The following is a 288,358-nucleotide window of genomic DNA, read 5'->3' as shown; positions in this document are numbered from 1 at the left end:
CTTGCTCTTTTTTTACACAGCATTGTACATAGCCTTTTGGTGGTCAAAATGAATGGAATTTTGAATAAATAGAGCAAACAAGTGACAAAATAGCTTAATCATCTTTAAAGTCATTAGCTCTAACTCTGTATCAGTCATTCCATATTGTCTAGCTAATAATCCCTAATTATTAACAGCTCCTGGTGTTAGCACTATTAAGTACTTTCCATTTAAATGTAGATGTGCACTGACCTTCCGCTTCCCTCAGAACGAGAGGGAACTCCATCTTTTCAAAGTCAATGAAAGGGAAAGATGATTGTCACGGCAACCAGGGAAAGCATAATGTAGTGGACGGAAGGACACTTTCCCCCAAGTTGTGAAGTGTTTGTTTTGTTTTAAATAATAGATATATGCAAAGTTTTGGGGAAAGGCACTGAAGAATAAGAATGCAGATTGTTTATGCAGACATCAGGTATTGCATGGTCTGTTTACGGAAAGTTTTCACCATCCCATATCATCAGCGTGGGAACTGCCCCAGAAGAAGCACTTCAAGAGTTGGGAGGGAAGTTCAGTTTCCATGACCCATTCAGTCCTTGGCCCCCTTTAGCCTGCCACACAAGGCCAAAGCTGATGGCATTTCCTGTGATATGGACCCATTGGGAATTGTGCTGAGACCTAATGATTCATTGCACACAGGCCACCAAACAACTCTGAAGAGGTAACAGCTTTTGGTCTCTATATGCCACATTCACCATCAGCATAAGTGGGTGAAGTCAATGGAGCTGTATGGACCTGCAGTAGCAGCCAGTTTGATCACAGAGAATAGAGTCAGATCCAAACCTAGGGGAAAGAGGATCTGAATCCCACCCACCATTATTTTTTCCATGAGCCAGCCACATGCTTCTATTTGTAATATACTGATAGGAATTTTTTTGTTTTTTACTTTAATCCTTCCTTGGGAGTATTACACATATTCTGAACTAGAGACGTGTATGTGCTTGTGTCTTTCACAGAGGAGGCCAAACCTTCCTTTATTTCTCTTTATTTGTGTCATGATTATCACCTAAATTCAGGCTGTTGGTGGAGTGGGGATAGGGGGCTGGGTGAAGAAAGTGCATTCACCCTGTGCCAGTATGGTCTAGTAGTCCAGCTACAGAAATGTCCGTTAGAAATGCCTGAGTTCTTATTCCCATCTTTGACAGTGATGCTCTCTGATCCATGGGTAAGTCACTTCACCTCTTTTCATCAGTTTCCTGGGGCCAAATTTTGTTTGTTTGCTTTTGTGAATGAGAGGAGAATTTATCCCACTCTGAAAAATGGAAGTGCTTCTCATGCAGATCAGTAAGTATTTCTTCAGTTTAAAGAGGTTACATTTGGTGGAGCGTCTGAACATTTGGATACTTATCAAAGCCACTTGGGCTAATGCTCTTAAATCCATAGTAACTGTACTGAAGTCCAGGTCTTTACTGATGTAACAGAGATTAGAATTTTGATTCTTGAGTCTTTCATTAGTGAGTTGACAGTCTCATGAGGACAGGCTTTGCTTTCTTATAAAATTCCTGGTGCTTCCTCTAAGCTTGAAGTACAGGAAGAGTTTTCCTGAGGTACAAAAATGAAATCCAATTGGAAGAGGAAATTAAAAAAAAAAAAAAAAAAGATTGTGAACCCGGATGCTCCCCAGGGTACTCAGAGCTGTGGGGCATCTTAGCATGATGCAATCTTGTCTATCCCTATTATGGTTCAGCTCCCTGAAACCAGTAGCCTCTGGCCCCACAAGCACCGACTTTCAGGTCTCCTCAGATCATGCTAACTCTGGGCAGGCTAGTGCTAAGTATACACCAATCCCCAAGTCCTCAGAGCACTCCCTGCAATATCCAGCCCCTGTCACTGGACACTCACAGTAATTACCAGGTAAGCTGCATCTGAAGAAGTGGGCTGTAGCCCACGAAAGCTTATGCTCTAATAAATTTGTTAGTCTCTAAGGTGCCACAAGTACTCCTGTTCTTTTTGCCTCCAGAGAGGCAATGTGTACACAGCTTGATTGGTACAACTCAGGATCAAGTCCTCCTTTATAACACAACACTGAAATATATGTATAGTGAAAATAATCATAAGTTTCTTAACAAATATTCAAATTTAAGACACTGAGAAAGGATAATGAGTGGAAACATAATATGAAATGCAATCCTAGGTCTACACTTATTAATAGTTACCTTTCCTATTTAATAAAATAGATCTTCTCCCAAGTATTCAGTCTTTGACCTAGCTGCTGGTTTTCACCCAAAGCCAAAATTCAAGTTTTCATGAATATCCCTGTGCCCTTTGAGGGATTTCCTCAGTAAATTCATATCAAAATGGCCTTTTGTGTTTTCTTATATTTTCCAAAATATCATTGTTTTGGTTCCAGAGTGAGGATGTGCTGATTTCAAGTTGCCTTCACATCCTCATGTTGACTTGAAATGCAAATGTAGCTCCCATTGTGTTTGGTTTACAATGCTTAATCTACATATGAATCTAGGCAGACGTGAATATACATCCTTTTGTCAGGCAAAACCCATTTTTCACCTCTTCTGCGGTGTAATATCTTGACACAAAGTAAAAGGAGATATTTTCAGAATATACAGATAACCTTTTAAATATAATCAATATACGTTTGACAACTATATTAAGGGCCAGCATGATCTTGGATTTCATTTAATAACTCGCACAACATTCTTAATAGATAAATACTATCTCAGCACAGTATTAGGTGTAGTGAGTTTGTCAGGCTTGACAGAAGTTGGTGTTACAGAATAATGAACCCTTTGTCAGTTGGCATTGAGGGGTTCATAGGATCACAGAACCCCAAAGAAAAATTTGGTCAGGTTCAATGTAGGTTTGGGGTGAAGGTTCTGGTCAGTTCCTGTTTTATCCAAACTAGTTGGTAGATCCTCAGGTAAATACTAGCTATCAGTCAAAATGCGAATCTTTATCTAACCCCATCCTCTCATACTTTGTTGTTTCGGATAAAAAGGTATCAGAATCACACCTCATTTTGGCTTTGATTTTTGTAAACACGCAGATGAGATTTTGCAAATCCAAACACAGCCATCTCAATCCACTTCTAGTAAATACTAATATATAAGGCTGTGAATTTTCTCTAACTCATTAAGTTGGACTCTCTTCTGTTAAATAGGAATGCACAAAGGGCTGCTACCCTGGGGATCCCTACTTACACAGTCAGAATCTGAATGAGAACCAAGCAACGTGTCTGTTTTGTTTATTTCTTGGTTTGGTAGTTGAATTCTGCTGGGAACTCTAGAGTACAAAACATTCTACAGTAGTTCTTACAGAAAACAGTGGTCATTTTTTTGTTATTCTTAATGTCAATATTTTGGGTTATTTAAACATAGCTCTAGAATCTGGAGGATGCTGAATGTAGTATAGACTCAAGACTGAGCAGAGGAATAAACCAGTTTAGCAAGGCACTGGCCTGTGATAGGTCTGATAGACTTACAGACACCCTCCAGCAATGGCTTAGCCAAAGGCAAGGTGAGACCTCCATTTCTATAGCATTGACATCTTGAGGATAAAGAAAATTAGAGCCTGAATCCACAGCCATTGACTTCAGTGAGCTTGGACCAGACTCTTAATTGGGAGTGGGGACATAATGATTGAAATAACTTGCCCTAAATCTAGGAATATTTATCTTTTTTCTATAGTTTAATTTTTAAAAGAGCCCTATAGTTCAGATGACTTTTGCTAAGACAGTAAAGTTTTAAAAAATCCTCTATATGCAAATTAAATGTTCATAAGTAATATTTATTCTTGGAATGCAGCAATGGTTCCTGAAATTACTTTGATGAATATTGAATTGGATCTATTTTTACTGCATTGTTCAATACTTTTACTGCATTGTTGAATATTTATTCCTCTCTTGTATACTAGCTTCTTTTTGCTGTCCTGAGATTTTATAAATATATCCCTTCATGGCAAAAGCCAGAGAGATAAAGTAATTGTGCAGTGTGTGTACACCTACACATGCACACCCACACATCTAGGATGGTTGGTAAAATACTGTATGTGTTTCATAAAACATTTTAAAAGAAACAAATTTGGGTTAAAAACATTTTCATTGAATTTTTCAGATTTTTTGACAAAACAAAAGTGAGATTTGTTGTTTGGTTTGTTTGCTTTACAGTTTTCAAAAATGGAATTCATTTTCAGATTTACATTTAAATCCCCCTTTTCATCCTTTATCTTTTATTCCACTGGAAATATGGGGAAAAGGGGAAAACAAAGGTGGGGAAAGGAGGAAAACAAAAATTGTTTAGTATTTACCAATATTAGTATTTATTAGTATTAACAATTATTTTCTGAGAAAACAAAAACAAACAAACATCAATCACTTTCATTGAGAAGTTTTGCAATGAAAATTTTGGACTGGTTGTAATATTTAGGGCCTGATCCAAGCTTCCAAAGAAGTCAAAAGAAAAACTTCTATAAACTTCAGTGAGATTTGGATCAGTCCTGTATATATTAGCACAGGGTTCTCTATCCACCTCTGGGTGGCGCTTCGGCAATACTGTGGATTAGCTCCACCCAGTTGAGTCCCCTTTCTTCTCTTCTCTTCCCTTCCACAGTTGCCGCTCTCATCCCACTCGAGAAACAGCCAGTTCATGACTCAGCCCTCCGGCCAGGTCACACTGTGATTTTTCCCTTTTGAGGGAGTCTTTCCAAGTCTCTCCGCGTAAGCAATCAGGCAGTCCTCATGCCTGCTGCCCTGACACTGTTACTCCCACAGTGACTCAGGCAGTCTCCCATTCCACAGCCCTAGCAATACCACTCTGCAGAGGATGGCAGGAGAACCCAGGTCCACTCTCTGTTCTGGGTCCAGAGCCCTAAAGTGAGCTCAGCCGTGGATTACTTCTTACCATGCTTCTCCAAGCTTTTCATTCTCAGGCCTTCCTAGTCAGACCTTAGGCCTACTAGTAAAGCCTTCCTCCTAGGTCCCTATCCCTTTCTCAGGGGTTCCTATCCCTACCCCGCTTCCTTGTCCCATTTCTCAGGGAGAGAGACTGCAGATTTTTTAACACTGTTGCCAGCTTCCTGGCTTTAGAAGCCCTGCCTGTTCCCTCACAGGTAAGCTTCCTTCTAATTAGTGTCCTCTATAAAGTCTAAATCTCCCCTATTTCCATCTTAATTGGCTGCTTGGGCCCACCTTGCCTAATTCAGCTCTCTCAGGGCCCATGTGGGGAACACACTCCATTACACATATACATATGCATATATTATTATGGCCAGTGGTCCAGAGAAGTGGGCAAGAAGCAAAAATAGTTTTAAGCCACCTTTATGCTTCTCAGTCCTGGGGCAGACTGGGGGTTGATTTGGTCCCCAGTATAAATTATTTATTTATTTAGTGTGTGCATAATCGTCTAGCCAAGCGATGGCATCATCAGTGGCATGATGAAATTCTCCTAGGCCACTGCTGAACCTAGTCAGCAGGCATTCCTCGAAAATGTGCATCATCGTCTGTTTTGCACCGCAGCTGCACACAGGGCTGTCACGAAGGCCCCAGCGATACTGGTTGGCTGCACAGAGACCTTGCCCGGTCCGGAACCTGTTCAACAGGGACCATTGGCGATGGGGCAAGTCAAAACCAGGTGGGCAAATTGTGGGATTGGTGACGAGGGACTGGGTGGGGATTATAACAGATATCCATTCCTCTTGCCAGAGTGTTTCCGCCTTAGCATCCTGGCGTGGCAGATGAGACCATAATGGGCAATGTGATGGCAAACGTGCAGTTGGTGGTTTAAAAAGGTCATTATGCAGCGCCAGGCTCGAGTTGGCGTGTATTTTCTCCAGTAACTTGCCAGTGGCAACCTCTCATCTGATATGAGGAGGAGCAATATTGCTCAGAACTGGGAGCCATGGGAGTGGAGTCGGACGCAGAGTGTAGGAGATGATATGCATGGCTGCATGTAACAGTGTATCCACCATTGCTCTGTCATCTCCAAACACTCGTCTTCTCCCTCGTATGGACTCTGAACTGCCTATCGCAGAGGAACAATTCAACAACACCTGTGACCCAAGGTAGCAGGACCCATGATACCTTCACAAGCAGGCCAGTGTGCCATACCGTATCATGCGCCGCTGTTAGATTGATGAAAACAGCGCCTGTTTTCAAGTTTCTCTGGAAGCCATTTTCAACAAATGTGGTCAGCGCGAGTACTTGGTCGCATGTGCTACGGCCTCGGTGAAAGCCGGCTTGGTCAGAGCACAAAATTAGAGCAGCCTTATAGGACCTCCTGGGACCTCCTTGGCATGTTCCCTTTCTCCTGAAAATGCTCCTTGCACCAGGGTCCTGGAGTGGGTGGTGTTGGACCCTCTATAGAGGAGGCCACTCTCCAGAGAGAGTCACGCTCCAGGGCAGATCTGCTGACTCTATATTAGCTATACAGCAGTGCTGTTGACCTGGCTTAATAATTTTGTGCCATGTGCAAATTTTACCACCTCACTGTTCACCTTCTTTTCCAAGTTACTAATACATTTGTTAAAAATCACTGTCCTCGTACAGTCCTTTGTGGCACCTCATCATTAACCTTGCCAATTATGAACATGGACCATGTAGTCCTGCTCTGCTTTTTGCTTCTTAGCCAGTTTCTACTCCATGACAGTATTTTGTCTCTCACGCAGGACTACTTATTTCCTTTAACAATCTCATGTAAAGGACGTGGTCACAGGCCTCAATCAGTTATTGTTACCTCGATTTTGCTGACATGCTCAAAGAACTCTAGTGGAGTGAAGAGGCCTGATTTTTCTTTACAGAAGCCATGCTGGTTTGTCCTGCCATATTATGTTCATCTAGATGAGTATACTGAGTAGTGAATACACTTAGTACTGAAGGAAAGTTTACCTAGTCTGTAATCCTTAGGATCATTGGTAGCCTCCTTTTTTAAAGACCGGTGCAATATTTGCTGCCATTTACTATGCCAATATAGTAGCTAATTTTAATAATCAATTGCCAGCCAATTCCTTGACTTTAACATTGTATCTCTATTAAAGTCAATGATTTACCCCACCTGAAGATCTGGCCCTGCAAATTTTTTGTCACTTCATTTTTACGTACTTTCAGCACTGTTGGATGTTTATTGTTCAGCTCTGGTTACTCATTGGTGTTTAATTTAACTGGTTGCTCATAATATTCTTTTTTGACACCTCAGTCTTTGGTGGTACCTCTACTACATGAAAAGAGTAGGTATGAGGTAAATATCTCCCTGGCATCCTTGGTGGTGAAGACTGATTTAGAGAAGTCATTCATCTTCTCTGCAATGTCCTTATCCTCCTTAATTGATCCCTTTTCTTCCTGGTAGTTCAAGAGACCCACTGATTCTCCGACAGGCCTCTAGCTTCAGATATACTCAAGGAATCCCATGCTATTATTTGGTTTTATATCTTTGGTTAAAAATGCTCTTTAATTCCCTTTTAGCCATGGGTGGCAGTTCTAAGAGGCCAGCGCAGGCTAAGCATGCCTAAACAGCCGGCCTGCCGCCTTTGGAGCATGCTGCCACCGAAAGGGCCCCTGGGCCATGACCCTGCCCATGCTCTACCCCGAGGCCCCGCTCCCACTCATTCTCTTCCCCCCGAGGCCCTGCCCTCACTCAGCCTCTTCACATCCCCGTTCCACCCGCATGGGGGCCCTGGGGGTGGGGCCAAAGAGGCGTGCACGAGTGGTGAGTGGCTGGCTAACTGGCCGGCAGGCAGGGGGCTTCGGGGGAGGAGCAAAGAGGCACATGCAAGCAGTGAGCAGCCAGGTGGGTGGGTGGGTGGGGGCCTCAGGGGAGGGGGAAAAGAGGCTCAAATGTCAGGGGGAGGGGCCGTGGGGGACGAGCAGGAGCTGGACTTCGGGGGGAGGAAGCTGAGTGAGGGCAGGCCTTGGGGCAGGGGCCTGGTCTGGATGCACCCAGCCTCCCCAAATGGAGAAGTCACGCATCGCCCGTGCGTTTAGCCCTCCTAATTTCAATATGCCATTTACAAGTCTGCCTCTGTAAATGTACCAGCATGTTTGATCTCATAAACTAAGAAAAATATTTAATTACAAAGATTTAAAGGGATAAAAAAATGAAGAAAAGCCTTTCCTTTATAATTCTCTCCACCTCCTTTTATCTGGTACTGTAAATAACTTTTAATAAGAAGGGGAATAAGCTCTCCAGCAATCATCTACTCTCACCTGGCTATTATTCATCTAAAATAGCCAGTGATTCTCCTGCAAGATTGTTAAGCTCCCCCTCTCCCTAACTCCCTTGCCCTGGCATGCAGTCAGAAAAAATGTCAGCTGATCAGGTTAGATGTAACATGAATAATGAGAACAATCCTAGGAATAAATATGAGTCTGAGAGCAAAGCATAGCAAATCAGGGGACGGAAGCCCAACCCAGCATCTGCCCTCCACCCTGACCAGTATAAATAATAAGAGCTCAGAATCAGAAGACACAAATACCAGGTATCAAAATCATTAATAATGCAGTTGCCATACGATATATTACTTGTACATTCCATTTAAAGGGCATGTCACACCATTTAGTACAATCCATTAATCAATAGCTTACAGAGAAAGAAACCATCTATCTCAGTCTGTTCCTCAAACCCAAATAAGGAGAGATTTGTTCAGGTTCGGCATTAACTATTCCAAAACATGGAGCTTGTTCCACCAAAGGGGGGCGGGGGCAGGGAGGGATGTCTACTTTCAGCCTGGGCTGATTTCAAGGTAATATGAATCAGCTGATTTCCCTCTTCCCACTAACCACCATGAAAATATTAGGAATCTTTATCAAGTTACAATCATGTTCGCCCTGAAATGAAGTTAAAATATAAATCAAAAAGAATAAGCAGCCTTAAATTATATATAGACTCCTAAGAATATACTGTAGGAGTAGCCATGGTGGAATAGCCCGATGGTCTATTTAGTCTGGTAACTGGTCTCCATCCATGGCCAATGATGGATTTATTAGAGTGTAACCAGTGGCGTAGCCAGGTTCTAAGAGCAGGGGGAGCAAACATTAAAAAGGCGCCCCCCTTTGGCTCCTCCTCCGGTTGCTCCACGCCCCCCCCATGGCTCCTCCGGCCATGCCGTGCCGCCCCCGCGGCCCCCCCCCCATGGCTCCTCCGGTCGTGCCGCCCCCACGGCCCCCTCCATGGCTCCTCCGGCTGCGCTGCGGGCTGCCATGCTGCGCTCCCCCTCGCTCCTCCAGCCGTGCCGCCCCACCCATGGCTCCTCCGGCTGTGCCGCCCCCCCATGGCTCCTCTGGCTGTGCTGCCCCCCCCTTGCCTGCAGGAGCCCAGCGCCGGCCCGGCAGGCCAAGCTTCAGAACGGAGCGTGGGCCCCGCCAGCTGGCGCCATGGTAACCCCTAACTAAGGCTGCGCTTTTGGAAAATGTGCTGAGGGGAAGCGGCTGCTTCCCCTGCACCCCCCCCCAGCTATGCTACTGAGTGTAACCCTTCTGCCAGGTGGAGCCAGCAGAAGCCAGGGCCGGGATCAATATCTAGGGGTTCCTTTCCATTGATCCAACACAGAACTGGCTCGAGCCCCCACCCAGTAACCTGGGAAATTTACACATCAACTCGGGTGTCTCTGAGAGGCAATGCTTCCCCAACTTTTAATAAAAGGAGGGAAGTAACTTGGCATTAATTTGAGAAAACACCACAAACAGGGTTCATAAACATAAACCATGAGTAAAAGACCCACTCCAAGTAGGCTGGGCAGTGTCCTTTCCCCCTCAGGTTCTTAAGTCCAGCAATCCAAAAGTCCTCTTCACATGCCCAGCCCTTCTCTGCACCCCACTCATAGTTGCTGCCCTTGGTCAGTGCAGACCCAGAGTTCAGAGGTGCATCTGCAGAGTTCACCTCCCACCCTGAGTAAAGCAGGGGGTAAGAGGCACCTTACTCGCTCATCACGCCCTCCTGCTCGCTGCTTCTGCCAGCCGGCCACCCCGCCGGCCACCTGCTTGCTGCTCCTGCCGGGTAGTCTCTTAGTGATTTTAGCTCTGTGCAGTCTGGGCAGAAACACAGTCCTGCCACAAGTGATTTTTACCTCTCAGTGATTTCAGCTCTGGGCAGAAACACAGTCTCACCATAGCTGGTTTCAGCGGTTAGTAAGCCATTTAACATAACAAAAGTGGCTCCTAATGAAGCCTATTTAGCTCTATTCTTTAAACAGTGGGGAGGAACAGGTTGAACCAGTCTTACAGAGGACCCTGGTTGAGGGTGTGCAGCCTCCTGACTGGGGAGATCTGTCCCTCTCCCCACCCCCCTTACTTTCACAGGGCTTGGACATTCGAGCCCTTGTTTTACCAAGGTTATTTAAACTGAAAGTGACTCCCTCCTTTGGGACAGATTAAGCACAGTCCTTCTTTTCTGTAGTCCCACAATAATTACAAACATTGGTAACCATATTTCACTACCCACGCATTCAGTACTAACATAATTTGTGACCTAACACCAACCAATTTTATTACAATGAGCAAAACACCGCTCCATCAGCTGGATATCTAGCAAATCTAAGCAAAGTAGGAGCAAACTGTATTTACATACACACACCCAGGGTCTCTTCTCCACTCCCAGCTAGCTGACAGGGAAGCATTCATTCAGACCCTGCTTATAAGAGAAAGGAATAAATCCCCCAGAATGCACCTATACTAATGGCAGGAGTTATTTCATGACCCCTGCTGGTGGTGCATAGGCCTTGAGCTGGTCATCTGCACAGAGGTGACTTTCTCCCATAGGTACAAGCTTGCATTGGCCCTGCCTAGCACAAACTCGGCAAAAAAATTGTGCTTCGGTGAGATACAAAGCCTTTCAGAGATTGCTGCTACTATATCCCTTAACATGGGACAAGGTGGGCTCCTCATTCCTCTCTGTCCTTTGGGCAGGGATAGTTTTGTTGGCCCCACACAGCACCATTGCAAGCACAATGATTATGACTGTGTCCTATACAGGGGCTCAAGGAGAGCAGACTCCTTGCACCCTGTGAGACCTCCATACCTGGATCACGCCCTCCCCCACATGCACAGCCATATAGTGTCTGGGTACAAAGTGGCCCGCAACATGGATGTCTCCTCCATTTTGGATATATACCAAAATGCAGTGAGCAGGAGGGACACATCGTTCCATAGTTCATATATCTCCCTCATCTCTCCTCCCACTCTTCTTAGTCCTTCATGTCATTGTGGTAAGGTGGAGGCCCTAGTCTGGGTGATTCAATGCCCTCACCTCTGGTTCTTTTGAGACCTTTTATAAACCCAAATGACTATGAATTGATATGGAGAGGGCAGAGGGGCTGATTCCTGCACCCCTCCGCCCAACCAGCTGGGCTGCAGTGGTCTATTAACATTCCATTGAGTTTGGTGCTGCGGCATTTGAACTTTATACTGATTTAAAAAAAAAAAATAACTAATCCATTCAGTGGGGTTTCTGTGTAGAAATCACTGTGTGTCAGCATAAGGAATACAATTAATCTCAGAGAGCAGTAGCAGGAAAGAGGAATAGTGTGAACTGAAGCAATAAAGCTGGCTCTGCACTCTATCATGGCGCCAGGGACAGATCATGCTGGAAAGCATCGACGCTGTGGTGCATCAGGGTGAGGGGGTTAATTATCTCTCTGTGAAACATCCATTACAACACCTGGAACCACACAAAACTCTCCAGTGGGGTTCATTGAGAGGTTCCCGATCCTTTGGAGCAAACCCGGATCCAATCTGGCGTGAAATCTTTTCCTGTTGTGTGCTTTACTTTATAAATGAGGCCAATGATCCAGACTGAGATTGCAGCTCCCAATCTGCTTAAGGAAAATAACCTTGAGAGCAAGGGTGAAAAACTCACAGAAGATGCCATGGAAGCATCTGTACAACATGCAGGGAGGGATGTTTGAAGGAATTGAGCCTTAACCCTTAGAGCAGGAAGGATGAATTTACTGTAGCATCGGGGTGATCTGAAGAAATAAGGCAAGACTCCATTGTCTAAAAACCCAGCAAAACTTTAATGCTGCTAGAGCCCTCACTCCACAGTGGCTGCCTCCCCAAAGAGCTGGAGACCACCAGCACTACTCACTACACTATTCAGGGTTTAGCTGATTGCCATATTTGGGATCGGGAAGGAATTTTCCTCCAGGGCAGATTGGCAGAGCTCCTGGGGTTTTTTCACTTTCCTCTGCAGCGTGGTCACTTGCTGGAGGATTCTCTGAACCTTGAAGTCTTTAAACCACGATTTGAGGACTTCAATAGCTCAGACATAGGTTAGGGGTTTGATACAGGAGTGGGTGGGTGAGATTCTGTGGCCTGCGTTGTGCAGGAGGTCAGACTAGATGATCGTAATGGTCCTTTCTGACCTTAAAGTCTATGATTCTACTATTGCCTTGTCTTCACTAGAGAAAAAAAGGTGTGTTCGTAATTCCAGTTACATAACATGAATTAACAAACAGGAGATAAAATTCTAGTGAAGGCAAGGCAGCCTATAGTTTTCACATGAGTTATCATGTCAATGTAAACCCCAGGCTCCCCATAGTCTTTGACTCATTCTGCTAACTCATGTGGAAACTACAAACTAACCTGTCTTCACTAGGATTTTATCTCATGTTAGTTAAATTAATAGCACACCTATTTCCTAGTGAAGATGCACCCTCTGTTTCAATGCTCATTCTTCCAGCTTCTCTCTCAAACCATTCCCACAAGCAACCCTGCTATTGGGCAAGGGGGGGCGGGGAGAAGGGAGGAGAGAGAGGTAGCCCATTGCAGTACAAAACTTGCTTGTATTTAGTGTTCTTTATTGAGAGACTTCAGCCCCTGCCTCTTCCTCTACCTCCCCCCAACAGCAGCCCTACTTCCTCGTCCCTCCCCATCCCAACATGCTCTTTGCTTCTTATTCTCTCTCTACCGAGGCCTCTCCCAACTCTTTCACTAACCCCTATCCTTCCAGCCAAGTGTCCCTCTACTCAGTGGGCTGATAGCCTTACTTCATCCCTACCCACTTCCTCTGCTAGTTCATTTCTTTGCTGTTCCCATTTTGAACTCCTAATGGGGACCATTTCCCTCTGCTGGTACTATGCCTGAGGGAGGAGTTGGAAAGCAGGGCAGGCTGGAGGACGGGATCCAGGCAAGTGGGAAGGGAACAATTTTGGGACTGGCTGGTTCCAAGAGTCCAGCTATCTAATTTCCATGTGGCTAGAAATCTCCCCTATTCTCTGGCACATCTACCCACAAAAACCCAGCTAACCCATAGGGAACTGCCTTTTTCTACCCAGTCATGGAAATGGAAATGGAATTGTACAGGGGGTAGCTGAGGGAGGGATTTGACCCCTAGGGATTAAACAATATCCTAAGTATTAGGAATTTTTCAAAAGCTCAGACAGCTACAAACAACCATTTGGGTTTCATCTCTAGGGGCTCAAGTGGGCATTGGATACCCCAGGTGATTGGTCACATCCAAATTGTCTAAATACTCAATGACTTGAATCTTCCGAAACACATTTTGCTTTGAAAATTCACTTTGATATCTGAATTCCCCAAACTGGCTGGCCAAATCCTCAGCAGAGTACCTCTACAGCGCTTTGAAGACACATTGCTATTCAAATGCTTTGTGTTAGTCTCAATTATTATTATTATATGGCAAAAATGATCTTCCAAGTAATAGCTGATTACTTTGCTTGCCTTTGAAAGAGATTTTATCCCTTGTATCTATTAATTCTTGAGGAAGTGGATGGATAAGGCCATTAAGAAAAAGGGAGAGAAGGGTTAACCGTTGAGCATTACTGCCTTGACTTGTACACTGTGGATTATAAAGAAAGATTTTTAATTATGTTTCCAGGTCTTACACTTTGGGTTCATCTGGACATTTTTTTCTCTATTATTTGCACACACTGTACTATTTTAGATAATTCCTGGAGCTGCTAAGATTATGTGGCTCAAAGGTAAATGAATAATTAGGTGCTGGGTGGCTATAGAGAGAGAAAAGCAGCAAAATAGATGGGTAATAGTGAAATTTTAAGACTGTGAGTCCAGACTTCTGGGTTCTATTCCTGGCTTTGTCAGTGATTTGGTATTTCACGTTGGGCAGGGTACTGCACTGCTGTGTGCCTCGGTTTCTTTATTTGTAAAATGAGGTTAATAATACTCCCCTCCATCAGAGGGAAGTTATAAGGTTACTGACTGTAGAGCATCTAGCACACTTCTGGTGTTATATATATTAAGGTTAGTTGGAAATTTATTGTCAACAAGTTTCTTTTTTAAGGAAAAATGGTGAAAATGTTCACATTGTTCCAAAATTTAATGATTTTTTGTCAGAATTAGTTGAAATGGAAAAAAAAACATTTTTCATTTATTTGAAAGTTTTAAAAATTATTTTGATTGAAATGCAATGGAATAAAAAAATTTTTTTTTTAATTCCCTCTCCCCACATTTTTCATTTCAAATCATGTCATCCAAAAATTGGGAAATTCTACCCAAATATTCAAACATAATAATGATACATCAGTTGAATGTATGTAAAGTATTTTGCGAGCCTAAGAAGCAAGACACTATTAACAGTACAAAGTAACAATATTTATTTTCTGACATTAAAATGAATTACCTAAAAACAAAAATCACATGCAAGCCCTTCTTTCCTTCTCCAACCAAAAAAAATCACATCCCTACAATTTTCTGAATCATGGCCCTGAAATTGCTTTTTGTCTTTTCCTGTGTTTGCCACAACCCTAATTACTTTATTGACTACGGTGATGCCAATAGTGAATGCCTTTTAATTTCTTTTAATTACAGGAAAAGCCTTTTACTTAACAATGGAAAATAATTAATCTCCTTAAGGGAAAGGATTAAAAGGTTGGTTGCTTGTGTGTTGTTTGAAACAAAAAAAAAAAAATTAAAAAATAAATAATAATCACTCCCTTTCCCCTCAAACATTGTCTTGGAATGTTCAAAGATAAAGCTAGAATGGAGGGGAATGTTATCTTTCCCTTAGGCCCTCAAGATGCTTTTCTTTGTGTTTGGAAATCATTACATGCCAACTCTCTCTGGTAAAAACTCCACATTTTGGGTGGAGATTCAAACTAGAGGGGTGGATCCAACATGCTGCTGGACTACTGCTGAAATCAATGGGTGTCAAGACTGGTCAACCTCTAATCAGGCCAAGAAATCAGTTGCCCTCCTATCCCACAATCAGCCTTCCTTCAAAAACACTTTTGAAGACCCAAAGCTTTAGTGAATAAGTTAAGCTCTAAGGGCCAATTCAAAGTCCAGTGAAGTTAACTGAAAGGTTGCCACTGACTTGAATAGTCTTTGGTTCAGGCCTGAGGAAAACAACCTTCTCTGGATTTGTGGGGGGATAATATTCTTTGCCTTCTTGGGCAGCTACAGGATATGATCCACTCAATGAAGATAGATTGAAGCTGCAAAACACAAGATCTGAATAGAAGATCATTTCTGGAGATTGGCAAAGCGGTTCCGGATAAAATAACAACTAACCTGAAACTTTAACTCTTTCCAGGACTGAACCAAGATGGACATATTTGAAAGGTTTGGTTTATTTTGTTTTCACCATTATTCTTCATTTATGTGGCTGCCTCTGTACTTTCAGTTTCCATTGGGATCAGAATGGGAGAGTTAAAATATCCCAAGGTAGGCTGTTGTCGGGCTCTCTCCACTCCAGCTGGCAGCAATAAGTGCTAGACAACTCACAAGCAAACCTCTCAAGTTCAAAAGCTCAACTCTGCCACTTCTCCTCTGTTCTGCATAAGGCAGGCTGGCCCCAAATTTGCAGACACAAAAGATCGGGATAAGGTTGGTATAAAAACAATGGGCTGGATGCACATGAGAAGTTAGGTATTGTGACGCAAAGCCTGAGTTAGGTGCGTAGGCTCCCTATAGAAAGAATGGGGAGAAATAAGCACCTTAGGGCTTGTCTACACTGGCAATTTACAGTGCTGCAACTTTCTCACTCAGGGGCGTGAAAAAACACCCCCCTGAGCGCAGCAAGTTTCAGTGCTGTAAAGTACCAGTGTAGATAGTGCACCAGCCCTGGGAGCCATGCTCCCAATGCTGAAAGCTACATTCCTCGTGGAGGTGGGTTTTTTAAAAGCGCCGGGAGAGCTCTCTCCCAGCACTCTGCCATGACTACACAAGACACATTAAAGCGTTGCCAGTGTAGACTAGCCCTTAGACTGCTATTCACCAAAGCCATCATGCTATGCAAGGATCAGCCTAAACTAGCCAGGCGGAGATGTTGACAAGAGGGTGTGTCCTAAACCCTGGCATTCTCATGGCAATAGACACCTAAGTCTGGGCTACAAAGAGGCACCTATCTCTGCCTGTGATTGTAAGCTGAGAACCCTATCCTGGAGTTAGGTACCTGAGCTGGTGCGACAAGAAGCCAAGCAGGAGGCAGCACTGCTACCCACCTTATAACTTTTAGCCCAGCGGTTAGAGCAGGGGTGGCCAGCCTGTTCCAGAGAAGGAGTCAGAATTTACCAATGTACATTGCCAAAGAGCCACAGTAATACATCAGCAGCCCCCCATCAGCTCCCCCCACCCCTGCTCCCTGCCAATCCGCGCCTCTCCCTCCCCGCACCTCCTGATCAGCTGTTTCGTGGCGTATAGGAGACTCTGGGAGGGAGGGGGCAAGGAGCAAGGGCACTGCAGGCTCAGGAGAGGGAGCGGGAAGGGGTGGAGTGGGGGCAGGGCCTGTGGCAGAGCCCGGGGTTGAGCAGTGAGCACCCCCGGCACATTGGAAAGTTGGCGCCTGTAGCTCCAGCCTCGGAGTCGGTGCCTATACAAGGAGCCGCATATTAACTTCTGAAGAGCCACAGGTTGGCCACCCCTGGGTTAGAGCACTTGCCTGCAATGTGAAGACCTCCCTCCCCCAGAGAGGAGAAGAAAAAATTTGAACATGGGGTCTCCCATCGCTCAGGAGAGTGCTCTCACCACTGCTCTATGGCGTAGTCTGATGTGGAGCTCCCACAATTTCTCCTATTGAAGCTGTTCCACTGTGACTAAACAATGAAAGCATGATTGGAGCAGAGGGACTGGATTCATGTTCTCCCACCTCCTAGGTCGGTGCCCTAACCACTGGCCTATAGAGTCATTCTCACACTCTCTCCCTCTCTCTGGCTCAATAACTGTCTAAGGAGTTATCCACACTGGAGCAGTTTTGTACATCACTAGACCAGACACAAACTTCAGGGATAAATTCTGAATCCTCTGACTGAATTCTGAAGGGTTATTTTTGTAAACGTCTTCCTTGAAAACGATATGACAGGGCAAAAATGACACTATTACCAGGCAACTTCGGGGGTACTTGCCATTCCTAAGTGTTATAACAGCCTTTATATATATAATGAAAGACTATTCGTTTCAATGTTTGGGCACAGTTCTTTTCAGCATTTATGGTAATAACATGAACCATTACAATCGCAATCCATCTGTTAATGTGGATGTATAATAAAGTAGAACTCTTCAAGTGAGCAGAATGTTATGTCCACCTTTTTGTGAAGTGCGACACCATGATTCATACTCTGTCATCGAGCAGAGAAGGGGACGAACAACATTTCTGAGCTGTAGGAAGCAGGCTGCTTGGAAGCTAGTGGCAAAACAGATATTTTGATTAGCTTACTTACCTCTGAGCCTGCAGCATTTGATATTATTCTTGAAGAGTTACTCCCTCACCCAGGACCACTGAGGCTGACAGCGTATTCCCATTTATATCTATCCATCTTTTCATTCATCCAGTTGTTTAGCATCAAGGATCACAAAATGCTTTACAAACATTAAAGACCTGAGATTTGCAAGATTCCTGTGAGGTGGCTAAGTATTGTTGACTACATTTAATGGTCAAGGACATGAGGCAAAGAGAGACCCAGAGCTCCATTTTCGCCCCCAAGCCTCCACTTGCATATGCATTTTGCAACCTCATTGCACTGTTCATGAACTTGAGAAAATTCTATACCATGCCAACACAATTTCAAATTGGGACAAATGGATCTTGTGAGAGCCAGTTCTATCCCTTGCACAGATTTTAAAGTGTGCATACAAGCATTTGCACCCATAAAATATCTGTATGTAAATGCTCGCAATTTTCTGGGCACAACTGGAGGCTGAACTGAGGCCCAAAAGCACCTGTCACATGTGAGTGAGAAGAAACATGGACATCTCTTTTGGAGGAGAATACAGGCTCGGTGGGAGGAGACAGAAGGATTTAGGGGAGGGATAGCTCAGTGGTTTGTGCATTAGCCTGCTAAACTCACAGTTGTGAGTTCAATCCTTGAGGGGGCGATTTGGGGATTGGTCCTGCTTTGAGCAGGGGGTTGGACTAGATGACCTCCTAAGGTCCCTTCCAACCCTGGTATTCTATGAGAAGAGCTATTTGACACTTTCCTGTTGGCAAGTGACCACTGCAGTCCTAGCATTATTCTCATTCCCCCTTAGAAATGCATCACCTTTGGTGGTCACTTACTTGTGTCTAAAGCCATCACTGAAGTGCATAATATTTTGCAGGACTGGGTCAACTGTTTGCGCCTACTGGGTTCTTGATATGTCTCTTGGAGACTGAAAAGATTCCCATTTTTCCATGATCTACTCTTCCCCCACACCTTTTCAGAGGCCCAGTGTTATGGCAACCTCCCTTCTGGCTGAAGAGAGAGGGATGGGATTTCTTTTGGAGTGAATCAACACTGCTACTTCTAAATGCACCAACAGGGGGCACTGCTGCATGACATAAGGTATTTTTTTCTCCTTCCACCAAGGAGTGAGTGGGCTGCTCCCATAGCATTTGTCATCCCAGGAAGGGTGGCCCAGTAGAGGAATCGAACCCAGTTCTGTCATGGGGTAGCACAGAATACTAATTAAAGGCCCATCTGGTTGCTGGCGAATAACTGTTTCCCCTTTTATTTTCAAATTGGAAACGATAATCTTATTTATTACTATCGCAAGAGTGACATGGAGAGCCAAGTGGAAAATGGTTTGATTGGATTGTTTCTGATCCTCCAAATGGAAGGATTTGAAAAGTTCAAAACCGTAGCAAAACGGATATTTTCTACGTTTGTAGCTGTTAATTACTTCAGACTGAGGGAGATGCATCATAGAAAACAGCCCTTCCTGTGGGCATTTACTGGAAACTGTACACTGAAATGTATCTGAGAAACTAGGACCACATCCAAAAGAAAATCTCTGTTGACAGAATCCCAGCAAAAATAATCTCTTGGAAATCAAAGATAATTAGGTATTAAAGCTTACATAGCTACAAGCCATTGGGGGGCAGAAGAACATGTTCCTTTATCAAGCTCTTATTACCAAAATCTAATTCATCCAGATTACTGTAGAGGATTCCAATGCTTTATTGTTCCCTTATCATAATCAGAGATGTGATAAATGCAGTTGTAATCCTGGATAATTCTGCAATAACAATGTTTGTAGCTATGCCTTGTAGATAAGGGTAATCGGATACCAAACTTCAGGGCATAAACTAATTGCCTGCGGAGGTCAGAATGATTTTTAACTTCCATGTTATGCACTGAACAGTTGTGTAGGTACATTATGTACATGGGAGTGAGGTGAAGTTCTAGAACTGAGATTAGTTATTGGCTACTGCTGGAAGCAGGATATCAGACCTAAAAACTAATGGACTAATCCAGTAGGAAAAATCATATGGAAAATAATATGATCCAGACAGGCAACAGTATATTAATTCTTGGAATCTGAACTACAGACAACAATATGGTCTGCCTGGAGACTGTGCATCTCATGAACTCTGGTAATAAATGGTTCTCTAACCAAGATGAAGGACAGAAGCTTCTCTTAAGTTGTACACTAGTGATATGGTAGAAATACAGGTGTAGTCAGTGGAGATGCTATATCTTCTTCATTATCCAAGTAGCCATAAGGAGGAATTTTTCAGATTAGTCACATTACAAGTTGTAAGTTACACATGCGTGCCAACATACACATGCTTGTTGGGGATTACTGTGCAGGATTTCTTTCCCAGATGGCTTATCTGAATATTTTTGCATCATTCCCACATATTGATGTATTTGGATCTCTGAAATATTACTATATGTCAAGAGCTAAAGAGGAACAACAGGAAGTAGCACATTATCTCCCAGGGATGTAGCTGGATCCTGAAAACCAATGACAATCATTGACAGTTAAATGCACGGTTTTTTCAGTCACTGATTAATCTACTTTGTAATCATTCCAGCTACCAGAATCTTCAGTTTTCTGTTAGTAATTGGCTATGAATCTCGACAGAGTTTTTGCAATTGCGGGCAGTGGACACACATGCTTGTTTGCTTAAATACATGCACTGTCTGCTCCTAGTTTGACTCATTTAGAAGAGTGAGTGGACATGGTTAAGGAAAGCAGTGAGTTTGCTACCTGCACTGTTAATATAAATCTCTATTATGCCCAAATGTCATGACTCAGGCTTACCTCTCTAATGAGCTGGAATTAAGAACTGAGGTTTTGATTCAGCTCTAGGGCATATGGGTTTCTGTCAGTGTATCAGCTACAGGCCTCCAGCAACAAAAGTCCTCCGGAAGAGAGGCTGCAGCAGTTCAAGGTACCTCCAAACACCACTACACCAAGAGTTCTGTCCAGTGCAACCCAAAAAGTATGCAGTGTTGGCCAGGGAGAGGGAGTACACAGGGCACCACAGGGGATGCACTACAGTTTAGTGCAATGATGCTCTCTTTTGGGTTCCTGGACTGCACTCGCTGCTAGAATCCCAGGGGACCTTCCCTATTGGTGAATCTCTTGTTCCACTGGTGCAGGGTGGGTGCAATTTACACCTCCAAGTACCAGCAGAAGTTTCTCAAGTCATAACCTAAACAATCCAGACATCAGGGAAGTTCAGATAACATCACAACTGAGCCTGCTTCTAATTCATATGAACAGTGCTCCAGCAGTCTGGTTGTATTACTTCATTTACAGGAACACATTTACCAGTATACTTACATTTAGTATACATATAATGAACTGGCTATGTGTATGAACTATTGTCCTCCATGAGATAGCTGTGTGTCAGAGGCCCTGCACTACTAATGAAGCTTCTCCTTTACCTCTAGAGGTCAGATTCTCAAAGGCATTTAGGGTCCTCATTTACATTTGAGGAACTGGGCCTTTGCGCTTTGGGTTCAGAATACTATGCGTGCTATCCCTAGTGTTGCTGTGAAGTTTCCATTGGCTACACAGTGTGTAGATTAGTGAAAAGTGTGAAGCTTCGATGTGACAATCAATTTGTTAAAATATATATAAAGTATATATTGCACACACAGTACAGAGCTAAACAAACAAATTAACTAGCTACACTGAATGTTTGTCAGACTGGTGATGGGTTCCAGTCTCTCAGCTTCGGCATCATTTACTCAGAGCCCACCATGATCAGTAGATACAGTAGATCATCACTATTGTAGCCTGTACAAACTGGATTGGTGGGCTCAGTTCATCTCCCAGTGGAGAGGTGTCCACTCCTTGGGCAATATTATCGCAACCAGCCCTAGTGTTAGTTGTCTTATCAGAGAAACCAATGACGAACTGGGTTGTGGAGAGTGAACCAACCTCTCATGCCTTGGAGCAGCCCTCCAAGTTCTGGTGCAAGGTCCACTTTTGGGGTGGGGAATGATATAAAGAAGTTGGCACTGATACTGTGGATTAAAGGAATCCAATCTCTAGGGTTCTCAGACTGTTACTTTACATCACTGCCAAATCGATATTAAAAAACAGAGGAGTAAAATAAACCAATAAAAAGAAAGTTTGCGACAAGGTGATGTTCTGGTTTTGAATGGAATCCAAACATTATTGTGCCAAATATGTGTTTATACCAATTAAGTTTATGACAGGCACATTCAAGCAGATTTAAATGCGGCTCTGAATGGTGTACTTTCCAGGGCGCACGAGGTGTTTGATCATTTTAGATAATACAACAGCAGAAAGGAAAATTAAATTGACAGAGCACAGAGAGGAAAGATGAAAGCTACATTTGGTACATAGCAATAAACTATTGTTACTAATTAGATCATTTCTATTTGGTACTGATTTCCTTCTCTCTCTTATTTTATTTACTTATTTTTTGTATTGTGATTGACTTCTACTGCATCAAAGGAACTGTGCAGGCTTTCCCTGAACAGGGGCAGTCTTAGCTATACAGATATCTAGCCCTCTATATTGCATTAATCAGTGCGTTATCTGAGACTAGATGGGTGGCCACATCTAAGGGGACACTGCACTGGGGTCTCTGGTATCTCTCACCAATAGATGAATTCCAAAAGCTAAGCACGTATGTTTGTGTCCATCCTTACTCAGGAAAGCACTGAGGCACATACTTCCCTTTGAAGGCAGCTTAAGTCCCATTGGCTTCAAGTGACTTAATGTTACGCACGTCTTTAAATGCCTTGCAGAATCAAAGGCAAAATGATTGAGAGGTGAAAGGTTCTTTAGTCCCATTACCAGTCCCCCTCCGCCATCCAGTTCCTGGTTTATTGCTGTATTATTATTCAGGCCAGAAAAAAAAATGAAAACAGTCAAATTTTAAGTAGTTTCTTAGGACAGCTCATTCCAAGCAAGACATGGTCTCACGTGCTTGGAAAATTAAACCTCTACATTTGCATTTTCCAAAAGGCTGTTTGGTGCAGAAATCTGAAGCAAAACAGGACCTTGCCTGTTGATACTTACTGAGAACATTAATTGTCTCCAATCATTGTTAGAGCATCTGTTTCACATTTGGCAAGTGCACTTCTCTCTCATTCCTTCCCTTCCTCACCCTCCACCCCACCATCATATTCCTCTGGAACAGATAATGAATAAATTACAGGGAGATGACAAACGTATTGATAATCAAGATGAAACACAAATGAACTGCAAGTGGCTGTGTTTCTACATGGAGCTGTAAATTGCTTTCTTTTCTCATGCAGTAGAATAGCTGACTTGGAACCTAAAAATACTACCACATGGGGAAATTAACAGCAGAGCTCCAACAGGAAAGATTTTTCAGCAGTGAAATGTTCAGGCCCCCTCTCTCCTAACTTGTCAGGGTAGGATCATCATTTTCCATCCCAGGACATTACCGGGAAGGGTCGAAAATAATGTGAAAACAGAGGTGTGTCTAGGAATTTAAATTTCACCGCTTTTGGAGGGGCACCTTAAACACACACAAATGAAAGGTTTGCGTGACACCCCTCACCCCAGATTTCTCAGGAGGCCTGTGGCGGAGACACCCAGCAGCGAGGAGTCAGTAGCTTCACTAGCACCTGTGTGTCCCTGCAGCCTGGGGAGGGAGAAAGTAGCAGGGCAGCTAGCTGCCGGCTGAGTTCCTCCTCCCCCCATCACTACAGTTGCTGCTTCTCCTTCCCTGCTGCTGCCTACTTTGCAGACCGCCCGCCGAGGTGAGGGGGTGGTGGCAGAGAGGAGGAGGAGCTCAGTCAGCAGCCAGACACCCTTGTTGATTCCTCCCTCCCTGGGATGGAGGGATACACGAAGATTCTTGGGGGGCGGGGGAGGCGTGTCCCTGCTTGCTCTCTCTTGTGCATTCCCCTGTGTGGGATTAGGGAGGGGAATGAAAGGGCTGAAGGGTTTTATTTCTCTATATTTAAGATCCTATGTAAATTTCATGCTTCTGAAATTGAGGGACTGGTCTGAGGCTAGCATGGTGAATGATTTCAGCAGATGCCTTGAGAGCTGCTTTCCCTCTCAAATCGATTTACCTCTGTAGCAAGTCCTCTCCTCCCAGACTCCATGCTTTTGTAGCTCCAATCACTGAAACAGTTTTTCCAGTGCAGCTTGATTCTTACTGGAAGCACCCCTTTGCTTTTCCAGTCATGAACAAAGCTATGCCAATGGACCTCAGTCCCGTATTGCAGCATCCTGCTGTTCTATTCCTGTGAACTCTCCCCCGCAACAGCTCCCTGTCAATGCACCTCACTATTGACTTGCAGCACCCCATGCTATTCTCTTCCTGGGAACCCACACACACAGATAGGTCAATACACTTCAACACTTCAATCTTAATCTGCAGCACTCCCAGCTAGTCCAGTCCGAGGTTCTCCCCACAGCTCTGTGAACCCACGTCTCTCCTTATTGGCAGCTCCTTTACGATCTAGTCCTCTCCAGCATGGCAGAGACTGCTAATAATTGTTCTGAATTATTTATTTATGAAAGATGCAAGACTTATCCGTTTCCTCAAGCCTACCTTGAGGCAGTGTGGAGTGAATCTGAGGGCATGGAAAAGGAAGGAGTTAGGTTACCACCTGCATGGTGACCCCATCACACTCCCAGTCCTGGATTTTCTCCCAGAAATGTGTGTTCTGCACTATCCAGTCCTCTCCTAGACAGTCCAGATATTGGATATCCATTGCCCCTGTCAGTGTACAACAGTTTTTACTTTAAATGGAGTTACCTACAAAGTTCAGATTACAGACAAGAGTGGATAAGTTTTAATTAAAGAATAGAGTAAGTTCATTTAACCACAAAAAGATAGACTTGGGCTCACTTAAAATCTAAGGCATTAAAGTAGGAAATGGTTACAAGAGAAATAAAGATAAAATGCTTTCTAGTACTAAAACTTAACAAATTAGACTTGGTTCAAGGTGAAGGCCCTTACCATATGTTCCCAATAACATCGCTGACCAAATTCTTAGGCCAGGATCTGCTCCCAAAGTCCAAAGGCTGTTTCTTTTGTCTTCTTAGGTGAAAAAGAGTGAGATGAACACGGAGAGATAGTGTGGTGTATTTTTGCCTCTCACTTTTATAGTTCATAAGCTTTCGTGGGCTGTAGCCCACGAAAGCTTATGCTTTAATAAATTTGTTAGTCTCTAAGGTGCCACAAGTACTCCTGTTCTTTTTGCGGATACAGACTAACACAGCTGCTACTCTGAAACCTTTTATAGTTCAGTTACCCTTTGAAAATACATTTCTCTGAGTTCTCTAAGTTAATTCCCGCTGTGAGAATGGAGACAAGGAGTCTGGTGGTAAAAGAAGTTTCATGCTGTTGTTTGCTAAAATGCAGATCTGTTTGTTCCTGCCCCACTTCTTTGCCAAAGAATGGCCACTTGGCAGGTGATTGCCCACCAGCTTTGATGACATCTGGCTAGAGGCATCAGCTTGTCCTTTGTCTTTGAGAAACTGGTTTACACAGACTTGTCTGGTAAACATATTTCAATCATAATTTCATTTTATGTTTATAACTTTACAGATAATGTTGCTGCACAGATTTCATCATGATATTATTAACCAGCGAGTTATTTGTTTTCAAATGATACCTCACAAGGCATATTTTATACAAAGATTATTATAAGGATGTGCAGGGTGTGAATATAGGGATGCATTTGGTCACACATGATAAGTGGCAGAGGAAATCTGTTCCTTAATTCTCTTAAGGCCCGATATAGTTCCCACTGAAGTTACTGGAAAGACACTCAATGACTTCAGAGGGCAATGGGTAAAGCCCATAATATCCCATTTCATTCAGACCATTGATTAGTATATTTCTTCTCTTCTCTTTCTGAATAGGTATTTTACAGGAACTTCCTTATTTTATTTCTAATTATATATGCTTATTTCCTGTATTTGTCTTGTTAAGATAGGGGAAATGGGAAGCAGTTAGAGGAAGAGAGATTCCATAGAAACAAGGCACCAACTTTTGATGCCATTGTCCAGGATAATAAAAAATACCAAGGAGGAATAAATAAATAAATATAAAGTAGTCATTATTAGAAAGTTAACATTTGCCACCAGGTACCATCAGTTATAACTATTTTCTGTTCTAGGTATTGGAGGACACTGAGCTGAGCTCTGTAATAATAATAATGATAATTATATGGTTTGGGAAACCGACTCACAGAAAGGTGAAGTGACTTGCCCAAAGTCACACAGCAAGAGTTCTGTGCACTAATCAACACATTCCCTAACGTATAGGGCGAATATATCAGAATTGTCTCTATGGGGGGCTGGATTTTCAGCCCTCAGTCTCTACTTGCGAGCATTCATATGTGATCTTGATTTTCATGGGTGCAAACACTTGTGCAAGCTAGCATTTGTGCCAATGTATTTTTGTGGCTGGACATTCTAATGTAACCCAGTGAGTGTACAAATGTTAGCCAGTGTTTGTACTTGTCTGGTTCAGAGGCAGGTGTGTGAGCATTCAATTTCATGTGCAAATTCATGTCAGGCAGAGGAACAGCTGAGAATGTACCCAAGAAGGTTTATCAAAGCTTGTTAATGAGCTATTCAGGAATCTCTTCTAAGACAGTGATTCTCCTTAAACAATTACTGTATGTTTGTTTTCACTAGTCTGGGGATCAATCTCTAGATCTGTATCCAGGTAGCACAAGCAGAAAACATATAGCTTCATTATAAACCATTTTCTTTCCCAGGCAGTCCTGGCAGCTGCATGGTGTGATGCTGTAGTTAGACTCTGAGGCACCCTGATCTACATATGTCCTGGATCATTGGTCTGTGACAGGAGAACACTTTTCTCCACTAGCTTGTCCTAATCCTCAGATGGTTAGCTTATCGCTGGTGCTTAACACTGTAAATGATCTGTTTGTCATGTACGGCTATTAATCTTCACCATTTAACCAGAAAAAAACTAGACAGAAAAGTTCTCAGGGAAGACCATTGAAATCTTGTTGTACCAGCTTCCAACAGTTCTCCATGGCTTCTTGGTAGGAAGAGATAAGAGGCCTGACTCAAGAGGACTGGATGGTTCATTGTATGATTAATAGGATGTGGAACCTTTCACCTCTCAGTCAGCACTTCAAATCTTTCATGATCCCCTGATAGCTAATCAATATGAAATAAGGTATTAGGGGTTGAACACTTATGATGTGCTCAGAGCTGTACAAGACGCAAAAATAAAGACAGTCCTGGCCTTGAGGAGTTTGCAATCTCACCAAGATAGGCGCAGAATAAACTGGTTACACTGATAAGAGGGAACAACTAGAGTTCTCCTTTATTTCATGTTGCTATTTTTTATTATTATTATTGTGGACTCACTCTTTGTGGGCATCACAGTAGAAATGAGCTTTTAGGAGGGATTTGAATGAAGAGAGGGCAGTGGCTTGACCAATAGGTTTGCGAAAGGCAATGGGAATTGGTGGTCTTTGTCCACTTTCCTAGGGGACATGATTGGAATAACAGGAAAAAACAACATTTTCATCAGGTACCAACTGGCCCCCTTGTTGGAAGTCTTAGTAGAGAGGCCCAGAATTAAATGGGATTTAGCGAGACAACACCTCTTCACTCGAGAAGTTGTTCCTTCAGGCAGTGAGGGTTAAAGGAAGTGTGGGAGAAGTTTGTATCCATGCTATGTCTATTCTGGGGATAGGTGGAAAATTTCCTTCTCCAGGATTGCCAACATACCTGCATAATAGTCCCTTGGAATGAAAACAAAATACCTCTTCTGTTAAGAAGTGACACTATCATACCTTTGTGATGGGTAAATTTCAAGCTCATCTCATGTTGTTTGTCTCAGTTTGAAATGTTAATATTATATATTAATTACATTCAATATATGTACTGGGTTTTGTGGGGCCAGCGAAGCATGTGATGTGCTCAGAGCTGTACAAGACGCAAAAATAAAGACAGTCCTGGCCTTGAGGAGTTTGCAATCTCACCAAGATAGGCGCAGAATAAACTGGTTACACTGATAAGAGGGAACAACTAGAGTTCTCCTTTATTTCATGTTGCTATTTTTTATTATTATTATTGTGGACTCACTCTTTGTGGGCATCACAGTAGAAATGAGCTTTTAGGAGGGATTTGAATGAAGAGAGGGCAGTGGCTTGACCAATAGGTTTGCGAAAGGCAATGGGAATTGGTGGTCTTTGTCCACTTTCCTAGGGGACATGATTGGAATAACAGGAAAAAACAACATTTTCATCAGGTACCAACTGGCCCCCTTGTTGGAAGTCTTAGTAGAGAGGCCCAGAATTAAATGGGATTTAGCGAGACAACACCTCTTCACTCGAGAAGTTGTTCCTTCAGGCAGTGAGGGTTAAAGGAAGTGTGGGAGAAGTTTGTATCCATGCTATGTCTATTCTGGGGATAGGTGGAAAATTTCCTTCTCCAGGATTGCCAACATACCTGCATAATAGTCCCTTGGAATGAAAACAAAATACCTCTTCTGTTAAGAAGTGACACTATCATACCTTTGTGATGGGTAAATTTCAAGCTCATCTCATGTTGTTTGTCTCAGTTTGAAATGTTAATATTATATATTAATTACATTCAATATATGTACTGGGTTTTGTGGGGCCAGCGAAGCATGAAATCCTGGGACAAAGATCTTTAAACAGAGCAGTGATGAAAGTTAATTAGATCTAATATCCAATGAGGGGGAATAGTTTTCTGTTGCAGAATGTTAACCGATAAATACCTCCTGTCATCATTATGTTTTTGCTTAGAATAGAAAACATTTGAAAGAATGAGCTTTAGATGAGACTCTGTCATTATGGGAAATATAATAATACTTAGCATTTATGCAGTGCTTCTCAGTGCATTACAAACACGAATTAATCCTCACTGCATTACTTTATGTTATTATTTCTATTAATAGTGTAAGGAAGAAAACATGTTTTTAAAAAATCTATTACCTGTGTTACTTATAACCCCTTAGATTAAATACTGAATGTTTTCCTTCTCCGATTTTGGGATTTGTTCACTTTTTTTCAGCTCTATCCAGTGGGACAGAAAACCAAGACTTGTCCCTTCATCATCTTTGTTATCTGGTCAGTTTCACCTTCAATTCACCAGTGCAAGCCAACCAGAGAAATCAGAAAAGAAGAGGAAATACCCTTTATGTGTTGCTCCAGTGCAAACAATCAGTTTCTTTTCCCAGTCTCCATCTGGTGAATACCGTGCTTGCTTCTGGACGAAGTTTTTGTAATCTGACGGTTGTAAGGTGTTTTGGTACTAAGGCTCAAAGGACAGTTTTTCACACAATTGATAGTTAACTTGTGGAATGCTCTGCTACAGGAGGTAATTGAATCACCTACTGAAGCTGGATTCCAAGAAGAACTGGATAATTAAGCTTCTGATCCAACAAAGCACTTCAGTACATGCTTAATTTTAACCTCATGTTTAGTCTCTATTGACTTCAATGACACTACTCAAGCATGTGCTTCAGTGTTTTCTTGGATTGGGACCTTATTAGTCATTAATAACATGTATGATGATATAGCTCAGATATGGTTAATCAAATCCCATCCTTCAACCTGATCACCTACGAAGTCAGGAAGGACTTAGTTTCAAAAGTGTGAATTGGGAGTGCTTTGTTCTAGGTAGGCTTTGAGCGGTTGATTGGAGGGAAGGCTTTGAGCCGGGGCAACTGCTTCGAGCCAGCAGCCTTATAAAAAAGCAGCCAGTTGTGAACTGAGTGAGCTGCAAACAGAGGAGAAGCAAACAGAGGGAGTTTGCCTGGGAATTCATCTGGGGGGAGTTCCCACAGAGTTTTTGCCTTTCAGGCTTCTGTGAGCAGTAAATACAACATCTGAAGAGGCTCTTAGAAGGAAGACAATATGGATAGTTAGTGATCAGCTGCTGTGACCTGCACAGGATGTGCCATGTTTGTCTTTCTCCCAGAGGATAGAAGCATCTTCATCTGTACGAAGTGCAAGATGGTCTCCATATTGGAAAAGAAGGTTAAAGGACTAGAGACCCAAGTATCAAACCTGCATTGCATCAGAGAAAATGAAGTCAGCGTTTGGTACTGCAGGCACAGCATGCTGAACAGAGGTGAAAGTAAGCCAGTACGCCCTGGTACGGCGTACCGGCAAAAGCCGGTGCACCGTACCGGGGCTGCCCGGCTTCCCCAGGTGGCAATTTAAAGGGCCTCGGGCTCCCAGCAGCGGCTGGAACCCCAGGCCCTTTAAATTGCCGTCAGAGCCCTGCTGCTGGAGCCCTGGGATAGTGGCACCGGGGCTCCTGGGGTTATTTAAAGGGCCGGGGCTCCCGCTGTCTCTACTGCCCTGGGCCCTTTAAATAGCCGCCGGAGCCCCGCCGCCACTACCCCAGGGCTCCGGGAGCTATTTAAAGGGCCGGGGCGGTAGAAGCAGGGGGTCCTGGGCCCTTTAAATAGCCCCCAGAGCCCTGGAATAGCGGCGGGGCTCCGGGGGCTATTTAAAGGGCCCAGGGCTACCGCTGCCTCTACGGCCCCAGCCCTTTAAACCTCTGCCGGAGCCCCACCGCCGCTGCTACCCCAGGGCTCTGGCAGCAGGGCTTCAGCAGCTATTTAAAGGGCCCGGGGTGGTAGAGGCAGGGGAGCCCCGGGCCCTCTAAATAGCCCCCGAAGCCCTGCTGCCGGTAGCAGTGGCTGAGCCCTGGGCCCTTTAAACTGCTGCCGGAGCCCCCAGCTGCTGCTGCTACCCCGGCGGGGGAGGGCACTTACTGGTATAGGGTGGGCCGGGGCTGGCTCTGACCCCCCATCCCTGCCCCTTCCGCCTGAGGCCCCGCCCCTTCCGGGGGCCAAAGCCGGTCCCAACCCAGCCCTGTACCGGTAAGTCCCTATTTCTACTTTCACCCCTGATGCTGAATAAGCAGAGAGGGCAGTGCAGAACAGGGAAGAAAATTGGCAGCATGTGATCTCCAGAAGAAGAAAGAGGACAACCCATGTACCCCCAATGCAGATAGAGTTAAGAAACTGTTTTCAGGCTCTCTGCACAGGTACTATGGTGGAGAATGGTTTGGAAGAGGCATTTGAGGGAAGGGATCAGAAGGAGACCCCATTGACCAAAAGACATGGGATGCATTGTCCTAGGGATGGGGGTTCCACAACCACCACTCTCAAGAGGAGGATATGGGTGGTGGTTGTTGGGGACTCCCTCCTAATGGGGATGGAGTCATCCATCTGCCGTCCAGACTGGGAAACTCGGGAAGTGTGCTGCTTGCCTGGAGCTAGAATTCAGGATGTGACAGAGTGTCTGCTGAGACTGATCAAACCCTTCGACCGCCAACCCTTCCAACTTCTCCACGTGGGCACCAATGATACTGCCAAGAATGACCTTGAGCGGGTCACTGTAGACTATGTGGCTCTGGGAAGAAGGATAAAGGAGTTTGAGGTGCAAGTCGTGTTCTCATCCATCCTCCCTGTTGAAGGAAAAGGCCCAGATGTGGACCATCGAATTGTAGAAGTAAATGCATGGTTATGCAGGTGGTGTCAGAGAGAGGGCTTTGGATTCTTCGACCATGGGATGTTGTTCCAGGAATAAGGATTGCTAGGAAGAGATGGGATCCACCTAATGAAGAGAGGGAAGAGCAACTTCGCAGGCAGGCTTGCTAACCTAGTGAGGAGGGCTTTAAACTAGATTCATGGATGGAGGGGAAACAGGGGATGGAGACCTAAGCCCTGACATAAGTGGGGGAAATGGGATACCGGGAGGAAACACAAGGAGGAAGGTGCAACAGGGGAGGCCTCCTGATTCATACTGAGAAAGTAGGGCAATCGGCTAGTTAACTTAGGTGCCTGTACATGAATGCAAGAAGCCTGGGAAACAAGCAGGAAGAATTGGAAGTCCTGGCACCGTCAAGGAACTATGATGCGATTGGAATAATAGAAACTTGGTGGGGTAACTCACATGACTGGATGGGTGGGTATGAACTGTTCAGGAAGGACAGGAAGCGGAGAAAAGGTGGAGGAGTTGCACTGTATGTAAGAGAGCTCCGAGCTCCAGTATGAAACTGGAGTAAAGCCTGTTGAGAGTCTTTGGGTGAAGTTTAGAGGTGAGAGCAACAAGGGTGGTGTTGTGGTGGGTGTCTGCTATTGACCACCAGACCAGGAGGATGAGGTAGACCAGGCTTTCTTTGGACAACTAACAGAAGTTTTCAGATCACAGGCCCTGGTTCTCATGAGGGGCTTCAATCACCCTGACGTCTGCTGGGAGAGCAATACAGCAGTGCACAAACAATCCAGGAAGTTTTTGGAGAGTGTTGGGGACAAGTTCCTGTTGCAAGTGCTGGAAGAATCAACTAGGGGCTGTGCTCCTCTTGACCTGCTGCTCACAAACAGGGAAGAATTGGTAGGGGAAGTAGAAATGGGTGGCAACCTGGGCAGCAGTGACCATGAGATGGTTGAGTTTAGGAGCCTGACAAAAGGAAGAAAGGAGAGCAGCAGAATACAGACCCTGGACTTCAGAAAAGCAGACATTGACTCCCTCAGGGAACTGATGGGCAGGATCCCCTGGGAGGCTAATATGAGGGGGGAAAGGAGTCCAGGAGAGCTGGTTGTACTTTAAAGAAGCCTGATTGAGGGTGCAGGAACAAACCATCCTGATGTGCAGAAAGAATAGCAAATATGGCAGGCGAGCAGCTTGGCTTAACAGTGAAATCTTCGGTGAGCTTAAACACAAAAAGGAAGCTTACAAGAAGTGGAAACTTGGACAGATGACTAGGGAAGAGTATAAAAATATTGCTCGAGCATGCAGGGATGTAATCAGGAAGGCCAAAGCACAATTAGAGTTGCAGCTAGTAAGGGATGTGAAAGGTAACAAGAAGAGTTTCTACAGGTATATTAATAACAAGAAGAAGGTCAGGGTAAGTGTGGGACCCTTACTGAATGAGGGAGGCTGGGATGTTGCACTCCATATGTTTTATGAAAATATGCTTGGAATGTAAATATAATGTAACTGGAATTTCCTTTATGCAAAAGGTCTCTTGTAAGATATCATTACAAAGCTTATAATCTACTGTGTGTATTCATTCTTTTTGTATGAATGTATCATTCTTGTATCTGAAGCTAGAAATATGAAGTATTACTCTGAAGTCCTATTGTAACTACGCAAAGTGTGGTTTAGAATCTTGATGGCTCCCATTGACCAGGGCAATTGGTTGTAAATGGTTCTGTTTACTTGTAAGCCTTCCTGTGTTTGTGTGAGTGAGGCAGGAAAGAATGGAGGCTTGGGGTCTCACAGGACGTGACCAGGTCACCTGGTACTGGAATCCATCTTAAACCCGGTGCTTTTCCATTTAGAAGGAGGGGTAGGGACCCAGAGAGACAACAGATTCCCACCTTGTGTCAAACCCATAAAAGGGGATGGAACAGAACAAAGGGGGTCCCAGTCATGTGAAGTCCCCTGCTTTTCACCTAAGATCCCTGCTGGAACTAACAAGAACTGTACCAGGTGAAAGGATTGGGCCCAAACTAAGAAGGAGTCTAGTCTGTGAAAGAAGCTTGTTGGAACATCTCTGAGGGTGAGATTTACCTGTATTCAGTTTCTTAAATCTATTAGGCTTAGACTTGCATGTTTTGTTTTATTTTGCTTGGTAACTTACTTTGTTCTGTCTGTTATTACTTGAATCCACTTAAATCCTACCTTTTGTTTATTAATTAACCCAGAGTAAGTGATTAATACGGGGGGGGGGGGGGAGAACAGCTGTGCATATCTCTCTATCAGTGTTATAGAGGGCGGACAATTTATGAGTTTACCCTGTATAAGCTTTATACAGAGTAAAATAGATTTATTTGGCATTTGGATCCCATTGGGAACTGGGTCTCTGGTGCTGGAGATAGGTGACTTGCTGAGCAGTTTTTGGTTAAAGTCTGCAGCTTTGGGGACGTGGACCAGACCAGGGTCTGTGTTGCAGCAGACTAGTGTGTCTGGCTCAACAAGGCAGGGTTCTGGAGTCCCAAGTTGACAGGGAAAATGGGCTCAGAGGTAATTCCAGCATGTCAGGTGACAGTCCCAAAGGGGTCTCTGTGACTGAACCCATCACAGAGACAACCTAGTGAGAGATTATGTGGGAAAAGCTGCTCAGTGCTTTTTTTGCCTGGGTCTTCACAGACAAGGTCAGTTCCCAGACTGCTGCACTGGGCAACACAGATTGGGGAGGAGGTGAGCAGCCTTCAGTGGTGAAAGAACAGTTTAAGCACTATTTAGAAAAGCTGGACATGCACAAGTCCATGGGACCAGATGCAATGCATCTGAGGATGCTGAGGGAGTTGGCTGATGTGATTGCAGACGCATTGCCATTATCTTTGAAAACTTGTGGCGATTGGGGGGGTCCCAGATGATTGGAAAAAGGCAAATATAGTGCCCATCTCTACAAAAGGGAAGAAGGAGAATCCGGGGAACTACAGACCGGTCAGCCTCACCTCTGTCCCCAGAAATATCATGGAGCAGGTCCCCAAGGAAACCATTTTGAAACACTTGGAGGAGAGGAAGGTGATCAGGAACAGTTAACATGAATTCACCAAGGACAAGTCATGCCTGATTGCCTTCTATGATGAGATAACTAGCTCTGTGGATATGGGGAAAGCGGTGGACATGATATACCTTGACTTTAGCAAAGCTTTTGATACAGTCTCTCACAGTATTCTTGCTAGCAAGTTAAAGAAGTATGGATTGGATCAATGGACTTTAAGGTGGATAGAAAGCTGGTTAGATCATCAGGCTCAATAGGTAGTGATCAACGGCTCAATGTCGGATTGGCAGCCGGTATCAAGTGGAGTGCCCCAGGGGCCGGTCCTGGGGCCGGTTTATTCAACATCTTCATTAATGATCTGGATGATGGGATGGATTGCACCCTCAGCAAGTTCGCGGGTGACACTAAGCTAGGGGGAAAGGTAGATATGTAGGAGGGTAGGGATAGGGTCCAGAGTGACCTAGACAAATTGGAGGATTGGGCCAAAAGAAATCTGATGAGGTTCAACAAGGACATGTGCAGAATCCTGCACGTAGGATGGAAGAATCCCATGTACTGCTACAGGCTGGTGACCAACTGGCTAAGAGGCAGTTCTGCAGAAAAGGACCTGGGGATTACAGTGGATGAGAAGCTGGATATGAGTCAACAGTGTGCCCTTGTTGCCAAGAAGGCTAATGGCATATTGGGCTGCATTAGTAGGAGCATTGCAAGCAGATCAAGGGAAGTGATTATTCCCCTCTATTCAGCACTGGTGAGGCCACATCTGGACAGGGCCAATCACAAGGGGGACCAGGAGGGCCATTTGGCCTGGGCCTCAAGCTCAAAGGGGGCCTCAAAATTTAGACACTTTTTAATTCTTTGGCATTTGATAAGTTTCATAACTTGTTTTTATGCGCATCCCTATCGGACCAAAATGTGACACACTCTCTCAGCTTAGAGCTGCAAATTTAAGCAAATGAGAGAGGTGATTTGGTAAAAGACATAATTTTTTTGACAGGTTTCAGAGTAGCAGCCGTGTTAGTCTGTATCCGCAAAAATAACAGGAGTACTTGTGGCACCTTAGAGACTAACAAATTTATTAGAGCATAAGCTTTCGTGGGCTACAACCCACTTCTTCGGATATAGATTTTGTCATATTAAAGAGTTAAAAATGTTCATAAATATTAATAAAAATATATCGGTTCTGATGGCACAAGATTAGACTGTGATGAACATGTCCTCTCAGATCAGCTGATTCTATAAACAAACCACTATTAGTGGCTGGTGCTGGATCAAGTGCATGTTGAAAGGTAGAGAATTGTTACATTTTAGTGTCTTTATAGTTTTATGTCTAGTTGACTAAGGAATTATTTATTTGTGAGAATTCCTCATTATTATCTTCATATGGTAGCTAAAAGAGGTGACGGGTTGGTTGGTTGAGCCCTAGCTTGATAGCTTGGCCATCATCATAGGTTTCCGTAGTCTATAGGCCCAGATTCAAGGTGAAAATTTTTGAGGACAATCTTGTACAGTGATTTTTGTGAGGACACATATTTGAATTTTTTGGATATTATCCCTCTGTTTGTGTTTACTATATATATATATGTCATCCCTTTGTCTTCATCTCAACCTTTTACATTATATCTTGCATGCTTGAGTTTTGATTCAGTGATAAGGATAATAACCTGTCTGGCTGTTTCATTTTGTGTTCTTAATTAGTATTCCTTTGTTTTAAGTCTTTTCAGCATTTGTGTACCATTCAGCATTTGTGTACAGGTTTACAGTAGAAGATTTCAAATGTAGATAAGCTACTTATTTACAGCAGAATATTTCAAGTGTGGATAGGCTACATATTGACTAGATAGATCACTATGAAGAGGAGATTTGAAAGTGGTGCAAGCAAAGAGTCGGCGAAAACAACTGAGTGAAGCAGCAGCTAAGAGCTCAAAGCCAAAAACTTCATTTCTCAAACCACCAGAAAACATACCTTACTCAACAAACCATGCTACAGATAATGAAAACTCTGCAACTGCAACAGGTGATATTTCAATGCCAATACCTGAACATGAGGACAGTAGTCAAGAAGGAGATGTGCCAACAGTAACCGATGCAGCAGAAGATCCTGTGTTCAAGCAAGAAACTCAACAGCAACAGGAAGATGTAGATCTTACGCAGCAAGAGCAATTCATGAGTACTACAGGTTTGACTGTGACTGACATTGGAATTATTGACAAGAACAGTGCTACCCAAATGCAATCTTTTCTTCAAATTAGTTGTTTTGAAATTCCAAGTAACATTCCACGAGATGATGATAATCATACTTTCCCTACTCATCTGCTGACAAAAACTCTTCCAGTGGTGAGACCTGCACAAGAGACTGGTTATGCTGGAGTACGGAAAAACAATCTCTGTACTGTGCACCCTGCTTTATTTTGAACAAAAGTGCTGCAAATGCATCAGTTCTCTCTGATCAATCAGGATGGAGCATCAAAAGAGGTTGGAGGAAGTTGAAAGACCCATACCATCACATGAGAGTTCAACATATTGGTGATCGTGCAAATGGAAACTTTCTAGGCATAGTTGAGCTCCTCAGCAAATATGACCCACTTTTATCAGATCATGTTAAATGTGTTCGAGAATCTCAAGAGAGTCAAAAGCGCATGCAAGTCCATTATCTCTTCACACACATACAAAACAAGTTTATTGAGCTATGTGGGTCATTCGTATAAACAACAATTCTTGATGAGATTAGAAATGCCAAGTATTTTTCAATCATTGTTGATGCCACTCCAGATTGTTCTCACAAGGAACAGACTACTATGGTTAGTCGATACGTTAAGGTTGTAGACAGCTTAAAATTTTCAATTGAAGAAAGGTCTATTTTGTTTGATAATTTCATGAGAAAACCTGGAAAAGAAATTGCTGCTCAAGTACTAGCAATTCTAGAAGGTTTTAAGTTAGATTTTCAAGTCTGCATTGGTCAAGCCTATGACAATGGATCTAATATGGCTGGGAAGTACAAAGGTGTACAAGCAGTTCTGCTTGAGCATAATTCAAACTGTATTTTCTCCAGCTGTTGAAACCACATACTAACCTTGTAGGTGTTGATTGTGCTGAATCATGCAAGGAGGTAATTACTTACTTTGGAACTGTTCAGCAAATGTACAATCTCTTAAGTAGCAGTCCACAAAGGTGGGAAATTCTGAAGCAATATCTTCCTGTTTCACTGCATGGGAGGTCCAAAACTAGATGGTCTGCATGGATTGATGGTGTTCAACCAGTTGCACAGCATTTGAATTCAGTGAGAGAGAGGCTTTAAAGGAGCTTGAATCTCTCAATCGCACTGCACAGACTCGAACTGAACTTCAGTCTATTCAGAAGCACATGTCCAAATTTGAATGCATTCTGATGTCATCTTTGTGGATGAAGCTACTTACAATGATCCACCAAACTAATCTGGTAATTGAAGCACACAATGCTGCACTTGATGTTGAGAGGGATAACACTGAAAGTCTTATCAATGACATTCAACAGATTTGAGAACAATGGGATGTGATCCTGACTGAGTCCAAATTAGTAGCACAGAATATTGGCATTTCATCTGAGTTCTCCACCAATCACAACTTACCTACTGAATCCGATGCTGAGCAGCATTATAGGGTCAATGTCTTCCTTGTCATCATTGACTCTATTCAATCAGGTCTTACACGTCGATTTGAGTCACTGCGACTAATCTGTACCTTTTCGGGTTTCTTTGACAGTTCAACAGACTGAGTAATGAAGATCTCCTTTCTGCAGCTGAACAATTTCAGCAATGGTATAACAAAGAAATCTCAAAAGATCTCAGCGACGAGGTCATCTTCCTCAAACAAATATATTCCAAAAACTTTAAATTGGATTACAAGTCAAAGGAATTGCTTCAAGAAATACTCGAACTTGGACTCTTTGGGGTGTTTCCTAATATTACAATTGCATTGCGGATTTTTGTCAGTTTGCCTGCATCAGTGGCTTCAGGTGAACGCACCTTCAACGTGTTGAAGCAGGTAAAGAACTATCACCATTCAACTATGGGACAAGAGCATTTGAATGGGCTTGCCATGCTTAATATCAGCTGTGACATTGCACGAAAGCTAGATTTTTCCTCAATAATTAGAGCATTTGCACAGAAAAAGGCTAGAAAAGCATTTGTTAAATAAAAAAAATATTCAGATGATGTCTCACTCTTTTTTTGTGTGCCTTATTTTGTTTTCATGTGTTGTCATTTTTTATTTTTATAATGGCTAGGGGTCTCAAAAGCTGGAAGTGGCCCAGGCCTCTCTGGACCTCTGAGAGGGCCTGCATCTGGAGTCCAGTTTTGGGCCCCCAACTACAGAAAGGATGTGGACAAATTGGAGAGAGTGCATCAGAGGGCAACGGAAATGATTAGGGGACTGGGGCACATGACTTATTAGGAGAGGCTGAGGGAACTGGGCTTATTTAGTCTGCAGAAGGGAAGAGTGAGGGGGCATTTGATAGCACCCTTCAACTACCTGAAGGGGGGTTCCAAAGAGGATGGAGCTAGGCTGTTCTCAGTAGTGGCAGATGACAGAACAAGGAACAATGGTCTCAAATTGCAGTGGGAGAGGTCTAAGTTGGATATTAGGAAAAAACTGTTTCACTAGGAGGATTGTGAAGCACTGGAATGGGTTACCTAGGGAGGTGCTGGAAGCTCCATCCTTAGAGGTTTTTAAGGCCCGACTTGACAAAGCCCTGGCTGGGATGATTTAGTTGGGGTTGGTCCTGCTTTGAGCAGAGGGTTAGACTAGATGACTTCCTGAGGTCTCTTCCAACCCTAATCTTCTATGATTCTATGAAGGAATATTTGTCCTTATCTCATACCATTGATGAGCTGAATTAGGCCCCAATCCATCGTCACTGAAATCAATGAGAGCTTTCCTATTGACTTCTGTTGGTGCAAGGTCAGGTTCTTTTGGTGGTTTTTCATCTGAAGCTTCAGTTATTATTGGCAGGATACAAGAGTTGATGCACAAATGGGTTGTGGCATCCCTGAGTGGCAAAACCTCATCCAAATTCTGCTCTCAGTTTCACCAGTGTAAATCTGGAGTAACCTCATTGGCATCACCGGGGTGACTGGTTTAACACCAGTGTAACAGAGAGCAGAGTTTTCCCTTACTTCCCCCAATTTGGAACAACACATTTTTTCTTTTCTTAATTAAAAAAAATAGAAATGACATGTTCTTAGTCATCACTAATCCCCAGAAACATCATGGCTTGAGAGAGTTACTTTGGGTCACTGTTATTACTAAGGCAAAGACATTCATATTAAAATTTTGTTTTAAAGGGAAAAAACAAATGAGTTTTAGCAATGACATGCTTTGGAATAGGACATTTCCTGAGGGAAATAATGACTGGAGGAGGTTAATGGCCTGAAGCAAAGCTTCCAGCAGTCAGATCTCCCAACCAGTAATCAATTCCCAGGTAAAGCCTTATGCTTTGATCATTATTTCTCAAGTCAAATTCTGCATAGTCCTTTTCAATATAATTCTCTCCTCTCACTGGGAACTTGCTGTATGGGAACTTGCTGTGCATTTTAGTCTTCTATTAAGAGAAGAAGGATGGCCTTGTGGTTATGATACTATGTCTGGGTCCTGTTCCCAGCTGTTGTATTTTCTTTCTTTGTGTTATTTTATCATTGTCATTAATAATGTTAGCATTATTACAATCGTTTTCATATTTCAATATATATTGCGCTTGTGTCTAAAGGTTCAACTCAGATTAAGGCCCCATGGTGGTAGGCACTGTACAGACACATAGTAAAAAACATTCCCTGCCCTGGAGAGCTTACAATGTATGGCCCACGTTTGGGAAAACATCCCTGTTCAGGACAGTTCTTGTACATGTGTTTAACTTTCAGTGTGTGCTAAGACTACAACTCAGGAATTGAAGACAATGGGATTTAAGCACATGTTTAAAAATTAAGTGTGTGATTAAATGCTGTCCTGAATAAGCAGCACATAAGCCTATGCTAAATAGAAAAGACAGACAAATCATGTGTTCCTTTTTCACATCTGAGGAACCTAAATGGACAAAGTTTAAGTGATTTGCTGAAGAATCACACAGGAAGTCTGAAGCAGTTCCAGGAAGTAAACCCAGATTCCCAGAGTCCCAGCCCAGTGCTTTAACCACAAGGTTGGTGCCCAAGCTGTAAGAGAGAGTGATATTTCTGTATAGTCTGCATTGGCAGGTTCATTGCTGCCACACTCTGTGCCAAATTATGCTCAGTTACTCATTTAAAACTCCTGGTCTAAACCGGTGTAAGAGTTTTGGTGATCAGAATTAGATCCCAACATAGCTGGGAACTGTTGTAAAGTCTGCAGTTGTCTTCTCCACTGTTTATTCCTATTACTGGGGAGTGCAACTATGTCATTATTTGCATTTCTGTGGCACTTTTTAGCCATGTGTTTTACAAACATTAGCAAATTAATTTTTTTTAACATTCCTGAGAGGTAGGTAATACGATAGATATCACGTTACTGGTATAGAACAGTGTAGTATGTCTGTATTATGTCCCTGATCATGACAAGGTAAACTAGGACCACTGTTTAAACTTTGGTATCTAACATTTAAATACCGCAATTTGAAATCAGGCCCTTAAGAAGGTGCCTAAACATAAAGGTGCTGACATTGAAGTCACCCAAGTTTGAAAATGTTGGCTAAGATACTTCCAGAAAACTGAATCTGCTCAGACCAAGCCGAATGCATACGCATTTGATAAAATGGCTGTGCAGTCTCTCCTGACAAGCTGACTCCAGAGATCTGCAACAGATTGCAGATAAGTATTGTTAATGCTATTTTATATACAAAGAAACTGAGGCACATCAAGATTAGGTAACTTGCTGAGGTCTGTGGCGGAGCCATGAATTGAACCCTGAGTCCCAATCTTGCACTCTTGACTGCTCAACAAACCTTCCCATCTAGTCATGCCCTGACCCAATCCAAAACCCAATTAAGTCAATAAAAACCTTTTCATTGACTTGAATGGGCTTTGGATCAGGCCCTTAGGCCACAATTCAGCCTAACTTCTAGCATTTGCTCAAGTCCATCTCTACATACCAGAGATTTTGCTTAAAGGCCTACTGCCTTCAACTGTACTAAGAAAATGCTCAAAATTAAGTACACTTCCATTTTAACTACTTTGTCACATTTTTCATATTCACAGGTTCTTCGAAGACCAGTTTCTTATTGTTTTGTTTCATTTTTACACCACTGTGTTAAAGTATATTTAAAGTGTTATTTTTCATGAGGTGATGACATTTTTGGCCTGTTATACTGAGAAAATTAGACAGTTTATGTAATCCGAGATTGCCCCATTTGCCATATGCAAACTCATCATCAGACTTCTGGCCTGCTTTCCTGCTAATTGCTAGAGCTGCCTGTCAGCTCCACTGCACAGAAGATACTTCCGGAGCCATGATTAGGCTAATCTATATATAATAGGCCTGGTTCACCACTGTATTCCAGCATTAGGCTGGATGAACACCATTAACTTCAGTGCACTGGCATTAAATTGGAGTAATTCAGTGCGGAATCAGGCCCAATGTATATAAATACTCATGCATATTTTGAATGTACACTTCTTCTCCTCCCTTGCTTGCTTAGGGACAGATCATGTCACCATTCTTCATGATGAATAGTAGCTTGGACAGATTGTGGAGGAAGGTACTAAATGAGTGTGGGAGACAGAATATGGCCCCTAGAGTATACGGTTATTTGGAGCAGGGACCATGATTGTGGAATTCTGGCACAACTGAAGTCAGTGGGAAAATTCTGAATGACATCAGCGAGGTCAAGATTTTACCTCACATCTTTCTGTGAGCAGGGACTCAGCATAATATGGGCACTATCAGAAAACAAACAAATTAATAATAAAATAACAACAATAGCCTTGCAATGGCAGCTCACTTTCACAGCCCCACAGAGCCGTACTCAATTAATTTCTCCACCACTATTACTTATCTTGATTTCTCACTAAATATTAATTTTAAAAGGTAAATTAACAATCTGTAATGGCCTTCACATAAAATAATTCATGTAGCTGAATTGTTTTAGCATCAGTCAAGGATAATTACAGTACAGACTAAAAGACAGCAGTCAAACAAGTAAACTTTCTTCAGTTGTTTTGATCATAGTGATAGAACCTACAGCATTTGAGGGTAGAAGGAAAGGTCAGTTTCTTAGTGAAGACATTTAGGGATCAAATGAGAGCAACTTTCATTGAAATCAGTTAAGAGATCAGAAGGTTTAAGGCCAGAAGGGACCATTACCTCATCTATTCTGACTTCCTTCTGTATATCACAGGCTATTAAATTCCAGCCACTTACCACATATTGAGCTCAATAATTTATGTTTGGCTTAAACATATCTTCCAGAAAGGCATCTAGTCTTGATCTGAAGACATCAGGAGATGGAGAATCCACCACTTTCCTTGGTAGTCTGTTCCAGCGATTAATCACTGTCTGTTAAATATGCCCCTGATTTCTAATTTGAATTTGTCTGGCGTCAGCTTCCACCACTGGTTCTTGTTATGACTTTCTCTGCTAGATTAACAGCCCTTTAACACTCAGAATTTTCTCCCTATGAAGGTGCACTGTAGTAGCCACCTCTCAGTCTTCTTTCTGGTAAGCTTAACAGATTGAGCTCTTTAAATCATTCACTGTAAGGCGCTTTTTGGCCCCTCTCTAATTTTTCAGGATCCTTTTTAAAATGTGGACACCACAACTGTATTCAATTCTAGTATTGATTTCACCAATATCATATGCAGAAGTAAAATCATCTCTTTACACCTACTCATTACTCCCCTATTTATACATCCAAGGATTGCTATTAGCCCTTTTTGCCACAACGTCACACTGAAAGCTCATGTTGAGTTGTTTGCCTACTATTACCCTTAAATCCTGTTCAAAGTCATTGCTTTCCAGGATTCAGTCCCCAGTCTGCAGGTATCCCCTGCATTACTTGTTCCTAGATGTATAACTTTGCATTGGCTATGTTAAAAAGCATTTTGTTTGAATGGGTCCAGATTACCAACCAATCCAGATCACTCTGTGTGACTGCCGAGTCCTCATCATTATTTACCACTCCACCAATCTTTGTCATCTGCAAATTTGATTAGCAGTGTTTTCATATTTATTTTCAGATCACTAAATGTCGAAAAACATCAGGCCTACTACTGATCATTGCAGGACCCCACCAGAAACCACCCAATTTGATGATGGTTCCACATTGACAAATATTTGCTCAGATCTGTTAGTTTGCCAGTTCTTAATTCACTTATTTTGTGCTCTACTGATATTGTATAGTACTCTTTTTTTAACTAGAATGTGATGCAGTACTAAGTCAAACATCTGACGAAAGTCTAAATATTACAATAAACCATCCGATGGCACCTAAGTGAGAGCAGCCAAGACCTGAAGGATCAACGGCCTAGAGGGCAAGAACTCAGAGGATTCCATGATGGTTGGGAGGAACCTGAAGGTGAGCGCTACCTTGCTTCAAGTGTGTGTGTGGGGGGGCAGGGGGACAAAGGGGCCTCTGTGGAAGGAAGGACAGTGAGTGCAGTCCCAGACTATTAGAAAGACAAGGTGGGTGAGGAAATATCTATTATTGGATCAACTTCTGTTGCTTGTCTCTCTCACCAACAGAAGTTGGTCCAATACAAGATATTACCTCACCCACCTTGTCTCTCTTCATACAATTTGTCCATTCAAGTAAGTTGTACAATTAAGCATAGGCAACAATTTAGCATCCTTGACAGGATAAGCTGCAAACAAATCAGCATAACCTGGCCATGAGTGTCTCTGTATGCAGAGAAGGAGGATTAATAAACGGATCTCAGTAGTGACAGGTGTTAATTACCATCCCGCCATGTGATAATGGGATGCTAACACTATGTGATTCTACAGGATTCAAAGGTAAATATGGGACTGACACTGCATACAAGTTGTATGAAAACATTTGAGCTGCTATCCCGATGCATCTTCTGTAGGTACTAGTGTCCTTTATGAAAATAGTAGAAATGAATTAAGAGAACTACTTAACAACATGCCCTTGTTACAACCAGTTCTTGCTATTCTTACTTTTCATGTTGTCCTTTATAATGCAAGAGTTTTTCTGTATGTTTTGTAAAGACAAAGAGCTGCTATGGAAGTAACTACAGCTCTTTTACAGTCCCATAGCAAGTCTGGACTCATGTCCAATACTGACTATGCTGGGCTGTACTAGAGGAAGAATAGGAGTGAGGACTCAGGTTCATAGAATTGGAAGGGATCTCAGGAGGTCATCTAGTCCAACCCCCTACTCAAAGCAGGACCAACCCCCAGACAGATTTTTACCCCAGTTCCCTAAATGGCCCCCTCAAGGATTGAGCTCACAGCCCTGGGTTTAGGAGGCCAATGCTCAAACTACTGAGCTATCCCTCCCCACCCTAAAAGGTTCTGCAATGGTCTGTGTGTCTTCCACTCTCATTGGAGTTGAGGAAACTCAGCATTTCACAAGAGATGCATCTATGAATCTAGGCTCAGGGACAGCCTTCAACAGATGTCAGCCTTTCCATGAGACACTAATCTGTGGACCCTGCTGCCAAACTCTGGTGGCTGCCTAGATGGAAGTTAAAAGTCCCATTGTGGTGAGGAGAGATGTACTCTTTTTTAAAAATTTGTAGCTGTAAGTCCGGCAGGAGGGGGCTGGGAAAGGTTCTGAACCAATACTCTGTAGATACGGAATAGCTTTAGGGATAATGCTGTTTTCCTTATTCTAATAAAGTTCCATGGTCAGTGAGAGAAGAAAGCTATTCTTTCAGTGATTCTTTCCCATTGTCACATGGTACATTTTGAGATACGGGGAAGATATCCCTGATGTACTGGACAACTTTCTGTCACTAAAACAAATTCTAACCCTGTTGGATTAAGGTTCACTTACTCAGTGGGTCTAACAAATATTTATTAAGGCAAAACACTCAGTAAGTAATGATCAATTACTCACAAGTGGGAAGCTTATCATCAGGGCCGGCTTTAGGCCGATTCCTCCAATTCCCCCAAATCGGGACCCGCACCTAAGAGGGCCCCGCGCCCTAAAGAAGAGCGCCTAACTTAGGCGCCTTTTTAATTTTTTTACTCACCCAGCGGCGGTCCGCCAAATTGCCGCCGAATCCACGGGACCGGCAGACCTCCCGCAGGCAAGCCGCCAAAGGCTGCCTGACTGCTGCACTCACAGGGACCGGCAGGGCGCCCCCCGCGGCTTGCCGCCCCAGGCACGCGCTTGGAGCGCTGGTGCCTGGAGCCGCCACTGCCCATCTGTACAGGCTTAGTGTTAGTCCAAACCCGGTCTTTTCTAGCTTTTTAGTTACTTTATCTTTTCTTGTTCTCACAAACATGATTACTCTGCAATTTTTTACACATGCACATCACTAAACATGATTATTGTGCAATTTCTTACACATACACAGTTCTATTTATGGTCATGCTGTTAAATGTTATCAGAACAGTCTCTTAAAATCCACAGCAGGCTTCTGTCAGGCCTAAATATGCCTTTGCTCCCAACACTCCGCACCTTGAAGTAGTAGAATCCGCTCTAAAGCTTCATCAAAGCCTGTATTTCATATACATCTCGTCTCTTTCCCAGCTGCTTAACTAAGCTCCAAACCTTCCAAATCAATACAATTAACACCACTGCTAATATGGCTTGCAGTTGCATAATTACAAAGCCCACTGATACCATGCTTATCCAAGAATATTCCCCAGTATTGTATAATAACTCCCAGCATGGGGCATTTCCCAGTGTAGCTATGACACTGATTTTCCAGTCTCCTGTCTTTAGGTCACATGGTAGATACCAGAATGTTATTTTCATAGCAGCCGTGTTAGTCTGTATCCGCAAAAAGAACAGGAGTACTTGTGGCACCTTAGAGACTAACAAATTTATTTGAGCATAAGCATTCGTGGGCTACAGCCCACTTCTTCGGATGCATAGAATGGAACATATTTTGAGGAGATATATATACACATACAGAGAGCATGAAAAGGTGGGAGTTGTCTTACCAACTCTGAGAGGCCAATTTTGTAAGAGAAAAAAAAACTTTTGAAGTGATAATCAAGATAGGCCAGTACAGACAGTTTGATAAGAAGTGTGAGAATACTTACATGGGGAGATAGATTCAATGTTTGTAATGACTCAGCCATTCTCAATCTCTATTCAAGCCTAAGTTGATTGTATCTAGTTTGCATATCAATTCCAGCTCAGCAGTTTCTCATTGGAGTCTGTTTTTGAAGCTTTTCTGTTGCAAAATTGCCACCCGCAGGTCTGTCATTGAATGACCAGACAGGTTAAAGTGTTCTCCTACTGGTTTTTGAATGTTATGGCTCCTGATGTCAGATTTGTGTCCATTAATTCTTTTGCGTAGAGACTGTCCGGTTTGGCCAATGTACATGGCAGAGGGGCATTGCTGGCATATGATGGCATATATCACATTGATATATGCCATCAGAGTTGGTAAGACAACTCCCACCTTTTCATGCTCTCTGAATGTGTTGTGACAGAGCTCTGACCTTGCCCCCACGGGTCCTGCGCTTCTAGGCGGTATATGCTAGCCTCAGTGGCTCTCTGTGACCCTCCCCGTAGCCCTTCTCTCTCTAGGGCCAGGGTTACAGTCTACTGAGCCCTTTTCATCATAAGCCAGCAAGGAGGTTGGTGAGAGAACTCCCACAGTCTCTGTCGTCCCTAGGGCTTGTTTTAGAACAGTTTAGCCTCCTGTCCTGACAGGGGCCTGACTTCCCCTCCCAGGAGGTGTTCCTGTAGTGGTGGGTTGGGGGGAACCCGGGCCCGCCCTCTACTCCGGGTTCCGGCCCAGGGACCCTAATGGTAGCAGCTGTTGGCAGCCAACCTTTCACTGCCAGAGTTGCTACATTTCCCTGGGCCACTTCCCCACAGCTCTCCTGCTTCTCCCTTCTTCACCCTTACCTTAGGGCTCCCTTATCAATAACTTGAGGGTGTCTTCATTAACCAGCCCTTCAGCCGCACTTCCTCTCCTCTGGCTCCCTGGCTCTCCTCTGCCTGACTGGAGTGAGCCCTTTTTATAGTATCAGCGGGGCCTTAATTAGAGTCAGGTGGTCACATTAGCTTAATGCCCTCGCCTGACTCTTTGCAGGTTAATTGGAGTCAGGTGTTCTCATTAGCCTGGAGCAGCCCCTGCTCTGGTCAGTCAGAGAACAGAAAACTGTTAATCCAGTGGCCAGTATATCTGCCTTCTGCTATTCTGCTGTACCCAACTGGCCTGGGTCTATCACAGTGTATATATATCTCCTCAATATACGTTCCATTTTATGCATCCGAAGAAGTGGGCTGTGCTCAAATTAATTTGTTAGTCTCTACGGTGCCACAAGTACTCCTGTTCTTTTTCCAGAATGTTATTGGTATGTGAGAAGTTTTTAATGGTTGCCATCAAGCAGCTCAATCAGAAGCCTGATGAAAGCTGATGGGTGCTTTTAAATATCTCTTTAGGTAATGTGATAGCTGAAAACAATAGATGCACCACCCAAAGCAGAGGTGGCCAACCTGTCGCTCCGGAGCCACATGCGGCTCTTCAGAAGTTAATATGTGGCTCCTTGTATAGGCACTGACTCCGGGGCTGGAACTACAGGCGCCAACTTTCCAATGTGTCGGGGGTGCTCACTGCTCAACCCCTGGCTCTGCCACAGGCCCTGCCCCCACTCCACCCCTCACTGCCCCCTCCCCTGAGACTGCCATGCCCTCACTCCTCACTCCTCCCCCTCTCCCCCAGAGCCTCCTGCACACCACGAAACAGCTGATTGGGAGGTGTGTGGAGGAAGGGGGAGGCACTGATTGGCGGGGCTGCCAGTGGATGGGAGGCGCTGGGAGCGGGGTGCGGGAGCTGCTGGTGTATTACTGTGGCTCTTTGGCAATGTACATTGTTAAATTCTGGCTCCTTCTCAGGCTCAGGTTGGCCACCCCTGACCCAAAGCAATGAGCCTCATGGCAAGGCCTGAGCAAAAACTAACCCAGAGAGTTGAAAAGAGGTTTCCCTGGGACTAGTTGAACATGCAGGGGCTAGAGGATTGTTTGGCAAACTTTGAGTGTGAGAGGCAGGAAAGTGAGGAAAAAGCCAGCAGATAGCAAGAGAAGCAGTGGTGAGCAGGTCCGGCGAGGCAGCAGAGACAGAGCTCTTGAGCACAGAAATGACAGGAGGGGCAGACCTGGAAACTGTAAGCAAGGGAAAAAAAACTTCTCTTGTTTGTTTCTACTGTGTTTAGGGAAAAAGGACGTTAAGGTCATTATTTACAAACAGACAGGATTCTACTAATGAATATACCTGATTCATATAATCCATTTCTCCTCCTAATGGAAACAATCCTGAAAGACCCCAAATGCTGGCTAACTGCTTAGGCCAAAGGGGCAATGACATTATTATCATCTGAATAAACTGAGATGCAATCTCCTTTTCCCGGACTGCACTGCTCATCTACCTGTTAAATGCTAAAATACTACGGGAAATCCTCATAGTCGAGTATGTCAATGATTTTAGAGGTAGTCTGTCTCATGCAGAAAAACCTTGCTGAACAGAGCTTTACTGCAAAGGCATTGATGAATACCAAAGTTAGAAAGGGAGAGTTTAACATTGTAGCAGTTGTAAATTGTACTGAACAAAAGAGCAGTAATTATGGATTTATTTGTGGGACTCAAAACACATACAGTTATGAAATAAATGTAGAGAAAAGGATTAAAGTGTTCAGAATTGATGGCACCTAATCCATATTATGCTTAGACACAAAGTCTGCCATTATACCTAATTGCAATACGAATCATCACTTATCAAGCCAGAATGAAAGATACAGGTAACATAGAATCAAGTTCCCTTCATCCAGCTGTGCACAGCTGTAGAACGCTATTAAAAACCAGCTGCAGCTTAGTTGTTCACTCTGAAATCTTTCAGGAAGCAATCACTTTTGACAACTGACTAATCCCTTACAAATTGTTGGTAAATTCTGTTTTACATCATCTCATCTTAGCCTGTAGGGGGAAAAATGTCTTTTTCAAAGCCTATTTCATGTAGTATTTGTCCCTCCCCAGTGCCCACCATACTGTCCTATGCAGATTTGCTTTCTTCTTCCATCGGCAGTGGAGAAACCTAAGCAATATTGTAAATCCAGCAATCTAATCTAATCTAGTTTAATTTATGGCATTTCTAATTAATCCAAATTACATACCCCATTTCAGTGCCAGAGTCCTTCCTGATACATGTATGCTAAAGTCACAATATTTGAATTCAGGTGCAGATTTTGAACATCCCAACAATCAAAGAGAAAAGGTGGGTGAGGTAATATCTTTTATTGAATCAACTGCTGTTGGTGAGAGAGACAAGCTTTTGAATTTACACAGAATTTACTTCAAAGATGACCTGTGGGAGAAAAGTTCTGTGGAAGCTCAAAAGCTTGTTTCTTTCACCAAAAGAAGTTGATCCAATAAAAGATATTACCTCATCCACCTAGGGTTGCCAATCCTCCAGGATTGGCCTAGACTCTGCAGGAATTAAAGATTAATCTTTCATTAATGATTATGTCATGTGATTAAATCTTCAGGAATATGTCCAATCAAAATTGGCAACCCTAGGGACCACCTTGTCTTTCTAATATCTTGGGACCAACATGGCTACAACACTGCATCCACCAATAAAAGGTGGGTTTTGGGTAAAGTCTGTTATGGATTGCTAGTCTCAGCTAAGATATCTGGATTCTGAACTTTCTGACTACCAAAAGTTAAAGAATGTTCAGATTTGGGATTTGGATTCTGATCTACATCTATTTCTTAATGCATTATAGATACGGAGAAAGACAAAGAAAGAACATCTTATAAAATCCTTATCACAATTGGCAGAAAGGTTCATTTCCCCCAGCTGTCCTGGTCTTTCTAACTTTTTCTACAAATGCACATCCCCACTGCAGGAATTGATTAAAGGATTATCTATTACATTCCATTCCATGATGATTCTTATAACCATTAAAATGTCAAATTGCTGCTAGCTGTTCTCTTCAATGAGATTCTGAAAATAAATAAATAAATAAACAAACAGTCATGTACATTACTTAGGAAGACAGTTTTATGAAGTGATAAAACCTCTTGAGGAAAAATACACCCGTCATATTATCTAATAATTTCATAAATCTGACATGCTGCACATGGCTATATTTGGCTTCTGATGTACAAGGAAGTGGTGGTTAGATTTCCTTTTTTGGGAGGGGGGAAAGGAAGGACACTTTCTCCTGAGCTCTTCTTCACTGGATAAATTCTGACGTGGGTGATATTTAGGGCTTTCCCTGGCTTTAGTAGTAGCCCATCATAACGAACAAACAAGAGATGAATATAATCATTGGTCCTGATCCTGCAGCTGCATCCACACTGACAGTCCCTTGCACCCCCAGGGATGCACTTGAAAGATTAGAGCCTTATAATTACCCCAAGAGATGACTTGTAGCCAACAGTTCATTTGTTCACACTGGAACATCTTAACACAATCATCAGATTCAGCTCTAATTCAGCCTTGCTGACAGACATGGGGGAGGCAGGAGTCAGAAAACAAAGACATGTCCTTTGCACCTTTGTAAGGGTTTTGGCATTAACTTCTGGGCTGAAAAAAATGTGATTTAAGGTTTTGGAGGGCAAGGGGGAAAAAATCCCAAGCTCTAAACGTTGCCGCATTACATTTTCTCATAAATCAAAAAGTACAGAATGGGTCAGGCTTTAGCGAGTGAGCCCATTACCAGAATTAAAACAAAACAAAAAAATTAAAATTCCAGTGACTGTCCTTTTATAGGTTTCAGAGTAGCAGCCGTGTTAGTCTGTATCCGCAAAAAGAACAGGAGTACTTGTGGCACCTTAGAGACTAACAAATTTATTAGAGCATAAGCTTTCGTGGGCTACAACCCACTTCTTCGGATGCATATGCGAATGTCAAATTGCTGCTAGCTGTTCTCTTCAATGAGCTGTTCTCTTCGGATGCATATGCATCCAAAGAAGTGGGTTGTAGCCCACGAAAGCTTATGCTCTAATAAATTTGTTAGTCTCTAAGGTGCCACAAGTACTCCTGTTCTTTTTGTCCTTTTATAAGAAGTAAAAATACACGAAAAGAATACAAACTCAATCAGGTTAAGCAACAAACCAATACAAATGTATTCACTGTGTAGCGACATAGGATTCCATGTTAGAGAGAGATCCATATTTTCATACCAGATCTAAACCACCAAGAACTTTGGGGGTAGGCTGGATATGAATGCATATCTGACCCTGAACTTCAGTGCTCAGATCCATTTCTTCACACAGAATAGCTCAGAAATGCACAGGGCCAAATCCACGGCTCAGTAAATGGATTTAACTGCATTGACTTAAATAAGGGAGCAACAGCTTAAATTAATGGCAAATTTCATCCAGGAGAGAGTATAAGGTGAGTATACGAAATGAACGGCTGGGTCTTGTGTTGTAAAACCACACATATAGCAGCTTCTTTGGGTACTAATAGTCTTTATTCAGGCAACACATATATGTCTGCAACAGTTCTGCAAGCCCCCCACTTCCTGAAGTTGAAAACAACAAACAAACCAAATCTAGCTGGCCCCACATTTCCTTGTTTAGCTATCTGCCCACTCCCCTTAGTGGTTGGTCTATTATACATATTATAACATTTCTCACATTTTAACTATTTACTACACAACTTACAAAACCAACAAGAATAATTAGTAATGCATTTCAAATAGCAAATAATAATAAAATAAACAGAAACTCAGTCACTATTACACTCTATAATCTTTGAAATATGTAGGTGGACATTTTCAAATAACGAACATCTAAATTTAAACTCTGCAAAAGGTAATTCTGCCATCACTGTTGCATTTTGGCTCAAACCTCTCATTCTGTGGTGTGGTAACTTGAACAGTCTGTCCATGAGGTCTATCCATACTGTCTTATCTTGTGTGAGACTGCTGTCCCTCCAGACTTCCAGAATCTAATCCTGAACCTAACTCGGCATTCTCCAGGGGCAATTCCATTGTTGCTATACTAATATCTCCAAAGTTTACCACACTCCTCCTTCTCAGTTGATCCACGTGTCAGTACACAATACTGTCATCCCCCAGAATTACCATGTGTGAGAATGGTCCTGTGATATCCTGAATGATAGCTGGCATCCAATTAGGACCAGGACCAAAGGTTTTAGTATAGACAGCTTCTCCAACAGTAAAACCAATTTTTAGCATGTTTGTCATGTTCCTGCTTTTGCTTCCATTGTTTTCACTGTATTTTTCACATTAAATATGGATGCATAAGGACTAACATTGACCGTAGCTTTTTAACCATTAACATCTCCACTGGGAGACAGGCCTGTAGTTGACTGTGATGTTATCCAACAATTAAACAGGTAAAGAGACATGTTCATATCTGTGGTACCTCCAGGTATTTTTTAATACCTCTTAAAATGAATGTCTTGCCTGTTCAGCTAACCCATTTGATGATGGATGGTAAGGTGCGAGTGTAACATGTTGAATACTGTTTTGCTTCATATATCTTTGGAATTCCATGCTAGTAAAAGAACTTCTTTATCTGATACAAGCATTTCACGTAAATCAGGGATACTAAAACTGGTCCTTAGTTTTTCAATGGTGGCCTTGCTGGTGGATGTATACCTGGGATAGATGTCTACCCATTTGGAATGTTATTTATTATTCATTATTATTATTTGGTGTATGCAATCTGGTCAAGCCAAACCACAGTGTTCTTATCAACAATGTTCAAGGCATGAAATGCTCTAGGAAATTGAGTCATTTTGCAGTCCTCAACAATGTGTGTTATGGTTTCTGACTTCCCACATTGACATGGTGGACTGTCTCTAAAACACCACCAAAATTCTGCTGCAGCACAAATTCCATGTCTGGTATGAAACCTGTTGAGAAGGCTCCATTGCCTTTGTGGTAAATCAAACCCGGGTTGGCACTGAGTGGGGTCTGAGACAAGATAATTATTGGAATGTTCATACACTAGTATGAAAAACATTTTTCTCAGAAATGATCCAGCATAATCCATATGTACTCACTTCCAAGGTTTATCTGGCCACTCCCAAGGATGGAGTACAGTCACAATAGGAGCTTTTCAACTCTCTTGACAAATGAACAGGATTGCACCTTACTATCAATATCAGTATCCATCTTTTGCCATCACATGTAACTCAGAGTGAACACTTCCATTTTAGTAGTACTTGGGTGTGTCGGACGGTGTGCATCCATTATTACTTCACATCCTTGCTTTGAAATGAAGACCTGGGATCCTGATAATACACACCTGTCTTGCACACTAAGTTCATCTGTGTTGCTTAAAATAAGGTGTGTGCTCCTGATCAGATTTGGTCTGGGGCTATCCCCTTAGCACAAATTCTCTAACTTTAGTGAGTACTGGATCTTTACCAGTTCATGATTCTATCTGTAGTGCTGTCACTGGAGTTGTATCAAGATTGTCCATTAGTAACACTCTCTCTTCACTTTTGTGTTTTTCATGTGTCTCTAGTACATGCAACCAGCTTAAAGCATCTGCATTCCCCAACTTCCTCCCAGCTTTGTATACAATGATATATTCATAGGCTCTTCATGTCACTTCCCATCTCTGGAACCTGGGTGATGCCATCTGTGGCACAGCTTTCATCTCATTAAACAATGAAACCAGGGATTTGTGATAGGTGAAAATTGTAAACCTATGCCCATATAGATATTTGTGAAACTTCTGCATCCCAGTGATAGCAGCTAATCCTTCTCAGTCTAGCTGTGAATAGTTATGTTCAGCATAAGACAGAATCCAGGATACAAGTCCAAAATTGTTTCTCTGTGCCATCTGCCATTCAGTGAGCTAAAATAGCTCCAATTCTATAAGGAGATGCATCACAAGTCCATGTCAGTTCTTTGTCAGCTTGACAATGGACTAGGACTTTTGAGGATTGCAGCAATAGTTTAGAATCCTGAAATGCTTGTTCCTGAGCTGACTTCCAGTACCATTTAACTCCCTTTTTAAGTAACATATACAAGGGCATTAGAAGTGTTGACAAGTTTTGCAAAAACTTACCATAGCAATTCAGCAACCCTAAGTAAGCCCTCAGCTCTGAAATATTCCTTGGTGCTGGCACACCCCTAATTGCTTTTACTTTATCTCTCACTGGGTGTAGTCCCTGGGCATCCACTTTTGATACCAAGTATATCATTTCATGTGCCAGGAAGGAACAGTTACCCCTTTCTAGGCATACACCTGCTTCCTTTAGCCAAGGGGTTGGCAACGTTTGGCACGCAGCTCGCCAGGGTAAGCACCCTAGCGGGCTGGGCCAGTTTATTTACCTGCTGACACGGCAGGTTCAGCCGATCGCGGCCCCCACTGGCCGCGGATCGCCGTCCCGGGCCAATGGGGGCGGCGGGAAGCGGCGCGGGCGAGGGATGTGCTGGCCACGGCTTCCCGCCGCCCCCATTGGCCCGGGACAGTGAACCGCGGTCAGTGGGAGCTGCGATCGGCCGAACCTGCCGCGTCAGCAGGTAAATAAACTGGCCCGGCCCGCCAGGGTGCTTACCCTGGCGAGCCGCGTGCCAAACGTTGCCGACCCCTGCTTTAGCCTGTTGAACACTTCTGCTAAATGTTGTAAATGTTCTGTGCCTGTGGTACCTGTCATTAGTATAACATCCAGATATACTGCCTGAATCAATTCCTCCATGGTTCTTTGTAAAACAGGAGAGGGTGAGGACACATCAAGAGGTAAATGATTACATTTAAACAGTCTTTGAGTATTTACGGTGACCTACTGCTTGGAATCGTCTTCCAAAATGATCTGTTGGTAGACATGGCTCATGTCTAATTTTGTGAACAAGCCCTCTTGCTAAAATGGCAAACAGATCCTCAATTTTTGGAGTTTGATACTGTTCTAATTGTCCCTATTTACAGTCAATTTATAGTCACCACATATATATATGAAGCCATCTGGCTTCAACACTGGTACTATTGGTGCAGCCCATTCAGGAAACTTTATAGGTTTAGTAATATCAGTTGCGTGTAGTCTTTTTAACTCAATTTCAACTTTTTGTTTCATGGCAAAGGGTATAAATCTGGTTTGAAAAAATGAAGCGTGACATTTGGGTTTACATAGTTTTTAGCAACAGTGCCTTTTAATGTGCCCAGTTCATCTTTAAATACATCCTTATGTGTATATAAAATAGTTTATCCAGAACTAGATCGTCTTCTGATTTCAAGAGACGTACTTTTCCTTTCCAATCCATTGAAAGGTCAGCCAACCAACCTCTACCGAGCAAGTTAGGGCCAGTGCTTGTGACAACTAGCAACAGTAGCTATGCATCTTGGCTCTGGTGGCAAACATTCACATGGTGGCTCCAAGTATCTTTACTGCTCCTCCAGTGAATGTCTTTAATTTTATCCTATATTTCTGCAATGGAGGTGGTTTGCTATCTTTCCACAAGGTCTCATATGCTTCTTGACTCATAATACTTATGCTATATCCTATGTCAAGCTCAAATCGTACAATATTTTCAGTTACAGTCAGCCCTATATGAATGGGACCTACTTTAGGAATATTTCTCTTGATTATACTATGCTACTTCCTCATCTTCTTTTTCATTACTTTCCTCCTAAATTACATGAATAGTACCATAACTATGATGTTTTTTATTGTGGTTTTGTATGTCTGCTGTCCTGGTTTTGTTTTGACACACTCTTCGAATGTGCTCTGTCAACCTGCAAATGTGATGTTTCTCATTTTTAAATCTGCAGCCCATTGGGGTGTATTTGCCTCCACAGTAACACTCTCTGCTACCTGACTGGATCTGTTTCCCAGATAGACTTGCAATTTTGTGCCCCATACCTTGCGTGCTATTTCCACCTCCTCAGGCTCCTGTGGCTTGTGTTTGTAAATTCCGTACATTTTTATTTGCGGATTCCATAGCCTGGGCCACTTTTCAAATGTTTCAAATGTTAACTGTGGTCCAGAAAATAATCTCCTTTGCATTTTGTCATCATCAGTGCCACAAACTAATCTGTCTCTTAGCTTTGTGTCAGGCTCACACTTGAGAGCTTCCTCAGTGCTGCCACAAATTCCCGTACTGTCTCGCCTGCTTTCCTTGACTGAGAGTTAAATTCAAATTGTTCTACTATTTCACGGGCTGTTGGGGTTGAAACATTTTCTTAACAGATTTACTAGCTCATCAAAAGTTTTATCTCCAGGCTACTCAGGGGTTAACAGGTTTCTCATTAAACTGTAACTCTTGGTCTCTACACTGCTGGATATGGTAGCTTTCTTCTTACTTTCATCAATAAAATCATCGGCAGTGACAAAATAAGATAATATTTCAGTGCATTTTTCCCAAGTTTGGTGTTGTGGATTAAATGGTGAAATAGACTCAAAGGTTGCAGCCATTTCCCTTGTGTTTGTAAGAGTTTGTAGGTTTTACTTACAGATTACTTCCCAGACCAACGTACTTACTTACCTACCTACCTTCCTTCCTTTCTAGTTCAGCTCCACCTCGTCACTGCATGTTGTATCATAATACCACACATATGGCAGCTTCTTAGGTGTTAGTCTTTATTCAGGCAACACACTCATATGTCTGCAGGCCCCCGCTTCCTAGGGTGACCAGACAGCAAGTGTGAAAAATCGGGACAGGCGATGGGGGGTAATAGGAGCCTATATAAGAAAAAGACCCAAAAATCAGGACTGTCCCTATAAAATCGGGACATCTGGTCACCCTACCGCTTCCTGCAGTTGCCAATAATGAACAAACCAAAACGAACCAGCCACACATTTCCTTGTTTAACTATAGCCAACTCCCCCTAGTGGCTGATTATTATACACATTATATAACAGGTCTCTATCCAATTTCTGAGGGTATGTCTACACAGCGAAGAAAAACCCATGGTTGGCTCGTTCCAGCCAACTCGGACTAGTTCGGTTCAGGCTGCAGGGCTGTTTCACTGCTGTGTAGACTTCTGGGCTCAGGCTGGAGCCCAGGCTCTATGACCCCGCAAAGTGGTACCGTCCCAAAGCTCAGGCTGCAACATGAACCTGGAAGTCTACACAGCTCGAAGGCCTGTGAGCCCGAGTCGGCTGGCAGGGGCCAGCTGCAGATTTTTCTTGGCTGTGTAGATTTATCCTAAGGGACCAGTGTCCACATCAGCAAAAACATCACCACCACAAATGGCATGAATTGGCACACTCACTAGGAACCTTAACAGAGAGGCAAGGTTTGAAAGAGACAAAACCACTTTGAGCTGAACAGAGCTTCCCTCTAACCTCTAGAGTAAGTCAAAGTTGAAATCATACTGATGTGGTTCATTCAGAGGTTTACATTACTGTTCTCTTTTGTAGAGAAAACAGAGATCCTCAGTTTCCATGGTGGTCAGTTTCAAAGAATCACAAAAATATAGGGCTGGAAGGGACCTTGAGAAGTCAGCAAGTCCAGCCCCTGCACTGAGGCAGGACCAAGTAAATCTGACAGGTGTTTATCTAACCCAGTGATACTCAAACCTCAGTGGTTCAGAAGCCAAATTAGCAATTCAACATTACCCAAAAGACCCACTGTAGTGTGAATTCATTGTTTCATTTCATATATATATATATATATATATATATATATATATATATATAAAGAGAGAGAGAGAGAGAGAGAGAGAGAGAGAGAGAGAGAGAATATAGAATATATATATTCTAACAGCAAAATGACTGACCAAGTACTATTATTTTATCAACTATAATTGGTTAATAACATAGTAAAAGCATCCGGATTGGTTAATAATTAAATCACACTGTGTTTTAATACCATGTGCTGCAAAGGGCTGCAGGAGACACATTAAAGAGCCACTTGAAGCTCCTGAGCCTCACTCTGAGTATCACTAATCTAACCTGTTCTTAAAAACCTCCCATGATGGGGTTCAACAACCTCCCTTGGAAACCTATTCCAGAGCTTAACTACCCTTATAGTTACCAAGTTTTTTCCTAATACCTAACCTGAATCCCCCTAACTAAAGACTAAGCCTGTTACTTCTTGTCCTACCTCCAAGTGGACATTGAGAACAATGATCACTGTACTCTTGATAACAGCCCTTAACACCTTTGGAGACTGTTGTCAGGTCCCTTTGTCACTTTTCACCGGAAGTATTTTGGGAGAACATTATATTTATATGATTCAAACTTCCAAGAGCTGCTTACATTGTCCCACTATAGAACAGTCCTTTGTTCCTTCAGACAGAATATTTATGACTGAGTCTCACATCTTGTCAGTTGAGCTAGCTCTTTCCTATGCCACGTGGTACAAGTTCCAAGGACAGTTATTTTTGTGATATAGCAGTGCCAATTATTGCATGAAAAATGGAAGTTTCTCTAGCATTTTTCTGTTTCATTTTGCATTCCTAAGATACAAAAGTTGCTTTGTTTTTGCAGATACAAACAACAGACATCAGCATCGTGTCACACAGCGCAGCACAGCTAGTCCTTTGTCCTTCATGTCTTTCTTCAAACAATTTTTATTTTGAATGTTAAAGTGAAACTGAGTGAGTGTTTTAACACCCGTCTGTCTATCTCAGGGTTTGAAAGTAAAAAAATATTGCCATTAAAGCATTAAGTAGATGGGAGATTTGGGGTAAATCTGGGTGGAGAAAAGTTCAAACCAAGTGAGTTATTTCATTCAGAAAAGCAGCTATCGGCAAGGAAATAAACACTTTTGTGACAAAATTTAGCTCTGAATTTTGAAGAAGGTGCCTTCCTTCTGTCTCAAATCATTCACATTGGTGTCCTGGGCCTTTGTATCATCAGAACTACAGGTTAGAGAACCTCTAAACTGAGCCATCTTTTGCTTAGGTGTCAGAACCTACTTTTTGACATGTATGCGTTCCCTGAAAACAGCGATTGGCCTGAACCAAAACCCTAGATCCTAGTACCCTCCTAACAATTTCATAATTTGTAGGAGAAAAAGACGGGGAACGTTCAGAATCAGAATCCAAGGACACATTTAATATTCATGGTCCCTAATTTTAAGATGGGCCAAATCAAACACTCAGATTCAACTGTCCCCAAACTCTGCCCTGTTCAGCTTCTGGACTGGGATGTGATCACTGCAGCTCAGAGCTATCTCATCCTTAAAGGCAAGGTGGGTTTGTGAAGTCTGAAACAAAGTTGGGCTGAGTTTCAAGTGACTCTGAGCAGAATTTTGAGCACCAGGCTGACTTATGTTTTTAGTTTAGTGGAAAAGAGGAAAACTGTGTGTGAAGTTTCATGTAGTTTTGACATGAAGGAGGCATTAATTTGATTTTATTAAGCGTACAAAGAATGGAAGAGAGGAGAGATCGGCAAAGAAACCTACCTTATTGAGGTCAGAGCATGTAGGGATGCGGTGAGAAAGGCCAAAAGCCGTGTAGAGTTGGACCTCGCGAGGGGAATTAAATCCAATAGTAAGAGGTTTTATAGCCATATAAATAGGAAGAAAACAAAGAAAGAGGAAGTGGGGCCACTGAAGCTTGCAGATGGAGTGGAGATTAAGGACAATCTAAGCATGGCACAATATCTAAATGAATATTTTGCATCGGTGTTTAATAAGGCTAATGAAGGGCTTAGGAATAGAGGGAGCGGGACAGAGGGGAATAAAGGAGGGGCAATTGACATTAAAGTATCAGAGGTGGAAGCCAAACTTGACCAGCTAAATGGGACTAAATCGGGTGGACCGGATGATCTTCATCCTAGAATATTGAAGGAGCTGGCACGAGAAATTGCAAGCCCCTTGGCAATAATTTTTAATAAATCTGTAAACTCGGGGGAGGTACCGATGGACTGGAAAATAGCTAATGTGGTTCCTATTTTCAAGAAGGGGATAAAAAGTGACCCGGGTAACTACAGGCCTGTTAGTTTAACTTCTGTAGTATGCAAGGTCTTGGAAAAAATTTTGAAGGAAAAAGTAGTTAAGGACCTTGAGGTGAATGGCAATTGGGACAAATTACAACATGGGTTTACGAAAGGAAGATCGTGCCAAACCAACTTGATCTCCTTTTTTGAGAAAGTAACAGACCTTCTAGATAAAGGAAATGCGGTGGATCTAATTTACCTAGATTTTAGTAAAGCGTTTGATACTGTGCCGCACGAGGAATTACTGGTTAAATTAGAAAAGATGGGGATCGATATGAAAATCCAGAGGTGGATAAAGAACTGGTTAAAGGGGAGACTGCAGCGGGTAGTACTGAAAGGGGAACTGTCGGGTTGGAGGGAGGTCACCAGTGGGGTTCCTCAAGGTTCGGTTTTGGGTCCGATTTTATTTAATCTATTCGTTACTGACCTCGGAACCAAATGTAGGAGTGGGCTGATAAAGTTTGCGGATGACACAAAGTTGGGAGGTATTGCCAATTCGGAGAAGGATCGGGATATTTTGCAGGGAGACTTGGATGACCTTGTAAATTGGAGTAACAATAATAGGATGAGATTTAATAGTGGGAAGTGTAAGGTGATGCATTTAGGGATGACTAACAAGAATTTTAGTTATAAGTTAGGGACGCATAGGTTGGAAGTGACGGAGGAGGAGAAGGACCTCGGAGTCCTGGTTGATCGCAGGATGACTATGAGTCGGCAATGTGACGTGGCTGTGAAAAAAGCTAATGCGATCTTGGGATGCGTTAGGCGAGGTATTTCTAGTAGGGACAGGGAGGTGCTGCTTCCGTTATACAAGGCGCTGGTGAGACCTCATTTGGAGTACTGTGTGCAGTTCTGGTCTCCTATGTTTAAAAAGGATGAACTCAAACTGGAACGGGTACAGAGAAGGGCCACTAGGATGATCCGAGGAATGGAAAACCTTTCCTATGAAAGGAGACTCGAGGAGCTCGGTTTGTTTAGCCTAACCAAAAGAAGGCTGAGGGGGGATATGATTGCTCTCTTTAAATATATCAGAGGGATTAATACCAAGGAGGGAGAGGAATTATTTCAGTTTAGTAGTAATGTGGATACGAGAACGAATGGATATAAACTGGCCGTGGGGAAGTTTAGGCTTGAAATTAGACGAAGGTTTCTAACCGTCAGAGGGGTAAAATTTTGGAACAGCCTTCCGAGGGAAACGGTGGGGGCGAAGGACCTCTCTGGCTTCAAGATTAGGCTTGATAAGTTTATGGAGGGAATGGTTTGATGGGATAATGTGATTTTAGTCAATTAGGCATTAACGGGCCATCGCGGGTAAAATGAGGGTCCGGCTGTAGAATCTTGCCTGTATGCTCGGGGTTCTGCTGATCGCCATATTTGGGGTCGGGAAGGAATTTTCCTCCAGGGTAGATTGGCAGAGGCCCTGGAGGTTTTTCGCCTTCCTCCGCAGCATAGGGCAGGGGTCGCAGGCTGGAAGATTCTGTTGTGGGTGAGTCAGCTTTTGTGGCCTGCATCATGCGGGAGGTCAGACTAGATGACCATATTGGTCCCTTCTGACCTTAAAGTCTATGAGTCTATGAGTCTATGAGGCATTGATTGGAACCGGAAAGTGAAATTCAAAGAGTGTGATGACACAAACTGGAACCATAATATATGCATGGACCCTACGAACTGAAATGGATGAATATCACATACTCTCAGACAAAGGCTGGCCTCCAGCTCTGAAAAGCTATATGACTGTTCCACAGCTAGGGATGAGTGGGCTTTGAAAGGTTTGGTGGTAAAGAATCCTCTCCTCTCCTTTTTGATCTGGAAACTGTGGTTGGAATCTTGTGGGAATATGATCTCTTGTGAGGTTTCAGTTACTTTCTGGTCTGGTCTAGTTCAGAAATATACAGTTGTCCTCACAGATCTGGATATGCACTGTGGGTGGGATTTTCAAAAAACACTCAGTTTTGACCTAACTCTACTGCCATTGAAGTCAGTGGTTAAACACCTGTTGATTTCAGAGGGAGCAGAGTTAGGCCAGTGCTGAGTGTTTTGGAAAACCTGAACCCTGGAGCAGCCAAGCCTGGGGAAAAGCATTTTATGATGTTTTCTTTTCAGTGCCTATTGTGACTTACATAACCCCCAGATGTCACGCTGTCTGGAGTGGCCACTGTGAGTGCCTACCTCCGAGCAGATTGTCAAAAACAGGGCAGACACACCAAACTGTCAGTATGTTCTATAATTAGATTGCATCAAGCCAGTAACAAGTGTGAACTCCTGGATCACTATAACAAGTCTTTCCATGGAGTCACAGACAGTCCCCTTAGAGTCTCCAGTCAATCGTGACACCCAGACAAGCTGAACTTAGTGATAAATGGTCACCTACACAAAAAAATCACAAAATACTCAGGTTGCTTCCAGTCCCAAGAGACCATCACTTATCCCAGATTAATTGGTACCCTAGATCTTACACCAAAGACCATGCCTGTAGCCAGTCCTATAATAAACTATCTAAAGTCTTATTAACTAGGAAAAAGAAATGAGAGAATTATTTACAGGTTAAAACAAGCAGACATATACACACAAATGAATTACCATCTATGATTCCTTAAGATGACGGAGATGTGGTCATCTGTCAATTCAAAATGTCTTTCAGGGTGGACCCAAGTGTAATCCCTGGGGTTCTCTCACTTTCTTTAATGTCTCTGTTCCTGTGAGAGTTCAAACAACAAAAAGATGAAAAATCTTCAAGTCAGCTATTTTTATTTCTTTCTTCCAGCATTCAAATCACTTGGACAAGGACTTCTGCACGTACTTCTCCATCGTGGGGGGCAATTAACAAAGCTTTTGTCTTATGATGGCCCACTTACAGTTTGATAGTCCTCCTAGATGGACGGGGGAGGTGGACGATTCCCATGCTTGGGTTCACAAATTCAGAGGAAACATCTTCAAAGTTGCATAGCAAAATGTACATATTTCCTTTATCGCATGGAATACTGACATTACAAGTGAGATTAATGTCTGCAGCAACTTACAAGTATTTCATAGAGTCTAAACACTAAATACATTCTTATAAGACTAATACCCATTTTGAATAAAACTAACATACAGGTGAGTTGGTTTGGTTTCCTTCTATTAGTCTGTCAGTTCTTAGCTAATGCCTATGGCCTGGGCCAGAGCTGGCACTTGGTTTACCAGCATCGGGGTACCAGGAGAGGGGTAAGTTAGGACCTACCACAACTTTTGTGGTCTGTGCTTAGAGCAGTCCACACCGATGCTTTTGGAATGTCAGAAAACTTTTGGTTAATTCAGTTTGAGTTTTGGACAAAAGTCCCTACAGGTTCTTATTTTATCTGAATTGGATTTCTCATCTCCATTTATTAGACACTAAAAGCATTAGAAATTAAACAGAGCACCTGTGAAGAATGTGAACCCATACTCTACTGCCCACTCAGCCGTACTACTTAATCATCTGTCTTTCTGATAGCTGGGTAATGTTTCAACACATTTGGCACTCTCAGTACTGCACAATGTTGGGATGTTTTATTATCTGGGTTATGAGTTCACTGGGAAAACAAATTGAAAGACAATAGATCTGGACCTTTATCTTATGCTTCCATATGTTCAATTTTTTTTTGGAAATTATTCCCCTATGGTGATGGAAAAGGGAAGTATGTTCCCATCTTTGGCCATAACTATTGGAATGGAGTCTGACCACAGGCTGTTCTCATTACCCTGGAGAGACAACTGACTCTGGAATCCTTTGTGAAGCTCACAGCATTTCTTACACCCATTCTTTCTCCGCTTTTGATCCACTGATTATAACTTACATGGAGACCTAACCTAAGCTTCAACAAGAAAACTGCAGAAGAGTTCAGACCCTAGTCTCCTTTCACATCTACAAATTTTCCATTGACTTGGAAAATTACTTCTCATTTACTCTGGGTTTAAGTGCATGTAGAATCAAGCTACAGTACAGCTTTGCCAAACCTGGGGTTGGGTTTTGGTTCAGGCTCATCTCTATTTCAAATGCAAAGTAAATGGGCCATACAATTAGAATGTCTGCACTGTGGGAAACAAAAGGGAGAAGGAAAAAACTTCTTTGCTGTGCTGCTGGAGGGGAGGGGGTGTGGCGGCGCAGGTGTGAACGTTCCAGATGTTCTAGAGAAGAATGTCTATGGAGGACATTATATTACAGAAGAAGGGAGCTGGGTTTTTTGGTGAGGCCTTATACCCACATGAAAGCTTGAAATCATGGCCCCATTGACAACAGCAGGAAATGAGCCATTGAGTTCAATAGGACCAGGATTTCACCTGGTATATTTAAAGACAAGCTGTTGGCAGGCCCAAAATTTGACCCAGGAGCTTTTTTTAAAGTCTGTTTAAAAAATGCAATTAAATCTTTAGTTTTTTTCCATTTAAAACAATTGCAAATACTCCAGGGACCCATTTTAAAGGAATAAAATCAATAGTAGCCCAGTCCTTAGGCGTAACCCTCCAGTAATAAAGCAGTGCTACAGCACAGCTCTCATTAGCCACTACACAATGGCAAAGGAGAACAGGTGCAATGGAGAAAAATGACATTGGTTGGGAAACAGATTCAGGCTTCCTGAAGTTTTCATTTATTTTAAAAAAGACCAAGGGAAAAATTGTATTTACAAATTAGAAAGTGTAATTTGAGAGTGTTTGTTTGCCATCTGGTGTACTAATCTACCATCCTCTGAGGTCTGACAGTGTCCTAACTGAATGCACAAAGCCATGCTATGGGCCTTCCCTGGTTTCCACAGCTCAGTGATGTACCTCTGCAATTCATCACTGGCAGATTATTTCCTCAAACCAAAATACGTTTTGACTACTTATGTTAGATCCAGTCAGGATAAAGCATCATGAGTTGTTACACATTTCAGACCGTCAAAGCAGAGATGAGTCTCACTGGATGTATAATTAGGCCTGAAGAAGTGAAAATTGTACACAAATCACTGCACCTGAAATGCACTTAAAAATGCAGCACGATATTCTAACATGAGCATATGGAAATCTACCTTCAATTAATGGTACTAATATGGTGCACTTACATAATGCCATTCATTCAAGGACTCAAACTTCAGATCATCCAAACGCACTATACAATTGTCAGATCACAATTCAGATCTGGGTCTTGATTTTGCGCTCCATAGAATTCAAGGGAGCTCAGCTCCAAAGATAGGGATTGGCCTTTACAAATGCAAGGGCCATTTGTGACATTTTTGATCCAGATCTGATGTCAGATTTTGAATCCCCACAATTTTCAGCGGTTTTGGTTTGGACCCATCTACACTCTCAAGATGTATAGTTTTGCTAAAACATTCTGACTGTTTTAGTGCCAACCTGCATCTAATTTCCCATGTCCAAAGGGGGACAAATGCACAGGATTTTAAATGAGCTGGAAAGGATACTTTATTTAATGAGCTGAATAAAATATTAAACTGTGATGGTTAGGAAGTGTGACAGAGTGAGTGTGAAATTGTACAGACTACACGCAATGTAAGTGGGGATGGAAGGAGTCTAATCAAATATGGATGAATTGAGAATCTCGATATTGTGCACATTATGTTTAGAAAACAAGAGGATTTTGCTTGTTGACACTTAGCTGTGATTGTCACTTCAGGAGGGATTAGGTATAGTATTTTCCTCCCACATTATTGTATAATTCATTCGTTGCATTTAGCTTCATATTTCAAGGAGATTGAGGCCTGTATGATAAGACTTTGCAGGGTGGAAGGTCCTGCTGCCTTTGGCATGTTTACTGATGTTGATGGGCAGCTAAAGAAATGTCTTGAAAAGAAGGAGAAGGGGAGGGATCAGTAAGAAGAAGGCAGGGCTTGCAAGCATCAGGTCCTGTGGTGGAGGATAAAGGGTCTTTTATTACTGTTAGTTTAAAGATATGTTTAAACCCTAACTTGTTGGCCTTTGACAGTTTCCTTTTAATTGAAGAGATTATTTATTCAAGACATTCCCTTCCCCCAAAACATCGCAGGACTCATAAAACTGTGCACATAACAATGTATGCATAGTGACACAAAGTGACACCCAGTGGCACATACATGTTGACAACTATGGTCCAGCTTTTCTGTCCCAGTACTGGCCTTCATGTCAACCATTAACACCCTAGCTAGGGAGATTAACGGGGAAAAGCGATCTTTTTGTGAGGGCAGTGCAGCCCTGGCTTCCCAATTCACAGCTGGTGTATGGTTCCTTAAGGATCACAGCCACCTGGCATAAGTTAGAGCAGCCCTTGATCTGCTCTAGCTAACATTGGGACCAGTGCAGCTTGAGACTCAGGGTGTTATAATAGGCTCCGGGTGTTACAATAGGCTCCTTGAAAGCCCCAATCATTTCCTACACTGAGTAGATCTCAGCATAGGAGAGAATTGGGCTCTAGAGAAGTCAACATGCTTTGGATCAGGCACAATGTGCAGGATATGAAGGCCTGCCTCAGGGCCCACATATTTGACTTTTCACAAGATCCATAAACCCCAAGACCAGACAAAATATGAGGAAACTAATTCTGTAGATAGGCCCACCTGATGACTCCTCAGTACTCCAGAGCAAAGCCCAAGAATCCTACCAATACATCATAGGGAGAAAATGTCCTCCTTTACTGTCTGATGATATTAACATCCAGATATAGCACTGGCTGCTAGTTTTGTCCACAATGCAAACCCTCCTTTACTCCAGACAACAGCCCTGGAGAAACGATGCTTTGCCCAGAAGAATGTTATGAACAAAAGCAACATCTAGGAGCCTGGTATTTCATATTCATTTCTGGACATCTTTAAATAAGAAAGAACATGCAATTTTTTAATGATCCATAAAGCTTTTATTGCCGTGCTTTTCTTATGTTAATTCCTCCCATTGTCATAAAATTTAATATTCACACAAGCGCCTTCTTCATATTTCACTAATTTACTGTGTATTTGGACACTCAAACCATCGTGGAGGTTCAATCACAATAAACACAATAGTGTATCAGAAACATTCCAGACACTGCAAGTCGTTACATAGTCATTTAATTAGCCTGTTTAACAAGAGCATGCTTTGATGTGCAAACAATGGCGTAATGGAGTCCTTGGGTATGGTGTGTGAATCCAACATTCAATGAAAAAAGAACAGGAGTACTTGTGGCACCTTAGAGACTAACAAATTTATTAGAGCATAAGCTTTTGTGGGCTACAACCCACTTCTTCGGATGCATATAGAGTGAAACATATATTGAGGAGATATATATACACACACATACAGAGAGCATGAACAGGTGGGAGTTGTCTTACCAACTCTGAGAGGCCAATTAAGTAAGAGAAAAAAAACTTTTGAAGTGATAATCAAGATGGCTCAGTACAGACAGTTTGATAAGAAGCAAGTGTGAAAATACTTACAAGGGGAGATAGATTCAATGTTTGTAATGGCTCAGCCATTCCCAGTCTTTATTTAATCCTGTGTTGATTGTGTCTAGTTTGCATATCAATTCCAGCTCAGCAGTCTCTCCTTGGAGTCTGTTTTTGAAGTTTTTCTGTTTTAAGATAGCCACCCGCAGGTCTGTCATAGAATGGCCAGACAGGTTAAAGTGTTCTCCCACTGGTTTTTGAGTATTATGATTCCTGATGTCAGATTTGTGTCCATTAATTCTTTTGCGTAGAGACTGTCCGGTTTGGCCAATGTACATGGCAGAGGGGCATTGCTGGCACATGATGGCATATATCACATTGGTAGATGTGCAGGTGAACGAGCCCCTGATGGTATGGCTGATGTGATTAGGCCCTATGATGATGTCACTTGAATAGATATGTGGACAGAGTTGGCATCGGGCTTTGTTACAAGGATAGGTTCCTGGGTCAGTGTTTTTGTTCAGTGATGTGTGGTTGCTGGTGAGTATTTGCTTTAGGTTGGGGGGGTTGTCTGTAAGCGAGGACAGGTCTGTCTCCCAAGATCTGTGAGAGTAAAGGATCATCTTTCAGGATAGGTTGTAGATCTCTGATGATGCGCTGGAGAGGTTTTAGTTGGGGGCTGAAGGTGACAGCTAAGGCTGACAAAGGAGGTGCTGTCGTCATCATGAATAAATTGGAATATGACCAATAGGCTGCTAGACAGCTCTCTAACACCACATTCTACAGGCCATTATCCTCTGATCCCACTGAGGATTACCTAAAGAAACTACACCATCTGCTAAAACTCCCTGACAAAGCACAGGAACAAATCTGTACAGACACATGCCTAGAACCCCGACCAGGGACATTCTATTTGCTACCCAAGATCCATAAACCTGGAAATCCTGGATGCCCCATCATCTCAGGCATTGGCACCCTAACATCAGGCTTGTCTGACAGACTCCAAGGAGAGACTGCTGAGCTGGAATTGATATGCAAACTAGACACAATCAACACAGGATTAAATAAAGACTGGGAATGGCTGAGCCATTACAAACATTGAATCTATCTCCCCTTATAAGTATTTTCACACTTGCTTCTTATCAAACTGTCTGTACTGAGCCATCTTGATTATCACTTCAAAAGTTTTTTTTCTCTTACTTAATTGGCCTCTCAGAGTTGGTAAGACAACTCCCACCTGTTCATGCTCTCTGTATGTGTGTGTATATATATCTCCTCAATATATGTTTCACTCTATATGCATCTGAAGAAGTGGGTTGTAGCCCACGAAAGCTTATGCTCTAATAAATGTGTTAGTCTCTAAGGTGCCACAAGTACTCCTGTTCTTTTTGCGGATACAGACTAACACGGCTGCTTCTCTGAAACCCAACATTCAATGGTTATTCTGGGAAGTGACTTTTGCTGCAGCTTATAAATACGCAAAGCAACTCAAATGGCCCTTGCTTTTCAATTTATGTATCTATCTTTGTTAATACATCAAAGGGAAAAGCATTCTAGCCACATAACTGGAAAGTAAAATACAAGAGCTGGCTAGAACATAAAAGCACTCTCTTAACAGAAAAGATCTGACTGTCACTCCCAGGGAGCTGATCCTGAGAGGTTTACATTGTTGTCACTAACTAATGGAAGTCGCAGGTGCTTGGCAGCACAAACAGGCCCAAATCTGGCACATTTACATGAGTTGAGGTGTTAACCCCTCTAAACAAGTTCTCATTTAGGCAATTATCCAGCTCACCCCTGAAATTTCTGTGTTTCACCTTCTGTCCTAAATTGCAGTGTGTTGCTGTGCACTGTTGAACACCTGCCGCATTCCACCCGAGGTGGCTGCTAGTGGTGGGTAAATTGATTATCTAGATCAGTGCCTATATTTGTAGGGTGCACTCAGATATTCTGGAATGAAAAGTTCTGTATGTTTGTACATTTTTAGTGCAGTTTTGGTGCATATTTTTGGCATGTTTGGGAGAATCCCATCCTAAAAGACAGAGCCTGCATGAGAAGAAATAATCATTAACAATACAACCCTTCACATATGTAGCACATTCCTCACTCTTCTGTTCCAGTCCAGTACTCCACTCCCAGTTCTGCTCATTCATCTAAGTCCTGGCTTGCAGCACACCCTGCTATTCCAGCCTTGGACCCCCACCATGAAAGATTCCGCATTTGGCAGCCTATGATAAATTCTTCCATAACTGCAATTCTGGGCTTAAACTAGACAGTATTATTCATGCATCAGATCTCTCTGCTAGTCAGAGGAACACTTGGAAACTGCCCTAATCATTCACTGCTTCAGGCAGATCTGGCCTTTGGGCTTAGTTTGGGGGAACTAGAAATGTGAGAGAGAGCCTCAGCTTTCATTGAAATTTTCCAAAGCATCATAGTGTTGCCAGGTGTCTGGTTTTCGACCAGAAGGCAAGGTCGAAAAGGGACCTTGGCGGCTCTGGTCAGCACTGCTGACCGGGGCGTTAAAAGGCTGGTTGGCAGTGCAGGGGGGCTAAGGCAAGCTCCTTGCCTTCCATGGCTCCCAGAAGCAGCGGCATGTCCCCTCCCCCCCAGCTCCTATGGGTACGGGCAGCCAGGGGGCTCCACATGCTACCCCCGCCCTAAGCGCCAGCTCCACAGCTCCCATTGGCTGGAAACCACGGACAATGGGAGCTACTGGGCAGTGTCTGTGGACGGGGCAGCGCGCAGAGCCGCCTGGCAGGGCCTCCACATAGAAGCCGGAGGGGGCACATGCCACTGCTTCCGGGAGCTGCTTGAGGTAAGCGCCGCCTGGAGCCTACACCCCTCACCCCTCCTGTGCCCCAGACCTGATCCCCCCATCTGCCCTCAGAACCCCTCGGTCCCAGCCTGAAGCCCCCTCCTGCACTCCAAACTCCTCATCCCTGCCCCACCTCAGAGCCCGTATCCCCACCCGGAGCCCTTACCCCCTCCTGCATCCCAACCCACTGCCTAAGCCCGGAGCCCCCTCCTGTACCATGAAATCCTAATTTCTTGCCCCACCCCCAGCTGGAGCCCTCACCCCCTCCCACACCCCAACCCCCTGAGCCAAACCGGTGAAAATGAGCAAGTGAGTGAGGGTGGGGAGAGAGAGTGACAGAGAGAGGGGGATGGAGAGAGCAGGGGCAGGGCCTCAGATAAGGGGTGGGGCCTTGGATGAGGGGCAGGAAGGGGGCAGGGCAAGGGTATTTGGTTTTATGCAAGTAGAAAGTTGGCAACCTTAACTGAAAATAAACAGTAAGTCGCCAGACCTTTTCCTTGGGAAGGTAGCCTTGAAAGTATAAGCAAATACAAGCCAGTCTATACCAGCCGGGGTTGAAAGCTTGTCATTCTTTTGTTATTCACAATCCCATCTTTACAGCAACCCAAGGCTGCCCTGTGGGGTCTGTAAAAACTATGGCCAAAACTCCCTCTATTTTTGTGAAGGTTCGAGGCCAGTTTGCATCTGTAGAGGACAGCGTTGCTCATACTGCCACTGATGGCACTTGGAGCTGCTCTAAGCTCCATCCTCTGCTACACAGGCAGTGTGGCCTTTGAACACAAAGAGGGGCAGCTGAATAACATAAGAGGCACTATGGTCTTGTGGTCTGAGAATAAAGGATACTTCATTCTAACCTCCACTCTGACACTGACCCCATTGTGACCTTTTCTCAAATCGCTTAAGCTTTCTGCCTCAGTGTACCCATATGTAAGTCTGGAACAAAGATATTTACCTGCCTCACAGGGCTGGGGCTCATGATTTAGAAGTTAAAGTTTACAAACACCACACAGATGATAGAGATCACTGGAGGTTACAAAACATTCTTTAGCAGCTGTGGCTCGGGACGGGAAGGGCTGCCTGACTCCTTAGCTTAGAGGGTAAATTGCCCCTTCCAATATTTTGTTTAAATACTGGCAACTGTGCAAGGATCTGAGCACAAGCAGCTGCATTCCATTTCAGCACCAGAAGGCTGCATACTCACACCCACCCACGCTTTAAGTTAAATTTGATTATATGCCAAAAAGTGATATTGCTTCTTTTTCCCATACTCCTCAGTTTGACCCAATGCATAGCAGGGTGATCACAGTGGTCAGGAGTCAGTTATATGCTGTTGGGTATTTTTTTCCTTGAAGGGGAGCGATCATTGTTTGGCAGTAAAAATATTGTTTAGCAGGCCTGCCCAAAAATGCTACCACTGTCAATGGTGCAAGATACTCCTAGCAGAGTCTGATTAACAGCTCCCTGCTTGCTTACTACTAAAGGATTATTAGTCTTAACCCCCCCCCCTCTCCCCGCAAGTCTTCTCCCATGTTAGATAGGGATTTCTCGGTCATCCTAACACAGCTCTGTGAAAAAACCTCTGTCACAAGCTGCAAACATGAGCTGTTATTTCATTTCAGGGCCTCTACCAAGCTCTGCTGATGCATCTCAGTCCTGATGCCATGTTAGTCCTCTCCTGATTTAGCTCTGCCATTGCATCTTAATATGTATTTTTAACACCCACACCACCCTGTATTCCATTTCTAGTAATACCATAAGCAAAAACTGCACTGATTCGTGTATGATGCTTTTGGGATGGGGCCAAGTATCTGCTAAGGACTAGGGTGATCTTTTTACAAGACACAAGGATAGAAATCTCTATTATATTTCTTTCCAAAATAGAAAGTAATCTTACAACATTTTCTGAAATATTAAATCAGCTTGGAGCACTAACGACATCAGCATGTAGTAACTACAAGAGAAAAAGCTGTACGATCAATACCAGCTCAAACAAAAAGAGATGCTAGGAATTCTAACACCCCAGCAACAAGGAATGCCGGGAGGATAAGACTGAGAAATACATTTTGTACATCAAAGGACATAGAATCAGAACATCAGCAGCTCTCTCCACCTACTGTAAGTTAGGCTAGCAAGTTCTATCTTTGAATATTTCCCTTTAATTTGCATCACAAAAGCTTGATTGATTGCTGAAGTAACAGAACTTTAAATTATATCAGCTTTTCCTGAAGCTGATAGAATACATGCACAAAGCCATCAGACTTTCAGCAGATTGGAAAATACATAGAAGGGCAGCATCCAAACCTCTCTGCATGGTCATCTCATTTTACCTTTAAAAAGCACATAGCTATGCTAACTAACTTCCTGGGTGCATGAATTTCTTCACTGGGGTTGCTACACTGCTAAAGAACCTTGTAAAAAGACATTGTGGTGTTTATGTGTAAATATATATGCTACTAGCTATGTAGCAGACCAGTTAGAGCAGAAAAATATTCACTCAGGGAGAATTTAAATATCATGGGCCTAAATATCCTCTCACAGCAGATTTCATTGACTGCAGTGGCATTACTCCTGTCCTGATTTACATTGGTTTAAGTGAGAGGAGAATTACACCCCCTCAGATTGGGCTTCTTTGTAGGGTAAAAATCAGGTGAAAATAATAAAAAAATAAAAAGTAAGTGTAAAGAATGCATTGCCCTCTCCAGGGCCAAATACATCATCATTACATCATAGACTATCAGGGTTGGAAGGGACCTCAGGAGGTCATCTAGTCCAACCCCCTGCTCAAAGCAGGACCAATCCCCAGACAGATTTTTGCCCCAGATCCCTAAATGGCCCCCTCAAGGATTAAACTCACAACTCTGAGTTTAGCAGGCCAATGCTCAAGCCACTGAGTTAGGCTTCTCTCAGCCAAAAGCCAAAGCAGCGGTGTAAAGTGTGGATAAGTAAGAGAACAAACATTTCCCCAGTGCTCCTTTCAGCTTTTGCCCCCTTCCTAGCTATCCTTTAACACCCCACAAACACATCCCTCTTATAACATCCTAGGGGAGTTAACTAATGCTCACAGCTGGCAATTAATTCCCCACAGCTGACCCTGTTCTGCTAACCTGCAGATCCTTGCACTCAAAGCTCCTGACACTGGGCTTTCCTCTAGCCGGAAAAAAAAAAAAATCATAGAATATCAGGGTTGGAAGGAACCTCAGGAGATCATCTAGTCCAACCCCCTGCTCAAAGCAAGACCAATCCCCTGTTCCCTAAGTGGCCCCCTCAAAGATTGAACTCACAACCCTGGGTTTAGCAAGCCAATGCTCAAACCACTGAGCTATCCCTCCCCCTCTGCCAATTTCTGGGTGTGTTTTGCATACCCTGTCACAATGTACTAAAAGCACACAAAGTTTGGCTTTGGTGTTTGGCAAAGCAAGCAATGATATTAACTTCTAACTGATCAAAGAAATCTGACTTACAGCAACGTTTTTCAGTTCATTGTTCCCAACTGTTTATTGCTGCTTTTCTTTTGCTTGGACAAAATCCTGGTGTTATTTTCCATAAAACATCCATATGGGACTGGATCCACCACTCACTGAAATTAATGGCTTCAGTGGGCTTTGGATCATATCCTTATTAACAAGCCAAAGGCATCTATATGTTCTGTTATAGTGTTCCAACTCCCTAAAGAGTGTATGGACTGAGTGAAGGCCTATCATCTAGTGGTTCAATCATCAGACAAAGTCAGAATTCAAGCATGGTAGTCCTAGATCTGTCACTGACTTGGGTTAATGTAAGCGAGCCAATATACTCCTGTGAGTCTTCTAAGTTTATGGAAAATAGGTATAACACTCACCACCCTCAAATGCGTGCTTTGCAAGGGTGTGTGCAGAAATTTAACTTTGACCCAGGTCCAGCAGGACTTCACTCTTCCCCCCACCCCACCACACACACACACACCAGCCAGAGCTCGCTCTCCTCACAGCCCTGGGGCCAGGAGGAGCTCGCTCTCCCCACCATCACGGCCCCGGGGCTGGAGGAATTTTGTACCCCTGACGATTATTGGGGGAGGGGGAGCTGTGCCCCTGCTTGCCCCCCTTTGTGCACGCCCCTGGTGCTGTGGGAACTAATTAATGATTACAAAGTGCTTTGAGAACCTGGGAAAACAGGTGCTATCAGAGAATCACAGGGTCAGAAGGGACCATAAGGGTCATCTAGTGTATGTACTGTTCTTGCAAAGTACTGGTATTTTATAGGTAAGTTGTTCTATGTGTATTTTTTTTAATGACCACATATTGGGTTGGACTTAAATATTTAAGGCCCAGATCCACAAAGGTACTTAGGTGACTAAATCCTAGATCAGGGGTCGGCAACCTTCGGCACGCGGCCCATCAGGGTAATCCGCTGGCAGGCTGCAAGACATTTTGTTTACGTTGACCGTCCGCAGGCACGGCCCCCTGCAGCTCCCAGTCAGGGCCATCCTTACATACGCAAATTACGCAACTGCGTAGGACAGCAGGAAATTTGGGGCACCAAATTTCCTGCTGCCCTGCGCAGCTGCGTGCTGCTCCAGCCCCTGCTCTGGCTTTTCCCCAGGGCCCCCGCCCCTGCTCTGCACTGCCCTGCCTCTTCCCCACCCCACCCCGCCTCGTCCTCACCCCAGCCCCACCTCTTCCCACCCCCGCCCCCACTCCCCTGAGGACTCCAGAAGCGGTCGGGCCTGCACTCACCGGTAAGTAGAGCGACCCGGCCCCAGCCTGCTCTGCTCCTCTGGCTCCCAGCCACGCTGACGGTGAGTGCTGGGGGGCGATTCCACCCTCCCCCCAAGCCTGGGAGGCAGGGGAGTAGAGCAGGTTGAGGCCGGGTCACTCCACTTCACGCAGGAAGTGGCCAGCCCCCCTGCCCCCAGTCCCCCATGGAGACCTGGGGCTAGCCCCCCCCCTCCACGGAGGCCTGGGGCGGGGCCCCCCACAGTCCCCACACAGGGGGGCTGCATAGGGCACCAAAATAGCTAGGGACAGCCCTACTCCCAGTGGCCGCGGTTCGCCGTTCCCAGCCAATGGGCTGGGGGGGATTTGGGGAGGCAGGGCTCTGGCAGGCAGTGGGGGGGAGGGGCTCGGGCAGAAGGGGCGGGACTGCATGGCTAGTCTTCCTGAAGGGGGGCTCATGCACCACCCATGAATAAGGGTCTCCCAACTCTCAAAGAGTGGAGCTGGGGCCACAGCTGTGGCTGGGGGCTGGAGTCTGGGCCACAGCGGAGCTGGGGGCAGAGTGGGGTTGGGTGCTGCTCCCTCCCTGCCCTTCGTGCCTCCTAGATGCTCCTCCATGCCCCTCTAGGGGGCACGCCCCACAGTTTGGGGACCGCTGTCCTAGAGTCATTCTCTCTGGTCCAATGACTCTAAGTTTTTATTACACAGTGGAACAGCTTCAGAAGGAGAGACTGAGGGAGCTCTCTGTAGCAGGCTAGCTCATAGCTCAGTGGTTTGAGCATGCTCCTGAAAGACAGGAGGCTCCTCTTCAAATCCTTTCTCTCCCCTCAGGCAAAGTGGGGAATTGAACATAGGCTCCCACATCTCAGCCGAGCGCTCTAACCCCTGGAGTAAAAGTTAAAGGTCGGCACCACCACCATCTTCTTCTTCTATGGCCACTTAGTGTGGAGTAAGGCAGGAGCTGCCCACCTGGCATGCTGGGTTTTGTAGATCGTAGTCAAAGGTTCCTATCTCTCCCCATTCCTTGTATAGGGAGCCTATGCACCTAACCCAGGCTTTGTAGATCACAGCGTTGTTTCAAGGATTTTCTAGGCGCCTGAAGAAGTAAGCTACCGCGGTCCTCAGTGTCACAATGCCTACGTCCCTTTGTGGGTCCAGGCGTAAGTATATCGGAGTGAAGGAATGCTCCCCCTTGTTTAATGCTTTGTTTCTCCATCAATTTATTGAGCATGTTGTGGTACTGCATTTCCCCCCAGATATTATTGACCTTTCAGAGAGGCTTTGAGAAAAAACACTAGTTCAGTGTATTTGGGACACCATATTATATTAATATCAAAATTGATGCTATTATTTATTAAATCCCTTCTTTTAAAACAAACCTTGTGGCAATGAGATATTAATGCACCAGCTAGCAGGGGCTATAGGACCTGACTGCACATGCACGTCCATGTTTTTGGAAATAGCTGTGTTATCAGCTGAGACCTGTAGACTGATGTTAACAAAGGGGTGAGATGCAGACAAATGCAAATTGATTCTCAAATACCTGATACATTAAGAGGTAAAGAAAATAAATTGACTCCTGTTCTTAGAGTTTAGTAAACCTTTACTTGTAGGCACGTGAATGAACCCAGTGGCTCTGGCCATGGTGAAAATGGGCATGAAATAAGGAGGAGTAATTATTGACTGGAATACTTATAAATTAACTGGTGGGTGATAGGTGAAAAATGAAACAAATTAGGAATTTTTAACTGAATTGGTATTTCTGGATAGTCAAAGAAAACTTTAGTGAAGTCCTATCTCCAGCATGTTCAAAACCTATAGGACCTATATCCACTCTACTCTCTTATCCCATGAAAAAGGAAAACAAAACAAAACAAAAATAAAATTTTGGTAACTTTATTAGTTACCCATCCAGACTTTCTAATGCTTCTTGGCTACTAAAAGAAATAGTAAATACTATGAATAATTTTGTGCTTCTATAAAACTTTCCATCAGAACGCCACCAAGTGTTTTACAAATATAGCTGTCTCAGAACACTCCTGTGTGATAGGGAAGTATTATTAACTTTATTCTACAGATGGAGAAACTGAGGCACAGACAAGTTGAATGACTTGCCCAAAGTCACACATTTAATCTTGGACAGAGCCAGGAATAAAACCCAGGAGTCATAGAATCTAGTCCTGTATTTTAATGACAAAACTATTCTTCCTCTCTAAAGTACAAGATCAATTTTATTTTTTATGAGCTACATACATATTTTATTCTACTTAATTGGAGATCTCTACCCTGGACATTTCAGATAGCTATTTTTTTGTGATTTAGTAGTTATAGTACTGAATTAGCTGAGCAAAAAATGTAAAGAAAGAAGCCACTTATAATACATAGTACTATGCAGAATGATTCAGCTGTCCCTCCTAAAATGCAAAAAGTTCAATTTCCCTTCTTATTAAAGTAACTTTATGAATAACTGGGGAGTCACTACAATGTATACAAAACAGGACACTGATTATCTCTTCTGTGGAAAGAATTGATAGCTAAGAGTCTAAGTGCAATACCAATATCACCACAACTTCATTCTGTCCATTCCAAGACTCGGTATACCCAGACATCACTGTTAAAAGCAAAATATAACCATGTGATTCTTCCAAGGCTACCAGTTCATCTCCTCATATAGGTCACTGGTGGGTCTTACTTCATTTGCAATCTATTTGTCTCAGTTTCAGCCTAAAAGTCTAGTCTATCTTTCATCTTTTTGCCTCAGAGACACTAACGGAGTATTAATGAGACCTGTAAGATATGTGGCAATCTTAAGTCATTCAAGGACCTTTAAGGATATTTGGCTAAATTATCTTCCAGCGGCTAATTAGTTGCATCTCCATGAACATTTATTTTGTCACTGCAAATTGTTCCTTCATTTTGACATTCCTGGTCATAGCACAGCCCTCATCACAGGACACATTCCTGCGGCACTGCAGCTTTCTAGACATAAAGACATGAAATTTCAGTCTTCTTTTTCCTTGACTTTTTTTATCCTCAAAAATGACAGTGCCTGCAAGTTAAAGCTCCCTGGGAAGGCACCACACTGATCAAGTTTATTAGATAGCAATCAGTTCAAAAAAAGGTAGTTTCTTAACACTTTCCAAAAGATTATTTATATACTGTGCGCTTTCCATTTTTTATAAGTGGATATTCTTTTTAGAATCAATCTTCCCCACATCATTTTTTCAGGGCTTTAAAACCCAGCTATATGTGAAAACACATTATTATTTCAACTCTTTGGCATACCAGAGGCCTCATTTTTTCACCTCTCAGAGAATTTTTTCCCTTCCTCAGAGGCAGGCAAATATATAAGCCTTTTAAAATGCAAATATTGATATTTAAAATAATAGAGTCTTTTGTGTAATAGAAATGCAAGGTCTGAAAGGAAACTGAAATTCACAACTTTGGAAGCTCTGTCAGTAGGAGTGTGTGATTGATATAAACCAGGGTTACAAGAGGAAACAGAAATGGGTCAGAGAAACTGTGAGGACTTTCTATTTTTTTTTGTCTATAGCATTCTGGGCTGGTGAAGATAAATAAAGCTGATGTTCAACTGGCTGCACATACATTTGATGTCACTAATCTCTGTGCTTTCTTATCCAAGCATCCTTTATTCAGTATTTTTATTCAATGGGTGAAATGATTCTTACATGCACAATTTATAAAGTGCTTTGGGATCCTTTGGGATAAAAGGCACCATAGACATGTAAGATGGTGATGCAAGATAGCCATTGTATTTTACTACAGTGCCAACATTCTTTTATTATTCCTGAGCCTTACACTGACCAGTGCTTTATCCATGTTGGTTGTTTTAAAATGTCTTTCATTTTCTCCATCCGTCCCATAAAAAGAACTTCGCAGTCAGCCATCTCTTTTCAAGCGAAGAGCCAACATGCTTTTTTTGTTGACAACAGCTGTGTCCTCATCTTGGTACTGATATTTAACATTGATACACAGCAGACAAGAACCTCAATGCAAATAGCTAATTTATCAACCAATTCTTGGTCAGAACAATCTTCCTTATATCATTTCTAATTGGTTTCCTAATTTTAGTCTTTGTTTCATGATGTTGATGGTGCAGTGGCATAAGGGCCATCAGTCTTGTGTGACATTATTATGATGGATGGGTAACTAAGACTTTGTAAATGATGTAAACCTCCCAACCATATTAAGAAGCCGAACTCAAAGGTTTATTGCCAAAGATCCATAGTGTGTCTAGACCTAACAAAGTAATAAAGAACTGCAGAGAATGAAAATTAACCCAATTGGAGTTCAACTTGCAGCAAACACATATTAAATTGGGATGAATCACTACTGTTAAAATAAATGGAAAGAACATGGAATAAACCAAAAACTCCAATTTACTGTTTAGCTATTCAGCATTTGAAGTCAATTCGGCACGGGGGGAGTGTGCATTAGAGTGGCAACTGATTCATGTTCTGAAAGGGTGCAGCAGCACACACTCCTCCCTGGGTCAGCTTCAAACTGAGAGCCAAGGCCCTCATCCTCCTTTGGAAAAGGGCTATGATTCTCACCCACCTTGATCTGTATGGGCCAGTTCCTCCCCTCGTATAAATCAGAATAGTTTCATTAAAATCAGTGGCACTATGCCACCTCACACCAGCTTAGAACCTGCTCCCACCCTAAGGAGTGCAAGGGCTGGGATTATGGCTGCCCATTGGGAAAAATGTAGAGCCCTCCCCCCATCTAATGCACCCATGCAGGGCCTCACACAATCCGTCCCTTACAGATAAAGGATACGGATACTGTACAGGGCCTGATCCAAAGTCTATTGAAGTGAATGGAGAGACTTCAACCGGCTTTGGATCAAGCCCATATCCATACAGCTGGGTCACTAACCTCTTGAGCTACCCTTGCTTGGTGATTATTCTTTCACCACCAGAGCTCTTGAATGTGTAACCTCATAGTTCACAGTTGCCTCTCTTTCACCTCTCTTCTTTCCATTTCTGGCTCTTTCCCCTCTCTCCTTTCCTCTGTTATCTAACACATTGCTATAAACCAGGGAGAGATGCTCAGCAGCTTCTCTCCCTGATATATATACACACAGAGATATAGATATGTATATACACACACATTTAATTTTCATCTTTCAGTCACTGGCAGTGTGCAAACAATATGAATGAATATCTTCTAGCTGTAATTCTGAATTGGAAAGAGGATCCTAACCTGTATTAGGTAAGTGTCATGAGATCTCCTGGAAATGAGCTCCGGAAGACGCAGACAGCAAGTTTTACATTACATTTCACAGCACGAGATGGAGTTTTAATCTCTCAATCTGAAATATCCAAATGACCCTGGGATGCTCATTTTAGATTAAAGCAGTAATGATCCTATTTCCCCACAGCAGTGATGTTCCATTCTTCACCACGGGCAGCCTTAAAGGGGCCATGGTTAATATTTAAGGAAATTTAGAAAGGTAGGCTGGTACTGCCAGATAAACACATTTAATGAAGTGGGATTAGTGTAGATGCTAGGGCTCTAATCAACTGTAAGATTAGCAGCAGCAAAACAATTTTTTCTTGTGGCCTCTTTGGCCAGTGTTCCCTGAATCCAGCTGGAGAAAGGAGATGCAGAATTCATCACTGGCTCAAAAGTCAGACTGCTGAGATATGTTGGCACCTGGATGTCAAAATATCACCTGAAACTTGATAAGTGAGGGGAGAAGGGGATGCATGCGTGTGAGAACTGAACGGAAGCATCTTTTTCATATCACAATGGGCCAAAGTCTTGAAAGCTACTGGAGCACTTGCTACTCACATCTCAGCCAAATGGAGTTCTGCCCACTTATACCAGACCCAAATATGACCTGAAGAGTCTATGAGATTGAGATAGATGTGATCCTGATCTTATCCCGCTCAGGTCAATGACCAAACTCCCATTAGTTCAATGACGCAGGATCAGGCCCTTAGGTAGGGCGTCATGAGATCTTTGCAATTAAATCCGAAATGCTGGAAGCAGGAGACTTTTTCATTACATTTCAATTTCATGGAATTGAGCAATCTGACAGTAAACGCCTATGAAATGGACTTGTGGACTAAAAAAAAAAAAAAAAAGGAAAAATGTTGGTATATAATTGGCCCATTTTCACCCAAAATGATAAGATATTCAAGCAAAAACTTTCATAAGAAATATTGAGGTTTTTGATACAAAAACTGCTATTTCATAAAACGTTCACAAATATGGAGCCATGAAAATATGAATGTTTTATTTTGGTGGGCAACAGTATGAAGAAATGTTTTCTAGTTTTGCAGAGGTGTAATTTTCAGTGTGGTGCAGTGTGACTCGCTGAATTGCTCACCTCGGGGCTGTGGGATAGATACAGCCCAAAGAGCACATGGGAACATTTAATAAGACTACAAAATAGGTGACAGGGATGCCCTTTGAAATACAGAAAATGTGTTATTCTGGCACACTCCAGATTAGTTTAGTTTAACTCCTTACAGTAGAACCTCAGAGTTACAAACACCTTGGGAATGGAGGTTGTTCGTAACTTTGAAATGTTCGTAACTCTGAACAAAACGTTATGGTTGTTCTTTCAAAAATTTACAACTGAACATTGTCATAACACAGCTTTGAAACTTTAGTATGCAGAAGAAAAATGCTATTTTTAACCATCTTAATTTAAATTAAACAAATGCAGAAACAGTTTCCTTACCTTCTCAAATCTTTTTTTAACCTTGCCCTTTATTTTTTTAGTGGTTTATGTTTAACACAGTACTGTACTGTATTTGCTTTTTTTGTTTGTTTTTTGGTTTTGGTCTCTGCTGCTGCCTGATTGCATACTTCCAAATAAGGTGTGGTTGACTGGTCAGTTTTGTAACTCTGGTGTTCATAACTCTGAGGTTCTACTGTATTTAAGGAACCCAAGGGTTCACAGATGTGGCCCCAGTGTTATTCAGATAAGAGGTTATACTAAACCAACCTAGAGTCAGAATCATAATGATCATGCCCAGCGATGGCCAATGGAGAATTGCCCCAGGCAAGAGAGCTGTCCATCAGTGCAGTTGCATCCTGTACCAGCTGGCTCCCTATCCCAGCATAAGGGAAGGGAGGGTCCAGGTTGCATGTGTTCTGGGAGCAGGATCAGTGCAGAAAAGAGTTTTGCTATGTTCATATCTCCATTGGTGTGAGACCCCACAAGGGTCCTTGGAGCTTACACAAGTGGGATTAGTCAGAGTTGCTCCTGTGCAGCGCTGGGTGGCTGAGGATTAGGGAACTATCATCAGCTCCATGCACCCTACGCCTCACACTTTACTTTCTAGCCCTCTTGAGTATTGTATGGAAGTTCCTGTAGCATCCATCAAGGAGGATCTTAATAAACCAGAGGATTAGCTCCCAAAGAAAGTTTGATCTCCTAAACTGTTTTTCCCCCTCTAGAATAAACTTGCATGTCACAGCATTATGCTGTTTATGTCATGGGACCTCATGATAGTTCATTGGCAGGTCATGATGCGATGACACAGCATCATCTTGTTGTGCTGCATGTCACCACAATTAGAACACATCATTATGCGACTGAGACACAATATTGCTGTTGTGAATATACTGTATGGGTCCCAAAAAGTTATTTAATATTCTTCGACAAAACAGGGTAGATGGTAACCTGTGAATCTTAGGCTTTGTCTACACTGGTAAGTTTTGCGCAGCAAGTGGCAGTGTAAACAGCACATTGTCGGCAGGAGCGCTCTCCTGTCGACAACGTGAATCCCACTCGTAAGGAGTAGAAGTATTTTGTCTGCAAAAGTGTTTGCAAAAACAGTGTTTACACTGCCCGACTTTTAGCGACACGGCCGTGTCACGGCCGTGTCGCTAAAAGCTGGGTAGTGTAGACAACACCTTAAATAACATGTTAGAGAGACAAGGTGGGTGAGGTAATATCTTTTATTGCACTAACTTCTACTGGTGAGAGAGACAAGCTTTAGAGCTACACAAAGCTCTTCTTCAGGTCTGGGAAAGGTACTGCCATCCTGACAGCAAAATGCAAGGTGGAACAGATTGTTTAGCATAAGTAGTTAGCATATACTGTAAGGCACCCTGTAAGGTAGAGTGGCCTGTTAACACCTTGAATGGTCCCTTACAATATCTGCTCACTACTTATGCTAAACAATCTGTTCCACATTGCATTTTGCTGTCAAACTGAGAGTACCCTCCCAGACTTAGGAGCTCTGTGTGGCTTGAAAGCTTGTCTCTCTCACCAACAGAAGTTGGTCTAATAAAAGATATTACCTCACACCTTATCTCTCTAATATCCTGGGACCCACATGGCTACAAGTGCAATAAATAACATGTGGTACTCTTCCCTATCTGAATTTATGTGTGCTGCCTCCAAAACGCTGGAAGTGACTCCCTGTAGTGCAGTCTCCCTGTGAGCATTGTGATAATCTAGACTCCAGTCATCCAGTCTCCTCCAATTGTCTGGTACACAAGCCTGGAGGCAAACATTGAAGGTACTCCAAGCAATAGACTTTTCAGGCTCTAGTCATTGGTGGGATCCTATAAACACTTGCACGTTTTGAATAACAGGATGATTTTATGAGGGCTTTCAGAAGGGACAAAGACCCTAGGCACAATCTCTTTGAGATTTACAGACACAATTAAACCAACAGTTCCTAACTCAGCCCCTCTAGGGGCAGTCAGGCCCAGGAATATAAAGCTAACCACATCTCACTGTAACCTTTACACACCCTCTTCCTGCCTGTGGCCACTGAGCTGTCTCCTCCTGCTGCGGCTACTGTTGGCTCGCTGTCAGTAACAGAGTGTGCTTCTGCCTGGCTCCCAGCTTGCCAGTCTCCACTTTGCTTGCTGTCTGGCCTTCGCATTCCCTCTGCAGCCAGCTCCCAGGTGGCTGCTTCCCTGCAGCACCAACTCTCAAGCTTCTGCTGGCTCTCTCCTGACTAGCCGGTTGTCTCTGACCCCACCTTCCTTTTTATGTACCCTGAAGATTATCTTGCCCTCTACTGGCAGGATAGTGAGCTGCATAACACTGTGCCCTCTGCTGACTAGATCCTTTCCCTTCAGCTTAGCTGAGGTGCAGGGAAGGTAACAGGTTCATTACAATAATTGCAGCCCCACCCGCTTTGGGAGTTTAAGACTAGAAGCAAGGTATGATATGGATTTGCAAACTGGGGAGGGGGGAGGCTGGAGGAACAACTCAAAGAGAACTATATTTATTCTCCATATGGTCTCCAAAGAAGTTCAGTTCACATTATTTTCAGTGAGACGGAAGAGGTACTGTAGGTTTACAAAACACATTATTATTTGTGATTGGTTCGCTGCATGCCCACTTCCAACCCTCAGTTCTGCACACCTATGCCTCATTGTCTTCCCCTGGCATGCTTGAATCATTGCAGTAATCAGCAAGAATATTGCTGGTGAGATGTATTATTAAGAGGAAGTCCAAGACACTATATAAATGGAGCTGTGAATTAAAGGGAAGGGGAGGCAAGTTAAGCTTTCATACTGATTAATCTTAAAATTCCAATCCAATAAACCAACTATAAAAATAAGCCCAGGAAGCAATACCATTGAGAAAGCCAGACACTTTAAACTATTATTGTCACATGCTAGCTATGCTGTAGTTATGGTTTAGCTCACTCCAGAGCTTAAATGCTTCAGTGGGTTGGTTCCAATCAGTGCTTGGATAAGAGACCTCCAGAAAGCAACTAGGCATTGCAGATTGTTGGACTGGTACTTCAGTGTGTGAAACTCTTCCCTCTGGATCAGCACTGAGCCAGTGCCCCAACATGATACTGGGATGTTTCTGTTGTTAGAGCAGCCATCTGGAGTATGAGAAGCAAAGTTAACAAAGTGGGTGGGGGGTCTCTTGGTGGTTTCCGCCATGGGTGGTACTTGGCACCAGTTGGAATGCTTTCTCGTCAAGGTACCTATTATTTTTCCGGGGTTTTACCGTTATAGGGCATAGGGGTTCATTACAGGATGCCCAAAGAAGGTATCTAATTGGCTAGTTTTGCATTTAGCTGGAATTACAGGGTGCTCACAGGAGAAGTTGCATTTAGTCAGTTTGCATTTAGCTAAAGTTACCTATTGCTTCACACAAGCGGTTATTATATTTCATCAGCCATGAACATATTTCATTAGTGCTGCTGCTGGGGCTTTTTATTCTTTCCCTCCTTGCCCCCCCCCCTCCTCTGGTCATGACCGTTGACCGAGTTTGGCAGGAGGCTGTGTCACTTAGCCTAGTTCCGGCTTGTGGCCTGCAGGGCGGGCCTATATGATGAGTCTTCGCCGATGTTCGGATAGGTGCAAGGGAGGCCAGCCAGGCCTATTCCCCCACAGCATGTATGAAATAATTGGGTTTTAAAATAACCAATTTGGAAAGTGTACAAAATTGTGTACTGAGAACTTCATCACTGAACTTCTAAGGTTGATTCATGAGTTCAGTGCCGTTTATGGTGTTTGGATCTTTGAGATTTTAAAATTTGAGGCCCTCTGTGCTCTACGTTGATATGAAAGATCTCTTGGCATTGTTCTCAAGAGCAGGGCTTTACCCCAATATGCTCACCCAACAGTTCTCCAGCCATTGGTGTCCTGTGCTGCTGTGTACCAGTTCACTACCTTACAACCCTTCACTCCAAAGATGGTTGCATTTCAAGGGTGCTGCATGTGTATATGGTAGGACATGATTCTGATCTCACGAACACTGGTTTGACACTGGTATAACTCCGTTCTTGTAAATGAAGTTATAACAATTTAAGTATCAGGATTGTAGGGAATGAAAATTTCTGGCATCCTTCAGAATGAAAAGCGTGCAATAAAAGTTAAATAGTGTAATTTCCTCATGTTTATTTGAACTTGCAATCAATCATTAGATCAAGAGATATTACCATATGGTGATCATTATATCCTTTCACAGCCTTTTAAGATGGGAATATGACTGAAGAAGAACACAACCCAATTTTTACCCATAAGACTTTTACCACATATAGCGAACGGACTTATTTCAAAATTTACATTTATATTCCTGTGACTGATCTTGCTAGATTAAAACTTGCAGTACTATCCCACATGCCATCATTTGGATTTCTTGCATTATTCTTTTGAGTCTAATTCTAAATTGTTAGGCGGTATAATCAGAAACCATAATGACCTTCACTGGCTTCATGGTTGCAAAATAACTGGATTTATATCCACAGGATGCCCTATTTTGCTTTGGAAATATCCTTAATGGCTTCTGGAAAAAACTATTCTCGTGTTTCACTTGAAATATTTTTTGGATGGGAAACATAAGTACTGAAACATACTTCAGTGATATTTGAAAGGGGAGAAAGAAGGGCTTTTAGTGAAAAAATGCCGGGTAATAGTGCTGGTTTGTTCTTTCTGGAAATGTATGTGATAAATATCAGAGACTGAATGAAGTTCATGATAAACAAGAACAAGATCTCAAGCAGGAAAGCAATCACTGATGCTGCCGATGGTGTACTATAATCCTATCCACACTCAGTCAAACTGAGAAAGACAGAAACATATGTGGAACATTAGAAGACACTCACCATTTCAACTTTTCATTATACAAACAAAACTTTTCAGTGAACCACAGAAATTAGAAATGGAAAAGACTGATTGGATGTTCTGACTGTATGGTGATAGAAGCTTTTAAGTACGCAGAAGGATAGATAGGTCTTTGTTCAGCGCGTTCCCTGGGGTCAATGTCGAATTAGTCTTTACCATATGCTCCTCAGTCCCTTGTACAATCTAGTTTAAATAACTCAAACTCTGGGGCTAATTTCTGTGTTATACGTTGATATAAATGATTACAAACATTGAATATTTTAAGAGCTATACCAGGGGTTCTCAAACTTCATTGCACAACGACCCCCTTCTGACAACAAAAATGACTAGAGCACCCCAGGCGGGGGGACCAAAGCCCAAGCCTGCCCAAGCCCCGCCACCCCAAGTGGGGGATGGTAAAGCCAAAGCCCAAGGGCTTCGGCCCCAGGCAGGGGGCCTGTAACCTGAGCCTTGCTGCCCAGGGCTGTAGCCCTCGGGCTTGGGCTTGGGCTTTGGTCCCAGGCCCCAGCAAGTCAAAGCCAGTCCTGTCAACTGCATTAAAACAGGGCCATGACCCACTTTGGGGTCCCAAGCCACAGTCTGAGAACTGCTGAGCTACACCCTAGAGATGGCTGGCACCCATCCAGGTCTTACCTGACTGGTGTCTGCATCACAAAAATCCCCACTACCCCCACCAATAAGAACAGCACTTTTGTTGGTTTGAGTCTCAGCAGAAAGTCCAAGAACTGAGGGCTAACCTCCACTCTCCTCCCTAGATGTGGTCCTTCCAGATCAGGTCTGGGATGCTGTGGGGAATCTTGCATTGCCAAGACCCATGTTGTACCTTCTTTGTGGATATGGAGAATGGCAGTCTTCAGGCACCCTTTCCCAGTTCTAAATTCACTTTAGATAACATTTACTGACCAGCAGTAGAACCAGTAAAACTAGATACAGAGGATCAAAGCTTGAAACTCTTGGCGGTAATGTTTATGGGGACAGAATGTCGGAGGCAATGGATGGTGTTTGTGGATAATTAAGTACTGAAGTAAAACGGGGGCTTTTGATTAATGCAGACATACTTTATTGTTAGGATATTAGTCTTCAGCACCAGACCTGTGAAAAACATCCCCAGGATAGGGCAAGAGAAATGTATTCCGCTACAGTATGGATTCCACTTCTTCTCATTCCTCAGTCCTTAATTTGTCACCCAAGTGAGGCAGCCCAAATAACTCAGCCTCCTTCAAGAGACAGGTAGATATCAGCAATCAGCCCCTTATTCCACCACTGGTGCTTTGTGTCTGACTTACTCCTGAGTCTGAGCTTCCTCTGACTTTGAGGGCAGAGGCTTAAGAATCTGCATAACCTACCCCTAGCCGGAAGAATGTGCTACTGTAAGCACAAACATCTTCCATAAAAAGGACTTTACAGTGCTATATGGAACTCACAGGTTAAGGAACAAAGTGCTGACCAGGGTCCTGGCCCTGAGAGGCACTGGATATTTGCCAGGATGATTGATGTGACATGTGACAAATTGGGAGGTGCCTACAATAACTTATGATTATTGTATCTTGACCATGTTATTGTGATGTTTACTGTATGCCTATGTGGAGTTAATTCAATAGCAGGAGAATCAGGAAATGCACTTAGGAAGGGGAAAGTGAATCCAGATATACCTTTCTCTGAGAACACTTGAGAGACAATGCAATACTCCTTCTTTTTGATGTCCTGGCTTGGTTACCCCGCTCCTGCCCTGAGGGGCTGAAATCAGCCCTGGGAGAGGGCAGAGACTACAAGAGGGCTGCTGCTAGGAAAAGCAGCAAGCCTCGGCTGATTGGGGAAGTGGCCGCAGCTGGGCCACACCCCAGTCAGGCCTCAGCTGGCCCTATATAAGAGGCTGGGAGCCAGGAGCTCAACAGTCTCTCTCTGCATTCAGAGAGAGAAGGGCCTGGCTGCAGGAAGCTAGAGACTGGGTACATGAGTGGAGCAAGGCTGGGGAAAGGCAGAGGAGCTGGTGAGCTCCAGCCTGGAAAGCCCCAGGCTGCAGCCTAGCAGAAGGGCAGCCCAGGGGTAGGCAAAGGCAGCAGGTCCAAACCCAACCTTGCCAGTGATGAGTAGGCTGATACTGCAGTCTGCCCCAGGGCATGGGGCTAGATGATTACTAGCAGTAGCCTTATACTGAGGAGAGGTGGGAACAGTGGGTGGGGGTTCCCCAGGGAGGGGAGACCCTAAGACTGAGGGGTTACTGCCAGGGGGCAGCACCCCAGGTAAAAGGGCACCGGGATCCAGGGAGGGACGCGGGGGCCAGTGGACAGGCGGATCACCGGCCTGCAGAGGGCGCTCTGACAGCTGGAATGAGCTAATTCCCGGAAGTCACCAGCAGGAGGCGCTGCAGGGGTGAGTCCGCTCCTCTACAGTCCCCTACTGGACCTGCCAGTCAGGTTTCCCCAAGGGGGATTCTGTCCCTTTGTGGAGGGGGTAGCCAATGAATCCAAGAGGTTTTAAAGAGTGTTACACTCCCTCAAGGGAGGCACAGCTGACAGAGTCAAATTTTTGAGACTGACAACCCAGAGCCTGCCAAGTGGAGACCTGGGGGAAGTTAGACCTATCAGGGTCCTCTATTGCAAGGATAGTTAGACTCAAGGTAAGATAGACATGTGTAGAGACCTTTTGTTGTTTTGAAATCCTTTTCTCTATGTTATGCTTTGTTCCTATAATTAAATAAACAGTACTTTTCTTTTAAGAAGGCTGTTTTGGGTCACTGTATCCTACTGGTCACAAGTCCCCAAAGGGAGAAACCATAGGAATTGAACCCATTTGGACCAGCTGGTTAAGCACAGTAGATACACAGAGTGTTGTCACTCAGAGCCCAGTCTAAGGGTGTGAGAATTATGGAAGTCCTCCCCAGGCATGCAGCCCATCTGGGAAATCCGCTGGCGGGCCAGGACGGTTTGTTTACCTGCAACGTCCGCAGGTTCAGCCAATCGCAGCTCCCACTGGCCGCGGTTCGCTGTTCCAGGCCAATGGGAGCTGCAGGAAGAGGCGCGGGCCGAGGGATGTACCAAAGATTGCTGATCCCTGATCTAGTCTGACCTCCTGTATAACTCAGGCCACGGAACTTCACCAAAATAATTCCTAGAGCAGCTCTTTTAGAAAAACATCCAGTCCTGATTTAAAACTTGTCAGTAATGGAGGATCCACCACATCCCTTGGTGAAATGTTTCAACAATTAATTACTCTCACTGTTAAAAATGTATGCCATATTTCCAGTCTGATTATATTTAGCTTCAGCTTCCAGCCATTGGATCTCGTCACACCTTTCTCAGCTTGAATGAAGAGCCCATCATTAATGATTCTATGTGTTCCCCATGTAGGTACTTATATACTGTAATCAATTCACCCCTTAACCATCTTTTTGTGAAGCTAAATAGATTGAGCTCCTTGAGTCTATAAGGCATGTTTTCTAATCCTGTTATCATTCTCGTGGCTCTTCTCTGAAAAATTCTGTTTCAGAAGAACCAAAATGTAAGTTTTCAGCCAGAAAGTGAAAATGACAAGAGCTGTCCAGGCAGGCAGCTGGAGAGCATCATTTTGATTTTCCTAAAAGAAAAATGAAAGGTTTTGGCACAATTGAAATTTCCCCATGGAAAATTTCAATTTTGCTTATAAGACAATTTCTGTTAGAAAATCATTCCCTGACCAACTCTATCACTACTTGTCTCATGAGCTTGTCTTTGTAGTACTCTTTTGATCTACGTTCCCTCATCTTGCCCTATATCTAGTTAGGCCCTGATCTTGCAGTTGGATCCACACAATTTTGCCTGCATGCAGTCCCACTGATGTCACTGGGAATCTGCATAGACATTGAGGGCTGTCTGCAGGAATCAGATTGCAAGCTTTATTGGACAGAGGCCACATCTTTTCTATTTGTCTGTATCATACCTACCATGCTTTTGGGTGCTCAGGAGATTGATAAATTGGAGAGAGTTCAAAGAAGAGGGGAATGATTAAAGGATTAGAAAAGATGCCTTATAATGATAGACTTAAGGAACTCCATCTATCTAGTTTAACATGGAGACGGTTAAGGGGTCACTTGATTACAGTCTATAAGTACATACATGAGGAACAAATATTTAATAGCGAATTCTTCAATCTAACAGAGAAAGGTATAACGTGATCCAGTGGCTGGAAGTTGAAACTAGACAAATTCAGACTAGAAATAAGATGTAAATTTTTAACAAGGAGAGTAATTAATGATTGGAACAAATCACCAAGGGCCGTGGTGGGTTGTCAACAGGGCCGGCTCTGGCTTTTTTGCCGCCCCAGGCAGAAAAGCCTCCGGCCGCCGCCCCCCCCCCCCCCGCGGGGGGAGGGCGGCCGGAGCCCCGGGGCGAGGGTGGCGAGCCCCGGCGGGGGCTCCGCTCTCCCCCCGGCGGCCGGGGGCAGGGCGCCGGGGGGGGAGGGCGGCTCTCCCCCCGGCGGCCGGGGGGAGGGCGCCGGAGGGGAGGGCGGCCGGAGCCCTGGGAGGAGGGCGGTGAGCCCCGGCGGGGGCTCGGCTCTCCCCCCCCCCCCCGGCGGCCAGAGCGCTGGGGCAGGGCGGCGAGCCCCGGCGGGGGCTCGGCTCTCCCCCCGGCGGCCAGAGCGCAGGGCTGGGGCTCGCCGCTCTCCCCCCGGCAGCCGGGGGGAGGGCGCAGGGGGGGGAGGGCGGCCAGAGCGCCGGGGGGAGGGCGGCGAGCCCGGCTGTGGCCCCGCTCTCCCCGGCGGCCCGAGCGCCGCACCGCCCCCCTCCAGGTGCCGCCCCAAGCACCAGCTTGGTTGCCTGGTGCCTGGAGCCGGCCCTGGTTGTCAATCACAATTTTTAAATCAAGCTGGGATTTTTTTAAAGAGATTTGCTCTAGGAATTATTTCGGGGAAGTTCTATGGCTTGTATTATACAGGAGGTCAGACAGACAATTATAATGTCTCTTCTGGCCTTAGAATCTATGGATAAACAATAATAATAATTTGTCCACATTCACATCTGTGGCGTAGTCAAGACTAGGAGTCAGGTCTTCTGACTCTCACATGGCTGCTCAAAAAACAGACCTATAAATACAGACAGGCGCCCGTTCAGCCTACTGTGAAATGCAGCTCTCTCTGAAGTGGAACTTGTCAACTATATAATAGTGCACAGCAACGTTACATAATGACCAGGAACCAAAATGAAGAAGCAGCCCATAACCAGTTGATAGTGTGGGATCAGAGGAGCTGGGGATTCACAGATCATTTTTTTCTTCCATTTCCAGGTTAAAGCTGAACTTTCGTTAGATTCTTTGTCATTTAAGTGTTGTTTAAATTAATGGGTGATTTTGCTGCAATTAAAAAACAAACCAACAAACAAAAACCCAACAACTTTTTCTTGAGTTTCTTAATTAATCTGAGCAGCAGGTTGGTTGGTCTAATTAACTTGCCAAGAAAAGGTCATGAAATATTGAGGCAAGGCAATTGTTGCAAGATGTAAAGAAAACAGGGAGCATTCCTGCTGCTGTAGGAACTCTTTTGGTGTGAGGGACAAATTTGAGGTCTATGTGATTAATAGACATAATTAGTTTACAAAGGCTGGGAAGCAAGGTTATCTGATTTTGTGATTTACCCTACAACATCGCTAGCCAGAATCAATGAGATAATGATCAGTCTCTGCCTCAGCATGGAGTTGGTGGAGAGGGGCAAGGAAGATGATACTTGTTGCTTTCTCTTTTTGTCACCAACCACAGGATAACAGAGTTTTTAACTCCAGCCTCAGGCAATGAGGATTGTCTTACTTACAGATAGTCCTGGAAGGATTAGATTTTTATTGGTAAACATCAATTTCACCGTACACACACAAACTGACACAAAAATATTTCCGTCAATAATAATAGAATTTTACAGCTAGGCAAAGTAAGAAAAATGCTGCTTGAGAACTTATTGGAGTTTGATTTAAGGATATTTAATTTGTATATTTTGGTATGTGATTTTGACAATTTGTGCTTTAATGGGTATAAAGCTTTAACTTTTGAATCTCAGTGTCTACTGTCATTAAATAATTATAGTCTAACTTCCCAGTGTCTGCCTCCCCTTAATTTCCCACAACTGAGAAAATTTAAATCGATAAACATTTTAAAAATGCTTAAAACCTGTAATTTTGCACAACTGTGAACATTTAAAATAGATAAAAATAGGAACAAATACTTAAAACTAAACATTGATATTATCCATCAAAATTATGGAAAAATAAAAATTAAATTCTGTCAAGTCTACTTACACTATGTATGATTTCTGAATTTCCAGAAACCAGCTGTCAGATTATCCTCCAAGGTATAACTACATCAGCCGCCTCAAGGCGATACATCACAAGCACCCTTGAGGGTCATCACTACTCCCTGAACAGAAGACATCTAAACAAAACCAAGAAGAACACGAGCCTCTGTTTCGTGAGCATATCTAGCATGTTACTGATAGGTCACACAAGAAAAGTAACAAAGGCCTACCGTGTCACTAACAAAGTGAACCACAAGGAAGAGCAATCAGGAAGAGCTGATCCGCCTCAGCAGTTAACAGGTCAGCAGAAGGAGCTGGTCTGAGGATCAGTATGATCAGAAATCTACAGAGCGTCAGAGACAGTCCTTACTGAGATCCAATGAGAGGAAGAACAATCTTGTGTTTTCATGTGAGGTTTAGGCCTCCATCCTAGACATTTCCATCTGTGTGCTTCATTAATTGGTTGCATTGGCTTGGGGTTTTGCTGATATTATATATTTTTTGCATTTGATTTCAGGGGGAAAGGGCAACAAACACACAAACAACAACAGCAACAGAGGGAAGATATAGCAGCCACCACTGGAAGCAGTGGATTTTCACCCTGCCATGTGATAAGGATATTGTCCTTTTGCCCCCCTGACTCATTTGATGTGTGAATTTGCCTGATTTGGTAGATGACCTCTGAGCACGCCTCCTGGATTGAGCCTCTGCACCTGAGTTAGGTGGCCAGACATCTATCTTCCCTGGTTTGTGAATTGCTCTGGGGCTTAGGTGGGAGATAGGCACCTAGAGTGAGGCTGCAGTGCACATAATCGGAGATGAAACATAGGTGTCTAGGGAGCTTTCACTGCAAAAATGTAGGTGCTGAGTGAGTTTAGGTGGTTATAGGATTGGGCGCTGAGTGAGAGTTTTATGGATCATACTAGTGCCTAAAAATGGGGCTAAGGCACCTAAGTACCTTCGTGGATCGCACTCCATATCCTCTAGAACAGGATCCTTGTCAGCTGGGACAAATGTCTTCATGCTAAATTATTTGCTGAAAGGAAGGTACAAGCTGAGTGTTCATTGTATGAAGCTTCATTGTTTGCTAATATAGAATTTTTTTTTTTGCCCTTTCAATGTACGCAGATGTCATGCAAAGCTTCCCCTCCCCCCGCATCCCTCCTTGAAGGCTGTTTAATGTATTTTGTTGACCAATCCTTGCAATGGTGAGAAATTGTCCCTGAATTATTCACTTGACAGCTGGAGATGCAGCTGTTAAAATCAGCTCTTTAGAAAGAAAAGAAATTAAACTGGGAGGGGGGAAATAATAATAAACTGAGGAAATGGGGAAAATGAAAAAAGGTTGTGCAAGTCAGAGGAGCATGCACTGTGGAAATGTACTTTAAAGAGTGCTTTGCAAAGGCAAATCTTTTCAGCTTTTCTTCTTTCTTCTCTTTCTCTCCCTCTTTCTTTCTTTTTTTCCCCTCCCCTCCTGTGACTTCTGCACATTCAGGGGAGGGGAAGCAAAAAGCAATTTATGCAGCTCGGTATCAGATTGCGTATTCCTGACGAGGTCCGTCACCCTCAGAAGCTGAGAGTGTTTGGAAAGGTGGTGATGTTTGCAAATCAGCCAGTAGCAGAAGCAACACTTAGCAATCTGATTTAAAAAAAAAATCTAAAAGGAAACAAGCTGACAACATGCAGCTTGGGTGGTTTTCACATTTTCTTATGTTCCCAATGCATTAACAAAATGCTACTGTATTATTAATTATTATTTGTACAATGCCATTTAATTTGCATTATGTATTTGGATAATATCTAGGAAACTCAATCAAGGATTAGGCCCCCATTGTGCTAAGTAACAAATATGACAGTCCCTGCCCCGGAGAGCTTAGTACCAGGCAAGCTGTGATATGTGGATGAAACAGACAAATGGGTCTGGAGTAATTTGGGCAGATGAAGCAATAATAAAATGAACAGAACTGAGCAAAAAAGCAGAAGTCACAGCTTTCCCACCTGCCTAATCAATGCCAGACAGGAGTGATTTGTAGGCATCACAGCAGAGGGAGGTTTTGAGGGAAGATTTAAAAGAGATAAGGTGATTGCTTTAGAATTCTGACAGGGTGGTTTTCCTTGCATGGGAGGAAGTATGGGGAGGTGATTGAGGGAAAAGTGGACAAAAGTACGCTTAAAGCTGAAAACAGGCAGTTGAGGCTGACACTTTACAAAGACATTTAATACAGACCAGAGTCGGATCTCAGGTAATACTGGCATAAATCCTGAGTGACATCACAGAAATCAAAGGAATTATTCCAGCTTCACACTGGTGCAAATGAGAGGAGAATCTGGCTTGTGATCCCTGCCCCAAAGAGGTTACAGTAATAGTCCAAGACAATATTGCATATAATCGTCTGAAAAAATGACACTAGTCCCACATCCCACTTTCCCCTATTCAGGAGAACAACTAAGCCATTTGTGTGAATTTGGTATCCATATGTCATACCTGCTCCTATTAAAACACTCCAGACACTGCTGTACCACCCTGGAAATCTGGTAGACAGAGAACGTAATCCCCGCAAGCCATATCCTAACCTACCCAATTCCAGCTATGACTGACTCAAGAAGACTTTGCCTAATGGAAAGAGTCCCCAGGAAAGCAACCCAACATCAGACATTAACTACCTCTACACTGACCTCAGATACTACAACAACCACAACGGCATCAGCGCAGGCCCACCGCCAGATCCTTGGGCTGATGGGGTCAGTCATTAACAAGACTAGCAACATCTCTGGCCTGATCATGGATTAAGTGCCCAGTAGGGATTTTCAGTGCTAGCCCAGGTAATTCCCAAAGGATGCTTACTGCATTTCCAGTTAAAAGTGTGTAAGGCAGGAAGCAGAGTGGCCATATTTCTTTATCCAATGTCAAACGCAACCAACCAACCAACCACCCCACTCACCCATAAATGAAGCCATTTTGTGATGTGTAAACCTAATCTGCAAGACCAGAGAGGGTAAAAAAATGGTACTACTACATATTTAGGCCCCTTGGCAAGACCAGAGGCGGCTCCAGGCACCAGCGCACCAAGCGCGTGCCTGGGGCGGCAATCCACGGGGGGCGGCCTGCCGGTCGCTGTGAGGGCAGCAGTCAAGCTGCCTTTGGTGGCATGCCTGCAGGAGGTCTGCCAGTCCCGCGGCTTCGGCGGCAATTCGGCGGCGGGTACGCCCAAGTCGTGGAACCGGCGGACCTCCTGCAGGCATGCCGCCGAATCCGCATTACCAGCGGACCTCCCGCAGGCATGCCGCCGAAGGCTGCCTCACTGCTGTGCTTGGGGCGGCAAAATACATAGAACCACCCTTGGGCAAGACACCAGCCAAGGTGTCACTATCTTCCTAGAAGAACTAACAAAACATCCACCAAACCTTGTAGTGAATGGACCAAGTGTCTGAAACACATAAGTGGTGGTAACAGACTAAAATTTGAATTCTGGTCCCCAGTCACATGGTCTGACATCACGGTTTCCTTTCGTGTGACTGAGATAAGTACAGGTATGCACTAACTCCAGTGGCTACTGATTCACTAATGTATTCCTAGTGTAACCTGGAAGATCTCCCCAGTGGGAGGGATCCTCAGTGGAATACACATGGCATTGCATCTTCTATGTACCTCCTCTTCCTGCTGCTGCCACACAGGTGTGATTGGAGGAAAGTGGGTGTCTTCATGGTAGGCCTATGATCCCCAGTCCATGGCTGCTGGCAGCAGTGTAACTTAGGGCATGTCTACACTTACCGTGGATCGACGCTGCGGTGACCAATCCACGGGGGTCGATTTAGCGGGTCTAGTGAAGACCCACTAAAGTTACATGCCCTAAATTACATCCTAGAGAGCTGTGCTGTGCTCTCCTCAGCTGGAGCTGAAACTTTGGGCTTATATTTCTGGTCTTCCTCTCTAGTTATTGTGTTTTAAATACCACCTCATACAGCAGAGAAATCATTGCGAATGGATGGGTTTACACACCAGGATCCAGACAAATTAATTAACAACTGAGAAGTATTTAAGTCTCTTAAAGAAAAGTTGGCGAGTTGACAATTTGCTTTGCTCTTCTTTTCCCATAATATGTCAGAAGCTGGTACCCTGGAATCCTATTAGGGGATTTTTGCAGAAAAGCCTGCTTTCGATAAGCAGTGGACTGAAAAGGGCGGGGAAAAGGAGGAGATATACAGCTAGGAGATAGAAAGAAGTAGTGCTGTTGGGGAATTTTCCAGTGAAACATTTGTTTTTGTTGGAAAATGCCACTTGGTTGAAACCAAAACTTTTCAAGGGAAAGTGTCAGCTTTGATTAATTTTTTTGATTCAAAACAATTTTGAGAAAAAAAGGTTTTGAAATTGTCAACAGGTTTTGATTTGCCATATTTTAAATGAAAAATTCAGGTTTTCCTGTTCAAAATGGCTTTTCATTTTGAAATTTAAGCTAATTGTAGTTTAAAAAAAACCAACATAAAATGATTAACATGTAAATGAAGCATTTTGCTGGACCTGAACCAATTTTTTTTTTGGATTTTCGGTTTGTGAAAATGTTCAATATTTTGACTTTTTGTTCTGATTTTTGTATGACACATCACCAATTTTTGTGCAATATAAAACCCTGCCCAGCTCTAGGAAGACACTGTCATCAAAAAAGTTTTCCTTATGAAGCCACTGTCTCTTTATGGGAAGCTACATTGTAACCTGGATTCACTATTGGCATCATGCTTACTCTTCTCCGAGACTCCTTCCTATAAAGATGCCATTTCTGAAAACACAGCCATCCCCAACTCTAGATTAGGATTCAGAGAGGCAGCCTAAGACAGGACTTGGTAACTCTCACACCACGTTTCATATTCATGGGGAGTTGGAGCAGGCAAGCGACAAGGGCATTTGGTGGCACATATCTTGCATATTAAAGCCTGTATCTAAGTGAGAGGATGAGAAGCCCCAAATGGTTCATGATTTAAAAACAAAAACAACCTTTGGTGAACTTCAGGAGATGTGTGTGAGCGTGCTGCTTCAGAGATGGAGGATGGGAAGCCATTGGGATAAAAAGACCTCTGGCAGCCATCTTCAGGTCTTGATGAGTTAATTGCTTTAAATGAGATCTTAATTTCAAGCAGAGGTGGGAGGTTACACATCAGGGAGGGAGGATTTCACATCTGCTAAATTAAACATACTTATCCCCATGTGCAAATAACAATCTCATCCTCTGATGGGTTTTTACTCAGTAAAGCTGACAGGTGGATGGCACGTGTCCCCCATACACCCCGGTCACTGCTGTTAAAATCTTCACCTATGGACAAAGATTAAAGAAGAAAGGCAGACACAACAGCATACCCCAAACCTAACAGCTTTTAGCAAGTAACATTAGGGAACATATATTATCGCTGAGTCTGCAAGCAAGACTGAAAGCAGGGAGTGCCGCCTAAGTAAGAAGCCGGTAATGTCCTCATTTGCTGAGGGCCTCTCCCAAGGTCCCTGTCAGTTGTTCAACAAACAAACATGGATTGCTTTGTCCTGGTTATTGTACATTCCTGTGAAGGAGCTGCCCCTCGGCTGAGCTGGGTGAAACTGACCACAGGAGGGCTTAGCGCACATCCAGCCCCAGGGATTCCCTGCCCCAGGCCTGTGACATCCTTTCCTAGCTTCAAGATTGGTCCCCTTACCCCAACACGAGCCTTGGATCAGTTATGTGCAGAGTTAAATCCCCAAGTTGGCAGCAAACGACAGGGAGGAGAGAACATCCTTTTCCCCCCACCCTTTACATCATGTCAAAATGTTTCAATGTTTCAAACTTTCAGCAATGTTTCACAACACACATTTCAGCATTTTTTGACCAGCTCCACCATTCACTCTGCCCTGATGTCCACCAAAACTATCCCAGTCACTGACTATTTCATCCCCTCTTTCCCTCCACTCCCAAATAGCTGGCCCAATTGCATTTTGAAAGCCTGGTCAGCCTACAGTATGTCCATGGTCTGACAGAAGGAGCAACAAGATTCCAGATTTCCCTGACTTGCTTCACCACCCTTGCCCAGTATCACTGGCCCTTCCACTGAACCTGAAACCCAGAGATGCAAGCATTGTTACTAAGCTCCTGGCCCATTCATTGCTTCAGAGAATGGCAGACTGTATAGAAGTGGGGTTTATTTTCATTAACCAGCTGCCAAAGTACAACCACTTCTGAGCGGGATTGCAGACAACATTGAAATGGATTGCAAAGATGCTTCACTGATAAGGATACTAGATTGGATGTTTTTTCCCCAAACAATCTGCTCTAGGTATTGTTTGGGGGAAGTTCTATGGCCTGTGTTATACAGGAGGGCAGACTAGAGGATAACAGTGGTCCCTTCTTGCCTTTGTGTCTATGAATAGGGACTGTATATTAATTTATTCACCCAGCTACTAGGTGGAGGCACCACACACTTCTGGTGACCACATGAGAACGAACACACAACCCGGCTCCCATTGAAGTTAATGGCAAAATTGACATTGACCTCAGTGGTGCACAGTTGTGCCCTAGGAATCCTGTTTAGTTTCAGACGTGGGTGGCAGGTATAATAGGCCAGGGAAGTCTCTGCCTTCTCTGGCTGCAGCTGCTGCCGTGGGACGCTGGGCTGGGACTGCTCCGGCCACAGGCCTGCCGGCGTGGCTGGAGCTGCTTGGGCCTGGGCTTGGGTCAGCTGGCCAGCTGGGGCCGGCCCGGGGCTCCTCTGGTGGCGGGAGGGTGGGGCGGCTTGGGGTTCTGCTGGCTCGGGGCGAGGCCATGGGGCTAGCCTCCCCAAACGGGGGTTCCACCTACCACCCATGGTTTCAGAGACCAACAGGCTGAAACCTGCCATCGGTGCAAATAACCTAGGGCTCATTGGACCTACTGTGGGACATGTTGGGGTTCCCATGATACCTTTTCCACTTGGTTCCCTAAGAACTCAGTTCGACTTCAGTCTTGTCAATCAGGTTCCTTTATTTGGCATACTGTAAAGCTATGCTGAGGTGTTGAGATTCAAATGTAGGGATGGGTTTAGGATACACATCCAACGTTACACAGCAAACCTCTTCCTTTATGTACATATACACATTACATTGCATTTACTATGCATTTCATTACACATTTTGCGTTTGACTTGGTTACTTTGTAGGAACCAATCCCTGTACAGAATGCTCTGTCCATGCATTGTCCAAATGCGACTTACTCTTTACTTCATCTTTACGTTCCTGACTTATCTTATCCATTGCTATCTTGTCCTTTGTAAATGGTTCCCTGGCTGTTCCCCCTTATCTTAGCTAGTACAGGCATTTTGTTTCCAGCCTGCTGATTCATCTACCTTCCTAATCCTGTCTCCAAAAAATAAGTAATGTCCAATTACTCATGTCAAGCCAGGCCTACAGGGCACAGAGCCATTTGAAGAGAGAGGGAAGTAGATGCAACACATTTGGATTGAGGTCTTACACAGTATCATCCACAGTGTTATGCTAAACGAGAATTGATCAAGTGAAATTTGCACAATTTCTGATTCACTTGGAATGATAGCTTCCACCTTTTGCAAATATTTAATAAAGGAACTCCTATTCCCATCACTGAAGTTGGAGGATGCATTATAGTTTCCCTGAAAGTTAGCATCATACAGTAACCACTGATGTTTTGCTCAGCATTGTACAAGAAAGAAAGATAAATACAATCCCTGCCATGAGAAATGTATAGGCCAGGGGTCGGCAACGTTCGGCACGCGGCTCGCCAGGGTAAGCACCCTGGCTGGCCGGGCCAGTTTTATTTACCTGCTGACGTGGCAGGTTCGGCCGATTGCGGCCCCCACTGGCCATGGTTCGCCGTCCCGGGCCAATGGGGGCGGCAAGAAGCGGCGCGGGCGAGCGATGTGCTGGCCGTGGCTTCTCGCCGCCCCCATTGGCCCGGGATGGTGAACCGCGGCCAGTGGGGGGCCGCGATCGGCCGAACCTGCCACGTCAGCAGGTAAATAAAACTGGCCCGGCCCGCCAGGGTGCTTACCCTGGCGAGGCGCGTGCCGAACGTTGCCGACCCCTGGTATAGGCAATCATAGTCTAAGGTCCTGATCCTAGAATGTCCATGAGGCTCTGTGTAGATGCAGTGATCATATTGCAGGACTGGGGCCTAAAATTCAGACACAGAGAAGGCAGGCCACCCCAGGAAATCCAAAGGAGGGGATTCTGGGAAAAGAAACAACTGACTCACCAGTTACCCCACGTGCCTCCATTATTAAAGTAATAGCAGGTGTGTGATGAGTCTACCCCAGATGGGTAGACTGGAATAAGTAGTGTACAGGCTGGTGCAGGAGGGTGTCTACTGGCAAGCCAGAGAAACTGTTCCAAGCTGTTCCACACTCTCTGCCTCTCCATTTCACCATATCAGATCCTCCTTTTGAATTGATTTTCATCCTGGGCTTCTATTCCTGACTTCAGCAGTTTGTTCCATGTTGTGACCTTCCTCTCTGTTTCAGTTGCTTTTGGATTAATCCCCTTCCTTAGGTTCAGTCTGTGATCTTCTCGTTCTGAACAAGTTACTTTGTCTGGGAACAAATCATACCTTGGCATCAGTTCATCTCTCTCTCTTTTCAATTGTATATAGACCCAGTAATCTGGCAAATCTCCACTCATAACTCACACCTCCAACTGCAGCAACTGTAACAGATGTTCATTTGACTTCTCTGCTGCTCTTGACCGCTGAATTGAGCTGAATCAGGGTTCTGAGAGGGTCGGTACACGTCTTCTGTTTGCATTTCCTGGCAGCATCCCGCCTCATTGCCTTGGCTCTGAAGGCAGCAGGTGCCAAGCTCAGAAGAGTAAAAGGGCACAGCCTGTCCATTTTGAATGGAGGTCACAAAGGCTCTCTAGTCAAACTGGTGGGATGGGACGGACATCCACATGACCTTTTCCTTCTCTATGTATCAAGCTGTCATGGAAATCTCTTGCTTGCCAGATAAGGTACTTTCATTACTTCCTCTTTGCTCCTAGTCTCTTAAAGATGGAGAAATGCAGAGTGATTCTGCTTTAGATTTTTATTAGTAGTTGTCTAGAAGCTGTGGGGCTGTTGCTTTATTTGCATTATATAGAGTCACTTAGGAAGAGACATCAAGTGAGGTGCTGAATGCTTGTGACCATTAAAGCTCTCATGGCTTTTCCTCACAAAAGGAATGTTAACTACAGTTTCCTGGCTAAAATTTAATGAATAACTGAATTCTTCCAACTAAAATCCTCCCACTAGTTTCAAAGGGATATAATATTATTCATTTCCTGTCTTAACCTGCAGTGGTGTTGTCTGCTGTTAAAGAGCTGCTGCTATTCCACCCCAGAGGTGGCTGCACTTCAGCAGCAGCAGCACCACTGATCCTTGTCTGAAGTTTGCAAATCAGACTGTGAAACAACTTGAATGAAGCACTTAAATAAAGGACTTCTGGAAGAAAGCAGCTAAATAAATATAACAAATTTCTGGTGGATCTGCTTGAATTACTTCCAGAGATTATTTAAAAATGCATCGGTAATGAAGAGAAATTCTCTCAGTAACAAGGCAATGCATCCTCAAAGCCAACCATTATGAACAATGTAATTGATCCTATCCTGAGGTCTGTTTCCAGGCCAATCCCTCTTTTCACTATGTATCTTGCAAACCAATACATCTTGAATTTCTGAATGCATACATATGCGGCTGATCTGGTGTATGTAGATACCTGAAGAGGAAGAAAGATGCTGACTATCCTGCTGGGACTCAAAGAAAAATGTAGAGTATATATATAAAAAAAGAATGAAGTAGTTAATCTGGTTAATCCCAGGTGTATAAATATAGGACCAGACTCTGTCACCTTTAAGCATGTTGATTTTAATGGCACTACTCACAGAGTAAGGTACTACTGAGTGTAAGGATCAGCCCTATAACTGATAAAAGTATCCATGGGGAGACTCAGTAGCTCAGATGATTCATAATAAGGAACAGAAGCTTTCATTTCCAGGTGCCTGGTTCAGATACAGAAGAGACATAAATGATCGATTAAGTGACACATTTGTGAACTGCTTTACTAGTCAATGTAATTTATACACAGTGTTGATGAATGCTGTTAAAGAACATCTGTGTTCCACCCCAGAGGTGGCAGCATTGCAACGATGGATTAAGTTACTTTTGTACTCTTATGGGCCAGGGGGCAGATTTTAAAATGCTTAAAGGGCAGTTTGGCATCTCACTACCATTGAAACTTCAGCTAAAATAGCTTACAGAGCACTTTGGGATGAAAGGGACTGGAGGAAATGTAAGATATTAACTAAATCACCAAATAGTAGTATCACCATCTTCCTAAGTCTAATAACTCCCAATGGAAAAACTTCATGAAAAACTTAAGAGCTAGCAAAATGAGGGGGAGAGCTTCATCTATGAAGGATTTTTTGTCTGTTAAAATAAATTAATTAACTGTTTAGAGGCATTAGAAAGTCTACACAAGAGTGTAATGAAAAATGCTCCATGAGGCATTCCGGAGTTGGATCAGAATTTCAAAAATCTAATATGGCTCCTGTCTGCACTGCAAAATGCAATTTAGTTAAGCAATTAGTGGTAAGGGATCCTATAAATTAGATCAGTCTGGCAGCAACAGAAATGTAATGGTGCTCCTCCACTGCATCTTTCCACTTCTGTTCTCTGAATAGACTTAGAAGGAAGGCAAGCTCACAATAAAAAGGTTATAATAATACACTAGATTAAATCCAGTTACCGCAGCTCAAAACTGTTTGTATTCAGCATTTCTGGGTTGCAATAATGAACAGAACTACACACAGGACCTTTTTATTTCCACATCCCTTTCATTTATAACCCAGTTTGGGAGTTTTAAAATAGGAGCTCATAGTTAAAGAGGGAATTTCACACTGGGGCAAAAGAATTGGAAAAATAAAGAGAATGTTTATATGATCTGCACTGGCTGCCTGTGGATTTCCAGTGCTAGTTTTGACCTTTATCTATCTAAGGTACTCAAATGGGCATTACTGAAACATGTGACTGCCTCACAATTAGAGGTGGGTAGAGAAAGGTAATTCCATTTTGTAGAGGATTTTGACATTTCAAAATTTAGTTTCATTCCGATTAGGGACAAAATCCCCAAATTTCAAAATTCTCTGTGAAAAGGAATAAAGCCCCATCTCTTGGGTAGTGCACCTGGCAGGCTGCCCCAGAGCTGCAACTGCTGGAAGCCAAGGTCCCCTGCAGACCTCCAGAGGCAGGAGAGCTGGCAGGAAATAAGGCAGGGTTCTGCTGGAAACCCTGGCAGGCAGGGTTTTCCGGGGTTGTATTGGACCTTTGACGAAATTGCCCCACCTCAGGATCAGCAAATTCCAACGAACATTTGATTAGAATTTTCCTAACCACCTCTACTGACAGTTTTCAACGTATTTATGCCCTGTGGTGGTAGGGCAGTGCTATATCCCCATTTTACAGTTGGGGAACTAAGACACAGTGAGACTAAGTGACCTGCCCAAGGTCACACAGGAAGTCCATGACAGAGCAAGGAATTGACCTGTCTCTCAAGTTGTAGGCTAGAGCCCTAATCACTTGGCATCCTTCCTCTTAGGACCTGCCTATCTGAGAGACTCTCTCTCTGCCCAGGCCAGACAGCCACAGTTGAGAGCAGCAGTGGCTTTCAAGCTGGAGTGCCATTGTTAGAAACGAAGTGGGGGCTGTTGCGAGGGTGTTCTCTACGGGAACATCTACATTGCAATAAAAGACCCACAGCACAGCCAGGGCTGGCCCAGGTCAGCTAATTTGGGCTTGGAGAGCTTGGGCTTGAGAGTGGAGGAAAAAATTACAGTGTAGATGTTTGGACTTGGGCTGGAGCCCAGGCTCTGAAACCCATGGGGGTTTCACAAACCCCGAAGGACTACACTGCAATTTTTCTACACAGTAGCCTGAGCCCCAGGAGCCTGAGTCAACAGACCCAGGCTCTGAGACTCAGAGCTGCAGATTTTTTATTGACGTATAGTGTACCCTCTGAGGCTTTGAAATTCATATCTCACCTGGTTCAAAATAGACCCAAATAGGTTCATCTTCGGAGCATGTTGCAAAGCTATTTTTTTCTGCCACGTATTTGAAAATGAGAGGGGAGATGTACTTCTAAAGGTGGGGAATTGTGCAAGGGGGAATGGGGGCATTGTAGGAGATAGCTGAAATGAGGACTTAGGACATATTTTTAAATTATGTTGATAGTACATATAGCATATAGATAGGTGTCCTTTTTAGCATTTTTATAAATGTATATCATTAAATAAAAATTATGGAAAAAAATGAATTCTAATAGGAAATATGGACAATTCTTCTCTCTTTCACCCCATTTGTCCTCCTGCTAGACATCGGGTTGAAGGCCCAACTCAGTGACTTACCCGGGGATCTAAGTTAAAATGGCCCTAAACTGGTGTAAGCAGAAAAGCAATGTAGCTTGAACAATTTGGCATTGGGTGGATGTGCAAAACTAATACAAATTTGCAGACGAAGGCCTGGTCTACATTGGGGCGGGGATCGATCTAAGTTACGCAACTTCAGCTATGTAAATAACGTAGCTGAAGTCGACATACGTAGATCTACTCACCGCGGTATCTTCACTGCGGTGAGTTGACTGCTGATGCTTCCCCGTCGACTCCGCCTGCGCCTCTTGCACCGGTGGAGTACAGGAGTCGACGGGAGAGTGCTTGGGGGTCGATAAATCGACCTCCGCTGGATCGATCGCTGCCCGCCGATCCAGCGGGTAGTATAGACAAACCCTAAGGGGTGTGTGGCTAAAAAAAAAATAAACAAAAGGATGTAATGTGACATACTGGCCTAGTGTCCACCCCGTGGGCAATCCACAAAGGACAGCCACCTGCTACTGCTTCCAGCAGATAGATGTACAATGCTGCCAACTCTCATGATTTTATTGTGTCTCTCATAGGGATCTTGCCCGGGGAACAAGGGGGCATGCAAGTGGCAGGGGAGGAATCCCTGCAGTGCCCACAATTATAAGGATTCTGGCAACCTTGGGCCCCAGAGCTGGGTGCTCAGCACACAATCTCACCCCATTTCTTTTGGTCTAGATAATCCCTTATCACAGTTACAGAGGTATCAGAATTTTTTTTTAAAAAGGTCTGTCATTAGAAGTAGTCATCTTTTCAATCTCAGTGTCTGACACTTCTGTCAAAGTCTCTTATGATCTAGATGACCCCCCTGGACTCAAAGTCTGGGTGTATATTTTCAGGATCTAATGAGGAGCTGTTATGTTGTACTTCTAAAGTTAGGAGCAATCTCACATTTAATATCAGGGGTTAAACTGGATGAGAGCATATGCGAGATGAAAACGTGGTTTTGGTCTTCTCACAGTGAGTGATCTTATTACTTTTACCTTTCTGCTCTAAAAAAAAAACCTTAGAGATGATTTTGAACTTTTGATAGTTTGGATGAACCTTCCTACCCCCAAAAGGATGAGAAACTGTTGCAATTGCTCCATTGATTTTAGTTTGAAAATCGAGACTAGTAAAGCAAATTCAGGCACTTCTCTGTCTGAACATGGCAGGATTCGCATATGTCTTTTCTTATGAGACGCTTCCTCAGCAGAAATAAATCCAGCTCTGTTTTGATATTTAAGACTGATTAATGGGAGGAGAATGTAGGTAACAAGTGGGGATCATTGATATGAAAGTTCATTTCCTATCTGGGACTGGACAAAGATGTGTTGCAAATGGAAATGGTCGTCTCCTCTTTATCAAATAATGTATTCATCTACATTTGTGGATTTTTAAAAATGAAATAGTTGATGAATAATAGTTGGAAACAGACAAGGTACTTTTTTTTGGTATCTCATAATGCGGCTTAGTAAGATGGGATATACAGAGCAGTGGCCTTAATAGTCTACATGTTGTGCTGGGGATTTTCTGCCCTGTAGGATGAGTTCCATTGTGCTCATGCAGTAAAAAAGGGGAAATGAGGGGTTCCACTCCTAAATGCTTTTTAAAGGGCTCTTTTATACTGGAGGTACTTAGGGGAATTCAGGGGTATACTGCTGCCACTTTATGTCAGCGGAGCCAGGATAGAGCAATCACAAAGCCCTTCTGCAGAATACCCATAGTGAGGGAGACCTCTCCAACCCGTGCAGAACCGGCCATGTCCCATGAGGAAGCCCCTAGTTCAGAAAGGTTCCAGGGGTGGGGATGGGCATGACAGAGTGTCTCTCTGCCCCAGCTATTCCCTGGATGCTGTAATGTCCATAGTGGCCATTGTAGCCAGGGTATAAGAGGGCAGCTGTAATGTGAAGCGGGGACTGTACTAGCTCCCCGCAGTGATCCCAGGATAGAGTTTCACCTCACTTCCTGCGCCAGGTTGCACAAAAGCACAGGGATGTATTTGGACCATTGTTTTATGATGAGATGTAGAATTGAAGACTTGACCCCCTTTTGGTAAGAGTATTAAGCCTGGTCATTGGCTAAATTCTGATCTAGGTTGTTAAACATCTGTCTCCCTGAAATACCTCTGCAGTTGCAATGGAGAGGGGGGTTTTCTGCACTTCCTTTCCTAATCTGTTGTGCACTGTCAAAGGCTATGTCTACACTGGCAAGTGAACAACAAAACTTTGGTCTTTCAGAGGTGTTAACCCCTCCTCTCCCCCCGAAAGACAAAAGTTTTGCCGTGACAAGTGCCCGTGTGAACAGTGTGTTTTCAGCAGGAGCGCTTTCCTGCTGACAACACAAACTGTTCGTTGGGGGTGGAAGTTTTTTGTCATCAGGAGAGCCAACAAACAGCGGCTACAGTGCACGACTTTTAGTGGCACGGCTGTAGCGACCCAGCCATGTCGCTACAAGCTGTGTAGTGTAGACATAGCCAAAGGGTATGTCTTCACTACCCGCCGGCTTGGCGGGTAGTAATCAATCTATCTGGGATCGATTTATCGCATCTCGTCTAGACGCGATAAATCAATCCCCGAATGCGCTCCCTGTTGACTCCGGAACTCCACCAGAGTGAGAGGCGGAAGTGGAGTCGACGGGGGAGCCACGGCCATCGATCCCGCGCCGTGAGGACGGGAGGTAAATCGATCTAAGATACGTCGACTTCAGCTACGTTATTCTCGTAGCTGAAGTTGCGTATCTTAAATCGACCCTCCCCCACCCCCAGTGTAGATTAGCCCAAAGAGTTGCAGCCTTCCACTCCAAAGGCAGCTGAATTCCAGGGATGGAAGAAGCAATTTTTATATATAAATTTATATATATATATAATGATCTGCTAATTGCAAGGATCTCCCCTTGTTGAATAGGAATGGAGCCCTTATTCCTGAATTTAAATCTTATTGTTAGAGTATACTTTTGCAGATCTTGCCTTTCCAGGTCATTATTTAAAAGTTATTCCCCACATTCAGCTTGAAACCTTTTATGTCAGCTTTTAACACAGAAGTGGTACAAAAAACTCCTGAAACATCCCATTGTGACTTTGACTTTCTTGCTGTCTGGACCTGGCTAACCATTATATAGCCCCTACTTTCACCTATTGTCTTCCAGATCCTCAGATAATGGTTCACACAATTGCTGTGAGGCTTCTTGCAGCTCTATCTTTATTCCTCAGGTGACAAAGGGCAGGTGATGCTCTGTCCCCTGAAGATTAGCCCATAGGAGACTTTCTTCAGTGTATTGTGATTCTAGTTGACCCTTGCCACAGCTAGAGGGCTCCCCGCCCCCTTTTCCTACATGCATGTTTGAAGTGGATTAAAAGGACGAAGCTGAATGGTTCTATAAATATGAAACTAACTTTGTGGCCAGGTTAGAAACACTTGGATGCTGTGGAGAGATAGGACTTTGAAATATTTGTAATGTGTCCATAAATCTAATTAGAAGTTCATTGTAGTCCTCCACTTTCTCAAGGAATGAATCTCTGACTCATATGTCATTGACTGCATTTGTACTGTCATCTCCGCTCTTAAAAACACCAGGGTATTAGCCCCAGCCTGGAGGGTGATTGGATTAATAGCCTTAGGCAAGTCAAATAGCTCTGTGAGCCCACCTGTAAAATGGGTATAATATATTCCTCCTTCACTGGGATGTTCTGAGGCTTAATTAGCTATTATTTGTACAACACCTTGAAAATGTAAAGTGCAATGTAAGTGCTGGCCTTTATAATTGTTAAGTATTTGTAATTAGTGTAATGACTAAATTGTAAAACTCTACTGAATAGACCTCAGGAAAGGTTTCTGTTTTGCTGAACATATCTAGGCAACAGAGAAGACAATAATTAGGGCTGAATTCTGCTCTTGATTACATGGTAACAACTCCTATTTAAGTCAACAGCTTTTTGACTAGGAAAAAAAACATTTTAAATGTGGCCTTATTTTTAATAGGCAAAAAAGTTGTATTTTTAACATGTGGTTACCTAGCACGTTAACTAGCATGTGTTAAAATCTTAGTTTAGACAAGGCATAGGATGAAATTCAATAAGGACAAATTCAAAGTACTCCATTTAGGAAGGAACAATCATACATCCAAAACGGGAAATGATTGCAGAAAGGGATCTTGGGCTCATAGTGGATCACAAGCTAAATATGAGTCAACAGTGTAACGCTGTTGCAAAAAAAGCAAACAACATTACGGGATGTATTAGCAGGAGTATTGTAAGCAAGCCACAAGAAGTACTTCTTCTTCTCTACTCCATGCTAATTATGCCTCAACTGGAGTATTGTGTCCAGTTTTGGGTGCCATATTTCAGGAAAGATTTGGACAATTTGGAGAAAGTCCAGGGAAGAGCAACAAAAATGATTAAAGGTCTAGAAAACGTGACGTATGAGGGAAGATTGAAAAAATTGGGCTTGTTTAGTCTTGAGAAGAGAAGACTGAGAGAGGACATAAAAACAGTTTTCAAGTACATAAAAAGTTGTTACAAGGAGGAGGGAAAATTCTTCTCCTTAACCTCTGAGGATAGGACAAGAAGCAATGGGCTTAAATTGCAGCAAGGGTGGTTTAGGTTGGACATTAGGAAAAACTTCCTAACTGTCAGGGTGGTTAAGCACTGGAATAAATTTCCTAGGGAGGTTGTGGAATCTCCATCATTAGAGATTTTTAAGAGCAGGTTAGACAAACACCTGTCAGGGATGGTCTAGATAATACTTAGTCCTGCCTTGAGTGCTGGGTAGTGGACTAGATGACCTGTCGAGGTCCCTTCCAGTTAGGGTGACCAGACAGCAAGTGTGAAAAATCGGGATGGGGGTGGGGGGTAATAGGAGCCTAGATAAGAAAAAGCCCCAAATATCGGGACTGTCCCTATAAAATCGGGACATCTGGTCATCCTGCTTCCAGTCCTATGATTCTATGATTCTGTAGTGTAGTTTTAACTCTTGTTAGTTGGCCCTTGACCACAATACCTGCAATACACTGTGAACCAATTCCTAGAGTGGCAAGTTAATGAGGCACTAAAAATCCTGGGTTATACCCCCACAAAACTAAGTGCCAAACCCATGGAAATGCTGCACCAGTCTGGATGTAGCTACATGGGTATGGACTGTGGGCAGCTCTGCAGCATGGTCACTTGGGGCCACACCTGGCTAGCATATGTTTGCCTGCACGTGAACCAGTACATGGGTACACTCTGCAGTGCAGACATACCCAGAGAGATCTGCATGGGAAAGGCTACAAGGCATGAAGCAGAGAAAAGGAAGTGAGCAAAGAGGAAAGCGTAGCAATTAGGTCTCCACCAACATGGCTGACATAATGTAGATGGGATATTGCTATGTTTGCAGATGACAGCTGGAAACTAGACTAGGAGAGATACGTGAGCTGACTTCATTCAACTCAATGGGAATGTTAGATCAGAAGCCTAACAATGGCAATTTAATTGTCAATGCCTGGGATCTTCAAAGGATCCTAAAGACTTTGTATTCACGGAGAGGTTTTTTTCAACAGTGAGATAACTAGTATGTGATACTTATTTTGTTGTAAAATCATAAGTGGAGACAAGGTACTGGTAGTGTCTACCACAAGGTAGGTAGTCCAGGTCAGCACTATACCCTCCCGTCCCCCTTGCCTGTGATTGAGCTCATCTAGTTTATCTAGGTAAAACTAATTTGCCCTGTCTCCAATATGTTTTTACAGCAGGAAAGCTAATGCACATTAGTTATCCCGAGGTAAAAATGCACCTTATTTCATCAGTGAAGACATCACCCTAGGAATTTTGGTGTCCAAATCCAGATTTGGGTACCAGTTTCCATTAAGTTCCTTCGAATATTTCAGCCGCTACTTATAACTGGTTTTCTGCTGACTATTCTAGAAAAATGATCCAGCTATTCTGGAACAGTATAGAGGGCCTCTATCCTGGGAAGCAGTGACTCTCAAAAAGATCTGAGGTTGTGATGGATAATCAGCTGAACATGAGCTCCTAGTGTGACTCTGAGGCCAAAAACTCAAATGTGATCCTGAGATGCACAAACAGGGGGCTCTTGAGTAGAAGTAGAGAGATTATTTTACCTCTGTATTTGGCACTGGTGTGATTGCTGCTGGAATACTGTGTCCAGTTCTGGGGTCTGCAATTCAAGAAAGATGCTGATAAATTGGAGAGAGTTCACTGAAGAGCTACCAGAATGATTAAATGATTAGCAAACATGCCAAGTGGTAGACTCGAAGAGCACAATCGATCTGGATTAACAAAGAGGTTAAGGGATGACTCAGTCACAATTTATAAGTACCTACATGAGGAACAAACATTTGATAATGGACTCTTCAGTCTAGTAGAAAATATCCAATGTCTGGAAGTTGAAGCTAGACAAATGCAGACTGAAAATAAGGCATACGTTTTTTAATAGAGAGAGTAATTAACATTTGGAACAACTTACCAAGGTCATGGTGGATTCTCCATCACTGACAATTTTTAATCAAGTTAGGATATTTTTCTAAAAGAGATACTCTAGGAATTATTTTGGGGGAAATTCTATGGCCTGTGATATACAGGAGGTCAGACTAGGTGATCACAATCTGAACATGTAACCCACACACCTTCTGGGTGTGGTGTTCTGTCCCACCTAGTGGCACCAAGACCACTTAGCTAAGGCTGTAGAGCAGACTCATTTTATCTCTCTCTTTCTCTCTAACAGCCGAATGGCTTTTAGCTCATGCAGTAGAGGCTCATGCACTAAGCTCCAGAGGCTCCAGGAGGAGTTTGCCTGAACTAGTTGCAGTTCCTCCAGCAGGAGCCTGTGTGTTGTTCCTAAATGGTGAAGAGACATAACTATCTCTAAGAAACTATCCACACTGCCTATGCTGCCTGATGTCCCCACATAGTGTCCTCACTTGAACTAGGCAGAGAGACAAAGTGGGTTAAGCAGTCATGACAGGGACTGGTGGCTACACTACATAATGCAGTTGACTCTCCTGCCTGCCAGGGGTCTCTCTGTGACCTGCTCTTTTCTTCTCACTGTACAGAAACCTCCTCTCTTGGTGAGCTTTCTCACAGAGCTGAGAGAATATTGCAAAAAACAAACAAAAGTCAATGAATATACTTTTGGATTTTTAAACACAACTGCATCCACTCTGTTCTCAGCCCTTTTGTATTTGCTCTCTGTGAATATTATGGAAGGTGGGTTTGCTGGCATGAATGTGGAGAAAGTGGTGAATTTATTTAGCAAATATTACAGATAATTCATGGAAAGCAAATGCTGAATTATGAACATGAGTATCAGCACTGGAAACCTGATTTTAAGACTTACTGTCTTGTAACCAGGGAACAGAAGGAGACAGTAACTTGTAGGTGCAATCAGCGCCAACCAACACAGCTAGAGTTTTGTAAATTGAATACTCACAAACAAGCCATGGCCCAAGAGTTATTCACCGAAAGTCCAAGTGACTAATTCTGAATAATTAATACATTTGAGATAATCACTAAGTGTTTGTGGAAAAATTGGGAACAGACAAATCAGCAAGATTAATCACATTTATTACTGAGAATGATTCTCTCAGCTTGACTTCCTGAGAGTTACAATCTGACATAACTTCGTTAATCTGAATAGATATATATGCATAAGGCTATCACATCTGCTATTCCAACGTAGTCACCACTGGCTTGGAATGTAGCATCAGTTCTGCCCCAGCATTGCGAATAATGTTTTTAGAAGGAGAGGTGGAAAATAGCTTGCCCCGCCCCTCTCAAAATCTTATGGGGAATTTTAGGTAGGCAGGATACAGTTACCCAAGTTGGAATCTGACCAGGTCAGTAGGGCTTTCATCTGTCTCTGGTAACAGAACAAAAGAAGGTGGAAAACAGCAAGGATGAGGTAAAGCAAGGGAAGATGTAGGATACAGTAGTACCATGAAGCACTGACACACTTAGGGATGTGCACATCCTGAACGTTCTGCTAAGTTGTGCTTTCTTTCTTCAGTAGCATGGAAACAAAGGCTTGGATGCACAAAAAGAAGTTAGGCTCCTAAGTTCCTGTGTTAGGCACCTAAGTCCCAGTTTCGGGACACCTGTGATGCACAAAACTCACACTGAAACCTATAAGCACCTAAACTCACTCAGTTTTTGCAGTAAAAGTTCCGTTAGCACCTATATTTCTGCCTCTGCGCATGTGCACTGCAGCCTCCCCTGGGTATCCTGGTGCCCATCTTCTGCCTAAACCCCAGAGTGATTCACAGACTAGGGGAAGATAGGTGTTTGGTCACCTTAGGTCATATGCAGGGCTGATCCAATAAGTCCCCCTCTTAATACACTTACCAGATCGCGACCTGCTGATCTCAAACAGGGAAGAATTAGTAGGGGAAGCAAAAGTGGATGGGAACATGGGAGGCAGTGACCATGAGATGGTCGAGTTCAGGATCCTGACACAAGGAAGAAAGGAGAGCAGCAGAATACGGACCCTGGACTTCAGAAAAGCAGACTTTGACCCCCTCAGGGAACTGATGGGCAGGATCCCCTGGAGAATAACATGAGGGGGAAAGGAGTCCAGGAGAGCTGGCTGTATTTTAAAGAAGCCTTATTGAGGTTGCAGGAACAAACCATCCCGATGTGTCGAAAGAATAGTAAATATGGCAGGCGACCAGCTTGGCTTAACAGTGAAATCCTTGCTGATCTTAAACACAAAAAAGAAGCTTACAAGAAGTGGAATATTGGACAAATGACCAGGGAGGAGTATAAAAGTATTGCTCAGGCATGCAGGAGTGAAATCAGGAAGGGCAAATCACACTTGGAGTTGCAGCTAGCAAGGGATGTTAAGAGTAATAAGAAGGGTTTCTACAGGTATGTTAGCAACAAGAAGAAGGTCAAGGAAAGTGTGGGCCCCTTACTGAATGGGGGAGGCAACCTAGTAACAGAGGATGTGGAAACAGCTAATGTACTCAATGCTTTTTTTGCCTCTGTCTTCACAAACAAGGTCAGCTCCCAGACTGCTGGACTGGGCAGCACAGCATGGGGAGGAGGTGACCAGCCATCTGGGGAGAAAGAAGTGGTTCAGGACCATTTAGAAAAGCTGGACGAGCACAAGTCCATGGGCCGGGTGCACTGCAGATGTTGGCGGATGTGATTGCAGAGCCATTGGCCATTATCTTTGAAAACTCATAGTGATCAGGGGAGGTCCCTGATAACTGGAAAAAGGCTGATGTAGTGCCCATCTTTAAAAAAGGGAAGAAGGAGGATCTGGGGAACTACAGGCCAGTCAGCCTCACCTCAGTCCCTGGAAAAATCATGGAGCAGGTCCTCAAAGAATCAATTTTGAAGCACTTCGAGGAGAGGAAAGTGATCAGGAATAGTCAGCATGGATTCACCAAGGATAAGTCATGCCTGACTAACCTAATTGCCATCTATGATGAGATAACTGGCTCTGTGGATGAGGGGAAAGCAGTGGACGTGTTATTCCTTGACTTTAGCAAAGCTTTTGATATAGTCTCCCACAGTATTCTTGCCAGCAAGTTAAAGAAGTATGGGCTGGATGAATGGACTATAAGGTAGATAGAAAGCTGTCTAGATTGTCAGGCTCAACGGGTAGTGATCAATGGCTCCATGTCTAGTTGGCAGCCGGTATCAAGCGGAGTGCCCCAAGGGTCGATCCTGGGGCCGGTTTTGTTCAATATCTTCATTAATGATCTGGAGGATGGCGTGGACTGCACCCTCAGCAAGTTTGCAGATGACACTAAACAGGGAGGAGTGGTAAATACGCTGGAGGGTAGGGATAGGATACAGAGGGACCTAGACAAATTAGAGAATTGGGCCAAAAGAAATCTGATGGGGTTCAACAAGGACAAGTGCAGAGTCCTGCACTTAGGACAGAAGAATCCCATGCACTGCTACTGACAAGAGACCGAGTGGCTAGGCAGCAGTTCTGCAGAAAAGGACCTAGTGGTTACGGTGGATGAGAAGCTGGATATGAGTCAACAGTGTGCCCTTGTTGCCAAGAAGGCTAACGGCATTTTGGGATGTATAAGTAGGAGCATTTCCAGCAGATCGAGGGACGTGATAATTCCCTTCTATTCGGCATTGGTGAGGCCTCATGTGGAGTACTGTGTCCAGTTTTGGGCTCCACACTACAAGAAGGATGTGGAAAAATTGGAAAGAGTCCAGCGGAAGGCAACAAAAATGATTTGGGGCCTGGGGCACATGACTTATGAGGAGAGGCTGAGGGAACTGGGATTATTTAGTCTGCAGAAGAGAAGAATGAGGGGGGATTTGATAGCTGCTTTCAACTACCTGAAAGAGGGTTCCAAAGAGGATGGATCTAGACTATTCTCAGTGGTACCAGATGACAGAACAAGAAGTAATGGTCTCAAGTTGCAGTGGAGGAGGTTTAGGTTGGATGTTAGGAAATCCTTTTTCACTAGGAGGGTGGTGAAGCACTGGAATGGGTTACGTAGGGAGGTGGTGGAATCTCCTTCCTTAGAGGTTTTTAAGGTCAGTCTTGACGAAGCCCTGGCTAGGATGATTTAGTTGGGGTTTAGCTCCTGCTTTGAGCAGGGGAGTGGACTCGATGACCTCCTGAGGTCCCTTCCAACCCTGATATTCTATGGTTCTATGGTTCTATCAGGCCCCTCAGGTGAGTTCACAAAAAACAGTGGGGGAAAGAGACAGCAGCCTTCCCCTATAACCTTTAGCCCAGAGGTTAGGGTACTCACCTGGGTTGTGGGAGACTCCTGGTTCAAGTTTCCCCTCTATCTGAGGGGGAGATGAGTTTTGAACAGGGATCTTCCACCTCTCAGGTGAGCAGTCTAACCACGGAGTTCTGGGATATTCTGATGGGGAAATCTCTCTGTCTCTCCTGTTGAAGGTGTTGCATTCTGGACCAACTGTGTTTCCAGTTTGGCTAATCCCAGATGCTTGAGCCAGATTTCTGTGTGGGAGAAGGAAGGTATAGGAGGGGGTAACTATACCTGTCTGGCATCTCCTAAATAAAACATCCATCAGCTCAAACTTCCCTATCTCCAGCTTAGCAGTTTAAATTCTTTTCTCTGCCAAGACACAGGCCTCCCAAACATCTTTTCAGTTTCTCAAAAAGAGCTGCTATTAACACCTATCCTTCTTATTGAGAAAGCTGTAGTTTTCTGGGGTAGATTGGTCTCTCCTTTCATTGGTGGAGATAATACTTCGCTCATAATTAGTTGCCTTATTGACTCCTGCCATGTCATTCTTGCTGCTGCCTTCTTGTCACAAGCATCACTGATTGACTTCTTTCTGCCTTTGCCTTATTGATTTATCAATGGCACCATCAGTCTTCCTCGAGGAAGCTGACAAGTCAGCATTAGACACTCCCTTCCTCGCCAGACTTTGCAGCTTGTCTTCAGCCACATGAAAGCCTTAGGCCTTTGCCAGGTGACCAATGCTCTGGATTGCTATAGCTAGATTTCAAATTCTGCACCATGTGTCTGGAAAGCAATGACAAATCATTAGAAAACATGGGAAGCTTGTGGGAAGCCTTTCTCTGCCAAGGCAACTTTAAAGCCACAGGTGGTTATGAGTCGGAACTAGATTCTTCTCTGTATTGTAAACCCTTAACAAAATAGTTAGCTATTTTCAGATAGTAGACTGTGAAATCTTTATTAATGGTGATGATCACGGAATTAGGACCCAGAAAAGACTTACTCAGTCATATAATCCATCCCTCTGTCAATACAGAATTCTTCCCTATTATATGTTTATTACTGTTTTGTGTAGTCTAGATCTAAGTGGTTCAAGTGATTCAGCTTCCACCACTTCCCCTGGAAGATTATTCCACACATAACAGATTTCATTGTCTGGGAGTTTCTCCCGCTGTCTCCTGATGTAAGAGGAAGAAAAGGCCCAGTGTGCCATTCAGCCACCAGGCTCAGCTTGCAGCACCACCAATCTTCTGGCTTGTAAACCAAGAGGATTTTCATTCTGGAGACACTGAGAGTGAATATAGATCCCCGTGATGTAACTGTCACAGAACCACTTTTCAGAGCATAAATCATTATCTTTTAAGGCCTTTGCTGGCTGGCTGGCTGGTTCTTTCTTCTTCCTACCACAGCGAAGGACCTGTCTACATGAAGGAAATTCACACCAATGTAATTACATAAGACTTGCTTATACCAATGCTGCTTAATCTAGCAACATGGCCAAGTAAGCTGCACCAGGGTAATCGTTACAATTACATTGCACTGATGCAATATGTTTACATTGGGGTGTGTGCCCTGGTGGAACCACACTGATGCAAATTTCCTTCAAGCAGGCAAGGCATAAGAATGAACACTTCATTCACTGAAAGACTGAGGGTCTGATTCTCATGTACACTTAGGCCCAGTTTGCTTAGGGTTAACCCTAAGCAGTAAATTTTTTATGTGTGGACCTAAGGCCCCTTTTACGCTGGCAGAGGACTGTATAGGGGCCTTACTATTAATTAAAATCAGGACTGAGTATCTGTTGTTCCAGATTCACGGCCTTCCAGACTGGCAGCAAAGCAAGGCCTTAGGGGATCATTCCTGGGAGTCTAAAGCTTTCATTCTAAATATCAAATAGCTGGCTGAATTCTCGCTATGAATAATCTATAGTGTCAAATCTGATCATCTGAACTATTTGTCAAACAACTGTAAATAACAAACAAACTAGTAAAAATCCTGATGTGTTGTGGCTAATTTGCAATCCGAATAAAGGACTTAAATTGGTAGATAAATGACTAGCAATGAATTGTTCATCCAGGTCTGACTTTAACTGTGGAAAGAAATAAAAATCCAGGTTCCATTTAAGAAATCAAATTTGTTGGAAAACAAAGGGAAGCAATGCAGCCGAGATACAAATCAATGTGAATTTTACACTGAGAGCATTCTCATTAGCAAATAAAATTTAAAATACAATTTTATCAGCAAATGCATTTTGTTGATGTGATTCCAAATGGAAGCTGAAGTTGAATTGGCAGAAGGAAGTCTCCGGCTGGGTGCTATCAGAATTCTCACATATTTGCAATGTAAAAGGTGAATCCAGGGATCAGATGCTGCAGTCTTGACTCAGGAAGACAATGGGAATTTTGCCTGAATGAAGACCACAAGATCTGACCCTGAGATTGAATGACTATCCAGGCTTCTGTTGTGTGGGACCAAAGAACAATGTTCCATGACCCTTGTTGTATGTCATAGGCATCTTGGTACCATGAGCATATGAATGAGAGCTGAACCCTGTACCCTGCATGTCTGCACATCTGGTAAGGAGGGAGTTGATGCCTCCAGCCAACTGTGAAGAGTCCCAGAGATTACTTGTAATTCTAGGAGCCAAATAATGGTTTTCAGGGGAAGAGGTGACACTCAACAACAATTAAGCCATTGTGCATGTCAGCGGGGTAGTCTGTAGCTAGTGAATGAAATATTTAGAACCCAATCCAACCCACAGGGGAACATCACCTATTGAGCCCAAAGTGACTGGATCAGGTCTATGAAGGTGAGTGGGAATCTGTGTGTGAGAGAGAGGATCTAAGCGTTTGTAAGACAAATTCTACCCTTGGCTACACTGTTGCCACAGCCCCTGTGCACAGCTCCAGTTGCCAGTAAAGGGGATGCTGGAGAATTACCTCAGTGTAGGAGCAGTGTAGGGCTCACTCTACATGGTTCTCTTTGAAAACCCCGGCAGAGAGATGTGCTGAGGACAAGACTGGGGGACATGTCAGAAGCAGGAAAAGGGCATCTCCAAAGTGCACAGCACTATGATGATTCTGCACTGGTTAGGGTGCCCAGATAGCAAGTATGAAAAATAGGGACAGAGTGTGGGGAGTAATAGGCACCTATATAAGAAAAAGCCCCAAATACGGGACTGTCCCTATAAAATCAGGACATCTGGTCACCCTAGCACTGGTATACAGGTCACAGGCAGCCCAGTGGAGGAGACTTCTGTAACCCTCACTTGGTGTTTGCCAGCTCCTCCTGGAGCACTGGACTAAGCCTCTAGGGGCCCTGCCGAAAGGACTAAAACTAAAATGGATACAGAGCCCTCCAACCTCATTTCTCAGCATGGTTGGGATCAGGGGTGGGGACAGAAGGAACTAGAAAACCCTGCTGAGGCAAATAGGGAGGCTTCTGCAAGGGGTGATCTGGACAAGCAGTCCACGGGACCAATGATCAGCCAGGGCTGCCTACTCCCCAACAAGACAGTTTTTGCACCGCTGTGGGATCTAGCTGCATGGCTCAGGCAGTTCCAGGTTACTGCAGTGACCAGCGTCCTGCAGAGAGAGCCAACCCGAGAGCCATCCGAGACCCCACCAAGGTTCCAGATCAGAGAGCCAGTGAGTCATGTAGGAGTCGAAAGAGGGAGGTGTCCCACCCAGGGATGAAGAATAAAGTAAGGGAAGGTTTTTGTTTCAGCCAGCCAATGGAACAGCAGTGCAACGCTCCATCTCCAAACCGAACCTCAGCTTGCCACGTGTCTGAGAAGGTGCCAGGGAGGGAGCTGGAGGCTGGGATTACTTGTGAATGCTGGGAGCTGAGGGACTGGCTTATTTATTAATGTTAAGTACTTAATATTTAACCTTAACCTTTACTTCCCCAAATCCTGCTCCCAATACGATCCCCCTTTGTGATGCTTTTATTTTGGGTGTGTCATTCCTTTGCTGGGGTTTGTGTTTATGTACTTTATTGTCCCATGTATACGGGGCTTTATGCTCCTTGCCAGCTAACTGTATTGATTTTCTTAAGGGACAACATCCCTATGTTTGGCACAGTGAGCAGTAACCTTGGGTGGAGGCACCAGGCACCAGAAAAAAAACACAAGAGGTTGACTCATTCCTTCTCCACCTTGGTTGCCCAGTGGCTGTTGGCCTAGCACTTCCTGGACTCAGAGTTCACTTGCTGTTCAAGCCACTCTACCCTCGCCTCCAAGGCAGTGCGGGCAACATGCTTTCTATATCCCGACTATATTTGTTCTTGTGAGGCAGTTGTTCCCCATTGTGCTATTGCTTTTCTCCTCCTCGAGTTGAGCTATTCAGATCTCTGGGCATTGCTTCTCTTCTAGGGCAGAGCTCCCTGACCTTGAGTTTTGGCCACCCTCATGATGGGACCCAACCCTTGTAAAGAGAGGGGAAAAGCCACTCCAAATACTGGTAATAGCAAGCAGCTGGGAGAGAAAAGGAAGGAGGCTTAAGTCACACCTTGGGGGAAAGGCTACAGTTCTGTAGATTGGAACAACCCCCAAAACTGCTCGTATTTACATCAGGGGCTGCATCAGACCTCAGCCAGTCCAGAATCGGGAGAGTGAAATAATGACTTAAAGATGGCCTCCTCATAGACTGCATCTCAGAATTCTGAAAAAATCTCATGTCAGACCTCTCTAGGTTCATTTGTACTGCACTGCTGTCTGACTGCTGTTTGCAACACCAGACTCCTTGCTCGTGTGAATTCCACTGACTGCGTCTGAATACCATCTACAAATTGAGGGTCAGATCGGCCACTCTTACTCTATGAGGAAGGCCATCAAAATCAATGGGACTGTGTGCATAGTCAGGTACTACTCCATGTGAGTAAGGGTGCTAGAATCTGGTCTTAAATGTATGCGCTATTACCTCTTGGTGCAGCACTTAAATCCTGCAGTGATGGGCCGTATAGAAAACCCTGTGAGATATGGAAAGAACTACTAGATCACGAGTGAAAATGACAGCTGGGAGAATAATGTGGAAAGAATAATTTATTTAATTTTTGTCTTTTTTGCTATTTCTGAATTATTCTTGAACATATCATTATGCTGGAAGGTGTTAATGGTTGCCGTCAAGTGGGTCTTTGATCTATAGATAATCCCAAACCTGGTTAAAGCTGATGGGTGTGCAAAGCACCCTCTTTCAGGATTAATTGAAGCCCCTTTATTTATTGAGATAGCTGGAAACAGTAGAAGACACTTCCCAAGCAATGGTACATATGGCAAAGCCCAATCAGAAGTTAAGCTGAGGAGTTTTCTGATGTCAAATGCAGAGGTAAGGAAGTTTGGCAAACTGCGTGTGTGTTAGAAAAGAAAGTCTTCAGACAGGGAGAGAAATATTTATGAGCATAGTCCTGAGGGGGAGCAGAAAGACACAGGCGCAGGACTGGCTGGAGGGGCGTACTTAGAAATTGTGAGGAAGTAAAAAAACTACTGTTGTTTATTTCCACTATCTTCAGGGAAACTGGACTTTGTGTATATTCTTTAACAAGCTGTTTTGATTAGTTTTGAAGATCAGATGATATATTTCTGTTTTCTGATTCGATGAGCAACGCTCTCACAGTCAGGTTTCTAGTATGAATGCTCAGGATTATGAATTCCATCTATGAATGTTCTGCAATGTTCATTTAAAATCCACTATTTACATGAAGATTCCTGCCAGTAAACTCATTTGCCAGCATATTTGCAAGAAGTAAGCCCAACAAGGCTGTGAATAAAGTCAAAGCAAGTTTATTTAAAAATGCAAACAGATACTCACAGTAAATGTTTGGCGCTATTTTCCCAACATCCGATGAAGATGTTAAATGATCACAGACCTAACACCGATAAATGCAGTAACCACTAGACTCACCCCCCTCCCTTCTTGAGACAGTGCTGTTTATCTGCAGTATTACTGCCCATTGTTTATGGCCCTTCTGCCAGTTTTCTATTAATGTGAAAGTGAATCTATCCTAAGCAATTGAAATTAATCTTTCCAGGAAGATTTCATGAGAGGCTGTAATACATACTAGTACTTTATGACCTTGAGGATATATTACTTCACATATTTTACATTCCCTTCATCCATTAATTTTATCTAATCTGGGGTAATTGGCTAGTGCTTGTATAGAGCTTTGAAAAATGTAAGGGTTTACATAAAGTGATAACTATTTATTTTTGGGACAAACTAGTAAGTCATTACTCAGCTCTGATCAATGGAAGTGTTCATATGAAATTCCACCTCTGAAGGAACAGCAAGCAAAAAATAGACACCTTCCAGTCTGGGCTCCGACCCAGAACTGAAACCAGCAAGAGCAGGTTTGGATCCGGGTTTTGAATCCAGACCCCTCCCTTCACAGAATCAGTAGCTTTGGGTTTAATCTGGAATCATCTGATGGAACCATGAAGAATAAACAAATACATTCAACTCCCATTGAAATCAAGTATCACCTCTCTCTCTCTCTCTCTCTCTCTCTCTCTGTAGGTATTATAAAGTGCCATTCATATTATGGCCTATCAGTCTTTTAAAGGTTTTTTAATCAAACACTATGTGACATAATTCCAAAACTCTAAAGCAGGGGTCGGCAATGTTCGGCACGCAGCTCGCCAGGGTAAGCACCCTGGCGGGCCGGGCCAGTTTTATTTACCTGCTGACGCGGCAGGTTCGGCCGATCGCAGCACCCACTGGCCGCGGTTCGCCGTCCTGGGCCAATGGGGGCGGCGAGAAGCGGCGCGGGCGAGTGATGTGCTGGCCGCGGCTTCTCGCTGCCCCCATTGGCCCGGGACGGCGAACCGCGGCCAGTGGGGGCCGCGATCGGCCGAACCTGCCGCGTCAGCAGGTAAATAAAACTGGCCCGGCCCGCCAGGGTGCTTACCCTTGCGAGCCGTGTGCCGAACGTTGCCGACCCCTGCTCTAAAGTCTCTTTACAAACATTCCCTTATTAATTTCTTGTCTCAACCCCCGTGTGTGGTTCAAAAGGTGGATAATAATTTCCCCATTATACAGATGGATAAACTGAGGTGAGATCTTAAATGACTCACCCAAGGTCACAAAGGGTGTCAGCGGCAGAATTGGGATTGAACCCAGGAATCCTAGCACCTAGTTCACTACTCTAGACACTTGGGCTTTGTCTACACTACCACTTTTGTCAGTCAGGGGTCTGAAAATAACAGATACCCCGACCAAGTTTCACTGGCAAAAGTGCTGGTGTGGACAGTGACATAGCTAATGCTGTTCATTGGGGGTGGTTTAATTATGTCAGTGGGAGAACTCTCTCCTGCCAGCAAAGAGTGGCTACACGGGAGGCCTTACAGCGGCACAGCTGTAGTGGTATAGCTGTACCGCTATAAGGTCCATAGTTTAGACATAGCCTTAGTCCCTTCTTCCTTGCTATCTTTACTTGCTTGTTTCCCCAGATCTCTGCTTTCTTGCACTATTTCTTTCTTGCTCATTTTTGCTTCTGAAGAGGAGGGTCTCAGAGACACTTATGATTGTACCACTGTCCTGTTTTCCTGTGAAGCCAAACCAGACAAGTTTCAGTGATGCTCACTCCAATTAGTGAGTGTGCCTTCTTCCAATGCCTTTCTGAGTATCAGCCACAATGGCTTGTTCAAGAGAGATATGAAGAGATCACTCACACCAGCAACCAAGCACAGCTCCCCTCTCAGGCCCAGGCCCTTCTAGCCTGCAAAACTGGGGACCCAAACTCAGCTCCTCCTCTTGGTCGTCTTTTCTCTGCAGTTAACCTATTCTGTTTTTCATGTGCCCTTTGGACAGCTGTTTCCAAGTTAATAACTAAGGAGTACTGTATTTTCCATTAGCATTGTGAGGATAAAAAGCTATCGATTCCTCTTCCCTACCCAGGCTCTCCAAGTCTGCGAAGAAAGGATATGTTTTTTGCACTTATTTCATCATTTAAAAATGAATAAACTACAAAGTTCCCAGCAATGAGCTTTCATCACAGAAGAAAGTTGTTCCCACAGTTCCATTGCCACTCTCAGGAGTATAACATTAACTTCTCAGTCTCTTCTCACCTGGGAGCTGATAACTTCTCAGCTTGATTCTGTTCAGGTGTCTATTTTCCTTCTTTCCCAATTCTCAGCAGAACACATCAACCTGCTCCATGATATTTTCTGGCTCTGACTTGCTTATGTTTTCTCTTTATAAAAATGGGGAGGAGGGATGATCACAGACTTCAAGGGTGTAGGTCTGATGGCTTTTTGGCTGTCTCCTCGGTCTCTAAACTGCCCTCCTGAGCTCCTGTAATATTGCTGCAGCTTTTGCTGATGCACATGTTGCATGCAGAATGCATGGACATGTTTTTACCTTGCAGCGAGCAGTAACTTGGTGTCATTTAAACAAACAAACAAACAAACCCACCTATTGTGTATGCACGCTAATGCCCTCTGAGCAGGGAAGAGTCACCATACTGCCAGAGCCTGGGGCCTGCTTCTCCTACGTTTTATTTTATTTCTGGTAAGAGAACTCACAGGATTCTATTCTGTTAACCCTTGGGATTGAGGATGAGCATTCTCACTCTGAGCATCAGCTCCCACCATCCCTTCTCCTGCACATTCCCTCGTCTCTTGGAAAGGAGAACATGGCCCTCCCTTAGCCCTACTTGGTCAGTGTATGAAGTAGTCTACCTCTACTCCCGATCTGAACATCCCCAGCCTTTGGGACATGTCAGATCTGAAGTTCACAGCAGGGCTGAAGACTATATTGGGCTGAATTAAAGACTGAGATCCTAATAATGGCCAAGTTTGGATGTAGATACAGATCCAAAACCAGGCTTAGCAGCTGGGACTCATCCCTAGTTTTTCTTTCTGCAGTTGCAGTGCTTTTGAAATACTGGTTATTTCTTTATCATTGGGGCAGCCTAGATCAGCTAACTATTCCCCTAAAAAGCAACAGAACAGTGCTACCAGGTAAGAACCCTTTCACTTTCTTCATTTCAGATGAATTCCTGCAGGCTAGATGTTGTTTGTCTAACATATTCCATTCCCATTTACAATACTTTGGCAGCGTATTTCAAATCATCCACATTCCACAAAGGAGTACAAAAAATATGCAGAAGGGAAGCCAAATGCCTCAAAAAAAAAAAAAAAAAAAAAAGCAGAACCGATAGTACATTAAGAAATCTCCTTTTTATTTTTTTAAAGCACAATAACCATAATTTTTGAATCTGATCACAGTCTAACACTGTCGCATCTCCAGAGAGCCCAATTTACATAGAAACGAGATGAGAAAACAGGTTGCTTCCGCCCTCCCAAGCAGGACGTCTGAATCAGCCTTCGAAGCAAGTTCAGGTTCAAGCCGTTCCCACTTGGCTCCCTTCCCAGCCCTCCAGGCTCACAACAGCAGGCTTTAATTTCCAACTACATCTCACACCGGATGGGCTCATATATTTATTCCTCTGTTTGATGTGAGAGAAAGCAACATCAGTCACACGTCTGCTGAGCTCAGAAAAAGGAAAAGTCTGAAGTTATTCAGTCTAAAGGCAACTTATTTCCTAAAAATCTACTTTCATTTAGCTCCAGACAGTCAGGTTTGGTTGTTTCTTTTTCCTATGTTTCTCCCTCATCCCCACATTGTGTGGAATAACATCTGACTTTCTGCACTATGTATTTTATTACAGTGAGCAGTTATTTCTGGCAAGCACAACTCAGATCCTTGCTTGCTGGATTCCCTGCTTCAGTGTCTTGTGGAGCAGTAATGAATGCTTGGTTGGGAAAGCAAGCTGGGAGTTTTGGAGTTCCTCATGTGAGAGTTTATTAGTATCATCACTCACCTATTGTAATGAAGCACAAATTATTCCTCTTGGAAATTGTTCCCAGTGAGATCAGAGTTATTAAATATGATCATTGCTGATAATGATTAAACTTTTATTATTTAGGTTCCAGCCCTGTCAGTTTGGTCTCCCCAGAGAGGTTATTGTTTGTCAGTCAAGAGCTTTCGGGGAACATGTTGTGAATAATGTAGCTTTTAAAATATATATTGTATTAAAGAAACAACTGCTCTTCTAATTGTAAGTGATTAATTTACTAGTGTTGGGCAGCTTTTGCTGATGCAAGGAGAGTTGGTCTCTTTGTGATATGGAAATCTTTATCTAGATGAGCTAAGCGAGAGATGTGTAATGATAGTTCCCCATTATACAGATGGATAAACTGAGGGGAGAGCTTAATTGACTCACCCAAGGGCACAAAGGGTGTCAGCGGCAGTTGCCTAGCTAAGACCTTGGTGGCTAAAAAATCAACCTCATGAAGCTATTGTTAGTGCACAGAATGTAACAGAGCAGGATTAAAATGGAATTTTATAAGCAAAAAGTGCACAGTGTGATAAAGGTCCCATCCAGGAGACTGTAGTTAAGGGATTTACAGAGGTCTACAGTAGGTGGCACAGTGAGTTAGTGATTCTGGAGAACTAGGCTTAAATTTTGTTTAGGCCATCAGAGAAGGTGAGTTGAACTGATCTCCAGTTGAGCTATGTCTGCTTCCTACAACTACCACACTGATTAGTGCGACTGATAGCTTGTCTTCAGGAGACTGGAATAACAGGGGATGCTGCCATCAGAAGTAAGAGCATGTCTACACTGGGTGTGTACCAATGTTCTGGCTCGTGCATGTGTCCACTTGTTAGCAAAGCCCACCACCACATTCCACCCTGCAGGGCTACACACTCACCATGCCCGTACAATCACGGCCACACTGGCACGGTAGCTACACCGGTTTTGTGCTTGGATTTATGGGTGCACATCTTATGGTCCTGAGCATCATCGCCACCTGGAGCCACTCTAGTATTTGGTAGTTGGTTTGTGGTTTATTGTGAGAGAACTTGTCTGTCTTTCACAGACCCCTGTGCAGAAGTGCTTTCAGACTGCCACATTTTAAATGCCTTTTTTCTGAGGCACTTTGGGCTGTGCATGCTGCTCACTTCTGTCCATTCCAGACCAAAGTTGAGCCATGGATCTGTTCAGTCAGCTGCTCCTATTTGAAAGTTACTGGTTTATACTGTAGAACAGACATTTGGAGCGATGCTGGATGGCGTTGCGGGAGCACTCCTGAGAAAAGAAGGCGGTAGGACTCCGGGGGGTTCATTGTGAATGCCACAATTAGTGCTTATTTTCTATGTATAAACCAGCATTTCTGGAAAATGAGCACAGTGTGGTGGGACCACAATATCCTGCAGGCCTGGGATGACCAGCAGTGGGTACAGATCTTCCACTTGAGGAGATGGTTGTTCCTGGAGCTGTGTAAGGGGCTTGCTCTGACCTCCACATCACTTGACTGAGGAAGGCCACACCAGTACAGAAGCAGGTTGCAGTTACCCCCTGGAACTGTCTGGGTACTCTGGACTGCTACTGGTTCGTGGCTAACCTGCTTGGCATTGGCAAGTCAACTGTGAGGGTTGTGGTGGTGGAAGCTTGCTAGGCAATTGTTAATGTGACTTATCCATGAGTGGTTGGGCATTTGAAATGTGCCAGAAAGAATAGCTGGCTTTCAGGAAATGGGTCAAAACAGATATACACACCCCAAACAAAGATTACTCCCTAAAATGTGATTACTTTGCCTGCTCAAAATGACACCTTTGGATATTCTCAGTGACCTCATTGGCTGCAAAGCAAGTCCCAGTGATCATTCCAGTTTCCACTGCTTGCCACCTGCCCTGCTGTGTGCTCTTGAGAAGAGGATTTCAATCAGGCAGGGTTCCCATTAGGAGCAGAAGATGCTCAGTACTAATGGAGCCCTGACTTCAGGCTCCATGAAGCTGCCTTTTTATACACACCTCTGGGTCCTTCTTTGTTAGGCATCACTTAGCATATCATCAGGAGGTGCAGAAAGAGAGCAACTTTTTATAGCATGCACGTGTTATATTATCAGCCATCTGTGTTCTTTCAAGATCACTACAGCTAATCCAAATCCTCCATTTGTGCATAGAAAAGTTCTGTCTGTCTAGGTACTTATATAGCCCTCATCATCATCATAGTACCCGAGCATCTTAAAGAACAGTTCCCTCTCCCCCAAAGGATTTCTTCTTGCACTGTATGTGAAGTGAGTTAATGGAATTACCCTACTAGGGAGGGCGACTAGGTGAATGAACCTATTGTATCATGTCATCAAGTCAAATCATAACAGTAAGATTTTGCCCTTCTCTAGCACCTTCCGAGAAGATCAAAGCTTCCTACAGTCATTAATGAATCAACCCTCCTGACATCCCATGAAGTCAATATTATTATTAGTCCCTTTTTACTGACAAAAAACAAGGCACCAAAGGTGGGATCCTTAGGAATGTTCTGGCCCCTGTACAGTAGGTAAAAGAGCAAAAGCTACATAAAATGGCTCTAAGAGCCCATTATCCTGGTAAAGGGGGATTTCTTCTGGCACGGGCACTATGGAAGACGGCCATGTACAGTGCCTCAACGACCTCCTCGCACCCCCTTATGTTCAGGGGTGGGAGGGGAATGTCGAAGGCAGGACAGCACCTCTGCTCCAGAGATTCCAGGCAGCACTGCAATAACTTAGCCAGGGCCTCAAAGTTACCTAAAATACACTGGGAGCTGCTCCCAGGATTGGGAGGATGCAAAGGTAGCTTAGCCACCATCTCCTGCCTGCCACCCAGGTTGTCAGTGCTGTGCTGCATCTCTGAGCATCATAACACAGAATCTCAACCCAATTGTTTAAGCAACTTGCTCAGGTTCACAGAGAGTCTGTGAAGGAGCCAAACAGCCCAAATTGCAGAGACATTAAGCAATCTTGTAACCATTACCTTCTCTTCCACTCCTTATTGACTTTTGTCCTCACTTGGTATGCCTTTCTCTATTTAGTCATCATCAAGTCCACGAAAGCTTATGCCCAAATAAAATTGTTAGTCTTTAAGGTGCCAGCGGACTCCTTGTTGTTTTTGTGGATACACACTAACACGGCTACCCCCGATACTGAAACCAATGTGACTAATGGCGGCATAAGGTGCTATTCAGTATGAGTAGAACCCTACTAAGCACTTGGTCCCATTGATGGGATCCATCAGTAGCACTACTTGAGGACTAAGGTATTACCCAGACATGAATATGGGCCTTTTAGACTGCCTGCTCTTTGGGACAGGGAGCAGGTCTTTTTCTGTGAAGTCAGGGCCGGCTCCAGGTACCAGCGGAGGAAGCACGTGCCTGGGGCGGCACATGCTAAGGGCCGGCATTCCATCCATTTTTGGGGCGGCACAGTTTGGGCGGCTTTTTTTTTTTTTTTTTTGCTTGGGGCGGAAAAAGTGCTAGAGCCGGCCCTGTGTGAAGTGTTCAACACCCCTTGGAAGCTATAATAATAATTAATCACAATACATACTTAAAGAAACAAACAAACTTTGGTCAAAATGTAGCCTAACAGAACCTCCTTTAAACAGCTTCTAAACATATAATTCTGAAACAGGAAGTGGCATATGGTTTCACGTCAAGCACAGAAAAAAAACAGCCATTGGTGCCAGCACCTAATCTCTTTTCTATTTAAAAATAGATTGATTCTGTTTCGTATGAATCCAGAACCAGTGGCAGGTTAGCCCTACATTTTATTTTTACACAACATACCACAGGACTTTAATTCAGATTTTCCTTGAGATTTTCCTTGTTATTATAATTATAATTCTTCTTTTGACCATGGGCTCCTGACGGTATTAGAGTTTTCACATAGTGCTGTTATGTGGCCACAGCAGGGAAGCTGCATTAAGCAAAGAGATTGTTTCCATGTTATATCCAGCTGCCCCTGTTATGGTATGTAACAATACTTTTTCCACTTTTAGATCCCTTGCTGGCTGCTCCCAATGGAAAGAGTCAGAAGGGCGGAGAAAGACAGTGTTGCACATGGGTGGTTTTTGCAGGTCACATAAATCTAATTATAGCCTGAAACTTTTGAGACCACTATTAGACATGCTTTACTTGTCTTGAAGCCATCAGTTTTCTGTAACTTCCAACTTTCTCTTCTCTCAATAGCAAGAGAACAAGCCTAAGGGTATGTTTTGAGGCCTAAACCAGCAAGCGAGGTTAATTGCTTCCCTACTGCTGCTGGGCATGAAAGATACATCCATTTAAACACACCTCCAGTCCTGCAAGAGTCAGCTGGTATGTTAAGATTAGTGTAGCATGAATTTATCCCGTCTTGTTTCAGGCCCACCTACTGCCTCAGTTTCCCTCAGTGTGGTGCCTGTTTCCCCTCATATGGTTCACTGATTCCCAATGTGGTTAGGTTTCTGAGGTCATTTAGGTCTCTGGATAAGTCACAGAAACCCACCCCTTAGATAGTTAATCAAATGTCAAAAGGAATCACAAAAAAACATTGTTCTGCCCCAGTCTCTTGCTGTGCACAGCCCTTCCTCACAGGGTCTGTTATCCTGCACCACCATCTTTAGCCCTTCTCTTGGCCTCAGCTTCCAGTCCTCCTGGACTCCAATAAGACCCTTCTTTTCCTTACTAACAGGGCAGGCTGCACCACTTTACACTGTGGTAAGACAGGAGGAACCCACATCCACGCTCTACTATGGTCCCTGCTCAGGGACTCTAAACCATTCAGCTTTCTGACCTGCAACCTACACTACCCTGTCTTATCTTCCCGGGGCCTCTTCCTGTGTGTTCAGACTAGGCCTCTTGATAGAGTAACCACATTTCCCAAACGGTAACCTCCAGCCACTTGTCCAAGCCCCCCTGCCCACATGGCTGTTGCCCATCTCTGGAACCCTGTGGGCCCCCCTCAGAAGGCTGTTGTCCCCCCCCCCCAGCCCTGCCTGCCCCCTTGCAGGAGGCTGGCATCTCTGCTCGCCCCCCTCCCTACATGTTCCTCCACACCAAACCACACTTTTTTGACAAAAGTGGGCATTTGTCCCATTTGCTCTTGCCAACTGATCAAGTCGGCAAGAACAAACAGGATAGATGCCTACTTTTGAAAAAAAGAGTCGAGATAGCTGGGACAAGGCTTAAAAAAGGGACTGTCCCATCCAAAACGGGATGTATGGTCACCCTACCTCCTCAGTGTAACTTAACCAGTCTCTCCTGCGCCAAGAAGAGCACATCCTCAGAAAAGAATATGGTCCTCAGTTTGTGCTTTGGGTTAAAGTTCAGGTAGGTTGCTGCTTTATTTGGATTGATTCCCCCCATCCCTGTACTCATGACATCCCACTGAGATTTCAGTGAAACATCAGCTGGAGACAGCTCAGATGCTGGAGTGGAAGGCCAGCACTGAGTGAGATGAGGGGAAGTGCTACATTTCCATTTCTCTCTTCTTAGGGGGTGACTAGAGCAGAGCTCTTTCCCTACGGTTTTCCCATTGTTGCTACCAGTGGGGGCAGTAGTTTCACACTGCTAGCAACAAGAGTAATGCTAGTGTAGGCCAGCTCAAAAGCAGGTCTAGACAACATGGTAGTTAAAGCAGTCTCAGCATTACCACTTGGTGCTATGACAGGTATTCTGGTGATCACAGTGTGTTAATCACTATGTTGTCTAAACTTGCTCACAGCATTTTCTAGACAAAAAGGTGGGTGAAATGCCAGCATCTTCATTTGTGCTCCCACCGGTAGATCTGCACTGATGGCAGAAGCAGTTGGATATTTTAGAGGAAAAATCTACTGGAGAAAAGGCCTTAGTCGCCCTTTCCCCACTTGCATCCCTCATGTTTGCTTCTGAAGGCTGGGGTTTCGGGCTAATAAATTTGGCTGGAGAAATATGAGACAATTTAAAAGAGAGGAAGGCTTTCCCTGATGAATCTGGTGGAATTTTTCAAGCCAAAAGTGAGGTCAGGAGTAGACTCAACTGCAAGATGATAATAGAACCCAGAAAGGGGAGATGGGAAGCTCTTTCAATTAAATCCTCTGTAACACAGGACAAAATATAAAGAGTGAGCAGGAGAGAAGAGATTTTAGAGCATACTTTTTTCATACTGAAAGCAGCAAAAATATGGACAACTGGCATGGCCATGTTCATAAAAATCACTGAGGAGAATTGCAGAAATATACAGTACACATTCTCCTACACATTCCCATGGCTGGCTGTCTAGATGAACCTGGACAATTGTTACAGATGGTTGGCAGTCAGATTAGACTTGCTTGGCATCTGAACCTACATTTGTCTGTTCTTTCCATTACTCTTCCTTTTCACTTAATGGAACAACAACAACAACAACAACACACACACACACACACACCACCATTATGAAAAACTTACCAAAGGATGACAATTTGCTCCTCAGCAGCAGTAGCCTTCATTGTATTTAATTACCTCCATTCTTCAACTGTGTTGAAGTTTAGTGTGTTTACAGCTAAGTAAATAATTTATTCAAAGAATTTTACTTTCTTTTCTGTTTCTGAACCACTTGTGAGCAACTTACATTTTTCCTCAATTCAAAGGGTTTCAGCAAATAATTCTTGGTCTTCAGATTGTTTTGGGGAAGTTTGTTGCAAATATACAATATTTGAAAATTTGATCTGTTTTGATTAATTCTGAATGGACACACATATGTAATGTTTTGGATCCCTGGCTGAACCAGTGTAAATCTTAAAATAAGATTTCCATGCGAATACTTGCAATTATAAATTCAAATGCTATCTTCTATGAAGAAGGCCAAATAGTCTGATGGTATAAATGTGTAAACCTTCATGAAAGCCAATTAACACCATTTACACCAATTAATAATTTGGACCACATTCTGCTCTAGACACTGTGCTTCTGAACTTTTTTACCAATAAACTCATTCAGTATTTGGGTAAGCAAACGGCTTTTCTGGGAAAACTGTTTTTAGGGCAAGATCACGGTCAAAAAGAATTTGTTTACAAACTTAACCACATATTTTCAGAAAATGTTGGTATTAAGTATTTGAAAATCTTTAATAAAATACCCCTGAAACTACTGCAGTATATTGAGCAATTCTGTAGTATATTTTTATAAGGGCAGGAGATAAAAAGCTTATAAGAATGTCTTTTTTTTTTTTTTTTTGCTGCTCTCTAGCAATCCTTTAGTATTTATCACTTGCCGGCCTTTCAAGGACTGTAATGGAATTTAAAGCGTATTGGCATGGCTGGAGCAAGCTGTTTGCTCCACTTCCCTAACCTGGAGATTTGCTGCTATAGGCTATATTTTTGTGGAAATAAATGGCAATTTCACTTCACTGTTATTCCTGGGGTCATAACATTTGAGGTTCATGAGGAATCAGATGGTTTATTTATTACAAATCTTCACAATACCTGGGAGTTTCATGAATTTTAGCAAACATAATTTGTCTAAAAACTCATACCAGAAAGTGAAGTTATTCTTTATTCATTTTTCATCCTTCTTGCCTATTTTGAAATATTTCACTTAGCCAAAAATCCTTGGAAATGACAGAGGTTGTTTGGTACAGGAGGTAAGTCAAGGTTGCTTAAGTGCAAATCCCATCAGGGAACGGACACAATACCATGAGACTTAAGTGACCAATGACATGCCACAAATAATGAATAGGGAACAAGATAAAGTTAAGTTCTTGAACAACCCATCAACTAATACGTCTTCGCAAAAATGATATGGTAAATATTTACAAATAAACACATTTGTAGCAGTTCTGTTCCCTTTGTGAATGATTCATAAACAGAAAAACTATCTGGTTCAATTTAGCATCTTATTTATTCACAGTAAATAATTGAGCGTGCTCTAGTTAACACACCCCAGGAAGCATCGGAGCTGTATGGGCCAATAGAGAGGTGTTTTCAGATTCTTGATGACAAACACTTTTACTTAATGTTTACAGTACCAAGGACCGAAGTGGTAACTTGCCAGGAGGCTTAAGATTGCATTGAATTTGCAATATATATGTCAGTATTATTATTATTTATTATTGCAGTACTACCATGCTCTCAATGATGATTTGTCTCTTTAAAGGAATAGAAGTTGCTTGTTGGCCATGCTCACCAGGCATAAAAACATGCACTTTCTCTGTTTTGTCCCCCTGTCACTTCAGATAAATAAAATAAAATAAAATAAATTAATAGAGATATCATATCTCCTAGAACTGGAAGGGACCTTGAAAGGTCATCAAGCCCAGCCCCCTGCCTTCACTAGCAGGACCAAGTACTGACTTTGCCCCAGATTCCTAAGTGGCCCTCTCAAGGATTGAATTCACAACCCCGGGTTTAGCAGGCCAATGCTCAAACCACTGAGCTATCCCTCCCTGATGTGTTAAAACCAAAGTCCCTGAGATTCCTTCACATCAGGTCAAGAGTAGCAGGTGGGAGGAGCTGTCCAGGGGAAAATTAAGGATTCCCAGGTAGCTGTGGTTTCTCATCCAACTTTCCCTCCCATCCCTAAAAACTTTTTCTAACATCCACTGCTGTCTGAGAGCTGTTTTAACCCACATAAATGATGTTGCATCTGCCTAGGCAATTTTGTACTACCAATACCTAGCTCATCACTTTGTAAAGTTTTGGGAGATGCTTGTATGTTATATGTGATCATCATGAAGCTTCTCTTTTACTTGGGGTTTGTTTCATGGCTAAACCTTTCCTGGAAAAATTGAAAACTTTCTTATATTCACTGGAAGATTTCTATCATGCATGTATGCAAATTTTCCTCCCCCTTGCCACCTCTTATCTCTCTGTTTGTTTCACTCTGCAATTGCATATTTACGCTGAATGCTCTGTTAGTCTGGACACTGTCAGGCTGGCATGCTTTGCCAGAGAGTGATCATTACACAACTTTGTGTCAATGCCTTCCACATGTTGGTTGTCTTTGAATTCTTCCCCTGATGAGTGCAGTACCACAAGCCACTATTAATACTGGACACCATTCTTTATTTCAAGGTGGGATTGCCAAGAATATAGGGCCAATTACCTCCATGGAGCTACACCAGTTGAAACCAGCTGAGGATTTGGCCCATGTTATTAAGAGGCACCATGGACCGTATGCATTCCGGATGGTGCAGCCCTCATTTGTATGGTATATGGCATAAGAATTCCCTCTCATTGGTGACTTTTTCATATTCATTAATCTAAAAGCATATCTGGCCATACCACCTTGGACTGTGCTTTGAACAGATCTCATAAGTAGTGTTGGGCCAGGCTGGCACTTAGAGGGATGACCTCCATGAACATATAGGGGCTACAGACAGTGGCACTGTTGATTCAGTAAATTAATACATCTCCATCTTGTTATTATAGCACAATAACAGCTGTGCACACTGATTTATGGACATATGAAGTGTTCAGCGATCAGTCAATGCCCCAAGCTTGGAGGTAAGGGAACTGCATGAAAGTGCAGTAGGTAGATTCATTTATTTCCAATCTGGAGACCCCTCTTTTGGAGCCATGTAACCTAGGCTCTGAGACAAAGAGATTCTGCAGGGAAATACCCAGGAACAGTTAAGCATGGGGAGGGAGCTTCAATGAAATTCATATTTGTATGTTGTTATCTGAATTACCAGTAGACCCAAATGGGGAAAGGGACTCTTACAGTTCCCAGCAAGTGAAGAAAGTTCCTTGAAGTAATAATCTAACTGGGATATAGGGGAGATAATGAAGGAAACAAGGCAATCTGAGATGTGATGTTCCCTTTATGAAGCATACTGTGACAAAGTTCTGTCCTTGACTACGTGGGTCCTGCGTTTCCTGACGGATCTTGCTAGCCTCAGAGGCTCACTGTGACCCTCTGCATAGCCCTTCTCTCTCTAGAGGCAAGGGTCACAGCCTACTGAGCCATTTTCATCATAAGCCAGCAAGGGAGGTGAGGAGAAGCAACCCTCCCTCGCACAGTCTCTGTGTTATGCATCCGAAGAAGTGGGTTGTAGCCCACGAAAGCTTATGCTCTAATAAATTTGTTAGTCTCTAAGGTGCCACAAGTACTCCTGTTATTTTTGCGGATACAGACTAACACGGCTGCTACTCTGAAAACAGTCTCTGTTGTCTCCCAGTATCAGTGATTAATCAGGGAGGGGAGGAGGGAGCCCAGGCCCACCCTCTACTCTGGGCTCCAGCCCAGGGACCCTAAAATTAGCAGCTATGGAAGCTGACTTTTTGGAAATAGGACATGTACAATTCCCTGGGCCACTTCCCCACAGCAGCCCCCACTCAATATCTTCTTCACAATTACCTCAGGGCCTCCCTCCTTGCACCTGATATAGATTTGTACTGCTTCATTCCTCCAACAGCACAGCTCCCTCCTATAGCTCCTGACACCCGCACCTCACTGACTAACTGGGAGGCTTTTAACTAGTTCCAGCCAGTCCTTGATTGGCTTCAGGAGTCCCAATCAATCTAGCTATCTCCACTGCCTTCTAGAAGGATCTTAATTGGCCCCAGGTGTCTTGATTAACCTGGAGCAACTGCCATTTGGTTACCATGGTACCAGGGATTTGTTTAGCCTGGGGCTAACATACCTGTTCCTCACTACTTTACTGTAGCCATCTGGCCTTGCCCCATCACAATACTCAAAGGGCTATATGAGTATCAAGTGGTTTTGTTTTGAGTAGAAAAAAAATGTAGGGGCAGATACACTTGAATGTGTGTGTGGGAGAGGGGAGTTGTGTGGATCTGAGGAACACTGCTCCTGCTCTCATCCTTGAGCTCAGACTCGTAATTAGGTTATGCCCGGCACAGGCAACTGGAACAGGGAACCTACCTTCTCTTATCCACAGCATGGCTATGTAGAGTTCAGTTACAATCAAGCGCTAAACAAAGTTACAGTAAATTTTTCCATGCTACTTTCTAGCATGATGAAGACTCCTAGGTTAAATCCATAGATGCCATTTATCCTTGTAGCTAATTAGCCAATGAGTAGTGCATCGCTTTGTTAGTACTGTATGGAAAAGAGGATTTGGAAATTAATACGTTTGTGTTCCACTGTGATTGTTGCTGACCTGTGTGTGTTGCTTTATAGCTTAGGGACTGGAGTCTGTCACTCTTGTTCACACTGAGCAGTACCTTATTCTGCAAGTAGTCCTAGTGATTTCACTGGGAATGCCTGCAGAGCAAGGTACTGCTCAACGTGAGTAGGAGTGGCACAACTGGGCCTTAGATTTTAAAAAATTCCCTGACTGGGATTCTGACCCTTTAAAAGTCCCACATAGCCAAACTGCCCATTGTAGAATAGATTGTCATAGAATATGATTGACCGTTAAAGTGTTTATTGACTTTGTGGCAGAGTGGATGAAAGTCTCCTTTATGAAACCGGTTAGTTTCTAATAACCTTTGGGAAAGCTAAATAAAACTCTTGATGGGTTTTTAGATGTAGTGAAAGCAAATCCCAAAGTATCATCATTTCCATGCCTCTGCCAGGGTCTGCAATTTGCGAGAGGAGGGGGTGGGGGATAAACCGAGCCTTCCCTGTGCAATGGGAAAAACCGGATGGCATCTCACAAATACAACAATGGCAAATGTGTTAGTGAAAAATGCTAATTGTTCAACCTGTACATGAATTAATCATACATGCAAGACCTAAAGATCCTGATTCTCCTCTCATACCCACGTGTAAATCAGCAGTAACCTGACAGAAGTCAATAGCGTTAACCTGGTGTAAAATGGATGTAAGTAAGAGAAAAACCAGGCCCAAAGAGTCCAATTTTCTACCAGACCCTATTACCTGTGTATGTGGGTCTCTTCCATAGCATTATTTGCATGGTATTATACACAGGGAATGCAGTACCTGCTATTGTCAAATTAGGAGTGCATTTTCAGTAGTGACCTCTCCATTTGCATCCAGCATTTTGCTCTTGATTTTTCTCACCCGTATCAGGCAGCTAGATGTCTCATCACCTGATTTGCAGGCACAAATATAAGAACATGGCTCAAGGCCACTTTAAAAATGTGGTCCAAAGTTTAAACAAGTTTCCAGAAAGCTCGAACCACTCCTCCAACTTCAGCTGAGCCATGAGTTTAAGTCTATTCCTATCGATACCTCCAAAAGGTATGACTGATAGGCGGCATTGATGTTTGGCAGTGAAGACTTAGTGCAGCTAGGCAACCTGATGCTTGGGGTGGGAACTCTCCATGCAGAGATTGCTTTGGCAATCAGAGTTGCATTTTCCCTGAAGATAAATGGAGGGGGTAGTGGGGAAATCAGGCTCCAACTCCATGTATAACCCCAGATCTCATCATAGGACAATCCCTTCTGTCAGACCAACCATCACATCCCCAATCTAGCGTGTCACTGACAGAGGAGTTCAGCAGCAATACACAACCTGTACCTACTCTGTATGTTTATTTTCCCTTTGAAGAATGAGAGGAAAAACATTACATCAAGTCTTGACTTTGTAGTGTTGCTAAATCACTCTTACGGGAACAATGAAAATAGTGTCTACTTAATAAATATATGTTGATATTTCATATCTAATTGCTTCCAATGGGATCCTAAATATATCCCCTGAAGTGGAAGGAGTGCATAAGTCACAAAAGGCAGAGAACATATGAGTGATGTATATGTTTTTCATGAGTCATGGATAAAACTCTAGGACTGCACTTCTTTCTGTCACTTTGCTACCTGTTGTCTCTATTAGATGGATGGGGGAGAGGGAGGAATGAAGGACAAACAGGTCTATAGTGTAGCTAATGGAGGAGCACCTGTGTGAAGTGACAGAATATAGAATAGGGCATAAAGGGGCTTTCCATCTCAAAAAGACTTTACAATTTACTTTACATTTAGATGGGGGGGGGGTACATGTGTCAATTCACTTTTATAAATTACCTTTCAGCTGAGTTCTGACTCACTGTGCAGATTTGGGGAAGTCACTTCCCCTCTGCCTCAGTTTCTCCATCTGTAGCGTGGGGATGATAATCCTGGATGCTTACTTAGCTGTCAGGACGTTTGGAGGACTATCCGATTTTTGATCAGTGCTCTGAATATGTAAATCATTATGGAAGCACTAAGTATTATTGCTATTGCCCCACCACTTCCTGGTTCCATTTGTTATGCCTGAAGCAGAGATGCTGAAACTGCACAAAATAGGCTTGTCATGGACATGAACATGCCAATTACTAGGCAGCCACTTCCCTAGCTGAAGAAAACTGAGCAGCTGAGTATTTATGAAGGGCCTGGATAACCATCAGGTTCTAAGGCAAAGGGACTACAATAAAGAGGACAGCTAAGGAGGAGCTGTGAATCTTATCCTGCAACCCTTCTTGTGTGATGGAGAGGTCAATCCCTCTCCATCACACAAAAGACTGTGTGGTGCCTAAGTGAGAGCTGCCAAGTCCTGGAGGATTAACTGCCTAGTGGGGCTGGAAGCCGGAGAATTCCAGGACAGTTGTGAGGAGCCAGAGGGCGGGCTCACTATCTGCTGGTTTATTACAACAGTAGTTTTTTCTCATTTGAGGATTGCTATGTTGAAGAATTGGGTTTTACGTTCTGATCTGAAGTTGCTGAGATTCATGGCCATTCTGAACTCTACGCATGTGAATTATTCAGTCACATCCAGGTGCAGCTAAAGCTCTGTCTGCCACCCTCATGAATCTCACTCACGAGGGTGGCTGTTCCTTTTTTTCCGAAGGAACTTAGCTGTTGTAGTAGGTTATGAAGGGTGAGGCAGTCCCTCAGGGAGCACGGGCCTAAAAAAAATCACTGGAACAACAAAGCCTGGGTTAGGCACTGAGGCTCCCTGTACAATGCAAGGGGAGAGAAAGGCACCTGACAATGGGGTCCACAACAGCCCACTCGCCAAGGAGCTGCATAAGCTAGCCAATGGGAGATGCTGACAAGAGGGGTGTATCCTAAGCCCCATCCCTCTCACGGAGGTTGGCGCCTAGTTCTGGGCCGCAGGGAGGCACCTATCTCTGCTAGCGATCCACAGACAGGAACCCCTCTCCTGCAGTCAGTGGGTTTAGGCGCCAAATCCATTTCTTGTGTGCCCAACTCTATGAAAAAGGGCTGGAGGGATCTTATAACTTTTAGCTCAGGGGTAAAGGTCCTCACCCAGGATATGGGAGGCCTTGGTTCAATTCCCTCCCACCCTCTGCCTGATGAGGAGAAAGGATGTGAACAGGGGTTCTGCACCTGTCCGGTGAGTGCCCTAACCACTGGGATATAGAGTGATTCTCACTTTCTCTGACTCAGTTAATACAGACCCCCAATCCACAACCAGGACTTAAGTGCCTAAACCCCAGACTTAGGCACCTAAGTCTAGGGTTTAGGCACAGTTTTGGCTCCAATGAAATCCACTAACCTCCTGCCAAACCCAGTAGGTGCCTAAACGCACTCAGTGCCTGTGTTTTCAGGGTAAAAACTCCCTAGGTCCCTCCGTTTTTGCCTCTGGGTATCACACTGCTGCTTCATGCTAGACATCCAGATGCCTATCTCCCTCCTAAGCCTCAGAGCAATCCATGAACTGGGGGAAAGATAATCCACCTAAATTGTGCGCAGGGCCTAGATTGGTAGGCATGCTCAGAAGCCATGTACCATATTAGGTCCTATGGAAAATCTGAGCAGAGGAGGAGGCCGCCTCCGTCCATGAGAGAGCAGGTGGCTGGCAAGGTCGCCCCCTTCCTAGCACCTTGGCTTTTGTGGATCACCTTGAGATCCCATTCTTTGTATAGGGACCATAGGTGCCTAACTCAGGCTTAATGAATCATAGTGATGCTCCTGTGATTTTCTAGGCACCTAAAAGTTAGGCGCCGCAATGTTGAGCATTGCAATGTCTATGTTCCTGCGTGGATCTGGGCCACAACAGCTAAGCCCCTTGTGGATCCAGACCTTGGAGATTGGAGTCAGAAAGAAAAGCCACAGCACAGTAAGCAAAACAGTATTTTTGCTCTTGAAGCTCTCTTTTTCCTCCTCCACTTCTCTAGTTTATTTCTGGGGAGTTAATTTTCCTCTCATGACCTTCTTTCCCCTCCCCACTTAAAATTCTCAGTAGACTCACTAGGTTCCTCTTGTGCTTGATTAACATTTGGCCACCAAGGGAACTTGCTCAACAGCAAATTTCGTTCCCAAGATCTCTCAGCCCAAGTAACGAAGCTTTCCCTTTGTTGGATAAACATTCAGTTTGCTATCCAATTTATCTTCATTTGACAGTGTTCATATTCCAGTGAAGGCGTACAGTAGTATACTAATCACTAAGAACGATGCTATCTTTATGCTGCTCCAGTGGCTTCAAGATAATTAATGTCTACTGATGGACACATTCAAAATACCATTAATTAAGTTATTAATGTTTTTAATTAACTTCAAATGCTTCAAATGTTTTCCAATAATTTCCCCATATTTAGGGATGAAGCCGCATACCTGTTCCAGCTCTCAGTCTGTCCCTGGTGTTTGTTTACTACAAAGATTTATCCTAGGCTGTGAAAATGTGACTTCGGAAATTAACTCTAGTTCCATTTTATGAGCTACTTGCTTCCCCCCCCTCGAATAGTAAAAATTTAATAACAAAATAATTGGATGTGTTTATTTTTGGGTGGGTCACCTTAAGTCTGGTCTCCTGTGTGGAGTCCATCTCATATAGAGTTGTTCAACCAACAGCAAAGGATGGAGCTAAATGCTGCCTGGCCAATGGCTGTAAACAGTTATTTAATACTCCTGGGGGGGTTATTTTTTCTTGTGTTGCAACAATTAGGATGAAATAACTGTGGCCTTACTACAGCATGTGCCTTTTGGGAAAGAAACTGTGGAGAAATTCTGTTCTTTCTTTTTTTCGTCCTTCCATGATTCTTCTAAAACTAAGTATCAGAGGGGTAGCCGTGTTAGTCTGTATCCACAAAAACAACGAGGAGTCTGGTGGCACCTTAAAGACTAACAGATTTATTTGGGCATAAGCTTTTGTGGGTAAAATATGCCCAAATAAATCTGTTAGTCTTTTAGGTGCCACCGGACTCCTTGTTGTTCTTCTAAAACTAGTTTTCTTTCCTTTTAAAGTACAAAAGCTACTGTGTTGACAGTCCTGGGGCCTGATGCCCTTTATTTAATCACACAGGAGGGTACAGCCTGTGGGCTATAGTTGTACAAGCTCTTCCCATGCAAGACTCCTGCCAGTGTGCCTCAACCATGACCACCTCTGGCGTGAGAGGGTAACACAATTGCCATGTCCTTCGATTCCATGACTTCTCTTCAGATACTATCACCAAGTGGAGATGATTTAGACTAGGGACACTAGTGGTGATGATTCACTAGCCCATTGTTGTGATGGTGGCAGGGACATTATTCTACTAAGAACTTCAACAAGACCCACCAACTCATTTCATGTAAATAATCAAACCGCTATCATGCAGCAGCTAATTAACTTGGCTTACTATCTCCCTGAACTGGATTTGACCCAGTAACCTGAATGTAAAAGACTTCATATTCTATTGTTCACCCCCGAGTCATTCAATACCATCGAACCTGGATTTCATTCTTACAAATTTTTCTCTGTTATTGATTTTGTATATTCATAATTTTAAAAATAGCTGTATTTATGTCTCCATTTGAGAAGACAAATAAAAATGCAACAATTCTGAGGATGCTGGCTAAGGCCCTGGTCATGTGACTTAATCCGCATGGGCAGACCCTGGCTGAAGCAAACAGCTTTGTGCAGCTGCAGGGGTTCCCATACATGGAGCCAATTGCAAGATCAGGTACACAGGGGACATGACAATTTCCTATTAACAACTGAAGCATGTAGATCTCAAGAAATAAGATTAATTAGGGTGTTTCTAAGGTGTATAATTAGGTGAAATGAGCAAATATGGAATTTCTTTGTAAATGAGCTGAGTTTATGTGAGACAAGAAAAATGTAAGAGAAAATTACAGCTGCTGGCACCCAAAATTTTTTTAGAAATCACTGTTCAAAGATATCTGCAATGCAACCAGCTCCCAGCAAACTTCTCCCTTCTATAACCCTGGGAAAGTGGTGAAGGGCACCACTTTCACACTGTGCTTGACTAAATTTAAAAGCCTTCTAAGCACAGCTGCATTGCATCAACTAGATCATCGCCAGCAGGTGAGAGCTGTTCCATATCTAATTCAGGGACAAACCTTAAATGAGCTACAGGTACTTTCCTTTTCTAGCTCCATAACCCAGCAAACCTTAGAGTGGAGTATTTCATTTACTACTTTAGCCATTTTAGCTGTGTGGGAAATAAGAGCATGTGAATCCCCAGGGGGAAAATATGGCTGGACACAGAAAGCAATCATTTTCTTCCTCCATCCACATGCATTATTATTATCATCATTTGCACTCCAGCAGCTGACCAAGGGCTGTAGCAGGTCAAGATTAAAGTGCATTAGCAGAGCTATGTGAAACCTGCAATATCTGTTTACACTGGGACAGAACCAGGCTTCACCCAGGACCAGGGCTCCATTGTGCACACAACAAAGCTATGTAACCTCATGGTATTAGTATTGTCACTCTCCTCCTCTCTTCAACTTTCCCTCAGATTGTTTTTCACGTTCATTACTCATGTCTTGTCTTAAACTATGTCCTGATCCTGCATCTTGTTCAACAGAAGTCAAGGAGTCCACCAGCCTGAAACAAAGAATCCCTGCCCTAAAGAGTTAACAATCTAAGGCGTAAGCAGTGCCACTTTGTCTTCAGCATGCCAATGTACAGTTCAGGGCAACTGCACCTGTATGTCTGCTCAGTGACCCAGCAAGGGCATTCAATCTCAGGCTTCCAGCTTCCCAGCCATAGTCTTTCTTGGGTGGAGACCCACATCTTACTCCCTCTGCATAGTTTCCTGCCTTCACTGTGTTGTTCCCAGCAGAGACAGGCTGCCCAAGCACTCCTGCTTATTTCTTTTCAGAGACATAATTATTGGATCATCTCTCTTCACCTACTAAAGTAAAGTGCATTCGTCTCTCTGATGAAACAGGGCATCTACTTAACAACATTGAGTAAAACTGAGTACATCAATTTGGACAGGAAGTGTTATGCATACAGTTGAAGCTGCAGAGTTATGGTATGTGCAGCTTTCATCTTTTACAATTTGTTTTTTGAGTGCTGTGGAGGGGTGTCTCCTCCCTCCCAAATCACTCCCCCTCCCGCATTCCCCACTGCAGATGCAGTTGCTATGCTGCCATTTAGTGTTCAGAACAATGCAGGGCATTTTGGACACACATGCACACACATGCACATACACACATGGTATTGCCAACCTCACACAGTTAAAAATCATCGGTCAGGCATGAAAAACAAACATTAAATGTTCAAAAGTAAAAAAAAAAAAAAGATTTATTTTTATTTACCTCCTGGTTTTTGAATTTTGGGGGGGGGGGGAGGGGGTGGAGCAGGGTCACATTTTTAACCTTTTTCTCTGCAACCACAACTAGAAATTTATTTAACAACAACAACAACAACAAAAAGCTGAGATTCTCACAGATTCACATGACTCCAAGAGCTGGAGCACTGAGAAAAATACCAGATATTGCAAGACTTGTAAAAATCATGAGAGTTGGCAACAGTGAGAGTTGGCAATCATGAGAGTTGTCACAAACTGTGCTCCCTCTCATGGAGAATGTACATGTTTTGATGTTCTCTTTATCTAAAATAAAGGCTGCTCTGACTAAAACTATATGGCTTCTCTGTGTATGTAGAGATGGTGAGGTGAATATTCAGGAAGGAATTTTCCCAGGACACTTGCAAAAAGTACCATTAGGTTTTTAGGGACCAAGCTGTAAAGCCCATGCAATGGATAAAATGCACTTGTGGTTGTATGTGCACATCACTTTTCTGCATATGTAAATGCAGGAACTTGCACCTCTGAATACTCTGAAAGCTTATAGTGAGTCAAGTAGGTCAGAATTCATCACTCATTAGAGCTGGTCAGAAAACAGCGTAAGGGACGATTCTGTGGAAAATGTTGACTTTTTGTCAAAAAGCCAAACATCTCTGGTTTTCTGCTTTTTATTTTTTTAATGAAAACTTGACATTTCCCACAGGAAGCAGACCTTTTTTGCAAAACAAATTATTTAATCAAAAACCCAATTTTCCATTAAAAATCAGATTTCATGGAAAACTTTCAGCCAGCCCTACTGTTCACATCTCATTGGACCAACTGCACCCATGACAACCTAGCATCCCCTAGCACAACACTGGGACCTTGCTTCAGTCATGAGTCAGAATAGAGTGCCATCTACTGAGCCATCAGTATTATTTTCTGCAATATCTTGAGTTTTCCGTGAAGGTCTTCTCTCTATTTAGCTCAATTTTTCTCATCTTGTTAGATCTGGAGTGTATGCAGCCATAGGTGATATGGCTGCAGATGGCAAGAACTGCACCTCTAAAAGAAGAATTCCCCAGCTTCTCTCCAAACATGTAGTAAAATGTACACGACAGAAAATAAGCTAGCTACCTATCATAAATATAATTATACAGCAGACATGAAGAGGAAGATAGTCATTATGAACAATACATTTCTATAGGCTCAGAAATTTTGAGTACACATCTGGTATGTATGATCAGCAATCACATAAATAAGGAAGTTATTACAAGGGGGTTGAGGGGAACAGAGAGGATGTTACAATCAACTGTGTTAAATGAATTTTTCAAACAACCACAGTTATGGCCCTCTAGGTCTGGGGAAGTGGTTTGTTTAAAGCACAAGGGAAGGATGAAGTGAGCCAAAGAATCTGGTTGCATCAAGATCTTGGTTAGTGAACATGATGAAAAGGTTGTTCATGAACCACTGCATTCCAAGTGCATGTGGATTTGTGGATAGCATTATCTGAAAGCTTCAGAAACAGCCTTGAGGAAATACAGTTCAATTAAGAAGTAAGGAACTGGCAAGGGAGAAGGTGGGTGTATAGATATAAATATCTATATTATGGGAATGGTGTGTAAAATGTTTCCCACTGTTGAGTCAGAGTTCTGTATGTTTGGACTTTTTGCTTGGAATATGCTGGTTTATTGTTATTTCAAGGGTCTGTTTGCTTCCCTTGGGTGTGTGTTTTGTGGGAGCTCTTTTGAAGCCTTCATTCGGTTTGGTTAGAAATGGGAAGATGATGTTGCCTGCCATTACTGACCAAGCAGAGGAAGTGCAAAGCAAACTGTTCCAGAGTTAACTGCAATTAGCAACAGCTGAGGTTCAGTTTGAATAAACATACCAAAAGTTTGTCCAATGGAAAAGGACAAAGAGAATAGGGAAAGAGATTTTGGCTTATATTTTTTGTAGCCATGCTGAGACTCAGTCTTTCCTATTGCAGGCAAAATTTCCATGCAAACCAGTAAGTAGTACTGTTAGCTACCTGACTTGCACCTAGAATTGAGTAGCTGCATGCACAAGTATTTGGATTTGTATCTGCAAGTCAAATTTGGCCAATAAATAGTAATCATGCAAATTGAAACCAAAAAAGGAAGACTACCCTTTCAGAATGTTTACCCTTTGCTTTGCAAGCTTCTAAGAAAGATACTACATACAACAGATATTAAAACACACTTTCCAAACTTTAGAGAAATAAAAATTACATGGAAATCTTGGGCTCTGGACCAGTGCAGGGTATGTATGGGCACACACTAAATGATGAGGCTAAAAAACAATAATGAATGGCTACCACTCAGTGAGCATCATCCACCCCGTGCATTGAGTAAGGCAGGAGTCTGGTGGAAAAAATAATACACGACCATGTCAGAATGCATAGGCACAAGAGGGCTGAATTCAGGTTGGCTAGGCGACCTTAATCCTAGTATTTCCTAACTTTTGATTCCCTAACTTGCAATTTTAACATTCTTTCAATGTAGTTTTTTAATGTAATTTCCAAGGTTTAAAAAAAAAATCCAGAAATTCCACCATGTGGAACCATATTAACTCCCACATGGGTCATCAGCAGGGTTAGAACTTTGAAATCTACAGCACAGATCTCTGCTACTTGTTCTAAGCAAGTCACTGATAGCAGTAGTAGGTTGTCTTGCACTATGTTGGCCAGCCAGTACAGAGAGAGGAGGGTCACATTTTGCCAGGTTTCACTGCTATTTGGTGAGAGAAGAGAAATGATGAGATTCAGGAATGCTGGGTTCTATTCAGGTGCTGAAGGGAGCTTGGCTACAATGTGTGCAGACCCTTCTGCCCCATGCCTACCCAAGCCTGATCTCTTCTGACCTTGACCCCAGTCTTCTTGCTGCCCCACCTCAGTCCTGGCTCCTCAATCCTCTGCCTTTTAATCAGAGTACTCTCTCCTTCTCCTACCTGCCTTGGCACCAGCAAGGAGGAATATTGAAAATATTGAGAGACAGGGTCTCTACTCTCAGCACCTGTGCCTTTCACCACAGCTACTCTTGGAAGGAACAATTGCAAGGAAAGTCCTGCTCTGTGTCTGTAGCCTTGGTATGGAGCATGATTAGTCACTCTGTGAGATGGTGCATGCACAGTCCAGCCAGTAGATAGGCCTTGTGAGAGGATGGAGCATGCTCTGTGCAGATGGAATCTTCAGAGAATTTATCTGCTAAACTCTAACAAGTCTGTACTGAGACTTTTCAGGAGCTTAGAATTTGATCAAATTTGGGCACCAGTGTATCCTCCCTCCCCCAAATCTCAAATCCCTGCTCCAAAGCATGGAGGTGCTAGTTATTCACAACAAAACAGTTATAGTTTTTTAAAACAATGTATCTTTCCCTAATCTCATTTTGAGAAATGGCTGAATCATTTTTGCTGAAAAATTTGAAGAAATTGAGTCAGAGGCAGGCATCTACAGTGGAACATTTCACCCCAAGTTTCACAAAGTTTTAAGCTACTGAAAACAAGGTCTTATACTGGAAAATGTCAGGCAATCTTAACTATTGATGTCACTGCCTGTAGTGTGCTTATGTGTTTATTATGCCAAAAGGCATAGTACCTTTTTTTTTGTAGTTTTATGAGGTCCATTTCCAGACAGTAATTCTTTGCAGACACTCTGAAATTTAAATCTGTTTGTAAACTAAAGACTTATACTGATTTACAGATGATTTATGAATGTCTAATGTATTGAACTGTAAATTCTATGTAAATGAATAAAACTAAGAATTTAAATTATCTTACATAATACATGCAAGCCAATTAATCTCTCAGTATACTTCTAAATGTTAATACAACGCTGATGTTAGCACTAATTTACTGAGCAGAGTTTTACCTTGCCTTGTATATCACCTTAAACTGAGGATTTTGAAACAATTTCAAATCTCAGATCCTCACGTAAGCTGGAGAATTGCATCACATTATCACTGCACCATGAGTTTCTACACACCTTTTGACACACAATAGCATTGGTGATTTGAGTACTTTGAAACACCCAGCTGCAACATTATATGATCTAATAAACTGTTGGTGGTCATCTTCTCTGTAAAGAGATGTGTACTGTAGACAGCTTCTCAAACAGCCGCCCCCCCGCAGACCCTGCTTTATGGTGCTGTCTAATATCCTAGGGTATAGAACTTGATTGCACCAAGCATTTTTTTCTACCTCCATCTCTCTGTATAATCACATGGACAAGCCAGACCAGGGGGTGGCTGAGATAAAGTACATACAGTTATCGGTACATTCTGTTGCTTTCAGCTGCTCTGTTAACATTATTATAATGCTTTTTCCCCCTTTTTAATGAATATTTTATCACTTGCTTCCATCTAGATTTGGCAAGCATAAGTGAAAGAGGTGATTTCTTCTTGTCAGTCTGCAAAAAATACAGCGAGGGTGGGGAAAGGAAAAAAACATTTCTGAGGTTATTAAGGGGCCTCTCCGTTGACAGAACACACTGTACAGGGCTTCCTGCTGCTGTTATCATTAACAACTGATGAGAGCTTTATTGATGAAACATACACATGCTGTGGGATCCGGCATTTCACAGGCTGACAGGAGAGTGGCAAGGGATCATATTATTTCATTACTAAAGCAGCAAGGCATTTGGGTGCTGGGTGGAATGGCAGGTGACTCCTTTTGACAGAAGAGAGGAGTATAAGAGGGTAGGTTATGCAGCACTATGCTGAAATCATTATTTGCCTTTAACGTTACCAAATCTGTCAAAATCACATTTTCATTGCCCTCCCCCTTACTGAAGATAGTGGGGGCTGATTCAGCTCTCAATTACACTGCCGTAACTCCCCTTGCTTACTGATTAACTCCTGATTTACACCGGAGTAAGTGAGATCAGGCTCAAACCCCGCACGTGCAGTTGTTTAACATACCCAGGATTGCGTGCAGCTGGGCCTCTGGTTCTATTGATTAGTTTTTGTAAAAATCCTCTTACTGCTGATGACGCCACATTTGTTACTAAATCCATTGGCGCCCTGTTTGCTTTGCTGGCAGTGGCAGAAGCCGTAGCCAATTGCCAGTCACTGACTCAGCACAACAGGGACTTACGCCGCAGCAGTGGGTGAAGTAAGAGGACTGAAATTGGCGAGATAGAGAAAGAAGAGGAAGGGAAAGAATAATATGTGTCTAGTACTTTTCACCCAGAAGTGCTCCACCAACTGCATTACTATTACTGTGAATATGTACACAATGCTATAAATGTACAGAGCATTTTATGGAGGTATGCTCCCTGCATAGGTCCATGCCTCCGAGAGCTTACTACCCAAACAGCACCATGGTGTCAGGAAGCCACAGATTCTTGCTGGAGGTGGTATGGACCTGAACCAGCCAACGGGTGGCTCTGGAAGGTGTGATGCCTTAAAAAAGAACAATGACTAACCAAGATCAAACGCTTGTGCAAGAATGGGAGGCACCATGGCCTCATAAGGTCTTAGCCTCACACACAGCAAACTGCAAGGAATTCATGCAAGGAATGGAGAGCTGAATACAACCCATGGAAATCCAGGGATTCTGGGTGTCTTTCTTACTGTAGGCATTTTGAGGGTGCCCATCACTGCAGCTGCATCCAGGCATTGCCAAATACAGGCTTAGACTATGCAGCTATCCTCCGTGACCATTATTAGGCTCTGAGCTGTTGGATTGTCAAATAGTCCACCCAGGGAAGTGGTGGATTGCTGAGTTATTTAAAACTGGACAAACTAGACTTCCAGGGATGATTCTGCTCCAGCCTGTTGGTGTGGGGTTAGGCTAGGTGATATGCTGTAGTGGGCTAAGTCTTTTCTACTTTCCCATCTCTTATTCCTGTGAGAAGGGGATGTGATGCTCTGTGTGATTCTTTAGTAACCAAGCTGTGAATGGAAAATAACTTATTTAATTACATTCAGCAGGGCCAATAACTGTAGAAAAACACAGTAATGATCTTATTAAATGGTTTCTGGGAAATCATAGGGACCTTCTCCAAATTCCCGTACTCATACTAATATCATCCTGACGGTACAGCTATAAGCTCTAACAGTAAACAAACTACAGAAGAGAATAAAGGAGGACAATACAAGGGAAAGTAGGCACCAGGAACCAGAGAAGGCAAAGAAGATGAGAGAAAGGAAAGTGAAAAAGGAGACATGGAGAACAGGAAAGAGTTGGGGGCACTATAGAGCATTCTCAGTTGTCAATTTTCCATTTTTTTCTCATGTCTTCTAATTTCTCTCTGTTTTTTTTTTTTTTTCCTTTTGGAATCACATCCATTTTCCACTTGTGTGCCTATGTCACCAGATGTAGGATTTGCAGATGCCAGGCAATGCAACTGTTTGGGGTTAGTCCTTTTTTCAGCTCTGAAGCCCATGGACCAAATTCCTCCCTAGTGTCGTTCCACTGAGGTAAGGGAATTCCACCATTGAGGAATACGGTCTCTTGGTTCTAATATTGAATGCTAGAGTGATAGACCTTTGGTGGGTCTCATCCTAGTCTCCATTTCTATATATCCCCAAATCAGGGCACAGTTAGGAAGAAATGGCAGTCTCTAAAAGGAGCATGTTATATCTGCAGACTGAAAGGCACTGGTGGAATTGTAGGAGGACTCAAGACTGGAACAGAGTGAATGGCAAGTTGGGACTGAGTTGCATTGACAGAGCTGTATGAAGTACCAGGACTGGAACAGTGAGCTGGGAGAGGGGATGTGCCAGGAACAGGGGAACTGGGGAAATTGTGTCATTGTATTACACTGAGCTGCTTACTGTAAGTTCTTTCAGCTAGGGCAAAGCAAAGGGGGAGGAAGAGAAGCACACACCAGAAAAGAGAATTTAAAAAAATCAGGAAGAGACCAATTACAAGCATTTACGCTTTCAATCCCCTTTTCTTCATTTCATCCAAAGAATCCTGTTTAAGCACAGACTTCCTTTTTCTTACTGGAAAAATGAAGCAAACATGGCTCTGTGGTTCACCTCAGACAAGTGACAGTGTAACAATGGCTCCTTCTATCTCACCAGACCTTCTCCCTCTGTGTATGCAGAGTCAGATCTGTTGACTTTGGTAACAAAAATAAGATTTTACTGCTTTTTACTTCTGTCAGGCCAGCAGAGGCAAGGAGCAGCCCATTCTTGTTGTGCATCATAAACAGAATTGTTAACTACATTTCAATCAGCTCCACCTGTGAAAATCCTTCAGCGACATTGGGGTCACACATATGTTTATCGAGAATAATTTGGCCTGCAGAACACTTTTATTGCTGAGTTACAAGATGGAAAAAAATCCAGCTTCACTCTCATAGTCCAGGCTGAGTCTACAGCACAGGCAGCTGAAGAAAACAACAACATATTTTTGTATGTACAATGAACACATTTGACCTGGAAATCATTGAGGAACTATATGCATGTTACCCCACATAGCCATTTTTAGAGTAATTTTTCAGAGTAGCTCTGTAGTTTAAAAAACACAGGAGCATATTTTCCTATCAATGGCCCATCTAGTCCAGTATCCTGTCACCAATAGCACTCAGTACTAAGTGATTCAAAGGAAGCTGTTTAACAATTATACACAAACATCACACTGTGGATATTTCTACTTTATCCACAGATATTTAATGATTGGTGTGCAGCCTGGAGCATGAGACTTTCTAGCCTTCATACATTTCTATTCTAGCTAATATAACTGGATAGCCTTGTTATTCATGTGACTATCTTATTATTTTTTTAATCCTACTACAGTAATCTCTTTTTCTTAATATCTTGTGGCAATGAGTTTCACAGGTTTATTATGCATTGTGTGAAAAGTACATTCTAAAGAGTTCAATTGTTTGAGGTTAATCCTTTTTTTAAACACAAAAGAAATGGAAAGAAATGCCCATGAAAGGAAGATAGACAGGTAAGAAAGTGGAAAAAGAGAAATAATCGTCCATTTTCAATTATTATTGCTTTAATTGATGGAGCAACAGGTTCATAGCTTCACTTAGGTGAAAACACTTCTAGGTAACCCTCTTATCCTGTCCAGGGTGTAATTTCTGGTCAACATAAGAGCAAGAATAGCCCATAGTCCAGTGGTTAGGGCACTCACCTAGGATATGAGGGAGGCACTATCAAGTCACACCCCATCTGAGTTCGACAGAAACTCAGATTCTGTCCAGAATGTGTGGACCAGAAATTACACCCTGGACCTGAGGAAACCTTCCTGATTAAAATTTTTTGTGGAAACATACATTTCTATGAAAAGTTGAGCATCCAAAAATCAAGGTAACATAACTAGTCATTTTTGAAAATCTTGACCAGAACATTTTATAAGGTCAAAGAGGAAATAGGAGGGAGCTATTTTTGAGCAGGAAATGTGACCATAAGCCTGAAAGGTTTTCCAGTTTGTAGGCTTGGTCATCATGGCAGATAGTCCAGTAAGCCTCTGATCTCTTGTCTGTCTTTCAGCTCCTTTGATGACCTGTCTGATGCTACAATGGTTAATCTGGTCCAATGTAAAAGGAATGAGATTTTTGTCTGTAGTGTAGAAACAATCTTTTTTTTTTTAAACTTTTCTTTGGGGATTGAAGCATTTGTGTGGTTTTTCCATTGTGATCTCAACTAATGCAATTTTCCCAAACAAAGGCTTTTTATCCACTGTATTTCAAGCCAAAATTATGCTTGATAAAATTGTTTTTGTCTCAATTTCCCACTTGATTTTCTTCAATACTTTTATATATGTTCCAGTTGAAGTGACGCAAAAAAAGACCTTTGCTCTACTTTACTACATTGTTTTCACCGACTTCTGTTAAACTGTGGTTTTATAATCACAGGGGGTGGTTTGCAAGTCAGGATTGAGTTGCGTTAGAACTAAATGTGCATGGGGGAGGGGGACTGGTATAGCAGTTGGAGGTTTGGGGAAGAGGCGGTGTGATTTGCAGGTGAAGCTTGAGGTGTCATGTCAGATCTCAGTGGGTGTTGGATGTGGGCAGAACTGGAATAGCAGGGGAGTGGGTGGTGAAGTCAAGACAGAGGAGCATCGACAGAGCTCTGTGTGGAAGTTTGCACAGTGATGCCTTGGTGTATGCCTGCCTCACACCTGTGCTTAGTTCATCACTTTCATGTACCACTACACTCACAAATGTTCAGTTGAAAAGAAAATAAAGGAAAAGGAGGAAGCAGAAAGTTGCTAGAGTTCAGCCCTAACATTATGAGCCTCTATGTCCATGTAAGCAAAGTACTGCAAGTGTATTAGTGGAGCTCAGAAGATGTTGTTGCGCTTGTCCAGACTTAATATAAGTAAAACTAGAAGGCCAGACCTATTAAAAAACATTAGGTTCTTCTCCACTTTGATAAACTGATCCTGTGGCTAACACAAAATATCATTTCACAGAGATGTGTTTGTTACATTTTAACAGAGGCTGTCTCAAAAACTGTCAACTTCAGTCAATGATTAATGTCTCATTCCCTGATTACTCTCCTCTTTACCCCCCCCCCCCCAAATATCCATCAATCCAATGTTCCTCACCCTCCCTCATACTCATTAAACCTCCCGCTCCCATCAACATCTGAGTCCCTCCAGCCTGGGCCCAACATTTATTGACCCAAAGTGTTGCCTCTCTGCAGCACCTTATGGAGACTCCCCAACCTAGCTGCTGTTCCTCACAGTGCAGTAGAGTCTTGTGGTTTATTCTGTCACAGGTAGTGTGGCAGGCAGATCATCCTCTGGTTGCGGGGTGGTGGTCATGTCTGGGACACATGAGTACTGGTTGGAGAATGGAACCTAGTGACAGACGATGTGGAAAAAGCTGAAGTACTCAATGCTTTTTTTTGCCTCGGTCTTCATAGACAAGGTAAGCTCCCAAACTGCTGCACTGGGCAGCACAGTATGGGGAGGAGGTGAGCAGCCTGCAGTGGTAAAGAACAGGTTAAGGACTATTTAGAAAAGCTGGACATGCACAAGTCCGTGGGGCAGGATGCAATGCATCCGAGAGTGCTGAGGTAGTTGGCTGATGTAATTGCAGAGCCATTGGCCATTATCTTTGAAAACTTATGGCGTTCTGGTGAGGTCCCGGATGACTGGAAAAAGGCTAATTTAGTGCCCATCTTTAAAAAAGGGAAGGAGGAGGATCCGTGGAACTACAGGCCAGTCAGTCTCACCTCAGTCCCTGGAAAAATCATGGAGCAGGTCCTCAAGGAATCAATTTTGAAGCACTTCAAGGAGAGGAAAGTGATCAGGAACAGTCAGCATTGATTCACCAAGGGCAAGTCATGCCTGACTAACCTAATTGCCTTTTATGAGATAACTGGCTCTGTGGATGAGGGGAAGGCGGTGGATGTGTTATTCCTTGACTTTAGCAAAGCTTTTGATACGGTCTCCCACAGTATTCTTGCCAGCAAGTTAAAGAAGTATGGGCTGGATGAATGGACTATAAGGTGGATAGAAAGCTCGCTAGATCATCGGGCTCAACGGGTAGTGATCAACAGCTCGATGTCTAGTTGGCAGCCAGTATCAAGTGGAATGCCCCAAGGATCGGTCCTAGGGCTGGTTTTGTTCAACATCTTCATTAATGATCTGGATGATGGGATGGATTGCACCCTCAGCAAGCTTGCGGATGACATTGAGCTGTGGGGAGAGGTAGATATGCTGGAGGGTAGGGATAGGGTCCAGAGTGACCTAGACAAATTGGAGGATTGGGCCAAAAGAATCTAATGAGGTTCAATAAGACAAGTGCAGAGTCTTGCACTTAGGACGGAAGAATCCCGTGCACCGCTACAGGCTGGAGACCGACTGGCTAAGGAGCAGTTCTGCAGAAAAGGACCTTGGAATTACAGTGGATGAGAAGTTGCATATGTGTCAACAGTGTGCCCTTGTTGCCAAGAAGGCTACTGGCATATTGGGCTGCATTAGTAGGAGCATTGCCAGCAGATCAACGGAAGTGATATTCCCCTCTGGTGAGTCCACATCTGGAGTATTGCATCCAGTTTTGGGCCCCCCCACTACAGAAAGGATGTGGACAAATTTGAGAGAGTCCAGTGGAGGGCAATGAAAATGATTTGGGGGCTGGGGCACATGACTTATGAGGAGAGGCTGAGGGAACTGGGGTTATTTAGTCTGCAGAAGAGAAGAGTGAGGGGGATTTGATAGCAGCTTTCAACTACCTGAAAGGGGGTTCCAAAGAGGATGGAGCTAGGCTGTTCTCAGTGGTGGCAGATGACAGAACAAGGAGCAATGGTCTCAAGTTGCAGTGGGCGAGGTCTAGGTTGGATATTAGGAAAAACTATTTCACTAGTAGGGTGGTGAAGCACTGGAATGGATTACCTAGGGAGGTGGTGGAATCTCCATCCTTAGAAGTTTTTAAGGCCTGGCTTGACAAATCCCTGGCTGGGATGATTTAGTTGCGGTTGGTCCTGCTTTGAGCAGGGGGTTAGACTAGATGACCTCCTGAGGTCTCTTCCAACCCTAATCTATGATTCTATGATTTTGGTTTCTGAATGGGTAGATTTCCCCTGACTCCTTGCAGTCTAGCTGGAGTCTCCCCTAGCTGGTAAGGGTGCTAGGTGGGGGACTGATTCCGCCCTCTATTGAGGGGAAAAATGTGAGGATAAGTGGGATTCAAAGTTCCTCCCAGTACTGCCTCTTCAAATGCTGGAGTGGAGCTGGCCAGACCAATGCTGGCGGGGGGGAACAGCAGCTGCAGGACTCCTATTCAATGCCTCTGCAGCTTGCCCTTCTCTCTCCTCCTCCTCCTTCTGAAACGAATATGGGTGTGTATGTGCATTGCCTGCATAAGTACCATCCAAGTGCATCCTCTCAAACACTCTTAACAGCACTCTTTGGTGGGCAGAAGAAGAGTTTTCCTGGAAGAGCAGCTGCACTACTGACAGGCACAACCACAGGGCAATAGCTGCCTGCATGACCAACATGTAGCTGGGCCCAAGGCTAAGATTTGGTTAAAAATGTTAATAAGCAGAGTCGGCCTTGGACAGGTCTAAACATATGTTATTGTCCCCACTTACCCTCTAATATAATCAATTCCTGTCCCGCAGGATCATATCCCTGCATGCAGAGCTGGCCTCAGGACTGTGGGGAATGCTAGTGAGATGATTCTCTGGGATACACTTCAAACATAGCTTACTCATTTTACATGAAAGTGGGTGTGTTTGTGTGGATCTTCAGATACCCCTCGTCTCTTGCTGCAGAAGGAGAGCCAAGCTGATTGTTGCTTTCAGCTTCAGTGATCTGTTTAGATGTGTGTGTTTTCAAAGCTATTCTTTGCAAAGAAGAGGCCTAGAGACTTACTGCCTCCAAATGAGAGTGGAGATTCTCCTTCCTAAGTCCCAGAATTGAACACAGAGGCTTGCAAAAACCCTCACAGGACCCCTTTGTCTCATCATGGATTTATTGTCTGGTAGTAAAACAAACCTGCTGTGATTTATCTCTTCAGTGGTGGCCTCTGATCACAGGGTCTGTGTTTGTGGCAGGCAGGATGAACTGATACAAAAAGTAACTAACTGGAGTTTGTTGTATAGACTATGGAATATCTTATGGTCCACTCACAATTCATTCTCCTTTCAGGGGCAGTTGTGCTTGGGGCGGGGTGGGGTGGGGTGGGGCGGGGAGGGACATAATTGTCCCATGTCATTGTTCATGATCTGATCTGATATTTGTTTCATAATAATATGTGGAATAAAAATGGTCAGACAAACCAGAGTTGGAAAGGGTCTATTAGGACTTGATGCCCAGAAGCTATGGGGGGTGGGTGCATGAGAGGGAGAAAGTTCATTTATTTTTCTTCCCATCTATCAGTTCCCTATAAACAACAGAACGTCCACCACTTCCCTTTTATATTATATTGTTCCACACTCTCAGGGGATGGGGGCCGAGCATGCTGGGGGAAGGGGGGCTCTGGCTTGCTCGGTCCCTGTCCCTGGCAGCCGAGCTCCCAGCCAGGCTCTCTCAGGCAGAAGCAGCACTGTCCCGCTCCCTGCCCGGCTGCCAGGGAGAGCAGCCAACCATGCTGGTGGGGAGGCACAGGGAGAGAAGGACAGAGCATTCCCCATTGCCCCCCGCAAGTAATGTGGGGTGGGGAGAGCACGGCGGCCCCAGGCAGGGTGCAGGGCAGGAGGGGTCACTGGGCAGAGGAGACATGTGGGGTAGTCATGTGTCCTCTCCTTTAGATTGTGCCCATCCAGTATGGGGAGGCACAAGTCGTCTCTGCTTCCTTCATCTCATTATTTCTATTTCCAGGATATCCAGTATTTCTCAATATGTCTTACACCACCATAAACAATTTCTCTTCTTCCTAAGTGCTGATATTCTTCAAAAGTCTGTAGGGAATGATAGTGTCTCACCAGATATAGCCATCGGCAGGAGGTGAAGGGCATGTATTAGGTGATCCAATAGGTCTCTTCCATTTGTAATCGCTATTGTTCTGAGATACCCTTTGGAGATGTTCACACTGAAGAGTGACTGACTGTATATTAGCAGGTCTCTCTGTGGATTGGCTGCTCTATTACACTAGCTTTGCCGCTTTGCAGGATCAGAGCTGAGACCCTGGACTTGAGAAAATGCCAGGACATGGTCAATATGAACAGAGCAACCAGGCTGAGCTCCCTTTCCTGGGTCACAAAAGAACTTAATCTTACAAACCATTTTCTGAGCAATTAACTATAAATTGACCCTTTCGTAGATTGGGAGTCTTTCAACCTGTTTTGTTATCATAGGAAAAATATACATTAAAGTGAAAGAAAAAATTCCAGGGGAAAATCAACAGACTTCATTGCGTGGGATGCATTGAATGGGATGCTTTATTTTGAGGTGTTATAAAACTGCCCAGTAGCTGCGTTTGCAACCTCCATCCACTCTAGCCCCCGAGGCCTACACCTCTTACTGTTGGATTTCTTGTCAGTTTTTTCCCCATCCTCTTGGGGTTTTCCTCCTCACCATTCTGCTATATGCCATTCCCATTGGAGACTTATTACCCAGTCTATGATGAATCCCTACCTAATCCTTCTCCTGCCCTGCGTGACTTCCCGCCCAGTTCAGAGCCAGTCCTTCCCCTTTCTTAGAATTACCTTCCTTCCTGCTGCTTCTGTCTGTAGAATACCATACATTTCCCATATCACTAATGACTCCCTTTTTGATCCATTGGCACCACCTGGTGCCATTCCCAACCCTCCGTCTCCTACTGCTCCATCCCTGTGCTGTCTTCCTTCCCCTTTTGACAATATCTACCTGTGACCCTCCCCAATTACTATTCTCTTTTTGGGTGTCAGTGGATGCAAATCCATTGATTGCACAAGGTCTGAACGTAGCTCCTACATCCATCACTTCTTCTATACAAAGAATACTCACTAATCACATTAGCTTTTCATCAGGCAGCATTCTGCATAAATTCCACCCCTTCCAAGTGCACTGTGGGAAGAAGGGATGCTGTTAAGGCTGATGTATGAGTCTGGCTGGAATAAATTTCCTGGTGATAATTCATTCTTGTTACTGAATTTCATTTACTTCTTCCCTCTCCTCCCCCCAATGAGGAGCTGCTGCACCAATTGAGCTTATTAAAATGTGAAGTGACAAACTTAGCTGCAAGAAGAGAACCTTGGTGGAGGGGAAGAGATGACCTTTCATTTCTTCCCTTTAGAAAAACAAACAAACAACTCTTAGACATTTTTCAATTGAAGGGTGAAAAGAAAAAAAAGAACAGAAGAAAAGGAATCCGGTCTTCCTGGGGAACGATAAACAAGAATATTCAAACTAGGGTGACCAGATGTCCCAATTTTATAGTGTAACCCTTCTGCCCATCTAAGTTGGCAGCAACAAGGGCCGGGTTCTGTATCTAGGGGTTCCGTTTCAATAACGCAATGCAAAACCGGCTCGAGCCCCCACCCAGTGACCTGGGACAATTACATACCACCCCCCGGGGTACCTCTAAGAGGCAATACTTCCCCTCTCGCAAGCACGGAGTCTGAGTGTAGCAGAAAATGTTTAATAACATGAGGTAAACGACATCAGCATAAAATTGGAAAAACACCACAAACAGGATTCACAACACAAACCATGAGCAAAACCCACCCCAGCAAATTGGGCTGTGTCCTTTCCCTTTGGCTCTTGAATCCAGCAACCCAAAAATCACCCAGAGTCCCCAAAGTCCGACACCCCCAAAGTCTCCTAGGTCCAGCAACCACCCAAAGTCCCAAAAGTCCAATAACCCCCAAAGTCTCTGTCCCTGGTCAGTGCAGCCCCAGAGTAAAAGGGGGGGGGTGCACGCAGGGTGTTAAGGGGCACCTTACGTGATCCAAGGCTGGCCAGCCGTCTGTTTCTCCGTGGGGGTTCTGCCGCAGCCTTCACCACGAGCCAGTCCACTTTCCTGCCATCCCACGAACTGCTCCGCTCTACAAGCTGCTCCGCTCACCGACCTGTGAGCCGTTCCAGCCGTCCCCGCAAACAGCTCCACTCGCCGTTCCGCTCACTGCTCCTCCAGTCGTCCCCACAAATTGCTCCGCCAGCTGCTGAGCAATATAGCTTCAGGCTCCCCCACTAGTTAACACAGCACTCAGTGATCTCAGCTCTTAATAACTTTAGCTCTTTTGTGATTTCAGCTCATAGTATAGTAGGGGAGCCCCGGTGCTGGTGCACCATTGGCCCAAAGTGAACTCAGCTCAGCAGTCTGTAACTAGACTCCTAATGGAATCAAAGTTAGCTCTGACATTCAACAGTGGAGAGAGGAGGTGGTACAATTGGTGTTTCAAACCCTCAGAGGGGGCCCATACCATCAGGTACAAATACCTATCCCCATCCTCTCTCAATTCCCATAACCCATGCCCCTTGTCAAGCAAGTGCTACTTAGGTAATGGTGAAGGACTCACTCAGTCCTTCTGTCATACAACAGTTCCACTGGCCTTGATTCACAGAATCAGGGTAACAAAACTTTATTCTTCCTGCCCCAATAACAGAGAAACTGGGGATCCCACACCAGCCAAAGTAACCACTTTCAGTTGCTGTTGTTTCCTGCCAGGCGAGTGGGTGTGCCTATGCAAACAAGATCAGCCCCTGGAGTTCTTTTCCACACTCGCCATAATTCACCACCAGATGTCAGGGTAGAGCTCATCCTGACTCTGCTTACATCAGGGACAGTCCTGATTTTTGGGTCTTTTTCTTATATAGGCTCCTATTACCCCCCACCCCCGTCCCGATTTTTCACATTTGCTGTCCGGTCACCCTAATGCAAACCCACTGGAAGAAACCACCCCCACACCAAGGCAGCTTTATGAGACTATAAATTCAGTTTGCTGCCACTAAATTTTCCTATCAAGCTCTGATTGTTCTCCGGTGTCTGTCTCCTCCCCGTCTCTTTCATGCGGAACGAGAAGATTGCCTCTTATTGCTTTATGCACAGTTAGGCTTAGGGTTAAGACCCCTGCATTCAATAAATTAGCCTTACTGACTGGCCTCGTATCTTCCCTGATATGCTGGTTCTAGGCTCCCCACACAACTGTGCTTCTGCTGCTCAATCTTGTTCCTGTCCTGGGCTGTACATACATCTATGTCACCGGAGCGCAATGCTGACCTCCAGCACACAACACAGCAGCCCCTCAGTTTTGACGTGTAAAATGCTAAAGTTAAAAACAAGCGTTATTCTGGCTTCAGTGCACAATGCAAGCAAAAAGCTCTCTTAACAAGCTACCTAAGGATTCCCCTTCTGTAAAGAAATCCAAGGGGGCATATGGGTGGTGTAGTGACTCATATGCCACTCCATGCCCAGCCCCAAGCCTAGTAGGCATAGTTGGAGAAAAGGAGATGAGTCTGGGAAATAGTTAGGTTAGACCCTGAATCAGGGAGGCACACAGAGGGCCAAGAGCCACCTTTGAACCCCTTTCTATGGTTCTGTGCCAAGCATAGCTCTCCTGGACTACAAAATCTGTCACAAGAGTTTTACAACATGAAACCTCGAATTCCTACTCTGGTTTTCACCTGTTGGGCCAGATCTTCAGGTGGTGAAAAGCCAAATGACTCCATTGAGCTACATTGATTTACATCAGCTGAGGAACTGATCCAATATCGTTAACCCAAATTTGTCAAAACAACATATCACCCAAATCTACTCAATACCCTCTCTAAAGTTTCTCTGTCTCCTGGAATTAAAAATCCCCTGCATCTGGTTTCCAGCAGAAATTTATATTTATATTTTTTTTCTCCCTTTGGCATCAACCCACTCCTGTCCCATCAATACATTTCCTCTTTTATTCTGTGCATGGATGTGCTGCCATGGTCTGGCTGCAATATGCTAATGCTGGCGGGCTGTGCAGTTCTGGCTGGGACAGTGGGCTTTCAGCCGAGAGTTAGCTGAGAAACACAGAATCCTTTCCAATATTCTCCTAACTAGGGAGAGGTCGCTGGGAACAAAACAAAACAAAAATATAGCAAGGAATTCCTTTATAGAGTTCTGAGGCTTTTATTTTTGTGTGTCAAGATTCAGTGCTGGTGAAAGGAGCCAGCCTAACAATCCTGGAGACTTTAGTCCTGCGTGTGTGCGCACGCGCGCATGTGTGTGAATTTAAAGATTAAGGCCCAGTAGGCATATGAACCTCTCACCTTGCAGTGAAAGTTCAGCTCTAAATTCCTGTGAACCCCAAATGTTTCAGGATAAGCCTTTTGTGTAAGGGAAATACATAATAAACTGGCTAGCATGTACAATTGCCACTGCCCTCTGTGGAACAGACTCAGAACTGCTCAGCTGTGTATCATAGACTGGGCCCTCTGCTACTAACAGCTGAAATGTAGTCTCCTTTGAGTGAAAAGGTAACGGGTCTGTCTGTGATCTGAGAGTGGAAGCATCTGAGTGCTGTCCCTGTTCTCACCATGTAGTTCTCAGCAGCTCTGGTGGGTGGTCAAATTAATAAATGATCTGTCAAAGGTAGCCCTTCTACCTGTGAAACAGTCACACCCAGACTTTGATTTCATTGCTTCATGAACACTTGATGTGGAAAAAACATCAGCTGATGGTTTGAACTGTGGACAGTGACCATCATTATTTGTGGGGTGTGGTTGTAAGTCTCTGGTGGCTTCCTTTTTCAAGGTGCTGCATGCTTGTGACTCCCTCTGACCTTGGGAGCTGAGGTTACTCAGTGGCATCTTTCTTCTCCCAGACTGTGTGAATGAAACTTTTTTAACAGAACAACAAACCAGTGACAAATTATTGTTAGTTTTCTGGTAACCCCGAAGAGCACCAGTCAGGGCTCCATTGTGCTAGGTGCTGTACAAACACAGAACAAAAACCAGTTCCTGCCAAAGAGCTCACAATCTGAGTATTATGCGTTGATATTTTATGTATGAACCCTTTTTAACTAGCATATGGTGCTCTTCCAAAGAGCAGCCACCCCCAAAATGCATGCTCCCTAAATCTCATGAATTCAAATGTTCATGAATAGGGGAATTCAAGGGACATGTACATGGCTGAATAAAACAGCCATTCAAGAAACAAATGCAAAAACTGTGCAGGATTTAGCCAGCTCCAGTGCAGGACTAAAAAGGGAAGTAAAGAGCCAAACTCATACCAGTGCAGCTCTGTTACCTTCAAACAAACCTAGAATAAATTGGCAGAAGGGAAAAAAAATTCTGTGAGGCCTCTGAGTTCTGTGCTGGAATCTTCCTTCTGTGCGTAAAGAGGAAGGTCCCAGAGCCAAGACTTTTGAGCAGTGGAGAAAGTAATTTGAGGGGGCTAGAGGCAACTGTAGAATCATCTATTAAAAAAGGAATAAAATAAAAAAATAAGAAACTTCACCATGACTTTAAAAATACCCACTCCTGGCAAGAAAAGTCTCATTCTGTAGTAAAACTGAAGTTTAACAAACCTTGCAAAGCTAAGTGTTCCTGCCTTTAGCAGATCCACAGCTTGATGGTATTTGAGCATCAGATGGGAATGGAATCATTAGCAGGGAATAGGCTTGTCATGTGGACGTGGCTGTATGCACACTACATTTGTTTTGCTTTCACCACATGCTGAAAACTGGATGGCTCCAGAGCTGAAAGGATGTCCAGCCTCCCAAGCAACAGAGAGCTGAGTAGGTCAACAATATTTCATTGGTGCTGTGTAACCAGCCACAGCAGATTTCTAAGGCACATTAATAATCAGAAAAGTGCTGAGCTCCTAGTTATGTTGACAGAGATGCAATTTGTTCCAGCCAAACTCCAGTTTGTACAAGCTTCCCAGTGTACAAAGCTGGGCTCTAATTATAGATAAAAAGCAGCTCCTCTCTGGCTCTAATGCCACAGCTGAAATTATGTTTGGGAGTTCTTGCTAACCCCTATTTCACAAATACTAAGCAAGATATAGAGCACACTAGCCAGATTTCTCTGTCACTATTGTATAACAATGAGGCATGGCCATGTATATAAACAGACCCCAGGGGCAGCTAGTTATTCACATGCATACAGCCCAGGAAATAGAACTGATCCCAACCTCCAGCTCCAAATCTGATGAGCTAAAATTGATGTAGTACTAAAAGAAACCAATAAACTAGGGGAATGCAAAGTGTGTCCTAAGAGCCAAAAATGCCTTCTAAGGTCACAAAGTGTAACCCATAGCTACTCCATTCCTGAAACTCCCAGATAAGCAAAGCTGATCAACTCCAGCCAGTTAATGCAGGTGAACTCAAGCAACAAACAATTTCTATTTATTATATGGAAAAAAATATATGTCTAGTCAAATGTTAGGGGAGGGATAGTATGTAGCAGAATAACCAGCTATGAGCTAGAGAAACTAAGTGAACAGCTGGATCAACTTTTATAAAGGGTCTAATTGGAGTGAAATAGTAAGTGCATTAGTTCACATCTGGGCTGAGTGGGCTCTGATTGCAATTATAAAAGCTTCACTTTGGGTACTCAGAGAGACAGAAGTAGCAGAGGTGGTCTAGACAGAGACCAGTCACCAATCTCTCAGTGACTTCCCACAACAATAGAGGAGCTTATTCATGAGCTAATATATTTGATGTTTTCAAATGACATTCTATTTTTGTATGGCGTATAACACACGATTTACATAAAATAAGCACTCCAGCACAAACGGGTTATAGTCCTGGGTCTGAGTGATTTACCCCACATGTCACTGTGCAACTATTAACAAAATACGTAAATATGATTCACTATAGGTGCAGCCCTCACACTTGTGGTTGGATGTCAATCCACCAAGTGGTGGCACCCATTTGGACACTGTACTTTAAACAGTTCAATGAGGTTTGATAGATTCTTTCCCAGAGATGGTAGTGGCACAGACAAACTCTCTAAAAAGCCCATCTATGCCCCTGGCTTCAGCATTTGCATCCTGTTCCTTCCAGCTTTATTTTTAATAGCCTGTTGTTAGATTTTCCTTTCATGAACAGTGACTGGGGACAGTATCAGTCAGACACATCCTGCTTGGCTATTAGCCAATAAATCATTGTCACTCCATGACTGAAGAGCAGGTTTCACTGAAGGGCTCAGCTCCTTGGAAGATAGCCATTGTCTCATTTGTCTATAAAGCCGTTAGCACATTTCTGATGCTGTATTAATAAGAGCTAATCAGTGTGCCCTTTTCCTTTGGCCTGATCCATTGAAAGATACCATGGGCTTGTGCTGATGACATCATGATAAGCTTCATGGCAATTAATTGAGACCTCATGCCTACTGGTTAGGCCAGTACTGAGGAGCCAATTACACTTCTGGTTATGGGCACACAGAGATACCTTAGCAATGAGGGAGAAGAAACCACTGAAAATCTTTTCCCCTAGTTGGCCATGGTTTCTTAAAAACTCTCTTTTCAGCCTTGTAGTCTGCTCTGGTCAATATCCTGTCAACCTACATCCTACTCTCTTCCTTCCCACCTCCTTCTGACTGTAACTGCATAGTCCCATCTGATTCCTATTTTTGGTCTTGAGAAATCAATGGGAGCTGAGGACTCTCAGCAGCTTTCAGGATCAGGCCCAGGAAAGCTCATTTGACATTTTAAAGTTATTTTTCACATCCCAGTTGGAGAATCCCAAACAGCTCCGTGACTGTTATCTGCCCTTCTCTTTTATTGTCTGTTGATACTTCTCAAGGAAACAAGTTTCTTTCCTCCTCAGGGCTGAGATTTGAAGCCTTTAAAGCTTGGCTCTAATCAGAAAAGACACTTGCTCTTAAAACCCCCTTCCTGAAATGGATAGGTTTAAACCCAAAGCCTCATGAGATCCCATCCTGGCTCTGACCTCCTGCAGCCAACAAATGGAGAAAACATAAAGAGATGATAGCAAGGAAATCTTCGTGGGCCAAATACTCAGGTTTTATTCAGCCTGTGCTTACACAAATCTCCAGTGCCTTCAGTGAGAGATTTTTTGAGGACTGAGTAAAAAGTGAACATGGTCTTCAAGATTTGGCCCAGTTACTACTTCCTCCTGGTATGAGGTTTTTATTAATCTGTGATACCTAGGGCCAGATAGGTGCACAAGTGTCTAATTTATGTGCACAAATACTCAGGCTGTGAGTACAAATCAGGAATTTACCCTAAACATGGCTTATTAGGTTGCTAACTTTGAAACACTACCTGTACAGTAGATTGAACTTAGTTGTCCCCTGATAAATGGCACTGCCCATTAACTGGGTGGTCCCTTTCTTGTAGTGGGAGAACGATGTCACTCTGGCTCACGCCTCCTGGTACTGCCGGTGGCCGGTGATGTGCTCGATGTAGATGTCCCTGGACCATCGGATGGCGTCTGAGACCATGAGGCACCGCATGAGCCATGCGTAGCGTCGACCGATCCCGCAGGTCCGCAGCACACGCTCGTTGCAGGGGTCCCAGGCGCCCAGGGCTCCGACAATCAGTGCAGTGTATGTTATTCCCTGATAACGAGAAACTTCTATGCTCAAACTCTGTACACTTTTTTCTTAACATCATCTTAATAAAATTTTTAAATCTGTTGAACTTAGTTGTCCCCTGATAAATGGCACTGCCCATTAACTGGGTGCTTATTTGGTGTGATACTTCCTCTATGGATAAGTTATTCTACTGTTCATTTGAGTTTGGGTGAACCTTGCTTTGAAGATGATACTATGTTGTACCATCTAGAATTGGCCAATATCAGACACAGGATGTTGGACTTGATGGACTGATCTGGCAAGGTAGTTCCTATGTTCCACAACAAACTTCTAAAACACTGACCTTCCAATATCAACTCTTATATAACTTCACATGTGACTTTCATGAGGCCACTGGCGATACCAGCTCCAATAGAACACAATGTGGAATGGATTGAATGCTGACTCTTTTATTGCAGCCAAACTGCTCTTATTTTAACATTGTAAATGCAAAGAGCACATCTGAGCGGCGTGCAGCAGGGGCAGCAAGGATGGCAGCTTCCTGTAAACTGGCAAGATTTTCTTCTGCAGAGTCTTTACAGAGTGTGAGAAGGGAACACAATCATAACTAAAAGCCCGGAGGTGGTTTGAAGGTGTGTAAGCTGAGAGCTGTCAAGGAATAACACAGCCCACTAAGTACAGTGCCTATATTAGTGGTGTAAACAGTCCTCTTGTTTTCTTCATATTAAAAATTTATTTTACAAACAGAATGCCAGAGTCAATTTTCCTGAAGCCCAAATGCCTTTGCACTGTGGAAGAGGTTCCACTTGGAAGCATTGTCTAGTGAGCAGAGCAGGGAAATGGGAGCCAGACATTTTGCCTCTGCTCCAGGTTTTACCATGGGCAAGTTGAAAAGCTTAGGCAAGTGTCTTAATCCCCCCCTCCTCAGTTTCCCCACTTGTAAAATGGGGCTAATGTTCTAAACTACAGTCCTTGCATGGGTCCTATAAAACTGAATTAATACTTGTAAAGAGCTTTGATGAAAAATGCTATGGAAGAGCAAAGTATTGTTGTTTTAAATTACCTCACATTCAAAGAAAAAGGGCATTGCTTCAATTTGCACATGCCCTTTGGAACGTGTAATCCTTTTAAACATATTTTCTCAAAGAAATACTCTCACATTAAAAACCGTACATTAAAAAAAGAGCAACAGTCTTTTTTGTGTTATTGATAACAGCCTACATTTATCAAAATGGAAACATTTTTAAAATCAGATACTTCTTGCCATTAACGTTTATTAAGTACCTTTTGCATTTCATTCAGCTTGAACAATGATAAGGACTAGTCAGTTTCAGTTTAGTTTCCAGTGAGTTTTTCTTTCTGGTTCTGGGCATTAGCGCCAGACTGTGATGCTTTTACGTTGCAAACACGGCAGGGGAACATTACATTTTATAGACTGGAATCTAATGTAACTAGTAATCTAAACATACTTTGTATTGGTCTTGAATTATTCAAAGCCTAAATATGCAGCTGTAATTGACCTGAAATTGGTATTTCATGACTAAAGGATTTTAAAGAAAAATAATTCTTTTGGGAATAGGGGAGGATCTCGTGATAAAGAAACCGGCAAGGGAGGACAACTCTTACAAACATAAAACTGATTTGCATGACTTGTGAGAACCTGCCTCCCACCCCCTCGCACTTTGACATACATATCCTCCTCCCCTCCCCTTATTTACACTTTTGAGCAATTCTAAGTCCCTTGCTGTTAGCATTATAAGCCTGGCATCACCTGAAATCAAAATTATATCTAGTCCTACCTGAGTGTAGAGTGGTTTGGAAAGCAGATCCATTCTTTTCCACAATATAATCCAAAAACTAAAATAGCACTTCACCTAAGGCTGCATTCACAAAGAGGATGGTGGCATTTCCTTGCTTTAGAAAGGGATTTTTTTGAATTTCTAGTGTTACATTTCTCCTGACCCCACTGCTTGGCAATCACAGAGTTTCAAAGGGAAAAGATTTCTGCTTTAACACAATACCAAGATTTATTTAACTGCCTTCTTTGTAAAGGCTTTAGGTGCTCATTTCACAGCAGCTGACAAGGATCAAGCACAGAACAGCTGATTTCCCTCTCTGCGCCCTTCTGAGATCTGTTTACAATGTGGGATCTGACCTTAAGTTGTTCTTCTCTGAAATGTAAGAGAAAACCTTGCCAAACTTCCTAAACACTACCAAACAGCTATTTTTATTGTTATCATCGGCACCATCACTGTTGTTTGAGCATCCAAAAGTGTGGTAGGCAGCTAACAAAAGTTAAGTAGGCTCTGCCCCTTAGAACGTACAGTATGAATTCAGCACTGGACAAAAAGTGAAGGTCAAAAACACAAAAAGAGGGATGAGGGATGATCATACTGTAATACATGCTCATATCTTGATGATTATAGAAAATTAATTGTTTCCCTTTCCTCCTCATTTTTTTAGCAAGCAAGCTGGGAAAAGTGAGAGACTTGATTGAGGCAATGGAGCTACTTTGGAGAAGGGGTTTGGGCAGGGCATTTTATGTCTGAGGGCAACATGAAAGAAGGCACAGAGGAGGAGTCTATTAGAGGAGACAAAAAATGTATCAAGTCTGCAATCATTAGCAGAGCAGAAAGAGCATGGGGTGACTATTGAAGGGGAGTAGGTCATAGATGTAAACAAGGGCTGCCTAATGGAGGCCCTAGAAGGCAAGGGCAAGAAATTTGAAAGAGAGGCAATATGAGGAGCTGAGAGGGAGGAACTGGGACTTTCAAGATTGGGAGAGGGATGGGGAGTCTGGAGAGGTGAGACTAGGATTTGTAGGGCAAGGAGACCAGGATGATAAAGCTGAGGAGAATGGGACTGGGACAAGGAGCCAGGGATGAGGAAAAGACAGGTCTGGGACAGATTGGAGGGGATAAGGCAGAAGGGGTTGTTCTTGGGAGGAATAAGCAGAAGAATTTGTGATCCCTAGAACACATTTCCCTCCAGAACCTGTAAGGGAATCCAAGATTCTTGAGTCTCACAATTCCACTGCTGTCAGCGAATGTGAAACCTTCTGATAAAGTGACCCATCCGACTCTAGTGTTGGTCCACACAGAGGATGACCATGACTGCTATCAGTTACTCCATTAGTTCAAGTGGCAGAGATGTGTGTGGTAGACCTAAACATTCCAATTCTGATAATGTCTCATGTGGGTGTCAATCTGATGCCATGTGATGGAATGTCTTGTTTTTCAGTTTGCTTTTTTAAAATCCTAGGACAATACAAACAAACAAACAAACAACAGAACACTACATAAAAAAACCATTATTAAGGTTGCAAGGTCAATCACTCAAGAGTTAGAAAATGCCAGAATTAAGGTTGCCTTTGCAACCTTAATTCAACCCTCCTAGTGCATATGCATAATGAGACAGCCTTTAATTACATGATCACATACTATTTTTTTCAGTGGGATTCCTGCTCCATTCAGTGCAGAGGATGGACCTACTCTGGAATTGAATCAGGATTGTGGTGAAGGAGACTGTAGTCTGTAGGATCCCAGCCTCACTTGTTGCAGAAGTTGGAAAGTGTGTGGTGAATGAGGCAAGGGACTGCAGGAAGGGAAAGGATGGTTCTCATGCCCTGGAGAATTGGATTTTATGTCTGCCTGTTTTCACCGCATTCCTATGGGATGCTAAGTAAATCAAACTTTTCATAGGTCGCACTAATTGTGTGTTCCTCATTTTCTGGGTGCCCAACTTGAGATCCTGGGGTCTGATCTGCAGACGTGATGAGCACTCACAAATGCAGCTGAAGTCTATGGGGGCTGTGCTTTGAACATATAAAGTGCTAAGCATTCTGAAAAAACAGGTTCCAGGTGTCTCAAATTGGGAACCCAAAATTAGTGGATACTTTTGACCTTAATCTCTCTGTGCTTCAATTTCCCATCTGTAAAATGGGGATACTACTACTTCATCATCTCACGGGGGGGGGGTTGTCAAAATAAATGTATTAATATTTGTGAAATACTCACAATATAGTGATGAGCACCATCAAAAAGCCCACGAGGAAATTAATAATTCTGTTTTCAGAGCATGTTCTCAATAGTTTTCAGTAAATAAGGCCTGGTGCTACACATTGAACAACAAGGGGAAAACAAAATATTGAATAGCAGCTCATTAGGTGAGCATCGTCCGTCTTGTGTACCGAATGAGACGGGGTAGGTGGAAATAATAGCATGAACATGTCATTAAAGACTATCTTAATGCATGTGCACAAGGGACTGAATTATGGTTGCACAGACAACCTTAATTCTGGCACTTCCTGACTTTTGAGTGCTTGACTTTGCAACTTTATTAATGTTCTTTTAACATGTTTTGTGTGTATAACAATAAAAACACTCAATATATTTACTTGATTCTGACATTGCACATTCTATTGAATGTATTTATTGTAATGTGTGACCATTTATAGTGCATCTATTGGAATACAAGGCTGTTACATTCAGATATATGTTGTATGAATCCCTGAGTATCTTGGTGGTAATGCTATATAAACACAAATGTTAAGAATGATTATCCATATTCTTGTTAAAGACAAACTGGTCTGTGCTCTACCAGTTGAATGTATAGATGATTTTATTCACTAGCGCTGTCAACCCAGAAGTTTTCCCGTTTCCAAAAAGCCTTGCTTGTTATAACTCCATGCAAACTAGCATAACCCTGGCTTATTGGAAAATGAGGGTAAAGATATGGATGATGATATAGTATTTCTGGACAACCCTGATTCTACTGGCCTAATACTACTTTTATTGATGTCATTAGTGACTTTGCTATTGACTTCTTTTGAGTGCCATTTCTGGCCCTGTATATAGGGCCCTACCAAATGTACAGTCCATTTTGGTCAATTTCATGGTCATGGGATTTTTAAAATCTTAAAAATCACGGTTTCAGATATTTAAATCTGAAATTTCACGCTGTTGTAACTAGGGGGGTCCCAACCAAAAAGCAGGTTGGGGTGTATGTGCAAGGCTATTGTAAGGGGGCTGCGATATTGCTACCCTTACTTCTGTGTTGCTGCTGGTGGCAGCAATGTCTTCAGAGCTGGGCTTCCAGTCAGCAACTGCGGAACTTCTTGAAGCTGGGAGAGATTCCTGGAGGTGGCCCCTGGGAGTGGCTCATGCAAGAGAAGAGGAAGTCCAGTTCCTCTCCAGCAGCTGGAGCCCAGAGCACGGTGGGCACCCGAATCCCTGCCCTGTCCCTCCCCGGATCTGGGCTCAGTGCTCGGGGGCTAAAACGGCCTTGGCTGTGTGTGTGGGTGAACATAGTGCCCCCCTGACCACGATGCCTTGGGCAGTTGCTCATGTCACCCACCCATAAACCTGGCACTGCCATCCCAAAAAGTGGAGACCCTGCTGCCCATACCATGCCACCCTCACTTCTGCACTGCTGCTGGCAGCGGTGCTGACTTTAGAGTGGGGCATCTGGCCAGTACCTGCTGCTCTCTGGCTGCCCAGCTCTGAAGGCAGCACAGAATAAGGGTGGCAATACCACGCCCCCCAGTAGCCAGATTTCATGGGGGAGACCAGATTTCATGGTCCGTGACATGTTTTTCACAGCCCTGAATTTGGTAGGGCCCTACCTATATATTATGCAGTACCATTAACGCATAGGTAATGGTCTGGCAAGAAATGCCTCAGCTTACCTGGGAAAATCTATTTATCTGCCAAATTGACTGGTGCCCGAATTGCCAAACCAGTTCAGCCAAATCAGCAGGACTAAATTAACGAGAGTCAACTAGAAAGAGCTGACAGGCCTGTGCATAGGTGCCAAATTTGTGGGTGCTGCGGGGCTGGAGCACCCACGGAAAAAAATAATGGGTGCTCAGCACCCGCTGATCAGCTGTTCTGCAGCGGGCAGGAGGCGTGGAGGGGAGGGGCGGAGCGGGGGTTGGAAGAGGTGGAGTGAGGGCAGGGTGCTGGGGGGGGGGCAGGGGTGGAGCAGGGACAGGAAGAGGCAGAGCGAAAGTGTAGCCTTGAGGGAAGGGGCAGAGTGGGGACAGGGCCTTGGGGCAGAGCGGGGGTGTAGCACCCACCTGGAAAGAAAAAGTCAGCACCGGTGGACAGCTCCTTATTCTGAGAGATTCAGACTGAGAAGGTTTCAAGAGTACCCAAAGCTAAGTGAAGGCAGCAAACTCTGGACTCCAACTAAATTACTTTGCTGTCTTTGCCAAGCCTTTAAGTGAGGAGGTGAGTCGAGCTGACTATCACATTATCTCTTCCTTCCTTCTCTCTGGAGGAGCCAGATATGATGGGGCTGTATCCTAAAGATAACCACAGAATATGGATTGATTAGGTAATTGCAGTTTCCATTGGCAACCTAGAAACATATCTCCTTATTAACTAACATTGGTATCGTTAAGATGGTGCAGCTGCAAAGGCCAGCAGGGTATCTAAATACGCACAGGAGAATTGTATCATAGAAATAATCATACAGTTGGCATTTCTGGACACAGTGCTACTAATGCTACATACCAGTGAAGCGGGGTTTTCTTGCTATTACTTACCCTCTTGTGGACTACAAAACAGACACAGTTAATTCCTGAATTAATTATGAGGAGAAATCAGTGAAGGAGTCAAGGTCACAGTGCCAATGGGATATAACGACAGCAATGAATTCCAGCTAGCATTACACACAACTCATTTAATTGCTTATGCACTTTTGTTAGTTAGTTTAATCTGGTGAGTGAATTTTTAGAGCCAGCCTAGATTTACAGGCAACTGGATCACATTAACAAGGTACTGAGTTATACATATTGAACTATTTTTAACAGCCATGCTTCCCTTCTCTTCCCCATCCCTCAGTGTCCTTTCTCAGGGCTAGATTCTGCCACCCTTACTCACATTGGATAGTATCATATTCCATGAGCAATCCTACTGACTTTAATGTGACCACTTACAGAGATATGTGCTACTTAGGTCTAGATTCACAAGGAGAAGTTAGGCACCTGGATGCCCCTTTAGGGATATAAGTGTCACTGGCATTCATAAAACCACCACCCAGCTGCTGCCTAATACTATAGGTGCCTAAAATCCCATAGGTGCTGAAGTTTTTGTGGGTGGGCATCCACAAAGCCACCCAAGTCCTGGCACTGCCAAGCTGCTTGGTGGTCAGCTCACACCTACACCCCTGGCAGGATGCACAAACTAGGTGTCCCCTGTGACGTTGCAGTCTATATGGTTTTATAAAAATATGCTAATGAGTGAATATAATGTAACTGGAATATGCTTCATGCAAAAGGTCTCTTGTAAGGTATCATTACAAAGCTTATAATCTATTGAGTGTGATCATCCTATTTGTATAAATGTACCACTCTTGTATCTGAAACTAGAAATATGAAATATAACTCTGAGGGCCTTTTGTAATTATGCAAAGTGTGGGCCATTAATGGTGGTTTGGAATTTTGATGACTCCCATTAACCAGGACAATTGACTGCAGATGGCTGTTTTACCTGTAAGTCTTCCTGTATACCTGTGTGCTGGCAAGTGGGCAATGAAGTCTTGCAGTGACATGTGATGGTGTCACCTGAACTGGAATCCATCTTTAACCTGGTGTCTTTCCATTGAGAAGGAGGGGGTGGGAACCCAGAGAGGGACAAAGGATTCCCGCCTTATGCAAAAGATATATAAAGGGGTGGAACAGAACAAAGGGAGGAGAGGAGCCATCATGAAGAATCCCCTAGCTACCACCTGAGCTGGAACAAGAGCTGTACCAGGGGAAAGAATTGTGCCCAGGCCTGGAAGGTGTCCAGTCTGAGAAAAAAAAAATTACTGAAGCATCTCTGAGGGTGAGATTATCTGTATTCAGTTTGATTAGACATAGATTTGCGCATTTTATTTTATTTTGCTTGGTGACTTACTTTGTTCTGTCTGTTACTACTTGGAACCACTTAAATCCTACTTTCTGTATTTAATAAAATCACTTTTTACTTATCAATTAACTCAGAGTATGTATTAATACCTGGGGAAGCAAACAGCTGTGCATATCTCTCTATCAGTGTTATAGGGGGTGAACAATTTATGAGTTTACCCTGTATAAGCTTTATACAGGGTAAAACAGATTTATTTGGGTTTAGACCCCATTGGGAGTTGGGCATCTGAGTGTTAAAGACAAGAACACTTCTGTGAGCTGCTTTCAGGTAAACCTTCAGCTTTGGGGCAAGTAATTCAGACCCTGGGTCTTTGTTGGAGCAGACGGGAGTGTCTGGCTCAGCAAGACAGGGTGCTGGGGTCCCGAGCTGGAAGGGAAAGCAGGAGCAGAGGTAGTCTTGGCACAACAGGAGGCAGCTCCCAAGGGGGGTTCTGTGATCCAATCCGTCACATCCCCCACCTCTCTTGCCTATAGGGCCTGATCTGGTAGGTGTGCTCAGAGCATGCCTACCACCCACAAAAGAGAAGCAGAAGGTGGTGCCTCCCCAATAGTCCAGTTAGAGCACTCACCTAGGATGTGGGAGACCAAGATTCAAATTCCTCTTCTGCCTTATTGAGCACAGGGATTGAACCCAGGTTTTCCACCTCCCACATGAGCACCCTAATCACTGGGCTGCAGGGTTTTCTAGAATGGAGTGCTCTCAATCTTCCCTCTTGAAGCTGTCCTCAAATTGCTATGACTAATATCTGTTCTGAATGAAGCATGCAAATTGTGAATCAGTCCTGATTATTGTGAATGCTTTTACGTTTTGTATAGTTTGATTAAGTGTCTGAACCACTTCAAATAGCAGGCCAATGGGTAGCAAACAATATTGTATAAATAATGAATAGAATTGGCTGACATTTTTCAAATTTTTCATTACAATTTCCACTCTTGATGACTGTGAAAGAAAATGTTGCTTTTTCTTCTTTCTTTCCAACCCAATCAAATAGAACTTGATCCTGAGCCCAGTGAGATCAATGGCAATGTCAAGATCAGTGTGTAATGTACTTTTAATATAAAATTGTGGATAAATGAACATCAATGCTAAAATCTGTCAATTTTCAGGGGTTCGTGAAAGTTTTCACTGATACCCAGCAGCTTTCTGAATCTTCGCTAAATAATAATGTGACTCCAAACCAAACTCAGTGATCCATTATTACTAATGTTATGGTTGGAGCAGAGACCTTAATCAGCTGTAAAAGAGCTTCAAAATCTTTTATTTTTTCTTTACTATTCTGCCAGATATACCCATCAGGTTCACTTTTGGAACTAGTTGAATGATAATTTAGAGCCTGATTCTAATTTACACTAAAATCACTTTAGCACCATTCTCTCAATGCAAAGGGGCCTTAACATGGAAGTCATGATAACTTAATCCCACTGAAGGCCCATTTACATTGCCAGAGCAGTAGTTTTAGTTTAAGTGAGAATCAGGCCCTTTCTATCTCCATTTTCTGAGCAAGCAGTTATGGAGACAAAGGGTTGGGTTTTTTTAACCCACTTCTTAAAACCTGTCCACACAAAGATAATTAGATCAAATAATTTTCTGCAACCAGGATTTAATGGAAAAAGCTCAAGCAATTTATTGACTCCCTGATGAACTCCATTTGTCTAAAGTATCCAGTATGGCTGTGTCCTTTCTGTCCCATATTGGACCATTTCTCCTTCCCTGCATCTTCAGACTTTGCACAATTGAAAACTGAAGATGTTCCCAGTTGCAACATTCTGACAGGGAGCCAGAATGTGTATCCTCCGCACGTGTAGAGGTGTTTGCTTCCAGAGTTTGGTTTCTGCCCATCATACCATAAGGGGTCACTAGCAACATTTTGATCAGGTTCAAACACCTTTAAATTTCAAGTTGGGGATGGAGGGTGTTTTGTGCCCAGCTCTAATGAAAAGTGTTCAGTTGCTTAGTTTTGGGAAGGCCACAGAGTCTCAACAGTAGAATGGCACATGGTGCAGGATGTCACTAGCAGTCATTCATCCTCCTTTTATTCTCACTCCACACTACCACCAGCAGCAGGATTTCTGATTGAAAGCCAGGGGTCATTCCTCCCAAATGGACTCTCTCAAACTCTGGGGGCTGGACTCCTTATGCAGCTGCTGACCTTTGCAAGGGCAGCCTGGGGAAGATGAAGAAAGCAGGGACTTAGTGTTTCTTGAATGTTGGAGTTGCTATCACTTAGAATTCTGCTAAGGCAGAACCCTCTCTTATCATATGCTGAATTTTAATGCTGCAGGAGAGAGGGGGATTAGGGGGATAGGCTGCAGGCGGGTAGGCATAATGCAAGTGTAACCCTCACATGGAGTTTGCCAGCTCCTTAGAACTCTGGACTGAGACTCTCAGGGGTCCTACCCTATGTACTTTGACAATAATGGCTACCAAAGCCCTTTGACACCATTCCCCAGCATGCTTGGAGGTGGGGATAGAATGGACTAGAAACTCCAGCTGAGGCCAATAGAGAGGTTTCTGCATGGGCTGATATGGACAAGTAGTTTTCTGGGCCTGTAATGAGCCAGGGCTGCTCAACCCCTCAGGAGAGGATAGCTTGACTCACAGACAAATAAACTAGTTTTAGTTTCAGTTCTGAGCTTTGATTTGAGTTTGGGAGCTGAGAGAGAAACAGGTCAGCTCAGGGAGTCTCTGATTAACTCCCACTTCCCAGAAAGAGAGTCTTTGAACTGCTGTGGGATCTAGTGCAAGGCTCAGGCAGTTCCTGCCCAGCAGAAACCAACATCCAGAGTGGCAGAGATCCAACCCAGCACCGGCTACTGAGAGCCCGCCAAGACCTCCACAGGAGTCCAGACCAATGAGCCAGGAGAGGACCTTGCCCCATCACCCAGGAGCAAAGACAGTGTAAGGGAATCACTAGGGTTTTCTTTGTTTAAGCCACCCAATGTTCACAGTACTTGTGTCTGGACTCATCCTCAGTGTACTACCTGCCTGGGAAGGTGCCAAGGAAGGAGCTGGGGTTGGGAAGACTTGTGAGTGTTGGAAGGTGGGGAATTGGTCAGTTTGTTGATGCTTGAGTACTTATTAGTTAACCCCAACCCTTTCCAGCCCAGATCTTGCATTCCTGCTCCAAAGTCCCCCTTGATCATATTGTTATTTTTGGGCATGTAATTTCTTGGCTGTGGTTTGCATTTTGCTTGGGGCCCCATGATCAACTCCGTCCTATTACACATTGCCCCAAAGAGCAGAGATGGTTGGTCCTCCAAGCTTGCCTAGAGAGGACTCTCTGGAGTGGCCATTTTGGAAACCACAGAAACCTATTCCTCTAAGGACTAGAGGAGCTAGCAATAGCCAGTCAGGGTCTGTTGGACCAGGTAAAAGTTTCTGCCCAGCCTTAGCAGGTCAGTTCTTGTCTGAGCTCAGAGAAGTAAGGATGGGTGCTCCTTCTCTCTGCTTCAAGGGGCCTGACAAGTAGCTAGAGTTTATGGCTGGCTGAATTTACAGATCTGGAATTGCAGAGAGATAGAAGGATCTGAGGATGTTGGCCCTGGTATACGGTTGGAGATAAAAAGAGACTGGAAGAGGCCCAGAGAGCTAGCAGCTGAGTGGTATGTGGCTGCTGTTTATAGGGTCCCTGGGTTGGAACCCAGAGAAGTGGGTGGGTCCAGGTTCCTCTGATACTACAGATAAAATGGTATAAACCCTACAATGGGCAGGGCTTATCTGGGAGCTCAAAAAGTTGCATTTAAAGGATCCAGAGCTGGGCTGCAGACCTTACAGAGGGCAAAGAGACATTTATTTGCTGGACCTTTAATGCACTGGAAGGGGTTTATTGGGATTCTGTAACTTGGCTGGAGAGCCAAGCCATTGATGACCGGCCAAGGTCAGTCAACAGCCTGCAGGGGGCACCAGGGGTGAGAAAAGAACTGTGATTCTGCACCCAGCCACATGGAAGTGTTCAAGAGGAGAGAGCCCTGGTACACATATTTTATGGTTTCTTGTGTACTAGGTTTTATACTCCTTGCCAGCAGTGGTAGCTTTATTAATTTTCCAAAGGGACAGAACCCCTTGTTTCTCAGGCACAGTAAGGAATCACCATGTGCTAGATCAGGGATTGGCAACCTTTGGCACGCGGCTCCCACTGGCCGCGGTTTGCTGCTCCAGGCCAATGGGGGCGGCGGGAAGCGGTGGCCAGCACATCCCTCGGCCCGCGCCGCTTCCCGCAGTCCCCATTGGCCTGGAGCGGCGAACCGCTGCCTGTGGGTGCCGTGATCAGCCGAACCTGCAGATGTGGCAGGTAAACAAACCGGCCCGGCCCGCCAGGGTGCTTACCCTGGTGAGCCACGTGCCAAAGATTGCCGATCCCTGTGCTAGATAAAGAAACCAGGATCCAGCCTATGTGAGGAGTGAAGAGAAGCCTCTCCAAGTAGTAAACACCAGGCAAGAGGCTTGTGCCAAACCTTGGAGGATGGGCCAAACGAGTCAATCACTGAAGAAGTTTCTTGGCTATTTTCAACATCATTCATGATAGATTTCAGAGTAGCAGCCGTGTTAGTCTGTATCCGCAAAAATAACAGGAGTACTTGTGGCACCTTAGAGACTAACAAATTTATTAGAGCATAAGCTTTCGTGGGCTACAACCCACTTCTTCGGATGCATAAAGAGTGAACCATATATTGAGGAGATATATATACACACACATACAGAGAGCATGAACAGGTGGGAGCAACTCCCACCTGTTCATGCTCTCTGTATGTGTGTGTATATATATCTCCTCAATATATGGTTCACTCTTTATGCATCCGAAGAAGTGGGTTGTAGCCCACGAAAGCTTATGCTCTAATAAATTTGTTAGTCTCTAAGGTGCCACAAGTACTCCTGTTATTCATGATAGAGACAACCAGCTGCACCAGGTTATGTGTGATTTGGATAGCGTGACCAGACAGCAAGTGTGAAAAATCGGGACGGGGGCTGGGGGTAATAGGAGCCTATATAAGAAAAAGACCCCAAAATCGGAACTATAAAATCAGGACATCTGGTCACCCTAGATTTGGGCTGGGTGAAATTTTTCAGATGCAGTTTTTTTACTGAAAAAGACAGCTCAATGTTGATCAAAATATTTAATGAATTTGAGTCAAATTTGTCAAATTGTTTCAACTGGAAAAAATTTCAAAATCATTTTTTGTTTCAAATTTTATTTCAATTTTATATTTGTTCGGCTGCTGCACCAAAAAAATAAATAAATCAGTAACTCTCAGCTCTAATTTAAACAGAGATCAAGGATGGTCTTGAAATTAAGGCAGTGCACTGGGACTCAGGAAAACTGGGATTAATTCCTGGCTCTGACACAGACTTCCTGTGTGACCAGGGGCAAGTCAGCTAATCCCGCCGTCCCTCACTTTTCCATCTGTAAAATGAGGCTAACACTGCCTTTCTCCCACTCTGCCTGTCTTGTCTATTTTGTTTCCAATCCTGTAATGACTCCAAAAATGGGGACACTGGCATCTCCCTTGAAGAGCCTATAGACTTCAGTGGGACCCATACAGTTATTCTTATGGGAGCAAGGCCTTAGACTGTAAATTCCTTGAGGCAGGGGATGTCTCTCACTGTGTTTATACAATGCTTTGCATAATGGGGCACCTGAGGCTTCTGTTGTGTAATATAAATAATACCAGTTAGGAAGTGTCCATGAAGTTCATGTTGCTCTGAACCTGACTTGAATTTGAACCCAGTTCACCAGAGCAACCAATTTCAGCTCTTTAAGTATTTGCCCATGAAAGCTAGCAGTCCCTGAAGCATCCCATGAATTTAATTCAGGGACCTTCTCCCCATGCTCTATTTTTGGGCGAGTAAATGCAGCTTTTCATTGCAAAGCAATAAAATCCTACCCAGGTAAAATTGATTTCAGTGGAGTGACACTAGCGTAAAACTGCAGTAATGCAGTAGCTGAATCAGAACCCATAGACTTGATGGACAAAATATACTACATCAAATAAGTAATATAAATTGGATTAGAGTGTTGGCTTGCTAAAGCTCTGACTCTCTGGATTATAAAACATTGGCAAGCAGAGAAAACACAGGACATAATTCCACAGTGCATGCAGGAAAAGATACTATTAATCCATCACTGTATTACTGAGCATGCTGAAATATGATTCAGAATGACTTTTCCCCCACCCCCTTTTGCCTCTATAGTGAGCATGGTTAGATAGCGGAAACAGACCAGCAGTAAGGACCTCTCGGTCCTATTCCCAAAGCTGGGACTCACTCACTGTGTGACTGGGCAAATTTTATAATCTCTCTGTGCCTCAATTTATCTACAAAGGGGGATAATAAGGTGTAAAAGGCATAATCATTTAGGGTTTGTAAAGTGCTTTGGGATTTTCAGATGAAAGGTGCTATAAATTCATAGTACAGTATTATTACCCTAACAACAGGGTATATATCTCCTTTAAAATAGTTGGGAGTTTTTGCTTATTTAATAGCAGCAGAATAAATTCACCTTCCAACCCATCCTGGACAATGATCCCTCGCTTTCACAGGCCTTGGGAGGCAGGCCAGACCTCACCCACAGACAACCCGCCAACCTTAAGCATATTCTCACCAGCAACCACACATTGCACCATAGTAACTCTAACTCAGGAAACAATTCATGCAACAAACCTCGATGCCAACTCTGCCCACATATTTACACCAGCGACACCATCACAGGACCTAACCAGATCAGCCACAACATAACCGGTTCATTCACTTGCACGTCCACCATCATGTGCCAGCAATGCCCCTCTGCTATCTACATCGGCCAAACTGGACAATCCCTACATAAAAGGATAAATGGACACAAGTCAGATATTAGGAATGGCAATATACAAAAACCTATAGGAAAACACTTCAACCTCCCTGGACACACAATAGCAGATTTAAAGGTAGCCATCCTGCAGCAAAAAAACGTCAGGACCAGACTCCAAAGAGAAACTGCTAAACTTCAGTTTATTTGCAAATTTGACACCATCAGCTCAGGATTAAATAAAGACTGTGAGTGGCTAGCCAACTACAAAAGCAGTTTCTCCTCCCTTGGTGTTCACACCTCAACTGCTTGAAGAGGGCCTCATCCTCCGTGATTGAACTAACCTCGTTATCTCTAGACTGATTCTTGCCTGCATATTTATACCGCCTCTGGAAATTTCACCCACATGCGTCTGACGAAATGGGTATTCACCCACGAAAGCTTATGCTCCAATACTTCTGTTAGTCTATAACAGGGGTCGGCAACGTTCGGCACGCGGCTCGCCAGGGTAAGCACCCTGGCGGGCCGGGCCAGTTTTATTTACCTGCTGACGCGGCAGGTTTGGCCGATCGCGGCCCCCACTGGCCGCGGTTCGCCGTCCCGGGCCAATGGGGGCGGCGAGAAGCCGCGGCCAGCACATCGCTCGCCCGCGCCGCTTCTCGCCGCCCCCATTGACCCGGGACAGCGAACCGCGGCCAGTGGGGGCCGCGATCGGCCGAACCTGCCGCGTCAGCAGGTAAATAAAACTGGCCCGGCCCTCCAGGGTGCTTACCCTGGCGAGCCGCGTGCCGAACGTTGCCGACCCCTGGTCTATAAGGTGCCACAGGACTCTTTGTCGCTTTTTACAGATCCAGACTAACACGGCTACCCCTCTGATACTTGACAAAATTAAATGGGAGCTCCTGGGGAAATCTCCAGAGTTTAATATTTTTTTCTGTTTCATTCTGAGTAATTTGATATATTCTGGTTCCAAAATCCTTCTAATGCCACCTGAAGTTCAGACGTTACTTGGAAACACAGGTCTGTTCTCTCTCGGCTGTGATGGAAGACTCTATGTACTGAAATGTAGCGTTCTTGCCTCCTTCATCCAGTCAGCACATGGGACCCTGTCAAAAACACATCCCCCCGCCCCACTCAACATTGTTAGTGGATGCTAGCAGGGAACGGAGATAGACGGCTTTTTCACCAAGCCTTTTTATTAGTCTTGGACATTGTGACAACAATAGAAAAAGGGTAAGAAAAATATACTAGCCCGTGATCTTTTGTGTGGTATTTTTCTTCAGCTAAGGTGAACGATTTTTTTTTTTTTTAAGTCTGGAGAAATTCTGGTTTATTAATTCAACAGTGAAGACTATAATGATTCCACTGTTACCTTGACACTCAAACTTACATTTCTGTGGGCAAGGTCACTAAGGGCTGCTTTACAAATGACTGTAGATAAAGCTGTGCTCAGTCTTTGAATCAGCTACCAATGCTGTGGCTTGCAAGAAATGTATAAGAAAACTGAATAGAAATAACACCTCTTCTCCTTATTAATCTCTTATTAATGTGGAGTCAGAGTGCCAAGAGACTGGGAGCTCTTACTGGTAAATTGAGAACAGCCCAGTGAGTTGACTTGCTCTGGAGAGTCATAATGGACTACAGAAGCCAAAATCCGAGGTGATGTGTAAGCTGCAGAGTGAGAGCTCAAGGGAGTGTTTTCAATAACTGGAGGATGTGAGAAAGCATGGAGGTGCAAAGTAAAGAAGGCTCTTGCATTAACCTGTACCCTTGGCAGATAAGGTGAACCAATGCAGAGTGCTTTTCACTTACTTAAACTCAATCACACCCAAAGTGTGATTACCAAGGTGTAACTTACACCACTCGTAATAAGTGTGATGCACCTGACTAAAATGGGACCACCCCTGTCATTCACCAACTCTGGAGGCTAAAGTTATATGCACATCACCTATGAATGGGTTTGTCTTGCATAAGATAAAAGGTGTTTTGTTAAACTGCATAAGCAACATGTTCTAAAACCCTACTTCAGGGAAGGCAGTGTAGACCTTAACCCATGCTAGCTATTTGAGTTGCAGCTGAGAGTCTCCCTTTTTTCAGGAATGCCATGAGGGTTTGGATTTGTTGTGAGGTGTCCTAAATTGGATTGGACATGAGTGCCATTTCACGTTACTCTTCCAATGACTGGGAGGTATGTATAGTGTCTCCTCAAAGATGTCTCACCAGACTGTAGGCATGCTGCTCTGTGCAGTATATAGAAAAATACCAGAAAGCAAATATAACCAAAGGATTAGATCAGGTAGAGAGGGCTTACCGCCTTTATACAGGAACCAAACAGTGGGCCACATTCATCCCTGTTAGAACCATCTTGGCCTAAGTGGAATGATATCAAGGGTGAGTTTGACCCACAAGTACACAATTACATAAATACAATTTGTTCCATCCTTTTAATTGAAGCTTTGTAGGGTGTTCCCCCACCCCAACTCTTCTGCATCCAGCTGTGAATGTGAATGAGGCATTGCCTTTGTGTCAGGATATGGGAAATGGCTTGTAAAAGCAGGTTTAGCAAGTAGGTGAAAGGAGTGATACCCACTCTCCTCTTCAGGTTGGTTGTAGTAGACCTGATTTGAGTCACTAGAATCCTGAAATGTTTCCTGTTGGTGTTTAAATCAGCAAGTGACCCCCTCCTCTTTTCACATGCAGTCAGAGCAGGGCCGGTGCTACCATTTAGGTCAACTAGGTGGTTGCCTAGGGTGCCAAGATTTGGGGGCGCCAAAAAACGGTGCCCCCAATTTTTTTTTACACTGTTCCAGCGGCCGCTGCGCTGGGAGAGAGAAGGAGTCTGAGCCGCACACCATGTCAGCGCACCATGTCAGCTCTGCCCAGCCGCCGGCGCCCCCGCCGGCAATGAGAAGAATCACATGGGATGGAGCAGCCGTTGCGCTGGGAGGGAGAGGGAGTCTGAGCCGCCGGCAGGCAGCCCAGGGGTTCCCCTGTGTCAGCGCGCCGCAGCAGACTCCCTCTCCCTCCTAGCGCAGCGGCCGCTCCATCCCATGCGATTCTTCTCATTGCCGACGGGGGCGCCAGCGGCTGGGCAGAGCTCCGCAGCTCTGCTTAGCACACGTGGCGCGAGCCCAGCGACGGGCGCGACAGCAGGGCTTCTGGAGGAAAGGGGCGGCTGCCTCCTGGCTCAGCCTCCATAGTCAGCCCCAGCGGGGGGCACGGAGAAGAAAAGAGCGGCGGTCTGGTGGAGCGGAGGAAGAAAGAGGACCCCGATGCCCGTGCCTTGGGCAAGGTAAGCGCTTCCCCACAGCTCGGCCTCAGGCGCCTGTGCTCCTGCTCCCTTGGTCCTTGGCTGGTCCCTGCTCCTGCTCCCCTTGTGCGTGGGTGGCTGGAGAGGACGGCAGCCTGCAGAGCTGAGCTGCCCCAGTGCCCCCCTTTCCCTGCTCCAGCCTCTGTCATGCTCGGCCGCCCGGGGGGGGGGGGGGAAGTGGGGCAATTTGCCCCAGGACCCGGGCCCCGCAGGGGCCCCCACGAGTATGTCGGAGGCTCCTGGGAGAGCGGGTAAGCAGCATGGTAAGGAGCCGGGGCCGGGCACCCTCCTGACCCCATCCCCCACAGCCCTGGCCCCCAGCTTCGAGCCCAGCCCCTCTGAGCTAGAAACCCCCTGACCCCATCCCCCCCACAGCCCTGACCCCCAGCTCTGAGCCCAGCCCCTCTGAGCTGGGCACCCCCCGACCCCATCCCCCCCACAGCCCTAACCCCCAGCTCCGAGCCCAGCCCCTCTGAGCCAGAACCCCCCCGACCCCATCCTCCCCACAGCCCTGACCCCCAGCTCCGAGCCCAACCCCTCTGAGCCGGACACCCCCCTGACCCCATCTCCCCACATCCCTGAGCCCAGCCCCTGTGAGCCGGGCACCCCCGAACCCAGAGCCCAGCTCCCCACCCAGCCCTGGGCAACAGCAGCACCACCCCCAGGCAGCGACAGCCCATTGGTACCAACCATCACCATCACCCAGCAACAGCCCATTATGTAATTGCAAAAGTATACATACCATTACAGCTTTTAATGTTTTTAAATAATGTATTTAGTGTATTTTCAAATTATTACAAATTAATTTTTGAATGTATTTCACTAGTTATTTTTTACATTTCCAAATACATATTACTATAGTATTGCAACTTTTTTTTATGGAAGGGGCCCCCGAAATTGCTTTGCCCCAGGCCCCCTGAATCCTCTGGGCGGCCCTGGAACATGACATTGCTCACAGCATTGACTTGGGGGAACTTGTTTCTAAATTTGCTAAACTTAAAGCGCGGAAACATAAATTCTAAATTATAACATGTTACTCTGTGACCGTGTATTGTGTATAATGTATGTGATTTAAGGTGGAAGTTTCGCCTAGGGCGCAAAATATCCTTGCACCGGCCCTGAGTGAGAGTGTGGTGTGGCTTTGGCTGCCAATCCAGCCATCCCCTCTAGAGACAGATCTCAGTCCCACCTGATCATTCTTGCTTTCTTGCCCTACGTGAGGCTGAGGAACACCAGCAACAGAAGCAGTCACAGGCTGTAACAGTTGCTCCAGGAGCGTAAGCAGTTTGTCTGTACTATCGCAACTCAAAGAGGTGAAACAAAACAGCTGACAAGTTAAATATGACCTAGAGAACAGGAAGAGAAAAGGAAGCAAATGTAGGGATGATGAAAAGGAAAAAGCTTGAGTAGATGGTCCCAATGGTCTCTCTCTCTCTCTCTCTCTCTCTCTATTTATCTAGTTGTTGTCATATTGGAGTTATTCTCATTATCCCCAGTTGTCCCAAACTCTGAAAATGCCCTGCTGTCTTGAAGCAATTAATAAAGCCCTTTAAAGGCATCAAACAACAAGTTGTCTTTTTTTTTTTTCCCCCCACTGGGATAAGAACATAGGGAAACAGCTTCATTATTTCTTCAACGCTTCTCTGCTGTTTGTTTTCTGGGAGCGGAGGCATTATTTTAGCAACATGTTATTCTAAATAGGAAACCTGGGACATGAAAGGTTAAGCAGTACAGAAGGTCTTCCACCGCAGTGCAGAACACAGCGAGTCAATAATGCTTCGAACCAGTGGTAATGAGCTATTCCTGCTTTTGTCCCTCCAAGTGTTCTTAATGCTATTAAGATGTAGCTGGCTGTAAATGAAAGCAAAGGTTGGGGAAAAAATACGGGTTACACAATTAAAATAAAAGGAACCCAGAGACTAAAGCCAAAAGGAAAACGCTGTAGATGGTGGCAGAGATGTTCAGTTCAATTATTTCCAGACTCCACTGAAAAACTGGTTTAATTGCAGTAAGCCCTTATTGCTGGTTACAATCAGCTTGTTGTCATTTAACAGAAGGGCTAGCAAATGTCACCAGGCTACACTGTTGTCTATCGCTGTACTTAAGGTTGTAATAGGGATAGGTGTGTGTGGGTTTTTTTGTTTTTGTTTTTTCTGACCAGTTGAGATAAAATAAAAACTGGGAGATGTGATTCCCAGTGTGGGTAGACAGACCTGTGCTAACTCCCCTTGCGCTTGCATGATCAAACTAGCAGTGTGGACTAGCAGCATGGACACTGGCTCAGGCTAGATACCTGAGCTTGGCCTCAGGCGGGCTTGGAATCGGGCACCTAGTCCAAGCTGCCACCAGTGCTGCAACAGCCATGCTGCTATTTTTAGTACAGTATCTGGAGCTGAGGTAGCCCAATTTGTATACCTGTACTGGGAATCACACTTCCCAGATGCAGTGTAGACTTAACTTAAGGGTCTCCATAACTGGACCCAAATTTCGCAGCTTATGTCCATCTCTGCTAAGAAACCTACAAAACCCTTCACAAAACTTCAGTGATCAAGTCTGGCCTCTCCCCTCTATGGAAGAGAGCTATCTCCATTTAACAGATGGGTGGGGTGGGGTGAACTGAATCACAAAGAGGTTAAAGCAAACATTGTCAGAGATGGTTGCCTAAACTGGAGGACCTAAATCCACATCTAGGCACCTTACGTGTTGTATGGATTTTTTTCAGAGATGCGAGTGTGACGGATACTGCAAACATATGCAATATCTTTGGGGGTTGTATATCAAGTTTATGTATCACTGTGGGCCAGGGATTGTATGGAATTCTGGAGGGGGTGGGGAGAGTTATCAGAGCTCCTTCAGGAACCAAAAACAGTGGGGGTGATTAAGGTGAATCACTCTAGGTCGTCAACAGATCCAGAGAGGTAACACACCACGTGAAGGCTTACATATACTACTCAAAGTGGGATTTCCCAGAGACAAACAGAGAAAAAGGGTTTTTTGATATAAAAAGGCTGGGTTTAAACTGACTCAGGGCCTTCTTTCTGATGCCACAAATGGACAGGACCTCCTGTCCATGGGCCTCAATTCTTTGGGATGGGTTGGAAAGACTTTGGCCTATTAGGGCCCCATAAGACTGGTGACCTCTGATAAGCTTTTAGCATGTGTATAGAAACTTTAAAAAAAATGTTTTCTTTGTAATGCTTTTACTTTAAGAATAAAGGGGCTTGCTTAAGAGCTGTGTGGTAACTTGTGACTGTTGGCAATACACTGTTCATAGCTCTCAGAGAGAAAGCAATGCACGGGTGCTGGCCTTTAGGCAGACTGGCTTGCTGGGGATATCACAGTGTAAGGCAGGAAGCTGAGCAGCCTGAAAACCCCCAGCAAGGAGGGAGAGAGATGTGGGTCTCTGCCCAAGAGGTGATAGCAGGGAGCTGGAAACCTTGAGTGGATGCCCTTGAGGGACTATAGAGGAGGGGAGTACAGGTGCAGTTTTGCTGAAACTGTGACACTGAGCACCTGCAACTGTCATTGATTTCAGTGGGAGTTATGGGTGCTCAGTACTTCTGAAAATCAGGCCAATGTGTTTGTTACAATGTCTGGATGGATTTATGACTGAGAGTGCCTATCTTAAGGCAGACTGTCAGAAAACAGGGCAGATATGCCAAACTGGTGCTGTGTTCTATAATTCAATTTCACCAAGCCAGTAACAAATGTGAACTCCTGGATCACTGTACCAGTCTTACCATGGAGTCCCAGACAGTCCCCTGAGACTCTCCAGTCCATCTCGTCACCCTGAAAAACTGGACTTTGCGATAAAAGGTCACTTACACGAAAAATCTCACCACACTTAGGTTGAGACCAGTCACTTACTTCAGTGTTTAGTGTTTTTGTTGTGTGGTGTATGGTTGCTGGTGAATATGTGCTTCAGGTTAGGGGGCTGTCTGTAAGGGGGCTGAACTTTGTGACTTTGTCCTCACATTTGGGGACAATATATACCTTCAAGTCAGCGGCACTGCTATGGGTACCCGCATGGCCCCGCAGTATGCCAACATTTTTATGGCTGACTTAGAACAACGCTTCCTTAGCTCTCGTCCCCTAACACTCCTACTCTACTTGCGCTACATTGATGACATCTTCATCATCTGGACCCATGGAAAAGAAGCCCTTGAGGAATTCCACCATGATTTCAACAATTTCCATCCCACCATCAACCTCTGCCTAGACCAATCCACACAAGCGGTCCATTTCCTGGACACTATTGTGCTAATAAGTGATGGTCACATAAACCTCACCCTATAACGGAAACCTACTGACCACTATACTTATCTACATGCCTCCAGCTTCCATCCAGGACACACCACACAATGCATTGTCTACAGCCAAGCTCTAAGATACAACCGCATTTGCTCCAATCCCTCAGACAGAGACAAACACCTACAAGATCTCTATCAAGCATTCTTAAAACTACAATACCCACCAGCTGAAGTGAAAAAAACAGATTGACAGAGCCAGAAGAGTACCCAGAAGTCACCTACTACAGGACAGGCCCAACAAAGAAAATAACAGAACGCCACTAGCCGTTACCTTCAGCCCCCAACTAAAACCTCTCCAGCGCATCATCAAAGATCTACAACCTATCCTGAAAGATGATCCCTCACTCTCACAGATCTTGGGAGACAGACCAGTCCTCGCATCCCCCCAACCTGAAGCAAATACTCACCAGCAAACACACACTACACAACAAAAACTCTAACCCAGGAACCTATCCTTGCAACAAAGCCCGATGCCAACTCTGTCCACCTATTTATTCAAATGACACCATCATAGGACCTAATCACATTAGCCACGCTATCAGGGGCTCATTCACCTGCACATCTACCAATGTGATATATGCCATCATGTGCCAGCAATGCCCCTCTGCCATGTACATTGGCCAGACCGGACAGTTTCTAGGCAAAAGAATAAATGGACACAAATCTGACATCAGGAATCATAATATTAAAAAACCAGTAGGAGAACACTTCAACCTCTCTGGTTACTCAGTAACAGACTTAAAGGTGGCAATTTTGCAACAGAAAAGTTTCAAAAACAGATACAACGAGAAACTGCTGAGCTTGAATTAATATGCAAACTAGATACCATTAACTTGGGTTTGAATAGAGACTGGGAGTGGCTGGGTCATTACACATTTTTAATCTATTTCCCCATGTTAAATAGCCTCACACCTTGTTGTCAACTGTCTAAAATGGGCCATCTTGATTATCACCACAAAAGTTTTTTTTTTCCTGCTGATAATACCTCATCTTAATTAATTAGCCTCTTACAGTTGGTATGGCTACTTCCACCTTTTCATGTTCTCTGTATGTATATATATTTCTTACTATATGTTCCATTCTATGCATCTGATGAAGTGGGCTGCAGCCCATGAAAGCTTATGCTCAAATAAATTTGTTAGTCTCTAAGGTGTCACAAGTACTCCTGTTCTTTTTGCGGATACAGACTAACACGGCTGCTAGTCTGAAACCTATAAATTTTTTAGCAGCTGAGCGATGGCTCTTCAGAGGACTTGGAGGTTCTGGAGATCGACAGCTCCAAAGGGGTGAGCGGATTGGGCCCGATCTGTTTTTGCCCAGACCCAAAACCAGATGCTCATCCGAATGCCGAAACAGAGGGGGATGCTTATTCTGTAGGCCTGTACTATCTAAAGTTGAGGGAGAAATTCGGTATTAAGCCTGTGCAAGTTCATAACCGTAAAACCATGATGCGTGCAATTGTGCGAGTTGCTGTGCAGGGAATCATCAAGCACTGCCTGAGAGAGAAACAAAATGAGGATTGCCCTGGGTGCACCATAGATGCCCCAGGTCAGAGGCATCGTGCCTGCGTGTACTGGTCTTTAGATGATGTGAACTGTAAAATTAAAGAAATTAGCAGTAGTATGTGTATGGAGAGTGTTAAATATAATCATCACATTGGGATACATGCTGTGGTGCCTCTGTTTAACCCAGGAACATTTAGCTCTAGGGGCAGAATTAGTGGACAAAGTGACAGAGGCTGAGGACCCAAATAGTATTTTAGATGAAATCATCAAACAGAAGGATAAATGTTTAATGCAAAATGTTGAACATCTTCTTCTTTCAGCAAATTACAAAATCTTGCTAAGAAAAAACACTAGAAGTTAGAGCGTGTTTTGGGAACAAAACAGGGTGTGTTGTAAAATAAAATAAAGATGCGTGTTTTAAATAAAATGACAATAAGGGTGAAAAGTGTTTTTTTTTTTTTTTTAATTAAATTCAAGGGGTGTGGGGCTTGTCAAAAGAGAAGTACGTTGCCCCTGTAGTATACTTGTAGTTGGGTTACAGGTTGTCAACAACAACAACGAGAGATATATGGGCAGCCTGTTCCTCTAACAAGGACCCCTCACCCCTGGTGCTTGTGCATGCGGTATATAGGCTGTTGGGGCGTCTGGACCATTGCAAAGCAGCCCCAGAACCCCTTTTAAATCACACCATCTTCCGCTTTGGCTGTAACTTTTCATTTTCCTCCAGGCCCTCTGCCTTAGGACTTAATCATGACACCTCTGATTTCAACAATGTCTCAGGTCTCTTGTCTACTGATTTATATTATTTAATGCTGTACAGCATCTAGGTTACAGTTTGCATAAAAGTGTTATATAAAAACAAAATAATAATTCTCTAGGATCCCCAGACAAGGTAATAATAAACAAAATTGTGATTGTTGCTTTGCAGGCCCTACTACAAAGTATCTCTATGTATGTAACCCTGCAATGTTTTTGTTAATCTTGTTTATTATTTCTGATAGTTGGATGGGGGAGATAATACCTCATAAAGTGGAAGTGTTTCTAAATGACAAACACTTGCCTGGGCTAAAGCATAACAATAAACAAAAAAAGGGCTAACTACAAAACTGTTTAACTAAATAAGTTATCAATATTCCCCCTAAAACTCAGGACACCACTCTTATCCCCGTGTCCTGCTCTCTATCGTTGTCTTTTGTCTTTTTTTTTTTTTTCCAAGGAAGTGTTAAAAGTGGAAGCGCATGCTGTCAAGCGTGCATGCATATGCACACCTGTCTGGGGGTGGATAGCTCAATGCTTTAAAAACAAACTAACACTATATTTTTGTCCTCTGGTCAATTCAATTGGGTTAAACTCTAAAAAGCAAACTAACACATTTTTAAAAACACCTTTAATCATGTCTTTTTAAGTCTTATTTTATTATTGTAAAACCCTTCCTTGCACATGCTAAAGCAACGATATTTGTCTTTGGTTAACATTTGAAAAAACAGTAGAAAAGAAGAATGTGTGCGGGGGGGGGGAGGGGATGGGAGACTCCTTATCTCCATTAAAAAAAAAAAAAGTTTACTGTTTCACACAAGCAGCTTTTTCTTGTGTTTTGTATAAATCTAACCTTTAAAACACGGGAGATTTAACTGTACCCTAATTTTTAAAGCTTTTCTTACAATTTACAGGTAAAGCTGTTTTTGTTTGGTTATCTTTTTGTATTCATTTATGTATTAAGTCCATATAAACAGTTAAAAAATAGCTTGTACCTTACCTATGTCTCAGCCCACGGGCTGCAAACATTTAAGAACAAAAACAGTCTAATAATGCAACAGAAAAATTCATACTAAAATCTAAAATTCCTAAGTAAATGAAAGCTTAATATAACATTCACTTGTATTTGTTAAAAAGTGTGTGTGTCTGTACGGGGGAGACACCGTCTTCTTTTCTCTAATCCACTAACTCAAAGAGTCTGCTTCAAATTGTCCTTACTAAAAAATGACCAATGTTAGCAAAAACATAGGGGAAAACCTTTTTAAAATTATTATTACTATAAGTTACTTTGATAAATTGGTTGTGTCTGGTTTTAACCCTGGGGTTTTTCTGCATGCTCATTTTTTATTACACCACATATGTAAAAGTGTTAAATGAAGGGTTGTTTCTTTAAATAGGCTTGTCTTTTCAAGTGTTTATAAAATATATCTTTATTCCTTTACAAAGCTTAATATAACTTTCACTTGTATTTGTTAAAATGGGAGGCAGGGGGAGAAGCAGTCTTCTCATCTCTGATCCACTGACTGACAAAAGCTGTTTTTGCTAACTGTGCTTTTGTTGCAGTTTTAAAATTGTCCTCAGTAAAAAATAATCAGTGTTAGCAAAATCATTGGGGAAAACCTTTTTTTATCACTATAAATTACTTTTATAAACTGTGTGTGTGTGTGTGTGTGTGTGTGTGTGTGTGTGTGGTTTTAACCCTGGGGTTTTTCTGCATGCTATTTTTTTTATTAAATCACATATGTAAAAGTGCTAAATGGAGGGATGTTTCTTCAAATACGCTTGTCTTTCAATGTGGTCTTTCTAATCCACTAACTTAGAAAGGCTGTTTCATATTGTCCTCACTAAAAAATGATCAATGTTAGCAAAAACATAAGAGAACTTTTTTTTTTATTACTATAAATTATGTTGATAAACTGGTTGTCTGTAGCTTTAACCCTGGGGTGTTAAATAAAGGGTTGTTTCTTCAAAGAGAATTGTCTTTTCAAGTGTTCATAAAATATAGCTTTATTCCTTTACAAAACGTAATATAACTTTTACTTGCATTTGTTAAAAAGTTGGAAAAGAAACTTCTTATCTCCCTGTTCTGGGCATTTAACAGTCTTCTTTATCTCTAATTCATTAGCCAACAAAGCTGCTTTTGCTGCAGCTTCAAATTGTCCTCACTAAAAACATGGGGGAAAACTTTTAAAAACTGTATGTTAGTAAGTACTTAGGTGCTTTAATAAAGGTTAATACCATATATAAAAGTGCTACATGGTGGGAAAGATGCTTGGGTGGTCTGTTTTTTTTTTTTTTTTTTTTTTTTTTTTTTAGATAAGAATAAGGCAGTTAAAGGGGGTGTGTGATGAAGTGGGAATGCTCTTAATGTTTTCCTTGAGTACTGAGTGGGGAGTATTGACCTGGGAAGGTTGCAGGGGAGTTTTGCTGGACTGTCTGCATTGGGGATGGGAGACTTTCCTTGAGGGAAGATACCTGATCACGTAACATGAGAACCCAGGAGGGAGGTTGGAGGCCAGGTGACACTTTTGCCCGGGGAAACTGGACAAAGGGTGGGGGAGGAACCAGGAGGAGGCTGAGTGACATGGCTGGAGGGAGTTTCAGTTTGGGGCTGGCTGGGAAAATGGAGGGGAGCCCAGATGGGGCTCTGGCCTCCCAACGGGGCTCTGGCCTCCCTGCCTCCTCCCCCCCAAGATGGACCTAACTAAGGGGGCCATGTTGTCTCTACCTGCAAGACCTGTCTTGGACTGTGTTCCTGTCGTCTAAATAAACCTTCTGTTTTACTGGCTGGCTGAGAGTCATGGTGAGTCGCAGGAAGCTGGGGGTGCAGGGCCTTGTCTCCCCCAAACTCCGTGACAGGGGGCAGTGAGGGGAGGGGCGGGGACGGGAGGGAGATGGCTCCTGTTTAAATTTCTTGGGACGATAGGATTGGTTCAGGAAAATATGTTCTATGACGCAGCTATAGAACAGCTTCTGATTGGTCTAACCCAGAGGCAGAGATAGCTGGCCTGAGGGGCTGTGAGCCTGCAAAGCCCTCTTTTTCCCCAGGAACAGCTGCAAGGGTAAGGTTATTGCTTCTCTCTCTCTCTCTCCCCCGTCCCTGCATACTTACCTCTTTCACTAACAGAAAAAAAGGATCTTTCTCACTCAACCATGTAATGTCCTCACTAACAACGAAGGCTCTTTTTACCATGTGCTTAGTAACCAAGCTCCACTTTATAAAAAATGTAAAAATTCCCTTTATTCTGCCATGTGCTCTCTTTTAACCTAATAACCTATCTTTATATTTTTCTTTTTCATATTTCAAAATAATTCTTTTTCAATGCTCTTTTCTTAACCTACCTTTATATTTTCCTCTTTTATTTCAAAATGGCTCCTGTTTAGAGAGAGACTTTTTTTAATTCTAACAAAAAAGGATCTTCTCATCATGTGCTTACTGACCTTTAAAACGATTGCTGTTTTCTTCTATTTAAAATAACCTTTCTTTCCTTTTTGCCTCTAAACCTAACCAAAATCTTGCTTTTTGTAAATCTTTCAAAACCAGCCTCTAGTCTTTCATACTTTTTTCTCTAAACTTTTCAAAACACAAGCACACAACATTCCCCCATCCAAAAATAATAATACATTTTTTTCTTCAAAATGGTCGACGGCTAAACCTAATGAATTTTTTTTTAAACTCCTTTCCTTTAAGCTCTCTCACAATATCCAGCCAAATGTATCAAAGCACAAGCACGCAACATTCTTCTGTCCAAACATAATTAAAAAAAAATAAAATCGAAATGGCCGATGGTTCCAAACCTGTACATGAATGGAAATGGAGATGGAGGGTGGGACATAAGCCCTAAACGGGGCATGGAAATCTGTAAAACATGGTAATTAATACTATCGTTATACTACTGTCATCAGATGTTCAGCTGCGTGCGTGTGTTCTCTCTGCGTGCTGCACTGGCTCTGGCCAGATAGCCCGTACAACAGGCTCTGATTGAACTGCCCAATAAGACCACAAGACTTGGTTTAGTAGCATAGGCATCCAGCCAACAAAGCACGGTGCTAATGCCCTGGGTGAATGGTTACAGGTACACTAACACGTGTATGCCTGTGACAATGAACGCAGCTCAGTCAGTGACGTGACTTTCCACTGTGCCCTAGGCTGGATAAAGGGTTAAGGCAAGGTATCCCAACATTTATAGACTGAGACAAACAATCTAGGATAAACAGCTTATGTATCACCTTACGCGTTTCATGACATGTTTGTTACCTCCCCTTGTACTTTCCTCCTGATCTTTCAGACAAAACGTTCCTATTCACCACCTGTCTTTGTACCTTTAGTCCTGATGTTTCAGACAAAATATCACCATCACTTTTGTCAAACCATTTTATCGTGTGCTATGTTGGGGTGTTCTTGTGCTGGCCTGCTGGAATGTGTTTACATATTCAGTATGTTGTAGCAATGCTAGCAATACTGGTGCCAAGTTTGTGTACTGGACACTGACTTGCAGGCAAGCATCTGCTTTTGACAGGGCCTGACTGTTGCTCATAACTTTTGCTGACTTTGGTTCAGGCCTTGCACCAGGCCCATGCTTCAGGCTCTTTCTTTCTACTACAGGTAGTATTAGTACTGGATACTTTTATTAGAGAGTGGTGGGTTTTGTTTGGTTTTGAAAGAGGTAAAGGCATCACTTCTCCTCCTATCACCCATAACATTCTGTTTCATGCTGTCACTTGAAGGGGAAAAAAGGTGGGAAGGAAAATTGGTACCAGAACATTACCTGCAAGTTGGGAGCAGCAGATGGAGCTGCCATCATGTGAATTTGGGGAGAAAAATAGGGACCTACTTTAAGAGTGCAAGTATGGTCTAGTCGTTGTAGCACACAGCAGAGGTCTGGGTTTAATTCCTAGCTCTGACACAGACTCTGTGTGTCTTAGACATCTCACTTCACCTCAGTCTCTGAAAGAGGATTAGTAATGCTGGCATATGTCACATGAATGTGGCAAGACTGACTGATAAAGTGCTCTGAGATCCTTTCAGGGTAAGATGCTGTTTAAGGTGTATTACTGGGAAGAATCCACTACGGTACAGAGGCCTTAACAAGGGCTATGTAAATCAAATGTAGAAACGCCATGCTCTGTCATGTGTCACACACACATGGGGTATGCTGGCACCAGACAACTAAGAACAAATATATATTTTGAAAATCAAGCTCTTTGTCCAAAAAATGGATCAAGAGAAAACCATTCAGCAGCAAGTCTGATATTTTTTTTCTCCCCTGCATTATATGAAATAACAGAAGAAAAAAGTTGAACCATTTGGCCATAAAGATTTAGACGTTTTAAGAAGCACTTGCCAACCTTCAAGATCTTATTTGGCATCAAATCCAAACAGCCAAATCAGTGTTTGAATGACATTTCTGCTTGTGAATCAAAAGCTATTAAAAATAGATGTCTCACCTCCTGTGCTGTCAAGATTGCACTTCTTTATGAGCTATTGTCAAGTATGTCAAATGAAAACTAATTGACGTTTAGATACTAAAATACTGTGTAGGTTCCTTGGTAACTTCTTGCTCCAAGCAACCTCCGGGGTCTAGCTAGATTTTGCAATGTTGAAGCCTTCTAAGGGCATTCTGATGGTGTTAGTCCATGCAAATGCTTTGTGAGCTCAGTTCAGAGACTGAGATGTAGTTCCATAATTCTTACTACGCAGAGTGGAAGTTTTTTGTGTCAGATTTTGCTGCAGCTGACTGTGGAGATGGAACCTATTGTGAAATAGGTAATGAAACCTCTTTTTCAGTTGTGTGGTTATGTTTGCAGTTGTGTTTTAAGTACTGACGAGTGGGATTTCAGTTCTGGTTCATATTTACACAAAATTCTGCTCTGGACAGCACTTTGAGATGAAGCAAGGACACCGGCTGTCTATCTCCAGTTTGCAGGGTCCTGCTGGATAGGTTAGGATTCCTGAGGTATGGTTTAGTTCTGCCCTCTGCTGCTCCTCTGAAAAGGAGTAGCATGCATCTCTGTGTATACTGCAGAGGAAGTCGGCTTAGGAATTGCCCTCTAAGAGAGAGGTCAGAAGATCCAGGGTTGGCTGGAAAACAAGAATTTGGTTTTGCAAAAAAGTCAAGATTTTGACATTTGTTTTCTTTCTGCAGCAGAGCAAAAACTAGGTCTTTCAAAAAATTGGCGTGTGGGAGCAGGAAGCGATCAACTCATGAATAGCCCAGTGGTCGGGGTAATCATCTAGGATGTCAGAGACCTAGGTGCAGGTCTTTGCGCTGAATCAGAGACAGCAGGGACTTGAACTTATGTCTCCCATGTGAGCACACTAAACACCAGGCTATAGAGATGATCTCTCCTGTTGGAGCTGTTCTGTTTTGTACAAATAATTAAATATTCATTGGTCCAGAGGGAGAGAGTATAAACATGTGACTCGCTGGCTGGTGCATGCCTGGGTGGCTGGATGTGGCATAGCCAGCTCTCTTCCTTTATGCCTCTTGCTGATGCCGTTCTGGAAACCTGAGTCCAACATACCATTGATTTGTCTGGCAGCCTCATGCAGGAGGTTCAGCCTAACTTTGGACTTTTGGGCCTGCCAGCTGTTGGCTCAAAGATTTTCACATCCTCACCCTAGATGGGCCAGCAGGGGGATGCAGGCCTGCCCTATTCCCTGGGTTTCAGCCTAGATGAAGCCTGTTCAGACCCACTTATGTATCCCTAGGCTGCTTCCTGTCATGGCCTTTCTCAGTCATTTCCCTAGCTGACTCTTCCTCAAACAGAGGGGAGCCAAACAAGTTATGAAACAAAAAGGTTCTGCCCCAGGCCTAGCTGCCCCCAGTAGGGTCTGACAATTGGTCTCTGGCTATGCTGTAGCCCAGCTGATTCTTCCTTCAAGGCAGTCTCTGACCACAGCCATGTCGTCCTTTCCACAGATAGCTCAAAAAGTCTGATCCCTCCCCCAGTTAGCCCCCACTGAGCCAGGCTTTTCCTCTAACTCCTCCCTTTGGGTTTGACACCTACTGCAGGTGTAGCAGGGCGAAGCTGTTTATGCCCACAGGCTCTCAATATCCCCTTGAGGCCCAGTGTGTGGTTGGTACACCCCATCACATAGACACTGATGCTATAATCCGATGGTGAGAGCAGAGCAAGGGATCAGGTGGAGCAGGCACTCAAATCTGGGTGTCCCATATCTCTAGCAAGTGCCCCCTGGAGTTTGGTCTCTGACTCCTGGACCTAAGAAAGTTCCTGATATTTTTATTGAAACCAATATGTTTCCACAAAAAAGTTGTTTTTGAGGAAACAACATCATTTTCCAACAAAACAATTCCCAACCAGCTCTAGCGAAGGTACTCCTTGGAGCTGTGGTGCACTGACTCTACCTCACCTTTGGCAAAGTGAGAGTTGCATTTCCCGCAGGTAGAAGTTACAGTAGCTTGGGTGAGAAATAAACCAGGCTTGGAGTAGAGTGTTCATAGTAGGCATAGAGAGGATTTGGAGAAGCTGCTGAAGAAGATTAGGTAGGTGAGGTAATGTCTTTCCCACCAACAGACAGTTCAATAAAAGAGAAGATTTTTAGTTTACACACAGCTCCTCTTCAGGTCTGGGAAACTTGCACAGGGAATGTCTACACTGTTATTAAATTTCTTCTTAACAATACCAAACAAAACAAAAACTTACCACAACCACTGAGCATCTCTAAGAGGCAATATTTCCCCACTTGCAAGGTTTTTAATTGCATTGTAGACATGCCCTGTCTCCAGGAAGCAATGCAAACAGTAAACAAACACCTGAAGTGGTATAGCGGAAGTTAGGTTTTTAAACAGCCATTAGTTCTCACTAATCATAGATAATATGATTAACAAAGACATGGGCTATTTTTAAAATGTTTTTTTCAGCAGACCTTTAATTTTTTCATCTCTTTCAGTTTATGAGCTGTTCTGTTCCACATTCAGCACAAAACAGCCTTCCAGGAGATTAAAAATAAGTGTCAGACCAAAGCTGTCATTAAAGCCTTCACTCTCAAAACCAGCCTGACATCAATAAGGTTCCTGTTTACTAGCATGATCGCTTGTTGTCGACTGTTTCAAATGCCAGAGCTCTTTTAAATACCACTAACGTTGCCAGCTCCTCATTTAAACACATATTAGTGAGGTAATCCTTCAGTCATAAACTTGCCACTAAGACATAAAGGGGATGATTGCTGACATTCTGTGCCCTTTTCAGAATTACCCAAGGGAAGGAATATAATGAATATCCCAGACTTGGAGTGACCCTGGACTCTTGATATAAAAGCAAAACAAAAAAAAAAATATGACAGCAGCCCCCCCCCCCTTTCTTTTAATTCAAATCACTTGATGAAATAGTTTGGTCCATGAAGCATCTTGGCTTAGGTGCCTGCAGCCCTCATTAGCTGTCTATCAAGTTAGACATCTGATATAAGTTAGCTAGTTTGTGTGGGGTTGTGTGTGGTGGTCTCCCATTTCAGTTGAACGGACTCCCACACAAGATGCACAACTAATTGACAATCCTCAAGCGGATTTACTACAACAGTCTGCAGTGCTGCCGGCACTAGTGGGCCCTGCTGAGATACAACTGTTTTGGTGCCAACTTCAATATAATATAAAATAAAAATCAATAAATTGCATCCCTTATCTCCCAAATGTAGGAAAATGTATTCTGCAAATCTGTATGTGTTGAGCAGATAAGCTCATTTGTAACAATGCTTTAATTAATTATCCTGAAAGCATGGGAACTGCAACTCTCCCTGGGCTAGCATCAGTGTGATATTATTTTATTATGTGTGTTTTGATTAGAAAGATCAGATTTTTAAACGTGCAGAATGGCTATTATGAAACAGCATGAGGCCATCATCTGAGGCTATCATCTGAGGAGTTTTAAAAACATGTATTTGTTAACCCCACAACACCCTGGGAAATTATTATTTCTCATGCAGGGAAACTGAGCAGCAGAGAGGTGAAGTGACTTTTCCAAGTTCATGCAGTCTGTCAAAGGTGTAGCTGTGAACAGAACTCAGGGCCCTCACCTGGCTAGTTCAGACTGCCTGGATGATCCTGTTTGACTGATGCAGGTTTTGATTATGCAGGCGTATATGACTGCATGGATAATGGGACTCATGTAATTGCTATTACAAAAATTGAACAAAAATGGAACAAATTACAAAAAGTAATTACACCTCTACCCCGATATAACGCTGTCCTCGGGAGCCAAAAAATCTTACCGTGTTATAGGTGAAACCGCGTTATATCGAACTTGCTTTGATCTGCTGGAGCGCGCAGCCCCGCCCCCACCCCGGAGCACTGCTTTACCGCGTTATATCCAAATTCATGTTATATCGGGTCGCGTTATATCTGGGTAGAGGTGTATATGCAAAAACAATGCTATTGAAGAGTAGTTTGAATAATTACTGTCCCTTGACTGCTAGGAAGCTGAAGGACTCTGACCTTACCCTTGTGTCATAACACAATTGTGGTGAGTGAGCGTCCAGTATATTATCCCTCCTTGCTCCTTTTCTTTGTCTGGGATCCTATATATGGCTCGGTTAGTCCATGTATCTATTTCACCCTAGTGTAATTCCATTGGGCTTGATGAAGTTACATTAGAGATAAATTTGGCCCCATAATCAATAACAAGTTTTGACTGTGTAGAATTTTGTAGTGTACAAAACCTCCTCACATCCCTGAAGTAAAGAATGTGCTACAAGCAGGTTCCTCACATATTCAAATACGTCCCCTCCAATGGCCTGTCTAGTTCTTTCCAGAATAGTTTGTCCCCACTGCAGTGTCTTTTGCTGCTTTGTGGGAGTCCTTTCACCCATTAGTTTATAAGCTCTGCATAAAGAAGTTTCTCCTCAAATTCTTTGGAATCATATTCTGATCTCAGTTACATCAGTGTTAAACTGGAGTCATTTCATTTATAAATCCAAACTGAAGTCAGTGGTGTGACTGAATTTGCATCAGTATAAATGAAATCTGAAGCTCGCATTTAACAGCTTTCATTGATTCACTTGGTTCCATTTCTTTTTGTCTGTGAGTCTGTTATCCCCTTGAACACATAGTATATGCCCACGTTGTACCTTTAGGAAATATATATACCTTGATGGGAGTTAGGCTAAAACTGTGTTGTGTTATTGGGTACAGATGTGAATATTCAAAACCCAGTTAACACGTGTGCATGCATGTGCCCAAATTTTGAGGAAAGGGAGTGATCCCAGTATGTTCATGTCTACCAGTTACTTCTCTGGGGCAGAGATAATAGGGGAGGAAGAAAAGTACTTGATTATTTTGTAATAAAATCCACCAAACTATTTGAAAACCATGACTGGTCTCTGTTATAACTTTGGTGAATCTGATCCAGTCTAAGTCCTATAAAATATTTATGGTCACATTCTGCCAGCCTTACTCATCCTGGACAGTACCTTTACCTGGTGCTCCCACCAGTTTCAGTCCGACTAACTATCGAAGTAAGGTAAGGTAAAGGTGATAGAATCTGGACTTTACATTGTAACTAGTCCAGTTTTCCAGTTCAAATCCAGGGTTTTTTTTTATAATGTTTAGGCTAAATTCAGTCCAGGCATATATGGGATGAAGTCCCCCATTTGTACCATGTTCAGCCTGCTCTTGGGGATAATGCATGATGGACTGAGTGACTTTAAGTACAGTTGTTGTCCGCCCCCCTACCATGGCTGGGCCTATATCTTGTGGTTACTGTTCACCAGCTGGTCATGCACAGTATTAGAGTCAACTGTTGATTACAGCCAAACATTCCCAAACTTCTAAGAACTTTTGGATCAGGAGCTGCACTTTGCAGCCCAAGACCTGTCCCTGCTATTCATGCAGCTTTTCTATCCCTTGTTTGGTGTTAAACACACCCTAGAATTACATCCTTTTGTATGCTCCTCCTGGCCTGTTTCCTGTTTTCTCAACTCTGCAGCAGCTGGAGCCACTCCTGGCTACTGCACCGAACACTTCACACAGCTGCATACACTGGTTTTATTAATGTTTTCCATTTCTCATCCTGTTTGCTTGCTGATGACTCTGGCAAAAGGCACACTCTCTATTTGAGTCAAAAATAATTCAAACCCTAAACATCTATCTGAAAATAACTAAGAGGTCTTCATGGATCTGGATGAAAGGGGGAAAAAAGTCAATGAATTGCTGTGGTGTGCATATGCCTTGAAATAGCTGACGGTTAGATGCTACCCACAAATCTTTGTTCCTAGTAATTTTTGAAGCATGTGAAGTTAAACTAGTATTTATTTAAAAAAATAAAACAACGAACCATGCTTATTGGTGCTGTGCTAAAGTAAATGCTCTGTAGAGCCACTACTTCCCTGCAGGTGTCACTGCTCTCACACGTCCTGTGTCTCTCTTGAACTAGGGTAACCAATAGAGCCATCAATAAATCAATACCAGAACTGAGTGTGCAGAATCTAATAGCTGATTTCATTACATCAAAGTGACGAGGTGTAAGCCGTCTAGTTTGAGGAATGTGATTAATTTCACCAAGGGAAGTAAAACCAAACATAAAATTAATCAATAATCTGAGACAAATAACTATGGATCCTATCCTCAAAGTTCTTAATTTTGAGCAACAGTTTGTCATTAGCTGAAATTCTGGGCTGATTTTGCTCTGGTGAGTAATGCGCTTTGGGAGACCTACCTCTAGATTTGCAATTATTCTTGCAAAGGCAAAAGATTGTAAATTAAGGGATTATAGACACAAACAAATGCATTCATAATTCTTCTTGCCCTTCAGCAGTACAGTAGCCATGAGTAATGTAGCCCACTTCTGAAGTCACATTTAGTTAATGGAATCATACTCTTGGTTTAATTGTAATTCTGGTTTTTATTTTTGCTACCTAAGTTTGCAAGTCAGCAGCCGTGAGTCTTTGAAGTGATTTTATGTGAAATGGGTGGACTTCAGACAGCTGAGGATGGGTTAGTGGATCCTGCTGGTTTTTCAAGGCCTGGTGGGACATAGAAAATGGATTGTAAAGGAAAATTTTGCTAAGAGAACATTTTAGTCTTGAAGAGTTAATTCCATTCGGTAACACTGAGTTCAGGTGTTCAGATGCTTCTATGAGGCGCACTGAAACTGAAAGAGACCCTTACAAAAGGCATTCCTTGCAAGAATTTTAAGGATGTAGAATTTATTGGGTTGTGTTTTTTTAAGGTGAAATATGCACAGAGGGAGATGTTTCATTAACAACATGCAGAAATTTGACTTCTCTGATGGCTTCAGTACAAAACCAGCTATTTAAACAAAACAGAAAATAAACCAAAACTTGAGGGGGTGCAAATTCTCAAAAGAAACCACAAAAAGTTGTGTGCATAAATCTACCAAATACCTCTCAATGACACAGCTCTAGTCTGAGAATGGAGAATATGAAAAACGGGAGGGCTAGGGGAAGCAATGGTATGAAAGGAGGTGCAACGTATAGGAAAGCAGTTAGAATTGAGAGCAGTTAGGGGCAGAACTATACAAAGCCTTGAAGAGAGAAGACTCTCTTTTGCCTGAAAGAAGGTAGCCCACAACATAAAGTCACCTTCTGAGATTTTACCTCCCTGTCGCCTACATGCAATGGTGATGAGTGCTTTAGTAATGACCAGAACAAGACTGGCGATGAAACACTGAAGAGAAAATCCCTTGGTGGGTGAAGTGAACAGGAGGACATGGACTGTGTCCCACCACCACCTTACTCTTGCTTGTCATAGTGTCAGATTGTGGCCTGTTCTGCATGCCTACATGGGGAAATAAGGGGGAGTAAAGTGCCCCCTACTCCCCTCTGCCTGCTATCCTTATCTTAGGTAGCTACATGGATTGAGTTGTAGTGTCCAAATGGCTGCTAAAACCTGTCTCCTTGTCTGTGGCGGTGGGAAGGATCAGAGAATGGGTGAAGCCCTGGAAATATCCTTTGCATACCCCTCCTCCCATGTGCCAGTATAGTAGGGCACAAACACAGGACCAGGTATAGTGCTGACAAAGGATGTATCCCGTTCCAGAGCAGTGGAAAACCAGGTGGCAATTTGTGGCTGCCTAAGTCAGAATTTGTTATACTCTGCTGTGAGCACAGGAGAAAGCAATGTGTTGCCACATACATGGGTTGGATCGTAAAGTGACAGCTTCACTATGCCCATAGTGAGGCATAGTTCAAATTCTTCAGCAGCTATGAGCCTTGCTGAACTCCCTGCATTTGGCCGAAGAGAGCAGATAGATGTCAGGATGTTTTGCCACAAATCTCAGCTGTTTGTTTTCTGAAGGGAATAAGGGAAGGCACTACAGATTTAAAGCAATAATATTATGGAATATAGTCGGGGGGGGGGGGTAATTTTATTTTATACTCTTTTAAAAAACAAAACTACCACCACTGTCTCTCTAGGCATATGTGCATTTAATTTACTAACTCAGTAAAGCTCAGCTCAGCTGCAGTGTGTGTTTTTTTCACAGGGAGGTTCCTGACACAGTTCTTACTTGCTTTGAAGTGACTGAGCCATATGAAAGTCAAGTGATTTGTGGCTGTCCTTTTTGCCTGCAGCAGCAGAACACCTAGGGAGCTGATCTGAGAGGACCATTCTGGCTGTGAGCTTGGGAAGAGTGGAAAGGAGGTTAGAATCAAGGTATCTCTCCTGGGTAGCAACAGGCAAACATCAGAAGGCTTAGAGGTTCCATGTGGATAAGCTCCTGAAAGTCAGGTTTACATGGAGTTTGTTGATTTATTTTTTTAACCTTTTGGGGCCACTCTTACAAAGAACTCAGTTCTTCCCATGCAAATCCCCTCCCTTCAGGCCCTGCTCGCCCCATCTCCTCTGTCTTGGTTGCCAGCAATTCTTCTTTAAGTTCAGAGAGGGGATTACAAACTCTATTCAGTTCCAGGGGAAACCCAGAGTTCCCAGTGCTAGCCCCCACCTTTGTATAAACACTACAGCCCTGCCATAACGTCTTTTACCTCCCCAAACTTTTTTAAATCTCTAATCCAATTTTGAGGTTTGCACTCCACATCTATCTAGATTAGATTAGATTAATCTATTAAAGCAAGTGGCTTTGAGCGTGGCCTGGAGCTTTCCTCTCCCTTTCTAACTCCTTCTTGTGGTGGGTAGGCATCTCTCTGCTCCCCTCCCTTCACAATGGCAGCTGTGCAGTAGTTCCAGCATCTTGAAGGGCAGGCCTCACTGCTGTAGAATACTTTTAATGGATCCCAGGGTGAATCACATGCCCCAGGACTAGCATTTGTTTAAACTGCAATCAAATGCCAACACAGAAATTGTTGGAGGAGCTGAACTCTGCCATAGGGTCTCCTAATTGTAAAGGGTAGAAGTTATAGGATATGGGGATATCATCGACCTCCTTATAGGAGAAATCTGTGGGGGGCCTGATTGGAGGGTTGTGGTCATGGTGGGAAGGAGTAGAAACCACATTTAAACCCTGGGGAAATGAAGACTGATCCTTAACTAAACTTATTTTGATCCTTGCAAAGGTTTGGATCAATGAAGGAGCAAGTGTTCTGGTTTGGTATTATTTTAAACTAATTGGTTCACTTACCTATTATCCCAGCTATCCTGGGTGGAAAATTCCAGTCTACTGACTCTAGCTTTCTACAGGATCTATCTGTCTGTCGTCTCTAATCTACATATCTCTGTAGTATTGGGGAGATCTCTTCTACTGTTTTATTTTTTGCAGGTAGGGAGGAACTGTACTTGGAATTGCCCATTATTCTTCTTTGGGTGTCTGCACTGTCTTATTTCAGATGATGTATGCCACGAAAAGCAGGTCTCACACTGAGTAGAAAACAATCACACTTTCCTTCTAGTTTATTATTTTTTTCTCCAAGGGTAAACAGGAATCCAGTCCCAAGCACGGTTGCTCTAATGATCAAATATCAAGGAAGATACATATAATCAAATCAATTTTCAATAATTCTTTTCAACAAGTAGAGAACACGCAGCTATGAAATACATCACCCTACCTCAAAGAATATTAAATTACAAAGGCAATGCTGAAAGAAAAGAATCCCACTGGTTCTTTAATTTTGTGGAAACACTATAATTAGGACCAACAAACACCATTACTGTGGGTGGCTCTTAATTTTTTTAAATTTAAATTGTGCTTGATGAGGTAAGAGGCCTTTCACAGATGATAGCACAGGCATTATTTCAATGCTCAAGATTAATTAGCAGAGTAGAACTGAAAATTGACATATTAGGTGAGTAGAAAGGAGAACTTTGATTTGAACATAATTAGCAAATTTTGAACAATTATAAACCACAAATTGCTAGTAATCATTCTGTTCTTAAGTCCCTGAATGGAAAGATACCATTTTTTTCAATGTACAAGATGAATAGAAACAAACACAGAATGATCTGCTCTCCTTTGAAATCACAATAAGGAGATTATGGGAACAAAATTCTGGGTTCTGTTATTACTCAACCAGTCAGAACTTTACCACTATTTGGAAAGTGTGAATAACAAGTAAGGACTGGGACTTAAACATCTAAATACAGAAAGGAACTGTTTACGAGTATCAGCAGAGTGACAAAGCAAATTACTAAAGGGAAAATTTAAGGCTATCAGGAAACATTTCTTAGCCTTGATATTTGATCCACTGAAATAATCCTCCTAAAGCAAAGTAATCCACATGGTTTGAGATTAAAAACTAGATTGGGTAAACTATCAGAGTATACTATGGGGATCTAAACTTCATTTCCCAGGGGCTGCATTACATGATCTCATAGACTGTAGGTCTTATCCATCTCTAACATTGCTGATTCTATGAAGATGCTTGTTTGAGCACCTCCTTTGGTTTTATTATGAATTTGATATGCAAATATTTTATTTTCCAACTTTTCATATTCTTAAAAAGGAGAGATGAGTTCACACAACACAAGTCATATCTGGATTTCAATTTAAAAAACCTCAAACTTAAAGGGTGTTTAGAGTTAATTATTCAGCATATCTGAGTGTTGCTCAATGCAGGATCTCAAGCCAGGGGAGTGGCAGGTCAAAAGTGTCTATATGACACCTGTGTAATGCTCTGATCCCTAAGGCTTTAGGGCCATCTTAGTCCTGGAATAAGTAAGAGTGTTGTTGAGCATTGTGATAGGGGTGGGCTTCACAAAGGTATATAGACATCTAACACCCACTGAAATCATCCCACCCAGGATATCTACCCCTCACAGGGTTAATGTGGGCCTGAGAGGACAGCTAACCTACCTCATTGCTCCCGGCGGGTTGGCCAGGCTTAATTAAAGATGAAGCTGGATGGTGCTATAAAGGAAGGAAGTCTGGAGCTGACTGGAACTTCAGTGGGAGGGGGAAAAACTCTGCAATTGCTCTCTGGGAGTAGAGTGTGGAGACATGAAGGGAACAGGAAGGCTTCTGCAGGGCAAGGAGGAAGCCCACTGAGAAGGGAAGATACAGGACTGTATCAAGCTACTATGACTGACTTTAACACAAGGGTGGGAATCAGACCTCTGGGGAGAACCCCTGAGAATTGTTGCTCATTACCAAAAGCCCAGGAAAGTGGCTAATGGTAGGAAGGAGTCCAGTGGCCAGGGATCTGATGGAGTAGACCTGGGATGCTTGTCCTAGGGTCCCTGGACTGGATCCATTGTGGAGAGTGGGCCTGGTTCCCCTAATAGCCACAGGGAGGTGGCGTGACACTCCCTGACATAAAGGGATAAGGATGACTTAAAACCCTGAGAGAAGGGTAGTGAGGACCCTGGGGGCCAGAGTTGAGGGCTGAAGATCAGACATAAGGATTGGGACTACTATTTGTCGGACTCTTAATTACCCTGGAGGGGATAGAACTAAAATGTGAACTGCCCAGAGAACTGAGTCATAAGAAGAAGTGGATCACCACAGGACTGGAGCAACCATCAGCAGAAGGTGCTAGAGAGAAAGCTGCTACACCCCACCAAGCCATAAGGGGGCATGCCAACAGTGAGTCCTCCCTTCTAGAGGGATACTCTAACTCATGGCAATTGGCCCAAAGGGACAACTGTGCCAGTCTAGTAGCCTGGCGAGAGCACAGCACTGCATATCACCAGCCACATTACCTCTCAACAGATCTTCTCTGCCGGGGCAGCTGGAAGGGATTGGCATGGAGCTGGCTATGCTGGCTGTATGCCAGATGACTAACATCTGTTAAAAGTAGGGATCAGCCCAAACTAGAACTTTGGATCCAAAATCCAGCTCCACACTTTGTGTAGCCCTATTCTCTACTGCCTTGCACCTTGTGTTGTCACTTACATGTGTGCAAAGAGGATGTAAAATCAGAGCAGAATTCTCCACTAATTTATACCAGTAGGGTAGCATTTTACACCCACTTTGCTCAGGCATTAAAAGCAATGTAAGATTCAAGGTAGTGGAGAATAAAGCTCTGTATTACTATAATAAGACATGTCAAAAACCTGGATCTAGACACTATAGCTTGGGAGTTCAAAATCAAAACCTTTCCAAATTCTGAGATGTTTGGAGTCAGTCTTCAGATCTGGCCCACTGATGAGTTAAGCATTCAAATCCCTAGGATTCCATTTTTAGTTCAGCCCATTTCTACTTTACACCAACTTGTTATTGTTATTTGTTGAATAGCCCCACAAGTGCATATGCCAGTTTATGACTGGTAGGATATGCCAGAAAATTAGAAGACTGTGAGAATATTCCAGTAATTCCTGAGTTTATGTTTGTAACCGCTAATGTCTGTTTTGCTTCTGTTTCTCCAAAGACTTCCTGTCATCCCCAACTAAACAGCAAGAACATTTCCTGACATTTCATGTTAGACCTCCCATCTTGCCTTGTTGTTTCCTTTCATGACAATCCATTTTGTTTATAAATTGTGGCTTCATACTTTTAATATTTATTACAATGTTCCTGCTCGATTGATCTGTGCTGGATGTACCAACCCATTGGCTTACCAAAGACCTGATTGTGTCTGGGTGCATACAGAAATGAATTTTCTCTCCATCACTGGGGGTTAGGCTTCAGTAGATATAACATGGGGGAGGGCTTCCTCTATCTCAAGACAAATAAAGTAGGCCAGACAGAACTGTATGCTAGAATATCTTTCTCTGAGAGACTGAATGAGTCAGGGCATGGGGAATCATAGACTCTAAATCACCAGTTCCAGGTCAGGTTCTGGTACCCATCACTACAGCCATAAAAGCTTTACCATCTGATGCCTGCTCTGCCAGTTCTTTTTTAAACACACAAGTCACAATCTCAGCCCTATTGAGACCTGTTGCTCATTGACAGGTTTCCACATCACAAGCACCACTGCCGCTGTTGTCAGAAAGTGGGTACGTGTCAGCAGAGAGGCCGGGGCCATTGAATGTGCCATCAACACTGAATTCATTTTTCCTCACTACAAGTTCATCTAGAAACTTTGTTGATTGCTTGGTGGAGGCTCAACTTCGATCACCTCCCACCACCTCTCATATGTTGAAGGTTGAGCCATTGCTGCTCGCATTGTAGCTCCCTGCTCACCTCTCTGAGAACTAAGCATTTTAAAAATGTGAGCTGAGCCCCTGCCACTTATAAACTAATCTACATCCAGTGAGTTGTCAGCCAGTCTACAAATACTTGAAAGATGTGTAATCATCAAGGAGGGAGCGAGATTATTTAATATGGTATATAAGGGTATAAAGGGGGAAAACTAAAGGAAAACGCAGACTGAATCTGAAGAAAAACTTCCTAAGCATGGCATTTTAAATAGCTATTCAGCTGTATTAATGGAGCCTGCCTCAAAACTAGGCATATCACAATATAAGATAATGAGAAAGAATGTATCACCACCACAGGGTGCTCAGGTCAAGTCTCCAGCTTTAGGACACAAGAAAAGAGACAGACCTTATAAGGTGTCTTCCCAACTTAAAACATCTCCAAAACCAGTCTCCCCTATCATCCCAACACCTCCCCCACCTTCTGTCACCCAGTCAGCCCTCCCAACTCCAAGTAAAGCCAGGGACAGCAGGTCAGTCTTGCAGCTTTTCCTGAAGGACAGTAGATTTTGGCTTTGGCAAATCAATGAGGGAAGTAAATTCCAGAATCTGAGCACTTTTCCCACAAGCCTCCTCCCAGTTATGACAGGTGATTGCTGCTAGTTTAACAACAGTAAATAATCTCAACTGTCATGACGATGCATAAGGAGGGAAGCAGATCTCTTGGATAGCAGGGACCCCAAACCATTTGAAAGGTCAAAACCAATGCTTTAAACTTCACTTGGAAGTGAACTAGTAGTCAGGGCAGATGATGGAGCACAGCTGTAATCTGTGAAAGACCCTGCATAATAAGCAGACTGCTGCATTCTGTACTAGCTGAAATTTCCAAATGATTTGAAGGGACAATCATTCCCCATGTAGAGAACACTGTAACAACCTAATCTTGAGATGACAAAAGTATGTTTCCCCATCGCAAAGTCCCTGCAACATTTCAAAGAAAAGGACACAAGCTTATTTATAAGTGCAGATGTTTAGAAGCATTCTTGACAAGTGCTGCTACTTGGGTATCTGGCAGCAGCTAGGGATCTGATGAGAACTCCAGGTTATCACATTGTGGAATAATTTCCCCTGGATTATGGTGGGAAAACAGTCACTTGGACCTTTTAAAATTTTGGACAAAGCTCTAGAAATTGGACTTTCAGGAACAATTCCTAGCAGGGGATGGGCTAGGAAATCTAACAGGCCTTTTTTCCCTTTTTTCTTTGATTCTGCACACCAGGACTTGCTATTACCTACCCTTCATACCTTTCGGTATTTACTGTACCCATCTGCACTCTTAGAAAATGAAGTTCTTTTGAGTTCCTTGAAATTCCATGAAGTGTTTATAGGTTCAGTGACTTAACATCTATCGCTGCAAGTTCTCTTATCAGTGATGAGAAAAGTCAGTTATAATGCAAGAATGGTGCATTATAAACTAATGATAATTACATTTTACTTATCAGCCATTATTTATTATGTATTTGCCAAGGAACAGCCTGAACCATATATGTCCCTTTTGGTAGGTTAGCGCAGCTAGTGATGATTATGTGCAACAATTCTTCTGCTCAGATAATACAAAGACTGGAGTTGTGGATGGCCCTGCACAAGGATACAAGGAAAGGAAGAAGAAATGTTAAGCTTCTAGGACCTTACTGGGATTTGGTTTGTGCCATCTTCAATAAAGTGTTTGCAAATGCTTATGAAAGATGGTACTCAAAGCACAACCCTTGCATTCCTTCAACTGATTCTGTCCAACAGGATGTCAGATACTGTGCCAGATGGATGTTGGTTGATCTTGGGATGAACACAAATTTGCTGATGATTGCTCACACAGCCACTGATTCCAATGTATCTGTTGGCATGCAGAGGATTTATAGATTTGCTTGCTTGTTGTATTTGTGTCTAGAGTAAACAGAAGCTAATGTACTCTGGGTCTATAGCACATTGCTACACAAGAACAACAAAAGGCTACTTTACATTGATCTTGGGGATTATGCAGGGAGTTTCAGTTTGCCTTTATGTTTCACATACTGAAAGACATTCTTTTTTGCTCTGGAGCTAATATCCAAGATTCAAGAAAGGAATCATAATTGTGTGGAAGATACGTGGAGGATGACTATCTTACAGATCCTTCCTCAAGAGTTGCAGCACATTCTTGTGAAAGTGGGAAGGATTTCGCCAGGATGATACTATACTGTATCACTTCACTGGACAGCATATGATCAACAAGTGGAATTTACAGCTACTGGAGGTGTGCTGTAGTGGGGCCAGATCAGGCTGGAATGGCATACGAGCACTTTTGCTTCTCAAAATGGCATCCTCCACATACTACATGGACATCTGGTAAAACAAAATGTCATCCCTCCCACAGCGTGCGTGTGAGGTCATGCTGGTGGGGGTGTTCAGTAGTTGCCCATTCAGGACAGTACCTTATGTGGAAGGTCATCTAATCTAATACTGTGACTGGATTTCTTAGTTGGCTGAGAAGGGGATGTTCTTTTTCTTCTGAAGCATCAGTTATTGGCAGCATATTGCACAAGAGGGACCAGTACTGGTGTAGCCCAAGAGTTTCATCTTGGACAACAATTTGAGGGAATTGTAATGGTAAATTCCCAGGATAATATTCATATCCATTTTCAAGAGGTGTGGATGTGAATCATGATTATGTGACAGACTATATACTGCAGTGATAGGCACTTTAGAAAGATAGATAAATACATTATTCCAAGGGTCACAAAGTTCTTTAAAAATATTCATTTTTTCCTTAAGTTATAGTCACCACATTTTACAGATGGGGAAGAGGTTAAATGACTTTTCCAATGTCGCACAGCGAATCAGTGGCAGAGGTGAATAGAGACCCCAGGAGTCCTAACATAAAGTTTCCTACTATAACCACTAGGCAACTCCAGTTAGGATTATAAATACTAAAGATACAGAGGCCTGTATGTCATATGATATTTTATATTGCTATGGCACCTGCACTTAACCTGTAATAACAGTAAAATGGCAGCAAAATCATTTTCCGGCATAAATATTAAGCAGCGCATTTATAATAATCCTTCCCTTTGACAGTAGAAAGAGAGTTAAAGTCCAACAGGAGGACCAAGCAGGATGGTGCAGCACATGCAACAAGCTGCCTGGCTAACACATGAATCAAGGAAATGAGTAAAATCATTTCAGTCATACTCTCTATTGGAACAGTAATAACACAGGAGTCCCTTTTCTGTAAAAGTCCTGAAGGCAGGACAAAATATCCTGTCAAAATGCATGAATGCAGCAAAGCAAGAAAAACAAACTTCACACAGTACTTATGATCAAGTAAGAGTGTTTATATAAGTAGACAAAGTGCTCTCTCTCTCTCTGCATGCCATGCTTGGCTCCATTAGGAAAGGGATAGATAATAAGACAGACAATATACTGCCACTATAGGAATACATGGCATGCCCACACCTTGAATAATACGTGCATTTCTGGTTGCCCCATCTCAAAAAAGATATTAGAATTGGAAAAAATACAGTGAAGGGCAACAAAGATTATGAAGGCTATGGAACAGCTTCCATATGAGGAAAGATTAAAAAGATTGAGTGTTCATCTTAGAAAAGAGATGACTAAGGGGGTGGGGAAAGAAATGCAATAGAGGTCTATAAAATCATGCATGGTTTAGCGAAAGTGAATAGGGAAATATTATTTACTCCTTCACATAACAAGAACTAGGGGTCACCCAATTAAATTAATAGGCAGCAGATTTAAAACAAACATAAGGAAGTATTTCTTCAAACAACATACAGTCAACCTGTGGACATTGTTTAGGGTAGCAAGTGTGAAAAATTGGGACTGGGGGTTGGGGGTAATAGGTGCCTATATAAGACAAAGCCCTGAATATTGGGACTGTCCCTATAAAATTGGGACATCTGGTCACATTGACCTTGGTGTCAGGGGATGTTGTGAAGACCAAAAGTATAACTGGGTTTAAAAAAAATGAGATAAGTTCATAGAGGATAGGTCCATCAATGTCTATTAGCCAAGATGGTTAGGGATTCAAGCACATGCTCTAGGTGTCCCTAAACCTCTGACTTCCAGAAGCTGGGAGTGTATGAGAGGGGATGGATCATTCAATAATTGTCATGTTCCTTCCCTCTGAAGCATCTGGCACTGGCCACTGTTGGAAGACAGGATACTGGGCTAGATAGACCATTAGTCTGACCCAATATGGCCATTCTTATGTTCTTAATCTACATGTAGATTATTGGGATGATATGGGGAAGCGTGCCATGACACTGCCTTTGCTGATCCCATCCTGGAAACATATATAGAGGTCTTCAGGTTCCAGGGCTATCAATCTGACATTAAAGTAACTGAAAATGCAAAATGAAAAACTTTACCTATTTCCCAAGAGTTCCATAGTTCACAATGGTGTTCTCACTCTGCAGCAACAAAATGTATCAGAACCACATTCAAATCCTGGCTTTGGAATGTCTTAAACAGTAGAAGCCAGCTGGAGAATACACTAGGCTTTCACTTCTGAAGATCTGAGTACAGATTCTTGCCACGTTCCAAGTTTGAAAGTCTATTCCTACTCCCTTAGTGTTGATGTACATCTCAATCACTGCACATTTTGGCATGAATAGGAGTCTCCACTAAGGAAAGTGTTAGGAATACACTACCTGGAGGAATTGTAAGTCAGGACTGCGGTGGATCGACAGTGTTGCATATAGATCTTCAGGATTGGAATAGCCAGTGCTGTTTCACCTCAGGACTGAGGTGGAGGCAGAGCAGGAGTAGGGGGAAGCTTACACAGTTTCTTATATTACTAGCCTTGTATCTTTTATCATTATTATTTATCTGTATTCCAGTAGTATCTAGAGATCCCAACAGGTCCATTGAGCTACGTGCAATACATGCATATCATGAGACACAGCCCCTGTCCCAGAAGCTCACAATATGATTGGACAAGAAAAACTTTTGTCTATTATTCCCATTTTACAGAAGAGGAGCTGAAGCACAGAGAGATTAAGTAATGTACCTACAGAGGACCTGAAGAGTAGAAACCACATCTCCCAAACTCCAGTCTAGTGCATGTAACCACAGGACAATGCTCTTTGTGTCAATTCCTCATGATTATAGGCATGAAACTTAAACTTTATTAATCAACCAAAACTTTAATCTGAAAGGATTCTTTGGAATAGAAATTGAGGATGTGGCCATTTAGATGAAGGGTTCTATGTTTATTTGTTTTCTTGCTATCATCTCTGTTTCGGAGATATTGATTAATATTAAATAGGTAGATATGCAGGTCTCTGTTAAAGTTTTCCTGCCTGCTGTATTTACAGTCTGTGCACCGCAAGAAGCTTCAGCAGACATTAACTGACTGCCATCAGGGTTTGTGGTTTCTTATTATGTTGGACAAGTTCAGAACCAGAATGTAAACTAGGGGACTAATTAAGCAGCCCAAAACCTTGCAAAATATATGTTCCAATGATCTAATCTCACTAGTATTGGGGGTGCAGGAGAGTGGGGAAAACATAGCTCCTGAACAGCCTTACAGTGCACACTTGGAAATGGTTCAGAAACAGTTCTGGAAAACATTGGAGTGTTTCCTCTCTACCTCTAGGCTCTGGTTCATCCCCACTGTCCCCCAGTCTTGTGAATAGAATAAGGAAGGCAAGCCCAGCCTAAATCAAAGACAACCTGTTTTCATGCAAAGAGGCAAAGTAGAATAAGAACACAGATGGGACAGACAAGTGAGGCCTCAGTATTTTGAGGAATCTTATGTGTGAGTAAAAATGGTGTAGCAGTTTTGGGGCATTGTGTACAGCCTTTATGCCCTAAAAACCTAAGCCAACCTCTTTCCCTTCTCAGTACTGAAAAAATCCAGTAACACATTTTGTGGGATTTTTCTTACTGTTTTTTAATTCAAAATGGTTTCATTTTTAAAGTGTCATCAAAACATTTTGTTTGTTGAAATGTCTCAACCAGTTGGATAAAACAAATAAAATTGTTTGAAGGATTTTTCTGTCAAAAACTCAAAATTTGGCAAATTTCAACCAGCTCTACTTCCTCTGTTTAGAATTCAATGGTATTGATAGATTTGTAGGGTTTTGCAGACTGGACCAAATCCACTTAATTCTCCTTAACTGGTAGGGCTTTGCATGGATGGGTCAGCAGGTGTCAGACATAAGCCATTCTCTATTGCTGACAGAGGAAAGAAAGAGACAGCTTATGATGGGCATGTCTACACAGCATTTTGGAGCAAGCAGGAGTGAGCTTGCCAAACTGGGTTGCTAGACTCAGGCTAGCGGGGCTCATGCTACTGTTCTAAAAATAGCAGTATAGACAGCATTTTGAAGTTGTGATTTGGGCTCTGAAGCCCACCCCTCTCTCCCTGGGCTTATAGCTGCCTGGCCTTGTTGCTGAAGAATGAATGGGTGTCAGTGGCCTTGAAGAGCTAAGTGGACTTGCTAGTCCTGTCAACACCTGTAAGAGTTGCTTGCCTGGATGGAAGCCCAAGGAGAGAAGGAGAAAGAAGGATCCTGATCAAACAATGTCAGAGCTGGTCTGATAGTTCCTGCCTTCTTTGGGTTTTGTTTCAATTCTACTCGTGCGTCCGTGTCTGTTCTCCTCTTTCTACTCCTAAATTAATTGGTGTAATGGTGGTAAATGGCTTGAATGAAGTGGGGTTTTCTCTCACTACACTGAAAGGATCATACAGCATACTAGTGTTTCCTGCATCCCCTATTGAGTAGAACAAATCAACATCTTGACATTAAAATAAACTGCATACAGAGTAAATAGAAGCCATCATATTACCCTAACTTTTAATCTAGTTAATGTATGGTCTAGACAGTATTTGGTCCTGCCATGAGGGCAGGGGACTGGGCTTGATGTCCTCTCGAGGTCCCTTCCAGTCCTAGAATCTATGAATCTATGGTATGCTAAAAAGATAGGTTGAACATGGTTTGGCTAATAGAATGGTCCCAATCTTGTCCAGAGCAGCCCAGTGTCAAAGATATTTGTGCACTGGGATGCTAGCCCACACTGAAATTCTTCCATGCTCTCAGGAACTTGGTCTCATTGGCTATCCAAACAGAGGTACAAGAGCATGAAAGCCATGATTATCTAGGACCAAATTCTGACCTGTGTGGCGTGGATGCAATGGGAGGAGTGGAAGGGGAAGTGCTGTAAACCTCCTCCTGCTAGAGATTTGCACATCTGCAGGTCAAGATACTTCTCTAGCACTGATGCATGAGAGGAGGTGACCTGCTAATTCATTCATTGGGAAACCACGGGGAGCATAGTCTGATGATCAGAGGTGTGCCTATGTCCCTGTGATAGGGTGTTCAGACCCCACACTGGAGAGGAAGGGGTTAAGGAGCTGCTCTGGGCCCAGGCAGCTCCATCCTGCCATACCTCCAATGCATGCACGGACTGGAGGAGGAGCTCAAAAGGGGAGCAGAGTAGTTCACTTGCAGGGGGTCAGTGCAGGTGAACAGACCTACACTCTGAAGCTCTGCAAAAGGAGCACTGTGGGAGGTCCAGCTGCCAGGGCCCCTGAGTATTGGTTATACACCAGAACTGCTGAGGGGAAAAGGAAGAGGACTCAGGATGTTTCAAGGTCAGAGACTTATTCTTTGACATTTTTTTTTGTTTCCATGTCTTTGGTTTCCCTCTTGTGTGGGGAGGCCAGTAGGAAGCGATTCAAGGAGTCTGTCCAGGAGGCAGGACGTAGTTACCTACTTTGGGGCCCTCAGGGGCAGGGCCGGCTTTAAGCCGATTCCCCGGAATCAGGCCCCGCGCTTAAGAGGGCCCCGCTCTGGGGGTCTTCGGCGGCATTTTGGCGGCAGGGGGTCCGCTCCGGGGGGTCTTCGGCAGCATTTTGGCAGCGGGGGGTCCTTCGGTGCCGCGGGAGGCCCGGAGCGGACCCCTCACCACGAAGTGCCGCTGAAGCCCTGGACTGCCGCCGGGTATTGGAATCGGGCCCCGCGGGTCATAAAGTCGGCCCTGCTCAGGGGGAGGGTGGGCTCAGGTTAGGGTGACCAGACACCAAGTGTGAAAAATCGGGACGGGGGTGGGGGGTAATAGGAGCCTATATAAGAAAAAGACCCAAAAATCGGGACTATCCCTATAAAATTGGGACATCTGGTCACCCTAGCTAAGGTTCCACTACCCTCCTCCTGACAGGGCTGGAGACAAAAACTTATCTCTGATACTAGAGACTCAGGAATAGGAAGACCTGAGAGGGGCGGAGTGGGGAAGAGAGCGAGAGAGAGACCTGACTTTGGGCAGGAGAAGCCTGAAGCCCCTTGCCAGGCAGCAGAACTAGCATTTGTTGCATGTTGGATTCTTACCATTCCCCAGAAGGGGAGGATACAACTTGTGGCTCATCTGCAGGATCAAGATACAAAAGGAGACAGACCACTACAGGGTTGGAACCACTTTCAATGGGAGTACCAAGACAGAAAAGCACTTGTCACACCCTCCCCTGACTACTAGGTGGTGCCTCCAGGGAGCATACCTCCTCACAGGCCCCCACAGCTACCTATGACCAGGCCATAGGGTGACCAGCTGTGTGTGGTCTGATATGACAAAGCACAGGTTATTTTGAGTTACTCTGGGAGACAGGATCACAGGCTCCTGTCTGTGTCTAGCAGCCAGAATAAAGAATCTCCTTTGTATTCATTACAAGACAGCTTTGTCTCTTCTCTTATCACAAGGGATATACACATCCTTTGCCACTTCAAGGGCTAAAGGAAAGATTTGGCCCTTAGCCCATCTAGAAACATTTCTGCACCAGTGATAAGAATCTTCATCTCTCCCTAGGTTACTGATAATCACTCTGTAGCAATCATCATCATCATTATTAAAGTGAGTCCTATCATGTGTGAAATGTTAATATTTTGATAATACAATGTGGGGAGGAGGGTTCTGGTAGAAGAATGTTGTGAAAACTTTGCAAAACATGTTTTCCCATTTGAAACTACCCTGACTTTGTAGGTATCCAATGCCCAACATGCTTTTCCATCTCAGGTGCTAAAAGAATATTGGGAACTAGCACAGTCCCATAAAAATATTATTTATTATTTGTTTCCGATAAGACCCACAATGTGCTAGGAGCTTTCCAGCTATAAAAGATGACATGTTCCTTGCCCCAAAGAGCTTTGTTCCAATACCCGCCTGGTTGCTGTGCCCTGGACTTGTATATGCTGCTTACACAATGTCTGAAGAATCTAATTACTGGAGCTGAGCTGCAAGGTTTTGCACTAAATGTGGAGATCCATACTGTCTTTATAAATAAAATTACCCCAGTCAAAAGCTATCCAATTACTGGTGAGGCTCAGGTTGAGCAGCTGATTAAATTCCCTTTGTCTTTTCCATCAGAGCTCACAAATGAAGAATGCCACGAAAGCTGGCCAGCTTGACAGCCACATTTAATTCCATGTTGCTCTCTGTTTGATCTCGAGTGACATGCAGTGGGGCTTGGCTGCCATACCAGATGAGTAGGATTGTGCTGTGACTGTCAGGTTTTTAGTATCGTAAGGAGATTTGCATTCCGCAACTGTCTGGACATTCCACTAGATTGAACTGGGGCCCTGGAGCCTGAACTCTCCTCTCACTACTGAGTTGGATCCCTCCAGGTCATAGTCAGAGAATCATAGAATCATAGAATATCAGGATTGGAAGGGATCTCAGGAGGTCATCTAGTCCAACCCCCTGCTCAAAGCAGGACCAATCCCCAACTAAATCATCCAGTCAAAGCATGGTTGGAGCAGCATGAGAGAAGCTTGCACTATTACTGCCCAAGATCTGTGGATAAACTGAGAACTTCAGATCTCTCAATCCAGCACTTTTCATGAGTGAAAAAATTGGATTTTGAAAATAACTTAGAGAGAAAGAGAGAATACACCCCAAGAAGTAGAGCTAGTCAGGAATTTTCCATCAATTATTTTTTTCAATGGGAAATGCAGTGTCTGCAAAATCAGCTTCAAAATCCAAAGTTTGATTTCATGAATTGAATTAAAATGATTAGTTTTGAGTCAATTCAACATTCAATTACATCAGCTAATGGTCCTGATGCCTCAGTGGATTTGTAGATAAGGTGCCTCATGCCCCTATTTTTCCTTATGGGCCAGGCTTCTTTGCTGGACTGTTTCTCCATGATGCTCTACTGTCTCCCCTCTGGTGATGTGCGGTGCATCATGGGAGTCACATGACTACAAGTGCATCATGGGAAATGTAGGGAGCCTGTCCCAAAGGAGAACTTGTTCATTCCATGAAAAAAAATGAGATTTCAGTGTTTCATTTTGAATCAGGATGAAAACAAATGTTGAAATATTGACCTTTCAATGGGACTGAAATTCAGAGTTTTGCTCAGCTCTTTAAGAAGCCAGAACCTGCAAAACTACAATAATAACAAAAGTAAAGTCTTTGTAAGACAGTACAATCTCTGTGTGTCTCCTCTGTAATATGCTGGAGTAACCCTGAGAGCAAAATAGCTGCTGTCTTGGCAGATGAGCATTTTTACCGCCAAAACATAAAGTTGCAGTCAGCGGCAGCTTCAGGCACCAGCGCAGCAAGCGCGTGCCTGGAGCGGCAAGCCGCGGGGGGCGGCCTGCTGGTTGCTGTGAGGGCGGCCATCAGGCTGCCTTCGGTGGCGTGCCTGCGGGAGGTCCGCCGGTCCCGCGGTTTCAGTGGCAATTAGGCAGCAGGGACGCTGAAGGCGCGGCACTGGCGGACCTCCCGCAGGCATGCCGCCGAATCCGCGTGGCCAGCAGACCGCCTGCAGACACGCCGCTGAAAGCCACCTGATTGCCGTGCTTGGGGTGGCAAAAACCATAGAGCTGGTCCTGGGTGCAGTAGACAGAAAACAGAGGCATCAGTTTGGTAGCTGCATACACCACATGTTTCTGGTTATTTTCCACAATGGACTAGACTCTAAAGCATTTCTTTTCTTTATAGGTGTTGTCCTCTGTAAATCAGGATGACAGAATCTCCCATTACACTCTTAACCATTTACAATAAGCTGGTTTGCCATGGCCTATGGAAGGGAGAAGTCAACATATACTGAGGAGGGAAGATGATTTCACACTTTCCCTTATAGCAGCTGGCACTGGCTGTAACGATCTTGCGGTTCATTAAATATCAAACCAGTGAATGAGAAAGGAATAAAACTTTAATAAAACAAACTGGAGAGCATCTCTGGTGAACTGCCACGCACAGCCATGTGGTGTTCCCGACCCCCACGTTCAGGGCACATCTCTAAATTCCTATGTTCATAATACTGTCCCTTATGAGGGAATATCTCTAAATTATAATATTCTACCATCATATCTCTACCCTGGCCACTGTTGGAGAGAGTATACTGGACTAAATGAGTCATAGGCCTGACCCAGTAGGACTGTTCCTGTTTTCATAAGTAGTGGCTGGTTTGGGATTGTAGCATAGGCACTTCTTGCCCTATTTTGGCTAGGTGACACACAACCATTGAGAGCATAGAGAGAAAGGAAAAAGAGAGCACCACATTCAAACTCAGGTCTTGCCTACCCTGTGGAAACTTACCACAGTAAAAAGAAATGCACCCCTTCAATGGACTGAAATGCACCTGTGGCCACACACAAAATTGCTTCATTCAATTGATGGGAGGAGGATAGTGGTAAGAAACATGATGAATATCTTTGAATTTTGTAAGGAAATTCCTCATTGATTGACTAATGCTGCAAAGCTCCTACCAGGACCCTAAGCTGGGGGTGCAACTGTAGATTGCCAGCTGCAAGTAGCTGTTTCAGCCAGTTTACAGTTAGTTGCGAGGGGTGTAGTGTGTTTCTAGATAGGGGGTGGTAATGGCTGGGCATTTCCAGGGGGAACTTTAAATGGGGATATTTTGGATGCCATTAAAAGGAGAAGATAGGAAAAGACTGGCTATTCATAACTGTATTGCCTGCTTATGACACCAAGAGGGGTCTTAGGGCAGGTCTTCACTACGGGGGGGGGGTGTCGATTTAAGATACGCAAATTCAGCTACGCGAATAGCGTAGCTGAATTCGACGTAACGGAGCCGACTTACCCCGCTGTGAGGACGGCGGCAAAATTGACCTCCGCGGCTCCCCGTCGACGGCGCTTACTCCCACCTCCGCTGGTGGAGTAAGAGCGTCGATTCGGGGATCGATTGTCGCGTCCCGACGAGACGCGATAATTCGATCCCCGAGAGATCGATTTCTACCCGCCGATTCAGGCGGGTAGTGTAGACCTAGCCTTAGTTGAGGGATGTACTTCCAGGGAGAGGCTACTGAAGAGGAAATGGCTATATGAGGGGAATCTTTCTGGGAAGCTGAGGAGAGCTGTGGTGGTTACTGGGCTTACAAACTTACCCTAATTGTGAACTCAACTGTAAAACCTATGTGAATGTTCATAAGATGTCACAATAACAAATGTTGATGGGAAAAGGTATGAAAGGGAGGCAGATAGACTGAGTCCAAACAAAAAGACCTATTAATATAACTGGAGGACTGTGTTAAGATCATACTTGGTAAACAAGAGAACTGTGGAACCAGAAATCTAAACCAAAATGGGTGTGTCAGAAACTAGGCCTAGTCGGTGGACAAAATAATGAGGGGATGGGCTATTCCGCCCACTATTGCCTTTGTGGGTCCTTAAAGACAGAGACTTTTGGAAGAAAAAATGGCTACTGGAGTGAGCTTCGCCATCATGGCTGCCACCTCCAAGATCTCATGGGAGCTCAAACCTTTGTCATCCTAATCCTGAAAGATGTCCTGACCAGGCCAGAAAGAGGAGCCAAATGACATTGCCATCTCCACCAGCTTCAGCTAAATTCTGAATGCCACTTGGGATGTGAGACTGTCACCCCATTCCCCCCCCCACACACACACATTGTATGTTCTTTTCTTCCCCAACCCTATTTCTCCTCTTTCCTATCCCTCCCCTTTTCCCTTCTGTCTAAGGAGAGTCTGGCTTAGTTGGCCAAGACTGTATATTTTGCCACAGAGCTGTAAACCTGTGACTAGAAAGCGGCAGCTAAGAGCAATGCCATAAACAGCCGATGCTGCTACGAGTTTGCAAGGTCTTGGAGTGCCTGATAAGACTGTGCTGTGCCTGTGTTTCTCCAACAGTGAGGCTGCAAGTGAGAGCCAATGCCAGAGACAGAAGCTGCATTTTCTCTCTTTGCTGTTCCTCCCCCCTCACCCTTCTGTGTGTGTTTGTCTTCTTAGGAAACAGGATCAGAATTTAACAGCAATAACAGCTGCAGCCCATGTCAACTAACTTCTCTTTCCCCCCCAAAAGGACAGTAATTACCATCTTTAATACCACCTAAAAGATTGTCAAATAAATGTTTTTTTATCTCTCCAGCTCCAGGGGAAAGGGAATAAGGGATATTAAAATAAATGCCTTATTGAATACTCTACATTTCAGATGCTTTAACTGTTTTTCCTTTCCCCCTGCATCTTTAATAAAAGGTTAAAAGGATTTTTAATGCTGTGTTTGCCATGGTATTAAGCAGGCTAAGGTCTCCGTATACCAAACCCTAAAGCTTGTTTAAAACTGTTTAATGTTGGACCATGACTGGGTTATGTTAAAACCTTTGACCCATATATTCCATCTAAATTAATACAACACAGCTTAGATGGGACAGCCATGGGAGAACAAAGAGGGGCATTTTACATGGGGAACTAAAGAAAGTTCTGTCACCGAGGCAGCTCTCACCTTTTTAAACTAAGCTAAAATTTGCCCTATGCTACTTAACGGTGTCCCTTTATAGTTACAAATATGAATCACCAATCTCCTCAGAGGTAGCTGGTTCTGTTGACTTTGTACCTTACAGGCAGGCAGGGGATGGAATTAGAGACACTCTCAGCCCATTCTCATTCATTTATTGCACTTACACTTTTAGTAAGTGTTCCATGTAAAGTACTGTACAAGCATAATTTTATTAGCTGGCTCCAGGCTGATCTAAAGTTATTCCCCATGTGCTAGTGGATTGGATTATCTCAACAGACTTTGTTTCTCTAGATGAGTTTCAAAGCAGATTCGTTATCAAACATCTGTTGGGGCACTTTGAGTGTGATGTGGGTATTAGAATTAGGTCAGCATTGGAAAATCAGAGACAGATGTGCAAGTTGTTTTTCCCCTCTTTGTTTTCTTAATGGAAAATGGATATTTCTATTTTCCTTAAACGGCAAGGTCATATCACTTTGGTATAGGGTGACCAGATGTCCCGTTTTTATAGGGACAGTCCCGTTTTTTGGGACTTTTTCTTATATAGGCGCCTATTACCCCCACTCCCTGTCCCGTTTTTTCACAGTTGCTCTCTGGTTACCCTACTTTGGTATATTTCTTTTCATCCTTGTTAGGACTAGGATTTCTTTTTTAAACTGTTGTTGAGTTACTCTTCTTATAGGCAGATGGGATGGAACACTGCATAGCGGATGTTTACGGCATTGCTTGAATCAATAGGAGTGACTGCAGACTTTGTTTCCTAACTTGAGTCAGTTGTGAGATAGTATTAGAAGAAACTCTTGCTCTTTCCTTTATCGGCTTTGCTGAGGCTGATTTCACACATCTATCAGACACTGGGAATGGGATTTTACTTTGTCTGCTGATTTATCATATGCAATAAAGGAAATGCTGAATGACCTTTGACATATGGGGTCATTGATTTCTATTCCTGCTGCAAGTCTGAAGCAGAAAGAAGGCAGTAACCTACTGTACTATGCTAAGAAAGAGTTGCACAACCAGCTGTCCCTGGACCTTAAGATGATACTTCCAAGCAATACTGACATTAGAAAAGGTCCCCACTGATCCTTGAAGAATCTAATAAAGCCCAAGGAGAAGTTCTTGGAGCTGGTATCATCAAGCACAAAAGAATCACAGAAGTCAGAGATGCACACTGCCTTTAAGGTCATGCATGTATAGCTGACTATGTCCTACCCAATGCACAATTGTTCTGATAGAGTTTTAGGTGAAGGTTTGCAAATTCCCACAAACATAGTTGGATTTTCCCCACATGGAGAATTGCATGAAATCATCCATTTTTATTTTGCATCTATTATATACTTTTGTACTCTGACAACTTTGCTCTGGAGTTTTTCCACGTGTATTCAAAAGACATTTTGCCATTTGTGACTTTGTTTGGCAATTTTATCTAGAGTAAAAATGGCTGAATTTTACCAGCTGGAGAAACTTGACAATTTTTGCAAACTTCCAAAATTTGCGATGAGTAAGGATCATCCTTTCCCTCCAAGCCAGGCGGGCAGTTTTCCCCGTGGAGGTAAGGGGGAAGACTTGTGGTGTTTTCACCACACTAACTCCTCAAAATTAGACATTTTCTTCATGTCATTTTCAAATAAAAAACCACAGCTTTAGACAAATGGCAGTATTTGTTTTGCACACATCATCCTACAGTCAACTGGAAATGCAACTTGGATTTGTTTGAGAGGGATAGAGGGAGTAGGTGTACTGGAATAAAACTGGAAGGCTATTCCAAATGGAGCCAGCTGCAAAGGAGAAGATTCCAGAAGCAGCAGCACATTAATTTATAATGGATCTTAGAAGAGAACATTGGGGTGAGATCCTCTCCCCTGTTTCATCCCCTTTACAGTGGGTAAAAGGGCTGAAGCAATGTAAAATAGCTCTAAAGGCCACAGATCCAGCCCAGGGAAGAATTCTGTAGTGCAGGAACTGTAGAAGACCGCTATAATGCTGCCTTCTGGTGACCCTTCATTAAGGTTGGTGTAGGGGAGGGATCGCTCAGTGGTTTGAGCATTGGCTTGCTAAACCCAGGGTTGTGAGTTCAATCCTTAAGAGGGCCATTTAGGGAACTGGGGTAAAAATCTGTCTGGGGATTGGTCCTGCTTTGAGCAGCGGGTTAGACTAGATGACCTCCTGAGGTCCCTTCCAACCCTGATATTCTATGATTCTATAAGACTGAAGCAGGACATGAAGGGTATCTTGGGGGGTGGGGGCAGCCACAGCATGTAGTATGGCAACGATTCAGAGCCATGCTGCTGTTTAAGCACAGCCAGGGACTGGCTGCTGCAACTCCAGCAGAACCTTGCTGGGGGGAGATCGTCGTGGAGCAGCTCAGGTTGGGAAGGCGCAAAGGTACTTAAATCCATCTTTAGTCCCATATTCCCCATGGGCTGCAAGTTTTGACTCTACTTTTCAAAGGTACAGCACAGACTCTCACCCCTAGATTGGATGGTCTTTCTGCCTTATGACAATTCTGGGGTTACTTTCAACAAACTATCCTTAAGCACATGTTCAAGTCCCATTGTCTTTTATGGGACTTTGGCATATGGTTAACTTTAACTATGTGCTTAAGCGCTTTGCGGAATTGGGGCTTTTGAATTTATTTTCCCATTTGAATGTATTGGATCAATTTTTTTAGAGCCCTGGTACTTAACTTTCTAACCCCTGATACTGAAAACATTTTCCAAAAATCAGTATCTTAATAAAAATATATAACTCACTAATTACCAAACTAGATAATCAAAACCTGTTGTTTGAAATCTGTATCACTTAATGAAACACTTCAATGATATAAGTTCTGTCAACTTTAAGCATAATTTAAAGTACACCTGAGACTAACCCATTTTTCACCTTTTGAACATCTTCCAAGTTCCCTATGACTTGTATTAATATGGTAAATAAAGTACTGAATAAAATGAGACATCTACTAAGACAGTGATTAAAATTCTCAGGGCCAGATCCTCAGCTGCTGTGTAATGATGCAGCTCTAAATGACTTCAATGGATTTACACGTCCTGAACATTTTTACCCAGAACGTTTTATTATTCTGCAACAATTTCACTCCTGTTATTAGTAGTTTTTGGCCTACCGGAAACAAATAATGACAATGTGGAGGAGAGCAGATCCTGTCTTTGAGCAGGTGACCCTTGCAATTCAATTGACAGTGACGTCCTACAGGGCAGTGATGAGTAAAGCATGAGTATATTGTTTGTTCTGAAATGTCATGAAACAGAAAGCCCTTTTCCGGTACCTTGTGTTCAGCTGCACTCTTTATTATGTTGATTTAATTACAGCAAAAAGTGATTGGGAAGTATTTTTAAGAAAAATTAGTCTCCCGTTGTCAGCTGTCATTGAGATGGATGGAACTCAGCTGTATTGTTGAGGCACAAGCGGCACGCTGGTGGCTAAGACAATAGGCTGCATAATTTTAAATTGTATCAAGGAGGACCTATTATTTAGGGCTCTTTATTACTGTCAGTGTCACAACATCCTGCATTATTCAAACAGAGCATTGCTTCCATCAGTCAGTCTCTCCTTTGCTGTCAAAGATGCAAATACAGGTTCGCATTGCTTAAAGGAAACTTGTAATATAAAAGAGGGGGGAGAAAGATGTCAGGAAAAGTTAAATGATATAGGATACAAATCCTGAGGGGGAAGAGAGATCAGAGCTATGAATTTTCTTATTTGCTACATAATGACAGAGAAGAGGGAAGAAAGTTTCCTTTTAGGAAGTAAAGGGGAGTTTGCATACGTGTCATCTCGGTATAAAAACAGGATGTTAAAAAAGCTGGAAAACTGAAAAGACTGAAGGAGAAAATGTCTGTATGCACGGGACTGTGGGCTGGATTTTGACAATGGAGTCAAGTCAAAATGGTCTGGCTGTGACAGATGAAAGCAAATGATATGGTCATTGACCATTTTAAACCATGCAGTTGGAGGGACCACTTCTCTCTCTCTCTGCTCCCTGCTACACTGGTTATTCTCATTGGGGAAACTTCAGCTAAAGTTCCTATGGCTGAAATCCTGGCCCCACTGATGTTAACAGCAAAGCTCCCATTACCTTCACCATAGGATTCAAGTCAGAAGGGTCAGGCAGGGCTTTTGGTTATTGAGCAAAGTTCCATAGGAGATAAGACTGAGACCATCATCACCTGTAGAGTGCCCTGGAAGATTTTCCTGTCTAAACACATTTGCCTAAAAAACCCTCTCATTGTAAGACACCTGAGTTAGAAGAAATTAACCACAAGGCCCTGTGACTGTAAGAAAGCATTTTAAAAAGAGAGAATTCAGGAAAGTTCTGCATTCTACTTAATGATGCATTTTCAGATCCCATTTGTGGATCCCTTACTCCTGTTGATGGGTATTTATTGGCAGGAGCAGTTCCTACATGGTCACCATTGAATGAGAGGGTTTCACAAATCCACCCTTCATCTTGTGAGGCATTTAGATATACAGTGAGCAAGACAGAGGGGCTGGAGGTGAGGGGCTGATATTGATCAATTCACTGACAGATTTTTGTTGTTGTAATTATCATTGCATTAATTGAATACCATTTTTATTGGCTATCTTTAAATCGCTCAGTATTGTATTTTAAATAATGAAATCTCAGTGAAAAGCCTGTTCCTGGAAGATTTCCAGTCCAGTTCTGCAAACCCCAGAGGTTTGGACAAGCAGGGCACAGCATCTGAACTTTTAGGTGTTGCCTCAGTGAACCCACCTATTGCTGCACCCATCTGTCACTGCATCCTCTTGAAATAAGGAGTTTATTGCTTTTCAGCTGTTGTAAGCACTTCCCCCGCCCCAAGCAGGGGAAGGGAATTGATTAAAAAAGGACCGAAGGGGTGAGGATCAATATATATGTTATGGCAGGCTGGCAGCAGAACAGTCTGAAGCATGAATGACACTCTGGTTTCATTAGAACACAGATCGTCCATCTCTTTCAACCAGCATCACTCACCATTTGTATCATTAACCGCCTCTCCCACTCCCCTCCAAAGAAATGGAACCACACACTTCCTGGGAAGGATAGAAGCAAAAGCCCCTAAGGCCTGTGAGATATGAGCTTTGTATTATAATTGAAAACAGATGCAAAAAGGAGAAAGAAAATGCTCTTAGAATTCTTAAAACCAAGGAAAATAAAGATGCGCTCATATTCCTTATCAATGAATGTTCTTTATAGTTCACCTTCCTTCCATCAGAGGAGGAGGAGCAGTGGCTGGCTTACCTCTTGATTGGTTCAAGTTTTGAAAAGCATTTTCCATTGCCCTGGGTTTGGAGGATACGTCTCTTTTGTCCCATCATACTGCCAAACTATCCTGCAATTAGTCCTCCCTTGTCCATGTGACTCAGCTGTCTACAGAGCCAGATACATACACACCACTGTTAGGTAAAAAGCAAGTCCTTACTCACCTCTCCAGCACCCGAGTTCGTGCGGAGTTGGTATGGGGCTCACAATCTGTCAGAGACCAGACACCAATTCGTTGATCAACGGGCTCACACTATCCTTAGTTTAAAAGGCTTCGGAGTAAGTGTGGCAAGTTTATTAGGGGTGAGCATCAATATTTATACACAGAAGTAAACAAAGTGATTAACAGATCATAATGGTCATGCATAATCAATCAAGATTCTACAGGATAAAACAGGTTAAAATGTAGATTCAAAAAGACAAAAGGGGAGATAGCTACTTAAGGGGAGGGGGGTGTCATGAGTAGTTCGCAGGTCAGAGCTTTGATTAAAAGTTCAGACAGAGACATCAAGTCTGGGTTAAGTTTAAGCTCATCAAAAGTTCAGACTCAACATTCCTCCATTTGTAGCTTTGGGATAACTATTTACCAAAAGCTACACCCCATTTTAAGGAGCCAAGGGCCGCTTGGCAATTTCAGCCTGGGCCAACTCAAAGAGAGTAAGGCCCTTGGCTGAAGTAGGAAAAGAATAAAGTGACCCACATGAGTCTATGAGGGAGGGGACACACTGAATACAGCAACACAGTATTATAAGGATTACTATGGCCCCAACAATACCCACCAAGAGTTTTTTAACCCACCCAAATCCAGGCAGCCAATTCCATAAGGCTCCCCACCAATCATAAGGTGGCTGGCCAGAGGAGTAGTTCTTAGCCATTTCCCTTAGATGTTTGGTACGTTGAAAAGTGTCAGAGTAGGTGTCATTTACAAAAACACAGCATTCTTCATTTATGAGGGCGCAAGTTCCTCCCTGGGCTGCTAACATTATGTCTAAAGCCATTCGGTTTTGCAAAGCTAACTGGCGCAGCTGGGACATTTCCCCGGCCTGATTCTCAAATAGGGTCGCAGTTTCATTGGTTAAAGATTCTAGTAGTCCCTGTAGACGGATGACACCACCCCTCAAGCTAATGAGACCAGCCCACCGCTGCCACGACAAACCATCACGGATATTAATATCTCTGAAGGTTTCACGGATGTTACGAACGTGGGGAAAATGAGGGGGAGTGAGGGAGATGCGAGAAGGCGGTGTTAGCCACGCTAAAAAATAACATGACCCTGCCCAATCAGGGGAGAGAAAGTAATAAGCTTTGGGCCCGCACACCCAGTATGTTCCATACAATGCGTTTCGGGTATTCCATTGCTCAAAGTAGGAGGTAACCCACCACCCGTTGGACCACTGTTCCCCTGGTAATGCAGAGGGGTCGTTGTGCGAACTCCAGAGGCACAATTTGGTAGTGGTGTTTTCAAAGTGCAGTGTAGTACTGCTTGAGCAGTTGTAGAAGGCAATCGTATATCCCTTAACAATTAGTTGGACACCCTCATGATCTGAGCAGGGCTTCTTAAAAGCTGACTCTGAAGGCTTGCCCACCCATGAAAAAGTTGGATCGGGGTGAGGGATCCACATATGGGATAAGTGGGATGCGCAAGGCTTGAAGCCAAGATTTTTACTAAAGGCGGTGCCATTAAAATACATGTTGCATTTACTTGTTCCCACAAAAGTTGACCCCTTTTCTTTAACAAAACACAGTGATCCTGTCTGATTGGTTACCCTGAGATATCTGTTAATTGGCACTCCTGTTTTGTCCCATGTAAGATTGTGTTGGACTGGATTTTTTTCTCTAGCCGGTGGCATCCAAGTTATATTAGCAGTGGTCAGGGGAATGGGTGTGAAGGGGAGTCCCTGTTCTGCATTTACTGGAAATTGAGTACATACCCAGCAATTACTTCTATTTCCTAAAATACGAGTTTTAACCTCGTGGGAATATCTAATAAAAGCATTATCTTCATAAGCAGAAAATAAACTAAAAAGGCATAATAAAAAACATACAGTTGTCAGAATAAAAGGTCCTCTCATTTTTGCCGAGTCAATTTAAGTCTGATGTCTGAAAGAGGTAAGCTGGTCCACTGGTCGGAGGCAGTGTCCTCAGTGGTGGCAAGAGCTGCTGGTCCGTCACTGTGGTCCACTACGGCTGGCTTGACGTGGGAGTGGTGGATCCAGGATTTGCGTCCTTCCAGGAACACTGCAGTCTGGGTTGTTAAAAGAACCTGGTGGGGTCCAGTAAACCTCGGCTGGAGGGTGTCGCCACGAACGAACTTTTTGGCCCAGACGAAGTCCCCTGGTTGGAACGGGTGGATCTGTTCTTCCAGCGGCACGGTCTGGGAAAACTGCGAGGCTTTCCAAAGGGTACGGAGGCGAGCCTGTAGGGAGAGAAACTGGCACGCGGTCATATGATCCCCTCCCAATAGTGAAACATCAGCACGTGGTAGCCCCCCGCCTTTGAAAGGGGGGTGTCCATAGAGCAGTTCAAAGGGGGATAATCCCAATACACGGGTTGGGCGAGTACGAAGGTGAAACAGGACCAAGGGAAGTACCTGAGGCCACTTTAACCCTGTTTCCTGACAGTATTTAGCCAATGTAAGCTTAAGCTCCCTATTCATACGCTCAACTTTCCCGCTAGACTGGGGGTGGTAAGGTGTATGAAAGGAGTGTGAAATGCCCAGTCCTTGTTCTAAACGGCCAAGGACATGACCAGTAAAGTGGGGTCCGTGATCTGAGTCAAGCACGAGAGGGATGCCAAAACGGGGTACAATGTCTCTAAGGAGAATCTTCGCCACTGTGGCAGCAGTACAATTAGCAGTAGGAAAAGCTTCGACCCATGAAGTCAGAGGGCAAACCAAAACAAGGAGGTGCTTTTTCCCAAAAGCCTTTGGCATATCTGCAAAGTCAATTTGAAGATGTTGAAATGGAGCAGCAGGCGGAGGTCTTCCACCCTTAATTTTGTTAAGAGGCGGAGCAGGTCCATTACGCTGACATGTGCTGCATGCTTTCACTATTGACAGGCAGTAGGGTTGAATGCCTGGAGCATACCAAAAGCGAGCGATGGTGTCCACAAGGGCGTGCGTGCCGTAGTGACCCCCCTTATCATGGTGCCAGCGAACTGCCACGGGGTATGTTGAGCGAGGGAGGCAGGCTCGGCCATCCGGCATAAGCCAGGTCCCTTTGACCAGAGTGGCTCCGAGGCTCTCCCACGACTGTAGTTCAGCAGCGGGTACTGGTACGGGGTGCGGTGGAGTAAAGGAGGAGGTTACAATAGCCAACGTGGGCATGGCTAAGGGTAAGACGGCAGCCGTCTTGGCGGAGGCGTCAGCCAAGGCATTCCCACGGGTGACGGGGCTATCATCTTTAGTATGGGCCCGGCAGTGAACTACAGCCAGGACCAAGGGTTCTTGGAGGGCGTCCAAAAGCTTGTGGATGAGGGGGAGGTGCTGAATGGGTTTACCGGCAGCTGTCTGGAAACCTCAAAACTTCCAGAGGTGGATGTGACAATGCACAACTCCAAAAGCATACTTGCTATCAGTAAAAATGGTAACGGTCTTACCAGCGGCCAACTGGCAAGCTCGGGCCAGGGCATAGAGTTCGGCGGCTTGGGCTCCCCAGTTGCCTGGCAGTGAGGCGGCCTCTTGAATGTCCCATTCAGAGGTGACTGCATAACCGGTGAAACGCTTGCCATCAACATAGAAGGAGCTTTCGTCCGAGAAGAGGATGCAATCAGGGTTGTCCAGTGGCACGTCAAACAGGTTGTTCCTTATCTGTAAGATGCTATAAACTACTTCCACACAGTCGTGCTGATCCTGGAGGACTGGCAGGTCAGGAAGCAAGGTAGCTGGATTAAGGGGCCCACACCTTTCAAAAATTAGGTTAGTGTCTTCTAAGAGTTCGGCCTCTAGCTGTTGCTGACGATGGGCCGAAAAGACTTGGGTTGTGCCCCTACGCAGAAGGGCTGACAAGGCATGAGAGGTCCAAACCATGGTAAAATGACCCAGGGTCAGGCTCTTTGCCTTTGTGATCAGCAGGGCAGCTGCTGCCAGAGTCCGGGTGCAGGATGGGGTTCCCTGAGCGACAGGGTCGATCTGCTGAGAGTAGAAAGCAAGCGGGAAATGGTGGGGCCCGCTCAGCTGGGTAAGGACGCCACTAGCAATTCCGCCCCTCTCGTGGACAAAAAGGTGAAAGGGTTTGCTGTAATTGGGGGGGCGGAGAGACATGGAGGAGGCCACTGTCCTTGAGTAACTGAAAGGCTTGGATCGTGTCTGGGGACCACTGCAAAGGGTCAGGAGCAAGGTTAGCAGTGAGTCGGTGGAGCGGTTTGCTTAACTCCCCGCAGGACGGCAATCAGGGGCGACAGAAGCCAATTAATCCTAAGAAACCTCGAAGTTGTTTCTTGGTGTTTGGCAGAGGGCAGTTTTGGATAGTCTTTATGCGGACTGGGTCCATTTGTCTCCCCTCTGGGGTTAACAGGAAGCCCAGATATCGGACCTTCTGTGAGACCCACTGAATCTTGTTAGGGTCTACCCTGTGGCCTCTGGTGTGTAGGTATAATAAAAGTGCCTTACCATCGATGCAGAGGGCAGCTTCTTCGCGGTTACCTAATAGGATGTCATCTACGTATAGGACTAACGTGGATCCCTGCGGACTGGTGAAGCCTTCCAAGTCGTGGCGGAGGCATTGGCTGAAAATCATGGGGCTGTCTCTGTAGCCTTGAGGAAGTCGTTGCCAGACATAACTTTGTCCCTCCCAGGTGAAACCAAAGAGATACTGAGAGTCTGGGTGCACAGGAATGCTGAAAAAGGCTGATTTTAAGTCAATAACAGTGAACCACTCAGCATCCCAGGGGATTTGGCTGATGATAGTAGCTGGATCAGGAACTACTGCATGAAGAGGGACCACATACTGATTAACAACCCGTAGATCCTGTACAAAGCGCCAACGAATAGGGTCTCCGTCCTTTTTAGGAGGCTTTTTGACAGGCAGTATAGGGGTGTTACAGGGAGTGCGCTGAGGGCGGACTAGCTTTTGTGCAATGAATCCCTCGATAATGGGGCGGATGCCCTCCCGGGCTTCCAGCGACAGGGGGTATTGAGGGACTGACGGGGGGGTTAAGGAGGGCTTCACTTGAATCCTTACTGGCTCTGCCGAAAGGAGCAGGCCAACATCAGTGTCAGAAATTCCCCAGAGGGTTAAAGGCAAGTCAGTGAGGTCAGGGGAGAGAGAGGGGGGGGTTTCCCAATTACCCTGAGTTGGGGCAGAATCTCCTAACACTGTCATCAATAATCCTACCCCTTCAGGAGTGCAGGTTAAAGTAGCCTCAAGCTTACAGAGTAAATCCCGGCCCATCAAAGGGATCGGACAAGCTGGGGGAAAAAGAAAACGGTGAGAAAAACATTTATCAGCATAAATAACATTTAGAGGCAAAGTGAGTCCCAGAGACTGTGGGTTGCCCTCCACCCCAGTTGCAGTTTTAACCTCAGAGGATAGCCAGGGAGAGGGGGCATGATTTAAAAGAGAGAAAGTAGCTCCAGTATCAGTGAGGAAAGAGACAGGCAGTCCTTGGACTGAAAGGGTTAGACGAGGCTCTTTGCTGGGAGGGGAGAAAGTGAGGAAGGAGCCGGCTAAAGACATTAAGGAAATAAGACCATCACATTGTTTGCCTTCGCCCCCGGGGTACCGTCATTGAGGAGGCTGAGTTTGCTGCAGCTGCTGCTGTTGCCCGTAGTTGATCCAGGCCTGAGGAACGGGCTGGGCTGGTGGTGCAGGGGTGTATTCGTCCCTGGTGTAAGTATCTGCGGATGCGACCGGACCCTCTGGGCGTCCCCAGGGGAGGGATATGCATCCTGCTGCATTTGCTTGATCTTTTGCCTAGTAATTACTCCTCCCGAGGTGTGCCCTTCCATTTCCCCCTTATCCCTCTGCAGAGATTCCGATCTGGAGTCCTGCAGATTCCCCTCTGCGCTCTGGAGAGAGTCCCCCTGCGGAGGAATAGGGGCAGGCGCAGTGGGGACCAACTGACGAGTCAAAACACGCCGTGGTTTACACCCTTCATCGAAATAACATGGAGGGGATTCACTCTCGGGAGAATACCTGACTGTCATAATTTTTAAAGATTTCCACAGCTCTGCGGCTGTGTCCCAACAAAACCTGTAACATAACTGTCCCGGATGGTCTTTTTCGATCTGGCTCCTTACTCCTCTTAAGGCAGCCTGTTCGAAAGAGCCATACGAAGGCCACCTCATCTCCGGGTCGGCCAATACCGCGGTATACCCAGTCCAATTCCTTACACGCAGTGTGTACAACTTCCTCCTAGACATTTCTGTCTGTACTGGGAGTTTCCCTTCGTTCCATAACTTATTTACAATCCCCAACGGACTCTCAAGAGGCACGCTAGTCCCTTGACCCATGGTGTCTGACAGGAGCCCTCCAACTGGCGTTTATCCTGCTGTCCAGTACACGACCCCTCAATATTGAATTGGCTGGGAGAAATCTCCCGTGGCGCCTGCCAATTCGTATATGAGTGGTCTGACCACTGGACAGAGGCACCGCACCAGAAGGAAATCCCGGACAAGCCCCCAAATTGTTAGGTAAAAAGCAAGTCCTTACTCACCTCTCCAGCACCCGAGTTCGTGCGGAGTTGGTATGGGGCTCACAATCTGTCAGAGACCAGACACCAATTCGTTGATCAACGGGCTCACACTATCCTTAGCTTAAAAGGCTTCGGAGTAAGTGTGGCAAGTTTATTAGGGGTGAGCATCAATATTTATACACAGAAGTAAACAAAGTGATTAACAGATCATAATGGTCATGCATAATCAATCAAGATTCTACAGGATAAAACAGGTTAAAATGTAGATTCAAAAAGACAAAAGGGGAGATAGCTACTTAAGGGGAGGGGGGGTGTCATGAGTAGTTCGCAGGTCAGAGCTTTGATTAAAAGTTCAGACAGAGACATCAAGTCTGGGTTAAGTTTAAGCTCATCAAAAGTTCAGACTCAACACCACCTTCTGCACCAAACCCCTGGCTCTCTACTCTCTGCTCTTCCTCCTCTTACTGCTGCCTTGCCCTGCCCCTCCAACAATGCCGGACTTGGATTGCCTGCTCCCACAGTTGCCTACAGCCACTCTTATTTCCTTCTTTTGCCCAATTAATTAGAGCTGGTCAAGATTTTGAAAAAATGTAAAACAACAAACTTTCACCCTTTGATCCTCCTCTGCTCATTAGCACTAGGCGAGCCCCACCCCCCACCTATCTGCCAACTGATACAGAGATATGGCTTTTGGAAATCACATCAATGGAGTGATGCATCTAGGAGGCTGGCAGGTGAAGGGATAAATTGGGAAAATGAAGGAAGAGAGGGGAAAGGGATGGTGGCATTGAGGGTGGGAGGAAAAGGATGGTGAGCCTACACATTCAGTCCCCAGTAAAATCATGGAGCAGGTCCTCAAGGAATCCATTTTGAACACTTGGAGGAGAGGAAGGTGATCAGGAACAGTCAACATGGATTCACCAAGGGCAAGTCATGCCTGACCAACCCGATTGCCTTCTATTATGAGATAACTGGCTCTGTGGATATGGGGAAAGTGGTGGATGTGATATATCTTGACTTTAGCAAAGCTTTTGATGCAGTCTCCCACAGCATTCTTGCCAGCATGTTAAAAAAGTATGGATAGGATGAATGGACTATAAAGTGGATAGAAAGCTGGCTAGATCGTCGGGCTCAATGGGTAGTGATCAACATCTTGATATCTAGTTGGCAGCCGGTATCAAGCAGAGTGCCCAAGGGGTCAGTCCTGGGGCCGGTTTTGCTCAACATCTTTATTAATGATCTGGATGATGGGATTAATTGCACCCTCAGCAAGTTTGCAGATGACACTAAGCTGCGGGGAGAGATAGATATGCTGGCGAGGAGGGATAGGGTCCAGAGTGACCTAGACAAATTGGAGGATTGGGCCAAAAGAAATCTAGTGAGGTTCAACAAGGACAAGTGCAAAGTCCTGCACTTAGGAAGAAAGAATCCCATACACCTCTACAGGCTGGGGACAAACTGGCTAAGCAGCAGTTCTGCAGAAAAGGACCTGGGGATTACAGTGGACGAGAAGCTGGATATGAATCAGCAGTGTGCCCTCGTTGCCAAGAAGGCTAATGGCATATTGGGCTGCATTATTAGGAGCATTGCCAGCAGATCGAGGGAAGTGATTATTCCCCTCTATTTGGCACTGGTGAGGGCACACCTGGGGTATTGCGTCCAGTTTTGGTCCCCTCACTACAGAAAGGATGTGGACAAATTGGAGAGAGTCCAGTGGAGGGCAACGAAAATGATTAGGGGGCTAGGGCACATGACTTACAAGGAGAGGCGGAGGGAACTGGGATTATTTAGTCTGCAGAAGAGAAGACTGAGGGGGGATTTGATAGCAGCCTTCAACTATCTGAAGGGGGGTTCCAAAGAGGAATGAGCTAGGCTGTTGTCAGAGGTGGCAGATGACAGAACAAGAAGCAATGGTCTCAAGTTGCAGTGTGGGACGTCTAGGTTGGATATTAGGAAACATTATTTCACTAGGAGGGTGGTGAAGCACTGGAATGGGTTACGTAGGGAGGTGATGGAATCTCCATCCTTAGAGGTTTTTAAGGCCCGCCTTGACAAAGCCTTGGCTGGGATGATTTAGTTGGTGTTGGTCCTGCTTTGAGCAGGGGATTGGACTAGTTGACCTCCTGAGGTCTCTTCCAACCCTAATCTTCTATGATTCTATGATTGCAGCTAGAGCTGGTTGGAATTTGGAATTTTCATCCTGCAGGAAATTCTGAAGGTTTTTGAAATTTTGTTCCATCCCAAATTGGGATGAAAAGATGAAATCTCAGAATTTATTTCAAAAATATTTCATTTTGACCTTATTGATAAAATTGAAGTATTTTGTATACACATTTTGACTTTATCATTTTGGCTATACTAATCTAGTCTAAATGAAATGTTTTAGTCTTATAAAAACATCTTGATAATTTCCCATGACATTTTTGACAGAATCAGTACATTCCCATTAAACATTTTGATTTAATCAAATCAACATGTTCCCACAGAAAACTGTTCTGTTGGAAAGTTTTTGACCAGCTCTACTTGTAACTGGTCTCTTACGATGTTCCCATCCCTCACCTGCCCTCAAACCTCTTCTCTTCCAGCAATATCAACCTTCTTTGTTTCCAGCTTCTATGTCTGTTTGTGTTTCACACAACTGGGAAGCACAGAAAATTCTCCCAATCCCAGATCACCCATCTTAAATACCTGGGCTTGGTGCAGGGACAAGGATTTAGTCTGACAGGAATAAATTCCACATCATAATGGCTTCTGCCTTCCTCTCTTGCAGATTTCCCCCATTTCTTCCTCACTCCCTCACAGCTGTGTTCCATTTATCTAGAGGTGACTTCCTGTTGCTTCCTCATAGACAGGAGATTTACAAACTTTTCAAAATGTACATTAATTGTCTCAATCTCAATTGCACTTTAATAGCTTTGAGTGTTGCGTCAAATTAAGATCCCCATTTATGAACATGATCTATGTAATACGATGTAAGTTATATATTGCCATTCCCATGGGTTTAGATGCTCACATGGAGTTTTAGGATCCTGGAGAGAGTGTCACAGTGCACCTGGGACTAATTTTAAAGGACATGTTGATAAATTGATGCTAAACCTCTGTCATTCCTTCAACTGTAAGCGTTTGTGTGTGTGGGAAGGCTATTTTCCCTTAAAGTTCTGTGTGCCGTTGGTGCAGGAGACAGGTAACAGATGGATAGCCCTGGAGACCAAAATCCCGTATGTATTTATGAAACGTGTACAGAATGGGCAGTGGCAGAGCAAGCATCTCCCACAATGCCCAGCCAACATGCCTCAGTTCTGACATGGGGGGGGGGGGGGGGGGCATCTCAAAGGACGAGAAAATAGGTATCTCCCTGGTCAATCAATCCTTGGCCTCTCTGCTGAGACTGTCCACAAGGGGGCCGATCAGTGCTGTGACGTGGACACTCTGAACAGGATTAAGATCCCTGATACATTTAGGATGACCAGATCACCCAAGTCAAATATCGGGACGCGGGGGGGGGGGGGGGGGGGAGCGGGAGCGTGGCGGGGCAAAAAAAAAAAAAACACCCTTCCTCCACAAGCGCTGGAGGGAGGCCCCGGAGACGCAGGGGAAGCGCGGGGCCAGGGTGAGTGAGAGTCCAGCCTGGCCCCGAGCAGGCAGGACTCAGTCGGGCGGTAGGGAGAGTAGGGGGGCGGCCCGCGGGGCCAGGCGGCGGCTGTTCTCCCCCCTGGGCAGTGGGACTCTGGAGCAGCCGCTGCTGCAGCTCCCACTGCCGCGGGGGGAGGAAGCGGCCGATGGCCAAGCTCGGTGGCTGCGGCTCTGGTGCCTGGGCCCGAAACCCCTGAGCCTGGGCCTGCTGCGGGGACCTAGCAGCGTGCACGCTGCACCCAGCCCCTGGCCAGTTGCGTCTGGGCTGCTGCCCAGCTGGTGCTATCCCGCGGCAGCCCTGGAGTGGGGGCAGCAGGCCGCAGCCCCCCCGTCCCGCTCGGGTCCCGCAGGGGAACGAACGGGCCTGGGCTGCCGATGCCTCCGCCCCGGGGCCGCCGCGGGATAGCACCAGCTGGGCAGCAGCCCAGACGCGACTGGCCAGGGGCTGGGTACAGCGTGCGTGCTGCTGGGTCCCCGCAGCAGGCCCGGGCTCGGGGGGTTCGGGCCCGGGTGTCAGAGTCGCAGCCGCCGAGCTTGGCCATCGGCCGCTTCCTCCCCCCGCGGCAGTGGGAGCTGCAGCAGTGGCTGCTCCCGCATCCTGCTGCCCAGGGGGGGAGAACAGCTGCCGCCTGGCCCCACGGGCCGCCCCCCTACTCTCCCTACTGCCCGACTGAGTCCTGCCTGCACTGGGGCCAGGCCGGACTCTCACTCACCCTGGCCCCGCGCTTCCCCTGCGTCTCCGGGGCCTCCCTCCAGCGCTTGTGGAGGGAGGAGGAATGGTGAGCCTGGGGAAGAGGTGGGGATTCGGGGAGGGAGCCAATGAGGGGAGGAGGGGGCGGCGTCGGGGCAGGGGGGCGGGGCACAAGCACTTCCGGGCTCCGGAGCATTTCCTTGTTTGTCCAGTGTCCCAACCGCACGCAGGACAAACAAGGAAATATCGGGACAGTCCCGATAAAATCGGGACGTCTGGTCACCCTAGATACATTTCACATATTGGAAGTCTCCAGAAGGTAGGGGGACAGGTTATGAGGGGACATGAGCCTGAAAAATGTGAACTCTCTGGACCTGAGATGAGGTAAATGAAGCCTGTATTTTCTCATCTCGCCCTGCTTCATTTGTGTCTGTGGGATCAGTCTGAAGGATGAGGGATGCCTGGGACCAGCAAACATACAGTAAACAGCTTTAATGAAATGCCTCTGTCTAGGGCCCTAGTGCAGCTCACAAAGTGCTATTCACTGGTATTTCTTGATTGACATGTGTGGTTAATTGAGTGCCACATTGTGTTCATGTTATCTGTGTTCTGAGGTGCACAACAAGAGATCAGCACTGACAAGTGATAGCAGTGAGTGAGCATAAATAAAGCATTTCATTGATCCTGGAATGGCTGCGGGTGGAACCTGTGGCAGATCAGCCGCAAGCATAGCAGCAGCGTAATCCATTTCTCTGCCATTCACAATTGCTTCCAATATGATTTTACCACTCATGCACTTTTAAGAGATCAATTGGGGAAGCTGTGGGTAAGCTAAAGGCAAGGCTCCCTCCCACTCCCTCAGCAGTCTATTAATGTGCAGGAGGCGTGCTCTCTCTCTCTCTCTCTCTCTCTCCCCCCTATTGGACAGAGGAGTGATGCAATTTCAATAGCTAGCCTGATCACTCAGGTTTGAGGAGTGTCTCTTGAGAGTGTGAAGTGCTTTTGTGAATGTGCTGGTGAGTGTAGAATGGTCAGAAATCTTTCCATGACTGCCTGGTCCAGGTCAGGGTAATCAAGCTGTGTTTAGATAGTTCCCGTTTGTTCTCTAGCTCACAAACTATAGGGACCTCTCTGAGTCCAGAGGAATCAAACAAAGAATGCCTTTATATTCACTACAACTCAATCCTGTTTCTTCTCTACTATGAGGTATGAAATACATGGTCTTGTAGAAAGGACCACAATAACTTCCTGGTGACTGTCTCAAATCAACCAATCCTGCACTCAGAACAGAATTAGTCCTGACTTCCAGTTTGCAAATCTCCTTTGTGCATATCCTTTGAAGTTTAAGAGATTGCACAGGTTGTACAGTAAATCGGGAGAGAATTTGGCGCCAACCCCTTTTTACCAATGCAGGGTATCTAGGTTCAAGACTTGTTTACTTGTACTTTCACGTACATAGTATCTTCCTTTAGAGATGAATTATGGCCAGGTTTTGATTTGTAGCACATTGAATAGAGCAGAGAATAGATTTACAATAATGATAGCTTAAAAGTATGATGTAACCTGAATTAGATTGTAAATTCTTTGGGGGCAGTGACTGCATCTTATTTGCAGTACATGTTTGTACACACAATCCTGAATGGTGCTTCTGGGAGCTACCATAATACTGATAAACAAATTAACTATATTAACAATAACACAGATTTTAAAAACAAATGGCAGAGTGGTACAAAGATAAATATAGAACATAAGAGTTGTTTACAAAAATGGACAGAGTGTCTGATGACTGGTGCAGGAGTCTCTCCTTCTTCTAATGCTGAACAATAGCTATAACATTAGCGATACAATACAACTTACTTAGGGCATGATGCAAAGCTCACTGCAGTCAATGGAAATCTTTCCATTGACCGCAATGGGCTTTGGATCAGGTCCTTAATTTGTTATCAGTCAAAATGGTACTGAAAATGTATTGATAAGCCATTAATGGGATAATGACAGAGGTGGGCAGGCAGGGACTTTGCTTTTACCAGTTCCTAGGGAATCCAATTAACCAATGATTTAAAGACGTGGCAGGCATTGCAGTTAAATCATTTTATTTCCTTCTGTTAATAACATATCGTAATGTTAAAATGAAAACCACTTCAAAATCTAAGGCTAGGTCTACACTACGGGGTGGGGAGGGTCAACCTAAGATACGCAACTTCAGCTACGCGAATAGCGTAGCTGAAGTTGAGTATTTTAGGTCGACTTACCTGGTTGTGAGGGCGGCAGCGAGTCGACCGCTGCCGCTCCCCCGTTTACTCCGCTTCCGCCTCTCGCTGCGGGGGAGTTCCGGAGTCGACGGCAGAACGATCGGGGATCGATTTTATCGCATCTACACTAGACGCGATAAATCGATCCCTGATAGATCGATCACTACCCGCCGATCCGGCGGGTAGTGAAGACGTACTCTAATACACTTTTTGTCATCTAGGCTGTTTGCTTTTGTCTTTCACACAGCTTCATCACGGAAACCTGATTAGTCTATTTCCTTTTGTTTCCACTAAGTACACTCTGTGCCTTCACAAATCTACCATTGTTTCAAAACAGAGCAGGGAAAAGTATCATTTTAAAAATATATATATTTGAAATTTTAAAAAATCTTGGAAATATTTTTAGTCCTGTTAGTTTTTGCAAAATACTTTTGTTTTAAATTGACCAAAACTTTCAATTTTGGACCTAAAAAGAGTTACCCCTATTCCTTGGTATATATGTTATATGGATTTTTGATTGATAGAATGTATTTAGCTTGAGGATTTGAGCGCTGTCTCCATTATTTTTGTATTGTCCATTTATAAGTTCTATAAGTTCTATTGTCCATTTATAAGTTCTATAAATAGTAGTTGCCACATTACTTCATATTTTGCTGTTTGGTCCAGCAATTGGTATGTTGCTTTCTTAAGGGTTGTGACATGTCAGAGCTTCTAAACCCTATGCTCTAGTAAGGGGATCTTCAGTTTTTTTGAGCATTGATATATGCTTTGTGTTGTCACTTTCTTATTGCTAATATAAGCCATTAGTAATGTTAAAATGTTACTGTCCGATAAGTGCAGCCATTTAGCAAGCCTATTTAGTGGAACAGTTCAGTTCTTTAGTTTCAAGGTCACTTCCAATCTCTTACGATTAGCATTGGGGAGAGTCACATATCACCTGTTTATAATCGTCCCCCATTCCTTTCACGTCTCCAGCAATTTCCTGTGGGTCTGATCCCAGATGGATTATTGATGAGAGGGATCCTGTTTTGTGTTGGGATTTTAAAGTTGTATCCCTGGCTTTATAAATCCAAATGCCTTCAGAAACTAAATTCCTGAAATAATAACATAGCAAATGATTATTGGATGACAAGGTGCATATTTAGAATAGCTGCAAACATATTTATCTGAACAAAATATCAAAATATCTGAAAAATCAGTTCCCTCCAATTTGCCAAGACCAGAGCTGGTGGCTCCTGCGACAGCTGAGGGTGTCACAACAAGCACTGGAAGCACAGTGGGAAAATGTTTATATGGCATCATATATAACAGGAATAACAGACTCCTGAATTCAGGAAGCAGAGAGTAAATTAAGGAGTAAATTTGTGATACAACATACACACACCACACAAATACACATGCACATTGTGCACACCTAGATATAGCACATATGAATAGATACAGTATTATGCATATATGTAACACATACATTGTACATGCATCCACATATTGGTTTAGATCTTTAGAGAGCCACTCTGATTTACACCAGCTGAGAATCTGACCCAGTCTGTGGTTGGATGTTGTAAAAGGATTGGGGCCTATCTTATAGCATCTTCCCCCTACCAAGCAGGTTTTGCTCTTGTGAGCCAGCTCACTTCCTGAGTAATTCTGTCTGTCTCTCTCAAGGAATCCAGGGAAGCAGTTTCCATCAGGATCGGTAGATTTATGTTAAGCCTTTGTAACAAACAAATCTAAACCTTGCAGACACTTCCCTCAAAATACTGTGCAGGCCAAGTAGTTCCTTCCCCAAGCCTGTCCCTCACACCAATAACTTCAGCAACCCAAAATTTCCTGGCTCTTACTACAGAACCTCAGCAATGAAGGACTTCACACAGTCTCCCTTCTGACCCTTTTGTTTCTGGACCGATTCCTTTCTGCAATAGCTTCAGTAGCAGTCCAGAGGGCACACAGACCTTCAGCTTTCTGGAGGGCGTATATGTCTATGTGCATTCAAAAACCCGCAGCTGCCCCTGCTTGCTGACTGAGGTTTGGGTTGTGGAATTGTTTAATTGCAGTATAGATTCCCTGGCTCAGGCTGCAACCTAGGGTTTTGGGACTCTCCTACACTGCAGGGTCCTAGAGCCTGGGCTCCAGACCAAGCCCAGAAGTCTACACTGCAGTTAAACAGCCCCGCAGCCAGAGCCCTGTGAGCCTGCGTCGACTGGCATGGGCCAGCCGCTGGGTTTTAATTGCAGTGTAGACATACCCAAAGTCTCCTTCCCCCAGCTCCTGCTGCCCTCTTTTAGAAGGGTCAACTAATTAAGTTCCAGTTGTTTCTCATGTGCAGTGAGCGGGGCTAATCAGCCCCTGAGAAATGGTATTCCTTATACCTTCAATATAATACAATGTATGTATTATACATGGGAATGTGTATACTGCTTATGCAGGTGTATTTTGTCTATGTGTGCACGATATGCATGTGTGTTGTACGTAGATCATGCATTTTACTTAATTTACTCTCCTTACTCCTGGTACTAGGGCTAACAAGCACTCATGTTAATATGATGCACACACATATAGTTTGCATATATGTGCACTAAACATACAAATATCAAGTAAAACACACAGGGCTAGATTATTGTTTACACTATGGCACTTTTTCACTGATCTGGCAGTGTAAAGGGTCTTAAAGTTGGCATTTGCACCCCCTTTATGGTCCCTTTACACTGCTAAAATAGAATAAAGAGACCTTCGTATAAATAAAAATCAGGATCATAAAATGCATGTCATATGCATTTAGGGACTTGAATAGTATAGATCAGTAGTAACTGTACTGAAATGAATGGAGTGATGCCCATGGAGTACTACTATCAGTGAGATCAGAATCAGGCTTGCAGAATACATGCATACTGTACATACAATATTTGTTTTGACTACATAAGTAAAAGCAAGGATAAAAAAAAAATCTCATTAGCCAGCAGATTGCAGCTGTCAGTCTTGGCTCTTTGATATTGTCTAAATTTACTTGCAGTTAAGCAGAAATGTGATTTCCAATACACTTAATAGCAGAATCGTATGTCCTCTCGCTCCGCCAAGTGTGTACTTGAGGAGAAGAAAGCAGAGAGGCGCCTTCAGCCCAAGGACATGGAAAGCGTAACCCTATCGAATTGACTATCAATAATTAAGGCCTTTGATGCTTTGAATCATTTAGATAATAAGATTGCTTTGAAGTAAATAAATAACAAATTAGAATTTCTGGCAGTCACAGGTGTTTGGCAAGACCAGCTCATAATCAAAGGGAAAATGAATGCATTTCACTCTGTGTAATTAGAAAAAGAAATGAAGTTTATATGCAAATTGTAAAGCACTTTAGTAAGAGATAACCGGTCAGACATCTTTCTGTAATTTAAACTTTCATTTAGGGGGAGAATTTGCAAAGTATCCATTTTCAATGCAATTTGAGTGCAGCTGGTTGAACTATCTTAGTCATCCTAAGAGAGAGATTCAAACGTCATTGGTACCATGCAAATTTTGTTATGGCACAGTAAGGACAGCATATTCATTTTTAAACTCAATTCTCTCTTTCCTCCCCTCAGGACTGGCAGCAAACAGAAATCCCTGAAGGTTAGATAGAATTAGATGGTGCCAGTGATTAAACATCAGAAAAACAGGGAGACAACAAATAAGAACAAGAGAAGTGATGGGAGTAAATTTCAAACCTTTGTGGGACTGAAAGTCAGTCATGAAAAACAATGCTCCACAGACAAGGGAAAGAGGCCACTTGACCCATTGGGAGAGTGGGAGCAGCTCACACAGCCATTTCACTTTGCAGAGTTACCACCACCCACCAAATTTATCATAGAATCAGTAGCACAGAAAATGCTAAGAAATATTTGACAAGGGAAAGTTATGGAGTCAAATGTCTTTGTGTCAAGGTAGGGACTGATAGTAAAAGATGATGCAGCAAGAGAAAGAAGGTTGGGCCAAGAAAAAATGAGACTGTAAGAAGGAAAATGAGACCAGTATGGAAGCACCGGGAGAAAGGAAGCAGCTTGGGGACAGAGATTCCTGGAGTCAGAGAGAGGCATGAGGCAGAATGGAAGGGCTGTTGAAGAAAAGAAAAGCGAGAGAAAAATAAGTGAGTATATGTTGTTGTTTTTCTAGAAGATGTTATTGAAACAGATCCTCAGTTGGTGTCAAACATCAGCTGTGGACCTGCCCCATTGTGTTTAAACGTGATTGTGAGGAATTGAGTTAGCTGATCTGATGCCGACCAAGTTTTATCTTTTCTACACTGACCAGTCACTATTGTCTCAGATATCGCATCTCTTCAGTTGTGTTAAGACGTCCTAATGAAGCCCTATGAGTGTCTTGTAGGAAAATAATGGGGGCCTTGACTGAACAGAGAGAAAGAGGGAGTGAGAGACAAAAAAGAGAGCATGAAGATAAAAATATATCCCTAATATAGTGGTAGAGAAAGAAAAAAGGGGCAATGAATTCAGAGATGCTACCCTTCAGAGAACAACAACAAAAAAAAGGTGGAAAGGAAGTCTCAGGTGGTATCTCATCAGGGCCCCAAAACTACTGGGGGACTGGGGGACAACCAAGGAAACATCATTTGTATGGTGTGGATGGACACTCTATAAATGTACCTAGGTAGATATGGAGCTTTTCTCTTTGAATCAGTGTTGAACCACGGCTGCACCATGATACTAGTGGGCACAGAACTGAGGTCTCTTCCAACCCTAATCTTCTATGATCCTATGAGACAGGAAACAGTCTCTGGTCACATATGACACTTTCCAAAAGAGCAGTGTTATTTGGCTTGGAGTACTGGGCAAATTCCAAATTGAGTATTCCTCTGTAGCTACCTACATTCCACCGGCAATTTTAATTGCAAACACTTTTCTTCCATTCCTTTCTTAAAGGTAAAAACAAACAAACACATGCCCATTGGGTAATCCTATTGTGCAATTGTACTAGTTGGACTGACTCCAAATTAGTAATCATGAACACATTCAAGACTTCTCTTTGATTGCTGTTCTTCTCATTGCCCTTTCACTAACACTATCCCGAATAGACTTTTGTTCAAACAATGATTTGGGGAGTGCTTATTCTTTGTAAAAATACCCTTATTCTCATGCAGACATGGGTATTTCTTTGTGAACAACAGTATTAACTATTCCTTAGTTGCTATTTATGTTTAGTTATTTGGTATTTATTATTTTCTTATTTAAACATTTTCAGGAGTCAGCAAAGCCTATCATTCACAATAAAGAATGCAACCATTTCCATTGCTAGTACACTATGTCTGTTTTGTCCCATGCTAGATCTGTCTGTATTTCAGATTTGGGTGAATTATATATACATCCATTCACGTGCAGTTTGTAAAGCCCTTTGGGAAATCTCCGTCTGAAAGATGCTACATAGTTATATTGTTGTCTCTAATGTTAACCTCCCACACTGTGATGGTGTGTACAAACTCCACCCAGGAGACTGAGCCCAATTGGACCACTGGGTGACACCTGTAGGGGTGGTAGGCATAAATGGTGATTAAACTCATTTGGGGAGGAGCTGGGTCTTCATAATAGAAGGAGCACCAGGCAGTGGGGAAAAAAGCTAGGGAGGTTTCAAATTCAGGAGAGAGGTAACTGAGAGGTTCTTCTTTTTCATTAAAGACAGAAAGAAGCCTTGGAGGACTGAATCCTGGAGCTAGAACCAGGGGGCACTGAGCCAGGAGGATGCCTGGGAGGCCGGGCACAGGGAAGCCTAGTAGGCCTGACCAACCCTCACTGTGCAAGGCTTTATTGTGTTGCCCTGTTTCCAACCCATTTTTACGCCCTGTAGCTTTGCGCCCTAGGTGGCTATCCTGCTCATCCTGCCCTGGTTACGGTCCCGGACAGATCAGCAAAGACAAAGATAAATCTTGGTCAGCATCAAGGAATGGGATGCTAGAAGTCAAAAGAGCTGCTATGCCAAGCCCAGCCATAAGGGGGCAGACTAGCAGTGATTCCTCCTTTCTACACACACTCCTTGCTTTTCCCCAGGTTTTCTAATATCAACGCAGCTGACCCTCTGATTATCCATGGTATTAATTTTCCTGATTAATGTTACAATACATCACCTTTATGAGCCATTATGCTCCCTCTGCCTCAACTGATTTTTGTCGTAAACAGATTCTACAGCCTTAATTATTTCCCACTGAATTCAGTTCAACCAATAAGCTTGCTTATTAAGAACACAAGAGCATATATAGTGAGCTGTAATCTTTTTCTTAATTAATATATGCATATTTCATAGGTGGAATAATTAGAGGATTATTTATATCACAATAGGAAAAATGATCCAGAAAGGCTTAAGAATTCTTTTTACTATACTCTCTTTGAATATTCATTACCATTTTAAATCCTCTTTGTTGAAGTCTAAATTGTTATGGCACTATTCTAGCTGTGAAGACTTTTTTTTAATACCCTTGATATAGACCAATTCTTAACCTACACAAAATTCCTAAAACATACCATTGTGCTACTAGTCCTCTGCCACTATTATACTGCTGTGGCAATAAAAGGAAGTACTATTCCCCACAAGAACTGAGATGTCACTTCAGGTGAGCTGACCGAATTTCACTGGAAATAGGTGGACTTTGTCTTATTAAATCCTCTGCACAGCTTCAGTTGCATACAACTTTTCTTATTTTTTCTTCATACGTGTTGTATAGCAGTGCTGTGTTCCAATCCAGTGGCAATTCCATTAGTAGTAGGTGAAATGACTGATAAATCTGTGGCCATTTTCTGTTCACTGTAGTTCCTCATTTCATATGACAGCAGAGACAAAATGCAGATCATCCTGATCCAGAGCTGGATTTCTATTGGTTGTCAGCAATTTAGGGTCCATAATCATCTCATTGTTACCTTGTGCCCCTGTCATCTGTTTGTTGTGTCCACTTGTTATGTCTCCTCTTTTACTTGGATTGTAACTTCTTTGATGTTCTGTGTTTCTACGGTGCTTGCACAATGGTTCCCTGGCCCCTGGTTAAAGCTTAGGAGCCACCACAATCCAAATTAATTATTATTATTATTATTAATTAACTATTATTAATAATAGTAACTAATACATGGACAGACTGTTGAGCAATTCTCCTTCCATCCAGCAGAGGAAAGTGGTACACATATACACACTAGTGATTTCATTATGATGTTCTGTTAACTAGCCTCCTCGGAGCCAATGGTTTATCAGAGAAGCCCATCCCCAGTATCCACTGAACACTGGGAACTCAGTTTTAATACGACTTTGACAACAACGTCTATGACATTCCCAGTGGAGTGAGTTCTGGAACCATAAGTATTTACTCGTGAAGGTGAAGTCTTCTTGATGTTTCTTCACCAGTACAGGCTTTCACCTCAAAACACAGAAGCATCTATGGACATCAGCTACTGGGGACAGGATGCCATTTGTTAAAAGAACTAGTGTTTGTTTAAATGTGTGATATAGAGCTGATGTAGCTGGCATCATATTGTATCCCATGTAGTAGGGTGCGACAGAATGAGATGCTGCTCCCTGGTGCTCAATGATATGTGATGCATTTACTAAAGTTGTGTTTTGAAAGGAGGCAAGCGAAAAAAAATAAATAGACAGTAGTTGCTAGTCGGAGAACGTTCGCAGCACAGAATGAGCACATCATTAATATCTAGGGAGCTGAACTGCTCAGAAGACCCAATGCTGTGAGGTGCTTCCATCTCCCACTGGCTCCAGTTGTAGATAAGAGCACATTCGATACTTCCCAATAGCAAGCCCCGAAGCTGATTGCAAATTAGAGGCAAATACTGTTATTACAGATAGGGCTTGAATTGTGATTAGAATTAAACCCAAGCTAAATACATGAACTCCATGGGAACAGAACTTCGGATGAGTTTGTCCTTTTCATTTACTCACTTGAATCGCAACTGTTTCATCAGAAACAGGTTCTGTGTGCAGAGGATAACAGTCCACAAACCATAAAGTTAAAACAATACTTTAACTTTTAGGTTCTTCAGTGGCAACTATTCCTTTCTAGCATGTGTATTATATACCTTCTGATTCATCCAGATATGATTATCCTCTTCTTTCCTTCTGCTTCCTGCTCCTGTGTGCCTTTCTAAAACTAAAATTAAACAAGGCAAACCCTCATTCAGTTTTAATACTTCATTTAATGCTTCAACAAGTTCCAAAGCTCCATTTGTCTCATTGAGAGAGGCTGATATCAATAAACCTCATCAAGCAATGTTTTGGGGTTTTTTTTCAACCTGTGAGTTATATGTACTTTTTAATGAACCTCTGTGCTCGCTGGTAGAAAGAGACAGTCATGTGCCTGAGGAGATGCACAATTAGAACTGGCTCATGTAGGACTTCTACTTATTGGGGCAGGGGAAAATAGTAGATATGATACCAGTATAGAAACAAGTAGAGAAGAGACCTTTATTTTACTTAGTGGAGTTGTATGTATACCTTTGCCAGGCAGCAGTTTTCTGGCATGTGTAATCTAATGCAATGGGTCTCATTCTTTTCACTGCCAGAACCTCCCTCAGCCAGTCTCCTATCTAGTTAGCACTTCCCTCCCATTTAGCAATATAGAGAGGGAAGAGTAGTTGTGACCCCTGACACTTGTCGTGACCCCAGGTTTAGAGCACAGCACTAGCCCTCGGGAGATCTAGGTTCCATTCCCAGCCCTGTTACCGACTTTTGTAAAGTGCTTTTCGATCCTTGACATTTTTTGACCAATTTTTTTTCCCATCAGGAAACATGGTTTTATTGAAATTGGAAACAAGGAAATGCTGGTTTTGATGATTTTTTCAAGTTTTCAAACAGGTGAATCAAGATGGAAAATGTTCTTGAAATGTCAAATTGTTCTGATGCAAAATATCAACAGTTTCTAATTCAACATTTCTGATTTGAAGTTTTTTGGCACTTTTCATTGCTGAATTTTTTTTTTGATATTTTTATTTATTCCAATTTAGCATGGAAAGTAACTTTGAAATGTTGACATAGCATGTGATTGGAAAATTCTGCTTTTCCAACAGCTCTGGTACTAAATAATAAGATTTGTTGTAAGCCACAGTGAGGGAAAGGGATGTAAAACAAGCACTTGGGGAACCAGTCTGCCTTGGAGCTAAAGTGAGTTAAGATAGCTGGGTTTCTCAGTCTCACTGCCTGGAGGAACCTGTTATGAACTGTCTGTGTTTAAATAAAATACCTTCCATTGGTTTAACCCAGAAACTACCTTCAGTTAGCAGGTTCTGATCACACAGAAACACAGATCAGAAATGCTCATCTCACATAGGATAAAGTTTTCCCTTAACTTAACATCAAATAAGCAGAGGTATTAAAGACAAGGACATTTAATACATCTCAGCTCCTTTCATTTTTTTTTTCTTTTTAGACAAAGAAACATATATGATTTTTTCTTTCTTATTACTTTCCTAAGAATCTACAGAAGGAAAAAAGATTTGATATTTTCCTGTTGCCACACCAAACACTTTTCTGCTCCTGCATTAGAGCAAATGCAATACATCACTTTGCCTTCCAGCAGCCAGCCCACCTAGGTGCTCCTAATTTGTTCCAAAGAGATGGCTCTCAGCACAACAGAATCTGCTATAGCTCTGTACACTTACAAGGGAACCCAGGTGGCAAGCCTCTAACCGCTAGCTATCTGGAGAGAGACAGAGCGTGAGCAGATGCCTCCTGCTGCAAGTGTCACGGTCCTTATTTCTCATTGCCCTCCAGGAATACGCTGTCCTCTGCTCGGAGGTGTGTGCGGAGGGGGTTAGAATTTCATTACCAGACGGAAGGTCACAGGTGGTTTTGCATGGAAGCATAATTAAATTGCAGAGAATGAATTAAAATGGCTAGCAGATAAGACGGTCTTATTATTCCAGGCTGAATCGGGCAGATAAAATGCAGCTCCATGCTCAGACTGCAACCATTTTGCACTTTTGCCAAGGGAAATTAATCTGGAGTGAAATCACTTGATGATCCCTGACTTTCAATTCTTCATCAAAATTATGCCTCTACCACCTGGGGATGAGAGAGCAAATCACTCATAATTAGGAGGTCATTTCTTTTTTTGTATTAGTGTTTATGCCAGTCACAGAGTTGTTGGGGCCAGAGGGGAACCTCTCCCATCCTGGACAGAATTAACTCGTGTGCATTTGGGAAGAACATGCTGATCAAAAACAATTAAGGAGAAAGTAAAGTTATTAAAGGCCATTTAATTGCAAATATTGAGTTGCACGAGTTGTACCACAGGGGGAGGGAATGTAGTGTGGCTGCTGCCTCAGTTGCACATTCCATGTTTGCCCTTAATTAACACCCTCCCTCCCCCCAAGCAAAAGCTGCAGCATGTCTAAGATGTTAAAGCACAGGACTGGGAATGGGGACTGCTGCTTCTGCCACTGAGTGACGCTGTGATTATGGGCAAGTCCCTTTACCTCTCTGTACCTCAGCTTACCTATCTTTAAAATGGAGGTAATATTTACCTGCTTCACTAAAACACTGATCCAGCAAGGTGCTAAGCATCTATAATGCCCATTGATGTGAGGGTGCTGTACAGTACACAGGAGACATTTAGGGTGAGATTCACAAGGGGGATGTAGATGCCTAACTGCCATTATAGGCTTCTAAGTCCAACATTTGGGTGCCACTGATATTCGCCATTCCCCCTTCCCCTCCACACATGCACACACAATTGTTGTCCATCGCTCTAGGTGCCTAAAATCTCTAGGGGGCCTAAGCATCCACTCCTCAAGTCCCAGAGATGCTTAAATTTCAGCATCTGGGCATGCACACTGCAGCCTAAATCCTGATACTGTCCTGCAGCTTGGCACCTAACTTGCGCCTAAGCCCCGGCAGTATTCACGAACAAGGCATACCCCCACCTATCTCGCCTCTAGGAATAGACATGGTCTGAGCATACCTGAACCTGTACTAAATGGCTAAAGGAAGTGGTGGTTCCCCTTATAGTTCCCCCTTATAGTCTTTAGCCTAGTGGTAAAACATTCACCCAGGATGCGGGATCCCCCCCTCTGACTGATGTGAGGCACGGATTTGAACTTGGGTCTCTCCTGTCCCAGGAGAGCACCCTAGCTACTGGATTGTGGAGCATTCTAGGGCAATTCTTTCTCAATCTCTTTTGTTGAAGTTATTCTACTGTGTATCAATAATTAACTATTCACTAGAGCTGGGGGACTGGAACATGTGACTAACCTCTGGGCTATAGAGCCATTCTAACTTTCTCTCTAGCCCAATTTGATCAAGAGTTTGATTCCAAACATTCACAAAGGTTTGAGAGAGGAAGGAGTCACCCCCCCTCCCCATGCCCTTCAAATGGCTTCATCCTTCCCTAAGAGAGATCATGGTGGAAGTGAGCAAAGTACAAGCTACAGGCAGAGTTCCTAGATTTATGTGGGAATTTAAGGCCTATCCTGTAGGAATCTGGATTGTGCAGCAGGAATTTCTATGACACATTTTCTTGGTTTGTTTTGCTTTGTTTTGTTTCCTTGGGGGAAATGACATGTTAGGGATTGTGAACACTAGACAAATTGTTTTAGATGACATGGTGCATTAACTGTTCTTGACCTAACCACAACCATTGTCCTAATGTGGACACACTGCAGTGCCTTTTAGCTCAATTGAGCAGGTGAACATGTACCCTAGACTTCTCCTACTAGTTGTGTGAATAAGGTGAGCAGAGCTTGTCTCAAGATGATGGATAAGATACTAGAACCTAGGCAAACAGATATGATTGGGTAGCCTCTCTTCAGACAGGGAAACCTTATTCAAAAGTAGTAGAGGAATTTGTTGTGTTTTCTTCCCTCTTATCCTCATTAAAGGGCTTTTCAGCTGTTGCTGTGGACAATATGATTGGGCAACGGGCTGTTTTATGTGGAAGATTTGGCCAGAAACACAACGTTTGTTAGTTATTTTAATTCTTCTTTCTTGGGAATAAATATAGAATATTGTGTGGGCATCTTGGCTTCTGCAGGGATATTGTTAGAAATGAATTCAGCTGCTTGTTCCAAGGCCATCTGTCTGCAATGGAACAATTGTCCCATTTTAATCTGGAAGGACACTTTAGAGTTGCACAAATATGGAAATTCCACCAGGGAAGATTTTTTCCCCCTGTTCTTTCTTGGCAAAAAATTCAAAATATATCTGTATTTGACTTGTACTCCTTTGGTTGGACAGCACCTTACCACTAGGGCAGGAGAGGATCCAATGCCTCATGCAGAGCCGAGCCTAGTCACTATATACTGTTACATGATCTCACAGTCTCCTTATTGGTGGGTTAGCACAGCTATGCAGCATTCCTGGAATAATTCCACTGGCAAAAACTCTGTTTAACAAGATATTACAGTGTCTGTTTATTACTGTAGCATCCTCTTAGAGTTGCTTCCTGAGACAGAGTCCTTCCCATCTGGGAGAAGCCAGACCCTTTAGGGGCTCTCTGTGGTTATGCCACTCACACAGACCCAACCAGCACAGTACCTCCCTTACATGTTTACTGTGCAGCTAAATTAGTCACCCACACATGCAGAATATTTTCCTTGTTAGATGAGATGCACTCTAGCTGTTTGGGGCTAGTGGTTGACAGAAAGTGACTTAGGGCCTATTGCCACTTCCTCTCTGATAGCATTGTGCATAAAAAAATGTTAAATGCCAGATTACTACTTCCCTTGGGCAAGTCATGTGATTTACCTTTGTCTCACTTTCCCCACAATGACTTGAACAGCAGCAGTAGAAAACATAGGTTCCTCTCTCAGCCGCTAGGTGCCATCCTTGTGGAGGGATATAAGGATAACTGTGCCCCAAGGGATTCCTCTTGTCAATATGTGGTATACCCCTCCTAGTCCATCCATTTTTCAAAGGTCAGTGAAGCACTGGCCTTTGGTTCCCACCAGCTAGCACTTAGTCCATATATCAGAGGTGGTGTTTGTAGCAGTTTTTGGGGCCCCTCTCTATTGTCATCAAGCTATGCAAGCCACTCCCCTTGATCCTGCTACTCATGCCCTCCTGCCAGCAACAGGCTATTTTCCTGCTTTGCTCTCAACTGTTCAGATCCAGCTCCCAGGCTGTCTGCTTCCTCACCTTTCATTTGCAGCCAGGCTGCTACATCTGACCTGCTCATCCTCACACATAGACTTTTCCCCAAGTCTGATCCTGTCTGCCTTTGGGCATCCATTTTATTTTTTCCCAGATCACAGAGCCTCTTACCATGTAGAAGCAGAACTAGGCTACAGAGTTTTCTGTAGGCCAGATATTTATCTGGGTCCCTGCCCCTCACAGAATGGCCTATGGCCCCGTCTTTTCCCTTCACCTCACTGGGGGCAGGAAAGGAGAACGAAAGAGGAGGGGAAGGTGATGGATGCCAGGTAATGATATGAAATTCTTGGATCATTTTGTAGGAGCCCACATTTCCAAACTGACCTCAGGGCAAGTAACTGACGTGACAGCCATGGCTTTCTATGGGAGGGTGTTGTCTTTTCTCACAAAACCTCACTGCGAGCTATAAAAGTTGCTGCTCAGAGATCTTTGAATTCTCCAACTGAGAAATGTTTGTCAACACAAAGTTAACGGCAAGAGGAAATGAAATAAACTGGAGATGCAGCTTGATTTATTTTTTTCATTATTCTGATTCTTTCCCCTATCATAAAGGACTGAGTGCTTCAACATGAAATAAAAATAGCATTATTGCTGGGCTGACAAAAGGAATAGGCTAACTTATTGGATTTTACATTTTTACAGGAGGGAGTAAAGACAAATAAATATCTTTTTTCATAAAAAAAGAAACAGATTATAAAGTAAAATGGAAAGGCTGTAAGGAAACTGGATGCTTTTCATTTCCCTGCCCCACCCAGCTTCATAAAAAGGGCAGAAGAGGTGCAATGTGGGACAGGGTCACTATCCTAGGGGGATGATACTGCTCGTTTACCTTCTGTCTCACCTTTCCCCAGAGGCAGGGATGATTGGAGGGGGAGAGCTGTGTTGCTGTGTGAAACATTTGCATTGAATGGCAAACTCACCTCAGCTGCACCTGGGTGAGAGGTTCTGCCAGTTCTGCACCCCCGGGGAGAAGACTCACACACAAATAGCTTTGTCACAGCTGGCTGGCTTTGCTCTCTCTCGCCCATCCCCAACAACTGCTTCCTGAGAGAGTGTCTGGCATTCAGAGCTACTATTCTTCATGGGGCAGGGTAGTCCCTTCTCCCTCTCTTTGAGGAGGAGGAGACTAGGTGTCTGTTCCCTATCAGCAGGCTTTTGGGGGGACTGTCCAATCTATAAGGGACTCTGGGAAACAGGGTGAGAGGGAATAATGCACCCATTGTCTCCAGGTTCATGGAATCCTCTTCTGCTACAGTAGCTGCCGGCTGAGCTCAGGGTAAAGCCTCAGCTTTGACAGAGCTGCTGTTCCTCATTCTTGCCCTGGTAGAGCCACCAAAAGCCTGCAGCCAGCAAAACTTCCTGTTCACCTGGCTAGTGGATAACAACTATGACAACAACTGACTGGGGCTAGCTCTCACAGGAAGTAGCCCCCTCCCTTCTCTAGACTAAAGATCACTATCATCTTGAGCCCAATAAAACACAGGGCATTCACCCCTGAGGCATATGTAGAGAGCACACCATTGAATCAGCAGAATCTGCTGAAGGGAGTTGAGGTGCTGGCTAATTTGGTGAGGGAAAGAACAAGCCTATATTGGGTTAATCCTCTTGAGCTTCACCTGCTTTCAGGGTACTTATTTTGGGCCTATCAAGGATAGATGGATTAGTTTCCAGTAAGGTAGTCAAGCAGCAATTCATAAAGACCCTTCTAACCTCCAGGTGGGCTCCTTTTGGTTGATTTTTCCCTGCTGAAGATGCAGCTCACTTCTGCAAATAGATGTAGTGAATTCTGCTCTCGGAGAGCCTCCAGTGTAGTGACATCTCAGGTGGTCTGACAAATCCCTCTGTCAGAGGGTATTGGGCCATGGGGGGGGGGGGGGGGGGCAGAAGGTGTGTATTTTCTACATTGACAGATTTCTCCAGGTTGGCGAGTTAATTTCCGTTTTCAATCCCATCCCCTTAGCAGAGATTCCCAGTTGTGTGTCAAATAGCATAACAACTATTTTATGAAATGCACTGCATCACATCAGAAGCCAAGCTGAGACCCAGCACCTGATTGAGGACTGCAAGTTGGATCCTGACAGAAGCCTCCAAACCTCAAATCTGAGGCTTTGTCTTTGAAGCTATCCAGCTGTCCTGCTGTTATGTCTTCAAAGTTAGGGAGCCTCAGGAATTGCACTAATAAAGGAAGGAGAGACAGATGTTTCAGTTCTGCATTTGCAGGATTCACAGAACTGAAAATTCAATATAATCAAGTTAATGCGAATAATACACCTTCCTGTTGCGGTATTTCCTCAACAGAATTCCACAGAGGGTCACTCAAGACTTTGCAAGAATCAAATTTAGGGTGAGAGGCAGAGCTCTTTGTGTGTGATATTCAATCTTCTCAAACCTCCCTTCCAATCCAAACTGCTGTTCAGTTCAACCATGCTCACATCCTTTTTTCCTGTGATAATTAGGAATGTTCACCAAATGGGTATTTGTTCACACTTGTGTTTGGAAACTAGCATTAATTCCTCTATTGACCAGTGAACATGAGTATTCATTGATGTTCATTTGTTAGTTTTGCTCATCCAGTCAGGTAGCAGAAACAATACCATATGACTCAGGTGACCAACCGGATATCGTGAGTAAAGTATAACAAATAGTCAAAGTTCATGAGCAACCCACCTGGATCGATCGGTCTTCAGCTGTCATTAAGACTGGGCCGATCACAACACGTCCGCCATTCTTCTCGCATTCTTTCCTTTCTTCTCCATGTTCGTCAGAAACATTTTACAATGTCATCTTCTCACCTTCTTGGAGGCCGACCAGGTGGTCTTTTCTGTTCATGCAGGTACCACTCAGTAATGATTGTGGTCCACCTATTGTCCGTGAACCGTGCTATGTGGCCCTCCCATCGTATCTTATTATATCTGCTTTCCACAACAATATCTTTCACACCGCTGAATTCTCTAATCGTTTCATTTGGGATATGATCCAGAAGGGAAATTCCCAACATAGCTCGTTCCATTGCCCTTTCAGCTACCGACAGCCGCTATTCTTCTCTCTTCGTCAGTGCCCACATTTCACTGCCATACAGCATGGCTGGCAGCACTGTTGAATTGAAGTATTTGTACATGTGGTCTTGTCAGTTTTTCCTTTGAGGATGTCCTTGATAGAATTAAACGCACACCATTCTGCCCGAATCCTTTGCGAGAGTTCTCTGTTCATGTCTTGGCGCATATTTACTTCTTGGCCCAAATATATGTACTGTTCCACTTCTTCGATTTCTTCTCCTGTTACCGTTATTTGGGCTTTTTGTAAGATGTCTGATCGCATGTATTTTGTTTTGCAATGGTTCATTTTCAGACCAACCTGACTGCTTTTCTTGTTGAGTCTTCGTAGCATGCTCTGCAGTTGGTTGGTGCTTTCAGCAATTAGTACAATGTCGTCTGTGAATCTGAGATGAGATAATCGTTCTCCATTTATATTAACACCACTCCTCCAATTGATCTTGTTCATAACCATTTCAAGGCAGGCGGTAAATAGTTTCAGCGAAATTGTATCAAAACTCCCCTCCGCATCCCAATCGAGAAAGTTTTGAGGAGAGTAATGTCTGTTGTACATCCAGTATTCACTTCCTTCAACAAACTGATGTACTGCGTGTTAATGCCCTGCTCTGCGAGCGCCTTTAATATTGCATTGAACTCAACGCTATCGAAGACCTTTTCATAGTCGACGAAAGCAATGCACAGCGGGAGTTTGTATTCCCTCGCTCTTTCTAGGAGCTGGCTGCAAAATCCTACCTCAGCGCCTCATCGTGGTGCAGCGGTGACCCTGGCCGTCTGACAACTATGGTAGCGGGGCGTATGCCCTGGTAGGTCTAACCATGCGACAAAGGTGTCGGACTATCCAATCCAAGGAGGGGGATTGCTCTATCAGAGGAAAGAGTGTTTTTCCTTCTCCTTAGAGGTTGAAGGCTAGCTAAGCTTGAGGAGGTACGTATGCCTGCCCGCCTAGCCACTGGGATAGCTTAAAGTTAACGGCTAAAACAACATGAGTAAATGAGTCTTAGTTCCCTGCGTGTCATCAAACCGTTCTTCGGTGGTGGAGTGGAAATTGAGTGACGAAAGGTTGCTAAAAATGTCAGGTGCTAGGCCAAAATGGAGAAGGACAATGCTCGCTGTGTGTACTTACAATTGTAGGTCGCTGGCAAGAGAGGAAACATTAAACCAACTGATGGAGGAGAAGAAAAGGATAAGATGCGATATCCTCGGTATTTGCGAAACCCGACGAAAGAAGGAGTTGTATGTCAACTGGAAGGATAGAAGCGCTGTGAGGCTCGGAAAGGGAGATGGCGCTAGAAACGTTGGAGGAGTTGGATTTATCGTCAGTAAGGATTGGGTTTCGAAAGTCATATTATGCCAGCTAATATCATCACGTATTAGTGTGCTGCATCTTCAGATGGAGTCAAAAGCTATCCTCAAGGTCATCCAGGCCTACGCTCCCACAAGTGCAAGTAAGGACAAAGAAGTGGAAGAATTCTACCAAGAGCTCGAAAGAGCCCTCGCGCAAAAGTTCACTTATACTGTCACGATGGGAGATTTCAACACTAAGGTCAGGCGAGGGAAAGCTGGCGAAAAGTTCATAGGGAGATACGGCAGCGGCGAAAGAAATGAAAGAGGAGAAAGGCTGGTAACGATGGCAGAGACGGAAGAACTGTACGTGGCAAACACCTGGTACTAAAAGAAGATTGCAAAAAGGTGGACATGGATTGCGCCAAATGCAAAGAGTAAGAATGAAATCGACTATATTTTAGTCAATAAAAAGCGCATCGTTCAAGACGTCTCTGTGGTGCAGCCCTTCAACACCGGCAGTGACCATCGCCTGCTTAGAGAGAAAAGCAACAGAGGGTCCTGTGGCACCTTTAAGACTAACAGAAGTATTGGGAGCATAAGCTTTCGTGGGTAAGAACCTCACTTCTTCAAGAAGTGAGGTTCTTACCCACGAAAGCTTATGCTCCCAATACTTCTGTTAGTCTTAAAGGTGCCACAGGACCCTCTGTTGCTTTTTACAGATTCAGACTAACACGGCTACCCCTCTGATGCTTAGAGAGAAGTTGATTTTCGATGAAGTAGTGGAAAAGAAAGCTTTACAGATGGCAAACAAGAAACAGCGCCCGAAGACATTCGATGAAGCAAAGCTGAAGAAAGCAATTTCTGGGTTTGACTGGAGCCAGACGGAAAAGTGTGATGAGGACTATAGCATCTTTGCTGACAAGTTGAGACGTTGCATAAAAGCAGCTGAAATTGAAAAGATGAAGAAGGCAAAGGGAAGAATCTCGAACGAAATGAAAAGCTTGTTAGAGAAGCGGAAAAATATGAAAAGGAGCTCGGATAACAACCTCGAGTACTCCATTCTGTGCAAGCTTATATGGCAAAAACTGAAGGATGACTTTGAGAACTTCCAGAAAGAAAAGCTCCTTAAAACAGCTGAATCACACAAGAGCCTCAGGACATGCAAGCAGGAATTGGCGCAGTATAGATTGAGCATAACAGCATTGAAGAACAAGGACGGAGAGTCAGTAATTGACAGAGCAGGGATGGAGGAGGTCTGCAAGGACTTCTATACACTGTTCAAATCAAGAATCAACATCCCTCTCCCAACACTCCAAGAGTCAGAAGAACTCGTACCTCCAATAATCATCAGCGAAGTCCAAAGTGCACTACACCAGATGAAGAAGGGAAAAGCTCCAGGCAAAGATGGAATAACGTCAGAAATGATTTCCACAGAAGGTGAAAAACTTTGGAAGGCCCTCGCTTTAAGATTGAGTCTATATCTCGAAGAAGGAAAAATACCATCAACCTGGAAGGAGTCGAATACCATCTTGCTGTACAAGAAGGGGGATCGAGAAAATCTTAAGAACTATTGCCCTATATGCCTGCTCTCTCATATCTATAAACTCTTTACAAAGTGATAACGAACCGACTCTCGCAGAGTCTGGATGAACAACAGCCGAGAGAGCAGGCAGGGTTTCAAAGAAATTTCAGCACGATCGACCATATATGAGCAAACCCACAGGCTGAAAATTGTTTGTCCAAATAATTCAGTGAATACTTATGTACAACTGTATGTGAAATCACAAGCAAAGTGAGAGTTCAGGGGAACATGTCTCCCTTAACATTTTACTATCCTGTTTATGTCTCTCCTCAATGTAGCTGTAGGACTAATACTTTCTCACATTGAGCTCCCTAGTTTTTTTTGTAATGTAATTGCACCACTGGTGTTGTAACAAATATGCCAGCAGGAGACAAGATCCGATAATCAAACTGAGTTGTGAGCTGCTGACCACTTGAAGCATTTTGCCTGGCCTCCAAATTGGCACTGAAAAGTTTCCAGGTGAAATGAACGGTGATGCTGAAATGCAGCCATTCAAGAAGACCCACTATAGATATTGTATCACAAGACCAGGGGCTTGGTTTCTTGGATAGCTGGAAATCTAGCAGGGCAATAGAGTTATTTTTGTCTATTATAGCACAAAGAGCATTTGCATTGTTTTGTCCATCAGCAGTACAGGGTTTTGGCAATCAATGGAGCTATCTCTGGATAATAAATTTCTGGATAATATGCTTTATAAACATATAGTAGTTAATACTGGTAATACGATAGTAGCCAAAGGCTGATGATCCCATTGTGCTGGGTGCTGTACAAATGCAGAAAAGATACAATCCCTAATCTGAAGGGTTTACAATCTAACAATTAAAGAATGGTGTATAAAATATCTTGGGAAATGAGAATAATGGAGCAATGGATTTCTGCATGTGAGCCGAAATTTTCTTTTCTCTCTCACTCAAAGCCAAAGTGCATGGGTTTTATACAGGGCTTCTTTATGGGAAGTAGTTGGTGTTGTTCCTGCTTTGAGCAGGGAGTTGGACTAGATGACCTTATGAGGTCTCTTCCAATCCTGATATTCTATGATTCTAAGTAGGGGCAGTTATCCCAGCTTCTCTCCTCATGATTCTTCTGAGGGCCCTGCTTCAGATTGAGCCCTGATGGGAAAGGGACTCCTCTCCCCACGCCTAAGATTCCTGACTCTTAGCATTTTCCCAGTGGATGGGGGCTCTTCTCCTTCTGGCTCCTTACTGAGAAGGATGGGACTGGAATCTGGGAATTCTATTTGTGGTAAAGAGTGAAGCAGTCCAGGTTTATTGGCTGTTTCATTGAGTGTGTATAGGAAGTTCTAGTTAGCTGCACTTCCACAGGACAGTCACGTGTTGGATTCTTACTTTATTGGAATCAGTTCACCAATCACTGGAAGTGACCTCCACAGGGCTAAAGGGGGAACTGTCTCTTTCATGGATAACATTGAAAAATTAGCTGGGTGTGTTATATATATTTTCCTGCTCTTTTCTCTGATGCATCAAGTGTTGGCTGCTGTTGCAGCCTGTACATTGAAGCAAAGCGAGATGGATGATCTGATCCAGTATGGCAAAGCCTATATTCTGATGTTTTCTCCATCTAAGACCCATTAAAGCAATATCACAATTGGCAGCATGTGACCTCCTGAAGAAGAAAGAGGAGCATCCATGTACCAGCAATGCAGATACAGGTGAGCAACTGTTTTCATGTTCTCTCCACAAGTACTAATGCGGAGAGTGGACTAGATGATACATCTGAGGGAAGGGAGCAGAAGGAGACTCCATCGATTGGAAGGCATGAGATGCACTGTCCTAGGGATGGGGGTTTCACGACCACCACTCTCAAGAGAAGGAGGCGGGTGGTAGTGGTCGGGGACTCCTTCCTAAGGGGGACCGAGTCATCTATCTGCTGTCCCGACCAGGAAAACCGAGAAGTGTGCTGCTTGCCAGGAGCTAGGATTCATGATGTGACGGAGAGACTGCCGAGACTCATCAAGCCCTCAGATCGCTACCCCTTCCTGCTTCTCCATGTGGGGACCAATGATACTGCTAAGAATGATCTTGAGCGATCACTTCAGACTATGTGGCTCTGAGAAGAATGATAAAGGAGTCTGAGGTGCAAGTGGTGTTCTCGTCCATCCTCCCTGTGGAAGGAAAAGGCCCAGGTAGAGACCGTCGAATTGTGGAAGTCAATGAATGGCTACACAGGTGGTGTTGGAGAGAAGGCTTTGGATTCTTTGACCCTGGGATGGTGTTCCAAGAAGAAGGATTGCTAGGCAGCGATGGGCTCCACCTAACGAAGAGAGGGAAGAGCATCTTCACAAGCAGGCTGGCTAACCTAGTGAGGAGGGCTTTAAACTAGGTTCATCGGGGGGAAGGAGACCAAAGCCCTGAGGTAAGTGGGATACCAGGAGGAAGCACGAGCAGGAGAGCGCAAGAGGGGAGGACTCCTGTCTCATACTGAGAAATCAGGACAATCAGCGAGTTATCTTAAGTGCCTATACACAAATGCAAGAAGCCTGGGAAACAAGCAGGGAGAACTGGAAGTCCTGGCACAGTCACAGAATTATAATGTGATTGGAATAACAGAGATTTGGTGGGATAACTCACATGACTGGAGTACTGTCATGGATGGATATAAACTGTTCAGGAAGGACAGGCAGGGCAGAAAAGGTGGGGGAGTTGCATTGTATGTAAGAGAGCAGTATGATTGCTCAGAGCTCCAGTATGAAACTACAGAAAAACCTGAGAGTCTCTGGATTAAGTTTAGAAGTGTGAGCAACAAGGGTGATGTCGTGATGGGAGTCTGCTATAGACCACCAGACCAGGGGGATATGGTGGACGAGGATTTCTTCAGGCAACTAGCAGAAGTTACTAAATCACAGGCCCTGGTTCTCATGGGGGACTTCAATCACCCCAATATCTGCTGGGAGAGCAATATAGCAGTGCACAGATAATCCAGGAAGTTTTTGGAAAGTGTAGGGGACAATTTCCTGGTGCAAGTGCTGGAGGAAGCAACTAGGGACAGAGATCTTCTTGACCTGCTGCTCACAAACAGGGAAGAATTAGTAGGGGAAGCAAAAGTGGATGGAAACCTGGGAGGCAGTGACCATGAGATGGTTGAGTACAGGATCCTGGTAAAAGGAAGAAAGAAGAGCAGCAGAATACAGAAAAACAAACTTTGACTCCCTCAGGGAACAGATGGGCAGGATCCCCTGGGAGAATAACATGAGGGGGAAAGGAGTCCAGGAGAGCTGGCTGTATTTTAAAGAATCTTTATTGAGGCTGCAGGAACAAACCATCCCGATGTGTTGAAAGAATAGTAAATATGTCAGGCGACCAGCTTGGCTTAACAGTGAAATCCTTGCTGATCTTAAACACAAAAAAGAAGCTTACAAGAAGTGGAAGATTGAACAAATGACCAGGGAGGAGTTTAAAATATTGCTCAGGCATGCAGGAGTGAAATCAGAAAGGCCAAATCACACTTGGAGTTGCAGCTAGCAAGGGATGTTAAGAGTAACAAGAAGGGTTTCTACATGTTTGTTAGCAATAAGAAGGTGATCAGGGAAAGTGTGGGCCCCTTACTGAATGTGGAAGGCTAACTAGTGATAGACGATGTGGAAACAGCTAATGTACTCAATGCTTTTTTTGCCTCTGTCTTCACGAACAAGGTCAGCTCCCAGACTACTGCACTGGGCACCACAGTATGGGGAGGAGGTGATCAGCCCTATGTGTAGAAAGAAGTGGTTCAGGACTATTTAGAAAAGCTGGACATGCACAAGTCCATGAGGGCGGATGCACTGCATCCGAGGGCGCTAAAGGAGTTGGCGGATGTGATTGCAGAGCCATTGGCCATTATCTTCGAAAACTCATGGTGATCGGGGGAGGTCCCGGATGACTGGAAAAAGGCTAATGTAGTGCCCATCTTTAAAAAGGGAAGGAGGAGGATCCGGGAAACTACAGGCCAGGCAGCCCCATCTCAGTCCCTGGAAAAATCATGGAGCAGGTCCTCAAGGAATCAATTTTGAAGCACTTAGAGGAGAGGAAAGTGATCAGGAACAGTCAGCATGGATTCACCAAGGGCAAATCATGCCTGACTAACCTAATTGCCATTTATGATGAGATAACTGGCTCTGTGGATGAGGGGAAAGCAGTGGACAAGTTATTCCTTGACTTTAGCAAAGCTTTTGTTACGGTCTCCCACAGTATTCTTGACAGCAAGTTAAAGAAGTATGGGCTGGATGAATGGACTATAAGGTGGATAGAAAGCTGGCTAGATCATTGGGCTCAACAGACAGTGAGCAATGGCTCCATGTCTAGTTGGCAGCTGGTAGCAAGCAGAGTGCCCTAAAGATTGGTCCTGGGTCCGGTTTTGTTCAATATCTTCATTAATGATCTGGAGGATGGTGTGGATTGCACCCTCCACAAGTTTGCAGATGACACTAAATTGGGAGGAGTGGTAGATACACTGGAGGGTAGGGATAGCATACAGAGGGACCTAGACAAATTAGAGGATTGGGCCAAAAGAAATCTGATGAGGTTCAGCAAGGACAAGTGCAGAGTCCTGCACTTAGGACGGAAGAATCCCATGCACCGCTACAGATTAGGAACCAAATGGCTAGGCAGCAGTTCTGCAGAAAAGGACCTAGGGGTTACAATGGACAAGAAACTGGATATGAGTCAACAGTGTGCCCTTGTTGCCAAGAAGGCTAACAGCATTTTGAGCTGCATAAGTAGGAGCATTGCCAGCAAATCGAGGGATGTGATTATTCCCTTCTGTTTGGCATTGGTGAGGCCTCATCTGGAGTACTGTGTCCAGTTTTGGGCCCCACACTACAAGAAGGATGTGGAAAAATTGGAAAGAATCCAGCGGAGGGCAACAAAAATGATTAGGGGGCACATGACTTACGAGGAGAGGCTGAGGGAACTGGGATTATTTAGTCTGCAGAAGAGAAGAACGGGGCGGGGGGGGGGGGGGGATTTGATAGCTGCTTTCAACTACCCGAAAGGGGGTTCCAAAGACGATGGATCTAGACTCTTCTCAGTGGTAGCAGTTGACAGAACAAGGAGTAATGGTCTCAAGTTGCAGTGGGGGTGGTTTAGGTTGGATATTAGGAAAAACTTTTTTACTAGGAGGGTGGTGAAGCACTGGAATGGGTTACCTAGGGAGATGGTGGAATCTCCTTCCTTAGAGGTTTTTAAGGTCAGGTGTGACCTCCTGATGTCCTTTCCAATCCTGGTATTCTATGATTCTATGAATAATATATATATATATATATATATATATATATATATATATATATATATATATATATATATATATATATATATATATATATATTTTTAAAGACCTAGGCAAACTGGTTCACCTAAAAGTTGTAAGGAAGCCTAATCTATTTTGTGTCTCAAAAATGTCCAAGAAAGCCATTGGTTCATTTGAATGGTCCCCACATGTCTTTGAGCTTTCTAGTTTCAGCGAGACTGAAAATAAAATCTCTCCAGAAAACCTGATCCATCCCAATATTTAGATGAAAGATGTTCAGTGAAGCAGCTGACATTTTGATACTTATCCAAACGAAACTGCTAAAATGTAATAAAATAATCATGACTTAAAAGTCCTCATGAAAATATCATGGCTTAATCTGTGGTGGACTTCGTAAACCTGTTCAGCCCAAATGAGTCATTTGTTTTCTATGAAGTCTTTCTTAGCAGCAGCATGAGGTGGTGTGAGCTAGTAGACTGAACTTGAACCCAAAGAGCTGGGGTCTCCTGAGTTCTAATCCTGACTGTGCTACACACTTGCTATAGGACCTTGGGCAAATTATCCATGCTTTAAAGTGGGGATGAATTATATTTAGGCATTTCACCCTGTGGGGATGAATTAATTAATGTTTACACAGAGATTTGAAAATATAAAGCACTATACAAATACTGAGTATTATTGTCACCAGGCTGTAGAACCTGGAAGAAAACCAACAATGAATTCAAAACCTGTGGATTGAAACCAATGATTTCAGTGAAAAGAGCAGTTTGGGCCCCAAACGTAGATGGTATATAAACAAGAGTCACAGAACTTCAGGCTAGACCAATTGAAATGTTTCCCTGACATTTAAAGAAAAGAAAAAAAAAACCCACCAAATGCAACAGCTTTTTCTTAAACAAACAAAACATTCTCCTGCAGTGTTTGCAATACAAGCATTGTATGGCACCATGACAGCACAGGAGGAGCTGGAAATAACACTGGAATGTGCTTATAAATAAAAGCCAAACAGCCTATTTCCATTCCCTGGGTTGAGAGAAATTCGAAGAATAAACCAACTGTAGTAATAGAACAGGCAGGGATGATATCTCGGTCTGTGTGTTTGAACAGTGCCTGGCACAATGAGTCCCCAGTCTCGAGTGGGGCCTTTGTCTAGAGATGTACTTTTATGCATCCACCCCCCTACTTTGCCTCCCCAGCAGCGTGGTCTAGTCAGCACTGGATTGGGAGTTAGGAGATCAGGGTTTGACTCCCATCTCTGCTACTGATATGCTGCATGAGTTTGGGCAAATTACTTCACCGCTCTGTGTCTCCCTCTCCTGCTTTGTCTCTTTAGATTGTAAGATCCTTGGGGCAGGAAGTGTCACTTGGTATGTGTCTGTTCCTCAATCCACAATGGGCCCCCAGTCTCAGCTGGGACCCTAGGCCAGGGATCGGCAACCTTTGGCACGCGGCTCGCCAGGGTTTGTTTACCTGTCACGTCTGCAGGTTCGGCCGATCGCGGCTCCCACTGGCCACGGTTCACCGCTCCAGGCCAATGGGGGCAGCGGGAAGCGGCGGCCAGCACATCCCTCGGCCTGCGCCGCTTCCCGCTGCCCCCATTGGCCTGGAGTGGCGAACCGTGGCCAGTTGGAGCCGCGATTGGCCGAACCTGCGGACGCGGCAGGTAAACAAACCGGCCTGACCCGCCAGGGTGCTTACCCTGGCGAGCCTCATGCCAAAGGTTGCTGATCCCTGCCTAGGCACTTCTGTGGTACAAATAGTAGTTATCCAGCCCATAGAATGGAAGGAAGTATGATCCCCTCTCCAGCGATGAGGAATGGCGGCCCAGAGAGATGAAATGATTTACTCATGGTCATACAGGAAATTTGTGGCAGAGCTGGGAATTGGACCCATGTCTCATGAGTCCCGGTGCACACAAGACTGTCCTTCCTGTCATGGGTATCATTGAAAGACAAATAATAATGGAAAATTTGTTCAGTTGGACTAATCCCAGAGTTGTGATTAGCAGTCTAGACAAACACCTTTTTAATGTATGCTTTTTAATCTGACAATGTCCCTTTAAATTCTTACACCACAGAAAGTGGGAATAGTGATCTAAACACCTGGCTCAAAATATACCAGCTCTCTATGACCACTAAGGGGATGTTATGTTGTCACCATGCTGCACGTGATGGCCATTTGACCTGCAAGTAGCAGTTTTAGAACTCTAATCCCCCTTCGGCCAAAGCACAGGCCTCCCTGAACAGTGAACTAAAGGGAAATCGCCCTTAGCATTTAGCGGTATAGGAACAATTGTACAAATGATCAGCTCTGATTCTTTCCAGTAGAGGCCAGCGGTAGACATGACAACAAGCCAGCTCATTGCAAATCCTGCAGTATTGGTGACTGCACCCGTTCTAGCAGTAGATTTTACAGGCATCTCATTCTACATGCAGTTTTGTCAAGAAGTCCAGGAAACAAAATGAATGCCTTTGTAAATGACAGCATTGTCCCAGCAGAAGTGCTCCATTTGGCAAAGATAAGTCAGGCATCCCCAATGGATTTGCAATAGGGAAGTGGAGAGAATGCTGAAATCTCACGGTGCTGCATGCTTTTGAAAGGCTGATTTTTAAAAAAAAGGTAGCAAGGTTTAGAATGTTTGGAAATCAGTTATTTCTATCTTCCACTTGACTTGGCAAATGAGTGACATGGTTCCATTATTAAACCTTGCAAAATGTTGAATAATTTACTGTCTGTGACTCAGTAAATAGGCCAGCATTCATTGCGCTAACCTATAGATGTCAGAAAAAATGGCTATTTTTGCTTTGCTATGATCAACACTTTCAAGTTTTATCCGGTAGTATTTTAATCACTGAACCTGTCACTTTTGTCAGATGTGTAGGGAACACAAAGAAGGGCTCCAAAAAAGGAAGAAAGAACTTTTCATGCAACCCCGCCCTGTGTTTCTCCCAGAAGGTAAGAAGGCTGAAGCTTAAAAGGACTGTCAAATCATGCTTCTAGCCAGGATGACACATACACACACACACAAAAGATTAGAGATCAAAAGCAGTGACATATGTTCCTGATTAAGAAACCAAGGACTGCTGAATACTGTTGATGAATCGTGTTTCCCCAACAGCAGCAGCGGCACCTCAAGAGACGGAATTGCTCCCTTTGTGCAGCTAAATAGTTTGAAAGAAAGAAAACGAGTACTTCAGCTAATCTTCCTCCTCAAAAACTTTTGAAAGGTTATATATGATGCTAGTAATCTCCCCAGCCAGCAGGAATTCAAACGCGCATATCTGTAACCTTTAACTCTGATCTTCTAATTACGCGTTTACCTCTAGCTGTTTATCAGCTCCACACATCCCCTAATGCAGACAAATGCTCTTGGAGGCTTGCAAAGCCATTTTGAGAAAAGGACATTTTAGGAGTGAGAGGCTCCTGTCTTGGCTCATTTCACAAGCTACTTGTAGTTGCACACGTGCTTGCTCAGTAATTCTAACAATATGCAAACAGCTATATCCAAAACATAGATAGGTTGGGCCATATTGTGTCCCCTATGCAGGAAAACCCCCACAGAGACTAGATAATCTGAAGGCCAGGAGGTTGCTGAGTTCCCTCTAATGTCTCCTACAGAGGGGCTTGGTTTGCTGTCCTCACAGTGTGATTTGGAATTTGGTTCCCCAGACCTGTGGATCTTAGAACCATCCATCCATGGAGAGCTTTTTGTGTAGAATCAATGCCTTTGTCTGACCACCCAGTTCTGCTGCTTTTCTCATGATGGCATAGCTCTCTCATCCTCTTCAGCCCCTTCCTAGCTCCTTGGTGTATACGGTCAGAACATGGCGTGGAAAGCAGCATGAAATAATGTTGATAGAGGTAACATTATTTCACACTGCTATGTCCTTGTGGACGATGCAGCAAGCTGTAGTCATGCACGTCCTTGGCAATGCCCTCAGCTCGAGAGTCCTTCCACAGCTCTTAACATACATGAAGTAATATCTAACTCTAAAAGTGGTTCCACTGTAGTCAATAGAGTGCTCATGGGGTAAGATAATTTTTAATATGATTAATGGTGGCAGAAATAGGGCATCAGAGAAGATGGGTTCCAGGTAACTTGGGGAAGAGGTAGCATGCTAAAGAACCACTGCTCCATCCCTTCCACTGCCTCTTTGCCAGATTCTCATAGTTCACCTTCCCTTCACCAGCAGAACTGGAGAGAAGCTCAGGCCCATATATTTTATAATCACAATAAATAAAGATGGAAAAGAACTATTATATCAGCAAGTCCATATCCTTGAAAGGTCAGGCTACACTCTCCCTGTTATAAGATGTATTAATTTTGAAACAGATTCCTCACTGGATCTTTTCCTAAACATGTCTTGGGATCATTCTGTATAAAACAGACAATATAAATGTAAGGTATATTATTGTATACAGTATTTCTGTACTGTGTTGGTCCCAGGATATTAGAACGACAAAGCGGATGAGGTTATATCTTTTTATTGGACCAACTTCGGTTGGTGAGAGAGACAAGCTTTTGAGCTTACACAGAGGTCTTCTAAAAAAGAAGTTGGTCCAATAAAAGATATTAACTCACCTACCTTGTCTCTTAGGGATATTATTTATTTATTTTCCTACATCAGCGAGAGTCTCCTGTTAATCAGCAGGCTGAAGAATGAAATGTCCATTTTCCATGCAAGTGCCCAATGCAAATGTGAGTGTGAGCAAAATGCATAAAGAAAATAACATTATTGTAAGAATCACAAGATGACAGTAACATGCTGCTGTCAAACTGCTATCTCCATGAATAAATCTTTCCTTTCATCTCAGGATTTACAATAGCAGTTCAGTTGGGAATACACTTATGATTGAATTGAGATCCTTTTACACTCATTCCTCATGCTACAACATAATAAACACTTTTATTGCCCAAGTTTTCTCTATGTGTATGTTATTAGGAATCACAGAATGTGTCTCATAGTTGACTGCAGGAAATCAATAAGAAGTAACATCTTTTAAAAGTTCAGAGGGCCTGGAGGATTTTCACACAACACACCAATGAATATATTAAAGTGTATCTCACACACACACAAACAGTGTGCCAGTCTCTGGTGCTTTAGAAATGAAATCTTCTGCATTTTTACTTGTATGTCCTATCCAAATATTGTCCTAGAATGACTCATCTCTACTGCATTAAAAAGCTTTGACTAGCCACTGATACTGATTGATAGGAAGATCTGTCTGAATAAAATAGAAATCAGGACTTGCAGACACTGGTATTTATTTTGGGGGTGGGGAAATTTGATGAGTTTAATGTCAGGAGAGAACTCCTCTCATGTTCCTGCCAAGACTTTGGAATCACTCAAGTGGAGACTCTGAAGATTTCATCCCTGATTTTTACCAATGAATTCTGGGGCAGGGTATATTGGAGAGATAAGTCAGTTTTGTGTGCACCTCCAGCCCAGCTGAACGTGCTAAATAAAGCTGCCAGTTCAGTTCTTTATATTAACACTCCAAGTGTCTTAATTCAAAATTCCCAGTGATTTGGAAAATGAAGTGATGGGGGAAATCTGTCTTCCTTCCTTCCTTACTGCAGTAATGTAAAAGAAAGTTGCCCCACCAGTGGGGTAATGGGGCATGTGAAATTGCAGACCATTTTGTATTTCCTTTCATGGCAAGTTTATCAGTTTCTTCACTTTTTCCAAGAGTATGCTATTATGCACTGCTACAGGCTGGGGACCGACTGGCTAAGCAGCAGTTCTGCAGAAAAGGACCTGGGGATTATAGTGGACGAGAAGCTGGATATGAGTCAGCAGTGTGCCCTTGTTGCCAAGAAGGCCAATGGCATATTGGGCTGTATTAGTAGGAGCATTGCCAGCAGATCGAGGGAAGTGATTATTCCCTTCTATTCGGTACTGGTGAGGCCACACCTGGAGTATTGTATCAAGTTTTGGTCCCCCCATTACAGAAGGAATGTGGACAAATTGGAGAGAGTCCAACGAAAATTAGGGTGACCAGACTTCCCGATAAAATTGGTACCGTCCCGATATTTAGGTGTTTGTCCCGATATTTCGCTCCGCTGGCAGCAATCGGCTTTTTTTGTTTGCTCCTCCGGTGGACTCCCCCCTGGATATTGTCTTCCTCTCATCTGGTCACCCTAATGAAAATGATTAGGGGGCTGGGGCACATGACTTATGAGGAGAGGCTGAGGGAACTGGGGTTATTTAGTCTGCAGAAGAGACGACTGAGGGGGGATTTCATAGCAGCCTTCAACTACCTGAAGGGGGATTCCAAAGAGGATGGAGATAGGCTGTTCTCAGTGGTGGCAGATGACAGAACAAGAAGCAATGGTCTCAAGTTGCAGTGGGGGAGGTCTAGGTTGGATATTAGGAAACACTATTTCACTAGGAGGGTGGTGAAGCACTGGAATGGGTTACCTAGGGAGGTGGTGAAATCTCCATCCTTAGAGGTTTTTAAGGCCCGCCTTGACAAAGCCCTGGCTGGGATGATTTAGTTGGTGTTGGTCCTGCTTTGAGCAGGGGATTGGACTAGATGACCTCCTGAGGGATCTTCCAACCCTAATATTCTATAATTCCATGATTCTATGGGACCAAGTAGTTGCATAGTTTCCCTTTATCCTGTTTGTCATATTTATTTATAACTCCAGTCATACCACGTAGGCATTCTGACCTAAAGCTAGTTGGAAACTTTTCAACAAAACAATTGTACATTTATTGTATATTTTTATTAGAAAATACTGATTCACTGAAGCCAAAACTTTTCATGGAAATGTAGTGGTTTTGACTAAACTTTAGTCAGTAAGGTTTCTTAAGTCTGGGATGAAATTTCTGGTCCAAATCAGAGAGAGAGAGAGAGCCTACCCCACATTAGCCAATAGCTTGGTGGTTATTACACTCACCTGGGATATTTTTATTTAACATGTTTATTGTGGTAGTGCCTAAGGGCCACCCCAAAATAGGGCCCTATTGTGCTAGGTGCTGTACAAACACAGAGCAGTAGATGGTCCCTGCCTCAAAGAGCTTACACTCTAACTAGACAAGACATACACAGGATGGGGGAAAGGGTAGAACACACAAGCAGAATGAACAATAGGATGGCAACAAATGGCATGGTAGTTCCACAACGTTTTTGGGTGTGTGTTTGTGGTTAGTTAGGAGGGGATCACTGTGACATTGCACTCAATATGCTTTATGAAAATATGCTTATTAATGTGAATATGATGTAACTGGAATATGCTTTATGCAAAAGGGCTCTTGTAAGGTATCATTACGAAGCTTATAATCTACTGTGTGTGTTCATCCTATTTGTTTGCATGTATTATTTCTATGTCTGGAGTTAGGAGAATAAGATATAAACTTGTATTACTGATGTAAACATATTAAGTGGAAGCCCTTAAGGGTGCTTCAGAATCAATGAACTGTGAATGGCTCTGTTTACTTGCAAACCTTCCTAGGTACATGCGGGCCAGCCCTGGAAGAATGGAGGCTGGAGTCTCACAGGACATGTGACCATGTCACCTGATAATGAAATCCATCTTAAATCTGGTACTTTTCCATTTAGAAGGAAAGGTGAGGACCCAGAGAGACAAAAGGTTCCCTCCTTGTGCCAAAGCTATAAAAGGGGGGTGGAGCAGAACAAAGGGGGCTGCCAGTCATGAGAAAACCCCTAGTTACCACCTGAGCTGGAACTAACAAGGACTGTACCAGGGGAAAGGATTGGGCCCAGACTAGGAAGGAGTCTAGTCTGTGAAAGAAGCTTATTGGAACATCTCTGAGGGCGAGATATTACCTATAATAAGTTTCTTAATGTATTAGGCTTAGACTTGCATGTTTTTGCTTTATTTTCATAGAATCATAGAATATCAGGGTTGCAAGGGACCTCAGGAGGTTATCTAGTCCAACCCCCTGCTCAAAGCAGGACCAATTCCCAACTAAATCATCCCAGCCAGGGCTTTGTCAAGCCTGACCTTAAAAACCTCTAAGGAAGGAGATTCCACCACTTCATTCCAGTGCTTCACCACCCTCCAAGTGAAAAAGTTTTTCCTAATATCCAACCTAAACCTCCCCCACTGCAACTTGAGACCATTACTCCTTGTTCTGTCAATTGCTTGGTGACTTACTTTGTTCTGTCTGTTGTTACTTGTAACCACTTAAATCCTACCTTTCATACTTATATAAAATCACTTTTGTTTTTTAATGAACCCACAGTAAGTGATGAATACCTGGGGGAGCAAACAGCTGTGCATGTCTCTCTATCAGTGTTATAGAGGGCGGACAATTTATGAGTTTACCCTGTATAAGCTTTATACGGAGTAAAACATATTTATTTGGGGTTTGGATCCCACTGGGAGCTGGGTGTCTGGGTGCTGGAGTCATGTAACCTGCAGAGCTGTTTTCATTTAAAGCCTGCAGCTTTGGGGGCATGGCCCAGACCCTGGGTCTGTGTTGCAGCAGGCTAGCATGTCTGGCTCAGCAAGACAGGGTTCTGGTAGTCCCAAGATGGCAGGGAAAAGGGGCTCAGAGGTAATTTCAGCACATCAGGTGACAGTCCCAACCCATCACAATCACCTGAACTGAAAGGAAAGGAAAGGAAAGGAAAGGGAAGGGAAGGGAAGGGAAGGGGAATGGGGGGTGGGGGGGGGAAGCAGGGGAGAATACAGTAAGGGGGCAGGTGTGGAGTGAAGTTGAGGTGAAGAGACTATGAGGGAGGGGGAGGATTGGCGCATACAGAGAGAAAGTCTAGTCAACACTGTAAAAGTTCTCTGAATGTCTAGGGGTCCAACTGTCCCTGCCTGCTTTGGCTATCACAGGCTGCCTGGCCCTTTAAGGGCAATCAGGCTCAGCCTTGCCTGTGACCTAGCAGTTAACCACTAGCTGATCTTGATTTGAACTCAATAACAATTAGTGATCCCAGCTGTGAAAGGGTCAGGGAGGACTACACAGAGGGGGGAATAGAACTTAGTGAGGCAGAAGACTCAGAAGAGAGGTATTCCCTCTCTCTGTGGAATGGCCTGGTGAAGGCAGGCTGGACAGAACCAGAGGGAACAGGTTAGGCTCTGGTGGGAGGCTAGTGATAGGACCTGGAAGAAGTAGGGAGGTCCTAGGTGAAACTGCCAGAGTTTCCATGGAGGGGAAGCAGTGGGAAAACCTGTTAGAAGAAGGATCTCTGTGGGGAAAGCCTTGGGAGGCAGTACTCAGCCAAAGGCACAAAGAAGAAACTCAGCAGTTCCTGGGAGTAGAGACGAAGAGTGGGAACTTTGACATAACCTGAGAGGGGTAGGAGGAACTTTTGCTTGGATATTGGTTTGGAAGAATTCTTTAGCTGGACTTTTGTTACCCTTGGAAGTTGACCAAACTGGAAAGTAGTGACTTGGCTGGAGAGCTGGGGTATGGAAATAGTGGACAGAAACAGGTCATCACAGAGCCATAAGAGGCAATCCCCAGGGCAGGGGGTGTTAGAGGTGAAGACCCCTGCAACACCATGATCTAATGTCACAGGATGCTATGGTGGTGAATGGAACTGCTTACAGGCTGCTTTGGCTGTTCATTTCAGTGGGACTTAGGTACCTAAGTGCATTTGAAAATCACAGTAGGTGTCTCTCTGCATTTTTTAGGTGCCTCAGTACCTTTAAAGATCTGGCCCAACGATTCTATGAAGATTGGAGGTACATCTGACCAGTCTAATTGACGAATCAGGTTTCAATCTGTGAATAATTAGACTGGAGAGCCCAAAGTGAAATGCAGGCTAGTGCAGGAAGAGGTGTTGGAAATTCAGTAGATGAAGCCATGGCCTAGCATGGAGTTAAGAGTACATGTGGGATTATTAAATGTAAACTATTCATTCAGTTACTGTTGCCTTTATATGTGTTTACAAATTGTGAACAGATAATTTTTATGTTCTTTAAAATTAGCCAATGAATGCTTTGTGTGAACAAATTTTAGCCAGTGAATTGTTTACAAACGGTAGTACCTGTTCTTTCAGTTATTTGATATTTGCTGTGTCAGCTGGGTGACTGGACACCTAAGTCACATGGTATTGTTTCTGTTTCCTGATTGGATGACCTAACTTTTCCAAACTATTTACTTCCACCTGAAGTGAATTTGAAGGTCACAAAACCAAATTCCCTCAAAATTTAATTAATCTCAACTATGGCATACTCCCTGCAAGACAAAGACATTTTCTGATGCAGTTTGTGTGTGCCCGCTGGTTGAGATGTATATTCCAAGGAACACAACTGTCATATTGCCCCCTTTGCTATTTGATTAGAGGAACTAAGTCACACACACACACACACACACACACACATACGCCTGATAAAATATAATTCATGCCATACTAAAAAAAAAGCAAACAAAAAAGAAGTCAGTTTACAATTCCACCATGGTGAAATAAACTTGTCCTTTCTTAGACCTGTTGCCAGGGGTGAGTAGAATTAGCAGCTGTCCAGGCTGCAGTCCAGAATAAATACTGGCGGCATCATCAAGGCTGCTTTAATGGGGAGCTAGGGGGGAGAAGAAAGGAAAATAAAGAATTAGAGAATAAGTAAACAAAGAGAAGCATTGCGCAGGCCATTTAAATGCATAGCACAGCATCTTTACCTTCCCCAACTCTTCTTTAATGCAAATGCTCTGTCTTATATGGCTTGGGAACATTACACTACTTCCCTGCCATTAATTACCATATTAACACACTTTAAATGTTTGGAGGGGAGGATAGGCAGCTTGGAAATGATTTCCAGGCAAAGCTTTGCATTCAGATGCTTCTCTTCTCACAGTTCCACCCCTCCCATCCTTTCTCTCTCTCTCTCTCTCTTCATCTCTGCTGAGCCTGCAGAAAAAGGGGCAGCAGTGGATTTATGGCACACTTAATTCTTAGGCAAGGGGGATCAATATTCAGAATGCAGCCCCAGCCTGATAACCATAAGCCTCCCATATATCATTGGGCACCTCAGGGAAACTCGCAAATCATTTGGCCATCCTCTCCCCCCGGAAAGCATTCCTCCCCATTGCTTGTTTCAGATTAGTTGGAGGCATCCTGTGACTCTTCCTTTGCTGATCTAGTCTTTCATTGTGTCTCAGTTCTTATCCTGGGAGAGATGGGGAGACCCGAAGGAGCTGCGAATGCTGCTTACTGCTTGAAGAATAGCTGCGCCTCTGTTTCCCTCCAGCTGGCTGGCAGGTCGGATTGGCCCTTCAATGTCTCTCGCAATGTCATCATGAATATTTGGTGCTTTTCTTAAAGTCTCAACTCCGGAAGTCTTGTGACTACATGAGAGTCTGAGATTCCATTTTTAAAAAAAGCTAGTTTGTAGTCCTCTTGTTTGCGGAGAGAATCTTGAATATGTGAACCTTAAAGGCTATAACAACAGAAGACAAAAGTTATTTTGAGTTATTAAAAGACTCAAAAGTTTAATTTTTTTAAAAATAAAGAATTTATGTGTTGTTGTAGCAGTGTTGGGTGCCGGATCTGAGAGAGATAAGGTGGGTGAGGTAAGGCTCATGGTTAGTTATTATTATGATTTATTGTTATTATTACTTATTATGTTAACCAGGCATGGACCAGGACCCCATCATGCAATATTTTTTCAGTCCAACGGCACAAAAAAAGACTTTTCACAAACAAGTTCTTTTCCCTCCTTGTGCTATAGTCCTCCTGCAAGTGTCTATGCAAGCTTTTCTCTTTATACGAGGGGCTAAGACAGTCCTTCAGTCTCTCTGGCCCCCAACTCTCTAAGGCCATCTCCTAGGCCTCAGGGGTTTTCTCACTACCTCTAGGCAGCACTGTAGGGTGCACCTATGCCCTGTCTACGTCAGATGCTTGCCCTGAGACACTAGACCATGAAGCTCCTTCTACCCCAAAATCAAAGCTGCCCCTGCTTCACCTTTTCCTATGACCACTTCCTATGACTGTCTGCTTCCTGTTACCCTTCTCCTGAGCCCTTTTCAGGGTGTCTGTAGACAAGCCCCTTCAGGGCCTATTCCCCAGCTCTCTCTCAGTAAGGAAACCACACCAGTATTGGCCCAGATCCCTGTGTTAGGGAGATTCTTACCAACAAACAGTAGCAGTTGCTGTTGTTGTTTTTTTCAGGTGTCCCCCACATTGAGCAAATGGGAGCTCTTTTACAGCCTGACCACCTTCCCTAGCAGGCTTTGCTATAGCTTACAGTCACATGATCTAGGAGGACACCAGTCACCGGGGAGAGCATTGTACTGAGCTCCTATTGAACATCCAGCTCATCCTGTGACAGAGCCATTTTGTAGACACTTCTGGATGGGTAGAAGGGCTTTCTCTGACAAACTAGATTGAGCTGATGCAGGAGAGCTCAGCTCACCACATTCATTCAAATAACAACAATACTTAGCACTTTATCTTCAATGTACTTCATGTGCATTAACTAATTCAAAAGTTCTCAAACTGTGCTGCGTGGGTGACAGGGGGAGCACTGGCTGGTGGTTAGGAGAGAACTGGCTGGTCCCATAGTCCTGGCTCCTCCTCCTGATTTCCAGATGCTGAATTGCACTAAAGAGATAAAAATATATTTACGGTTTTCTTACAATGGTTGCTATATATTTCTACTAGTGCCCATGGTGTGCTAGGCATCTTCCAAACAGAAGAGAAGGGATGTGGCCTGCCCCAGGAAGCTCATAATCAAAAGGTTGACAAAATGCAACAGAAGATAGGAGGAAGGGGGAGCAACATGTTTGCAGTTACGTTAATAAATGTACTTTATTAAATGAAGGGCATGTAAATTACACCCAAGTTACTTATGTTTTTTCTCGGTCACTGTCTCTGACACTGACACTAAGTTTCTATAGGCAGCCCAACGGAGATGGGTATTTACGCGGGACTAATAATACATTTCCATGTAACTTATTTAGCTTTTGCTTACTAGGGCTAGCTGAAAATTTTCAAAATCTGAATTGCAGTGAGGAAAAAAAGAGGAAACATTTTTCATATTCCCTCCCCGCCCCCGGAAAAATGTTCCTGTTTTTTGACCAGTTCTCCTGTTTATTTTAGGGTTTTATTCTATGGCTAGTGGGAGGGAAGGTAGTCCATATGATCATGAAAGGGTGGGGAAGTGGTGTGCAATACAATCTCTATAGTAAGCTTTCAGGGTAGAGTCTCAAAGGCACAATGGCAGGCACTCAGGTGCCTAACTGGGAGTTAGTGCCTCTTGTGCCTTTGAGAATCTACCCTGAAAGCTTACTATAGAGATTGTATTGCACACCTTTTCCTCTCCCTTTCCTGATTGCATGGACCACCTTCCCTCCGAAGTGTGTTTGAAATTGTTTGAGAACCACTGAGCTAATCTTGTCAGCACCCTTGCAAGGAAAGCATTTAAAATATGGTTCTGTTCTGAAAAGCGGCTGCTAAAAGGCATCAAAGGGTCATGTGTGGGGACTACGCCAAGACAGGAGAGAAAAATACTGATCAGAGCCTCTTCCCATCCCTCTCCTCCCAACCTATCAGGGGAAAGAGAGGGGAAGACAGACAGAAGAGATACTTAGATTTCCCATCTCCTGGTCTCAGAAAGGAGGAGTGAAGACCTCTCCACTCTGAACCCTCCTGCCCCTTCCCCTCTCCCTCCCCGCCCCCCCTCCCCCAGCTTCCTATCCCTTGAGGCTGGTGGGAAGAAAATAAAATGGCTCCCAATGATTTGACCTGACTTTCTTCCCCTCCTTAGAGGCTGGGAATGAAAACCCAGCCATATTCCTCTCTAGAAACCTGGGGAGGCTTTTAGGATTTCCCCGCTTCTTCCTTCCAGATTTCCTGGTGATACCATCTTTGTTGTCATGGAGAAGGACAGAGAAAAAACAAATTATGACGCCCCCAACAGGCCTCAGATTTCCCTTCACATTTATCAAGTGTTATCTTCTGATGGTATTTATGCACCCCTATGCAGAAAGTACCAAAAATCTCTCAAGAAAGCCAGATCTCAAGAGATTTCCAGTGCACTGCAGACACAAGAGCTATGGACAGTTAAAATAAATTTCACCTGTGGGAGCAAACTTTTGATGCTTACTTATATAAACCAAATCTGAACTCCAAATCTCCCTGTGTTGCAGCTTGCCTATCACTAGTGCCTATGTGAAGTAAAGAAAGAAAACATGGACACTTTTGTGCTCATCATGAAAGTGCACCCGCAATTGTACATGCATTGACAGCAAAATGACTGGATAGTTAAACACCAAGTTAACTATTTTTATATACAGTTATCCTACGTGCAGGCCGGACTATTGTTCATGCATGTGCAGTCTGGGGTATGGTTTGTATGTGTGCATTGCTCACCCATGAACTTCTACCAGTCATGGCATAGAATTCAGCTTCTGCTCACAAGGGCAATATCAATAGCTAGCAAAAAGCAAAAAATAGAATGTTATTGTGTAAAATCTTTACAGAGATTGAGTATGTGTGAGTACGAGAGATGGAGAGAGAGGGGTTACTTTAATAATTAACCTTTGAAAATAACTCTTGCTTTCTGAGTGTGCATATCAATACAATATAATTACCAGATTTTATTCACTCTTTGCTGAAGAGTGCAACGGGTAATTTAAACATCGAGTTCACATTTGCATATTGGAGAGAGTGCTGCTTCTTTTAAGTGTCTCTGAGAGAAGGCCAGGATGGTGGCTCTCTAGTATAGATGCATCAGCATTCCTTTAATTTGCCTGCTGCAGGGGCCAGGGGAGGTTGCAGGATGGAGGTGAGGCTCTGTAAACCAAATCCTCAGGCTACAAATCCTCCTCTGAAAGGTTTGCTGAGCTTTGCCAACGTTTCATTAAGCCTGGGCTGAACTGGGTGCAAACCTTGGCTGTATTCTGATTGAGCCTTAATAGAGTCTTCTAAAAACCCGGGACTGGATTCTGAGTGAGCCCAGAGGCTGGGTTTTCATGTAAACTCAGGGGCCCAGAGAGAGTCCAGAGACTGTGTTTCAAGGTGAGCCTAGGTCAAATTATGAATGTTCATGGCCCAAAGTTCAACTGAGCGCAGAGGGCGTGTTTCAGGTTAGCCCAGAGAGAGAGAGGTTTCAAGTGAACCCAGAAGGTAAATTTGAAACAAGCCAGGGTCCAAATGGGAGTTTTATTTAACCTCAGACTTCAAGATAAAATCCAATGCACGGAAACCCTACATGAACTAGAGCCAACTCTTCACACCCAGTATGAACCAAAGAGGCTGAATTTCTCACAACTCTTCTCTCTCTGCTCTCAAATCGCTAAGCCTGGGAGCTAGGGCAGTAACAGTATGTGGGGAATGACCCAGGAGTGGAACACTTGTGTTTTATTGCCTATGAGCGTGCAGTGCCATCATTCATTTGATTGATGCGTAATAACATCTCTTTCACCATAAAAGCTGTGGGTTTTGCCTTATTTATGTGGGTTTCAAACCAATAATCTGGTTTCATAATGCGCTAATGTTTGCTTGTAAGCAATAAAGCGAATGGTGAGGCAATAATGCCGACACAGAGGAAATTATTATGTGATTGGAACTGAAGCTTTATCATAGGCTGGATTCTTTTTTTATTTTCATACAGTCCCAAGCATGAAATAAAACATAACATCTTGCATCTCTTAGGAACATAAAAACCACCTTCTTACGGGCATTAAGTGTTTAAACATCACTTAAAACATACAGTAGCTGGCTTACTGTGAGATCCCATCAGTCTGTAAGGTGCAGCTTTCTTTGTTGCAAAGCGATGCACATTGTCCAGTCTGCTATGTGCCTTTTGTTTTCTGCTGCCTCCGGACTTTCATTTTGATGTTGAGCATTAAAACAATTCTTTTCTTCATTCGTTGCCATGGTCAGAAGGGGAGTTTAGAGCTCTTAATTCTCTAAAGCAACACAGTTCTCTGTTCATCATCACCCCTTTGTCATCTTGCCTTGGGTATTTTTAATACCACAGTTCAATGGGTCAGATATTCCTACCAACTACATCACTCAGGCAGCCTTTCCAATCTATCCCCTCTGACTTCTATCTAATTTCTTGAATCAAAACGCCATTCAAGAGCATTGTTTAGGGGAGTGGCAGCAATTACATGGAATTTAAGGTCATCACAAGGAACCTCCTCCAGAACATAAGCCATAGAATTCCATCCAGTGATTCCTGCTTCATCCCCACAACTTCTGGTCTAGAGAAGCATATCTTTTAGAAAGGCATCCTGTCTTCAAATAATGGAAAAGATGTCAAGCGAGTCATACAGCTTTAGTCTTAAAGCAGTTTGAACTTCAGCCTTAGGACATTTCTGTGAAAGGTTTCTTCACCTCCACCATAGTCTCTGCAAAATCTTGCTCAGCAGAAGTCCTCCAAGTGGTTAGCAGTTATGGAGTTGAGTTTTTCCCATTGTGAAGAATTTTCTTGTTACTGTGCAAACAAAATGTCTAGGGCTTGGACTGAGCTGTCTACTGCCATAGAAAGAACAATGTCTCAGTAAGCAATTCAGGCCAGGGACTCTCTACTACTCACATTCCAGGTTAGTGCCCTAACCATGAGGCTTATTGGATATTCTAGAGTGGGTTTTATCTCTGAAAGATGGAGTGTCAATGTCACTTCCTGCTCCAATAAATATGTTGTTATTTATACAAAGTGAAAGAGCTCCAACAGGAGACCTTGAGAGACCTGCCCTAGAATATGAAGCTGGATATGAGTCAGCAGTGTGCCCTCATTGCTAAGAAGGCCAACAGCATATTGGACTGTATTAGTAGGAGCATTGCCCGCAGATGGAGGGACGTGATTATTCCCCTCTATTCGGCACTGGTGAGGCCACACCTGGACTATTGCGTCCAGTTTTGGTCCCTCCACTACAGAAGGGATGTGGACAAATTGGAAAGAGTCCAGCGGAGGGCAACAAAAATGATTAGGGGGCTGGGGCACATGACTTACAAGGAGAGGCTGATGGAACTGGGGTTATTTAGTCTGCAGAAGAGAAGACTGAGGGGGAATTTGATAGCACCCTTCAACTACCTGAAGGGGGGTTCCAAAGAGGATGGAGCTCTGCTGTTCTCAGTGGTGGCAGATGACAGAACAAGAAACAATGGTCTCAAGTTGCAGTGGGAGAGGTCTAGGTTGGATATTAGAAAACACTGTTTCACTAGGAGGGTGGTGAAGCACTGGGATGGGTTACCTAGGGAGGTGGTGGAATCTCCATCCTTAGAGGTTTTTAAGGCCCGGCTTGACAAAGCCCTGGCTGGGACGATTTAATTGGTGTTGGTTCTGCTTTGAGCTTGGGATTGGATTAGATGGCTCCTGAGGGCTCTTCCAACCCTAATATTCTATGATTCTAATACCCAATATCCTGGTTGGGACACCCAGTGGGATTTTGAAGAAATGAGTTCAAGTACCTGCTGCAAATCAGGCAGAGTGGTGATTTGCAATGGGGCTCCAGCATTCCAGGTGGAGTGCCCTAACCACTAGACAGTTGGGTACTCAGGACACTTCTGCCTGTCTGAGCCTGAACAATTCTTGTCCTGCTCTCCCCCAGCTGTTTGTGTGATGCCTGATTCTATAGGTGTGCCTACAGGGTTGGGCTCCTCTGGAAAGATAGGGAGGGGAACCCCTAGTTTAAGAATTCTGACAGGGCTTAGGCCAGAGTGAGGGGTCTGAGCATCTCATTAGCTATGGGGCAGAGTCAGGACTTAGGCGGCTTTGCATATGTCTACCGGCAGAACGTAGGCACCTAGGAACTTTAGGCAGTACAGGATTAGGCAACAATTGAGGGTGGTTTTGAGAAAGTCACTGGAACCTAAATGTAGGATTTAAGTGCCTAAAGAGACAGTTAGGCACATAAGTACCTTTATGAATCTGCCATTATGTTGATAATGCCCAGATCCCCATCTGTATCATGTCTATGTAACCCACACAGCTCCAGGGTGTGGTGTTCTGTCCCATCTAGTGGCACCGAGACCACTTAGAGAGAGAGAGGAAAAAATGAGTCTGCTCTACAGCGTTAGCTAATAGCCAGTTGGCCTTTAGCTCATGCAGTAGAGGCTCATGCACTAAGCTCCAGAGATCTCTGGTTCGACCCTGCCCGCTGACAACTGGGGTCTGTCAACGTTACCTCTATATCCCCATCTAGAGCAGTAGGTCAAATAACTCAATGTCTATAAGAATTTGGGATTTTGAAGAGTCTAGCTGGCTATGGTTTAATCCAGACAAGACTGAGATAATATCAGTGGTCTGAAAGAAGCAGTCATAAGAGTTGGTGGAAGTTATATCAGCACCCCTGATTGAAAGAGTCCAACCACCATTTTCAACTTAGGTGTATCATTAGAATCTGGACCACTCCTGGATTATTATCTCTATTTTATAGATGGGGAAACAGAGATACACATAATAAATGAATTGCCAAAGATCACATAGGGAGTAAGTTTGCTGGGGGTGAAACAAGCTTAATTGAGGAGTTTAATCTTAAGGATCTGGGGAAAGACCTACTCAGCATTTGGGAGAGTGCATCACTGGTGATTGAAACAGAAAACAGTCTACAAGGGTCATATTTCCATCAAAAGTTGCTGGAATTTGGAATTAGTTGCTGAAGGAAGTAGTTGGAGCAGGTGGCATATATTCGTTTAAGGAAAATATGGCTGTTCACCTAGAATCTCTTAATAAACAAACAAGCAAACAGTAATATAATATCAGGGATAGTTCTTCTTAGGATCTCAAAGAATTTCCAAATATTAACTAGTTAAGCTTCAAGCACTCCTCACAGTCATCTGCCTGGCCAGGAAGTAGGACATTTTTCACTAGCAACTGGCAAACCTAATGTAGTTCGAGGTGTTATGAGCCTCCTAGATTAGGCTGTGGATTCATAAAACTAGCCCTAGATCATGAACCTGTTTTCCTGTCATTTAAACTCATGTTTTATTTCACGGTTGGAAAATTTAAAAAAAAATGTTTTTCTAGTTAAAGGGAAGCCTGTGCTGCGTTGTGGGGATAGGAAAAATCCTCGAAAAGCTAAATTTACTCAAGAGTGTGTTGCTCTGTGAAGTGGACCAAATTCAGTACTGATATATATGGGAGTATAAGTTACTCATTGGGCTAGAAAAGGGTCGATGTGATTAAGCAGAACAAATTGCACCAATTTGGTATTCAATGTATTGGCAAAATGAGTGTAACTTACAAGCTAAGTGGTCTGAAGGAGGGATCTTGCACCATTGATTAGTTGCTTTTCCTGCTACATCATCTTTCTGCCCCCTCATCATGTACGTGCAATTTGCCATCATGATGGAACTCACTGCAATCCAGATCTATGCGAATTACACACCTTTACCACTTGCATCCGTTTCTGACTCACACCCAATGTGGAACAAACAGCCCCATTTCTGTCACCACCATACCTGGTCCATGTATATTTATTTTTTCTTTCACATTTTCCTCTAGGCTCCCTTTTCCTGTTTCTTTGCATTTATTTTTCATTCTTCCTGTTCTCTGCTTCATTTTTCACTGCATGTTTTTTTCATACAGACGTATTCTCTCTTCCTTTTTCTCTGCTCCTTTCATCTTAGTCTCTCTCCTTAGTGGAACATGAAGCCAATAATGTTTGAGCTTGAGTCATATTCTGTGCTGACATTGCAGCAGTGTTTGCTCTCGGGAAGTAGTTTTGTGATATTATACAATTACCTATCCTGTAAAATCCTTTCCCTTAATATTGTTTGGCATTTACTTGAACAGCAGCAAAAGTCTAGTCTACATGATAGGCCCCAAGACATTTAAAACAACTTTTGAATGTTCTTTGGCACAAGTGCCTATCTGGGTAGGTAGGAGAGATGGAGGGATATAGACAGATCTTGGGATAAAGACACAGCAAAGCTTATGAATGAGCATTACTAATCATTCGTTGCTTGGCCAATAGCATGCACCATTTTAGCACAACAAAGAGAAATGTCATTTCCTCCTCCCACAGGGCCCACTGATCTGAGAAGTGACCAGCTTGGCTTCTGCGTGTAAGGAGCAGAAGCAGGTGAACTCTTGAATCCGTGTAAGAGGCTTTCATTAACCTCTCACTGCATGAGCTATGTCCTTCGGCTCACTGCTTGCTTATAAAGGGGATTAGACAAACGAATTAACTTAGAAAAGGAAAGTCAATAATGCTCCAGCAAAAACAGCCTGCCACTGGGATGGTAAGAGGGGATGATTGTTGGATTGCTCTCTTTCTTTAAGGTAATGAGGGTTGGTGAATAATAGTAAATTCCATCCAAGTGTTTTCTCACAGTTGGTTTTATTTTAGGGTAATTTAGGAAACAATTTGCAAAGCTTATATCCCCAGCTCACCTTTGAAATAACTGCTTTGGTAGCAGTGAGGTGTTATTGGGAAGCAATTTACTTTTCATTCCAGTGGTTAAAAATACAAAGTAACCCAAATAACAATTTTCTGGCTTGCACATTGTCTTGTGCAAATGGGAAATACCATCACTCAGGAGAACTCTCTCAGAAGCTAATTTAAATTAACAGATTCAATTTCATACATGTTATGAGCTACCTGAGTTTCCAGATGGGACCCGTGACATACAGACGGCAGACCTATACAGAAGCTATCCTTCCTGTCCATCTTAAGTTTTCTTAAAACGGGGTCATCACCAGTGAAGTGGATTTTAATCAGTATTGTTTTCAATCCAAAATTCAAATTTGCTGAAGACATGGGGAGAGGAATAACATTATTGAAGAAACCAGAAAGGAAAGGCAGCCCTTAAGGATTGTGCAGAGGGCCTATTTACATAAAAGTGCTATTTAAGAATCTAATAAAAGAAAATATTAGCAGGAAAGAGGAAAAAAGCAAAGCCCAGAGGTGCTAAAATATAAGTGGGCACAATTCACAACTGTGTTACTGAGCAGCATTTAGCTACTGCAATGATCCATTACATACAGTATATTTTTGAAATAACTTTTTAAACAACAACCCACTAGGGACTTGATTCTCCTCTCACTTATACTATTTTACACCAGCGTCATTTTATTGGGCCAGATTCCCAGCCCCAATAAATCCTCTTTGCACTTCACTGATGGTGCAAAACAGACTTAAGGATGCTTTCCCCTCATCAGCTAATGAATCCTTGTATACATCTGACCTCAGTGCAAGCCCGTTAGGCATGATTTATTGTTATTTATGATTTGTATGACAGTAGCACCTCGCTCATCCCAATCATAAATATAGCCCCATTGTGCTAGGTACTGTACAAACACATAGTAAGAGATAGATCCTGCTCCAAAGAGCTTGCAGTCTAAATAGACAAGATGAATAGGGTTGCCTGAAAATTTTCTGTCAACATTTTTCCAGTGGAAAGGTGGGGTTTTGAATAATTGAATACTTTTTTCTGGAAAGAGTCTGCTTTCCTCAAAAATGTTTGATTTTTCCTTCTGAAAAAAGGACAACCCCAATCTTTTTCAGCTGACATCCATGTTTTCCCCAGTTTTCAGCAATTTTTGGTAGAAAAGTTTTGGTTTTCGGTTTTCTGATGAAAAGGCAAAAGTTTCCCTTGAAAATTTTGACTAAAACAAGAAAAAAAATTGTTTTTGTGAAAATTTTCTGTGGAAAAATATCACTTTCTGACTAACTCTACAGATCAAGGGTGGGAAAGGAAACAGAGATGAAGTGACTTGGCCAAGGCAACACAGCAGGTTTGTGGCAGAGCAGGAAAAAAGGCCTTGAGTCCTAGTTCAGTGCACTAGCTACAAGGTCACTAACTGATACCATGGTAATCTCTGTAGAGAGGCCAAGGGCACAATGGAGATGGTGGCTGTATAATTTTCCTCCCCCAGAGGTGGTCCCTCTAGGACTTAGTTGGGGATGAAAGGCAGCTTGTACTGATGCTACCCCGTACTCCCAATGATTTGTGTGACTGAATAAGGAATCCACTCCCCAGCATTGTCAGTCTAGTATCTTTCATAAGCACTAAATTAACTTAAAACATTGTAAATGTCATCAGGACATTATTGGTCTGCTATTATGTAGCTGTGCAATTTAAATAAAACACTAATACTCCATCTGTTTTACAGGGCTTGAATGGTACAATATTATGTTCAGGTTATTATATTTAATAAGGTGTGCAGCGGACTGAATGGTTAATAGTTTAGAATGGCTGTTCTAAAAGATTGGGCTTCCTGTATAATGGGATGTCTGACTGAGGATTTTTGTGATATTATCACCACTGTTATTATTACTTTTGGTTATCTCAAAAGTCATGTTAGGGCCATGATAGTCACTCACAAAATGACTCTCCCCCACACAGCAGTTTAAAAATGGCAATGAATATTCTGAAGTGGGAGGGGTGGTTGGGAAGCAGAAAAATAATTTGCTTTTTTAAAATTCAAAGCCCTGGCTGTTTTGTGCAATGGCAGCCAGTACTTAGGGAAACTAATGAAAGAATATTTCAATCAAGGCTAACTTAAGAAAAAATTCATGCTGTTTCAAAAAAGGTGCCAAGGGGGAGTTGAATGTTGGGTAAAATGCATCATATAATTTTCAAAGAGCTTGTGTGAACTGAGACAATTTGTGCCTTCAAGCTCTGCCATCTTCTTCTTTATTTTCCTTCCCGCCCCCCATAGGAAACCATTTGACTGGAGAGTCTAATAAAGCAATCTTTGCCTCCTGTCTATAAAAAAAACATTTGGCAGCCATGTCTCCTGTACATTTAATATAGCTCCCTCTTCATCTCATTGGAGATCCCTTGCAGGAGAATTACCCACATGGTTTAGACCAAAGTAAGACATGAGCAGGGGGATGGGGATGGATTGAAACAAAAAATAAGCATTATTATTAATGTAAATTGCTTTGGAGGTTGCACAAAGGAGTAGACTTCTATATGGCTTTCAGCCCTAGCTAGCGTAGACTCTGGCACCAAGGGTGAGTTATGAGTGCTCCAGTTGGGGAGGAAGATACATGGCTGGAAGTCACCACATTAATCCACAGATGGGGGATGACCCCTTGTGACTTGCCCTACTAAGAGGTACAGCTTGCTAATGGGGTTTAAAGCGCCCCCTCTGTGGCCTTCCTACATC

The sequence above is a fragment of the Emys orbicularis genome, chromosome 4, assembly GCF_028017835.1.
Source record: "Emys orbicularis isolate rEmyOrb1 chromosome 4, rEmyOrb1.hap1, whole genome shotgun sequence".
NCBI classification, from domain to species: domain Eukaryota; kingdom Metazoa; phylum Chordata; order Testudines; family Emydidae; genus Emys; species Emys orbicularis.
The sequence above is the reverse complement of the archived record's forward strand: the minus strand, read 5'-3'. Positions refer to the sequence as shown.